Below are 288,358 nucleotides of genomic sequence, written 5' to 3'. Positions count from 1 at the left end.
ACCATCTAACTGCCATAACATCACCCCAGCGGACCCCTAAGCAGCGTCGGTCACCCTGACCGAATACCACAGGTGGCGTCACGAACATTATCCTTTTAAAGACCTTTCCCCAATTTTCCCCAATTTAAATTCCCCTAGGGCCACGGACCGGGTCAGCCACCGTGACATCCCCACTGAGTACTGAGAACCGAAAGACCCGGCTCCGAGTACCCCACAGCCCTTGGGGGCGATCCAGTATTAGTAAGGGGAAGGCGGAGGGCGCAGAAGACAGATAATGATATTAGTGAAGGGACGGCGGAGGGCACAGAGGACGGATAATGATATTTGTGAGTGGAGAGCGGAGGGCGCAGAGGAAGGATAATCATATTAGTGAGGGGACCGCGGAGGGCACAGAGGATGGATAATGATATTAGAGAGGGGACGGCGGAGGGCACAGAAGACAGATAATGATATTAGTGAGGGGACAGCGGAGGGCACAGAGGACGGATAATGATATTAGAGAGGGGACGGCGGAGGGCACAGAAGACAGATAATGATATTAGTAAAGGGACAGCGGAGGGCACAGAGGACGGATAATGATATTAGAGAGGGGACGACAGAGGGAGCAGAGGACGGATAATGATATTAGTGAGGAGACGGAGGAAGGCGCAGAGGACAGATAATGATGTTAGTGAGACGACGGCGGAGGACACAGAAGAAGATAATGTTATTAGTGAGGGGACGGCGGAGGGCGCAGAAGACGGATAATGATATTAGTGAGGAGATGGCGGAGGGCGCAGAGGACAGATAATGATATTAGTGAGGGGACGGCGGAGGGCGCAGAGAACGGATAATGATATTAGTGAGGGGATGGCGGAGGGCGCAGAGTACGGATAATGATATTAGTGAGGGTGCGGCGAAGGGCCAGAGGACGGATAATGATATTAGTGAGGGTACGGCAGAGGGCGCAGAGGATGGATAACGATATTAATGAGGGTACGGCGGAGGGCGCAGAGGACGGATAACAATATTAGTGAGGGAACGGCGGAAGGCGCAGAAGACGGATAAAGATATTAGTGAGGGGATGGTGGAGGGCGCAAAGGAGGGATAATGATATTAGTGAGGGTACGGCAGAGGGTGCAGAAGACAGATAATGATATTAGTAAGGGGATGGTGGAGCGTGCAGAAGACGGATAATGATATTAGTGAGGGGACAGCGGAGGGCGCAGAAGATGGATAATGAGATTAGTGAGGGGACGGTGGAGGGTGCAGAGGACAGATAATGAGATTAGTGAGGGGACAGCGGAGGGTGCAGAGGACGGATAATGAGATTAGTGAGGGGACAGCGGAGGGTGCAGAGGAAGGATAATGATATTAGTGAGGGGACGGTGGAGGGCGCAGAAGACAGATAATGATATTAGTAAGGGGATGGTGGAGGGTGCAGAAGACGGATAATGAGATTAGTGAGGGGACAGCGGAGGGTGCAGAGGAAGGATAATGATATTAGTGAGGAGACGGTGGAGGGCGCAGAAGTTGGACAATGAGCTTAATGAGGGGACGGTGGAGGGTGCAGAGGACGGATAATGATATTAGTGAGGAGACGGTGGAGGGCGCAGAAGATGGATAATGAGATTAGTGAGGGGACGGCGGAGGGAGCAGAAGACGGATAATGATGTTAGTGAGGGGACGGCAGAGGGCTCAGAGGACGGATAATGACATTAGTGAGGGGAAGGCGGAGGGTGCAGAGGAAGGATAATGATATTAGTGAGGGGATGGTGGAGGGCACAGAAGATGGATAATGAAATTAGTGAGGGGACGGCGGAGGGTGCAGAGGACGGATAATGATATTAGTGAGGGGACGGCTGAGGGCACAGAGGACAGATAATGTGATTAGTGAGGGGACGGTGGAAGGCGCAGAAGATGGACAATGAGCTTAATGAGGGGACGGTGGAGGGTGCAGAGGACGGATAATGATATTAGTGAGGGGACGGTGGAGGGCGCAGAAGATGGGTAATGAGATTAGTGAGGGGACGGCGGAGGGAGCAGAAGATGGATAATGAGATTAGTGAGGGGACGGGGAGGGCGCAGAAGATGGATAATGATGTTAGTGAGGGGACGGCAGAGGGCGCAGAGGACGGATAATGACATTAGTGAGGGGACGGCGGAGGGTGCAGAGGAAGGATAATGATATTAGTGAGGGGATGGCGGAGGGCGCAGAGGAGACTGTCAGTGATGTCACAACCGCTCTTCACTGAATACAGATTTTATCCCACAATTCAGACTTTTCAGAATGAAGGATCAGGAGGAGAAAGCAGCAGATTTATCAGATCACATTTATTACAACGTTTCTTAATTCTCAGTGTGTGATTGATTCATGAAACGAAAATTAAACCGATGGTTAACATTGAAATAATTTTCTCCGAATGTAGCAACATGGATGTAATTAATATATATAATAAATCTTTCCTTACTGGTGACTGTGCTCTGGAGTGCGCTAGTGCTGTGGAGCGCGCTGGTGACGGTACTGTGGAGCGCGCTGGTTACGGTGCTGTGGAGCGCGCTGGTGACGGTGCTGTGGAGCGCGCTGGTGCTGGTTGTCGCAGACAGCAATGTGGACACTGAAGATATAGTTGATGGTGAAGATGTGGTTAAGGGCAAAGGCTTCTCAATTGCAGATATTGATGATGAAGTAGTAGTTGTTGAATCTGTGGTTGATGATGAAGTAGTAGTTGGTGGTGGATCTGTGGTGGATGATGATGTAGTAGTAGTTGGTGGATCTGTGGTGGATGATGTAGTAATGGTTGTTAGAGCTGTAGTGGTTGATGATGAAGTAGTGGATGGTGGAGTTGTTGATGAACTAGTAGTACTTGGTGAATCTGTGGTGGATGATGAAGTAGTAGTTGTTGGAGCTGTGGTTGATGATGAAGTAGTAGTTAGTGCAGCGGTGGTTGATGATGAAGTAGTAGTTAGTGCAGCGGTGGTTGATGATGAAGTAGTAGTTAGTGCAGCGGTGGTTGATGATGAAGTAGTAGTTAGTGGAGCTGTGGTTGATGATGAAGTAGTAGTTAGTGGAGCTGTGGTTGATGAAGTAGTAGTTAGTGCAGCGGTGGTTGATGATGAAGTAGTAGTCAGTGGAGCTGTGGTTGATGATGAAGTAGTAGTTAGTGCAGCGGTGGTTGATGATGAAGTAGTAGTTAGTGCAGCGGTGGTTGATGATGAAGTAGTAGTTAGTGGAGCTGTGGTTGATGATGAAGTAGTAGTTAGTGCAGCTGTGGTTGATGATGAAGTAGTAGTTAGTGCAGCGGTGGTTGATGATGAAGTAGTAGTTAGTGGAGCTGTGGTTGATGATGAAGTAGTAGTTAGTGCAGCGGTGGTTGATGATGGAGTAGTAGTTATTGGAGCTGTGGTTGATGATGAAGTAGTAGTTAGTGCAGCGGTGGTTGATGATGAAGTAGTAGTTAGTGGAGCTGTGGTTGATGATGAAGTAGTCGTTAGTGGAGCTGTGGTTGATGATGTAGTAGTAGTTAGTGGAGCTGTTGATGATGATGAAGTAGTAGTGCTTGTTGGATCTGTGGTTGATGATGAAGTAGTAGTGGATTGTGGATCCGTGGTTGATGATGAAGTAGTAGTTAGTGCAGCGGTGGTTGATGATGAAGTAGTAGTTAGTGCAGCGGTGGTTGATGATGAAGTAGTAGTTAGTGCAGCGGTGGTTGATGATGAAGTAGTAGTTGCTGAAGTTGTGGTTGATGATGAAGTAGTAGTTGCTGAAATTGTGGTTGATGATGAAGTAGTAGTTAGTGGAGCTGTGCTTGATGATGATGAAGTAGTAGTTAGTGCAGCAGTGGTTGATGATGAAGTAGTAGTTAGTGGAGCTGTGGTTGATGATGAAGTAGTAGTTGCTGAGGTTGTGGTTGATGAAGAAGTTGCAGTTAGTGGAGCTGTTGATGATGATGAAGTAGTAGTGCTTGTTGGATCTGTGGTTGATGATGAAGTAGTAGTGGATTGTGGATCCGTGGTTGATGATGAAGTAGATGATGGAATGGATGTTACTACGATTGTGGCCGGTGCTGTGGAGCTGCTTGTTGGGTTTGTGGTCGAGACGGTGGTTGTCGGTAGTGCCAACACTGTATAAAATAAAAGGAGAAATTTTACCAACAAAACAAGAAACCAATTGAAGGAATTGACAATGTTCTGCTCCTCTGTTCATCCTGAACCGCCTGCTTCATGGTGTCCTGCAAGAATCCTACCACATAGTGCACATTAGAGTGAAATCTGCAGGTAGCTCACCCGGCCCGTAGCAGTACAGTGTGGTGTATTCAGAGGTCGAGCTACTCGTGACGCAGGAGTTGGTGGCCAAGTATTGACTCGCGGTGTCGGGATAGAGTAATTCACATATATCCAGGGTGCGGATGCTCGTATTGGTTGAGATGCAGTTAGAAATCCCAAATATTCCTAGAAAAATAGTAAAAAAAAAGTTAAAATAGCAAAATTTTCAGGAATTGATTGCACAATAGAAAACATGACCTCTCGTGGGCAAGTGTTGTCTGTGCATGCCATCACCCCACGCCAAAGAGCAGTGACAGGCAGCAGGCTCAGAACAGGGGCTGCTAGGGATCATGGGAGCCTAGAACCTCGGCGCAGGGGATGGCCAGAGAACCCCTCTGCATGAGTCCCCTTTTTGCTGGCCTGGGAACCTTGAGATAGATGTCAGGGCCTGGGAGCACGTTCTGCCTGCGAAGCTGCAGGAGAAATTGGACTCAAACTCTCAGAGGTGGAATGAGATGGAATCCAGATGAACTGCAAGAAAAGGAGAAGATTCCATAGGGTTAGAGAAGATAAAAGGGAATGTTCTACCTATGCTGAGATCCAGGGCTGAAGTTGTAACTGCTAGAAAAGGAGAAGATTCCATAGGGTTAGAGAAGATAAAAGGGATGTTCTACCTATGCTGAGATCCAGGGCTGAAGTTGTAACTGCTAGAAAAGGAGAAGATTCCATAGGGTTAGAGAAGATAATAAAAGGGATGTTCTACCTATGTTGAGATCCAGGGCTGAAGTTGTGTCCGGTACCTGTGGGACAGATGCCATCCCGTTGGGCTTTATCCTCTACATCTGACTGTAAATACTGCCATATGCAAAGTAAAAGTACAATTGTTTTTATGGAATCCGAGTCCCCTGGACGTATTACTGCCGAGGTTTCAGAAGATGAAAGCCTGGAACCCCTGGAGGTTTCTGGCGCTGAAGTAAGCGTGAATCAGTCCACACACAGCAGTACACCAGGACAGGGGCAGGTGTTGTCTGTAGGATGCCAGAGTGAGTGGGGACGGAGCTTGCCCACGACCACCCCGCTTGGGCGTCTTACAGGTTCATCAAGAGAAATTCTTGAAGATAGGAGTGAGAGAAGGGGCGTCCAGGCCAGGCAAGTGAGGGGACCACCGACGCCAGCCGCTACTTCATCTGGACGTGCACATTCAGCTGAAGCGTATTGCAGCGTACAGACACATCAGGTCTGTGCACCGCAATACACACTCCTGTCCAATCAGAGGCCAGCAGCTGACGTTGGCATGGAAGTGACTGGGGTCGCATGGCAGTGATGTCATGCGATCCCATTGCATGCCAAAATCTGTTGCCGGCTAAAGAAGTAGATATCACGAGGCGTGGGAGCGCTGTGAAGGTGAGTAGGAGCTTATATTGTTTTTTTTCTGTGTATTAAACAACAACAGGGCCATATACCAGGATGAGGGCCATAAACCAGGATGGGGACATAAACCAGGATTGGTGCTCATATACCAGGATGGGGACATAAACCAGGATTGGTGCTCATATACCAGGATGGGGACATAAACCAGGATTGGTGCTCATATACCAGGATGGGGGCCATATACCAGAATGGGAAACAGATACCAGTTTGGGTCCCAGGATGAGGGCCATATACCAGGATGGGGGCATACATACCAGGATGTGGGACATATACCAGGATGGGGGTCATATAGCAGGATGGGGACATATACCAGGATGGGCTCAAGATGGGGGACATACTGTATATACCAGGATGGGGTCCAGAATGATGGCCATATACCAGGATGGGGCCGTATACCAGGTTGGGGTACATATACCAGGATGGGGGACATATATCAGGATGGGCCTATATACCAGGTTGAGGGCCATGTACCAAGATGGGGCTATATACCAGGAATAGGGCCATATACCATGATGGGGGCCATATGCCAGGATGGGAAATGTATGCCAGGATGAGAGCCATATAACAGGATGGGGACATAAACCAGGACTGGTGCCCAGGATGAGGGCCATATACCAGAATGGGGAACATATACCACGTTGGGGTCCAGAATGAGGGCCATTTTCCAGGATGGGGCTATATACCAGGATGGAGCTATATACCAGGATGGAGACATAAACCAGGATTGGTGCTCATATACCGGAATGGGGAACATATACCAGTTGGGGCCCAGGATGAGGGCCATATACCAGAATGGGGAACATATACCAGGCTAGGGCCCAGGATGAGGGCTATATACCAGGATGGGGACATATACCAGGATGTGGCCCAGGATAAGCACCATATACCAGGATGAGGGCCATGCACCAGGATGAGGACCATATACCAGGATGGGGACATATATACCTGGATGGGGGCATATATATCAGAATAGGAAACATATACCAGGATTGGGACATATACCAGGATGGGCTCAAGATGGGGGACATATATACCTGGATGGGTGTTATGATCTGGTGGCCTAGGAGCAGCATGAGACGTACTCTGGAGAAGGTGGTACCTGTACTGACCGCAAACCCTGAACTTAGCAGCGCAACTAGAAGCAGCCGTGGGGGGTACCTAACACTCCCTAGACCCCTCGACACAGCCTAAGAACTAACTTCCCCTAAAGACAGAAACAGGAAACCTATCTTGCCTCAGAGAAAATCCCCAAAGGATAGACAGCCCCCCACAAATATTGACTGTGAGAGGAGAGGGAAATAACATATGCAGACATGAAATCAGGATTTAGCATAGGAGGCCATACTAGCTAAAAAGAAAGAATAGGACAGAGTACTATGCGGTCAGTATTAAAACACTAGAAAATATCCACCACAGAAAAAACAAATCACCACATCTGACTAAAGACATGGAGGGTATATCTGCATCTCCAGAGACACAGCTAGGCTGCAAAAAATCCTTCACAGACAAAAGCTGGACTAGACCAAACATGAAAATGCACAGAACTATAAGGTCCACAGCAGGTGGACAGCAAAAACAAAGCCAGAACTTATCTTTGTTGAAATGAACAGCAGAACAGAAGAGACCAGGTATGGATGTGAATCCTCCAAAAACAATGGACAACTGGCACTGACTAAAGGCTAAAGCAGGACTAAATAGCCCAGCCCAAATTGCAAAAAATAGAAACACCTGATAAATGCTACGATCCAACTACCGCAGCACTACCACTCATAACCACCGGAGGGAGCCCAAGAGCATAATTCACAACAGATGGGGCCCAGAATGACGACCATATACCAGGATGGGGACATATACCAGGATGAGGGCCATATACCAGATGGGGAGATATACCAAGATGGGGAACATATATCAAGATGAGGGAGCATATACCAGGATGGGGAACATATAGCAGGATGGGGCCATATAGCAGGATGGGGCCATATAGCAGGATGAGGCCATATAGCAGGATGGGGACATATACCAAGATGGGGAACATTTACCAGGATGAGGGAACATATACCAGGATGAGGGAACATATACCAGGATGAGGGAACATATACCAGGATGAGGGAGCATATACCAGGATGGGGAACATATAGCACGATGGGACCATATAGCAGGATGGGGCCATATACCAAGATGGGGAACATATACCAGGATGAGGGAACATATACCAGGATGAGGGAACATATACCAGGATGGGGAACATATAGCACGATGGGACCATATAGCAGAATGGGGCCATATAGCAGGATGGGGCCATATAGCAGGATGGGGCCATATAGCAGGATGGGGTATATACCAAGATGGGGAACTGTTATGATCCGGTGACCTTGGAGCAGCATGAAAGCTTTCACTGGAGTAGGTGGTAACTATACTGACCGCAAATCCTGATCTTAACACCGCAACTAGAAGTAGCCGTGGGGTGTACCTAACAAGCCCTAGACACCTCGTCACAGCCGGAGGACTAAATACCACTAAAGATGGAAATAGGAATACTATCTTGCCTCAGAGCAGAACCCCAAAGGATAGGCAGCCCCCCACAAATATTGGCTGTGAGTAGGAGAGGAAAGACACACACAGTCAGAAAACAGGATATAGCACAAGAGGCCGCTCTAGCTAAAATAGGAAAGGATAGGACAGAGTTCTGTGCGGTCAGTATTAAAACCCTTCCAAAAATATCCACAGAAGAATATACAAAAACTCCTCCATCTAACTAAAGACGTGGAACGTATATCTGCAACTCCAGAGACTACTAAACTCAGAGCAGGAATACAATCAAAAACAAGCACACAGCTTGTGTGCCATAGAAAAAGAAACAGACACTTATCTTTGCTGAATTGGCAGCTAAGCAGGAGAAGCCAGACAGAGATCAAATACTTCCCAAGAAACATTGACAACTGGCAAGGACTAATGAGTCCTGCAAACCTAAATACTCCAGTCAGAACTGCAATCAGTAGATACACCTGTCCAGGACTGCAGCCCAGAGACAACTGCATTACCACCTACAACCACCGGAGGGAGCCCAAAAGCAGAATTCACAACAGTACCCCCCCCCCCCCCCGACATAGAATCACTCAAACCGGAAGGCGTGGGAAACCCCACCATAACATCTTTAAAGGGACATTGTCACCTGAATTTGGAGGGAACAATCTTCAGCCATGGAGGCGGGGTTTTTGGGTGTTTGATTCACCCTTTCCTTACCCGCTGGCTGCATGCTGGCTGCAATATTGGATTGAAGTTCATTCTCTGTCCTCCGTAGTACATGCCTGCACAAAGAAATCTTGCCTTGCGCAGGCGTGTACTATGGAGGACAGAGAAAGAACTTCAATCCAATATTGCAGCCAGCATGCAGCCAGCGGGTAAGGAAAGGGTGAATCAAACACCCAAAAACCCCGCCTCCATGGCTGAAGATTGTTCCCTCCAAATTCAGGTGACAGTGTCCCTTTAACGGATTCAGAAAGACCCTTTCTGAAAATTGCCGCCAAAGCATCATTATTCCATTTAGTCAACACAGACCATTTTCTGAATTTCTGACAATACAATTCTGCCGCCTCTTGACCCTGAGACAGGGCCAACAAGGTATTTTCAGCTTGATCCACAGAATTAGGTTCATCATATAATAATCCGAAAGCCTGAAAAAAAGGAGTCTACATCAAGCAAAGCCGGATTCCCAGATTCCAGGGAAAATGCCCAATCCTGCGGGTCGCCACGCAGCAGGGAGATGACGATTTTAACCCACTGAATGGAATCACCAGAGGATCGAGGTCTCAGAGCAAAAAACAGTTTACAGTTGTTTTTAAAACTCAAAAATTTGGACCTGTCTCCAAAAAACAAATCAGGAGTAGGAATCTTCGGCTCTAAAACAGGAGTTTGAACAATATAATCAGAAATACCCTGTACCCTAGCAGCAAGCTGGTCTACACGAGAAACTAATTCCTGAACATCCATGCTTGCACAAAGCTCCTCAGACACCCAGAGATAAAGAGGGAAGAGACGATAAAGCAGACTGAAGAAAAAAAAATGGCTCAACACCTTTCTTCCCTTCTTCTGAGATGCATTTAACTCATTATGGGCCAGTTGTACTGTTATGATCCTGTGACCTTGGAGCAGCATGAAAGCTTTCACTGGAGTAGGTGGTAACTATACTGACCGCAAATCCTGATCTTAACACCGCAACTAGAAGTAGCCGTGGGGTGTACCTAACAAGCCCTAGACACCTCGTCACAGCCGGAGGACTAAATACCCTTAAAGATGGAAATAGGAATACTATCTTGCCTCAGAGCAGAACCCCAAAGGATAGGCAGCCCCCCACAAATATTGGCTGTGAGTAGGAGAGGAAAGACACACACAGTCAGAAAACAGGATTTAGCACAAGAGGCCGCTCTAGCTAAAATAGGAAAGGATAGGACACAGTTCTGTGCGGTCAGTATTAAAACCCTTCCAAAAATATCCACAGCAGATTACACAAAAATTCCTCCATCTAACTAATGACGTGGAGCGTATATCTGCAACTCCAGAGACTACTAAACTCAGAGCAGGAATACAATCAAAAAACAAGCACACAGCTTGTGTGCCATAGAAAAAGAAACAGACACTTATCTTTGCTGAATTGGCAGCTAAGCAGGAGAAACCAGACAGAGATCAAATACTTCCCAGGAAACATTGACAACTGGCAAGGACTAATGAGTCCTGCAAACCTAAATACTCCAGTCAGAACTGCAATCAGTAGATACACCTGTCCAGGACTGCAGCCCAGAGACAACTGCATTACCACCTACAACCACCGGAGGGAGCCCAAAAGCAGAATTCACAACAGGGAACATATACCAGGTTGACGGAGCATATACCAGAATGGGAGCCATATACCAGAATGGGGGATAATATACAAGGATGGGACACAAGATAAGGGAGATATACCATTATGCAAAATATATATACCATAATGAGAGACATATATACCAGGATGGAAGACATATATATATGGGGGGGGTTCAAATCTTGCATCGGGGCCCATCAGTCTCTAGTTACACCACTGAGTGGGAGGTTCATATTATGCAGGATATTGAACTTAGAGCATTGGGAAAACTGGGAGCACAAGTAGGGTGGTAGGCAGAGATGAGGAGGAGATGTAGCGCTGGGCAGCACTGTAGAGAGGATAGGTAGGGTGACAGACAGATGGGGAGGAGATGTAGGGTGGTGCAGCACTGTGGAGAGGACGGGTAGAGTGGTAGACAGAGATGAGTTAAAAAATTTTAATTAAGTTTGTTGGAAAAAAGAGGAGATGTTGTGCAGTGCAGGACTGTGGAGAGGATGGGTAACAGGATAGACAAAGATGAGATTTACGGCTGTACAGCGCCAAGGAGATGATGGGTAGGATGGTAGACAGAGATGAGGAGGAGATGTAGGGCAGTGCAGCACTGTGGAGAGGATGGGTAGGTGGTAGACAGAGATGAGGAGGAGATGTAGGGCGGTGCAGGACTGTGGAGAGGATAGGTAGGACCGTATACAGAGATGAGGAGGAGATGTAGGGCAGTGCAGCACTGTGGAGAGGATGGGTAACAGGATAGACAAAGATGAGATGTACGGCTGTACAGCGCCAAGGAGAGGGTGGGTAGGATGGTAGACAGAGATGAGGAGATGTAGGGTGATGCCGCACTGTGGAGAGGATGGGTAGGGCGATATAGCGTGGTGTAGCAGTGTTGAGAGGATAGGTAAGACGGTAGACAGAGATGAGGAGGAGATGTGTAACGGGAATAGTGAAACTACTTTGCAGTGGTCCGAGGATAATTTGGAGGGGTGTAACTATGTGAGCATCTGACTCTTCACTAGAACCCGTGATGGTGGGCTTAGGCTTGGCTCCCGATGAGCACCAGGTGCTATTCCAGGACAGACCATGGACGCATGGTAGCTGACCCCTAAGGGACTAGTAGCAGGAACGGCCCGGAGGGAGGAATAGCAGATGCAGGCAGGCACTGAAGGAACATAGTGACTATGGATACAGACGGGATCAGCTGGTATACAGAAGCACTGGGAGATGCGGGCTGGATCGGCTGGTAGATAGATGAGCACTGGCAGGTGCGGACTGGACCGGCTGATGTACAGATGATCACTGGCTGGTGTCGACTGGACTGGCTGATATACAGATGAGCACTGGCAGGTGCGGATTGGACCGGCTGAAACTAGGAAAGACAAGCAAGTGAAGGCATACAGGTACAGGACAGGTAGACTGACTGACGGGTACTGGGGACCTGACAACTAGCAAACATGCTAAGGACTAGCTAACCACATTGCTCAGGCACCTCCATGCTGGAGTAGGTGCCTTAAATAGTAGGTGCCCCCCAGCTATTGGCTTAGGACATAGTGCCCAGGGATCTGCACACCGTGCGTGCACCCCAAGCATTGGCGGACATGGAAGAAGTGCAGGACGTGGGCCGTGGCAGTGAGTAAGGCATGGGAAGACAGGCAGCATGCAGAGATGCCGGCTCTACACAATGTAGGGCTGTGCAGCACTGTGGAAAAGACAGGTGGGAAGGTAGACAAAGGATGAACAAGTTGGTAGGCAGAGATGAGGTGGAGATGAAGGGCAGTGCAGCAATGTGTGGAGGACAGATTCAGTGCTAGACAGTGATGAGGAGATGTAGAACTGTGGAGAGCTTTGTGGGTGAGTGTTATGAACAGGTGATTCAGAACCACAATGGACCTAGTGGTTAAAAGCACACAAAGTGACCTGATAGTTACTAACATAGGACAAGCTCTGAGACGTGGGAACTCTGCTGACCGCAATCCCTAATCCTATCATACCACACTAGAGGTAGCCGTGGAGCGCTCCTGACCAGACCTAGGCGCCTCGGGCACAGCCTGAGAAACTAGCTAGCCCTGAAGATAGAAAAATAAGCCTACCTTGCCTCAGAGAAATTCCCCAAAGGAAAAGGCAGCCCCCCACATATAATGACTGTGAGTTAAGATGAAAATACAAACACAGAGATGAAATAGATTTTAGCAAAGTGAGGCCCGACTTACTGAATAGACCGAGGATAGGAAAGATAGCTTTGCGGTCAGCACAAAAACCTACAAACAACCACGCAGAGGGGGCAAAAAAACCCTCCGCACCGACTAACGGTACGGAGGTGCTCCCTCTGCGTCTCAGAGCTTCCAACAAGCAAGAAAAACCAATATAGCAAGCTGGACAGAAAATATAGCAAACAAAAGTAACACAAGCAAAACTTAGCTTATGCAGGGCAGACAGGCCACAAGAAAGATCCAGGAGAGAGCAAGACCAATACTGGAACATTGACTGGAGGCCAGGAACAAAGAACTAGGTGGAGTTAAATAGAGCAGCACCTAACGACTTAACCTCGTCACCTGAGGAAGGAAACTCAGAAGCCGCAGCCCCACTCACATCCACCAGAGGGAGCTCATAGACAGAACCAGCCGAAGTACCACTCATGACCACAGGAGGGAGCTTGACCACAGAATTCACAACAGGTGAGTGCAGGGGCGTACAAAGAAATCATGGGGCCCCAAAGCAGAAGTTCTAATTGAGGCCTCCTAAAAAACAACCAAAAATTAACATTTGGTGGGCTGACAGAAGAGCATATTTCCCAACTTTGTAGCCTTTACAAAGTAATTTTCCTCCTACTGAAGGCCTATACTCCTCCTTCAATGGACTCATAAAGAATGATGACAATAAAAGTGCCACACAAGCACTGTATGATACCCACACAGTGAGTACACACCACATGCACAGTATAATGGCTATACTGTACCCCACCTCAACTCCCCCGGCCCAGTATGGTAATTTGAACACAGTATAAGCCCCCACTAGTACTCCATACAGTATAATGGCCCTCCACCCAGTATGCTGGACCCCCCACAAACCTTCACACTGTAAAATTGCTTGCATACAGTACAATGTCCCCCACATAGCCCTCCATATAGTCTGAAGGCTCCCACATAGCCATTCAATTATTATAATGATCTCCACATAGACCTTCATATATTTTAATATCCCCCACATAGTCCTCTATATTGTATGATGGACCCCATAGTCCTCCATATAGTATAAGGCACCCCATATTCCTCTATATAGTATAATGCACTCTCCATAGTCCTCAATACAGTATAATGCACTCCATAGACCTCCAATTAGTATAATGCACTCTCCAATGTCCTCCATATAGAATAATGCACCCCATAGTCCTCCATATTGTATGATGAAATCCCATAGTAATCTATATATTATAATATACTCTCCATAGTCCTCAATACAGTATAATGCACCCCATATTCCTCTATATAGTATAATGCACTCTCCATAGTCCTCAATACAGTATAATGCACCCCATAGTCCTCCATATAGTATAAGGCACCCCATATTCCTCTATATAGTATAATGCGCTCCATAGACCTCCAATTAGTGTAATGCACTCTCCAATGTTCTCCATATAGAATAATGCACCCCATAGTCCTCCATATTGTATGATGAGCTCCCATAGTAATCTATATATTATAATATACTCTCCATAGTCCTCAATACAGTATAATGCACACCATAGACCTCCAGTTAGTATAATGCACTCTCCAGTGTCCTCCACATAGAATAATGCACTCCCCACAGTCCTCCATAGAGTATAACGCACTCTATAGTCTTTCATACAGTACAATAATAATAATTTTATTTCAATAGCGCCAACATATTCTGCAGCACTTTACATTTTAGAGAGGACTTTTACAGACAATAGACATTACAGCATAACAATGAACACATAGATCAAAACAGGTACCAAGAGGAATGAGGGTCCGGCTGCTCGCAAGCTTTCAAACTATGAGGATAAAGGGGAGACATAAGAGGTGGATGGTGACAATTGCTTTCGTTGTTTGGACCAGCCATAGTGTAAGGCTCGGGTGTTCATGTAAAGCTGCATGAACCGGTTATCAACCAGAATATGTAGCAGTACAGACACAGAGGGCTAATGACTGCATAAAGTGTATGAGAACATGATGTGAGGAACCTGGTTATGGTAAAAATTTTGAGTGGGCAACAGGGATAGTTAGGTTAATGCGTTGAGGCGGTAGGCCAGTCTGAACAAATGCATTTTTAGGGCACGTTTAAAACTGTGGGGATTGGGGGTTAATCGTATTAACCTGGGTAGTGCATTCCAAAGAATTGGTGCAGCACATGAAAAGTCTTGGAGACGGGAGTGGGAGGTTCTGATTATTGAGGATGTTAACCTCAGGTCATTAGTAGAATGGAGGGCACGGGTAGGGTGGTAGGTTGAGACCAGGGAGGAGATGTATAGTGGTGCTGAGCCATGGAGTGCTTTGTGGGTGAGGGTAATAAGTTCGTTTTGGATTCTGGAGTGGATGGGTAACCAGTGTAATGATTGGCACAAAGTAGAAGCATCGGTATAATGCACTGCACATAGTCCTCCATATAGTATAATCCATTCCCCATAGTCCTCCTTAGAGTATAATGCACTCTATGGTTCTCCATAGTATAATTCGCTCCCCATAGTCCATATACAGTAGGTACGGAAAGTATTCAGACCTCTTAAAATTTTTCTCTCTTTATTTCATTGCAGCCATTTGGTAAATTCAAAAATAATAATACATAATGCAGTCCTCATAGTTCATATAGTATGATGTACTGCTCATAGTCCTCCATACAGCAAAATGCACTCCATAGTCCTCCATATAGTATAATGCACTCCCCATAGTCCATATAGTATAAAGCGCTCCCCATAGTTCTCCATACAGTATAATGCATTGGCACCGGGTTCCCCCAGATCATGGAACCCCATAGCGTCAGTGTAGCCTGCCACCATTGCCAGTACACCACTGGTTGAATGTAATACTTTATTAGATTTTGTATGAGATGGGCAACCATCGCAATGACTGGCACAAGGTGGAGACATCGGTGTAGGGTCTGGACAGAAACAAGACCCTGACTGATAGATTGGAGGCGGGAGAGCTTAGTTAGTGGACGTTCCACTTATTAGTGAGTTATAGTAGTCAAGCTGGGAATAAATAAGAGCAATAGTAAGAGTTTTTGCAGTTTCATTAATAAGAAAAGGTTGGATTCCAGAGATGTTTTGAGGTACAATTGACATGAGCGAGGAAAGATCTGAGTCAAATATAACCCCCACCCAGTGAGCGGGCTGCTTCAGAGTTATGGATGATCACTAGATCTATATCCCACTTCCCAGTTCTGGTTTGGAACCTGCAGCTCTCTTGCGCCCCCTTACCCTCAGGTCAGATTTGGTACTGCACCTAAGGTAACTAGTCACCACAATGGCTGCCTGCTATGTACTGGCTATTGGGCACACTTCAATGAGGGCAATATAACGACTTCCACTCAGGCAGGAACAATATCAACGCCGCCGTCGCTAGAAAGATTCCCAATTGCACAGAACAAAGTATGCTGCCACCAGCTCTGATTAACAGGTCCAGACCCAACCCAAATCAGTAGCGTAATTCACTTCAGAGGATGCACAGTCATATAGAGCAGAAGAGACAAGCTAGCAATTAAATATTTTACTCCATGAAAAATTAGGCAGTGTTACTATATTTTACTGGAAAGAGAAGGAGATCCAGCTCAACGAAATAGTGAAAAATCCATAGTTTATTTCACTTAAAATATAGTGAAAGGACAAAACATCAGCATACAAAAAAATATTATAAAACCAAGGTCAACGCGTTTCCGGTGACTAAGCACCCTTAATCATGATACCTAGTACAAGACATGTCTATACTTTTATACTAGTATCCGGTTATCGCTCCGGTGCTGCAATTGGTGGAATTGTCTAATCAAGCAAAAATAGACACACATGATAATGGAAGCAAGACAAGCTTGATAGAAGCACAAAAACAAATGTTTAAGTTAAACAAAAAAGCAGAGAAAACAGAAATAGCATAAGATACAAAAACTATATACAAAATGAAAAATGAAATAACATTACCATAATCATTGAATAAATCCAAAAATATAATGGTAAAATAATATGTACAGTGTCATATGTTGTGAACCCACATAACAATATAAAGCTTGAGTTGCTAGATATTATTTGTAAACCCTCGGAATACTAATAAAATGCCCTAGTACCTTTTATACATAGCGGGTTCACAAACAACTATGAAAACAGCCAAAATAGGTTGGAGCAAGTAGGTAAAAGCACAGCTGCAGACGCCGTGACAATGTAACAGCAGTCGGCAAACAGGGGGAAACAAAAGGGCAGATTGATAACTATTACCTCACAAAAGAGTCGATAATTATGCGGGAAATATAAACTACAAATTTAGTAACTAGATGTCAAAAAAGCGACTTCATTGTTTGCAAACCCTCGGAATACTAATAAAATTCCCTGATACCTTTGAAAGTAGCAAGCTCACAGACAACCATGGATGGAAAAACAAAACAATCAATGGCAGAGATCTCCCAAACAGGGAGTTGAAACAGCTGAAATAGGTAGGAGCAAATTGGTAAAAACACAGCTGAAGACGCCGTAACAATGTAACATTTAAATGTTTTTTAAATGTGGTGCGATGGCATGTAAAACTTGCAAATTTTCGGGTAAATGCCATAATTTCACTGATGCCAGTAATCAAAATGTTTATCCCATTAAGACTTTCATGAACTGTAACACCAAAAATGTGGTATACATCATGGAGTGCATGGCATGCCATCTTAAATACGTGGGGAGCACCATACGGTCTTTAAAAACACGTATTCGTGAACATATTTATGATGTTGAAAATATTAGTGCTAATAGGAACACCTCACAAGTTTCACAACATTTTATTAATTATCATCACTCTAACCTTGAGTCACTTAAAATTTATGCGATAGAAAAAATTCATAAACCATTCAGAGGAGGAGACATTGAGGTGACCCTGAGAAACAGGGAATCATGGTGGATCTTTAAACTTGGTACAAGAATTCCACATGGTCTAAATAAAAGGAAAGATCTCATGCTCTTCTATTAGTATTCTGAGGGTTTACAAACTATGAAGTTACTATTCTGACATCTAATAATTAAATTTGTAGTTTATATTTCCCGTATAATAAATGACTCTTTTTTGAGGCTAATAGCTATCTACTCACCCCTTTTTTTTTTTTCCTTGTTTGCAGGCCGCTGTTACATTGTCACGGCGTCTTCAGCTGTGCTTCTACCCATTTTGCTCCAACCTACTTTGGCTGTTTCAGCTCTCTGTTTGAGAGATTTCTGCCATAGATTGTTTTGCTTTTTTATCTATAGCTGCTTGTGAGCCCGCTACTTTCAAAGATATTAAGGAATTTTATTAGTATTCTGAGGGTTCACAAATAAGGATGTTGTTTTTCTAACATCTAGTAACCAAATTTGTAGTTTATACTTTCTGCATAATCAATAACTTTTTTGTGAGGCTAATAGCTATCTATTTTCCCTTCCGTTCCCTCCTGTTTGCCGGCCGCTGTTACATTGTTACGGCGTCTTCAGCTGTGTTTTTACCAATTTGCTCCTACCTATTTCAGCTGTTTCAACTCCCTGTTTGGGAGATCTCTGCCATTGATTGTTTTGTTTTTCCATCCATGGTTGTCTGTGAGCTTGCTACTTTCAAAGGTATCAGGGAATTTTATTAGTATTCCGAGGGTTTGCAAACAATGAAGTCGCTTTTTTGACATCTAGTTACTAAATTTGTAGTTTATATTTCCCGCATAATTATCGACTCTTTTGTGAGGCTAATAGTTATCAATCTGCCCTTTTGTTTCCCCCTGTTTGCCGACTGCTGTTACATTGTCACGGCGTCTGCAGCTGTGCTTTTACCTACTTGCTCCAACCTATTTTGGCTGTTTTCATAGTTGTTTGTGAACCCGCTATGTATAAAAGGTACTAGGGCATTTTATTAGTATTCCGAGGGTTTACAAATAATATCTAGCAACTCAAGCTTTATATTGTTATGTGGGTTCACAACATATGACACTGTACATATTATTTTACCATTATATTTTTGGATTTATTCAATGATTATGGTAATGTTATTTCATTTTTCATTTTGTATATAGTTTTTGTATCTTATGCTATTTCTGTTTTCTCTGCTTTTTTGTTTAACTTAAACATTTGTTTTTGTGCTTCTATCAAGCTTGTCTTGCTTCCATTATCATGTGTGTCTATTTTTGCTTGATTAGACAATTCCACCAATTGCAGCACCGGAGCGATAACCGGATACTAGTATAAAAGTATAGACATGTCTTGTACCAGGTATCATGATTAAGGGTTCTTAGTCACCGGAAACGCGTTGACCTTGGTTTTATAATATTTTTTTGTATGCTGATGTTTTGTCCTTTCACTATATTTTAAGTGAAATAAACTATGGATTTTTCACTATTTCGTTGAGCTGGATCTCCTTCTCATTCCTGTTCGTCTACGCCCTGACACAGCGGTTCCGTGCTCCGAGCTCTTGGGAATGTCGGTATGGTGAGCTGGATTTTGTTTTTTACTATATTTTACTCCATGAAAAATTAGGCATTGTTTACAATGTATAAAAAGATATTAGAAAGGAGAGAATTTGTCTATACATTACAACTACAAATAAAATAAGGATTAAACTAGAAGATTACACTCACATTTTGCTTAAGTCATTGCGGACTAACCATGCTGGTTGAGGATCCTACATAGTGATGGAGGGTCCTACTTCCTACTATAAGGAGTTATTATCTTACCTTGCCCGCTGCATATGCTCCACAGTAAGTCCACTTCATAGTTGTAGGTTTGGCTGCACCAGTAGAAGTCACTTTCTCCATCGGTCGTACACTCATTATACATCCTTCCATTGTAAGCAAAAGGAAAATTGCAGTATCCGGTCACTTCAGCTGAAACATGGAAACAAAATATCAGCTCTGCGTAGGCAGTCAGCTGTTATGGCCGGCAATCAGGCAACACAGCGTGCAGTAATCAGCGCACATACAAAGATCTGGCAATAACCAAAAACAATAGGACGAGCTCTGAGACGTGGAATCTCTGTAGACTGCAGTACCTGATCTATCCTCACACAACTATAAGCAGCAGTGGATTGCGCCTATCACTACCTATGCAACTCGGCACTGCCTGAGGAGCTGACTAGCCTGAAGATAGAAATACAAGCCTGACTTACCTCAGAGAAATACCCCAAAGGAATAGGCAGCCCCCCACATATAATGACTGTTAGCAAGATGAAAAGACAAACGTAGGAATGAAATAGATTCAGCAAAGTGAGGCCCGATATTCTAGACAGAGCGAGGATAGCAAAGAGAACTATGCAGTCTACAAAAAACCCTAAAACGAAAACCACGCAAAGGGGCAAAAAGACCCACCGTGCCGAACTAACAGCACGGCGGTGCACCCCTTTGCTTCTCAGAGCTTCCAGCAAAAGTTAATAGCAAGCTGGACAGAAAAAACAGAAAACAAACTAGAAGCACTTATCTAGCAGAGCAGCAGGCCCAAGGAAAGATGCAGTAGCTCAGATCCAACACTGGAACATTGACAAGGAGCAAGGAAGACAGACTCAGGTGGAGCTAAATAGCAAGGCAGCCAACGAGCTCACCAAAACACCTGAGGGAGGAAGCCCAGAGACTGCAATACCACTTGTGACCACAGAAGTGAACTCAGCCACAGAATTCACAACAGTACCCCCCCTTGAGGAGGGGTCACCGAACCCTCACCAGAACCCCCAGGCCGACCAGGATGAGCCACATGAAAGGCACGAACAAGATCTGGGGCATGGACATCAGAGGCAAAAACCCAGGAATTATCTTCCTGAGCATAACCCTTCCATTTGACCAGATACTGGAGTTTCCGTCTAGAGACACGAGAATCCAAAATCTTCTCCACAATATACTCCAATTCCCCCTCCACCAAAACAGGGGCAGGAGGCTCCACAGATGGAACCATAGGTGCCACGTATCTTCTCAACAACGACCTATGGAATACATTATGTATGGAAAAGGAGTCTGGGAGGGTCAGACGAAAAGACACCGGATTGAGAATCTCAGAAATCCTATAGGGACCAATAAAACGAGGTTTAAACTTAGGAGAGGAAACCTTCATAGGAATATGACGAGAAGATAACCAAACCAGATCCCCAACACGAAGTCGGGGTCCCACACGGCGTCTGCGATTAGCGAAAAGCTGAGCCTTCTCCTGGGACAAGGTCAAATTGTCCACTACCTGAGTCCAGATCTGCTGCAACCTGTCCACCACAGAATCCACACCAGGACAGTCCGAAGACTCAACCTGTCCTGAAGAGAAACGAGGATGGAACCCAGAATTGCAGAAAAATGGAGAGACCAAGGTAGCCGAGCTGGCCCGATTATTAAGGGCGAACTCAGCCAACGGCAAAAACGACACCCAATCATCCTGGTCAGCGGAAACAAAACATCTCAGATATGTTTCCAAGGTCTGATTGGTTCGTTCGGTCTGGCCATTAGTCTGAGGATGGAAGGCCGAGGAGAAAGATAGGTCAATGCCCATCCTACCACAAAAGGCTCGCCAGAACCTCGAGACAAACTGGGAACCTCTGTCAGAAACAATATTCTCAGGAATGCCATGTAAACGAACCACATTCTGGAAGAACAGAGGCACCAAATCAGAGGAGGAAGGCAATCTAACCAAGGGCACCAGATGGACCATTTTAGAAAAGCGATCACAGACCACCCAAATGACCGACATTTTTTGAGAAACGGGAAGGTCAGAAATGAAATCCATCGAAATATGTGTCCAAGGCCTCTTCGGGACCGGCAAGGGCAAAAGCAACCCACTGGCACGTGAACAGCAGGGCTTAGCCCTAGCACAAATTCCACAGGACTGCACAAAAGCACGCACATCCCGTGACAGAGATGTCCACCAGAAGGATCTAGCAACCAACTCCCTGGTACCAAAGATTCCTGGATGACCGGCCAGCACCGAACAATGAAGTTCAGAGATAACTTTACTAGTCCACCTATCAGGGACGAACAGTTTCTCGGCCGGACAACGATCAGGTTTATTAGCCTGAAATTTCTGCAACACTCTCCGCAAATCAGGGGAGATGGCAGACACAATGACTCCTTCCTTGAGGATACTCGCCGGCTCAGATAACCCCGGAGAGTCGGGCACAAAACTCCTAGACAGAGCATCCGCCTTCACATTTTTAGAGCCCGGAAGGTATGAAATCACAAAATCAAAACGAGCAAAAAATAACGACCAACGGGCCTGTCTAGGATTCAAGCGCTTGGCAGACTCAAGATAAGTAAGGTTCTTATGATCAGTCAATACCACCACGCGATGCTTAGCACCCTCAAGCCAATGACGCCACTCCTCGAATGCCCACTTCATGGCCAGCAACTCTCGGTTGCCCACATCATAATTACTCTCAGCAGCAGAAAATTTCCTGGAAAAGAAAGCACATGGTTTGAACACTGAGCAACCAGAACCTCTCTGTGACAAAACCGCCCCTGCACCAATCTCAGAAGCATCAACCTCGACCTGGAACGGAAGAGAAACATCAGGTTGACACAACACAGGGGCACAGCAAAAACGACGCTTCAACTCCTGAAAAGCTTCCACGGCAGCAGAAGACCAATTAACCAAATCAGCACCCTTCTTGGTCAAATCGGTCAATGGTCTGGCAATGCTAGAAAAATTACAGATGAAGCGACGATAAAAATTAGCAAAGCCCAGGAATTTCTGCAGACTTTTTAGAGATGTCGGCTGAGTCCAATCCTGGATGGCCTGAACCTTAACCGGATCCATCTCGATAGTAGAAGGGGAAAAGATGAGCCCCAAAAATGAAACTTTCTGCACACCGAAGAGACACTTTGATCCCTTCACGAACAAGGAATTAGCACGCAGTACCTGGAAAACCATTCTGACCTGCTTCACATGAGAGTCCCAATCATCAGAGAAGATCAAAATGTCATCCAAGTAAACAATCAAGAATTTATCCAGATACTCACGGAAAATGTCATGCATAAAAGACTGAAAAACAGATGGAGCATTGGCAAGTCCGAACGGCATCACCAGATACTCAAAATGACCCTCGGGCGTATTAAATGCCGTTTTCCATTCATCTCCCTGCCTGATTCTCACCAGATTATACGCACCACGAAGATCAATCTTAGTAAACCAACTAGCCCCCTTAATCCGAGCAAACAAGTCAGAAATCAATGGCAAGGGATACTGAAACTTAACAGTGATCTTATTAAGAAGGCGGTAATCAATACACGGTCTTAGCGAACCATCCTTCTTGGCTACAAAAAAGAACCCTGCTCCCAATGGTGACGACGATGGGCGAATATGTCCCTTCTCCAGGGACTCCTTCACATAACTGCGCATAGCGGTGTGTTCAGGTACGGACAAATTAAATAAACGACCCTTAGGAAATTTACTACCAGGAATCAAATCGATAGCACAATCACAATTCCTATGCGGAGGTAGGGCATCAGACTTGGACTCTTCAAATACATCCTGAAAGTCAGACAAGAACTCTGGGATGTCAGAAGGAATGGATGACGAAATAGACAAAAATGGAACATCACCATGTACTCCCTGACAACCCCAGCTGGTTACCGACATAGAGTTCCAATCCAATACTGGATTATGGGTTTGTAGCCATGGCAACCCCAACACGACCACATCATGCAAATTATGCAGTACCAGAAAGCGAATAACTTCCTGATGTGCAGGAGCCATGCACATGGTCAGCTGGGCCCAGTACTGAGGCTTATTCTTGGCCAAAGGTGTAGCATCAATTCCTCTCAACGGAATAGGACACCGCAAAGGCTCCAAGAAAAATCCACAACGTTTAGCATAATCCAAATCCATCAGATTCAGGGCAGCGCCTGAATCCACAAACGCCATGACAGAATACGATGACAAAGAGCACATTAAGGTAATGGACAAAAGGAATTTGGACTGTACAGTACCAATAACGGCAGAGCTATCGAACCGCCTAGTGCGTTTAGGACAATTAGAAATAGCATGAGTAGAATCACCACAATAGAAACACAGTCTGTTCAGACGTCTGTGTTCTTGCCGTTCTACTTTAGTCATAGTCCTGTCGCACTGCATAGGCTCAGGTTTACTCTCAGACAATACCGCCAGATGGTGCACAGATTTACGCTCGCGCAAGCGACGACCGATCTGAATGGCCAATGACAGACTCATTCAAACCAGCAGGCATAGGAAATCCCACCATTACATCCTTAAGAGCTTCAGAGAGACCCTTTCTGAACAAAGCCGCTAGTGCAGATTCATTCCACAGAGTGAGTACTGACCACTTCCTAAATTTCTGACAATATACTTCTACATCATCCTGACCCTGGCATAAAGCCAGCCGATTTTTCTCAGCCTGATCCACTGAATTAGGCTCATCGTAAAGCAATCCCAGCGCCTGGAAAAATGCATCAACATTACTCAATGCAGAATCTCCTGGTGCAAGAGAAAACGCCCAGTCCTGTGGGTCGCCGCGCAAAAAAGAAATAATAATCAAAACCTGTTGAATAGGATTACCAGAAGAATGAGGTTTCAAGGCCAAAAATAGCTTACAATTATTTCTGAAGCTCAGGAACTTAGTTCTGTCACCAAAAAACAAATCAGGAATCGGAATTCTTGGTTCTAGCATCGATTTCTGATCAATAGTATCTTGAATCTTTTGTACATTTACAACGAGATTATCCATTGAGGAGCACAGAGCCTGAATATCCATGTCCACAGCTGTGTCCTGAAGCACTCTAATGTCTAGGGGAAAAAAAAGACTGAAGACAGAGCTAAGAAAAAAAAATGATGTCAGGATTTCTTTTTTCCCTCTATTGGGAATCATTGGTCTGGCTCCTTGTACTGTTATGGCTGGCAATCAGGCAACACAGCGTGCAGTAATCAGCGCACATACAGAGATCTGGCAATAACCAAAAACAATAGGACGAGCTCTGAGACGTGGAATCTCTGTAGACTGCAGTACCTGATCTATCCTCACACAACTATAAGCAGCAGTGGATTGCGCCTATCACTACCTATGCAACTCGGCACTGCCTGAGGAGCTGACTAGCCTGAAGATAGAAATACAAGCCTGACTTGCCTCAGAGAAATACCCCAAAGGAATAGGCAGCCCCCCACATATAATGACTGTTAGCAAGATAAAAAGACAAACGTAGGAATGAAATAGATTCAGCAAAGTGAGGCCCGATATTCTAGACAGAGCGAGGATAGCAAAGAGAACTATGCAGTCTACCAAAAACCCTAAAACGAAAACCACGCAAAGGGGCAAAAAGACCCACCGTGCCGAACTAACAGCACGGCGGTGCACCCCTTTGCTTCTCAGAGCTTCCAGCAAAAGTTAATAGCAAGCTGGACAGAAAAAACAGAAAACAAACTAGAAGCACTTATCTAGCAGAGCAGCAGGCACAAGGAAAGATGCAGTAGCTCAGATCCAACACTGGAACATTGACAAGGAGCAAGGAAGACAGACTCAGGTGGAGCTAAATAGCAAGGCAGCCAACGAGCTCACCAAAACACCTGAGGGAGGAAGCCCAGAGACTGCAATACCACTTGTGACCACAGAAGTGAACTCAGCCACAGAATTCACAACAGTCAGCAGTGACTGGCTGCTCTATAGGGTCAGTGCAAGACCTGCTCCCACAAGTGATGGCCTAGCATTATGATAAACTATCATATACTGGTAAATGGTGGACTGACTGCCGGGACCCAACCGAGGGGCCACATTCCTAATTACAGGGGCCCCATCTGCCCTCCTGTCTGCACAATGCAGACTTCAGTCTGAAGCCTGGACAAGCCCTCTGTGCATCATTCTGGAGCATCTGTTTTTATACCTCTGCATTGTGCCATTCCTCTTTTTATTCCTCCTGGAAATTTCTGAATGAATTGACAACAGGGTGGTGCATAAAGATGAGGGAGGAGATACAAAACGTGGGTGTGTCCTTTCTCTGTCTCACACTGACCAATCACTGCTGACAGTGTAGAGACACGCCCATATGACTAGAGACACTGTAACGCCCAACTGTTTAGTGATTCATTTCCAAAAGGAAAAACAGAGGAAAGGAAAAAGAGACACAAATAGTGTCGTTACATGGGACTTCCTACATCAAGAAAGCATCAATCTACACACGGAAAACATTGTTGGTGCCCTCCTGTTAAATGTAATCTGTCAGTACGATCCGTCCTCCTGAGCCGTCTATATGGGCATGTAGGTCCTAATAAGCTGAATAAAATGACACCTTGATATCTGCGATCCGATGTTTTATTCCAGAGAAATCAACAATGTTCTTAATATGTAAATGAGCACTTAAGATCTGTGGGCTGGACATAGATCTCCCCGATACTCCGCCTCCAGTGATTATTTTAAATAAAAGGTGGAGCTACCAGTGTGAGACATGTTATGACTGACAGTTTGCTCTCCTGATCTACATGTCTCATAGTGGTACCTCCCTCTTTTATTTAAAATAATCTCTGGAGGCGGAGTTTTATTGAGGTCTATGTCCGGCCCATAGATCTGAACAGCTCATTTAAATTAAGAAAAATGTGAATTTCTGTGGAATAAGACATCGGATCGAAGATATCAAGGAATCATTTTATTTCATTTTCTATGACCTACATGTCCGTATCGACGGCTCAGCAGGGTGGATCCAGCTGATAGATTCCCACGTTTGATCTCTTGTGTGAAAAGAACTTTATTCTATTTTCAAACAGTCCAGAATATCGGATTGTCGGGTTCCGGATTATCAGATACATCATTGTTTGTTTCCTTTGTCTCGTGTCTCTTTGTTTCTTACACAAATCTTTTTTTTTCCGGGTTAAATAATTTTCTACTTCGTCTTCATAATACTGGAGATTCATCTGTAAAAAAAATCAAAAAGAACGTTCCTGAAATAATGATGACGGGAAATAATAATAATAATAATAATAATAATAATAAAAGCAGTGAAGCTTCACCTCTAAGTGTCATTGGCTCTTACTATTGTTTCCAGGAAACCATCAGCAAGTTGTTGGCTCTTGAGAGACCTCATTGTGGCTTTATATTTCTTATGTAAGTAATTGGGACGGTGGAACGAAACCGCACGTTACGGGGGAAAATGTGCCGGCGACCGACATATATATATATATATATATATATATAGTCACCTAATTCCATCAGCTTTCGTTCTGCCTGGATGAGACGGGGTCTGAGCAGGGACCCCACGATCGAGGCCTATAGGACAGGTCCGGTTGTGACCCCTTAGTTTCTGGTGCTCGGTCCGTCCCTCCGAATCTCAGGATCATACATTAACCTGATGATGCGACTCAGTATAAGATCCGTCAGCAGCAGAGCAGCTTGCTGATGGTTTCCAGCCGCAACCAGTGGACATTTTCTACATTTTACAGGGTAAAGATAAACTGAAATGAGACGGTGTCACAAAGTAATGAAGGCAGATGCAGGAGACAGAATTTTTATCATTTTTATGACCATTAGATATAAGGCAGTAATTCTAGTTTCCAGAAAGCCAGACACAATGTACACAATGTCAGTTTGTGAGCTGAATGTTGATGTTTTCCTGCCGCTCCTATATATATCCTGACATCTGATGATACGCCCGGGTTACCGTATACGGGTCAGACGCATCGGCTCTGGGGTATCGATACAAGAAAGCACAACCTCCGGAAGCTGCACGGAAAGCACAACTGTGCCAGCAAAAACTAGATGTCATCTGGAGAATTAACTGGCTGTGACCTCCCATAAGATCGGCAAACTCCTCTCCTGAAATACTCTGTGCTGCTGGAGACTCAGCTCCTTTCACTGTGTAACCTCTGACAAGATCAGCACAGTCCTCCTGAAATACTCTGTGCTGCTGGAGACTCAGCTCCTTTCACTGTGTAACCTCTGACAAGATCAGCACAGTCCTCCTGAAATACTCTGTGCTGCTGGAGACTCAGCTCCTTCCACTATGCAATTTTCAGCCTGGCACTACTCGCCTATTCAGAACGCTTCTCCCCTGAAATCCTCTGTGCTGCTTTCTGATTGATGCAGGATACCAGTGTTTACATTTCTTCATGGGGTTTTCTCTACTATTCTGTTTCGTGCTCCTGGTGACCCCTGATGATCGGGGGGCTCCTTTGCATGCAGTAACCATAATAGCAGTTTACATATCAATAGTGCGAGCGTCTGATCACTAATGGAATGATGTCTATTAGTCAAATCATCACTCGGTCTCCCAGAATGCACTGCGCTGATTTGCAAAGTAAAGCGAGATAATGAGTGAGTGCAGAGGGAAATGTCCCAGTGTGTGTGTGTGTGTATATATATATATATATATATATATATATATATATATATATACAGTCATGGCCAGAAGTTTTGAGAATGACACCAAAATTATATTTTCACATGATCTGCTGCCCTCTGGTTTTTATTAGTGTTTGTCTGATGTTTATATCACATACAGAAATATAATTGCAATCATATTATGAGTACCAATAGGTTATATGGACAGTTAGAATGAGTTAATGCAGCAAGTCAATATTTGCAGTGTTGACCCTTCTTCTTCAAGACCTCTGCAATTCTCCCTGGCATGCTCTCAATCAACTTCTGGACCAAATCCTGACTGATAGCAGTCCATTCTTGCATAATCAATGCTTGCATTTTGCCAGAATTTGTTGGTTTTTGTTTGTCCACCCGTCTCTTGATGATTGACCACAAGTTCTCAATGGGATTAAGATCTGGGGAGTTTCCAGGCCATGGACCCAAAATCTCTATGTTTTGTTCCATGAGCCATGTAGTTATCACCTTTGCTTTATGGCAAGGTGCTCCATCATGCTGGAAAAGGCATTGTTGGGCGCCAAACTGCTCTTGGACGGTTGGGAGGAGTTGCTCTTGGAGGACATTCTGGTACCATTCTTTATTCATGGCTGTGTTTTTAGGCAAGACTGTGAGTGAGCCGCCTCCCTTGGCTGAGAAGCAACCCCACACATGAATGGTTTCAGGATGCTTTACAGTTGGCATGAGACAAGACTGGTGGGAGCGCTCACCTCTTCTTCTCCGAATAAGCTGTTTTCCAGATGTCCCAAACAATCAAAAAGGGGATTCATCAGAGAAAATGACTTTGCCCCAGTCCTCAGCAGTCCACTCCCTGTACCTTTTGCAGAATATCAGTCGGTCCCTGATGTTTTTTCTGGAGAGAAGTGGCTTCTTTGCTGCCCTTCTTGAAACCAGGCCTTGCTCAAAGAGTCTCTGCCTCACAGTGCGTGCAGAAGCACTCCCACCAGCCTGCTGCCATTCCTGAGCAAGCTCGGCACTGCTGGGAGTCCGATCCCGCAGCTGAAACAGTTTGAAGATGCTGTCCTGGCGCTTGCTGGTCTTTCTTGGGCGCCCTGGAGCCTTTTTGACAACAATGGAAGCTCTCTCCTTGAAGTTCTCGATGATGCGATAGATTGTTGACTGAGGTGCAATCTTTGTAGCTGCGATACTCTTCCCTGTTAGGCCATTTTTGTGCAGTGCAATGATGGCTGCACGTGTTTCTTTAGAGATAACCATGGTTAACTGAAGAGAAACAATGATACCAAGCACCAGCCTCCTTTTAAAGTGTCCAGTGATGTCATTCTTACTTAATCATGACTGATTGATCGCCAGCCCTGTCCTCATCAACACCCACACCTGTGTTAATGGATCAATCACTAAAACGATGTTAGCTGCTCCTTTTAAGGCAGGACTGCAATGATGTTGAAATGTGTTTTGGGGGTTAAAGTTCATCCTCTGGGCAAATATTGACTTTGCAAGTACAGTAATTGCTGTTAAGCTGATCACTCTGACATTCAGGAGTATATGCAAATTGCCATTAGAAAAAAATGAAGCAGTAGACTTTGGAAAAATTAATATTTGTCTCATTCTCAAAACTTCTGGCCATGACTGTGTATGTATATATATATATATATATATATATATATATATATATATATATATATATATATATATATATATATATACATATATATAATCAGAGATGTCCTAACTATAGGTACCTAGCATCCACTGAAGCCCGGACAGAGCACTGCTCATAATACCACCCAAGAAACCAAACCACTGGGGCACTGCTCACAGAGGCTCCCATTGTTTGGGGCACCGAGGTCACACCCGCCTGTCTCCAACCAATGTGACCTTCTCTGGCACTGGGTACTATAGTGTGTCCTCCTGCCCCCAACCAATGTGACCTACTCAGAGCAGTGCCAGATAGATTGGGGCACTATAGTGAGTGTCTTCCACACCTCCAACCAATCTAACCTTCTCCGAGCAGTGCCAGAGAGGTCTAAGTACTATAGCGAGTGCCCTTCTCTCCCTCAACCAATTTGATCTTCTCCAAGCAGTGCCGGAGAGGTCGGGGTACTGTAGTGAATGTCCTCCTGCCCCAACTAATGTGATCTTCTCCGAGCAGTGCCAGAGAGGTCTGGATACTATAGTGAGTGTTCTCCTGCCCCAAACCAATATGACCTTCTCTGAGCAGTGCCAGAGAGGTCTAAGTACTATAGTGAGTCTTCTCCTGCCCCCAACCAATGTGACCATGTCTGAGCAGTGTCAGATAGGTCTAGGTACTATATTGAATGCCCTCATGCCCCCAACCAATGTGATCTTCTCTGAGCAGTGCCGGAGAGTTCTAGGTACTATAGTAAGTGCCCTCCTGCCCCCAACGAATGTGATCTCCGAGAAGTGCCAGAGAGGTCTACGTACTCTAGTAAGTGCCCTCCTGCCCCCAACCAATGTGATCGTGTCTGAGCAGTGACAAATAGATCTGGGTACTGTAATGAGTGTCCTCCTGCCCCAACCAATGTGATCTTCTCTGAGCAGTGCTAGAGAGGTCTAGGTACTCTAGTGAGTGCCCTCCTGCCCCCAACAAATGTGATCTCCGAGCAGTGCCAGAGAGGTCTGCGTACTATAGTAAGTGCCCTCCTGCCCCCAACCAATGTGATCATGTCTGAGCTGTGCCAGAGAGGTCTAGGTACTATAGTGAGTGCCCTCCTGCCACCAATCAATGTGGTCATGTCTGAGCAGTGACAGATAGGTCTGGGTACTGTACTGAATGCCCTCCTGCCCCCAACCAATCTAATGTCCTCTGAGCAGTGCCAAAGAGGTCTGGGTACTATAGTCAGTGCCCTCCTGCCCCCAACCAATGTGACCTTCTCTGAGCAGTGACATAGACGTTTGGATACTCTAATGACTGCCCTCCATGCCCCCAATCAATATGACTTTCTCTGAGCAGTTGCAGATAGTTCTGGGTACTATACTGAGTGCCCTCCAGTCCCCAAACAATGTGACTTTCTCTGAGCAGTGCCAGATAGGTCTAGGTACTGTGAACAAACCGGATTATATCTTACTTACCCAGATGACTATTTTAAGTAAATCAAGAAGAATATACTGTTATCTATACTTTTGCTTGTGTAAGCCTTGTAATATTGACTTATAAGCTGATGTTTCATATAACATAGTGTGCTCTTATCTTTGATGACTAGGGATGTTTGCTGATATGCTAATTATGCATTGTATTAAGGAGCCAGTTGTTGACTTCGAAAGCAGAAAGGGGAAAACTTTGCAAATAGTTTAAATAATCACGTAATGCTACTTGATCTAATCACCATTGTTCCCTTTATCTTGATGCTGGACTGAAGGACACTGGGTAAATCTAAAAATAGGTTACATGCCTCAGTGTAAAGAGACTCCGAGACAGAGAGACAGGGAGAGAGACAGCCAGAGATTCTGCCAAGACATATACATCCAAAGAACCAGAGACAGGACAGCAGACAATATCATGGCACCATGACGAGGGACACGGATCTATCATTCTACAGGAAACAACCAAGGTTTTTTTGGCTCCAGTTGGAAGGATACAGATCTGCTTCATTGATCATCGCTGAACCATGGAAACGTTTGGAGAAAACCAGGATTGGGACCCGCTGGTCTCCTGGCTCCATGGAGATGTTCGGAGAAGCCAGGTGGTGACTCTCGTGTCAACTGGCCTTGTACCTCCTATGGACTCAATGGACTGTCATCTTCCTAAGCTTGTTGTTACCTTCTCTTTGTGTGTGTACCACAGGTGGGGTACCTGACCCTGGGAGCTCTGAGTTAACATCTGCCATTTTCCCAGCGAGTCAGCGGAAGGGTGAAACTCTGTAATATGCACCATCTTGGGGAAGTTTGCTGAGACTGTTCTATGTGTTATCTGCCTGTTTTGTGGTTCATTAAAGCATTGCAACACTGTTTTACCCTCACCTTGTGTTGTCTGAGTAGCATTATTATGCACACGTTAACGGGAGAGCGGGCGTTAGGCGGGACGATCCCTGGTCCATGTGCAGTGCCCCAGGGTTCTGGTCGTTGCAGTAATATCATTCTCCTCTAGGGGGGAGTGATGTTACGTTTGAAGGCAATAAAGGAGATCTCTTTACCAGGTATCACAAACATGCAACACACTTCACACTCCAGCCCACCAGGGGAAGCCATGCTCCTATTTATTAGGGCACTCTTCACAATTAGGTAAAACTGGTGGTCTGGATAGGAAGTTAGTTAGATCCTGTCAGGCAGACAGAGAGGAAGGAGGAACATCTAGTAGTTGCTGACAGGGTTGGTCCCTGACAAGGGTGGGAGCCTGTCAGAGGCCTAGACGGAAGGACACGGAGCTGCGCCTGCCCCACGTGCAGCAGCATCCTAGGAAAGGACACGAACAGAGAACTGTATTGTTGAGGGTGAGAAACAAAGTCATAGCAAAAGGAGAGGAAACCAGAAGGAGTTCTGCCCTGCACAGGCTGCCTCCTTCTGAGGCGCAGGATCCGGTAGCCGGAACACCGAGGGAGCAACAGTCTCTATGCTTTGCTCCAGAGACCGGCAGGACAGCTAATTCCAAGTTACTGATCTGCCCTATACCCAGGAGGCACGGTGGCAACTTGTGGGGGCCGGAGCGTGCTAGAGTCCCTGTAAAAAGCCTCAGGCCACCAGTCATACGGGTTTGTTCCTATCCATCTGGGGGACAGAGAGAGACATAACATCTAGAACATCTACAACAGTTGTGAGGACCTTATGAGAAGCTTAGCAGTAAGGTACTACAACACCCAGGCGCTAGAGGAAGGCTACTGATTTCCACCTGGATAAGGGGACTCTGGATTTGCCTCCAAACCGGCCGGACCCTGCCTGCCCTGTGATCTGGTGCGCTGGACTGTGGATGCTGAAGTCTTCAGTAAAAAGGTAAAGAGACTGCAACCCTGTGTCCTCGTTATTCACTGCGCCTCTCACCATCCACCATCTACACTCTGGGAAGCCCTGGGGACACACTTCACCTGTGGGAAGGTATACCATCTAGCTGCCATAACATCACCCCAGTGGACCACTAAGCAGCGTCGGTCACCCTGACCGAAAACCACAGGTTGCGTCACAAACATTATCCCTTTAAAGACCTTTCCCCTTTTATTAACGGACCTCCCGAGGGCCACGGACCAGGTAGCCACCGTGACATCCCCCTTGAGAACCGAAGGACCCGGTACCGAGTTACCCCACTGCCCTCGGGGGCATCCCACATGCGATTCCAGCTAGCAGACCTGGGGCGCTTGCTGACCCCTCGTGTTTTCATAGATACTATAGTGAGTGCCCTCTGCTCCTCAACCAATGTGATCTTCTCGGAGCAATGCCAGAGAGGACTGGGTACTATAGTGAGTGCCCTCCTGCCTCCACCTAATGTGACCTTCTCTGAGCAGTGCCAGATAGATCTGGGCACTATACTGAGTGTATTTCTCCACCAAATAATGTAATCTTCTCCGAGCAGTGCCAGAGAGGTCTGCATGCTATACTGTGTGTCCTCCTGTCCCCAACCAATGTGATCTTCTCCAAGCAGTGCCAGAAAGGTCTGGGTACTATAATGAGTGCCCTCTGTGCTCTCAGAGTACCTAGACCTCTTTGACACTGCTCGGCAAAGGTCAGATTGGTTGGAGGGCACTTACTATAGTACCCAGACCTCTCTGGCACTGCTTGCAGAAGATCACATGGTTTGGGGACAGGAGGGCACTCACTATAGTACCCAGACCTCTTTGGCACTGCTCGGAGAAGATCACATTGATTGGGGGCAGAAGAACCCTCACTATAATACCCAGACCTATCTGGCACTGCTCAGAGATGATCACATTGGTTGAGGAAGCGGAGCACACTCACAATAGTACCTAGACCTCTTTGGCGCTGCTCGGAGAAGATCACATTAGTTGAGGACAGGAGGACACTCACTATAGTACCTCTTTGGAACTGCTCGGAGAAGATCACATTGGTTGAGGAAGCAGAGGACACTCACTATAGTATCTAGACGTCTTTGGCACTGCTCGGAGAAGATCACATTGGTTGAGGACAGGAGGACACTCACTATAGTATCTAGACGTCATTGGCACTGCTCGGAGAAGATCACATTGATTGGGGGCAGAAGAACCCTCCTTATAGTACCCAGACCTATCTGGCACTGCTCAGAGATGATCACATTGGTTGAGGAAGCGGAGCACACTCACTATAGTATCTAGACCTCTTTGGCACTGCTCGGAGAAGATCACATTGGTTGAGGACAGGAGGACACTCACTATAGTATCTAGACGTCTTTGGCACTGCTCGGAGAAGATCACATTGGTTGAGGACAGGAGGACACTCACTATAGTACCTCTTTGGCACTGCTCGGAGAAGATCACATTGGTTGAGGACAGGAGGACACTCACTATAGTATCTAGACGTCTTTGGCACTGCTCGGAGAAGATCACATTGGTTGAGGAAGCAGAGGACACTCACTATAGTATCTAGACGTCTTTGGCACTGCTCGGAGAAGATCACATTGGTTGAGGACAGGAGGACACTCACTATAGTATCTAGACGTCTTTGGCACTGCTCAGAGAAGATCACATTGGTTGAGGAAGCAGAGGACACTCACTATAGTATCTAGACGTCTTTGGCACTGCTCGGAGAAGATCACATTGGTTGAGGACAGGAGGACACTCACTATAGTATCTAGATGTCTTTGGCACTGCTCAGAGACGGTCACATTGGTTGGAGGCAGGAGGGCACTGACTATAGTACCCGCATCTCTCTGGCACTGCTAAGAGATGTCAGCTGCCATTGTACTTACTAAGTTGTATTCGATTATGTGAAGTCGTGACAACAGGATTCTGTAGAGACGCCTCTCAGCTTGTAAATCCAAGGAAGGTCCAAATATAAGGACATTTATCAGGGATGGGACAAGGTATTTTGGTGACCTGGGCAGATAGACAAGATGGCATCTGCCTTGGCAGCAGCATGGTCATTGAGGAAGGCGGCGTGGCCCTTCTCTAGACAAGTCATAGTTGTTGGCTGAACATTCCTTGGCAGACAGTATCTCTCCCATCTTCATGCTCATGACCTCTCAGATTAATCAAGCACTGGTGTTTTCAGTGCGGAGAATGGAGAAAGCCGCAATCAGACACCTGAAAACAAAAAGACCTGGGATTGCAATACAAGCACCCCGATTCTTATCTCTCCCAACATAATGTCGGTGGACAGTTGGGAGACACCCATACACATGAGATGGTCGGTGTGTCCTGCTGACATTCCTCCAATGTGTAGGGTGATTTATGTCTGGAGCTCATGAAGAACTCATTGCTCTGATGCTGGAGCTTAAAAGATTATTCCCCAAAAATCATGTTATTCCCTATCTATAGGATGAGAGAGAACGCACTGAACGCTGGAGGTTGGAAAGCTGGTATCCCCAAAAATCCAGAGAATGGGGCTGTGATATTCTGTGGTCCGGTCCTGAAGTGCGTGCTCGGCCTCCGCTCCAGTGATTGTCTGTGGGACCTCCGGAATTAGCCGAGTGCTGTGTTCCTATAGACCATGACTGCAGCAGAGGCCGAGCTTGTGCACCTCCGCTCATGGTGAGGATGTAGAGCCATGTTCTTGGAGTTCTAGCATCCCGATCCCAGGATCAATATGGATCCCAACGATTGGACTCCCAGCTATCACACATTATCCCCTGTGCTATGGGCAGTGGATAATTTCAGGTTTTAGGAATAACCTTTTAACTTTTCATTTCTTTTAGCTGTGGTGAGTCAGGTGAGATAACCGAACGATGAGTATGGCCACCATGTTTCTGCTGCAGACTACAGGCGGTGATTCACCTCGGCATAATACCCCCACACATACAGGGATAGCATGTTGGGGAATCACAAGGTAAGCAATTTCCTTATGTCCCCTTGATACAGTGGGCACATAATGAAGGTTTGGTGCAGATTTTGCCCTGTGTGAATTCCGGTTGAAGCTACGAGGGCACAAACCAGCAAGTTGTGCATCTTACAAGGATGATGGTGGAGACCATTTCATTCCTTCTGGAGCTATGACTCTAGAGGGCTGAGGCTGGTATAAATGGCTGCAATTATTGAAATATAAGAATAAGCGATACGTGGTCTTTGTACTCACTTCTTCTTCTGGGATTGACTCATGTCCTTCAGCCTGAAAATAAACGATGGCGATGAGAAGGATCAGACAAGAAGCGATCTTCCGTCCCAGCTCCATCCTCCACCATCTGGTCCTCGGGACTGATAGTGTTCCCTGCAGCACGCTCACACAGGTAAGGACAGGTGCAAATCTGCATGAACTTCTCCAGAGTTCAGGAAAGCTCTGACGCTCATCTTCTCGCACTATGAAGACCTGGAGGACGGGCCACCATCAGAGATGAGGAGGAGATCCAGCATCCACCTTCCTTTATATACTGTTATACACAGTCACAGTCTGAACGTGATCATGTTCTAAACCCCGCTGGACCCCACAGTGGCCAAATTGTTCACCTCACATTTCAACCCTTCCTGGTTTGTGGCACCGGTGTCAAGGTCGGCCAATTCACCCTCGCTTCTTTCTTCCATGGATTGACATATCATCCATGACCTCACATCCAGTTTATATTACTGGGAGAGACACACAGACCTCACATCCAGTTTATATTACTGAGAGAGACACACAGACCTCACATCCAGCCTATATTACTGGGAGAGACACACAGATCTCACATCTAGTCTGTATTACTGGGAGAGACACACAGGCCTCACATCCAGCCTATATTACTGGGAGAGACACTCAGACCTTACATCCAGCCTATATTACTGAGAGAGACACACAGACCTCACATCCAGCCTATATTACAGGGAGAGACACACAGAGCTCACATCCAGCCTATATTACTGGGAGAGACACTCAGACCTTACATCCAGCCTATATTACTGGTAGAGACACACAGACCTCACATCCAGCCTATATTACATGGAGAGACACAGTGCTCACATCCAGCCTATATTACTGGGAGAGACACACAGACCTCACATCCAGACTAAATTACTGGGAGAGACACACAGACCTCACATCCAGCCTATATTACTGAGAGAGACACACAGACCTCACATCCAGCCTATATTACTGGTAGAGACACACAGACCTCACATCCAGCCTATATTACTGGGAGAGACACGCAGACCTCACATCCAGCCTATATTACTGGGAGAGACACACAGACCTCACATCCAGACTAAATTACTGGGAGAGACACACAGACCTCACATCCAGCCTATATTACTGAGAAAGACTCACAGACCTCACATCCAGCCTATATTACTGGGAGAGACACACAGACCTCACATCCAGCCTATATTACCGGGAGAGACACAGAGAGCTCACATCCAGCCTATATTACTGGGAGAGACACACAGAGCTCACATCCAGCCTATATTACTGGGAGTGACACACAGACCTCATATCCAGCCTGTATTACTGGGAGAGACACTCAGACCTCACATCCAGCCTATATTACTGGGAGAGACACACTGACCTCACATCCAGCCTATGTTACAGGGAGAGACACACAGACCTCACATCCAGCCTATATTACTGGGAGAGACACACAGACCTCACATCCAGTCTATATTACTGGGAGAGACACAGAGCTCACATCCAGCCTATACCACTGGAAGAGACACACAGACCTCACATCCAGCCTATATTACTGGGAGAGACACATGGACCTCACATCCAGCCTATATTACTGGGAGAGACTCACAGACCTTGCATCCAGTCTATATTACAGGGGGAGACACACAGACCTCACATCCAGCCTATATTACTGGGAGAGACACACAGACCTCACAACCAGCCTATATTACTGGGAGAGACACACAGACCTCACATCCAGTCTATATTACTGGGAGAGACACACAGACCTCACATCCATCCTATATTACTGGGAGAGACACACAAACCTCACATCCAGCCTATATTACTGGGAGAGACACACAGATCTCACATCAAGCCTATATTACTGGGAGAGCCACACAGACCTCACATCCAGTCTATATTACTGGGAGAGACACACAGACCTCACATCCATCCTATATTACTGGGAGAGACACACAGACCTCACATCCAGCCTATATTACTGGGAGAGACACACAGATCTCACATCAAGCCTATATTACTGGGAGAGACACACAGACCTCACATCCAGTCTATATTACTGGGAGAGACACACAGACCTCGCATCCAGCCTATATTACTGGGAGAGACACAAACTTCACATCCAGCCTATATTACTGGGAGAGCAACTCAGACCTCACATTCAGCCTATATTACTGGGAGAGACACACAGACCTCACATCCAGTCTATATTACTGGGAGAGACACACAGACCTCACATCCAGCCTATATTACTGGGAGAGACACACAGACCTCACATCCAGTCTATATTACTGGGAGAGACATACTGACCTCACATCCAGCCTATGTTACTGGGAGAGACACACAGACCTCACATCCAGCCTATATTACTGGGAGAGACACACAGACCTATGCTAAACTCACCCACAGAGTTTCAGTATATGTCCAGTGGCAGCCCCGACGCGCGTTTCTTGGTCTGCTAACAAGCCCTTTCTGTTGCTACAGTATATGGGTCCTTTCACACATGAGTTTCGTATGTGTATTGTTATTATGGTCTGCTTATTTGATGTATGTTAGTAATTTGGTAATAAAAATACATAGATTTTTTTTATAACTTGGTTTGGACTTTTACTCAGTTTTTTTTGTGTAGGATCTATGGTTTTGGGAGCATCCATAGTGACTAAATGTTGGTCCACGCATTTGGCATATGGCCATTCTAGATATTTGATATCTATCAGTTGATCTTTTTCTTAGGTAACCGACAACAGTATCCCAGCTGGTTAGGGGGAAAGGAGTAAAGCGTAAGAGCACAGACATGCAGAGTAACACCGGGGAAACAAGGCACAAACTCTCCGGCGTTACACAGGACAGTCAGATGGACAGATACAGGCCAGGACAGTCAGATGGACAGATACCGGCCAGGACAGTCAGATGGACAGATATGGGCCAGGACAGTCAGATGGACAGATATGGGCCAGGACAGTCAGATGGACAGATACGGGCCAGGACAGTCAGATGGACAGATACGTGCCAGGACAGTCAGATGGACAGATACCGGCCAGGACAGTCAGATGGACAGATACCGGCCAGGACAGTTAGATGGACAGATACGGGCCAGGACAGTCAGATGGACAGATATGGGCCAGGACAGTCAGATGGACAGATACGGGCCAGGATAGTCAGATGGACAGATACCGGCCAGGACAGTCAGATGGACAGATACCGGCCAGGACAGTCAGATGGACAGATATGGGCCAGGACAGTCAGATGGACAGATATGGGCCAGGACAGTCAGATGGACAGATACGGGCCAGGACAGTCAGATGGACAGATACGTGCCAGGACAGTCAGATGGACAGATACCGGCCAGGACAGTCAGATGGACAGATACGGGCCAGGACAGTCAGATGGACAGATACGGGCCAGGACAGTCAGATGGACAGATATGGGCCAGGACAGTCAGATGGACAGATACGGGCCAGGACAGTCAGATGGACAGATACCGGCCAGGACAGTCAGATGGACAGATACCGGCCAGGACAGTTAGATGGACAGATACGGGCCAGGACAGTCAGATGGACAGATATGGGCCAGGACAGTCAGATGGACAGATACGGGCCAGGATAGTCAGATGGACAGATACGGGCCAGGATAGTCAGATGGACAGATACCGGCCAGGACAGTCAGATGGACAGATACCGGCCAGGACAGTCAGATGGACAGATACCGGCCAGGACAGTCAGATGGACAGATATGGGCCAGGACAGTCAGATGGACAGATACGGGCCAGGACAGTCAGATGGACAGATACGGGCCAGGACAGTCAGATAGACAGATACGGGCCAGGACAGTCAGATGGACAGATACGTGCCAGGACAGTCAGATGGACAGATACGGGCCAGGACCGGCAGACAGGCAAATACGGGCCAGGACAGTCAGATGGCCAGATACGGGCCAGGACAGTCAGATGGCCAGATACGGGCCAGGACAGTCAGATGGACAGATACGGGCCAGGACAGTCAGATGGACAGATACGGGCCAGGACAGTTAGATGGACAGATACGGGCCAGGACAGTCAGATGGACAGATACGGGCCAGGACAGTCAGATGGACAGATACGGGCCAGGACAGTCAGATGGACAGATATGGGCCAGGACAGTCAGATGGACAGATACGGGCCAGGACAGTCAGATGGACAGATACGGGCCAGGACAGTCAGATGGACAGATATGGGCCAGGACAGTCAGATGGACAGATACGGGCCAGGACAGTCAGATGGACAGATACGGGCCAGGACAGTCAGATAGACAGATACGGGCCAGGACAGTTAGATGGACAGATACCGGCCAGGACAGTCAGATGGACAGATATGGGCCAGGACAGTCAGATAGACAGATACGGGCCAGGACAGTTAGATAGACAGATACGGGCCAGGACAGTCAGATGGACAGATACGGGCCAGGAAAGTCAGATGGACAGATACGGACCAGGACAGTCAGATGGACAGATACGGACCAGGACAGTCAGATGGACAGATACGGGCCAGGACAGTTAGATGGACAGATACGGGCCAGGATAGTCAGATGGACAGATATGGGCCAGGACAGTCAGATGGACAGATACGGGCCAGGACAGGTAGATGGACAGATACGGGCCAGGACAGTAAGATGGACAGATACGGGCCAGGACAGTCAGATGGACAGATATTGGCCAGCCAGGACAGTCAGATGGCAGATATGGGCCAGGACAGGCAGATGGACAGATATGGACAGATATGGGCCAGCCAGGACAGTCAGATGGACAGATCCTTCGAAAAACCGGATCCGTTGCATCCGTCGCATCCATTTTTTCATCCGTTTCTTCCATTTTTTTTACGGATCCGTTTTTTCATATCTCCAAATGGGAGGCTCCCAAACGTGATTGGCTACTAGGAAAATAATGGAAACCTATATATTGAGTGTTTGAACACCCCATCTTTGAGAGGTTGTAGAGCAAGTGGCAGAATTGGAAGGAGTTCTAGCAAATATTGTGACCATCTATCCATCAGGCAGGCTGCTGGCAGGCTTCTTGCTTGTATGCTTCTTGCTGGCACATTGAGGAATGAAGCCACATGGCAGGTTTATATAGATTTGGGGCTGTCTGGCTAATTGGCTACTAAATACAGATTTGGAGCATGCTCAGTGTAAAAAAACGGAATCCGTCGCTGGATTCCGTAATTTGACGGACAGCGACTGATCCTGCGCCCATAGGCTTCCATTCTAGCCATCGACGGATGCTGCTGGATCCGTTGCTGTCCGACTTTTCGACGCAGACAAAAAACGCTACTTTGTCCGTCCTCCCCAGACGACGGATAAACAAATTCCGATGGATCCAGCACACGACGGACGGAACTTGAGGCCATCCGTCGTAATCCGTCGCTAATACAAGTCTATAAGAAAAAGATGGATCCAGCGGACAAATTCGCTGGATCCGTTTTTTTCACAAAACGACGGATTTTGACTGAAACAAAAAGACTGAAGTGTGAAAGAGGCCTAAGGGGACACTATCTAATAAGAAACGCATTTATTTTTTCAGCACATTATAATGAACACATACACAGCAAGGAAAGAAGAATGATAGTATAAACTGTCACTCTTAATATTGGGGCACTGTGGATATCACTGCGACAGGGTTAACTGTAGGGCTGGCCCACAGTTGGGGCAAAAGGGACAAGTTTGTCAGTTTCTGATTTCCGTTAGTGAGTTGTTAGGGAGCTGGAGACAAGAAAGGACACCATCAGAAGGTTATCATCACCGGGTGTGAGTGTTGGAAGGGACCAGGAAAAGGGAACAAGTTTCAGCAGGAGATCTTCAGGGGCTGCAGAGTTCTTCCTTAAGTAGGCAAGTCGGAGCACCTAGAGCAAGAGACTTTTAGGAACGCTGTTAGTGCTATCCAGACCTGCTGTGAAGCAAGGCAGAGTCCAGCCGGCTGGGGGCACCTTTAGTAAGGTGGCAGCTGGTGGAGCTCTCTTACGTTGTTCTCAGGAAGTGTAGTTAGGGTGCAGTGGTCACAGTGAAGCACATTGAGCCATGTGGCCCTGTACCAGAAAGATGGAGTTACCCACTTGTTCCTGTTGTTCATCTGTAACACTCACCACAAGTTTTGTGCCTCCGTCCATGACCTCCTGTATTGTACAGAAGGAAACACCAAACTTATTATTGGATGTATCGATACATCCAGGTTGGCTGATACTTTGAACGTATGGATACGCGACTGACGCCGGGTGTCAGATGATTCTGACAGATGACACCTGGCACTCCGTACAGGATCCTTGCCTTGGGGGATGGAGCCCCCTCTACACTTCGATCGTCGCCCCGCCACGTCATCATAACGACATCCAAGTCACCAGAGCTAGCGCACTTGCTACACTATGATCAGAGCATGGTGTAGCCAGTTTGTTGGTCAGTGCAGCGCTGACAATTTGTAAAGCATAGCAAAACATTTTTGAAAGAAAAATATGATTCTTTTATTTTCACGTCTCTACGTTATAAACCTCTGTTAAGCACCTGGGGGTTCGAGGTACTCACCACACATCTAAATACAATCCTTGAGGGGTCCAATTTCCAAAATGGGGTCACTACTGGGGGGGTTTCCATTGTTTAGGTACATCAGAGGCTTTCCAAATGTGACTTGACACCCGCAGACCATTCCATCAAAGTCTGCATTCCAAAACATCACTCCTTCCCTTCCGAGCCCTGCCATGCGCCCAAACAGTAGTTTTCCCCCACATATGAGGAATCTGCATACTTACTTACTCAAGAGAGATTGCACAACAAATTTGTGGGTCAATTTTTTCCTGTTACCTTGTGTAAATAAAAAAAATTGGGCTAAAGTAACATTTTTGTGGGAAAAATGTGATTGTTTTATTTTCACGGATATACAGTTCTGCTCATTATTAGCAGAATCTAATTTCTTCAGAAATAAATGGAAATGTACCAAAATTATATCCTCAGGATATTTTAATTAGTGGCTGTGATGAGGGAGCCGCTGCCATCTTGGATGGGCATACTAACAGAGATTGGCGTGACTCCATTTTGTCTCCTAGTCACAGGTATGCAGAGATGAGTGCTCTTGGCCCCCACCTTTTCTCCTGAATAAAGTTCCTTTTAGCATGGTAATAGAATTAAGCTCAGTGTAGCAGGCAGAAGGTACTTCAAAGCTCAATGAGGAAGCCACACCAGCAGGGGACAAGTAGGTGCCTGGGGGCTTAATTAAAGCACGCATGTTGTGACGGGGTGTACGGCAGAGCAAGAAGGGACAACAGGCCGAGGGATGATTCAACAGATTTATTATCAAGAACGCTGGAACAACACATGCAGGTAGATCTACAGAGTCCACAATTAGTCCAATGGAACAGGTTCGGGGGCACCTCCCGATAATCCTTGTGCCAGGTAACAAAGCAATAGTCCACAATTAGTCCAACGGAACATATTCGGGGGCACCTCCCGATAATCCTTGTGCCAGGTAACAAAGCAATAGTCCACAATTAGTCCAAGGGATCCCAAAACAATCTCACGATCGACGAGATATGTCCTCAGCTCAAGTCTCGCCCCGTTCGCTTCCACAGTCCTAGATGGGCGTGGGGTCTTGCCTCAGCTAAGAATCCCCACTCCTTCTCCTTCAATGATCAACTCACATCTGATCTCAAAATAAGAATGGATTGTCTGAGCTCCTGGGATCCACCCATAAAGGGGGGTCACACCTTCTATTCAGTGGTTGGGTCCACCAGAAGATTCTAGACTGGTGGGCACCACTTAATCTATGTAGTATGTACATTTGACTAGCCACCTGCTGTGAGGAAGAATGGCTATTCCTCCACTAGTGATGTTGACAAAGCCTAATTACATTAGAGCTGAGGGCTGCAAGTATTGGGGGAAGGAGACAGGTTAGTTACATACACCCCATGACATTGCAAAATGTGCAGTAAATACAACGAAAGAGAAGTTGCTGTTGTGAGTTCTGTTTTTGGGCTCCCTCTGGTGGTTACTGATGGTACTGGGTGATTTGTGTTCTGCTGTCTCTGGTGTCCACCTGTTCTATTAGGATTTGGGAGTTTCCTATTTAACTGGGCTTTCTTGTCTTTTCCCCGCTGGCTATCAAGGTTATCAGAGTGTTTTGTTACCTCAGCTTCTGGCTTCAGTAATCTTCAGGACAAGCTAAGTTTTTGATTTTCTTGTTCCACGTTTTGATTTATTTTTGTCTTGTCCAGCTTGCATATAATTGTTTCTTTGCTGCTGGTTGCTCTAGCGGGCTGTAATTGCTCCTCATGTTCCATGAGTTGGAACATGAGTTCAAGTAATTACAGGATGGTTTTTTGAAGGGTTTTTTGCTGACCGCGCAGTTTACTTTTGTATCCTCTGCTATCTAGTTTTAGCGGGCCTCATTTTGCTGAATCTGATTTCATACTGTGTATGTGCCTTCCTCTCATTTCACCGTCATTATATGTGGGGGGCTGCTATTTCTGTGGGGTATTTCTCTGGAGGCAAAAAAGGTCTGTGTTTCTTCTAATAGGGGAAGTTAGATCTTCGGCTGGTGCGAGACGTCTAGGATCAACGTAGGCACGTTCCCCGGCTATTGTTATTTGTGTGTTCAGGTTTAGGGTCGCGGTCAGCTCAGGTTCCATCACCCTAGAGCTCGTTGGTGCTTGTCCTTTTGTGATTCCCTGCCATTGGAATCATGACAAGTTGCATCACATCATGACATATTGTACAAAATACAGGACAGGGAAAAAAGTACATATCATGACACATGTCAAGTGACCACAGGATACACGTCTATTATGGCCTTCCAGGTGAACCGTCTCCAACATCGAATCGTGAATTATGAATGCATCGTCCAAGGTACAGGCTCATAAAAATATCCCCCTCGCCCCAAAGAAATTGCGCATCTGACAGTGCAACTCCCGGGTCCATGGGAGTTCTGAAACCTGAGATATGGAGATCAGCCTCCAACAGCAACTGAATGGGTCCAGGTTTGATCCCTATACGACTGGCAGAACAAACCTCATGCGCTGGTACCGCCCGTGTACCGATCCGACCACCCTGAAAGCAGTTATCCCATTTATTAGATACCAGATTGTGGCCCGATTCTAACGCATCGGGTATTCTAGAATATGCATGTCCCCGTAGTATATGGACAATGATGATTCCAGAATTCGCGGCAGACTGTGCCCGTCGCTGATTGGTCGAGGCAACCTTTATGACATCATCATTGCCATGGCAACCATTATGACATCATCGTCGCTGTGCCCGTCGCTGATTGGTCGAGGCCTGGCGGCCTCGACCAATCAGAGACGCGGGATGTCTACATCCTTTATGACATCATCGTCGCTGTGCCCGTCGCTGATTGGTCGAGGCCTGGCGGCCTCGACCAATCAGAGACGCGGGATTTCTACGTCGATACTGTGCCCGTCGCTGATTGGTCGAGGCCTGGCAGCCTCGACCAATCAGAGACGCGGGATTTCCAGGACAGACAGACAGACAGAAAGACAGACAGACAGACAGACGGAAAAACCATTAGACAATTATATATATAGATTGGAATAAATCTTGCAGGGAAGCTGAGGGGTGGAGAAGGCTAGCCCACCCAGCTACAGGGGGGAGGGACATGGAAGATTTAAGAGCTGAGGACACTTGGAGAAACACTCAGACACATCAGAAGAAGATGACCATGAACTAAGCAAGAGGGCATATGCCAGCCAGAGGGGAGCAAGCACACGCTTTCTGGGGGCTGCCCGGCAACTAAGTCTTATACCTGTGGAATGCAGAGCCCCCCGGCTTCCACAAGTGACCTTCAACCTGGTAAATTGACCTCCAGTTTTACACCTTTAAGCCTTGTCTTAGGATTGTTATATTTTACTCTGACTGTAACTCTTGATATATTTTGACTGTATTTTTCTTGTAATTACCTAGTGCGCCCTTAAGGCAATCATAAATTAATTTTGAAACGTATAGATATGTATATATGCAATAGTGATATATACCGGTAGGCGCTAGGAAAATAACGGAAAATGATAAAAGCAATAAATAAAATGTTCACACAATAGAAAGAGAAAGAGAAATCTTATTAAAAAGTGTCCCAGTCTCAGTCTTTAACTAAAACAATGGCCGCTGACAGGATGACAATATATTCGTTTGACACAGGCAATAGTAGTTCAGAGCACTCAGCAGTAGTTCCTACCTGTACCCAGGGCTGCCACTAGAAATTTCGGGGCCCCATACTGGCAAAATTTTCGGGGCCCCCTTGAGACTCCGCCCAGGCTCCACCCCAGCCCCGCCTCCAGGCTCCACCCCACGATCTGTCCACAGTCCCACCGCTCTCTCTTGGAAAAACTCCACTTCTCACCTATCACACATTAACAGTTCCCATCACCAGATCACACATATAGCCGGCAGCTTTTGTTTTGGCCAAAAGATTTTTTATGCCGCCACCATAACACAGTAGACACTTTTGGCCGGGCCCTACTCTACTGTAACCTATTAAATATTTGTTAAAATATGCAATACAATTTAGGTATATTTATATTTATTTTTCAATTTTTTAAATGACCAATAATATCACATACAAAGAACAAATACTGCTACACCATTACCAGACCACATATTACCACCACATAGTGACTGAATACTACAATTCTGATCAGTAATAAAAAAAAAGCACCATACTATCACCATAAGTGCCATTATACACAGGAGATCTGTACTTAGTATGCAGTGTTTGTGTACAGATAATACAGTGATCACTAGTGAAATTATACACAGGAGCTCTGTATACAGTGTATAGTGTCAGTGTGTAGGTAACACTGACTCACCAGTGACGTCTCTAGGTTGAAGTCCTTCATCTTTCATCCAGCACAGACCGCCATCATTTCATCCAGCCAGGACTCGTTTCTGCAGGAAATAACACAGTTATCTCGAGCTCTGCTTGTAGAATACATTACTTAATTTTCCCAACTTCTACATTACACCACATGAAGAAAAAGAGGCGACATAGTATCTCTCTACACAGTAACAGGATCGCCCCCTCATTTAAAACAGTATCCTCAAAAAATAAAATAAATACATCACTGCAGTAATAATATCCCTAAATTAGTCCCTATGGTAATAATATTCCCCATCCTGGCCCCGTGTGTCTCATTCCTGGCGTCAGCCATATGTTCTCCCATCCTGCCCTCATGAGTATCCATTCTGCCCCATATGATCTCCCCATCCTGACCCATTTGTCTCCATCATATCAATCCTGCCCCATGATCCTGCAAGATCTGTCTCCAATTCTGCCCCCAGTGTCTCCAATTCTTCCCCATCTGTCTCCAGTCATGCCCCCATGTCTTTCATCATACCCCGTATCTCCATTCTGCCCCTGTGTCCAGCATCTCCTCTGCCCCTGTGTCCAGCATCTCCTCTGCCCCTGTGTCCAGCATCTCCTCTGCCCCTGTGTCCAGCATCTCCTCTGCCCCTGTGTCCAGCATCTCCTCTGCCCCTGTGTCCAGCATCTCCTCTGCCCCTGTGTCCAGCATCTCCTCTGCCCCTGTGTCCAGCATCTCCTCTGCCCCTGTGTCCAGCATCTCCTCTGCCCCTGTCTGTGTCCAGCATCTCCTCTGCCCGTGTCCAGCATCTCCTCTGCCCCTGTGTGTCCAGCATCTCCTCTGCCCCTGTCTGTGTCCAGCATCTCCTCTGCCCCTGTGTCCAGCATCTCCTCTGCCCCTGTGTGTCCAGCATCTCCTCTGCCCCTGTCTGTGTCCAGCATCTCCTCTGCCCCTGTGTCCAGCATCTCCTCTGCCCCTGTGTCCAGCATCTCCTCTGCCCCTGTGTCCAGCATCTCCTCTGCCCCTGTGTCCAGCATCTCCTCTGCCCCTGTGTCCAGCATCTCCTCTGCCCCTGTCTGTGTCCAGCATCTCCTCTGCCCGTGTCCAGCATCTCCTCTGCCCCTGTGTGTCCAGCATCTCCTCTGCCCCTGTCTGTGTCCAGCATCTCCTCTGCCCCTGTGTCCAGCATCTCCTCTGCCCCTGTCTGTGTCCAGCATCTCCTCTGCCCCTGTCTGTGTCCAGCATCTCCTCTGCCCCTGTCTGTGTCCAGCATCTCCTCTGCCCCTGTGTGTCCAGCATCTCCTCTGCCCCTGTGTGTCCAGCATCTCCTCTGCCCCTGTCTGTGTCCAGCATCTCCTCTGCCCCTGTGTCCAGCATCTCCTCTGCCCCTGTGTTCAGCATCTCCTCTGCCCCTGTGTCCAGCATCTCCTCTGCCCCTGTGTGTCCAGCATCTCCTCTGCCCCTGTCTGTGTCCAGCATCTCCTCTGCCCCTGTCTGTGTCCAGCATCTCCTCTGCCCCTGTCTGTGTCCAGCATCTCCTCTGCCCCTGTGTCCAGCATCTCCTCTGCCCCTGTGTCCAGCATCTCCTCTGCCCCTGTGTCCAGCATCTCCTCTGCCCCTGTGTCCAGCATCTCCTCTGCCCCTGTCTGTGTCCAGCATCTCCTCTGCCCCTGTCTGTGTCCAGCATCTCCTCTGCCCCTGTCTGTGTCCAGCATCTCCTCTGCCCCTGTCTGTGTCCAGCATCTCCTCTGCCCCGGGCCCCCTCCCCTGGATCGCCGCTACCAAAAAAAAAAAAAAACTTCTTACCTTGCCATGCTCCCGCGGCGGGCAAAGCTCCTCCACGCAGGTGAAGGACGCACTCGCCGGCGGCTGACGATGACGTCAGACGCCGGCGAGGTGCGACTGCGCACTGCCACCGTTCAAGTCAGCTGCCAGCCTCCGACTGGCTGGCGGCGACTGTTAACTATTGACGTGCGGGCACGGGCCCGCACGTCAATAGTGAGCCGCAGCGCCTCCAGGGGGGGCCCGGTGAGCAGATGAGACGGGGCCCGATGCGGGCCCCCTCTGCCCACCGGGCCCCATACGCCAGTCATGGCTGTCATGCCCTGATGGCGGCCCTGCCTGTACCATAGGATAAGAAGTCTTGAGCGCTCCCGTTGACAAAAGGTCCTACAGCGGACATAGAAAGTCTGATCCAGTGTCTGCCCCGGCCGGCGGCAAGCCACACAGCAGCTGGTCTCCGGGAGGAGACGAAGATCCTGAAGAGCCGACGCCGCGTGTGTAAGCGGCAGTGCGTGCCGGCTGTGCGCAGGACCTGGGTGACGTAACGAGTCACGTGACCGTAACCCCCGGTGACCAGACAAGTGAGTACGGAGTGCGAATGGGGCCAAACAACCGACGCGTTTCGGAGACGCCTGTCTCCTTCCTCAGGGTTGGTCCCTGCCCCGTACTCATGGTTCTATATATAGCTATTGATCTTGTCCACTGATTTATTGAAAACCAAAAAGTTCAGCACACATGTTGAGTCCTCTCGGTGCAATAGTATCCAGCATAAAGATCCATTTCGTCTCTGCACGAGACATTGCTTTGATAAAATCGCCACCTCTCCAATGGTGGCGTACCACTGCAATGCCCGTTACTTTCATCCCTTGCACTGTACCGCCATGATATTCCACAAAATGTTGGGAGAGTGGATGTCCCAAAAATTTCTTTTTTACATTACGAATATGCTCATTTATCCTGATTTTTAACGCTCTCTTTGTTCTCCCCACGTAGAATTTTCCACATGGGCATTCTATAACATAAATTATCCCAGTGGTGGAGCATGTGATAACGTCCCTAATTTGGAAGGTTTTATTTCATTTTTTAATGTCGGTGCATTTAAACATAATAGTTTCTTTGCATGCTATACATTTGTGGCAAGGAAAAAAACCTTTTAATTTCACATGTGTAAGGGACGTTTGAACCATGGGTAATTTATTTTGAACTGTGGGAGCAACTAAATTTCCCAAATTTTGGCCTTTTTTAAAAACAAAACGCGGTTCATTACTAATAATGTCTCCCAATATTTTATCATTTTTTAAAAGGTGCCAGTGTTTGCTGACTACTCTGCGGAAAAATATGAATTTGCATTATATTTAGTAATGATGGGAATGGATTCCAGGGTGGCTTTGGACTTAGGGGTAGGATTGATCAGTTCCTGTCTTGGTTTACTACTGGCCTTTTTTTTGGATTCCTCTAGCCTTGTTACATCGTAACCTTTTTCCAGGAATTTACTAGTAAGGATATGTGATTCTGCCTCAAAATCCTGGGGCCTAGAACAATTTCGATGGATCCTAATGAACTGACTGTCCGGAATGTTCAACAACCACCCTGGAAGATGGCAGCTATCAAGGGGGATGTAGCTATTAGTATCTGTGGACTTTACAAAGGTACATGTGTGTATTTTTGAATCTTCAATAAAGATTCTTAAATCTAAAAAATTAATTTCCAAAGAACTGGTGGTAGAAGTAAAATTTAAAAAATACTGATTTTTATTAATGTCCGTTAAAAACTGTTTCAAGGTATCTTCACCACCAGACCAGATAAAAACAATATCGTCTATAAAACGCCGCCAGAGGACCAGGTTCGAGCGCAGCACCCCCCCTGGGTAGATAAAATGCTCCTCCCAACTGCCCACATAGAGGTTGGCGTAACTGGGCGCGAACCTGGTCCCCATGGCGGTACCCCATTGCTGGGAGTAGTAGTCCTCCTTGTATAAAAAATAATTATGAGTTAAAATGAACAACATGAGTTCACCTAAAAATTCTGTTTGTTCCGGAGGGACTTTAGACAGTTTATTTAAAAAATAAGTAGCAGCTTCACAACCCTTCTGATGATCAATAACCGTGTACAGTGAGGTTATGTCGAGGGTACCCATAGTGTACCCCTCATGCCAATCAACCTCTTGAAGGAGTGATAGAATGTGCGTACTGTCCTTCAAATGTGATGGAAGGAGTGGAACAATAGGCTGTAAGTGGGAGTCTACCAATTTGGACATGTTTGCCGTTAGGCACTGGATACCGGAGACAATGGGTCTACCGGGAGGGTTGGCGGGGTCCTTATGTATTTTAGGAAGGTAATAAAATACCACCAAACGGGGAGGGCCATAGTTCATAAATTCAAATTCTGATTTGTTAATGAAGCCCAAATCCAGGCCTTTTCTTGTCAAAATTTTCATTTCTCTAGTGTAGTTCTTAGTAGGATCTCCATTTAATTTTTTATAAGTCCGGGGGTCACTTAATAAACGTAGAGCTTCTTTGTGATAAGATTCCTGGTCCAAAATAACCACCCCACCCCCCTTATCGGCTGGACGGATGACCAATCCCTTATTCTGTTGTAAAGAGGTTATGGCTAATTTTTCTTTTTTAGTGAGATTAAATTTGAATTTATTACATTTTCTATCACTAACATTTCTAACCTCAGACACATCTTGGGCAGGAAGAGTTGTCCCTTTTACATAAAGGTCTTAAATATGCTCCAGCCAGTGGGTTTAATAAATTTGAGGCCTACATTGGGATTAAGATGTTTATGCGTAAACTGGCCATTCAAAGGTACTATATAAAGAACCCCCCTACCACTAATATAAAAACCGCTCAGGGGGATACATATATTCACACTAATCTTAAAAATAAATCTAAATTCCATCCATTAAATGAATATTCCCCACAGATGGAGACCTTCCAGTCAATGGTAATAGATGAGGTTAGAAATGTTAGTTTGGACCAGGAATCTTATCACAAAGAAGCTCTACGTTTATTAAGTGACCCCCGGACTTATAAAAAATTAAATGGAGATCCTACTAAGAACTACACTAGAGAAATGAAAATTTTGACTAGAAAAGGCCTGGATTTGGGCTTCATTAACAAATCAGAATTTGAATTTATGAACTATGGCCCTCCCCGTTTGGCGGTATTTTATTACCTTCCTAAAATCCATAAGGACCCCGCCAACCCTCCCGGTAGACCCATTGTCTCCGGTATCCAGTGCCTAACGGCAAACATGTCCAAATTGGTAGACTCCCACTTACAGCCTATTGTTCCACTCCTTCCATCACATTTGAAGGATAGTACGCACATTCTATCACTCCTTCAAGAGGTTGAATGGCATGAGGGGTACATTATGGGTACCCTCGACATAACCTCACTGTACACGGTTATTGATCATCAGAAGGGTTGTGAAGCTGCTACTTATTTTTTAAATAAACTGTCTAAAGTCCCTCCGGAACAAACAGAATTTTTAGGTGAACTCATGTTGTTCATTTTAACTCATAATTATTTTTTATACAAGGAGGACTACTACTCCCAGCAATGGGGTACCGCCATGGGGACCAGGTTCGCGCCCAGTTACGCCAACCTCTATGTGGGCAGTTGGGAGGAGCATTTTATCTACCCAGGGGGGGTGCTGCGCTCGAACCTGGTCCTCTGGCGGCGTTTTATAGACGATATTGTTTTTATCTGGTCTGGTGGTGAAGATACCTTGAAACAGTTTTTAACGGACATTAATAAAAATCAGTATTTTTTAAATTTTACTTCTACCACCAGTTCTTTGGAAATTAATTTTTTAGATTTAAGAATCTTTATTGAAGATTCAAAAATACACACATGTACCTTTGTAAAGTCCACAGATACTAATAGCTACATCCCCCTTGATAGCTGCCATCTTCCAGGGTGGTTGTTGAACATTCCGGACAGTCAGTTCATTAGGATCCATCGAAATTGTTCTAGGCCCCAGGATTTTGAGGCAGAATCACATATCCTTACTAGAAAATTCTTGGACAAAGGTTACGATGTAACAAGGCTAGAGGAATCCAAAAAAAAGGCCAGTAGTAAACCCAGACAGGAACTGATCAATCCTACCCCTAAGTCCAAAGCCACTATGGAATCCATTCCCATCATTACTAAATATAATGCAAATTCATATTTTTTCCGCAGAATAGTCAGCAAACACTGGCACCTTTTAAAAAATGATAAAATATTGGGAGACATTATTAGTAATGAACCGCGTTTTGTTTTTAAAAAAGGCCAAAATTTGGGAAATTTAGTTGCTCCCACAGTTCAAAATAAATTACCCATGGTACAGACGTCCCTTATACATGCGAAATTAAAAGGTTTTTTTCCTTGCCACAAATGTATAGCATGCAAAGAAACTATTATGTTTAAATGCACCGACATTAAAAAATGAAATAAAACCTTCCAAATTAGGGACGTTATCACATGCTCCACCACTGGGATAATTTATATTATAGAATGCCCATGTGGAAAATTCTACGTGGGGAGAACAAAGAGAGCGTTAAAAATCAGGATAAATGAGCATATTCGTAATGTAAAAAAGAAATTTTGGGGACATCCACTCTCCCAACATTTTGTGGAATATCATGGCGGTACAGTGCAAGGGATGAAAGTGACTGGGATTGCAGTGGTACGCCACCACTGGAGAGGTGGCGACTTTATTAAAGCAATGTCTCGTGCAGAGACGAAATGGATCTTTATGCTGGATACTATTGCACCGAGAGGACTCAACATGTGTGCTGAACTTTTTGGTTTTCAATAAATTAGTGGACAAGATCAATAGCTATATATAGAACCATGAGTAAGGGGCAGGGACCAACCCTGAGGAAGGAGACAGGCGTCTCCGAAACGCGTCGGTTGTTTGGCCCCATTCGCACTCCGTACTCACTTGTCTGGTCACCGGGGGTTACGGTCACGTGACTCGTTACGTCACCCAGGTCCTGCGCACAGCCGGCACGCACTGCCGCTTACACACGCGGCGTCGGGTCTTCAGGATCTCCGTCTCCTCCCGGAGACCAGCTGCTGTGTGGCTTGCCGCCGGCCGGGGCAGACACTGGATCAGACTTTCTATGTCCGCTGTAGGACCTTTTGTCAACGGGAGCGCTCAAGACTTCTTATCCTATGGTACAGGTAGGAACTACTGCTGAGTGCTCTGAACTACTATTGCCTGTGTCAAACGAATATATTGTCATCCTGTCAGCGGCCATTGTTTTAGTTAAAGACTGAGACTGGGACACTTTTTAATAAGATTTCTCTTTCTCTTTCTATTGTGTGAACATTTTATTTATTGCTTTTATCATTTTCCGTTATTTTCCTAGCGCCTACCGGTATATATCACTATTGCATATATACATATCTATACGTTTTGCATTTTTCACAGACTTAGAAGTGGAAGTCTGTTGGTAGTGCTGCTGGATTACTTATAACGGTGACACTTTGCGCCACCTTTTGTTTACACTTTTATAAATTAATTTTGGGCTGATCCTTTTACTCTGATTGCGAATCTTAGAATACCCAGCGTGGGTAACAGGGCAGTCTCACCGTCGGTCATTTGCTCTAGGTGCAGTTCCCTTATTGACCTGAGAGACAAAGGGGGCGCCGGAGAGCTGTGCCTGTATAGTTACGTCATGGATTGGTGACGTGGGAGGAACTGGGTTTCCTTCACAGTGGCCCAAAGTAAAACAACAATAAAACATTTGTTTTTCAACTTACATGATGCAATTTCAAAGATGAAACCGAATAAACAGCAAGTGCAGAAATAAAGGCACCCCTAATGAATACTTGGTTGCCCACCCTTTGGCATTGATGACAGCTTCCAAACATTTCTTGTAGTCATCTATACATTTCTTGCACTTCTCAGCTGATATTTTCTCCCACTTTTCCTTTGCAGTTTTTTCCAGCTCTTGAATGTTTGCAGGCTTCTTTTTCCCAATGGCAGATTTCAGCTCACCCCAAAGATTTTCAATAGGATTGAGGTCAGGACTCATTGCTGGCCATTTTAAAACAGTCCATTTTTTTCTTTTCAACCATTCTTGTGTACTTTTGTATGTGTGCTTTTGGTCATTGTCTTGCTGGAGGACCCATGATCTTTGACTCAAACCAAGTTTTCTTACACTGGGTAGGACATTACGCGCTAAAATCTCTTGATAATTCTCTGATTTCATGATTCCTGTGATACAGTCAAGGCCTTCAGTACCAGACGTAGCAAAGCAACCCCACAGCATTATGGATCCTCCACCATGCTTAACTGTTGGTAGGGTGTTATTTTCCTTATAAGCTTCATTGCGCCATCTATAAACAAACTGTTGCTTTGCATTGCCAAAAAGCTCTATTTTTGTTTCATCTGTCCACAGAACATTTTCCCAGAAGGATTGTGGTTTGTCAAGGTACTTTTTGGCAAAGGTCAGTCGTTCCTTTTGATGTCTTTTCTTCAGCAATGGTTTCTTCCTTGGTCTTCACCCATAATGCTCTGCTTAGTTGAGTGTGCGTTGTATGGTACTTGCTGAAACCATGACCCCAGACTGTTCCAGGTTGCCAAGTTGGTCTTCAGGTCTTTGTATGATTGCTGTGGTGTTTCTTCTACCAGTCGCGTCAACCTTCAAAGACATCTTGTCAATTTTTCTATTTCCCCCACGTCTAGGGAGGTTCTTGATAGTTCCATGCTTGGCAACCTTCTTAACCCTGCTGTTGTCTTCGGTCTGGGGAGACCGATTTTGAACTTTTTGGGGTGTTCAAGATGCGGTTCTGAAACTTGTGGTTGATTTACTTAAATGAGCATGGGTCGGTCAGCCACGGATTTCAGAGCCGCATCTTGAATATTTTAAAGAATATTGAAGTTCAAGGTCGGTCGTTTTTGACTGAAGACAACAGCAGGGTTAATAACGTTGCGCACTGTTGAAACTGGGATACCCAGGTCTTTGGAGATGGCGTTATACCCTTTGGAAGTCTTGAGTTTGCTAATAATAGCAGTTCTGATGTCCTCAGACAGCAACTTTGTCTTCACCACTGTGACAAAGGAACAGAACCTACCATGTGGCTTTTTAAAACACTGAAATCATCAATCATTGGCTAATTCATGACACATGAGGATCGACAATTAATCACATCCCTGAGAGGTCTAGTTTCCAAAACAGGGTCACTTGGTGGTTTCCACTGTTTAGGCACATCAGGGGCTCTGCAAATGCGACATGGCATCTGCTAATGATTCCAGAGAATTTTGCTTTCAAAAAGTCAAATGGTGCTCCTTCCCTTCCGAGCTCTGCCATGCGCCCAAACAGTAGTTTTCCTCCACATATGAGGTATCGGCATACTCAGGAGAAATTGCACAACAAATTTAAGGGTCCATTTTTTTCTTGTTACCCTTGCAAAAAGAAAAAATTGGGTCTAAAGCAAAATTTTTGTGAAACAATGTTAAATGTTCTTTTTTTTCCCACATTCCAAAAATTCTTGTAATGCACCTGAAGGTTAATAAATTTAATTAAGAAAGTTAATAATCTCTCTTACATTGTTCTCAGGAAGTGTAGTTAGGGTGCTGTGGTCACAGCGAAACACATGGACCCATGTGGCCCAGGAAGATGGAGTTACCCACCTTGTCCTGTTGTTCATCTGTAATGTTCACACGAGGCTGTGCGGGCGATCGCTGCCGGGTGTCAGATGATTCTGACAGCTGATACCCGGTACTCAGTGCAGGAGCGGGTCCCCAGCACTTTAACCCCCTAAATGCTACTTTCGGGTATTTTCATTCTGTCCTTAAAAATGCAACCATTTTTTTTTTTTTGTACATGAGTTTTTTTCGGGCTCCGCACAGCAGCCTATAGAGAAGAAATGCTTCAGTACCGCACAGTTCAGCACTGAGGGCGGAGATTTCACGAAATCACATCCACTTTGCTTGCACGTGTTAGGCCATGTTCACAAGTAGTATAAAATGATTACTTTTTCCTGCTGCTTTTTTTGCACAGAAATTCTGCTGTGTTTAACAGTCTGAGCAAAGACCAAAGACGCTGGCTACTTCACATCTGCACCAAAAAAGCATCAAATAAGGGGAAGCCGAAATAAAAAAACAGTAAATATGCAATTATCAGAAATTGCTTTGTGTAGTTTGGTGCGGACACCTGCAGAAAATGAAAAACACAGTATTAATGCAACGTGTGAACACCGTCTGCAGCGCTGTAAAGCTCAGCGTCATTCCCTTCTCTCACCACCAGGTGGCAGCGCTGGCAGTGACCTCCTGCTGAACAGCTGTGAAATCCCAGATTTTCCGCCTGGCTGCAGCCCCTCCGGCAGATCAGGATCAGACCGCCGAGCTGTACAATCAGGATTATTTATTCTTTATGATTTCTGCACCATTTTTGTTTCTTCATTGAATATAAAATAAGTAAATTGTATATATCCCCCTTCCCAGCTCATCAGAATGACATTATTGTGGCTGCCATTAGCATGGAATGTCCCCCTCATCCAGCTATGGGCTCACAAGACCCCATAACTAGCAACAAACCCAGAGCTTGCACGCTATCATTGTACCCCCACATTTGTGCCCCATAGTTGTGTTATATCGCTTCACCAGACGTTACATTTGTAGCAAATAGAAATTGCAAAGAAAATTTATAAAAATTCATGTTTTTTCCTCCAATCATTCTAAAAACAACTTGTTTTTCCTCCAGTTTTATAAAGGACTAGATGGTGGCCCGATTCTAATGCATCGTGTATTCTAGAATATGTATGTAGTTTATTTATGAAAATTCTAGAATAATACATTGAATACACAGGATTCGGCCAACCGCGACCATTTAGCGAAGCGTGGTTCAAATCCCGCGCCAATTCACGGCCGGACTGCGCCTGTCGCTGATTGTTCGCGGCCGGCCACGTAGTATATAGCACAGCCACGTAGTATATAGCACAGCCCACGTAGTATATAGCACAGCCCACGTAGTATATAGCACAGCCCACAGAGTATATAACAGCCCACGGAGTATATAGCACAGCCACATAGCATATACAGTAACACAGCCCACGGAGTGTATAACAGCCTACGTAGTATATAACAGCCCACGCACGCAGTATATAACACAGGCCACATAGTGTATAACAGCCCACGCAGTGTATAGCACAGCCCATGTAGTATATTGCCCAGCCCACGAAGTATATTGCACAGCCACGTAGTATATTGCACAGCCCACGTTGTATATTGCACAGCCCACGTAGTATATTGCACAGCCCACGTAGTATATTGCACAGCCCACGTAGTATATTGCACAGCCCACGTAGTATATTGCCCAGCCCACATAGTATATTGCACAGCCCGTGTAGCATATCGCACAGCCCACGTAGTATATCGCACAGCCCACATAGTATATTGCACAGCCCACGTAGTATATTGCACTGCCCACGTAGTATATTGCACTGCCCACGTAGTATATTGCCCAGCCCACGTAGTATATTGCACAGCCCACTGTTGTGAATTCCGCTCTTGGGCTCCCTCCGGTGGTTGTAAGTAGCATTTTTGTGAGTTCTGCTCTTTGGCTCCCTCCTGTGGTTTTGAGTGGTATGGCTGCTTCTTGGATTTAGCTTCAGCAGCTGTTTTCACTGATCGTCTTTCTGGCTCGGCTATATTAGTCTGGCCTTATCCCTCATTCAATGCCAGTTGTCAATTGTTCCTGCCTGGAGTCATTGCTCTTTGGACTTTCCTGACACTCTGACCAGTTCTTCAAAGCTAAGTCCTTGCTTGTCCTTTTGCGGTTCTCTTGTTGTGGACTTTGTTGTTCAGCACTTTCTTTGTTTTTGTTCATTTGTCCAACTTTTCAGTATGGATCTATTCAGTTAAGCTGGAAGCTCTGGGCAGCAGAGTTTGCCCTCCACACCTTTAGTCAGGTGTGGAGATTTTTGCATTTCTCTGCGGTGGACTTTTTCTAGTTTTTTTACTGACCGCACAGCGTTCTGTTCTGTACTATTTCTATTTAGCTAGAAGTGGCCTCCTGTTGTGAATTCTGTGGCAGAGCTCCCTCCTGTGGTCACAAGTGGTACTTCGGCTGATTCTCTCTGTGAGCTTCCGTTGGTGGAGGAAAGTGGTACTGCGGCTTCTGAGTTTCCTCCCTCAGGTGATGTGGTGAGGTCGTTAGGTGCTTCTCTACTTAACTCCACCTAATGCTTTGATCCTGGCTTCCTGTCAATGTTCCAGTGTTGAACTTGTTTTTCCCTGGATCATTCCTGTGGCCTGCTGCTCTGCATAGCTAAGTTCTTCTTTGCTATTTGTTTGCTATTTTTTCTGTCCAGCTTGTCTAATTGTTTTGCTGGAAGCTCTGGGACGCAAAGGGTGCACCTCCGTGCCGTTAGTTCGGTACGGAGGGTCTTTTTGCCCCCTTTGCGTGGTTTTCTTTAGGTTTTGTGTAGACCGCAAAGTTACCTTTCCTATCCTCGCTCTGTTAAGAAAGTCGGGCCTCACTTTGCTGAATCTATTTCATCCTACGTTTGTCTTTTCATCTTAACTCACAGTCATTATATGTGGGGGGCTGCCTTTTACTTTGGGGTATTTCTCTGAGGCAAGGTAGGCTTATTTTCTATCTTCAGGCTAGTTAGTTTCTCAAGCTGTGCCGAGTTGCATAGGCAGAGTTAGGCGCAATCCACGGCTGCCTCTAGTGTTGTTTGGAGAGGATTAGGGATTGCGGTCTGCAGAGTTCCCACGTCTCAGAGCTCGTTCTATGTTTTTGGGTTGTCAGGTCACTGTATGTGCTCTGACCGCTATGTCCATTGTGGTACTGAATTGCCTATCATAACAGTACAGGAAGCCAAAAGTGCTAATGATTCTCAATAGAGGGAAAAAAGAAGTTCTGAGACCATTTTTTTTTCTTTGCACTGTGTTTTGCCTTTTTTTCCCCTAGACATTTGGGTGGTTCAGGACACAGGTGTAGCAATGGACATTAAAGGTCTGTCTTCATGTGTGGATCAGCTCACGGCAAAAGTTCAAAATATTCAAGATTTTGTGGTTCAGAATTCTTTGTTAGAACCGAGAATTCCTATTCCAGATTTGTTTTTTGGAGATAGAACTAAATTTCTGAGTTTCAAAAATAATTGTAAACTATTTCTGGCTTTGAAACCTCGCTCCTCTGGTGACCCAGTTCAACAGGTTAGGATCGTCATTTCTTTTTTGCGTGGCGACCCTCAGGACTAGGCATTTTCTCTTGCGTCAGGAGATCCTGCATTAAGTAATATCGATGCGTTTTTTCCTGGCGCTTGGATTGCTGTACGATGAGCCTAATTCAGTGGATCAGGCAGAAAAAAATTTGCTGGCTCTTTGTCAGGCTCAGGATGAGATAGAGGTATATTGTCAGAAATGTAGAAAGTGGTCCGTGCTCACTCAATGGAATGAAGGTGCGCTGGCAGCTTTGTTCAGAAAGGGTCTCTCTGAAGCCCTTAAGGATGTCATGGTGGGATTTCCTATGCCTGCTGGTTTGAATGAGTCTATGTCTTTGGCCATTCAGATCGGTCGACGCTTGCGTGAGCGTAAATCTGTGCACCATTTGGCGGTATTAACTGAGCTTAAACCTGAGCCTATGCAGTGCGATAGGACTTTGACCAGAGTTGAACGGCAAGAACACAGACGTCAGAATGGGCTGTGTTTCTACTGTGGTGATTCCACTCATGCTATCTCTGATTGTCCTAAGCGCACTAAGCGGTTCGCTAGGTCTGCCACCATTGGTACAGTACAGTCTAAATTTCTTCTGTCCGTTACCTTGATCTGCTCTTTGTCATCGTATTCTGTCATGGCATTTGTGGATTCAGGTGCTGCCCTGAATTTGATGGACTTGGAATATGCTAAGCGTTGTGGGTTTTTCTTGGAGCCCTTGCAGTGTCCTATTCCATTGAGAGGAATTGATGCTACGCCTTTGGCCAAGAATAAGCCTCAATACTGGACCCAGCTGACCATGTGCATGGCTCCTGCACATCAGGAGGTTATTCGCTTTCTGGTGTTGCATAATCTGCATGATGTGGTCGTGTTGGGGTTACCATGGCTACAAGCCCATAATCCAGTATTGGATTGGAATTCCATGTTGGTGTCCAGCTGGGGTTGTCAGGGGGTACATGGTGATGTTCCATTTCTGTCAATTTCGTCATCCACCCCTTCTGAGGTTCCAGAGTTCTTGTCTGATTACCGGGATGTATTTGATGAGCCCAAGTCCGATACCCTACCTCCGCATAGGGATTGTGATTGTGCTATCAATTTGATTCCTGGTAGTAAATTCCCAAAAGGTCGACTGTTTAATTTATCCGTGCCTGAGCACGCCGCTATGCGCAGTTATGTGAAGGAATCCCTGGAGAAGGGGCATATTCGCCCGTCGTCGTCGCCATTGGGAGCAGGGTTCTTTTTTGTGGCCAAGAAGGATGGTTCGCTGAGACCTTGTATAGATTACCGCCTTCTAAATAAGATCACGGTTAAATTTCAGTACCCCTTGCCACTGTTATCTGATTTGTTTGCTCGGATTAAGGGGGCTAGTTGATTCACCAAGATAGATCTTCGTGGTGCGTATAATCTGGTGCGAATCAGGCGAGGTGATGAATGGAAAACTGCATTTAATACGCCCGAGGGTCATTTTGAGTATCTAGTGATGCCATTCGGACTTGCCAATGCTCCATCAGTGTTTCAGTCCTTTATGCATGACATCTTCCGAGAGTATCTGGATAAATTCCTGATTGTGTACTTGGATGACATTTTGATCTTCTCGGATGATTGGGAGTCTCATGTGAAGCAGGTCAGAACGGTTTTTCAGGTCCTGCGTGCTAGTTCTTTGTTTGTGAAGGGATCAAAGTGTCTCTTTGGTGTGCAGAAGGTTTCATTTTTGGGGTTCATCTTTTCCCCTTCTACTATCGAGATGGATCCTGTTAAGGTCCAAGCCATCCATGATTGGACTCAGCCGACATCTCTGAAAAGTCTGCAAAAGTTCCTGGGCTTTGCTAATTTTTATCGTCGCTTCATCTGCAATTTTTCTAGTATTGCCAAACCATTGACCGATTTGACCAAGAAAGGTGCTGATGTGGTCAATTGGTCTTCTGCTGCTGTGGAGGCTTTTCAGGAGTTGAAGCGTCGTTTTTCTTCTGCCCCTGTGTTGTGTCAGCCAGATGTGTCTCTTCCGTTCCAGGTCGAGGTTGATGCTTCTGAGATTGGAGCAGGGGCTGTTTTGTCGCAGAGAGGTTCTGATTGCTCAGTGATGAAACCATGCCCTTTTTTTTCCAGGAAGTTTTCGCCTGCTGAGCGAAATTATGATGTGGGCAACCGAGAGTTGCTGGCCATGAAGTGGGCATTCGAGGAGTGGCGTCATTGGCTTGAGGGAGCTAAGCATCGCGTGGTGGTATTGACTGATCATAAGAACTTGACTTATCTCGAGTCTGCTAAGCGGTTGAATCCTAGACAGGCTCGTTGGTCGTTGTTTTTTGCCCATTTTGACTTTGTGATTTCGTACCTTCCGGACTCTAAAAATGTGAAGGCGGATGCTCTGTCTAGGAGTTTTGTGCCCGACTCTCCGGGTTTGTCTGAGCCGGCGGGTATCCTCAAGGAAGGAGTAATTGTGTCTGCCATCTCCTCTGATTTGCGGCGGGTGCTGCAAAAATTTCAGGCTAATAAACCTGATCGTTGTCCAGCGGAGAAACTGTTTGTCCCTGATAGGTGGACGAATAAAGTTATCTCTGAGGTTCATTGTTCGGTGTTGGCTGGTCATCCTGGAATCTTTGGTACCAGAGAGTTAGTAGCTAGATCCTTTTGGTGACCATCTCTGTCGCGGGATGTGCGTACTTTTGTGCAGTCCTGTGGGATTTGTGCTCGGGCTAAGCCCTGCTGTACTCGTGCCAGTGGGTTGCTTTTGCCCTTGCCGGTCCCGAAGAGACCTTGGAAACATATCTGAGATGCTTTGTTTCTGCTGATCAGGATGACTGGGTGTCCTTTTTGCCTTTGGCTGAGTTCGCCCTTAATAATCGGGCCAGCTCGGCTACCTTGGTTTCACCATTTTTCTGCAATTCTGGGTTCCATCCTCGTTTCTCTTCAGGACAGGTTGAGTCTTCGGACTGTCCTGGTGTGGATACTGTGGTGGACAGGTTGCAGCAGATTTGGACTCATGTAGTGGACAATTTGACCTTGTCCCAGGAGAAGGCTCAACGTTTCGCTAATCGCAGACGCCGTGTGGGTCCCCGACTTCGTGTTGGGGATCTGGTTTGGTTATCTTCTAGTCATATTCCTATGAAGGTGTCCTCTCCTAAGTTTAAACCTCGTTTCATTGGTCCGTATAGGATTTCTGAGGTTCTTAATCCTGTGTCTTTTCGTCTGACCCTTCCAGATTCTTTTTCCATACATAACGTATTCCATAGGTCATTGTTGCGGAGATACGTGGCACCTATGGTTCCATCTGTTGACCCTCCTGCCCCGGTTTTGGTGGAGGGGGAGTTGGAGTATATTGTGGAGAAGATTTTGGATTCTCGTGTTTCAAGACGGAAACTCCAGTATCTGGTTAAATGGAAGGGTTATGCTCAGGAAGATAATTCCTGGGTTTTTGCCTCTGATGTCCATGCTCCCGATCTTGTTCGTGCCTTTCATGTGGCTCATCCTGGTCGGCCTGGGGGCTCTGGTGAGGGTTCGGTGACCCCTCCTCAAGGGGGGGTACTGTTGTGAATTCTGTGGCAGAGCTCCCTCCTGTGGTCACAAGTGGTACTTCGGCTGATTCTCTCTGTGAGCTTCCGTTGGTGGAGGAAAGTGGTACTGCGGCTTCTGAGTTTCCTCCCTCAGGTGATGTGGTGAGGTCGTTAGGTACTGCTCTACTTAACTCCACCTAATGCTTTGATCCTGGCTTCCTGTCAATGTTCCAGTGTTGGACTTGTTTTTCCCTGGATCATTCCTGTGGCCTGCTGCTCTGCATAGCTAAGTTCTTCTTTGCTATTTGTTTGCTATTTTTTCTGTCCAGCTTGTCTAATTGTTTTGCTGGAAGCTCTGGGACGCAAAGGGTGCACCTCCGTGCCGTTAGTTCGGTACGGAGGGTCTTTTTGCCCCCTTTGCGTGGTTTTCTTTAGGGTTTTGTGTAGACCGCAAAGTTATCTTTCCTATCCTCGCTCTGTTAAGAAAGTCGGGCCTCACTTTGCTGAATCTATTTCATCCCTACGTTTGTCTTTTCATCTTAACTCACAGTCATTATATGTGGGGGGCTGCCTTTTCCTTTGGGGTATTTCTCTGAGGCAAGGTAGGCTTATTTTCTATCTTCAGGCTAGTTAGTTTCTCAGGCTGTGCCGAGTTGCATAGGCAGAGTTAGGCGCAATCCACGGCTGCCTCAAGTGTTGTTTGGAGAGGATTAGGGATTGCGGTCTGCAGAGTTCCCACGTCTCAGAGCTCGTTCTATGATTTTGGGTTATTGTCAGATCACTGTATGTGCTCTGACCGCTATGTCCATTGTGGTACTGAATTGCCTATCATAACAGCCTCCTGTGCTAAATCTTGTTTCATACTACGTATGTCATTTCCTTCTCCTCCCACAGTCATTATTTGTGGGGGGCTAATCTATCCTTTGGGGATTTTCTCTGAGGCAAGATACTTTTCCTGCTTCTATCTTTAGGGGTAGTTAGCTCTTAGGCTGTGACGAGATGCCTAGGCAGAGTTAGGAGCATTCCACGGCTACTTCTAGTGTTGTGTTGAGCTTAGGGACTGCGGTCAGTATAGTTGCCACCTGCTCAGAGCTAGACGCATGTCGCTCCTTAATCACCAGATCATAACAGTACAACTGGCCAAAAATGAGCTGAATGCATCTCAAAAGAAGGAAGAGAAAAAGAGTTCTGAGCCATTTTTTTTTCTTTAGTTTGTTTTGTCTTTTTCCTTCCTCTTGATCTCTGGGTGATTCGGGATTTGGATGCAGGCATGGATGTTCAGGGTTTGTTTTCTCGTGTGGATCAGCTTGCTGCAAGAGTACAGAGTATTCAAGATTATGTGGTTCAGACTCCGGCCTTAGAGCCTAGAATTCCTACTCCGGATTTGTTTTACGGGGATAGATCTAAGTTTTTGAACTTTAAAAATAACTGCAAATTGTTTTTTGTTCTGAAACCCCGTTCCTCTGGTGACCCTGTTCAGCAAGTAAAAATAGTTATTTCTCTGCTTCGTGGCGACCCTCAGGACTGGGCATTCTCACTTGAGTCAGGGAATCCGGCATTGCTAAATGTAGATGCATTTTTTCAATCGCTCGGATTATTGTATGACGAACCTAACTCTGTAGAGCATGCTGAGAAAACACTGTTGGCCCTGTGTCAGGGTCAGGAGGCGGCAGAACTATACTGCCAGAAATTTAGAAAATGGTCTGTGCTCACTAAATGGAATGAGGACGCTCTGCCTGCTATTTTCAGAAAGGGTCTTTCTGAAGCCCTTAAAGATGTTATGGTGGGGTTTCCCACGCCTGTTGGTTTGAGCGAATCTATGTCAATGGCCATTCAGATTGATCGGCGCCTGCGCAAACGCAAAGTGGTGCACCATATGGCAGTGTCCTCTAAGCAAAGTCCTGAACCTATGCAATGTGATAGGATTTTGACTAGAGCGGAACAGAGGGGATACAGACGTCAGAATGGGCTGTGTTTTTACTGTGGTGATTCTGTTCATACTATTTCTGATTGCCCTAAGCGTATTAAGAGGGTCGCTAGATCTGTTACCATTAGTACTGTGCAGCCTAAGTTTCTCCTGTCTGTGACCCTGATTTGCTCATTGTCGTCTTTTTCTGTCATGGCATTTGTGGATTCAGGCGCTGCCCTGAACTTAATGGACTTAGAATTCGCCAGGCGCTGTGGTTTTTCCTTGCAGCCTTTGCAGAGCCCTATTCCTTTGAGGGGTATTGATGCTACACCATTGGCCAAGAATAAACCTCAGTACTGGACACAGATGACTATGTACACGGCTCCTGCACATCAGGAAGATTGCCGTTTTCTGGTGTTGCATAATTTACATGATGTTGTTGTATTGGGGTTTCCATGGTTACAAGTACACAATCCAGTGCTGGATTGGAAATCAATGTCTGTGACTAGTTGGGGTTGTCAAGGGGTACATAGTGACGTTCCTTTGATGTCAATTTCCTCTTCCCCCTCTTCTGAGGTCCCTGAGTTTTTGTCGGATTTCCAGGATGTATTTGATGAGCCCAAGTCCAGTTCCCTTCCTCCACATAGGGACTGTGATTGTGCTATTGACTTGATTCCTGGCTGTAAGTTCCCTAAGGGCCGACTTTTCAATCTGTCTGTGCCGGAGCACGCCGCCATGCGGAGCTATGTTAAGGAGTCTTTGGAGAAGGGGCATATTCGGCCCTCTTTGTCACCATTGGGAGCGGGATTCTTTTTTGTTGCCAAGAAGGATGGCTCCTTAAGACCCTGTATTGATTATCGCCTTCTTAATAAGATCACGGTCAAATTCCAATATCCTTTACCTTTGCTCTCTGATTTGTTTGCTCAGATTAAGGGAGCTAGTTGGTTTACCAAGATTGACCTTCGAAGGGCATATAATCTTGTTCGTATTAAACAGGGTGACGAATGGAAGACTGCATTTAATACGCCCGAAGTCCATTTTGAATACCTTGTGATGCCATTTGGGCTCTCTAATGCTCCATCTGTGTTCCAGTCTTTCATGCATGATATTTTCCGCAATTATCTTGACAAATTCCTGATTGTGTATTTGGATGATATTTTGATTTTTTCCGATGATTGGGAGTCTCATGTGAAGCAGGTCAGGATGGTATTCCAGATCCTTCGTGATAATGCTCTATTTGTGAAGGGGTCTAAGTGCCTATTTGGAGTTCAGAAGGTCTCTTTTTTGGGGTTTATTTTTTCTCCTTCGTCTATAGAAATGGATCCTGTTAAGGTCCAAGCCATTCATGACTGGATTCAACCCACATCTGTGAAGAGCCTTCAGAAATTTTTGGGCTTTGCTAATTTTTATCGCCGTTTCATTGCCAACTTCTCTAGTGTGGTTAAACCCCTGACCGATTTGACGAAGAAAGGTGCTGATGTGACTAATTGGTCCTCTGAGGCTGTTGAGGCCTTTCAGGAGCTTAAACGCCGATTTACTTCTGCCCCTGTGTTGCGTCAACCGGATGTTTCTCTTCCTTTTCAGGTTGAGGTTGACGCTTCTGAGATTGGGGCAGGGGCCGTTTTGTCACAGAGGAATTCTGATGGTTCCTTGATGAAGCCATGTGCCTTCTTTTCCCGAAAGTTTTCGCCTGCGGAACGCAATTATGATGTCGGCAATCGGGAGTTGTTGGCTATGAAGTGGGCATTTGAGGAGTGGCGACATTGGCTTGAGGGAGCTAAGCACCGCATTGTGGTCTTGACCGATCAAAAGAATTTGATTTACCTTGAGTCGGCCAAGCGGCTGAACCCTAGACAGGCTCGGTGGTCCCTGTTTTTCTCCCGTTTTGATTTTGTGGTCTCATATCTTCCAGGATCTAAGAATGTTAAGGCGGTTGCCCTCTCTAGGGGTTTTTTGCCGGATTCTCCTGGAGTCCTTGAGCCGGTTGGCATTCTTAAGGAAGGGGTGATTCTTTCTGCCATCTCCCTTGATTTGCGGCGGGTGCTTCAAGAATTTCAGGCTGATAGGCCTGACCGCTGTCCTGTGTGGAAGCGGTTTGTTCCCGATAGATGGACGAGTAAGGTGATTTCTGAGGTCCATTGTTCAGTGTTGGCTGGTCATCCTGGGATTTTTGGTACCAGAGATTTGGTTGCTAGGTCCATTTGGTGGCCTTCCTTGTCGCGTGATGTCCGTGCTTTTGTGCAGTCCTGTGGGACTTGCGCCCGAGCCAAGCCTTGCTGTTCCCGCGCTAGAGGGTGGCTTTTGCCTTTGCCCGTCCCGGAGAGGCCTTGGACGCATATTTCCATGGATTTTATTTCGGATCTTCCTGTGTCCCAGAGGATGTCTGTTATCTGGGTGGTTTGTGACCGGTTCTCTAAAATGGTCCATTTGGTACCTTTGCCTAAATTGCCTTCCTCTTCTGATTTGGTTCCATTGTTTTTTCAGCATGTGGTTCGTTTGCATGGCATTCCGGAGCATATTGTGTCTGACAGAGGTTCCTGTTATGGACCTGGTGGTTAGGAGCACCCGAAACGACCTGATGGTTAAACTCACACAGGACAAGCTCTGGGAAGTGGGAACTCTGCTGACCGCAACCCCTAATCCTATCACACAACTAGAAATAGCCGTGGAGCGTACCTAACTCTACCTAGGAAAAGTCAAATCACTGCACTCATCCAGTCCGGAGATTAGCTGAAGTGAATAAATTTATTGAAGAAGCAAAATTGAAACAATAAGGCAACAGTTTTTTTGACATTTCGGCCACTCAGTGGCCTTGTTCACAAATGGTGCTGAAACAAAACAAACAAATAGTGTATAAACATACTATATACATAGTGTAACAAAATATGTACAGAAATATATACAGATATAATACATAGAGTTGAACTCATGTCAAGTAATGTAGAGAGAGGCAAAGGTTCTAGTATCCCTAAAGTATAGGCTTACACCTATAGGGCATAAAGAAAAAGAAGAGGGGTTCTAGAGAGTGGTATCTAAAAAATTGATTAAGGAGACCCAATCGGAGGCAAGAGATGGAAAAACATACCCTTATACTCTGTTTATGATGCGTCATGTGAAAAACATGGATATGTTAGTAAATAGGTAGAGGTGATCCAGATGTAACCTGTATGGGATATATAGGGAAAACCGTAGCTATGTAACTGAAGGTGTAGAGAGTCGCATATAAAGTGGAACAGGTCTACATATGTGTGGGGACAAGTAGTTACCCAGGAGCCGGATATAAAGTCTAAGTTATCACAAGGAGACACTAAAGGAAGGTCCAATCTTCATTATAGACATCCGGTTGGGATCAGGTACGCTGTAATGTATAACAATATATACACACACTGTAGACGTCATGGGATCGACCAGCAGCTAAAGTAAATGATAGTAGGGTAGCTACCTGGAAAGTGAACTTGCTCTAATGTGGCCCTGCAACCCCAGAGGTCCCAGCAGGGAAAAGGGTTAATGGCTGTCGCCTGTACCCAAATAGTGCCTAGCAAGAGGTTGTATATAAAGAAACTAGCATTAGGTTACGTCCGGTAGTAGAGTAAGTGTACTTATCTGAAGCTATAGTTCCAGTCTCACAGCAATTGGTGGTGCAGTGGTGGCGCAAAGCCGGATCAAGACGACCGCATAGGGAGTGTGATCCAGGGTCAAGGAGATCGCATGAGTGATGGCGCCGACACAAGCAGTGTCTAGGCAGGGAAGGCGGCGGTAACCTGACGGCATGGAGCCAGGTTTAAATGGCTAAAGCCGGTCATGTGACCGGAACAAGGGGAGGACGCCGGCGCCTGCGTATTACTACGGGGGGGGATGTGAGTAGTGAGCGCCTGCGTACTAGCGGACGGAGGCTAACGCATGCGCAGATAGGTGCAAAGCCGCGCTAGTGTATGTCTAATGGCACGCGAGTATGTCGGGCGCTTGCGTGCTTGGAGGAGAACCGGCGCATGCGTGACTGTGTCATAGGGCAATATCGGTAATGTTGGCACAGTAGCGTCTGTGTGCTAGTGGGACCTGCACACATGGGATCCATCTGTACAGGTCCGGAAGACAGAGGCTCAAAGGGATGATACATATAAGTGTAGTGGGTATGTATAAGGTAGCAGGAAGACAGACGGGATGGACCAAGAATATATTGAAATACAATGAAATACATGGAGAGATAATTAACCCCCCACAAAGAATGCAGGGGGAGGGAGAACATAATCAACATAAGACAACATGACAAAGTATAGTAGGAGTCCAAACTAGCGATGATTATTCACAGAACCTGAGTTGAATGGGTAAAACTGAAAAAGAAACATTAAGTGAAAGAAATATTGCATGTATAGCAAGGACTAAATGGTAAAAGACCAGGGAAAAATATTGGAAAATATACAAAGAAAAAAGTAACAAATAAAGATAAAATTAAAAAAATGAAAAAAATAAAAAAATAATGAAAAAATAAAAAATAAATAAAAAATAAAAAATAAAGGATAAAAAACAAAAAACAAAAAATAATCAGGGGTATACTGACGGGGATAAATGAAACTTGGGGGACTCCTAAGGGGTATGGCTCTTACCATCCTCCAGGGGGCGATACGAGTATTACATGTGCAGGGGGTTAGTTTGCCTATTGGGAAAAAAAAACGATTAAGTTAGCCAATCCAACTCTCCAGGGCCGGCGTCAGCACCCGGCACAGCGGGCAAATGCCGGGGCCCTGGGGAGAGGGGGGGGCCCATGGAGAGCAGAGCAGGAGATAACATGCTCTCTCCCCCCACAAAGTCACTGCTGGCTGAGTTCTCTTAACCCCTAAGTGCCAGCTCTGACATAAGCATCTTCTCACTCAGTCAGTGCAGCCAGGCAGGCACACATAGGGGTTAACAGAAGGCAGCCAGTGTGACATTGTGGGCGGAGAGAGCACGTTCTCTGCTCTCCCCCCTGGGTGGCTGCAGACAGTGCTGAAGTTTATCAGGCAGATTCCATCGGACTCCTACTAGTGCCTGAGTGAGTGCAAAGGTATCCAGCAGTGGTTGCAGTTGTGGCTCAGTCTGCTGCTGTCTGTCTCCGCTGCCTAAAAATGTGGGTGATGTCTGGAGGAGCAGCTGGTGGGGTGCAGCCTGTAGCCGCCCAGCTCACCCAGAATACATGCATGCCCCACCCGAACCTGCACCAGTGGGGTAGGAAGAAGCTTAACCCCTTCCCATCTGTATGAAGGTTATTGCTGAACCTTAAAGATAACAATCCGACCCGCATAAATGGGGTTAACCAGATGCCAGGAGGGAGGTAAGCTGCTGCCATGGATAACACTGAGCTGTAGGCTGTACATTGGGGCCCCGTGGCTCCAGGCTGGTGACTGGAGGGACTCTGCCCAGTGCTGGCATGTGGGTGATTTCTGCTCCGGAGTCTCAGCTTCTCTCCTCCACATCACACTGTGCAGTCACAGCAACATTGGTTGTCTGTCCAGGTCCCAGCAGCTGCCACTGCTCCCACCAAGGACATGGCATCACTTAACCCTTCCCCTGCAGCCACCGGCAACAAATCCACATTATTCCTTGATTAAATCAGGTTCCAACCCAATAGAGGAGCAGACATTTCCTGCTGCCATTAGGGTCCGGGAGGGGGTGACATTGGCTGCCCTGCTACTCTGTAGTGGGGGGTGACAAGTGTAACATGGGGTAACGATGACAGAGAAATGCACAGGATAATAGTGAGAGCGACAGAGGGCAGTGTATGGTATGGAGCAGTCACGGGTGGGCTGCAGGATCCCCCCATACTGTACATGACTGCTCGGGACAGGGAGGCGTTTAATGAGGTTCTAATGACGGGGCACTAATTGGGTCATTAGGGTTTGTGGAAAGGATTCAGCATCAGGTCCCTCATTAATGCCCGAGCCACCTGTTACTTTGTAGCACAGATCTGTTGGGGCCGCAAAACCAAACAACGTTGTTTATGTAGAAAAGTCTTTGTTTCATAGAAAAACTCAAAACAGAAAAGCACCTCTCCTGTATATATACACTGCACAGCACCTTTCCTCCTGTATATATACACTGCACAGCACCTCTCCTGTATATATACACTGCACAGCACCTTTCCTCCTGTATATATACACTGCAGAATCTACAATAGCTGTCACTCATGTAAGAAGTGAAATCTGGCATTGTACTATACATTTCTCTGCCGTATCTGGGCATCATAAATCGGGGTATGTGTTAAAGGGGGGGGCCCACTGAGACTCTTTCGCCCGGGGCCCTCGAAAACCTGGAGCCGGCCCTGCAACTCTCTATTGAGTCCCCTCGGGTGAAGCGTGTCAAGCGTGTAAATCCAGAAAGTTTCCCTCTGTTTAAGTAGCTGAATATGGTTACCCCCTCTCCTGGGGCGGTGGACCTTTTCAATGATCTGGAAGCGCAACTGCGCTACAGTATGTTGGGCTTCTTTAAAATGAAGGGGTAATGGCAACCAGGTCTTACCACACCTGATGGTAGATTTGTGGCTAGAGATCCTACTTTTGATGGCCTGGGTGGTTTCACCTACATACATTAATCCACATGGGCACTTAATAAGATATACTACAAAGTTTGAATTGCATGTGTAATATTCTTTGATGGGGAAGGCCTTACCGGTACGGGGGTGGAGTATCTCATTGCCCTTTATGACATTTGAACAGCACATACAACTGAGGCATGGGAATGTACCAGTTCTCTTTTGACCCGAGAGTGTCCCCAGTGCAGGTGTTCTAGATGTGCCTAGATCTGCCCGTACTACTCTGTCTCTTACATTCTGAGGTCGTCTCATGCTCATGAGGGGAGGATCTCTAAAGATGGGAATGTGTGGATATGCTTTAGACAGTAGAGGCCAATGTCCTCGGATCAGGTTATGAATCCTGTGCATGGTAGGGTGGTGGTTATGGACGAAAGGGAGTCTGGGGTTCTTGACTGTGGTGGGTACTGTAGCTTCAGTGACATTGAGGGCTTTAAAGGATTCCAGATCAAGAAGCCTAGTAGGGTAGTTGCGGGCTTTGAATTTGTTGGACATTTCTTGAACCCTGGTGTTTCTTGTCACAGAGTCGGAGACAATTCTAGCCACCCTTTTAAATTGGGACCTGGGAAGACTGTCCCGGGTAGGCTTGGGGTGACAGCTATTGTAAAGTAACAAACTGTTACAGTCAGTGGGTTTAACAAATAAGTCTGTACTTAGATTACCAAATGTGTCTTTCAAGATTTTAGTGTCAAGAAATGCAATCTCCTCGCTGTGTTGTACCAGTGTAAATGTCAGCCCTGGTCTAGCCTCGTTTATGGTGTTAAAGAATCCTTGTAGACTGGTCTGATCCCCTCTCCATATGCAAAAAATGTCATCTATGTATCTGTACCATGTAAGGGCATGTTGTTGAAAGATGGGATTAGGGTAGACATATGTGCGTTCAAAATGGTCCATGTACAGATTCGCATATGCCGGGGCCACATTGGACCCCATTGCCGTACCACACGTTTGTAAAAAGAAGTCATCTTCAAAGATGAAGAAGTTTTCCCTCAGGACAAGGTTGAGTAGGTCAGTACATAGATCTAGTAGATTGGAGTCTATATTGGCTTCACGGAGGGTCAGTATGACAGCTTCAACACCCTTGTCATGTTCGATGGAGGTATACAGACTATTCACGTCTAAAGTACATAAAGTACTGTCGGGTGGAATTTTTTTGATGTTATGGATTTTATTCAGAAAATCGCCTGTATCTAAAATGTAGGATTTCGTAGAGTGAGCGTGAGGGGTAAGAATTTTTTCTAAAAAGATAGACAGTGGATTTAATATTGAGTTAGTGGATGCCACTATAGGGCGCCCGGGGGGGTTATGGAGATCCTTGTGTATTTTGGGTAAGATATATAGTACCGGAGTAACAGGGTGGTGGTTTATGAGATACGTTCTAGTTTTGGCGTCTATAGTTTTGAGTTGTAGATGTTTATCCAGGACAGTAGTAATTTTTTGGCGTATGTTGTATGTGGGGTCACTCTGTAGTTTCCTATACGTATAGGGGTCTGAGAGTTGGCGTCTAACCTCCGCAGTGTACTGGTTTCTATTCATAACTACTGTAGCACCCCCTTTGTCCGCTGGCTTAATAATAATGTTCTTATTTCTGCTCAGTGCACCCAAGGCCTGTCTCTCAGAGATACTGAGGTTATGTTGAACCGGGAGGAGACCTAGGCTTTGGTCATGGAGAGTACTCTTGATGTCTCTATCGAGTAGGTTAATAAATGTTTCTACTGCATGATGGGATTTAGGTGGCATGAATGTACTCGGGTTCCTGAGTCCTAAATCATTGATGGTGATTTTCGGTGTGTCAGGGTTGGGTGCAGTACCTACAGTGATGTCCCTGGTGGCGGGATTGGCATCAAAATGTACCTTTAACCTCACGCTCCTATAGAAGCGTTGAAGGTCTTTTTCTAGCTGAAAAGAGTCCCACCTTGGTGTGGGACAAAACGACAAACCCATATTGAGAACCTTCAACTCAAGGGGGGACAGGGAATAATCAGAGATATTGACTACTGAGTTTGGACTCCTACCTGGGACCTCAGGGTCATGTGTCGGTCTGGCGCTCTTCCTCCTCGACCTCCTGGTAGGCGTCCGTTTGATCCTAAAAAACGAGGGCCAGGTGAAGTAGTCTCGTTGTCGGATCCTACTGAGGAACCTTCTGCTGGTGAGGATCCCCCTGAGCGATAGTTCCCTTTTGGTGTCCGGCGATATCGCTGTCGTGGCTGGCGGGAAAACGGGTCCTCCCATCTGTATACCTTATTTGTGAGGTAATCCTCTGTGTCCCTCTGGAATTTTGTTCTCTTTCTCTCTTCCAGGTTTTTCTGATGAGCAGATAGTATGGAGTCCACTTTACTTTACCTAGACGCCTCTTCACAGCCTAAGAGCTAACTAGCCCTAGAGATAGAAAATAAAGCCTACCTTGCCTCAGAGAAATTCCCCAAAGGAAAAGGCAGCCCCCCACATATATTGACTGTGAGTTAAGATGAAAGTCACAAACACAGAAATGAAACAGGTTTCAGCAAAGGGAGGCCAGACTTACTAAACAGACTGAGGATAGGAAAGGTATCTTTGCGGTCAGCACAAAAAAACTACAAAAAGACCACGCAGAGTGTGCAAAAAGACCTCCGCACCGACTCACGGTGCGTAGGTGCCACTCTGCATCCCAGAGCTTCCAGCTAGCAAGACAGAATCATGATAGCTAGCTGGACAAGAAAACAAAGAACAATAAATAAACTAGCAGGGACTTAGCTTTTGCTGGAGTAGACAGGTCACCAGAAAGATCCAAGAGCGAACTGAACCAGTACAAGAACATTGACAGCTGGCATGGAGTAACGATCTGAGTGGAGTTAAATAGAACAGCCAGCCAAAGAATAACCTACGTCACCTGTGGAAGGAACCTCAGAAGCAGCAGCTCCACTCACAGCCACCAGAGGGAGTCCATGGACAGAACTCGCCGAAGTACCATTCATGACCACAGGAGGGAGTTCGATAACAGAATTCACAACAGTACCCCCCCTTGAGGAGGGGTCACCGAACCCTCACCAGAGCCCCCAGGCCGATCAGGATGAGCCAAATGAAAGGCACGAACTAGATTGGCAGCATGAACATCAGAGGCAAAAACCCAGGAATTATCTTCCTGACCATAACCCTTCCACTTGACCAGGTACTGGAGTTTCCGTCTCGAAATACGAGAATCGAAAATCTTCTCCACCACATACTCCAACTCCCCCTCGACCAACACCGGGGCAGGAGGATCAACGGAGGGAACCATAGGCGCCACGTATCTCAGCAATAACGACCTATGGAACACATTATGAATGGCAAAAGAAGCTGGAAGGGCCAAACGAAATGACACAGGATTAAGAACTTCAGAAATCTTATACGGACCAATGAAACGAGGCTTAAACTTAGGAGAGGAAACCTTCATAGGAACATAACGAGACGACAACCAAACCAAATCCCCAACACGAAGTCGGGGACCAACACAGCGCCGGCGGTTAGCGAAACGTTGAGCCTTCTCCTGGGACAATGTCAAATTGTCCACCACATGAGTCCAAATCTGCTGCAACCTGTCCACCACAGTATCCACACCAGGACAGTCCGAAGGCTCAACCTGCCCTGAAGAGAAACGAGGATGGAAACCAGAATTACAGAAAAAAGGCGAAACCAAAGTAGCCGAGCTGGCCTGATTATTAAGGGCGAACTCAGCCAAAGGCAAGAAGGACACCCAATCATCCTGATCAGCAGAAACAAAGCATCTCAGATATGTTTCCAAAGTCTGATTAGTTCGTTCGGTTTGGCCATTTGTCTGAGGATGGAAAGCCAAAGAAAAAGACAAATCAATGCCCATCTTAGCACAAAAGGACCGCCAAAACCTCGAAACAAACTGGGAACCTCTGTCTGAGACGATGTTCTCCGGAATGCCATGCAAACGAACCACATGTTGGAAAAACAATGGCACCAAATCAGAGGAGGAAGGCAATTTAGACAAGGGTACCAAATGGACCATCTTAGAGAAGCGATCACAAACCACCCAAATGACTGACATCCTTTGAGAGACAGGGAGATCTGAAATAAAATCCATGGAAATATGCGTCCAGGGCCTCTTCGGGACCGGCAAGGGCAAAAGCAACCCACTGGCACGAGAACAACAGGGCTTAGCCCGAGCACAAATCCCACAGGACTGCACAAAAGAACGCACATCCCGTGACAAAGAAGGCCACCAAAAGGATCTAGCCACCAAATCTCTGGTACCAAAGATTCCAGGATGACCAGCCAACACCGAACAATGAACCTCAGAGATAACTCTACTAGTCCATCTATCAGGGACAAACAGTTTCTCCGCTGGACAACGGTCAGGTCTATCAGCCTGAAACTTCTGCAGCACCCGCCGCAAATCAGGGGAGATGGCAGACAAAATTACCCCCTCTTTGAGAATACCCGCCGGCTCAGGAACACCCGGAGAGTCAGGCACAAAACTCCTTGACAGGTCATCAGCCTTCCCATTCTTAGAGCCCGGAAGGTACGAAACCACAAAATCAAAACGGGAGAAAAACAGCGACCATCGAGCCTGTCTAGGATTCAACCGTTTGGCAGACTCGAGATAAGTCAAATTCTTGTGATCTGTCAAGACCACCACGCGATGCTTGGCTCCTTCGAGCCAATGTCGCCACTCCTCGAATGCCCACTTCATGGCCAACAACTCTCGATTGCCAACATCATAATTGCGCTCAGCAGGCGAGAATTTTCTAGAAAAGAAGGCACATGGTTTCATCACTGAGCCATCAGAACTTCTTTGCGACAAAACAGCCCCTGCTCCAATCTCAGAAGCATCAACCTCGACCTGAAACGGGAGCGAAACATCTGGCTGGCACAACACAGGGGCAGAAGAAAAACGACGCTTCAACTCCTGAAAAGCTTCCACAGCCGCAGAGGACCAATTGACCAAATCAGTCAACGGTTTAGCAACACTAGAAAAATTAGCGATGAAGCGACGGTAAAAATTAGCAAAGCCCAGGAACTTCTGCAGGCTCTTCACAGATGTCGGCTGAGTCCATGGACAGAACTCGCCGAAGTACCATTCATGACCACAGGAGGGAGTTCGATAACAGAATTCACAACAGGTTCCCAGTTTGTTTCCAGGTTTTGGCGGACCTTTTGTGCTAGGATGGGTATTGATTTGTCTTTTTCTTCGGCGTTCCATCCTCAGACCAATGGCCAAACTGAGCGAACTAATCAGACCTTGGAAACCTATTTGAGATGTTTTGTGTCTGCTGATCAGGATGATTGGGTGGCTTTCTTGCCGTTGGCCGAGTTTGCCCTTAATAATCGGGCCAGTTCGGCTACTTTGGTTTCGCCTTTCTTTTGTAATTTTGGTTTCCATCCTCGTTTTTCTTCAGGGCAGGTTGAGCCTTCTGATAGTCCTGGTGTTGATTCTGTGATGGACAGGTTACAGCGGGTTTGGGCTCATGTGGTAGACAATTTGACGTTGTCCCAGGAAAAGGCTCAGCGTTTTGCTAACATCCATTGGTGTGTTGGTCCTCGGCTTCGTGTGGGGGATTTGGTTTGGTTGTCCTCTCGTCATGTTCCTATGAAGGTTTCTTCCCCTAAGTTCAAGCCTCGGTTTATTGGTTCTTATAAGATTTCTGAGATTATCAATCCTGTGTCTTTTCGTTTGGCCCTTCCAGCCTCTTTTGCCATCCACAATGTTTTCCATAGATCTTTGTTGCGGAGATATGTGGTGCCCGTTGTTCCATCTGTTGATCCTCCTGCCCCGGTGTTGGTTGAGGGGGAGTTGGAATATGTGGTTGAGAAAATTTTGGATTCTCGTTTTTCGAGGCGGAAGCTTCAGTATCTTGTCAAGTGGAAGGGTTATGGCCAGGAGGATAATTCTTGGGTTGTTGCCTCCGATGTTCATGCCGCCGATTTGGTTCGTGCTTTTCATTTGGCTCATCCTGATCGGCCTGGGGGCTCTGGTGAGGGTTCGGTGACCCCTCCTTATGGGGGGGGGGGGGTACTGTTGTGAATTCTGCTCTTGGGCTCCCTCAGGTGGTTGTAAGTAGCATTTTTGTGAGTTCTGCTCTTTGGCTCCCTCCTGTGGTTTTGAGTGGTATGGCTGCTTCTTGGATTTAGCTTCAGCAGCTGTTTTCACTGATCGTCTTTCTGGCTCGGCTATATTAGTCTGGCCTTATCCCTCATTCAATGCCAGTTGTCAATTGTTCCTGCCTGGAGTCATTGCTCTTTGGACTTTCCTGACACTCTGACCGGTTCTTCAAAGCTAAGTCCTTGCTTGTCCTTTTGCGGTTCTCTTGTTGTGGACTTTGTTGTTCAGCACTTTCTTTGTTTTTGTTCATTTGTCCAGCTTTTCAGTATGGATCTATTCAGTTAAGCTGGAAGCTCTGGGCAGCAGAGTTTGCCCTCCACACCTTTAGTCAGGTGTGGAGATTTTTGCATTTCTCTGCGGTGGACTTTTTCTAGTTTTTTTACTGACCGCACAGTGTTCTGTTCTGTACTATTTCTATTTAGCTAGAAGTGGCCTCCTGTGCTAAATCTTGTTTCATACTACGTATGTCATTTCCTTCTCCTCTCACAGTCATTATTTGTGGGGGGCTAATCTATCCTTTGGGGATTTTCTCTGAGGCAAGATAGTTTTCCTGCTTCTATCTTTAGGGGTAGTTAGCTCTTAGGCTGTGACGAGATGCCTAGGCAGAGTTAGGAGCATTCCACGGCTACTTCTAGTGTTGTGTTGAGCTTAGGGACTGCGGTCAGTATAGTTGCCACCTGCTCAGAGCTAGACGCATGTCGCTCCTTAATCACCAGATCATAACAGCCCACATAGTATATTGCACAGCCCACGTAGTATATTGCCCAGCCCACGTAGTATATTGCCCAGCCCACGTAGTATATTGCACAGCCCACGTAGTATATTGCACAGCCCACGTAGTATATTGCACAGCCACGTAGTATATTGCCCAACCCACGTAGTATATTGCCCAGCCATGTAGTATATTGCACAGCCACGTAGCATATTGAACAGCCATGTAGTATATTGCACAGCCCACGTAGTATATTGCACAGCCCACGTAGTATATTGCACAGCCCACGTAGTATATTGCACAGCCCACGTAGTATATTGCCCAACCCACGTAGTATATTGCCCAGCCACGTAGTATTTTGCACAGCCACGTAGTATATTGCCCAGACACGTAGTATATTGCCCAGCCACGTACTATTTTGCACAGCCACGTAGTATATTGCCCAGCCACGTAGTATATTGCACAGCCCACGTAGTATATTGCCCAGCCACGTAGTATATTGCCCAACCCACGTAGTATTTTGCACAGCCACGTAGTATATTGCACAGCCACGTAGTATATTGCCCAGCCACGTAGTATATTGCCCAGCCACGTAGTATTATTACAGAACCAGAACACATGTTTGAAAAGAGGGGCTATCAACACTAAATAGTGAGGAGAGACCCCAAGCCTGGAACGAAGGCAAACCCACTCCATATTTAAGAATTATACAAGGAGAAAAAGGAGTAAATTGGGTTAAAAAGATAATATTTTATTAAGTACACAAAGCATTAATACATAATATAAATAAATACAAAGGTTCAAGAAGTGTAAGGTGCATAATGATGATTAAAAAAGACAGGTATCCCCAGGTGTGCACAAGCCCCATCTATAAGCCGATCAGAGAACGTGAAGCTGCTAATGCAAAACAGTTCATAGTGGAAGCTGCTGCAAACAGTCAGCGGTCCTAAATAGGGTGTTAGAAAACATTAAGCAGTGCTTAGCACCTGAAGGACGGGCAGAGACACACACTGGGCTGGAACCGTGGCAAAGAGAGACCCCCAATGTGGGCATCATATCCCTGTTAAAAAAAAGAATTAAAATAAAAAATAGTTATATACTCACCCCCCGTTGGCCCCCGGATCGAAGCGGTTACCGACGCTCCTCGCGGGCTCCGGTCTGAAGAGTGCATTGCGGTCTCGCGAGATGATGGCGAGCGGTCACCGGGGCATCGCGAGGAGCGGGAAAGGCCTGTTCTGGATCCGACGGGCTGACGGACAGTGAGTATATAACTATTTTTTATTTTTTTAAAATTATTTTTAACATTAGATCTTATTACTATTGATGCTGCATAGGCCGCATCAATAGTAAAACGTTGCTCACACAGTGGTAATAGCGGCGTTATCGGAATGCATTACACCGCGGCATAACGCGGTCCATTAGCGCTGCCATTAACCCTGTGTGAGCGCTGACTGGAGGGGAGTATGGAGCGGGCATTTTGCCATTGACTGTGCCTGTCGCTGATTGGTCGTGGCTGTTTTGCCACGACCAGTCAGTGACTTGGATTTCCATGACAGACAGAGGCCGAGACCAATGAATATCCGTGACAGACAGACAGAAAGACGGAAGTGACCCTTAGACAATTATATAGTAGACTTTGTGTTTTTGTCCTTCCAATTGTTCTTTTTGGAAAAACGTCATACTTTTTTCCCCTCTAAAATCCCTTTAACCCCTTTCTGTCATTGGACGTACTATTCCGTCCATGTGGGGTGGGCCTTAATTCCCAAGGACGGGATAGTAGGTCCAGGGCGATCGGGGAGCGCAGCCGATCGCGGCCAGGTGTCAGCTGCCTATCGCAGCTGACATCCGGCACTATGTGCCAGGAGCGGTCACGGACTGCCGCCGGCACATTAACCCCCGGCACACCGCGATCAAACATGATCGCGGTGTACCGGCAGTACAGGGAAGCATCGCGCAGGGAGGGGGTTCCCTGCGTGCTTCCCTGAGACCCCCGCAGCAACGTGATGTGATCGCGTTGCTGCGAGGGTCTCTTACCTCCTTCCTCGCTGCAGGCCCCGGATCCAAGATGGCAGCGGCATCCGGGTCCTGCAGGGAGGGAGGTGGCTTCACAGATCCTGCTCAGAGCAGGCGCTTGGTAAGCCTGCAGCGCTGTAAGTCAGATCGCTGATCTGACAGAGTGCTGTGCAAACTGTCAGATCAGCGATCTGTGATGTCCCCCCGGGACAAAGTAAAAAAGATTTTATAAAAATTTTTCACATGTGTAATAAAAAATAAAAAAAAATCCTAAAATAAAGAAAAAAAAATATTATTCCCATAAATAAATTTCTTTATCTAAATAAAAACAAACAAACAATAAAAGTACATATATTTAGTATCGCCGTGTCCATAATGACCCAACCTATAAAACTGTCCCACTAGTTAACCCCTTCAGTAAACACCGTAAGAAAAAAAAAAACGAGGCAAAAAACAACGCTTTATTATCATACCGCCGAACAAAAAGTGGAATAACACGCGATCAAAAAGACAGATATAAGTAACCATAGTACCGCTGAAAGCGTCATCTTGTCCTGCAAAAAACAAGCCGCTATACAGCATCATCAGCAAAAAAGTAAAAAAGTTATAGTCCTCAGAATAAAGCGATGCAAAAATAATTATTTTTTCTATAAAATAGTTTTTATCGAATAAAAGCGCCAAAACATTAAAAAATGATATAAATGAGATATTGCTGTGATCGTACTAACCTGAAGAATAAAACTGATTTATCAATTTTATCAAACGCGGAACGGTATAAACGCCTCCCCCAAAAGAAATTCATGAATAGCTGGTTTTTGGTCATTCTGCCTCGTAAAAATCGGAATAAAAAGCGATCAAAAAATGTCACGTACCCGAAAATGTTACCAATAAAAACGTCAACTCGTCCCACAAAAAGCAAGACCTCACATGACTCTGTGGACCAAAATATGGAAAAATTATAGCTCTCAAAATGTGGTAACACAAAAAATATTTTTTGCAATAAAAACCGTCTTTTAGTGTGTGACGGCTGCCAATCATAAAAATCCACTAAAAAACCCGCTATAAAAGTAAATCAAACCCCCCTTCATTACCCCCTTAGTTAGGGAAAAATTAAAAAAATGTATTTATTTCCATTTTCCCATTAGGGTTAGGGCTACGGGTAGGGCTAGGGTTAGGACTAGGGTTAGGGTTGGGGCTAGGGTTAGGGTTGGGGCTAGGGTTAGGGCTAGGTTTAGGGTTAGGGTTGGGGCTAGGGTTAGTGTTGTGAATTCTGCTCTTGGGCTCCCTCCGGTGGTTATGAGTGGTAGTGCTGCGGTAGTTGGATTGCAGCATTTATCAGGTGTATCCATTTTTTGCAATTTGCGCTGGGCTATTTAAGTCCTGCTTTATCCTTTGTCAGTGCCAGTTGTCCATTGTTTTTGGAGGATTCACATCCATCCTTGGTCTCTCCTGGTCTGCTGTTCATTTCTTCAAAGATAAGTTCTGGCCTTGTTTTTGCTGTCCACCTGCTGTGGACCTTTTAGTCTGTGCATTTTCTTGTTTTGTTTTGTCCAGCTTTGTCTGTGAAGGATTTTTTGCAGCCTAGCTGTGTCTCTGGAGATGCAGATATACCCTCCATGTCTTTAGTCAGATGTGGTGTTTTGTATTTTCTGTGGTGGATATTTTCTAGTGTTTTAATACTGACCGCATAGTACTCTGTCCTATTCTTCCTTTTTAGCTAGTATGGCCTCCTATGCTAAATCCTGATTTCATGTCTGCGTATGTTATTTCCCTCTCCTTTCACAGTCAATATTTGTGGGGGGCTGTCTATCCTTTGGGGATTTTCTCTGAGGCAAGATAGTTTTCCCGTTTCTGTCTTTAGGGGTAGTTAGTTCTTAGGCTGTGTCGAGGGGTCTAGGGAGTGTTAGGTACCCCCCACGGCTACTTCTAGTTGCACTGCTAGTTCAGGGTATGCGGTCAGTAAAGGTACCACCTTCTCCAGAGTACATCTCATGCTGCTCCTAGGCCACCAGATCATAACAGGTTAGGGTTAGGGCTAGGGTTAGGGCTAGGGTTGGGGCTAGGGTTAAGGCTACAGTTAGGGTTGGGGCTAAAGTTAGGGTTTGGATTACATTTATGGTTGGGAATAGGGTTGGGATTAGGGTTAGGGGTGTGTCTGGGTTAGAGGTGTGGTTAGGGTTACTGTTGGGATTAGGGTTAGGGGTGTGTTTAGATTTGGGTTTCAGTTATAATTTGGGGGGTTTCCACTGTTTAGGCACATCAGGGGTTCTCCAAACGCGACATGGCGTCCGATCTCAATTCCAGCCAATTCTGCGTTGAAAAAGTAAAACAGTGCTCCTTCCCTTCCGAGCTCTCCCGTGTGCCCAAACAGAGGTTTACCCCAACATATGGGGTATCAGCGTACTCAGGACAAATTGGACAACAACTTTTGGGGTCCAATTTCTCTTGTTACCCTTGGGAAAATACAAAACTGGGGGCTAAAAAATAATTTTTGGGGGAAAAAAAGATTTTTTTATTTTCACGGCTCTGCATTATAAACTGTAGTGAAACACTTGGGGGCTCAAAATTCTCACAACACATCTAGATAAGTTCCTTGGGGGGTCTAGTTCCAATATGGGGTCACTTGTGGGGGGTTTCAACTGTTTAGGTACATTAGGGGCTCTGCAAACGCAATGTGACGCCTGCAGACCATTCCATCTAAGTCTGAATTCCAAATGGCGCTCCTTCCCTTCCGAGCCCTCCCATGCCCCCAAACGGTGGTTCCCCCCACATATGGGGTATCAGCGCACTCAGGACAAATTGGACAACTTTTGGTGTCCAATTTCTCCTGTTACCCTCAGGAAAATACAAAACTGGGGCCTAAAAAATAATTTTTGTGGGAAAAAATTTTTGTTTTATTTTTACGGCTCTACATAGTAACATAGTAACATAGTAACATAGTTAGTAAGGCCGAAAAAAGACATTTGTCCATCCAGTTCAGCCTATATTCCATTATAATAAATACCCAGATCTACGTCCTTCTACAGAACCTAATAATTGTATGATACAATATTGTTCTGCTCCAGGAAGACATCCAGGCCTCTCTTGAACCCCTGGAATGAGTTCGCCATCACCACCTCCTCAGGCAAGCAATTCCAGATTCTCACTGCCCTAACAGTAAAGAATCCTCTTCTATGTTGGTGGAAAAACCTTCTCTCCTCCAGACGCAAAGAATGCCCTCTTGTGCCCGTCACCTTCCTTGGTATAAACAGATCCTCAGCGAGATATTTGTATTGTCCCCTTATATACTTATACATGGTTATTAGATCGCCCCTCAGTCGTCTTTTTTCTAGACTAAATAATCCTAATTTCGCTAATCTATCTGGGTATTGTAGTTCTCCCATCCCCTTTATTAATTTTGTTGCCCTCCTTTGTACTCTCTCTAGTTCCATTATATCCTTCCTGAGCACCGGTGCCCAAAACTGGACACAGTACTCCATGTGCGGTCTAACTAGGGATTTGTACAGAGGCAGTATAATGCTCTCATCATGTGTATCCAGACCTCTTTTAATGCACCCCATGATCCTGTTTGCCTTGGCAGCTGCTGCCTGGCACTGGCTGCTCCAGGTAAGTTTATCATTAACTAGGATCCCCAAGTCCTTCTCCCTGTCAGATTTACCCAGTGGTTTCCCGTTCAGTGTGTAATGGTGATATTGATTCCCTCTTCCCATGTGTATAACCTTACATTTATCATTGTTAAACCTCATCTGCCACCTTTCAGCCCAAGTTTCCAACTTATCCAGATCCATCTGTAGCAGAATACTATCTTCTCTTGTATTAACTGCTTTACATAGTTTTGTATCATCTGCAAATATCGATATTTTACTGTGTAAACCTTCTACCAGATCATTAATGAATATGTTGAAGAGAACAGGTCCCAATACTGACCCCTGCGGTACCCCACTGGTCACAGCGACCCAGTTAGAGACTATACCATTTATAACCACCCTCTGCTTTCTATCACTAAGCCAGTTACTAACCCATTTACACACATTTTCCCCCAGACCAAGCATTCTCATTTTGTGTACCAACCTCTTGTGCGGCACGGTATCAAACGCTTTGGAAAAATCGAGATATACCACGTCCAATGACTCACCGTGGTCCAGCCTATAGCTTACCTCTTCATAAAAACTGATTAGATTGGTTTGACAGGAGCGATTTCTCATAAACCCATGCTGATATGGAGTTAAACAGTTATTCTCATTGAGATAATCCAGAATAACATCCCTCAGAAACCCTTCAAATATTTTACCAACAATAGAGGTTAGACTTACTGGCCTTACTGGCATGGCTCTGCATTATAAACTTCTGTGAAGCCCTTGGTGGGTCAAAGTGCTCACCACACATAAGTTCCTTAGGGGTCTACCTTCCAAAATGGTGTCACTTGTGGGGGGTTTCAATGTTTAGGCACATCAGTGACTCTCCAAACGCAACATGGCGTCCCATCTCAATTCCTGTCAATTTTGCATTGAAAAGTCAAACGGCGCTCCTTCCCTTCCGAGCTCTCCCATGCGCCCAAACAGTGGTTTACCCCCACATATGGGGTATCAGTGTACTCAGGACAAATTGTACAACAGCTCTTGGAGTCCAATTTCTTCTCTTACCCTTGGGAAAATAAAAAATTGGGGACGAAAAGATAATTTTTGTGAAAAAATATGATTTTTTATTTTTAAGGTTCTGCATTATAAACTTCTGTGAAGCACTTTGTGGGTCAAAGTGCTCACCACACCTCTAGATAAGTTCCTTAGGGGGTCTACTTTCCAAAATGGTGTCACTTGTGGGGAGTTTCAATGTTTAGGCACATCAGGGGCTCTGCAAACGCAATATGGCGTCCCATCTCAATTCCTGTCAATTTTGAATTGAAAAGTCAAATAGCCCTCCTTCGCTTCCGAGCTCTGTCATGCGCCCAAACAGTGGTTTACCCCCACATATGGGGTATCGTACTCAGGACAAATAGTACAACAACTTTTGGGGTCCATTTTCTCCTGTTACCCTTGATAAAATAAAACAAATTGGAGCTGAAGTAAATTTTTTGTGAAAAAAAGTTAAATGTTCATTTTTATTTAAACATTCCAAAAATTCCTGTGAAACACCTGAAGGGTTAATAAACTTCTTGAATATGGTTTTGAGCACCTTGAGGGGTGTAGTTTTTAGAATGGTGTCACACTTGGGTATTTTCTATCATATAGACCCCTCAAAATTACTTCAAATGAGATGTGGCCCCTAAAATAAAATGGTGTTGTAAAAATGAGAAATTGCTGGTCAACTTTTAACCCTTATAACTCCCTAAGAAAAAAAAAATTTTGGTTCCAATATCCCCTTCCCGACCTGTGACACAGCGTATGCGTCATGAAAGTCGGTGCCAATCCGACCTGTGACGCATATGCTGTGTCACAGAAAGATCGCGTCCCTGCAGATCGGGTGAAAGGGTTAACTCCCATTTCACCCGATCTGCATGGACAGGGGGAGTGGTAGTTTAGCCCAGGGGGGGTGGCTTCACCCCCCCCGTGGCTACGATCGCTCTGATTGGCTGTTGAAAGTGAAACTGCCAATCAGAGCGATTTGTAATATTTCACCTAAAAAACTGGTGAAATATTACAATCCAGCCATGGCCGATGCTGCAATATCATCGGCCATGGCTGGAAACACTTATGTGCCCCCACCCCACCGATCGCCCCCCCAGCCCCCCGATCTGTGGTCCGCTCCCCTCCGTCCTGTGCTCCGCTCCCCCGTCCTCCTGTCCGCTCCCCCCGTGCTCCAATCACACCCCCGTGCTCCAATCAACCCCCCCCGCACTCCGATCCACCCCCCCGCACTGCGATCCCCCCCATGCTCCGAACCACCCCCCGCACAGCGATCCCCCGCTCCGTGCTCCAATCCACCCCCCCCCCCGTGTTCCGATCCACCCCCCCATGCTCCGATCCACCCCCCGTGCTCCGACGCCCCCCCGTGCCCTGATCTCCCCCCCCTTATACTTACCGAGCCTCCCGGGGTCCGTCCGTCTTCTTTCCTGGGCGCTGCCATCTTCCAAAATGGCGGGCGCATATGCAGTGCGCCCGCCGAATCTGCCGGCCGGCAGATTCGTTCCAAAGTGAGTTTTGATCACTGAGATATAACCTATCTCAGTGATCAAAATAAAAAAAATAGTAAATGACCCCCCCCCCCCTTTGTCACCCCCATAGGAAGGGACAATAAAAAAAATAAAGAATTTTTTTTCCCCACTAATGTTGGGGTAAGAACTAGGGTTAGGGGTAGGGTTAGGGGTTAGGGGTAGGGTTAGGGGTAGGGTTAGGGGTAGGGGTTAGGGGTAGGGTTAGGGGTTAGGGGTAGGGGTTAGGGGTAGGGTTAGGGGTAGGGTTAGGGGTAGGGGTTAGGGGTAGGGTTAGGGTTAGGGGTGGGGTTAGGGGTAGGGGTTAGGGTTAGGGTTCAGGATGTGCACACGTATTCTGGTCCTCTGCGGATTTTTCCGCAGAGGATTTGATAAATCCTCAGGGCTAAACCGCTGTGGATTTATCGCGGATTTACCGCGGTTTTTCTGTGCATTTCACTGCGGTTTTACAACTGCAATTTTCTATTGGAGCAGTTGTAAAACCGCTGCGGAATCCGCAGAAAGAAGTGACATGCTGCGGAATGTAAACCGCTGCGTTTCCGTGCAGTTTTTCCGCAGCATGTGTACAGCGATTTTTGTTTCCTATAGGTTTACATTGAACTGTAAATTCATGGGAAACTGCTGCGGATCTGCAGCGTTTTCCGCAGCGTGTGCACATACCTTTAGAATTAGGCTATGTGCACACGGTGCGGATTGGCCGCTGCGGATCCGCAGCAGTGTTCCATCAGGTTTACAGTACCATGTAAACATATGGAAAACCAAATCCGCTGTGCCCATGGTGCGAAAAATACTACGCGGGAACGCTGCGTTGTATTTTCCGCAGCATGTCAATTCTTTGTGCGGATTCCGCAGCGTTTTACACCTGTTCCTCAATAGGAATCCACAGGTGAAATCCGCACAAAAAACACTGGCAATCCGCGGTAAATCCGCTGGTAAAACGCAGTGCCTTTTACCTGCGGATTTTTCAAAAATGGTGCTGAAAAATCTCATACGAATCCGCAACGTTGGCACATAGCCTTAGGGTTAGGGTTGGGTTGGAATTAGGGTTGTGGTTAGGGTTAGGGGTGTGTTGGGGTTAGGGTTGTGGTTAGGGTTACGGCTACAGTTGGGATAAGGGTTAGGGGTGTGTTGGAGTTAGAATTGAGGGGTTTCCACTGTTTAGGCACATCAGGGGTCTCCAAACGCAACATGGCGCCACCATTGATTCCAGCCAATCTTGTATTCAAAAAGTCAAATGGTGCTCCCTCACTTCCGAGCCCCAATGTGTGCCCAAACAGTGGTTTACCCCCACATATGGGGTACCAGCATACTCAGGACAAACTGTGCAACAATTATTGGGGTCCAATTTCTCCTGTTACCCTTGAGAAAATAAAAAATTGCTTGCTAAAACATTTTTGAGGAAAGAAAAATTATTTTTTATTTTCATGGCTCTGCATTATAAACTTCTGTGAAGCACCTGGGGGTTTAAAGTGCTCAGTATGCATCTAGATAAGTTCCTTGGGGGGTCTAGTTTCCAAAATGGGGTCACTTGTGGGGGAGCTCCAATGCATAGGCACACAGGGGCTCTCCAAACGCGACATGGTGTCCGCTAACAATTGGAGCTAATTTTCCATTCAAAAAGTCAAAAGGCGCGCCTTCCCTTCCGAGCCCTGCCGTGTGCCCAAACAGTGGTTTACCCCCACATATGAGGTATTGGCGTACTCGGGAGAAATTGCTCAACAAATTTTAGGATCCATTTTATCCTATTGCCCATGTGAAAATGTAAAAATTGAGGCGAAAAGAAATTTTTTGTGAAAAAAAAGTACTTTTTCATTTTTACAGATCAATTTGTGAAGCACCTGGGGGTTTAAAGGGCTCACTAGGCATCTAGATAAGTTCCTTGGGGGGTCCAGTTTCCAAAATGGGGTCACTTGTGGGGGAGCGCCAATGTTTAGGCACACAGGGTCTCTCCAAACGCGACATGGTGTCCGCTAACGATGGAGATAATTTTTCATTCAAAAAGTCAAATGGCGCTCCTTCCCTTCCGAGCCTTACCATGTGCCCAAACAGTGGTTTACCCCCACATGTGAGGTATCGGTGTACTCAGGAGAAATTGCCCAACAAATTTTAGAATCCATTTTATCCTGTTGTCCATGTGAAAATGAAAAAATTGAGGCTAAAAAATGTTTTTGTGAAAAAAAAGTACTTTTTCATTTTTACGGATCAATTTGTGAAGCACCTGGGGGTTCAAAGTGCTCACTATGCATCTAGATAAGTTCCTTGGGGCATCTAGTTTCCAAAATGGGGTCACTTGTGGGGGAGCTCCAATTTTTAGGCACACGGGTGCTCTCCAAACGTGACATGGTGTCCGCTAAAGAGTGCAGCCAATTTTTCATTCAAAAAGTCAAATGGCGCTCCTTCCCTTCCAAGCCCTGCCGTGCGCCCAAACAGTGGTTTACCCCCACATATGAGGTATCAGCGTACTCAGGACAAATTGGACAACAACTTTCGTTGTTCAGTTTCTCCTTTTACCAAAAAATTGTTGCTGAAAAATCATTTTTGTGACTAAAAAGTTAAATGTTCATTTTTTCCTTCCATGTTGCTTCTGCTGCTGTGAAGCACCTGAAGGGTTAATAAACTTCTTGAATGTGGTTTTGAGTACCTTGAGGGGTGCAGTTTTTAGAATGGTGTCACTTTTGGGTATTTTCAGCCATATAGACCCCTCAAACTGACTTCAAATGTGAGGTGGTCCCTAAAAAAAATGGTTTTGTAAATTTCGTTGTAAAAATGAGAAATCGCTGGTCAAATTTTAACCCTTATAACTTCCTAAAAAAAAAAAATTTGTTTCCAAAATTGTGCTGATGTAAAGTAGACGTGTGTGAAATGTTATTTATTAACTATTTTGTGTCACATAACTCTCTGGTTTAACAGAATAAAAATTCAAAATGTGAAAATTATGAAATTTTCAAAATTTTCGCCAAATTTCCGTTTTTATCACAAATAAACACAGAATTTATTGACCTAAATTTACCACTAACACGAAGCCCAATATGTAACGAAAAAACAATCTCAGAACCGCTAGGATCCGTTGAAGCGTTCCTGAGTTATTACCTCATAAAGGGACACTGGTCAGAATTGCAAAAAACGGCAAGGTCTTTAACCCCTTTCTGCCATTAGATGTACTATTCCGTCCATGTGGGGTGGGCTTTACTTCCCAAGGACGAATAGTACGTCATAGCCGATCGGCCGCGCTCACGGGGGGAGCGCGGCCGATCGCGGCCGGGTGTCAGCTGCTTATCGCAGCTGACATCCGGCACTATGTGCCAGGAGCGGTCACGGACCGCCCCCGACACATTAACCCCCGGCACACCGCGATCAAACATGATCGCGATGTGCCGGCGGTGCAGGGAAGCATCGCGCAAGGAGGGGGCTCCCTGCGGGCTTCCCTGAGCCCCCCGAAGCAACGCGATGTGATCGCGTTGCTCCGGGGGTCTCCCACCTCCCTCCCTGCATCAAGTCCCGGATCCAATATGGCCGCGGATCCGGGTCCTGCAGGGAGGGAGGTGGCTTGAGGTGGCTTACCAAGTGCCTGCTCAGAGCAGGCACTTGGTAACGCTGCACTGCTCTCAGACAGATTGGTGATCTGTCAGAGTGCTGTGCAAACTGGCAGATCACTGATCTGTGATGTCCCCCCCTGGGACAAAGTAAAAAAGTAAAAAAAAAAATTTTTACAAGTGTGTAAAAAAAAAAAAAAAAAAAATCCTAAATAATGAAAAAAAAAAAAAATATTATTCCCATAAACACATTTCTTTATCTACATAAAAAAAACAAAACAATAAAAGTACACATATTTAGTATCGCCGCGTCCGTAACGACCCGACCTATAAAACTGGCCCACTAGTTAACCCCTTCAGTATACATCGTAAGAAAAAAAAAAACGAGGCAAAAAACAACGCTTTATTATCATACCGCCGAACAAAAAGTGGAATAACACGCGATCAAAAAGACGGATATAAATAACCATGGTACCGCTGAAAGCGTCATCTTGGCCCGCAAAAAATGAGCCGCCATACAGCAACATCAGCAAAATAATAAAAAAGTTATAGTCCTCAGAATAAAGCGATGCAAAAATAATTATTTTTTCTATAAAATAGTTTTTATCGTATAAAAGCGCCAAAACATAAAAAAATTATATAAATGAGGTGTCGCTGTAATCGTACTGACCCGAAGAATAAAACGGCTTTATCAATTTTACCAAACGCGGAACGGTATAAACGCCTCCCCCAAAAGAAATTCATGAATAGCTGGTTTTTGGTAATTCTGCCTCACAAAAATCGGAATAAAAGGCGATCAAAAAATGTCACGTGCCCGAAAGTGTTACCAATAAAAACGTCAACTTGTCCCGCAAAAAACAAGACCTCACATGACTCTGTGGACTCAAATATGGAAAAATTATAGCTCTCAAAATGTGGTAACGCAAAAAATATTTTTTGCAATAGAAAGCGTCTTTCAGTGTATGACGGCTGCCAATCATAAAAATCAGCTAAAAAACCCGCTATAAAAGTAAATCAAACCCCCCTTCATCACCCCCTTAGTATTTTCTCATTAGGGTTAGGGCTAGGGTTAGGGTTAGGGCTAGGGTTAGGGCTGAGGTTAGGGCTAGGGTTAGGGCTAGGGTTAGAGCTAGGGTTAGGGCTAGGGTTAGGGCTAGCGTTAGGGCTAGGGTTATGGTTAGGGCTAGCGTTAGGGCTAGGGTTATGGTTACGGCTAGGGTTAAGGCTACAGTTAGGGTTAAGGCTACAGTTAGGGTTAAGGCTACAGTTAGGGTTAGGGTTTGGATTACATTTGCGGTTGGGAATAGGGTTGGGATTAGGGTTAGGGGTGTGTCTGGGTTAGAGGTGTGGTTAGGGTTACTGTTGGGATTAGGGTTAGGGGTGTGTTTGGATTACGGTTTCAGTTATAATTGGGGGGTTTCCACTGTTTAGGCACATCAGGGGCTCTCCAAACGCAACATGGCGTCCGATCTCAATTCCAGCCAATTCTGCGTTGAAAAAGTAAAACAGTGCTCCTTCCCTTCCGAGCTCTCCCGTGTGCCCAAACAGGAGTTTACCCCAATATATGGGGTATCAGCGTACTCAGGACAAATAGGACAACAACTTTTAGGGTCCAAGTTCTCCTGTTACCCTTGGGAAAATACAAAACTGGGGGCTAAAAGATAAGTTTTGTGGGAAAAAAAAGATTTTTTTAATTTTCACGGCTCTGCGTTATAAACTGTAGTGAAATACGTGTGGGCTCAAAGTTCTCACAACACATCTAGATAAGTTCATGGGGGGGGTCTAGTTTCCAATATGGGGTCACTTGTTGGGGGTTTCTACTGTTTAGGTACATCAGGGGCTCTGCAAACGCAATGTGACGCCTGCAGACCATTCCATCTAAGTCTGTATTCCAAATGGCGCTCCTTCCCTTCCGAGCCCTCCCATGCGCCCAAACGGTGGTTCCCCTCCACATATGGGGCATCAGCGCACTCAGGACAAATTGGACAACAAATTTTGGGGTCCAATTTCTCCTGTTACCCTCGAGAAAATACAAAACTGGGGGCTAAAAAATAATTTTGGGGGGAATTTTTCTTTTTATTTTCATGGCTCTGCGTTAGAAACTGTAGTGAAACACTTGGGGGCTCAAAGTTCTCACAACACATCTAGATAAGTTCCTTGGGGGGTCTAGTTTCCAATATGGGGTCACTTGTGAGGGGTTTCTATTGTTTAGGTACATTAGGGGCCCTGCAAACGCAATGTGACGCCTGCAGACCATTCCATCTAAGTCTGTATTTCAAATGGCGCTCCTTCCCTTCCGAGCCTTCCCATGCGCCCAAACGGTGGTTCCCCCCCACATATGGGGTATCAGCGCACTCAGGACAAATTGCACAACAAATTTTGGGGTCCAATTTCTCCTGTTCCCCTCGGTAAAATAGAAAACTGGGGGCTAAAAAATAATATTTGTGGGAAAAAAAATTTGTTTTATTTTTACGGCTCTGCATTATAAACTTCTGTGAAGCTCTTGGTGGGTCAAAGTGCTCACAACACATCTAGATAAGTTCCTTAGGGGGTCTACTTTCCAAAATGGTGTCACTTGTGGGGGGTTTCAATGTTTAGGCACATCAGTGGCTCTCCAAACGCAACATGGCGTCACATCTCAATTCCTGTGAATTTTGCATTGAAAAGTCAAACGGCGCTCCTTCCCTTCAGAGCTCTCCCATGCGCCCAAACAGTGGTTTACCCCCACATATGGGGTATCAGCGTACTGAGGACAAATTGTACAACAACTTTTTGGTTCCAATTTCTTCTCTTACCATTGGGAAAATAAAAAATTGGGGGCGAAAAATCATTTTTTTTTTCACAAAAATGATTTTTTATTTTTACGGTTCTGCATTATAAACTTCTGTGAAGCACTTGGTGGGTCAAAGTGCTCACCATACCTCTAGATAAGTTCCTTAGGGGGTCTACTTTCCAAAATGGTGTCACTTGTGGGGGGTTTCAATGTTTAGGCACATCAGGGGCTCTTCAAACGCAACATGGCGTCCCATCTCAATTCCTGTCAATTTTGCATTGAAAGGTCAAACGGCACTCCTTCCCTTCCGAGGTCTCCCATGCGCCCAAACAGTGGTTTACCCCCACATATGAAGTATCAGAGTACTCAGGACAAATTGTGCAACAACTTTTTGGTTCCAAATTCTTCTCTTACCATTGGGAAAATAAAAAATTGGGGGCGAAAAGATCATTTTTTTTACAATTAATATTTTTTATTTTTACGGTTCTGCATTATAAACTTCTGTGAAGCACTTGGTGGGTCAAAGTTCTCACCACACCTCTAGATAAGTTCCTTAGGGGGTCTACTTTCCAAAATGGTGTCACTTGTGGGGGGTTTCAATGTTTAGGCACATCAGTGGCTCTCCAAACGCAACATGGCGTCACATCTCAATTCCAGTCAATTTTGCATTAAAAAGTCAAATGGCGCTCCTTCGCTTCCAAGCTCTGTCATGCACCCAAACAGTGGTTTACCTCCACTTATGTGGTATCAGCGTACTCAGGACAAATTGTACAAGAAGGTTTGGGGTCCATTTTCTCCTGTAACTCTTGGCAAAATAAAACAAATTGGAGCTGAAGTAAATTTTTTGTGAAAAAAAGTAAAATGTTAATTTTTATTTAAACATTCCAAAAATTCCTGTGAAACACCTGAAGGGTTAATAAACTTCTTGAATGTGGTTTTGAGAACCTTGAGGGGTGCCGTTTTTAGAATGGTGTCACACTTGGGTATTTTCTATCATATAGACCCCTCAAAATGACTTCAAATGAGATGTGGTCCCTAAAATAAAATGGTGTTGTAAAAATGAGAAATTGCTGGTCAACTTTTAACCCTTATAACTCCCTAACAAAAAAAAATTTTGGTTCCAAAATTGTGCTGATGTAAAGTAGACATGTGGGAAATGTTACTTATTAAGTATTTTGTGTGACATATCTCTGTGATTTAATTGCATAAAAATTCAAAGTTGGAAAATTGCAAAATTTTCAAAATTTTCGCCATATTTCCGTTTTTTTCACAAATAATCGCAAGTAATATCAAATAAATTTTACCACTGTCATGAAGTACAATATGTCATGAGAAAACAGTGTCAGAATCACCGGGATCCGTTGAAGCGTTCCAGAGTTATAACCTCATAAAGGGACAGTGGTCAGAATTGTAAAAATTGGCCTGGTCCATAACGTGCAAACCACCCTTGGGGGTAAAGGGGTTAAGGTCAAAATAGGCTGGGTCATGAAGGGGATATTGTGCTGATGTAAAGTAGACATGTGGGAAATGTTACGGTACTTATTAAGCATTTTGTGTGACATATTTAATTGCATAAAAATTCAAAGTTGGAAAATTGCAAAATTTTCAAAATTTTTGCTAAATCTACGTTTTGTTTCACAAATAAACGCCGGTAATATCAAAGAAATTTGTCCATTGTCATGAAGTACAATATGTCACGAGAAAACAATGTCAGAATCACCGGGATCCGTTGAAGCGTTCCAGAGTTATAACCTCATAAAGGGACAGTGGTCAGAATTGTAAAAATTGGCCCGGTCCATAACGTGCAAACCACCCTTGGGGGTAAAGGGGTTAAGAAATATCTTGTGCTTTTTTCCTCCAACTTTCTTTTAAGAAAATCTTCAGGCTTTTTTTTTTCTCAGAACATACCTTTAAAAAAAAATCATGTTTTCTTTTCTTCGAACCATCCCTTTAATTAAAACTTCATGAAATTTCCATCCGTCTGTCCCTCTAAGAAAAACGTATTGTTTTTTTCCTCCAACGTTCCAAGGTCAAATTTCATGTTTTTTTCTCCATAACCGTCCCTTTAAGATAAACTTCATGCAAAAAGCATTAATTCCTTTAAAAAAATCATGTTTTTTACTTCAACCATCCCTTTGACAAAAACCTCATGCTTTTTTTTCTTTCATTTAAGAAATAATTCATGTTTTTGCCCTTCCAAATGTATCTTTAATAAGATAACATCATGCTTTTTTTTTTCCTCCAACCAATCCTTTAAAAAAAAATTTTCTATCCTCAAACTGTCCCTTTAATTAAAACTTCATGCTTTTTCTCCACCCTTCTCTTTAATTAAAATGTCATGCTATTTTCCTTCCAACTTCCCTTTAATTACTTCATGCTTTCCCCCCTCCAACCATCCCTTTAAGAACTGCTTCATGCTTTTCCCCTTTAACCATCCCTTTAATAAAAACGTCATGCTTTTTTCCCATTTAACCATCTCTTTAATAAAAACTTCACTCTTTTCCCCTCCTCTCATCCCTTTAAGAAAAACATCATGCTTTTTTCCTCCAGCCATCGCTTTCTAATTACTTTCTGCTTTTGTCTTCTCCATCCATCCCTTTAATGTGTTTTCCTCCTAGGTTCCTTTAAGAACTTCATGCTTTTTTCCTTTCCAACAATCGTTACTTTCAGTCTATGTGCAGACGTTGCGGATTTCCTGCGCAGCGTTTTTTTACGCGCAGAAACGCTGCAGATCCGCAAGTGATTTACAGTACAATGTAAATCAATGGGGGTAAAAGAATGCTGTGCTAATGGTGCAGAAAAATCCGCACTAAACGCAGTACATTCAAAAAAGGACCATGTCAATTCTTTTTGCGGACCTGCAGCGTTTCTGCGCCCATTAACTTCCACTGATTCAGTCAAATCTGCAGAAAAACCGCAGGATCTGCAGATTTGCTGCGGAGTGTTGGGTGCGAGAAACACTACAGATCGGGAGGGGAAAAGTGTGTGAGTGGAGACTGTGTGTGTGCGGGGAAGATGTGCGGGTGTTTGTGTGCGTCTGCAGGGCTGTGTGTGTCTGTGCGGGGATCGCGGGGCTGTGTGTCTGTGCGGAGCTGTGTGTGCGAATGTGTGTGTGCGTGGTCTGTGTATGGGGCTGTGTGTGTGGGGCTGTGTGTGTGTGTTGGTGGCTGTGTGTGCGCGGGTCTGTGTGTGTGTGCGGGGCTATGTGTGTGCGAGGCTATGTGTGTGTGTGTTTTTGTGTGCAGGGCTGTGTGTGTGTGCAGGGCTGTGTGTGCGGGGCTGTGTGTGTGTGTGCGCGGGGCTGTGTTTGTGGGGCTGTGTGTGTCTGTGGGTCTATGTGTGTGCGGTTCTGTGTGTGTGTGCGGGGCTGTGTCTGTGTGTGTGCGGGGCTGTGTGTGTGTGCGGGGCTGTGTGTGCGGGGCTGTGTGTGTGCGCGGGGCTGTGTGTGTGCGCGGGGCTGTGTGTGTGTGTGCGGGGCTTTGTGGGTGCGGGGCTGAGTGTTTGCGGGGCTGTGTGTCTGTGGGGCTGTGTGTGCGCGGGGCTGTGTGTGTGTGTCTGTGTGGGGCTGTGTGTGTGCAGGGCTGTGTGTGTGTGCGGGGCTGTGTGTGTGCGGGGCTGTGTGTGTGCGGGGCTGTGTGTGTGCGGGGCTGTGTGTCTGTGTGGGGCTGTGTGTGTGTGTCTGTGTGGGGCTGTGTGTGTGCGGGGCTGTGTGTGTGCGGGGCTGTGTGTGTGCGGGGCTGTGTGTGTGCGGGCATCATCCAATGGGACTAATAGTCCCATCCGGCTATGCCTGCTACAGTGACAGGTAGCCAGATGATGGGACAGTATAGTCCCATCATCCGGCTACTGTGTTCAAGTGTAAAAAAAACACATACACACATATACAGTACATACAGTACACACATATACAGAACATACAACATAGAGTACATACTCACCAATCACCTTGTCCCCGAAGCCATCGAATATTAAAATAATAAACCAGCAACATACTCCCTGATCTGCAGTAATCCATGTAATAACGAGTGTCCCACGATGATATACTGTGAAGAGCTGCCACATCAGCTGATGCAACCGCTCTCCAGGGGCTCCGGGATACAATGACGGAAGGTATCCTTCCGCACTGTATCCCTCCGCCGCTGTGAGTATAGTTCTATCTATCTATATATATATATAATTGTCTAAGGGTCTGTTTGTAACCGAAATCCCGTGTTGCTGATTGGTCGAGGCCAGCCGGGCGCGACCAATCAGCGTTCGTAAAAAAACTACATACGTATACTAGAATGAGAATAACATGAACGGCAGTCTGTGAGGGAGAGAATAACATAGAGAGCAGTCTGTGAGGGAGAGAATAACATGGAGAACAGTCTGTGAGGGAGAGAATAACATGGAGGTCAGGCTGTAAGGGAGAGAATAACATGGAGGACAGTGTATGAGGGAGAGAATAACATGGAAAACAGTCTGTGAGGGAGAGAATAACATGGAGGACAGTCTGTGAGGGCGAGAATAACATGGAGGACAGTAGGTGAAGGCGAGAATAACGTACAGGACAGTCTGTGAGGGAGAGAATAACATGGAGGACAGTCTGTGAGGGAGAAAATAACATGGAGGACAGTTTGTGTTTGAGAGAATAACACGGAGGACAGTCTGTGAGGGAGAGAATAGCATGGAGGACAGTGTGTGAGGGAGAGAATAACATGGAGAACAGTGTGTGAGGGAGAGAATAACATGGAGGACAGTCTGTGAAGGAGAGAATAACACGGAGGACAGTCTGTGAGGGAGAGAATAGCATGGAGGACAGTGTGTGAGGGAGAGAATAATATGGAGGACAGTGTGTGAGGGAGAGAATAACATGGAGGACAGTCTGTGAGGGAGAGAATAACATGGAAGACAATCTGTGAGGGAGAGAATAACATGGAGGACAGTGTGTGAGGGAGAGAATAATATGGAGGACAGTGTGTGAGGGAGAGAATAACATGGAGGACAGTCTGTGAGGGAGAGAATAGCATGGAGGACAGTCTGTGAGGGAGAGAATAACATGGAGGACAGTGTGAGGGAGAGAATAACATGGAGGACAGTCTGTGAGGGAGAGAATAACATGGAGGACAGTCTGTGAGGGAGATAACATGGAGGACAGTCTATGAGGGAGAGAATAACATGGAGGACAGTATGTGAGGGAGAGAATAACATGAAGGACAGTGTGTGAGGGAGAGAATAACATGGAGCACAGTCGGTGAGGGAGAGAATAACATGGAGGACAGTCTGTGAGGGAGAAAATAACATGGAGGACAGTGTGTGTTTGAGAGAATAACATGGAGGACAGTCTGTGAGGGAGAGAATAACATGGAGGACAGTCTGTGAGGGAGAGAATAACACAGAACAGTGTGTGAGGGAGAGAATAACATGAAGGACAGTCTGAGGGAGAGAATAACATGGAGGACAGTGTGTGAGGGAGAGAATAACATGGAAGACAGTCTGTGAGGGAGAGAATAACATGGAGGACAGTGTGTGAGGGAGAGAATAACATGGAGGACAGTCTGTGAGGGAGAGAATAACATAGAGGTCAGTCTGTGAGGGCGAGAATAACATGAAGGACAGTCTGTGAGGGAGAGAATAACACATAGAACAGTCTGTGAGGGAGAGAATAACACAGAGAACAGTCTGTGAGGGAGAGAATAACATGGAAAACAGTCTGTGAGGGAGAGAATAACATGGAGGACAGTCTGTGAGGGAGAGAATAACATGAAGGACAGTCTGTGAGGGAGAGAATAACATGGAGGACAGTGTGTGAGGGAGAGAATAACATGGAAGACAGTCTGTGAGGGAGAGAATAACATGGAGGACAGTGTGTGAGGGAGAGAATAACATGGAGGACAGTCTGAGGGAAAGAACAACATGGAGGACAGTCTGTGAGGGAGAGAATAACATGGAGGACAGTGTATGAGGGAGAGAATAACATGGAGGACAGTCTGTGAGGGAGAGAATAACATGGAAGACAGTCTGTGAGGGAGAGAATAACATGGAAGACAGTGTGTGAGGGAGAGAATAACATGGAGGACAGTCTGAGGGAAAGAACAACATGGAGGACAGTCTGTGAGGGAGAGAATAACATGGAGGACAGTGTATGAGGGAGAGAATAACATGGAGGACAGTCTGTGAGGGAGAGAATAACATGGAAGACAGTTTGTGAGGGAGAGCATAACATGGAGGACAGTGTGTGAGGGAGAGCATAACATGGAGGACAGTCTGTGAGGGAGAAAATAACATGGAGGACAGTGTGTGAGGGAGAGAATAACATGGAAGATAGTTTGTGAGGGAGAGCATAACATGGAGGACAGTCTGTGAGGGAGAGAATAACATGGAGGACAGAGTGTGAGGGAGAGAATAACATGGAGGACAGTCTGTGAGGGAGAGCATAACATGGAGGACAGTCTGTGAGGGAGAGAATAACATGGAGGACAGTCTGTGAGGGAGAGAATAACATGGAGGACAGTGTGTAAAGGGTGAGAATAAAAATTTTCCGCGTTTTTAAGTTTATCATATGGTAAAATAAATGGTGTCTTTGAAAACTATAAATTATCCTGTAGAAAACAAGCTGTCATACAGCGATAGATGACTAATAAAGTTTTGACTCTTAAAATAAAGACATGTGAAAAACAATGGCAGTGTGTCCAATGGGTTAAAACATAAAAGCACCAATGTTTATATGAATACTAGATGGTGGCCCGATTCTGACGCCTCAGGTATCTACTATACAATCGTCTAATTCTGATTGTAATGGAAATCCCGCGTCGCTGATTGGTCTCGCCAGCTGCCCGCGACCAATCAGCGACAGGCGCAGTCCAACCATGAATTGGCACAGGATTTGAACCACGTTTCGCTGATTGGTCACGCCCGGCCACAACCAATCAGCGATATTGGCGCGGGATTTAAACACAGCTTCACTGATAATGTATATATTTTACCCGGAAAATCCTGTGTAGTCATTGCATTATTCTTAAATCTTCATACATAAACTACATACATATTCTAGAATACACAATGCGTTAGAATCGGGCCGCCATCTAGTAGAACATATTTGTCTATCTATCTATGTAATGGAGTGTGGGGTATCGCCATTTAACCCCATCCTTCACTGGCGGAGCAGAGACACTGCTTTAACCACATCCGTACCCGCCAGTGCAGGGACAGTGCAGGACGAGTGACTGTGGCTGTTTTATCCCCATCCTTCCCTGGCGGAGCAGGGACAGCGCAGGTGAGTGACAGGAGCCACTTTAACCTCAACCTTCCCTGGCGGAGCAGGGACAGCGCAGGGTGAGTGACAGGAGCCACTTTAAACCTCAACCTTCCCTGGCGGAGCAGGGACAGCGCAGGGTGAGTGACAGGAGCCACTTTAACCTCAACCTTCCCTGGCGGAGCAGGGACAGCGCAGGGTGAGTGACAGGAGCCACTTTAACCTCAACCTTCCCTGGCGGAGCAGGGACAGCGCAGGGTGAGTGACAGGAGCCACTTTAACCTCAACCTTCCCTTCCGGAGCAGGGACAGCATAGGGCAGTGATGGTGGCTGCTTTATCCCCATCCTTCCCTGGCGGAGCATGGCAAGCATAAGGCAAGTGACTGCATCCGCTTTAAGCCCATCCTTCCCCAGCGGTGCAGACAGCGCAGGGCGAGTGATGATGGCCGCATTAACCCCATCCTTCCCCGGCGGAGCAGGGACAGCGCAGGGCGAGTGATGGTGGCAGCTTTAACCCCATCCTTCCCCGGCGGAGCAGAGACAGCGCAGGGCGAGTGATGGTGGCAGCTTTAACCCCATCCTTCCCCGGCGGAGCAGAGACAGCGCAGGGTGAGTGATGATGGCCGCATTAACCCCATCCTTCCCCGGCGGAGCAGAGACAGCGCAGGGCGAGTGATGGTGGCAGCATTAACCCCATCCTTCCCCGGCGGAGCAGAGACAGCGCAGGGCAAGTGATGGTGGCAGCTTTAACCCCATCCTTCCCCGGCCGAGCAGAGTGATGGTGGCCGCATTAACCCCATCCTTCCCCGGCGGAGCAGAGTGATGGTGGCCGCTTTAACCCCATCCTTACCCGGCGGAGCAGGGACAGCGCAGGGTGAGTGATGGTGGCCGCTTTAACCCCATCCTTCCCCGGCGGAGCAGAGTGATGGTGGCCGCATTAACCCCATCCTTCCCCGGCCGAGCAGAGTGATGGTGGCCGCATTAACCCCATCCTTCCCCGGCCGAGCAGAGTGATGGTGGCCGCATTAACCCCATCCTTCCCCGGCGGAGCAGAGTGATGGTGGCCGCATTAACCCCATCCTTCCCCGGCGGAGCAGAGTGATGGTGGCCGCATTAACCCCATCCTTCCCCGGCCGAGCAGAGTGATGGTGGCCGCATTAACCCCATCCTTCCCCGGCCGAGCAGAGTGATGGTGGCCGCATTAACCCCATCCTTCCCCGGCGGAGCAGAGACAGCGCAGGGCGAGTGATGGTGGCCGCTTTAACCCCATCCTTCCCCGGCGGAGCAGAGACAGCGCAGGGCGAGTGATGGTGGCAGCATTAACCCCATCCTTCCCCGGCGGAGCAGAGACAGCGCAGGGCGAGTGATGGTGGCAGCATTAACCCCATCCTTCCCCGGCGGAGCAGAGACAGCGCAGGGCGAGTGATGGTGGCCGCTTTAACCCCATCCTTCCCCGGCGGAGCAGAGACAGCGCAGGGCGAGTGATGGTGGCCGCTTTAACCCCATCCTTCCCCGGCGGAGCAGAGACAGCGCAGGGCGAGTGATGGTGGCAGCTTTAACCCCATCCTTCCCCGGCCGAGCAGAGTGATGGTGGCCGCATTAACCCCATCCTTCCCCGGCCGAGCAGAGTGATGGTGGCCGCATTAACCCCATCCTTCCCCGGCAGAGCAGAGTGCTGGTGGCCCTCACAGTCTGTCTATGGCCACTGTCCAGTTAACCCCTCGGTGACCGCTGCAGCACACAAAGGCTCCGCGCTATGGATGGAGGCATGTAGTGTCAGGACTGTGGCCCCCAGAATTCCGATGCAGGATCATGTCCGCCCCCTGTGGGGCTGAGGTCGTCCTCCGGGTGGGCAGGTTATCGGCCCTCTCCTCCTCCTTCTCCAGCATCCTTCCCCGGCTCCGCCCCGGCCCCAGTCCCTGTTTTTCGCTGTCATTCTACCACAGACAGCGGCCGCACTGCAATGAATGAGGAGCCATCGCTGGGAAGAGACTAGGCGTTTCCTGGCCGCCCAGGGTCATCAAAGAGGCTCAGCAGCAGCCGACACCCGGCCGCCCCGCTCAGGTGCCTGCATCCCCTCGACGTGTCCTCTGGTGGGCGACCATGGGCAGCGGTGATGGCTCAGAGATGCTCCTCGGAGATCATTGTGCTCGTTAAATCCGAGGAGAGAAGGTGAAGAAGAAGAGGAGGAATCGTTCCCGATCCACCGATGACCGGCAGCAGCGTCTGAGGACATTTCTCCATCTTCCTTGGAATAAACAATCCGATCTTCAGGAGACACAAGAAGGGAGGGGAGGTAAGATGTGCAGCAAGACCAAGAGCAGCGAGGCCCTCAAGGTGGTGGTCCGATGTCGCCCCATCAACAGGAAAGAAGAGGGGGCCGGCTACGACAGGATAGTGTCCATGGATGTCAAATTGGGGCAAGTGACCATCCGGAATCCCAGGGTGAATCCCGGGGAGCTGCCAAAGACGTTCACCTTCGATGCCGTGTACGATGCCAGCTCCAAGCAGGCGGACTTGTACGACGAGACCGTGAGGCCCCTCATCGATTCCGTATTGCAAGGGTTCAATGGAACCATATTCGCCTACGGACAGACGGGCACGGGCAAGACTTACACCATGCAAGGTCTGTGGGTAGAGACGGATAAAAGAGGCGTCATTCCCAACTCCTTCGACCATATTTTCACACACATCTCCCGATCCCAAAACCAACAATATTTGGTGAGGGCGTCCTACTTGGAGATCTACCAGGAGGAAATCCGGGACTTGTTGTGTAAGGACCAGACCAAGAAGTTGGAACTGAAGGAGAATCCTGAGAGCGGCGTCTACATCAAGGACCTATCGTCGTTCGTGACCAAAAACGTGAAGGAAATTGAACACGTCATGAATTTGGGGAACCAGTCCCGGTCGGTGGCCTGCACCAACATGAATGAGTACAGCTCTCGGTCGCACACCATTTTCGTTATAACCATAGAGTGCAGCGAGGTAGGTGTGGATGGCGAGGAACACATACGAGTGGGCAAACTCAACCTGGTGGACTTGGCCGGCAGTGAACGACAAAGCAAAACCGGAGCCAACGGAGAAAGACCCAAGGAGGCTTCAAAAATTAACCTGTCTCTGTCGGCACTGGGCAACGTAATATCGTCACTGGTGGACGGCAGGAGCACCCACATCCCATACAGAGACTCCAAACTGACCCGCTTACTGCAGGACTCACTGGGGGGCAATGCCAAAACCATCATGGTAGCCACCTTGGGCCCAGCATCTCATCACTATGACGAGACCTTGTCCACTCTCAGGTTCGCCAACAGGGCTAAGAACATCAAAAACAAACCAAGAATCAATGAGGATCCCAAAGACACCCTACTGAGGGAATTCCAAGAAGAAATCGCCCGGCTGAAGGCCCAACTGGAGAAGAGGGGGATGCTGAGCAAGAAACGGAGGAGGAACAGCCGCAGGAAGAAATCTATGGACGGGGACAACGTGCCAGACACGGAGCCCGAGGAGGACAACGACGACAACCTCATCGAGAAGAACATAGGGAATTACTTGAAGGAGCAAGCGGAGAGACTGGAGCAGGAGAAGGCCGCCATACAGGACGACCACAGTCTGCTGGCGGAAGAGAAGCTCAAACTGATCGAAGAGAAGGAGAAGATGATGGACGACTTGACCAAAGAGCAGAAAGCCACCGAGCTCCTGGCGGTGAAGTTCAAGGTAATTCTCTAAAATTCTGTTTTTAAAGATGTTTTCCAGGATTAGAAAACAGGGCTGCTTTCTTCCAGAGGCAGCGCCCCACCTGTCCATAGGCCATGTCTGGTATTACAGATGAGCTTCAAGATGGGGTTAGCTTTTTTGCCAGAAATCAGCCATATCTTTTGTAATTAAAGATTTTCTGCCTTAAAATCTAAAAATGAATGATGGTGATGACCGGTAGGAAAGCTGGGTGACAATGTGTATGGCTGCCTCGTGGGGCCCACCAGATATGGGGGTCCGGACTGGAGGACAACCTCTGTAGGAGCCATCATAGTGGTCACCAGGTTTTCATGTGGAGTAGATGTTGATGACAGCTCAGTTTTGGGGAGACATCGTGAACCTGTCGTTGACTTGGAGTGATGACGCCAATGTGCTGACAATATTATAGAGGGGTTCTGTACTTAACCCTTTAATAGGGGGGCAGTAATAAATCTCCCAGAGAGGAGCAGGGGTCCTGTGGCACCTTCACATGGAGGCATTTTTTCCCATGCCTCATCAGATGTCAAACATTGGACCTATTCTCACCCAATGGGACACGGACAAGGACATTGCAGACTTCAGAACAGTGTCAGGAAGCTGCAATAAAGCAAGACAATGAAAGTAGTAAACGTGGAAGCATAGCTTCCGGCAGCTCATCCCTCAGCTCTGCAGATGTGTGATATGGCGGGCGGTGTGTGATGTCCTGTGGATGAGATCATAATCATACAGTGATTGAGGAGTTGCCAGCTGGAGCCGTCCTGTCCTGGCTCCCGCTACAAGTGATGATCATTGGATGATCTCGTGTTGACATGAACATCTGGAAGCAGTGTAAACACTCACGTTTTATGCACGTGGTGCCGTGTACACGGGATATTGCTAGATATAGGGTAATGCCACGTCTCAGAGGGTTCAAACCGTGCTACAATTATCATCGGGCTCCACAGAATCTCCAGAATACAGCAAATATTTCACTCCACAGCTGCACTCACTATTCTGCTGGTGCAGTCACTGTGTACATACATTACATTACTGATCCTGAGTTACAGCCTGTATTATACTCCAGAGCTGCACTCACTATTCTGCTGGTGCAGTCACTGTGTACATACATTACTGATCCTGAGTTACCTCCTGTATTAAACCCCAGAGCTGCACTCACTATTCTGCTGGTGCAATCACTGTGTATATACATTACATAACTGATCCTGAGTTACATCCTGTATTATACTCCAGAGCTGCACTCACTATTCTGCTGGTGCAGTCTCTGTGTACATACATTACATTACTGATCCTGAGTTACCTCCTGTATTATACCCCAGAGCTGCACTCACTATTCTGCTGGTGCAGTCACTGTGTACATACATTACATTACTGATCCTGAGTTACATCCTGTATTATAACCCAGAGCTGCACTCACTATTCTGCTGGTGCAGTCACTGTGTACATACATTACTGATCCTGAGTTACATCCTGTATTATACCCCAGAGCTGCACTCACTATTCTGCTGGTGCAGTCACTGTGTACATACATTACATTACTGATCCTGAGTTACCTCCTGTATTATACCCCAGAGCTGCACTCACTATTCTGCTGGTGCAGTCACTGTGTACATACATTACATTACTGATCCTGAGTTACATCCTGTATTATAACCCAGAGCTGCACTCACTAGTCTGCTGGTGCAGTCACTGTGTACATACATTACTGATCCTGAGTTACATCCTGTATTATATCCCAGAGCTGCACTCACTATTCTGCTGGTGCAGTCACTGTGTACATACATTACATTACTGATCCTGAGTTACCTCCTGTATTATACCCCAGAGCTGCACTCACTATTCTGCTGGTGCAGTCACTGTGTACATACATTACATTACTGATCCTGAGTTACATCCTGTATTATACTCCAGAGCTGCACTCACTATTCTGCTGGTGCAGTCACTGTGTACATACATTACATTACTGATCCTGAGTTACATCCTGTATTATATTCCAGAGCTCCACTCACTATTCTGCTGGTGCAGTCACTGTGTACGTACATTACATTACTGATCCTGAGTTACATCCTGTATTATACCACAGAGCTGCACTCAATATTTTGCTGGGCAGTCACTGTGTACATACATTACTGATCCTGAGTTACATTCTGTATTATACCCCAGAGCTGCACTCACTATTCTGCTGGTGCAGTCACTGTACATACATTACCGATCCTGAGTTACATCCTGTATTATACTCCAGAGCTGCACTCACTATTCTGCTGGTGCAGTCACTGTGTACAAACATTACATTACTGATCCTGAGTTACATCCTGTATTATACTCTAGAGCTGCACTCACTATTCTCCTGGTGGAATCACTGTGTAGATATATTAGTTATCCTCTATCTTTGTGCGTAGCAGTTTTATGGGGGTATATGTGGATGGCAGTGTTATGAATATCTTTGTCTCTTTGGTTGGCAGTGATATTTAGAACTTCTTGGTTGGCAGTGATATGGAGACCTCCTTGGTTGTCAGTGATATGGAGACTTTGTTGGTTGGCAGTGGTATGGAGACCTTCTTGGTTGGTAGTGGTTTGGAAACCTTCTTGGTTGGCAGTGGTTTGGAGACCTTCTTGGTTGGTAGTGGTTTGGAAACCTTCTTGGTTGGCAGTGAGATGGAGAAATTCTTGGTTGGCAGTGAGATGGAGACCTTCTTGATGGGCAGTGATATGGAGACCTCCTTGGTTGTCAGTGGTGTGGAGACCTCCTTGGTTGTCAGTGGTATGGAGACCTTCTTGGTTGTCAGTGGTATGGAGACCTCCTTGGTTGGCAGTGGTATGGAGACCTCCTTGGTTGGCAGTGGTATGGAGACCTCATTGTTTGGCATTGGTATGGAGACCTCTTTGCTTGGCAGTAAGATGGAGAAATTCTTGGTTGGCAGTGAAATGGATACCTCCTTGGTTGTCAGTAGTATGGAGACCTCGTTGGTGGGCAGTGGTATGGAGACCTCCTTGGTTGGTAGTGGTTTGGAGACCTTCTTGGTTAGCAGTAAGATGGCTAAATTCTTGATTGGCATTGATGTGGAGACCTTCTTGGTTGTCAGTGGTATGGATACCTCCTTGCTTGGCAGTAAGATGGAGAAATTCTTGGTTGGTATTGATATGGAGTAGTGAAGAACGAGTATACTCGTTGTTTTGGTTTTACCGAGCATGCTCGGGTGGTCTCCGAGTATTTGTGAGTGCTTGGAGATTTAGTTTTTGTTGACGCAGCTGCATGATTTGCAGCTGCTAGACAGCTTGAATACATGTGGGGATTCCCTAGCAACCAGGCAACCTCCACATGTACTCAGGCTGGCTAGCAGCCGTAAATCATGCAGCTGCCGTCGATAAAAATTAAATCTCCGAGCACTCACAAATACTCGGAGACCACCCGAGCATGCTCGGGAAAACCCGAGCAACGAGTTTACTCGCTCATCACTAATACGGAGACTGCATTGGTTGTCAGTGATATGGAGACCTCCTTGGTTGGCAGTGGTAAGGAGACCTTCTTGGTTGGCAGTGGTTTGGACACCTCCTTGCTTGGCAGTAAGATGGAGAAATTCTTGGTTGGCAGTGATATGTAGACCTCCTTGGTTGGCAGTGGTTTGGAGACCTTCTTGCTTGGCAGCAAGATGGCAAAATTCTTGATTGGCATTGATATGGAGACCTCCTTGGTTGGCAGTGATATTGAGACCTCCTTCATTGGCAGTGGTTTGGAGACCTCCTTGGTTTGTAATCGTTTGGCGACCTCCTTGGTCGGTAGTGTTATACAGACCTCTTTGGTTGGCAGTGATATGAAGATCTAATTGGTTGGCAGTGGTATGCAGACTTCCTTGGTTGGCAGTGGTTTGGAGACCGCCTTGGTTGGTAGTGGTGTGCAGACCTCCTTGGTTGGCAGTGATATAGAGACCTCCTTGGTTGGCAGTGATTTGAAGACCTACTTGGTTGGAAGTGGTTTGGAGGCTTCCTTGGTTGGTAGTGATTTGGAGACCTCCTTGGTTGGTAGTGGTTTGAAGACCTCCTTGATTGGTAGTGGTATGCAGAGGTCCCTGGTTGGTAGTGGTTTGGAGACCTCCTTGGTTGGTAGTGGTGTGCAGACCATTTTGGTTGGCGGTGTTAGTGTGATGATCAGGTTGCACTGCCGTGCCAGGCAATACATGGCTTGTACCACCTGTTTTTCCTCTGAGCAGTCGGGGTAATAATGATCCGTTCTGCATTAATTTCCCGATCCCAGGGCAGTTCGGATCTTTTCTTGATTTTCATCTTCTCTAGAATTGCTGTTTGCCCGCTGGCATACTTTGCTATAGGCAGTGCGCCAGTGTTGAGCTTCTATTCAGGGGCCAAGAGCTTGTCCAAAGTGTGGGAGAAATATGACCAATGTGCCCTGACAAAGAGCCGCCTGATGGCAACACAAACCCCCAGTGTCTGCTGTCAGGCCAGTAAATGCCATCCGACTGACGAAGCCCCCCAGATATGAATGGCATTAATAGATGGAGAGCGGCGCCTTATATCATCTGTGTGTGTCAGTAATGACCTCTAATGCACTGCACAGTGCGGGGGCCGGGTTTCACCAAGTACTGTGCGGGGCCACTGATACTATATCCTGCAGTGTATAATGCAGTGCACCATGTCTTATCCGGGATCATAAACTGTTCTCTGCAGCATATGGGATAGTAAGCAATGCACGGCTTGGATATAATCCCCTAGATTGTACAATGCAGTGTCCTGGATAATATCGCAGTGCACTGTATGGGATATGATATAATGTGGTGGGCAGGCCAGAATCTGATACATTGTGCACTTTCCTGTATACTTTATTAGCCTATACATTGTAAAGTGCAGTGTCTGAGATCGCACTGATACACTGTGTAGTCTAATGCAGTGTCTGGGATATTAAGTATTTGTGGTGTACAATTCAGTGACTGGTATAGAATATACATAAATAAAAAATGCAGTGCACAATGCAGTGACTTGGACATGATCATATCCGTGGTGCAGTGCGTGCCAGTGCTATATGACCGTGTGAATTGCTGATGTCTGTAGATCCGTGATGTGAGTACACATGGGGAGGAGTGTTTGATGTATTGCAGTGTACAATGCAGTGCCTAGTAGATAATGGTGATTCCAGTACAGGAGAGATATGTGATCCGTGTCCATGTGCCATCCGTGTGTACGTTTGTGACATCCGTGTGCTGTCAATCCGTGTATGTCAATGTTTCACATCAGTGTGCCGGCCGTATTTCCATGTGACACGTACCGGTGCCTGGGAAGAAGCACTAGGGTTCGTGCTGATCCCAGGTGCCGGCAACTGAAGGTATCTTTCATCATTGTCTCCCTGATATCAGTGCCACCAGGAGACAATGATGAGAGTTGTATTCACCACCACCCACTGTGTACATCCTGTGTAAAATAAAGAATTAAGTTAATTTTCTTAACCAGCAGAGGGAAAGCTGATGGCTGGGGGTCAATGTTAATAATCTGAGACAAGGACCAATATCACATAAAGTTCCCAGGCTATTAATAACAGCTCAGATGTCTACAGAGCCTTTCTTGGTGAATTTATGAGAGACTGTCACGATTCACACCGTGACCGTCACCCCTACGTCACAGATCGGGGTGACTTTAGGCCAACACTCCACAATGTGATGAAAAAAACACACAAGGCTATTAACCTCTTAATTTACAGCAGGGGCTTATTCTAGGTATCCCACTGCTCTTCAATATACCACAAACTGCAGGGATTTATGTATATCCCACTTACAGTTCCACTTGAAACTTGCAGCTCTCTGGCGCCCCCCTTACTCTCAGGTCAGATTAGGTACTGCACCTGGGGTAATTAGTCGCCAGAAAGGCTGCCTGCTATGTACTGCTATGTACTGGCTATTGGGCACGCTGCAGTGACGCGATAAACTACTCCCACTCAGGCAGGAACAATAATTATCAACGCTGCAGTCGCTACAACGACTCCCAATTACCCAGTACAAACGTATGCTGCCACCAGCTTCGATTAAACGGGTCCGAAGCTAACCCAAAACAGTAGCGTAATTCCTTTGAGAAGACTTAGGGTACGTTTTAGAACAGGAAGAACGAATCTAGTATATTAAATAATATACCCCATCAAAGGTTTCAGGCAGTGTTTATAAAAAGTCATATAAAGATGTTACAATATGAGACAATTAAAAATATGTACAAGGTAATTATAAAAATAACAGGGGTTAAATGAGAAATAACACTTACATGTGTTCAGATCAGGTGAGGCAACCAGGCTAGTGGAGTTTCCATCTGTCCCAGTGCATCAGGACTTCTGGTTAGGAACAGCTCTTCAAGTCAGACTCACATGGGCTCCAGCAGACAGACTGCCTGCGGGGGTCTGGCCAAAAACTTATAAAATGCAGCTTGTGACATCACAGAAAGGGCTGGCTTTCCCAGACCCTCCTACCTCTTCAGTTTAACTAAACTTAACCTAAATTTGTCTAATGCCTGTTACTCCGCTACAGAACATGTCATAGACATAACAAACCCAGCATTACATAGTAACATAGTAACATAGTTAGTAAGGCCGAAAAAAGACATTTGTCCATCCAGTTCAGCCTATATTCCATCATAATAAATACCCAGATCTACGTCCTTCTACAGAACCTAATAATTGTATGATACAATATTGTTCTGCTCCATGAAGACATCCAGGCCTCTCTTGAACCCCTCGACTGAGTTTGCCATCACCACCTCCTCAGGCAAGCAATTCCAGATTCTCACTGCCCTAACAGTAAAGAATCCTCTTCTATGTTGGTGGAAAAACCTTCTCTTCTCCAGACGCAAAGAATGCCCCCTTGTGCCCGTCACCTTCCTTGGTATAAACAGATCCTCAGCGAGATATTTGTATTGTCCCCTTATATACTTATACATGGTTATTAGATCGCCCCTCAGTCGTCTTTTTTCTAGACTAAATAATCCTAATTTCGCTAATCTATCTGGGTATTGTAGTTCTCCCATCCCCTTTATTAATTTTGTTGCCCTCCTTTGTACTCTCTCTAGTTCCATTATATCCTTCCTGAGCACCGGTGCCCAAAACTGGACACAGTACTCCATGTGCGGTCTAACTAGGGATTTGTACAGAGGCAGTATAATGCTCTCATCATGTGTATCCAGACCTCTTTTAATGCACCCCATGATCCTGTTTGCCTTGGCAGCTGCTGCCTGGCACTGGCTGCTCCAGGTAAGTTTATCATTAACTAGGATCCCCAAGTCCTTCTCCCTGTCAGATTTACCCAGTGGTTTCCCGTTCAGTGTGTAATGGTGATATTGATTCCCTCTTCCCATGTGTATAACCTTACATTTATCATTGTTAAACCTCATCTGCCACCTTTCAGCCCAAGTTTCCATTCATTCATCTCATATTAACATTGGCATTCTAATGAGATCAAATATGTCCTATTTGTGATGCATAATTACAGAGAAATCCCTACTTTTTACCTGATGGAGTTAGAAGCTCATGTTTAGAGGGGCGGACCGATCCACCGATGGACGTTAGCAATATGTATTTAATATTCTCTTAGCCCACGTCGTTGGCCCAATATCTTACAATATTAGAACAAAGGACTTCCATGGATTTTGGAGCCATTTATACCAGTTTCAGCTAGTGCAGTTGGGGGGGGGGGGGGGGGGTACGAGTAACTTGGCTCCAGCCTGGAATTTATGGCCAGGGCAATAAAACCCCCTAATACCATACATTCAGAAACTCACAACGAAGCAAAGAGAGCCAGAGAGAGAAGGGGGGGGGGGGGGGGGGGGAAGGGTTTAGCCCACAGCATGGGCTGAAGAGCAAAGCTACAACATCATATTATATTTCATACAATATCGTGACAGAGACCCCAGAAAAAAAATTATGTGGGGTCCCCCTATGAAATCAAACTAGCAAAGGCTAAACAGACAGCTGTGGGTTGATATTAATAGCCTGGGAAGGGGCCATGGATATTGAAGGCCCCCCGGCTACCAACATCAGTCCAGAAATCTTTTGCTGAGCCTTACTCTTCCCACTTGCCCTGTGGCGGTGGCAAGTGGGGTAATATTTGTGGGGTTGATGTCACCTTTGTAATGTCAGCTTACATAAAGCCCAGGGGTTGGTAATGCAGAAGCGTCTATAAGACACACCAATACTAATCCCATAGTAAGTAGTGAAATAAACACAGCAAGAATAAAATCTTTTATTTGAAATAAAAATCCACACCGTTTTACACTTTTATTAAAACAATAAAAAACAAAGTTATTCTGACCTTACTCCTATTCCAGTGAAGCCCATGCCACCTGTAAAAAAAGAAAAATAATAACCAACCATATCCCTCTCCCGTCCGACGTGCAGATAAGCCATACCATCCCACGCTGTAATCTATGCCTGTGATATGTGGTTTACAACCTGAATGGTGCCATGATGTGAGCATCCAGGCTCAAAACCATGGAAGAAAGAGGTGCTGCGGGCACAGCTTCAGGGACGAACAGTGATGTCATAGAGGTCACCACATTTCATTGGACTTCTCACAGTGAAGTATGGGAACGCAGCTTCAATGATCGGCAGTGACCTCTATGACGTCACCGCTCGTCACTGTAGCATCTCATTCTCCCATGGTTTTCAGCCTGGACGGTCGCTTCATTCCACTGTTCAGGTTGTAAACCACATATCGTAGACATGGGATGGTATGTTTTATCTGCACTTCAGACAGGTGAGGGATATGGTTGTTTATTATTTATGTTTTTTTACAGGTGACATGGGCTTCAATGGAATAGGAGTAACGTGGGTAAAACTTTGTCTTTTATTTTTAAATAAATGTGTAAAACAAGGTGTTTTGTTTTATTTCACATAAATGATTTTATTCTTGCTGTGTGTTTGTTTAGAAACTTACTATGGTGTTAGTAATGGGGTGTCTTATAGACGCCCCCATTGCTAACCACTGGGCTTGATGTCACCTGACAATACAAAGCTGACATGAACCCCAACCCTATTACCCCACTTGCACTGCAACAGGGCAAGCGGGAAGAGCGAGTTTAAGTGCCAGATTTGGGGAATCTTATCGATATGCCATTTTAGGGGCGACTGAGGGCTGATGCTGGTAGCCTGGGGGGCAATATCTCTGGCCCCTTCCCGGCTATTAATATCAGCCCACAGCTGTCTGTTTATCCTTTGCTGGTTAGAATTGATGGGGGGGGTCCCTACATCATTTTTTTTCTGGGGTCACATGTAAATTCACCAGTATAGACTAAGCAAACAGCTGTGAGCTGTTATTAATTGCCTGGGAACCTAATGGGCTATGGCTCCCTTGCCCAGATTAGTAACATCAGCCCCCAGCTGTCGGCTTTCCATCTGCTGGTTGTCAAAATTATGCAGAAGCCCGCACCATTTTTATTTAATTCTTAATTTTACACATGATGTACACAGTGGGTGCTGAATACAACTCCCATCATTGTCTCCTAGTCGCGCTGATCGAGGGGAGACCAGGTGACAATGATGAGAGCGGCCTTCAGCATCGGGCGCCTGGGATCAGCGCAGACCGTACTGCTTCTTCCTAGGCACAGGTTCGTGTCATCCGTGTGCAGGTTGTCGGCAAGCACTTTGTCCGTGCTGCGTATGAAAACCTGACATGTCTGCGCGTTTTTCACAAAGACACACGATCCGTGTGATAAACCTGACCTGTGCGTACCTCCACTGAATACAGTGTGTGCATGTGTTCGTATTTGCGGCGCTTAAAAAACGGACATGTGAACGGGGCCTAATGTAATGAATAATGCCGAAGCTGAGACATTTTCTAACGCAGTGCACCATGCAGTGTTTTTATTTCCTGTAGTGCAGTGTATAATGCCGTGCCCTGATTATTATCTAATCGTACAATATAATGATGTACCCTTAAGCAGTGTACAATGCAGTGTGCCAGCTATTATCTAATGCAGTGCACAGTGCAGTGTGCCAGTTATCATCTAATGCAGTGTACAATGCAGTGTGCCAGTTATCATCTAATGCAGTGTACAATGCAGTGTGCCAGTTATCATCTAATGCAGTGTACAATGCAGTGTGCCAATTATCATCTAATGCAGTGTACAATGCAGTGTGCCAGTTATCATCTAATGCAGTGTACAGTGCATTGTGCCAGTTATCATCTAATGCAGTGTACAGTGCAGTGTGCCATTTATCATATAATGCAGTGTACAATGCAGTGTGCCAGTTATCATCTAATGCAGTGTACAGTGCATTGTGCCAGTTATCATCTAATGCAGTGTACAGTGCATTGTGCCAGTTATGATCTAATGCAGTGTACAGTGCAGTGTGTCATGTATCATATAATGCAGTGTACAGTGCAGTGTGCCATTTATCATATAATGCAGTGTACAGTGCAGTGTGCCAGTTATCATATAATGCAGTGTACAGTGTGCCAGTTATCATCTAATGCAGTGTACAGTGCAGTGTGCCATTTATCATATAATGCAGTGTACAGTGCAGTGTGCCGGTTATCATCTAATGCAGTGTACAGTGCATTGTGCCAGTTATCATCTGATGCAGTGTACAGTGCAGTGTGTCATGTATCATATAATGCAGTGTACAGTGCAGTGTGCAATTTATCATATAATGCAGTGTACAGTGCAGTGTGCCAGTTATCATCTAATGCAGTGTACACTGCAGTGTGCCAGTTATCATCTAATGCAGGGTACAATGCAGTGTGCCAGTTATCATCTAATGCAGTGTACAGTGCAGTGTGCCAGCTATCATCTAATGCAGTGTACAGTGCATTGTGCCAGTTATCATCTAATGCAGTGTACAATGCAGTGTGCCAGTTATCATCTAATGCAGTGTACAATGCAGTGTGCCGGTTATCATCTAATGCAGTGTACAATGCAGTGTGCCAGTTATCATCCAATGCAGTGTACAGTGCATTGTGCCAGTTATCATCTAATGCAGTGTACAGTGCATTGTGCCGGTTATCATCTAATGCAGTGTACAGTGCATTGTGCCGGTTATCATCTAATGCAGTGTACAATGCAGTGTGCCAGTTATCATCTAATGCAGTGTACAATGCAGTGTGCCGGTTATCATCTAATGCAGTGTACCATTCATCATATAATGCAGTGTGCAATGCAGTGTGCCAGTTATCATCTAATGCAGTGTACAATGCAGTGTGCCAGTTATCATCTAATGCAGTGTACAATGCAGTGTGCCAGTTATCATCTAATGCAGTGTACAATGCAGTGTGCCGGTTATCATCTAATGCAGTGTACAATGCAGTGTGCCGGTTATCATCTAATGCAGTGTGCCAGTTATCATCTAATGCAGTGTACAGTATAGTAACTGGGATACTATTTATGGTCGAACACAATGCATTCACCGGGATAGTATGCAATATAGTGGACGATGCAGTGTCTCGGTTATTATTGAAACACCTATTGCAGTGTTTGGGATGTGAGTGAATGCACTGTACAATACAGTGCTTAGAATATAACTGAATGCAGTGACCGGGCCAATAGATAATCCAGGCTACAATGCAGTGATTGGAGAATATATGATGCAATGTATAATCCAGTGACTGGGGTATAACCTAGTACAGTTTACTATATAGTGGCTGGGATATTATCCAATGCAGTGGATAATGCAGTGACTGCCATGTCTGTTATATTCGCTAATGCAGTGGATAATGCAATGACTGCAGTGGATAGTATACAGTCATGGCCAAAAGTATTGACACCTGCAATTCTGTCAGATAATACTCAGTTTCTTCCTGAAAATGATTGCAATCACAAATTATTTGTTATTATTATCTTCATTTAATTTGTCTTAAATGAAAAAACACAAAAAGGATTGTCCTAAAGCCAAATTGGATATAATTCCACACCAAACATAAAAAAGGGGGTGGACAAAAGTATTGGCACTGTTAGAAAAATCCTGTGATGCTTCTGTAATTAGTGTAATTAACAGCACCTGTAACTTACCTGTGGCACCTAACAGGTGTTGGCAATAACTAAATCACACTTGCAGCCAGTTGACATGGATTAAAGTTGACTCCACCTCTGTCCTGTGTCCTTGTGTGACCACGTTGAGCATGGAGAAAAGAAAGAAGACCAAAGAACTGTCTGAGGACTTGAGAAACCAAATTGTGAGGAAGCATGAGCAATCTGAAGGCTACAAGTCCATCTCCAAAGACCTGAATGTTCCTGTGTCTACCGTGCGCAGTGTCATCAAGAAGTGTAAAGCCCATGGCACTGTGGCTAACCTCCCTGGATGTGGACGGAAAAGAAAAATTGACAAGAGATTTCAACGCAAGATTGTGCGGATGTTGGATAAAGAACCTCGACTAACATCCAAACAAGTTCAAGCTGCCCTGCAGTCCGACGGTACAACAGTGTCAACCCGTACTATCCGTCGGCGTCTGAATGAAAAGGGACTGGATGGTAGGAGACCCACGAAGACCCCACTTCTTACCCCGAGACATAAAAAAGCCAGGCTGGAGTTTGCCAAAACTTACCTGAAAAAGCCTAAAACGTTTTGGAAGAATGTTCTCTGGTCAGATGAGACAAAAGTAGAGCTTTTTGGGCAAAGGCATCAACATAGAGTTTACAGGAGAAAAAAAGAGGCATTCAAAGAAAAGAACACGGTCCCTACAGTCAAACATGGCGGAGGTTCCCTGATGTTTTGGGGTTGCTTTGCTGCCTCTGGCACTGGACTGCTTGACCATGTGCATGGCGTTATGAAGTCTGAAGACTACCAACAAATATTGCAGCATAATGTAGGGCCCAGTGTGAGAAAGCTGGATCTCCATCAGAGGTCATGGGTCTTCCAGCAGGACAATGACCCAAAACACACTTCAAAAAGCACTAGAAAATGGTTTGAGAGAAAGCACTGGAGACTTCTAAGGTGACCATCAATGAGTCCAGACCTGAATCCCATAGAACAGAGGTCCCCAACCGCCGGTCCGCGGACCAGGACCGGGCCGTTGGGGTTTTTCAGCCGGTCCGCGGCGCCGCGGCCCTGCACCTGGTCAGAGCACGCTCTGTGACAGCTCGCAGCTCCCGGCAGAGAACATGCAGGACGGGGCGGGGCGTCAGGCGGGTCTTAGTGACGCAGCCCTCCTGCGCAGCATGGTGTGTTCCTGATGGTGGGGTGGGGCGGCAGACTCTCCTCACTGACACGCCCCCGGCAGAACATGTTATGTGGGGCGTGCGGGGGCTTCAGTGACGCGACTCCCGGTACCGGTGTTCAAAATAACAGCGCTGCTAAGCAGCAGCGCTGTATACACTGACGCTTAATGTACAATGCTGCTACTTAGCAGCGCTGTACACCGAGGTCCCGCCAGCATCCTCCCCATACAGCGCTGTCTGGTACATATAGCAGTGCTAGTAGCAGTGCTGTACACTGAAACTCAATGTACAGTGCTGCTACTCGCAGAATGTGCTCAGGCAGGAGCAGGGACAAGCAGGTCATGTGTGTCCAGCGCTCCTTCCCCTCCTGCTAGCTGCGAGTTGGAGGGGGCGGGGCTCTGGAATCCAGAGTCTGGATGCTAATCATGGGCAGCTAGATATGACGTCAGGTGTCCCACCCTTATGACTCCTGTTGCTGTGTTCTGGTGTCGTGCGGCCCAGCAGCAGATTTTCTGGCTAAAGTGAAAAAAGCAAATAACAGTGAAAATTCATAGCAGCAGTGGCTGTGTCCAGTAGCAACAATAGTGGTGGTTATCATCATCAGTGCCCGTCTCCAGTAGCAGCAGTAGCGGTTATCATCATCAGTGCCCGTCTCCAGTAGCAGCAGTAGCGGTTATCATCATCAGTGCCCGTCTCTAGTAGCAGCAGTAGCGGTCATCATCATCAGTGCCCGTCTCTAGTAGCAGCAGTAGCAGTCATCATCATCAGTGCCCGTCTCCAGTAGCAGCAGTAGCGGTCATCATCATCAGTGCCCGTCTCCAGTAGCAGCAGTAGCGGTCATCATCATCAGTGCCCGTCTCCAGTAGCAGCAGTAGCGGTTATCATCATCAGTGCCCGTCTCTAGTAGCAGCAGTAGCGGTCATCATCATCAGTGCCCGTCTCTAGTAGCAGCAGTAGCGGTCATCATCATCAGTGCCCGTCTCCAGTAGCAGCAGTAGCGGTCATCATCATCAGTGCCCGTCTCCAGTAGCAGCAGTAGCGGTCATCATCATCAGTGCCCGTCTCTAGTAGCAGCAGTAGCGGTTATCATCATCAGTGCCCGTCTCTAGTAGCAGCAGTAGCGGTCATCATCATCAGTGCCCGTCTCTAGTAGCAGCAGTAGCGGTCATCATCATCAGTGCCCGTCTCCAGTAGCAGCAGTAGCAGTCATCATCATCAGTGCCCGTCTCCAGTAGCAGCAGTAGCAGTCATCATCATCAGTGCCCGTCTCCAGTAGCAGCAGTAGCGGTCATCATCATCAGTGCCCGTCTCCAGTAGCAGCAGTAGCGGTCATCATCATCAGTGCCCGTCTCTAGTAGCAGCAGTAGCAGTCATCATCATCAGTGCCCGTCTCCAGTAGCAGCAGTAGCGGTCATCATCATCAGTGCCCGTCTCCAGTAGCAGCAGTAGCGGTCATCATCATCAGTGCCCGTCTCTAGTAGCAGCAGTAGCGGTTATCATCATCAGTGCCCGTCTCTAGTAGCAGCAGTAGCGGTCATCATCATCAGTGCCCGTCTCTAGTAGCAGCAGTAGCGGTCATCATCATCAGTGCCCGTCTCCAGTAGCAGCAGTAGCAGTCATCATCATCAGTGCCCGTCTCCAGTAGCAGCAGTAGCGGTCATCATCATCAGTGCCCGTCTCCAGTAGCAGCAGTAGCGGTCATCATCATCAGTGCCCGTCTCCAGTAGCAGCAGTAGCGGTCATCATCATCAGTGCCCGTCTCCAGTAGCAGCAGTAGCGGTCATCATCATCAGTGCCCGTCTCCAGTAGCAGCAGTAGCGGTCATCATCATCAGTGCCCGTCTCTAGTAGCAGCAGTAGCGGTTATCATCATCAGTGCCCGTCTCTAGTAGCAGCAGTAGCGGTCATCATCATCAGTGCCCGTCTCTAGTAGCAGCAGTAGCGGTCATCATCATCAGTGCCCGTCTCCAGTAGCAGCAGTAGCAGTCATCATCATCAGTGCCCGTCTCCAGTAGCAGCAGTAGCGGTCATCATCATCAGTGCCCGTCTCCAGTAGCAGCAGTAGCGGTCATCATCATCAGTGCCCGTCTCCAGTAGCAGCAGTAGCGGTCATCATCATCAGTGCCCGTCTCCAGTAGCAGCAGTAGCGGTCATCATCATCAGTGCCCGTCTCCAGTAGCAGCAGTAGCGGTCATCATCATCAGTGCCCGTCTCCAGTAGCAGCAGTAGCGGTCATCATCATCAGTGCCCGTCTCCAGTAGCAGCAGTAGCGGTCATCATCATCAGTGCCCGTCTCCAGTAGCAGCAGTAGCGGTCATCATCATCAGTGCCCGTCTCCAGTAGCAGCAGTAGCGGTCATCATCATCAGTGCCCGTCTCCAGTAGCAGCAGTAGCAGTCATCATCATCAGTGCCCGTCTCCAGTAGCAGCAGTAGCAGTTATCATCATCAGTGCCCGTCTCCAGTAGCAGCAGTAGCGGTCATCATCATCAGTGCCCGTCTCCAGTAGCAGCAGTAGCGGTTATCATCATCAGTGCCCGTCTCCAGTAGCAGCAGTAGCGGTCATCATCATCAGTGCCCGTCTCCAGTAGCAGCAGTAGCGGTCATCATCATCAGTGCCCGTCTCCAGTAGCAGCAGTAGCGGTCATCATCATCAGTGCCCGTCTCCAGTAGCAGCAGTAGCAGTCATCATCATCAGTGCCCGTCTCCAGTAGCAGCAGTAGCAGTTATCATCATCAGTGCCCGTCTCCAGTAGCAGCAGTAGCGGTCATCATCATCAGTGCCCGTCTCCAGTAGCAGCAGTAGCGGTCATCATCATCAGTGCCCGTCTCCAGTAGCAGCAGTAGCGGTCATCATCATCAGTGCCCGTCTCCAGTAGCAGCAGTAGCGGTCATCATCATCAGTGCCCGTCTCCAGTAGCAGCAGTAGCGGTTATCATCATCAGTGCCCGTCTCCAGTAGCAGCAGTAGCGGTTATCATCATCAGTGCCCGTCTCCAGTAGCAGCAGTAGCAGTCATCATCATCAGTGCCCGTCTCCAGTAGCAGCAGTAGCGGTCATCATCATCAGTGCCCGTCTCCAGTAGCAGCAGTAGCAGTCATCATCATCATCAGTGCCCGTCTCCAGTAGCAGCAGTAGCGGTTATCATCATCAGTGCCCGTCTCCAGTAGCAGCAGTAGCGGTCATCATCATCAGTGCCCGTCTCCAGTAGCAGCAGTAGCGGTTATCATCATCAGTGCCCGTCTCCAGTAGCAGCAGTAGCGGTTATCATCATCAGTGCCCGTCTCCAGTAGCAGCAGTAGCGGTTATCATCATCAGTGCCCGTCTCCAGTAGCAGCAGTAGCAGTCATCATCATCAGTGCCCGTCTCCAGTAGCAGCAGTAGCAGTCATCATCATCAGTGCCCGTCTCCAGTAGCAGCAGTAGCAGTCATCATCATCATCAGTGCCCGTCTCCAGTAGCAGCAGTAGCGGTTATCATCATCAGTGCCCGTCTCCAGTAGCAGCAGTAGCGGTCATCATCATCAGTGCCCGTCTCTAGTAGCAGTAGCCATCTTTCTGTGTTAGGGGCTCACTACGCCTTCACCTCAAACCCTTGTAAAATGAGTAAAAAACAAACATCGCTGAAGAGCTTCTTTGAAAAGGAAGAAAGAGCCAATGAGACAGATGAAGACTCCGTGACTACTAAAAAAAAGAAAGCTGCATTTAAAAGAAAATACAATGAGTCCTATTTAAATTATGGGTTCATCGCAACTGGCGATTCACATGCCCCAAGCCCACTCTGTCTGATATGTGGCGACCGGCTATCTAACGAGGCCATGAAGCCTTCAAAACTGGTTCGCCACTTACAGACCAAGCACCCTGCATCAAAAGACAAGCCTTTGGAGTTTTTTGAAAGAAAAAAACGTGAACACGAAGGACAGAAGCAATTATTGAAGGCCACCACATCAACAAATGTGTCTGCACTGAGAGCATCATTCTTAGTGGCTAACCGCATTGCCAAGGCTAAGAAGCCCTTTACTATTGGTGAGGAGTTGATTCTACCTGCCGCTAAGGACATTTGCCATGAACTTTTAGGAGAGGCTGCGGTTAAAAAAGTGGCACAGGTTCCTCTTTCAGCGAGCACTGTCACTAGACGAATTAATGAAATAGCAGAAGACATCGAGGTACAATTGTTGGAGAGGATTAATGCGTCACCATGGTACGCAATCCAGGTTGACGAGTCTACTGACGTTGAGAACAAGGCAATGATGCTTGTTTATGTGCGATATATTTTTCAGGAGGATGTGCATGAGGATATGTTATGTGCATTATTGTTGCCAGCCAACACCACAGGTGCAGAACTATTCAAGTCTTTGGATGATTACATATCAGGAAACCTAAACTGGTCATTTTGTGTCGGTATATGCACAGACGGAGCAGCTGCCATGACTGGACGGCTTTCTGGTTTAACTACCCGGGTCAAAGAGGTTGCGTCTGAATGCGAGTCTACGTACTGTGTCATCCATAGAGAAATGCTGGCAAGCCGAAAAATGTCACCTGAACTTAACAGTGTTTTGCAAGATGTGATTAAAGTTATTAATCACATCAAAGCACATGCCCTTAACTCACGCCTGTTCGAGCAGCTCTGTGAGGAGATGGACGCGGAGCACAAACGTCTTCTCCTACACACAGAAGTCAGATGGCTTTCTAAAGGTAGAGCACTGGCCAGAGTTTTTGAGTTACGAGACCCGCTTTATAGATTTCTTTTACAAAAAGAATCGCCACTTGCAGCACATTTCAGTAGTAAGGAATGGGTCACAAAACTTGCTTACTTATGTGACATATTCAACTTTTTGAACGAACTTAATCTATCACTTCAGGGGAGAATGACAACTGCCTTCAAGTTGGCAGATAAAGTTGCTGCATTTAAAGCCAAACTGGAAGTGTGGGGACGGCGAGTGAGAACAGGTATATTTGACATGTTTCAAACATTAGCAGGAATTTTGGAAGAGACCGAGCCTGAGCCTTCATTCTCCCAGCTGGTGCATGATCACCTATCTCAGCTTTCAGAAGAGTTTGAGCGCTATTTTCCGACCACAAAAGACCCACGAACTAGGAAGGAATGGATTCGCAACCCATTTGTGAACAAGCCAGGTGAATCGACCTTGTCCGTGCTTGAAGAAGACCAACTGCTTGAGATTGCAAATGATGGTAGCCTTAAAAGTATGTTTGAGACTTCAAATCTCCCAACATTCTGGATTAAAGTCAAGGCTGAATATCCTGGAATCGCCACCAAAGCACTGAAAACTCTGCTTCCATTTCCAACATCCTATCTTTGTGAAACTGGGTTTTCTGCCATGACAACAGCAAAAACGAGATTACGGAGTAGACTGGACATAAGGAACACACTTCGGGTTTCACTGTCTCCCATCACCCCTAGATGGGACCGTCTTGTTGCAGGAAAACAAGCCCAGTGCTCCCACTGATCCAGGGAAACAAGCCTGGTGCTCCCACTCATTCTGAACCTATGGTAAGTTTATTCAGCCGGTATTTGCTTTTTTTGTGGGAAGGGGATTCTATGCTGGGCGACTCTTCTCCATCTTTTAGCGGCGCCGATCCCAGCTAGCTCCCTAGGTTATGTTCAGCCCATTTGCTTTGCATGATATATTTGTACCTTACGTTTGTGGGGATTAGGCAGGTTATATCAGGTGTCACAGCATGCACAAAGGGGCTGTAACTCATACTAATATGTGCCCTTTTTCTATTATTGGGACTGTCTAAATAGGTTCTATTTGTGTATTAGCACGTAGGATCTGTAGTTTTATGTTACTTGTCCTCTTTCCCATCATTGCATGAACCGGCATTACACAAGATGAATACGCCCTATTATGCTGTTGTAGTATTGCACTTTGTATTATGTGGACCCTTATTTCCCATTGTTTATGGGTGTTTTTAATTGTTTTTACTACAGTTGTCTGTGTGGTGTGGTTCTAATAATAAAATTTGTTACTTGTTTGTTTAATTGTATCGTGGTGATCCCGTTCTTATGATGCAGTCTCTTTTCTTATGAACTGTTGAATCACATTCTCATTATAAATGTCATAATTATATAAGTATGCACTAAGCTCCACCCCTCCATAACCCCACCCCCATATGACCAGAGCCCCGCCCCTGCCCCTCCCCCACCCCACCGGGCCATGGAAAACTGGTCTTGGTTAAAGCGGGTCCCTGGTGCAAAAAAGGTTGGGGACCTCTGCCATAGAACACCTGTGGAGAGATCTAAAAATGGCAGTTTGGAGAAGGCAGCCTTCAAATATCAGGGACCTGGAGCAGTTTGCCAAAGAAGAATGGTCTAAAATTCCAGCAGAGCATTGTAAGAAACTCATTGATGGTTACCGGAAGCGGTTGGTCGCAGTTATTTTGGCTAAAGGTTGTGCAACCAAGTATTAGGCTGAGGGTGCCAATACTTTTGTCTGGCCCATTTTTGGAGTTTTGTGTGAAATGATCAATGTTTTGCTTTTTGCTTCATTCTCTTTTGTGTTTTTTCATTTAAGACAAATTAAATGAAGATAATACCAAAGAATTTGTGATTGCAATCATTTTCAGGAAGAAACTGAGTATTATCTGACAGAATTGCAGGGTGTCAATACTTTTGGCCATGACTGTATAATATAAGATATGTCTGTTATATTAGGTAATGCAGTGTACAGTGCAGGGTCTGATCGTTCTATTGCTGTGTACAATGCAGTGATTGGAGAGTATATGATGTAATGTATAATGCAGTGACTGGGGTATAACCTAGTTCAGTGCAGGGGCTGGGATATTATCCAATGCAGTGGATAATGCAGTTACTGCCATGTCTGTTATGTTCGCTAATGCAGTGTACAGTGCAGTGTCTGATCTATCAATGCAGTGGCTTGGTTATTATATAATGCAGCGTCTTGGTTATGGCAGTGTATAATAAAGTGACACAGATAATGATCTGGATTATATTGAATGCAGTGGACAATACAATTTCCACTGTATTCTTTAATACAGTTCACATTATATAGATATTAGCCAATGCAGTGTTAATTGCAGTGTGTGTGTTTGTGTGTGTGTGGTTATGCAGTGCAAAACGCAGTGTTTGGGATATTATAAAATACAGTGCACAATGCAGTTTCGGGGACATTATCCTATCCATGGTGCAGTGCTATATGCCAGTGTGATGCTGATGTCTGTAGATCTCACACTCCAGTAATTTCCTGTTCTCTTCCGGAGCCTCTGTCCTATATCTGTCTCCTGTCATCAGTGTGACACTTCCTCTGAGACACCATGAGAGGTGGCACACAACCAGTGACCTCCAGTGTCCTTCTCATCACAGGTCTGACTGATGCAATACCGCACTGCACTGTCTGCAGTATACTGTACCCCACAGGTCTGACTGCTGCAGAACCGAACTGCACTGCCATGTCTGCAGTATACTGTACCCCACAGGTCTGACTGCTGCAGAACCGCACTGCACTGCCATGTCTGCAGTATACTGTACCCCGCAAGTCTGACTGCTGCAGATCAGCACTGCACTGCCATGTCTGCAGTATACTACCCCACAGGTCTGACTGCTGCAGAACCGCACTGCACTGCCATGTCTGCAGTATACTACCCCACAGGTCTGACTGCTGCAGAACCGCACTGCACTGCCATGTCTGCAGTATACTACCCCGCAGGTCTGACTGCTACAGAACCGCACTGCACTGCCATGTCTGCAGTATGCTGTACCCCACAGGTCTCACTGCTGCAGATCCGCACTGAACTGCCATGTCTGCAGTATACTGTGCCCCACAGGTCTGACTGCTGCAGACCTGCACTGCCATGTCTGCAGGATACTGTACCCCACAGGTCTGACTGCTGCAGAACCGAACTGCACTGCCATGTCTGCAGTATACTGTACCCCGCAGGTCTGACTGCTGCAGATCCGCACTGCACTGCCATGTCTGCAGTATACTGTGCCTCACAGGTCTGACTGCTGCAGACCCGCACTGCACTGCCATGTCTGCAGGATACTGTACCCCACAGGTCTGACTGCTGCAGATCCGCACTGCACTGCCATGTCTGCAGTATACTGTGCCTCACAGGTCTGACTGCTGCAGACCCGCACTGCACTGCCATGTCTGCAGGATACTGTACCCCACAGGTCTGACTGCTGCAGAACCGAACTGCACTGCCATGTCTGCAGTATACTGTACCCCACAGGTCTGACTGCTGCAGAACCGCACTGCACTGCCATGTCTGCAGTATACTGTACCCCACAGGTCTGACTGCTGCAGAACCGCACTGCACTGCCATGTCTGCAGTATACTGTACCCCGCAGGTCTGACTGCTGCAGATCCGCACTGCACTGCCATGTCTGCAGTATACTGTGCCTCACAGGTCTGACTGCTGCAGACCCGCACTGCACTGCCATGTCTGCAGGATACTGTACCCCACAGGTCTGACTGCTGCAGAACCGAACTGCACTGCCATGTCTGCAGTATACTGTACCCCACAGGTCTGACTGCTGCAGAACCGCACTGCACTGCCATGTCTGCAGTATACTGTACCCCACAGGTCTGACTGCTGCAGAACCGCACTGCACTGCCATGTCTGCAGTATACTACCCCGCAGGTCTGACTGCTACAGAACCGCACTGCACTGCCATGTCTGCAGTATGCTATACCCCACAGGTCTGACTGCTGCAGTTCCGCACTGCACTGCCATGTCTGCAGTATACTACCCCGCAGGTCTGACTGCTGCAGACCCGCACTGCACTGCCATCTGCAGTATGCTGTACCCCACAGGTCTGACTGCTGCAGATCCGCACTGCACTGCTATGTCTGCAGTATACTACCCCACAGGTCTGACTGATGCAGAACCGCACTGCACTGCCATGTCTGCAGTATACTGTACCCCACAGGTCTGACTGATGCAGAACCGCACTGCACTGCCATGTCTGCAGTATACTGTACCCCACAGGTCTGACTGCTGCAGCCCCGCACTGCACTGCCATGTCTGCAGTATACTGTACCCCACAGGTCTGACAACTGCAGACCCGCACTGCCCTGCCATGTCTGCAGTATACTACCCCACAGGTCTGACTGCTGCAGATCCGCACTGCACTGCCATGTCTGCAATATACTGTACCCCACAGGTCTGACTGCTGCAGACCCGCACTGCACTGCCATGTCTGCAGGATACTGTACCCCACTGGTCTGACTGATGCAGTACTGCACTGTCCCTGTCTGCAGTATGCTGTACTCCACTGGTCTGACTGCCGCAGATCCACACTGCTCTGTCCCTGTCTGCAGGATACTGTACCCAAATGGTCTGACAGCTGCAGATCAGCACTGCTCTGTCCCTGTCTGCAGCATACTGTACCCCACAGGTCTGACTGCTGCAGATCCGCACTGCACTGCCATGTCTGCAGTATACTGTACCCCACAGGTCTGACTGCTGCAGACCCGCACTGCACTGCCATGTCTGCAGTATACTGTACCCCACAGGTCTGACTGCTGCAGATCCGCACTGCACTGCCATGTCTGCAGGATACTGTACCCCACAGGTCTGACTGCTGCAGAACCGCACTGCACTGCCATGTCTGCAGTATACCACCCCGCAGGTCTGACTGATGCAGATCCGCACTGCACTGCCATGTCTGCAGTATACTGTACCCCACAGGTCTGACTGCTGCAGACCCGCACTGCACTGCCATGTCTGCAGTATACTGTACCCCACAGGTCTGACTGCTGCAGATCCGCACTGCACTGCCATGTCTGCAGGATACTGTACCCCACAGGTCTGACTGCTGCAGAACCGCACTGCACTGCCATGTCTGCAGTATACTGTACCCCACAGGTCTGACTGCTGCAGATCCGCACTGCACTGCCATGTCTGCAGTATACTGTACCCCACAGGTCTGACTGCTGCAGATCCGCACTGCACTGTCATGTCTGCAGTCTACTGTACCCCACAGGTCTGACTGCTGCAGATCCGCACTGCACTGCCATGTCTGCAGTATACTGTGCCCCACAGGTCTGACTGCTGCAGATCCGCACTGCACTGCCATGTCTGCAGTATACTGTGCCCCACAGGTCTGACTGCTGCAGACCCGCACTGCACTGCTATGTCTGCAGTATACTGTACCCCGCAAGTCTGACTGCTGCAGACCCGCACTGCACTGCTATGTCTGCAGTATACTGTACCCCGCAGGTCTTACTGCTGCAGATCCGCACTGCACTGCCATGTCTGCAGTATACTGTACCCCACAGGTCTGACTGCTGCAGATCCGCACTGCACTGCCATGTCTGCAGTATACTGTACCCCACAGGTCTGACTGCTGCAGATCCGCACTGCACTGTCATGTCTGCAGTCTACTGTACCCCACAGGTCTGACTGCTGCAGATCCGCACTGCACTGCCATGTCTGCAGTATACTGTACCCCACAGGTCTGACTGCTGCAGATCCGCACTGCACTGCCATGTCTGCAGTATACTGTGCCCCACAGGTCTGACTGCTGCAGACCTGCACTGCCATGTCTGCAGGATACTGTACCCCACAGGTCTGACTGCTGCAGAACCGAACTGCACTGCCATGTCTGCAGTATACTGTACCCCACAGGTCTGACTGCTGCAGAACCGCACTGCACTGCCATGTCTGCAGTATACTGTACCCCACAGGTCTGACTGCTGCAGAACCGCACTGCACTGCCATGTCTGCAGTATACTACCCCGCAGGTCTGACTGCTACAGAACCGCACTGCACTGCCATGTCTGCAGTATGCTGTACCCCACAGGTCTGACTGCTGCAGTTCCGCACTGCACTGCCATGTCTGCAGTATACTACCCCGCAGGTCTGACTGCTGCAGATCCGCACTGCACTGCCATGTCTGCAGTATGCTGTACCCCACAGGTCTGACTGCTGCAGATCCGCACTGCACTGCTATGTCTGCAGTATACTACCCCACAGGTCTGACTGATGCAGAACCGCACTGCACTGCCATGTCTGCAGTATACTGTACCCCACAGGTCTGACTGATGCAGAACCGCACTGCACTGCCATGTCTGCAGTATACTGTACCCCACAGGTCTGACTGCTGCAGCCCCGCACTGCACTGCCATGTCTGCAGTATACTGTACCCCACAGGTCTGACAACTGCAGACCCGCACTGCCCTGCCATGTCTGCAGTATACTACCCCACAGGTCTGACTGCTGCAGATCCGCACTGCACTGCCATGTCTGCAATATACTGTACCCCACAGGTCTGACTGCTGCAGACCCGCACTGCACTGCCATGTCTGCAGGATACTGTACCCCACAGGTCTGACTGCTGCAGAACCGCACAGCACTGCCATGTCTGCAGGATACTGTACCCCACTGGTCTGACTGATGCAGTACTGCACTGTCCCTGTCTGCAGTATGCTGTACTCCACTGGTCTGACTGTTGCAGATCCGCACTGCTATGTCCCTGTCTGCAGGATACTGTACCCCACCGGTCTTACTGCCGCAGATCCACACTGCTCTGTCCCTGTCTGCAGGATACTGTACCCAAATGGTCTGACAGCTGCAGATCAGCACTGCTCTGTCCCTGTCTGCAGCATACTGTACCCCACAGGTCTGACTGCTGCAGATCCGCACTGCACTGCCATGTCTGCAGTATACTGTACCCCACAGGTCTGACTGCTGCAGATCCGCACTGCACTGCCATGTCTGCAGTATACTGTGCCCCACAGGTCTGACTGCTGCAGACCTGCACTGCCATGTCTGCAGGATACTGTACCCCACAGGTCTGACTGCTGCAGAACCGAACTGCACTGCCATGTCTGCAGTATACTGTACCCCACAGGTCTGACTGCTGCAGAACCGCACTGCACTGCCATGTCTGCAGTATACTGTACCCCACAGGTCTGACTGCTGCAGAACCGCACTGCACTGCCATGTCTGCAGTATACTACCCCGCAGGTCTGACTGCTACAGAACCGCACTGCACTGCCATGTCTGCAGTATGCTGTACCCCACAGGTCTGACTGCTGCAGTTCCGCACTGCACTGCCATGTCTGCAGTATACTACCCCGCAGGTCTGACTGCTGCAGATCCGCACTGCACTGCCATGTCTGCAGTATGCTGTACCCCACAGGTCTGACTGCTGCAGATCCGCACTGCACTGCTATGTCTGCAGTATACTACCCCACAGGTCTGACTGATGCAGAACCGCACTGCACTGCCATGTCTGCAGTATACTGTACCCCACAGGTCTGACTGATGCAGAACCGCACTGCACTGCCATGTCTGCAGTATACTGTACCCCACAGGTCTGACTGCTGCAGCCCCGCACTGCACTGCCATGTCTGCAGTATACTGTACCCCACAGGTCTGACAACTGCAGACCCGCACTGCCCTGCCATGTCTGCAGTATACTACCCCACAGGTCTGACTGCTGCAGATCCGCACTGCACTGCCATGTCTGCAATATACTGTACCCCACAGGTCTGACTGCTGCAGACCCGCACTGCACTGCCATGTCTGCAGGATACTGTACCCCACAGGTCTGACTGCTGCAGAACCGCACAGCACTGCCATGTCTGCAGGATACTGTACCCCACTGGTCTGACTGATGCAGTACTGCACTGTCCCTGTCTGCAGTATGCTGTACTCCACTGGTCTGACTGTTGCAGATCCGCACTGCTATGTCCCTGTCTGCAGGATACTGTACCCCACCGGTCTTACTGCCGCAGATCCACACTGCTCTGTCCCTGTCTGCAGGATACTGTACCCAAATGGTCTGACAGCTGCAGATCAGCACTGCTCTGTCCCTGTCTGCAGCATACTGTACCCCACAGGTCTGACTGCTGCAGATCCGCACTGCACTGCCATGTCTGCAGTATACTGTACCCCACAGGTCTGACTGCTGCAGACCCGCACTGCACTGCCATGTCTGCAGTATACTGTACCCCACAGGTCTGACTGCTGCAGATCCGCACTGCACTGCCATGTCTGCAGGATACTGTACCCCACAGGTCTGACTGATGCAGATTCGCACTGCACTGCCATGTCTGCAGTATACTGTACCCCACAGGTCTGACTGCTGCAGAACCGCACTGCACTGCCATGTCTGCAGGATACTGTACCCCACAGGTCTGACTGCTGCAGATCCGCACTGCACTGCCATGTCTGCAGTATACTGTACCCCACAGGTCTGACTGCTGCAGAACCGCACTGCACTGCCATGTCTGCAGTATACCACCCCGCAGGTCTGACTGATGCAGATCCGCACTGCACTGCCATGTCTGCAGTATGCTGTACCCCACAGGTCTGACTGCTGCAGAACCGCACTGCACTGCCATGTCTGCAGTATACTACCCCGCAGGTCTGACTGATGCAGAACCGCACTGCACTGCCATGTCTGCAGTATACTGTACCCCACAGGTCTGACTGCTGCAGCCCCGCACTGCACTGCCATGTCTGCAGTATACTGTACCCCACAGGTCTGACTGCTGCAGAACCGCACTGCACTGCCATGTCTGCAGTATACTGTACCCCACAGGTCTGACTGCTGCAGATCCGCACTGCACTGCCATGTCTGCAATATACTGTACCCCACAGGTCTGACTGCTGCAGAACCGCACTGCACTGCCATGTCTGCAGTATACTACCCCGCAGGTCTGACTGATGCAGAACCGCACTGCACTGCCATGTCTGCAGTATACTGTACCCCACAGGTCTGACTGCTGCAGATCCACACTGCACTGCCATGTCTGCAGGATACTGTACCCCACAGGTCTGACTGCTGCAGAACCGCACAGCACTGCCATGTCTGCAGGATACTGTACCCCACAGGTCTGACTGATGCAGTACTGCACTGTCCCTGTCTGCAGTATGCTGTACTCCACAGGTCTGACTGCTGCAGATCCGCACTGCTCTGTCCCTGTCTGCAGTATACTACCCCGCAGGTCTGACTGATGCAGAACCGCACTGCACTGCCATGTCTGCAGTATACTGTACCCCACAGGTCTGACTGCTGCAGATCCGCACTGCACTGCCATGTCTGCAGGATACTGTACCCCACAGGTCTGACTGCTGCAGAACCGCACAGCACTGCCATGTCTGCAGGATACTGTACCCCACAGGTCTGACTGATGCAGTACTGCACTGTCCCTGTCTGCAGTATGCTGTACTCCACAGGTCTGACTGCTGCAGATCCGCACTGCTCTGTCCCTGTCTGCAGGATTCTGTACCCCACCGGTCTTACTGCCGCAGATCCACACTGCTCTGTCCCTGTCTGGAGGATACTGTACCCCAATGGTCTGACAGCTGCAGATCCGCTCTGCTCTGTCCCTATCTGCAGCATACTGTACCCCACAGGTCTGACTGCTGCAGACCCGCACTGCACTGTCATGTCTGCAATATACTGTACCCCACAGGTCTGACTGCTGCAGATCCGCACTGCACTGTCCCTGTCTGCAGGATACTGTACCCCGCTGGTCTGACAGCTGCAGATCCGCACTGCTCTGTCCCTGTCTGCAGGATACTGTACCCCACAGGTCTGACTGCTGCAGACCCCCACTGCACTGCCATGTCTGCAGGATACTGTACCCCACAGGTCTGACTGCTGCAGACCCCCACTGCTCTGTCCCTGTCTGCAGGATACTGTACCCCACAGGTCTGACTGCTGCAGAACCGCACTGCACTGCCATGTCTGCAGGATACTGTACCCCACAGGTCTGACTGCTGCAGAACCGCACTGTACTGTCATGTCTGCAGTATGCTGTACTCCACAGGTCTGACTGATGCAGATCCGCACTACTCGGTCTGCAGGATACTGTACCCCACAGGTCTGACTGCTGCAGATCCACACTGCACTGTCCCTGTCTGCAGGATACTGTACCCCACAGGTCTGACTGCTGCAGATCCGCACTGCTCTGTCCCTGTCTGCAGGATACTGTACCCCACAGGTCTGACTGCTGCAGATCCGCACTGCTCTGTCCCTGTCTGCAGGATACTGTACCCCACCGGTCTTACTGCCGCAGATCCACACTGCTTTGTCCCTGTCTGCAGGATACTGTACCCCACAGGTCTGACTGCTGCAGATCCGCACTGCTCTGTCTGCAGGATACTGTACCCCACAGGTCTGACTGCTGCAGCTGCAGATCCACACTGCTCTGTTCCTGTCTGCAGGATACTGTACCCCACAGGTCTGACTGCTGCAGCTGCAGATCCACACTGCTCTATTCCTGTCTGCAGGATACTGTACCCCAGAGGTCTGACTGCTGCAGAACAACAGGAGCGGTACTGTGCAGTGTATATATACTGGACATGAGGAGTGGTACTGTGCCGTCCTGAGTAGAAGTTTGTGCTTCAGAGCTGGTGGTCCTATTGTAAGTCAGTGCAGGACATGCAGTGGGACTGCAGAGTGGAGCCCCCCATTCCCTGGCACATGAGACCCTTCTTCTTGTGCCGTAGTCCATATGACGCCCACACTGCAGTCTGACCCCTCTGTGGGACTTGTGTCTACAGATGTTGTTTCTGTAGAGGGGATTCAGGAGGATGAGACATTTTTAGAGGGGCTGCGGTCGGTCGCCCGCTGCTCGCTGAGCTCAGCATTTCCTCTTCACTGAATCTTGCAGAACTTTGCTGAATATAGGAGATTTCTGGAGCAGAATGTGAAGATCCGCCATCATCGCCCCTCAACGAGAGAGCAAGCCTCGTGCACACCCCTGAGAGCAGACTGCAGGGCGAGGGGGTGACGTCCAGCACCGGCCCCGAGTCCTCTGCACCCCGGGGGGCTACAGACCACTATATAGAAGAAGTCATGCTCACCACATAGTAAAATCCCATAGAACAATCACAACAGAGAATGTGACCACTATATGTAGAGACATGGCAGCCCTGACATCCCCAATGGGCTGCTTCTGTACAGATGAAGCACTCACACTACTTACAGCTGAGGGTTTGTAGCAGTGTTGATCTTCATCCATTCCAACTGATGCCTTTTAACTGATGCCCCCACTAAACACCCTGGTCACAGTGCTGTGGGGTCTCCTCTGTATGTGAGATTTCATATCATCTGTTCATGTGCCACACAAGTATGTAACCTGTCCGAGAGCTGGTTACAATGGGTCAGCGTGGGTGCAATGTGGAGGTGCAATGTTTGGTCGCAGGTGCAATGTGTGGTCGCAGGTGCAATGTGTGGGTGCAATGTGCAGGTGCAATGTGTCGGCACAGGTGCAATGTGTCGGCGCTGGTGCAATGTGTCGGCGCTGGTGCAATGTGCAGGTGCAATGTGTGCATTGTGTTGGCGCAGGTGCAATGTGCAGGTGCAATGTGTGGTCGCAGGTGCAATGTGTGGGTGCAATGTGCAGGTGCAATGTGTTGGCGTGGGTGCAATGTGTCGGCGCGGGTGCAATGTGTCGGCGCGGGTGCAATGTGTTGGCACGGGTGCAATGTGCAGGTGCAATGTGTCAGCACTGGTGCAATGTGTTGGCATCGGTGCAATGTGCAAGTGCAATGTGTCGGCGTGGGTGCAATGTGCAGGTGCAATGTGTTGACACGGGTGCAATGTGCAGGTGCAATGTGTTGGCGCGAGTGCAATGTGCAGGTGCAATGTGTTGGCGCGGGTGCAATGTGCAGGTGCAATGTGTTGGCGCGAGTGCAATGTGCAGGTGCAATGTGCAGGTGCAATGTGTTGGCGCGGGTGCAATGTGCAGGTGCAATGTGTTGGCGCGGGTGCAATGTGCAGGTGCAATGTGTTGGCGCAGGTGCAATGTGCAGGTGCAATGTGTTGGCACGGGTGCAATGTGCAGGTGCATTGTGTCCATCTGGAGTCCATCATGTTTTCCCTTGTAGAACCAGAAACACATGGGCTACTTGCACAGTGAACAAGTCTGTAGGAACCTGTTCACACACCACCAAAAAACTTGAAGACACAAAAGAGCACAGTGAGGTCAAAAATACTCTGTTGTAAAAAAAATCACAGTAATAAGCAAGTGCTAGTCAAAAAATGGAAAGAAAACAGGGTACTTAGTTGATACTTTTTTGCAAAAAAATGTATACTAAGCTGCTCCACCAATCGTCAAGGTATACCCTTGGGCAGCACGGTGGCGCAGTAGTTAGCACTGGAGTCCTGGGTTCAAACCCCACCAAGGACATCTGCAAAGAGTTTGTATGTTCTCTCTGTGTTTGCGTGGGTTTCCTCCGGGCACTCCGGTTTCCTCCCACATTCCAAAGAAATAGGGAATGTAGATTGTGAGCCCCAACTGGGGACAACAACAATAATGTGTGCAAACTGTAAAGCGCTGCGGAATATGTTAGCGCTATAAAATAAAGATTATTATTATTACCCTTATAGAGCAGTCCTATCTAATGTATATAATCCCTATCTGATGTATTTAAAACCTGATCATCTGTATAGTACCTGTATGAGCAGGGTTCAGAGAGAAAAAATATCCATGTGGACATGCAGGATGGAACAGCTACAATGCAAATGACCCACAGAGGAGTGATGGACTCCCCTGTCTTGTAGAAACAAGTGAACAATTATAGAACCAGAAACACATGGGCTACGGATTGTGTTTTTTTTTTAACTGAGCATGCTCCGATTTTTTTAGGATCTAATTAGCTGGATCAGCAAGTCGGATCTGGCAAAGAAAAAAAAAACGGATCCGTCGCATCAGTTTTTCACAATCTGCGACGGATCCGTGTTTTTCAACATTTGACGGATTGCAAAAAACTGATGAGTGAAAGGGGCCTTATTCGGGCATATTCCAGACAGAAGCCGCCAGACGCAGTGTGCACAGAGCCCTGGAGCCGCCAGATGCAGTGTGCACAGAGCCCTGGAGCCGCCAGATGCAGTGTGCACAGAGCCCTAGAGCCGCCAGACGCCGTGTGCCCAGAGCCCTAGAGCCGACAGATGCAGTGTGCACAGAGCCCTAGAGCCGCCAGACACCGTGTGCCGAGAGCCCTAGAGCCGCCAGACACTGTGCCCAGAGCCCTAGAGCCGCCAGACGCCGTGTGCCCAGAGCCCTAGAGCCGACAGATGCAGTGTGCACAGAGCCCTAGAGCCGCCAGACACCGTGTGCCGAGAGCCCTAGAGCCGACAGACGCAGTGTGCACAGAGCCCTGGAGCCGCCAGATGCAGTGTGCACAGAGCCCTAGAGCCGCCAGACACAGTGTGCACAGAGCCCTAGAGCCGCCAGACGCCGTGTGCCCAGAGCCCTAGAGCCGCCAGACGCCGTGTGCCCAGAGCCCTAGAGCCGACAGATGCAGTGTGCACAGAGCCCTAGAGCCGACAGACGCAGTGTGCACAGAGCCCTGGAGCCGCCAGATGCAGTGTGCACAGAGCCCTAGAGCCGCCAGACACTGTGCCCAGAGCCCTAGAGCCGCCAGACGCCGTGTGCCCAGAGCCCTAGAGCCGACAGATGCAGTGTGCACAGAGCCCTAGAGCCGCCAGACACCGTGTGCCCAGAGCCCTAGAGCCGACAGACGCAGTGTGCACAGAGCCCTAGAGCCGCCAGACGCCGTGTGCACAGAGCCCTAGAGCTGACAGACGCAGTGTGCACAGAGCCCTAGAGCTGACAGACGCAGTGTGCCCAGAGCCCTAGAGCCGCCAGACGCAGTGTGCACAGAGCCCTAGAGCCACCAGACACCGTGTGCCCAGAGCCCTAGAGCCGCAAGACGCCGTGTGCCTAGAGCCGCCAGACACCGTGTGCCCAGAGCCCTAGAGCCGCCAGACACCGTGTGCCCAGAGCCCTAGAGCCGCCAGACGCCGTGTGCCTAGAGCCGCCAGACACCGTGTGCCCAGAGCCCTAGAGCCGCCAGACACCGTGTGCCCAGAGCCCTAGAGCCGCCAGACACCGTGTGCCTAGAGCCGCCAGACACCGTGTGCCCAGAGCCCTAGAGCCACCAGACACCGTGTGCCCAGAGCCCTAGAGCCGCCAGACGCCGTGTGCCTAGAGCCGCCAGACACCGTGTGCCCAGAGCCCTGGGGCCACCAGATGCAGTGTGCACAGAGCCCTAGAGCTGACAGACGCAGTGTGCACAGAGCCCTAGAGCTGACAGACGCAGCGTGCACAGAGCCCTAGAGCCGACAGACGCAGTGTGCACAGAGCCCTAGAGCCGACAGACGCAGTGTGCACAGAGCCCTAGAGCTGACAGACGCACTGTGCACAGAGCCCTAGAGCCGACAGACGCAGTGTGCACAGAGCCCTAGAGCTGACAGACGCACTGTGCACAGAGCCCTAGAGCCGACAGACGCAGTGTGCACAGAGCCCTAGAGCCGCCAGACACCGTGTGCCCAGAGCCCTAGAGCCGCCAGATGCAGTGTGCACAGAGCCCTAGAGCCGCCAGACGCCGTGTGCCTAGAGCCCTAGAGCCGACAGACGCAGTGTGCACAGAGCCCTAGAGCCGCCAGACGCAGTGTGCACAGGGCCCTAGAGCCGCCAGACGCAGTGTGCACAGAGCCCTAGAGCCGTCAGACGCAGTGTGCACAGAGCCCTAGAGCCACCAGACACCGTGTGCCCAGAGCCCTAGAGCCGCCAGACGCAGTGTGCACAGAGCCCTAGAGCCGCCAGACACCGTGTGCCTAGAGCCGCCAGACGCCGTGTGCCTAGAGCCGCCAGACGCCGTGTGCCTAGAGCCCTAGAGCCGCCAGACGCAGTGTGCACAGAGCCCTAGAGCCACCAGACACCGTGTGCCCAGAGCCCTAGAGCCGCCAGACGCCGTGTGCCTAGAGCCCTAGAGCCGCCAGACACCGTGTGCCTAGAGCCGCCAGACGCCGTGTGCCTAGAGCCCTAGAGCCGCCAGACGCAGTGTGCACAGAGCCCTAGAGCCGAGATACACAGATACACAGTTCAGCAGTCAGTATCACACAGGAGAGGATTAGATACAAGGCTCAGCAGACAGTATCGCATAGGAGAGGATTAGATACACGGCTCAGCAGTCAGTATCACACGGGATAGGATTAGATACACGGCTCAGCAGACAGTATCACACAGGATAGGATTAGATACAAGGCTCAGCAGACAGTATCACACAGGAGAGGATTAGATACACGGCTCAGCAGTCAGTATCACACGGGATAGGATTAGATACACGGCTCAGCAGTCAGTATCACACAGGATAGGATTAGATACACGGCTCAGCAGTCAGTATCACACGGGATAGGATTAGATACACGGCTCAGCAGACAGTATCACACAGGATAGGATTAGATACAAGGCTCAGCAGACAGTATCACACAGGAGAGGATTAGATACACGACTCAGCAGTCAGTATCACACGGGATAGGATTAGATACACGGCTCAGCAGTCAGTATCACACAGGATAGGATTAGATACACAGCTCAGCAGTCAGTATCACACGGGATAGGATTAGATACACGGCTCAGCAGTCAGTATCACACAGGATAGGATTAGATACACGGCTCAGCAGACAGTATCACACATGATAGTATTAGATACACAGCTCAGCAGTCAGTATCACACGGGATAGGATTAGATACACGGCTCAGCAGTCAGTATCACACAGGATAGGATTAGATACACGGCTCAGCAGACAGTATCACACATGATAGTATTAGATACACAGCTCAGCAGTCAGTATCACACGGGATAGGATTAGATACACGGCTCAGCAGTCAGTATCACACAGGATAGGATTAGATACACAGGTCAGCAGTCAGTATCACACAGGATAGGATTAGATACACGGCTCAGCAGTCAGTATCACACAGGATAGGATTAGATACACGGCTCAGCAGTCAGTATCACACAGGATAGGATTAGATACACAGCTCAGCAGTCAATATCACACAGGATAGGATTAGATACACGGCTCAGCAGTCAGTATCACACAGGAGAGGATTAGATACACAGCTCAGCAGACAGTATCACATAGGATAGGATTAGATACACAGCTCAGCAGTCAGTATCACACAGGAGAGGATTAGATACATGGCTCAGCAGTCAGTATCACACTGGAGAGGATTAGATACACAGCTCAGCAGACAGTATCACACAGGAGAGGATTAGGTACAGCTCAGCAGACAGTATCACACAGGAGAGGATTAGATACACGGCTCAGCAGTCAGTATCACACAGGATAGGATTAGATACACGGCTCAGCAGTCAGTATCACACAAGATAGGATTAGATACACGGCTCAGCAGACATTATTACACAGGAGAGGATTAGATACACAGCTCAGCAGTCAGTATCACACAGGAGAGGATTAGATACACGGCTCAGCAGACAGTATCACACAGGAGAGGATTAGATACACGGCTCAGCAGACAGTATCGCACAGGATAGGATTAGATACACAGCTCAGCAGTCAGTATCACACAGGATAGGATTAGATACATGGCTCAGCAGACAGTATCACACAGGATAGGATTAGATACAAGGCTCAGCAGACAGTATCGCATAGGAGAGGATTAGATACACGGCTCAGCAGTCAGTATCACACGGGATAGGATTAGATACACGGCTCAGCAGACAGTATCACACATGATAGTATTAGATACACGGCTCAGCAGTCAGTATCACACGGGATAGGATTAGATACACGGCTCAGCAGACAGTATCACACAGGATAGGATTAGATACAAGGCTCAGCAGACAGTATCACACAGGAGAGGATTAGATACACGGCTCAGCAGTCAGTATCACACGGGATAGGATTAGATACACGGCTCAGCAGTCAGTATCACACAGGATAGGATTAGATACACGGCTCAGCAGTCAGTATCACACGGGATAGGATTAGATACACGGCTCAGCAGACAGTATCACACATGATAGTATTAGATACACAGCTCAGCAGTCAGTATCACACGGGATAGGATTAGATACACGGCTCAGCAGTCAGTATCACACAGGATAGGATTAGATACACAGGTCAGCAGTCAGTATCACACAGGATAGGATTAGATACACGGCTCAGCAGTCAGTATCACACAGGATAGGATTAGATACACGGCTCAGCAGACAGTATCACACATGATAGTATTAGATACACAGCTCAGCAGTCAGTATCACACGGGATAGGATTAGATACACGGCTCAGCAGTCAGTATCACACAGGATAGGATTAGATACACGGCTCAGCAGACAGTATCACACATGATAGTATTAGATACACAGCTCAGCAGTCAGTATCACACGGGATAGGATTAGATACACGGCTCAGCAGTCAGTATCACACAGGATAGGATTAGATACACAGGTCAGCAGTCAGTATCACACAGGATAGGATTAGATACACGGCTCAGCAGTCAGTATCACACAGGATAGGATTAGATACACGGCTCAGCAGTCAGTATCACACAGGATAGGATTAGATACACAGCTCAGCAGTCAATATCACACAGGATAGGATTAGATACACGGCTCAGCAGTCAGTATCACACAGGAGAGGATTAGATACACAGCTCAGCAGACAGTATCACATAGGATAGGATTAGATACACAGCTCAGCAGTCAATATCACACAGGATAGGATTAGATACACGGCTCAGCAGTCAGTATCACACTAGAGAGGATTAGATACACAGCTCAGCAGACAGTATCACACAGGAGAGGATTAGGTACAGCTCAGCAGACAGTATCACACAGGAGAGGATTAGATACACGGCTCAGCAGTCAGTATCACACAGGATAGGATTAGATACACGGCTCAGCAGTCAGTATCACACAAGATAGGATTAGATACACGGCTCAGCAGACATTATTACACAGGAGAGGATTAGATACACAGCTCAGCAGTCAGTATCACACAGGAGAGGATTAGATACACGGCTCAGCAGACAGTATCACACAGGAGAGGATTAGATACACGGCTCAGCAGACAGTATCGCACAGGATAGGATTAGATACACAGCTCAGCAGTCAGTATCACACAGGATAGGATTAGATACATGGCTCAGCAGACAGTATCACACAGGAGAGGATTAGATACACAGCTCAGCAGACAGTATCGCACAGGATAGGATTAGATACACAGCTCAGCAGTCAGTATCACACAGGATAGGATTAGATACACGGCTCAGCAGTCAGTATCACACAGGATAGGATTAGATACACGGCTCAGCAGACAGTATCGCACAGGATAGGATTAGATACACAGCTCAGCAGTCAGTATCACACAGGATAGGATTAGATACATGGCTCAGCAGGCAGTATCACACAGGAGAGGATTAGATACACGGCTCAGCAGACAGTATCACACAGGAGAGGATTAGATACACGGCTCAGCAGTCAGTATCACACAGGAGAGGATTAGATACACGGCTCAGCAGACAGTATCACACAGGATAGGATTAGATACACAGGTCAGCGGTCAGTATCACACAGGATAGGATTAGATACACAGCTCAGCAGACAGTATCACAAAGGAGAGGATTAGATACCCGGCTCAGCAGTCAGTATCACACAGGAGAGGATTAGATACACGGCTCAGCAGTCAGTATCACAGAGGAGAGGATTAGATACACAGCTCAGCAGACAGTATCACACAGGAGAGGATTAGATACACAGCTCAGCAGACAGTATAACACAGGAGAGGATTAGATACACGGCTCAGCAGACAGTATCACACAGGAGAGGATGAGATACACGGTTCAGCAGTCAGTATCACACAGGATAGGATTAGATACACGGTTCAGCAGTCAGTATCACACAGGATAGGATTAGATACACGGCTCAGCAGTCAGTATCACACAGGAGAGGATTAGATACATGGCTCAGCAGTCAGTATCACACAGGATAGGATTAGATACACAGCTCAGCAGACAGTATCACACAGGAGAGGATTAGATACACGGCTCAGCAGACAGTATCACACAGGATGGGATTAGATACACAGCTCAGCAGACAGTATCACACAAGAGAGGATTAGATACACGGCTCAGCAGACAGTATCACACAGGATGGGATTAGATACACGGGTCAGCAGACAGTATCACACAGGAGAGGATTAGATACACAGCTCAGCAGTCAGTATCACACAGGATGGGATTAGATACACGGCTCAGCAGTCAGTATCACACAGGATAGGATTAGATACACAGCTCAGCAGACAGTATCACACAGGAGAGGATTAGATACACGGCTCAGCAGTCAGTATCACACAGGAGAGGATTAGATACACGGCTCAGCAGACAGTATAACACAGGATGGGATTAGATACACGGCTCAGCAGTCAGTATCACACAGGATAGGATTAGATACATAGCTCAGCAGTCAGTATCACACAGGAGAGGATTAGATACACGGCTCAGCAGTCAGTATCACACAGGAGAGGATTAGATACATAGCTCAGCAGACAGTATCACACAGGATAGGATTAGATACACGGCTCAGCAGTCAGTATCACACAGGAGAGGATTAGATACACGGCTCAGCATTCAGTATCACACAGGAGAGGATTAGATACACGGCTCAGCAGTCAGTATCACACAGGAGAGGATTAGATACATAGCTCAGCAGACAGTATCACACAGGATAGGATTAGATACATAGCTCAGCAGACAGTATCACACAGGATAGGATTAGATACACGGCTCAGCAGTCAGTATCACACAGGAGAGGATTAGATACACGGCTCAGCATTCAGTATCACACAGGAGAGGATTAGATACACGGCTCAGCAGTCAGTATCACACAGGAGAGGATTAGATACACGGCTCAGCAGTCAGTATCACACAGGATAGGATTAGATACACGGCTCAGCAGACAGTATCACACAGGAGAGGATTAGATACACGGCTCAGCAGATAGTATCACACAGGAGAGGATTAGATACACGGCTCAGCAGTCAGTATCACAGAGGAGAGGATTAGATACACGGCTCAGCAGACAGTATCACACAGGACAGGATTAGATACACGGCTCAGCAGAGAGTATCACACAGGGCAGGATTAGATACACGGCTCAGCAGACAGTATCACACAGGATAGGATTAGATACACTGCTCAGCAGTCAGTATCACACAGGAGAGGATTAGATACACGGCTCAGCAGTCAGTATCACACAGGAGAGGATTAGATACACGGCTCAGCAGACAGTATCACACAGGATAGGATTAGATACACGGCTCAGCAGTCAGTATCACACAGGAGAGGATTAGATACACGGCTCAGCAGACAGTATCACACAGAGGATTAGATACACGGCTCAGCAGACAGTATCACACAGGAGAGGATTAGATACACGGCTCATCAGACAGTATCGCACAGGATAGGATTAGATACACGGCTCAGCAGTCAGTATCACACAGGAGAGGATTAGATACACGGCTCAGCAGTCAGTATCACACAGGAGAGGATTAGATACACAGCTCAGCAGTCAGTATTACACAGGAGAGGATTAGATACACGGCTCAGCAGTCAGTATCACACAGGATAGGATTAGATACACGGCTCAGCAGACAGTATCACACAGGATAGGATTAGATACACAGCTCAGCAGACAGTATCACACAGGATAGGATTAGATACACGGCTCAGCAGTCAGTATCACACAGGAGAGGATTAGATACACGGCTCAGCAGACAGTATCACACAGGAGAGGATTAGATACACGGCTCAGCAGTCAGTATCACACAGGAGAGGATTAGATACACGGCTCAGCAGACAGTATCACACAGGAGAGGATTAGATACACGGCTCAGCAGACAGTATCGCACAGGATAGGATTAGATACACGGCTCAGCAGACAGTATCGCACAGGATAGGATTAGATACACGGCTCAGCAGTCAGTATCACACAGGAGAGGATTAGATACACGGCTCAGCAGTCAGTATCACACAGGAGAGGATTAGATACACGGCTCAGCAGACAGTATCGCACAGGAGAGGATTAGATACACGGCTCAGCAGACAGTATCGCACAGGATGTGTTTGCCTCGTCCTGATTTTTTATTCTTTCCCACAGTTCTCACACTTTAATATTTACATTTGTTTGGTGTGTGAAACATTGAAGGTCGGAGTCACACTACAGCGAGATACGGCGGAGTGTCGCGGGTTAAATACAAGCTCTGGCACCGGCACTCCAGATCGGAGCGTGCGGCTCCATGTATTGCTATGCGGCCTTACTCTCCGCTCCGGAGTGCCGGTGCCAGAGCTTGTATTTAACCCGCGAGACTCGGCCGTATCTCGCTGTGTGTGATCCCGGCCTTACAAAGTTAATACAAGTAATCGCCTTTTTAAGGTCATGTCACAGAACTTCAATTGGATTAAGGCCAGGCCTTTGACTAGGACACTCCAAAGTCTTAATTTTGTTTTTCTTGAGACTTGATGATGTGTTTTCAATCATTGTCCTGCTGCATAACCCAAGTGCACTTCAGCTCGAGGTCACAAACAGATGGCCGGACATTCTCCTTCAGGATTTTTAGGTAAACAGCAGAATTCATGGTTCCGTTTACCACAGCAAGTCTTCCAGGTCCTGAAGCAGCAAAAAGTCCCAGACCATCACACTACCACCACCATATTTTACTGTTGGTATGATGTTCCTTTACTGAAATGCTGTCATACTTCTACACCAGATGTAATGGGACATACACCTTTCAAAAAGTTCAACTTTTGTCTCGATGGTCCACAGAGTATTCTCCCAAAAGTCTTGGGGATCATAAAGATGTTTTCTGGCAAAACTGAGACGAGTCTTTATGTTCTTGTCACTCAGCAGTGGTTTTAGTCTTGGAACTCTGACTTGCAGGCTGTTATTGCCCAGACTCTTTCTTATGGTGGAGTCATGAACACTGACCTTAACTGAGGCAAGTGAGGCCTGCAGTTCTTTGGATGTTGTTGTGGGGTCTTTCGTGACCTCTTGAATGAGTCATTGCTGCGCTCTTGGGGTAATTTTGGTCAGCTGGCCACTCCTGGGAAGGTTCACCACTGTTCCATGTTTTTGCCATTTGTGGATAATGGCTCTCAATGTGGTTCGCCATAGTCCTAAAACTTCAGAAATGGCTTTATAAACTATTCCAGACTGCTAGATCTCAATTACTTTGTTTGCATTTGTTCCAGAATTTCTTTAGATCGAGGCATGATGTCTTAATTTTGAGGATATTTTGGTCTATTTCACTTTGTCAGGCAGGTCCTATTTAAGTGATTTCTTGATTGAGAACAGGTTTGGCAGTAATCCGGCCTGCGTGTGGCTAGGGAATGTGTCCATAGCTTCCCAAACATGTGATAAACCACAATTAATTCATCTTTTAAGGTGGGGGCAATCACTTTTTCACACAGGGCCCTGGAGGTTTGGATTTATTTTTCTCATAATAAAAAAATACCTTCATTTATAAACTGCATTTTGTGATTACTTTTCTTATCTTTGTCTAATATTTACATTTGTTTGGTGATAGGAAACATTTAAGTGTGAGAAACATGGAAAAGAAAAAGAAATCAGGAAGGGGGTGAACACGTTTTCACACCACTCTATATACAAGTGCTTCTCACAAGATTAGAATATCATAAAAAAGTGAATTAATTTCAGTTCTTCAATACAAAAAGTGAAGCTCATATATTATATGGAGTCATTACACACAGAGTGATTTGTTTCACTTGTTTATTTCTGTTAATGGTGATGCCGTCCCCTATACACAGTACTACTTCTCTTCCGTATGCTCGGTGTGATTCTCGGGCTCTGGTGCCGTCCCCTATACACAGTACTACTTCTCTTCTGTATGCTCGGTGTGATTCTCGGGCTCTGGTGCCTTCCTCTATACACAGTACTACTTCTCTTCTGTATGCTCAGTGTGATTCTCGGGCTCTGGTGCCTTCCCCTATACACAGTACCACTTCTCTTCTGTATGCTCGGTGTCATTCTCGGGCTCTGGTGCCGTCCCCTATACACAGTACTACTTCTCTTCTGTATGCTCAGTGTGATTCTCGGGCTCTGGTGCCTTCCCCTATACACAGTACCACTTCTCTTCTGTATGCTCGGTGTCATTCTCGGGCTCTGGTGCCGTCCCCTATACACAGTACTACTTCTCTTCTGTATGCTCGGTGTGATTCTCGGGCTCTGGTGCCTTCCTCTATACACAGTACCACTTCTCTTCTGTATGCTCGGTGTGATTCTCGGGCTCTGATGCCTTCCCCTATACACAGTACCACTTCTCTTCTGTATGCTCGGTGTGATTCTCGGGCTCTGATGCCTTCCCCTATACACAGTACCACTTCTCTTCTGTATGCTCAGTGTGATTCTCGGGCTCTGGTGCCTTCCTCTATACACAGTACCACTTCTCTTCTGTATGCTCAGTGTGATTCTCGGGCCCTGGTGCCTTCCTCTATACACAGTACCACTTCTCTTCTGTATGCTCGGTGTCATTCTTGGGCTCTGGTGCTGTCCCCTATACACAGTACTACTTCTCTTCTGTATGCTCGGTGTGATTCTCGGGCTCTGGTGCCTTCCTCTATACACAGTACCACTTCTCTTCTGTATGCTCGGTGTGATTCTCGGGATCTGGTGCCTTCCTCTATACACAGTACCACTTCTCTTCTGTATGCTCGGTGTGATTCTCGGGCTCTGGTGCCATCCTCTATACACAGTACCACTTCTCTTCTGTATGCTCGGTGTGATTCTCGGGCTCTGATGCCTTCCCCTATACACAGTACCACTTCTCTTCTGTATGCTCGGTGTGATTCTCGGGCTCTGATGCCTTCCCCTATACACAGTAACACTTCTCTTCTGTATGCTCGGTGTGATTCTCGGGCTCTGATGCCTTCCCCTATACACAGTACCACTTCTCTTCTGTATGCTCGGTGTGATTCTCGGGCTCTGGTGCCTTCCCCTATACACAGTACCACTTCTCTTCTGTATGCTCAGTGTGATTCTCGGGCTCTGGTGCCTTCCTCTATACACAGTACCACTTCTCTTCTGTATGCTCAGTGTGATTCTCGGGCTCTGGTGCCTTCCCCTATACACAGTACCACTTCTCTTCTGTATGCTCAATGTGATTCTCGGGCTCTGGTGCCGTCCCCTATACACAGTACTACTTCTCTTCTGTATGCTCAGTGTGATTCTCGGGCTCTGGTGCCTTCCCCTATACACAGTACCACTTCTCTTCTGTATGCTCGGTGTCATTCTCGGGCTCTGGTGCCGTCCCCTATACACAGTACTACTTCTCTTCTGTATGCTCGGTGTGATTCTCGGGCTCTGGTGCCTTCCTCTATACACAGTACCACTTCTCTTCTGTATGCTCGGTGTGATTCTCGGGCTCTGATGCCTTCCCCTATACACAGTACCACTTCTCTTCTGTATGCTCGGTGTGATTCTCGGGCTCTGGTGCCTTCCCCTATACACAGTACCACTTCTATTCTTCATGCTCGGTGTGATTCTCGGGCTCTGGTGCCTTCCTCTATACACAGTACTACTTCTCTTCTGTATGCTCAGTGTGATTCTCGGGCTCTGGTACCTTCCCCTATACACAGTACTACTTCTCTTCTGTATGCTCAGTGTGATTCTCGGGCTCTGGTGCCTTCCCCTATACACAGTACCACTTCTCTTCTGCATGCTCGGTGTGATTCTCGGGCTCTGGTGCCTTCCTCTATACACAGTACCACTTCTCTTCTGTATGTTCGGTGTGATTCTCGGGCTCTGGTGCCTTCCCCTATACACAGTACCACTTCTTATCTGCATGCTCGGTGTGATTCTCGGGCTCTGGTGCCTTCCTCTATACACAGTACCACTTCTCTTCTGTATGTTCGGTGTGATTCTCGGGCTCTGGTGCCTTCCTCTATACACAGCACCACTTCTCTTCTGTATGCTCGGTGTGATTCTCTGGCTCTGGTGCCTTCCCCTATACACAGTACCACTTCTCTTCTGTATGCTCGGTGTGATTCTCAGACTCTGGTGCCTTCCCCTATACACAGTACCACTTCTCTTCTGTATGCTCGGTGTGATTCTCGGGCTCTGGTGCCTTCCTCTATACACAGAACCACTTCTCTTCTGTATGTTCGGTGTGATTCTCGGGCTCTGGTGCCTTCCTCTTTACACAGTACCACTTCTCTTCTGTATGCTCGGTGTGATTCTCGGGCTCTGGTGCCTTCCTCTATACACAGTACCACTTCTCTTCTGTATGCTCGGTGTGATTCTCGGGCTCTGGTGCCTTCCTCTATACACAGTACTACTTCTCTTCTGTATGCTCAGTGTGATTCTCGGGCTCTGGTACCTTCCCCTATACACAGTACTACTTCTCTTCTGTATGCTCAGTGTGATTCTCGGGCTCTGGTGCCTTCCCCTATACACAGTACCACTTCTCTTCTGTATGCTCGGTGTGATTCTCGGGCTCTGGTGCCTTCCTCTGTACACAGTACCACTTCTCTTTTGTATGTTCGGTGTGATTCTCGGGCTCTGGTGCCTTCCCCTATACACAGTACCACTTCTCTTCTGCATGCTCAGTGTGATTCTCGGGCTCTGGTGCCTTCCTCTATACACAGTACCACTTCTCTTCTGTATGTTCGGTGTGATTCTCGGGCTCTGGTGCCTTCCTCTATACACAGCACCACTTCTCTTCTGTATGCTCGGTGTGATTCTCTGGCTCTGGTGCCTTCCCCTATACACAGTACCACTTCTCTTCTGTATGCTCGGTGTGATTCTCAGACTCTGGTGCCTTCCCCTATACACAGTACCACTTCTCTTCTGTATGCTCGGTGTGATTCTCGGGCTCTGGTGCCTTCCTCTATACACAGTACCACTTCTCTTCTGTATGTTCGGTGTGATTCTCGGGCTCTGGTGCCTTCCTTTATACACAGTACCACTTCTCTTCTGTATGCTCGGTGTGATTCTCGGGCTCTGGTGCCTTCCTCTATACACAGTACCACTTCTCTTCTGTATGCTCTGTGTGATTCTCGGGCTCTGGTGCCTTCGCCTATACACAGTACTACTTCTCTTCTGTATGCTCGGTGTGATTCTCGGGCTCTGGTGCCTTCCCCTATACACAGTACTACTTCTCTTCTGTGTATGCTCAGTGTGATTCTCGGGCTCTGGTGCCTTCCCCTATACACAGTACTACTTCTCTTCTGTATGCTCAGTGTGATTCTCGGGCTCTGGTGCCTTCCCCTATACACAGTACCACTTCTCTTCTGTATGCTCGGTGTGATTCTCGGGCTCTGGTGCCTTCCTCTATACACAGTACCACTTCTCTTCTGTATGTTCGGTGTGATTCTCGGGCTCTGGTGCCTTCCCCTATTCACAGTACCACTTCTTATCTGCATGCTCGGTGTGATTCTTGGGCTCTGGTGCCTTCCTCTATACACAGTACCACTTCTCTTCTGTATGCTCGGTGTGATTCTCGGGCTCTGGTGCCTTCCTCTATACACAGTACCACTTCTCTTCTGTATGCTCGGTGTGATTCTCGGGCTCTGGTGCCTTCCTCTATACACAGTACCACTTCTCTTCTGTATGCTCGGTGTGATTCTCGGGCTCTGGTGCCTTCCTCTATACACAGTACCACTTCTCTTCTGTATGCTCGGTGTGATTCTCGGGCTCTGGTGCCTTCCTCTATACACAGTACTACTTCTCTTCCGTATGCTCGGTGTGATTCTCGGGCTCTGGTGCCTTCGCCTATACACAGTACTACTTCTCTTCTGTATGCTCGGTGTGATTCTCGGGCTCTGGTGCCTTCCTCTATACACAGTACCACTTCTTATCTGCATGCTCGGTGTGATTCTCGGCCTCTGGTGCCTTCCCCTATACACAGTACCACTTCTCTTCTGTATGCTCGGTGTGATTCTCGGGCTCTGGTGCCTTCCTCTATACACAGTACCACTTCTCTTCTGTATGTTCGGTGTGATTCTCAGGCTCTGGTGCCTTCCCCTATACACAGTACTACTTCTCTTCTGTATGCTCGGTGTGATTCTCGGGCTCTGGTGCCTTCCTCTATACACAGTACCACTTCTCTTCTGTATGCTCAGTGTGATTCTCGTGCTCTGGTGCCTTCCCCTGTACACAGTACCACTTCTCTTCTGTATGCTCAGTGTGATTCTCGGGCTCTGGTGCCTTCCTCTATACACAGTACCACTTCTCTTCTGTATGCTCGGTGTGATTCTCGGGCTCTGGTGCCTTCCCCTATACACAGTACCACTTCTCTTCTGTATGCTCGGTGTGATTCTCGGGCTCTGGTGCCTTCCCCTATACACAGTACCACTTCTCTTCTGTATGCTCGGTGTGATTCTCGGGCTCTGGTGCCTTCCTCTATACACAGCACCACTTCTCTTCTGTATGCTCGGTGTGATTCTCGGGCTCTGGTGCCTTCCTCTATACACAGTACCACTTCTCTTCTGTATGCTCTGTGTGATTCTCGGGCTCTGGTACCTTCCCCTATACACAGTACCACTTCTCTTCTGCATGCTCGGTGTGATTCTCGGGCTCTGGTGCCTTCCCCTATACACAGTACCACTTCTCTTCTGCATGCTCGGTGTGATTCTCGGGCTCTGGTGCCTTCCTCTATACACAGCACCACTTCTCTTCTGTATGATCGGTGTGATTCTCAGGCTCTGGTGCCTTCCCCTATACACAGTACCACTTCTCTTCTGCATGCTCGGTGTGATTCTCGGGCTCTGGTGCCTTCCCCTATATACAGTACTACTTCTCTTCTGTATGCTCGGTGTGATTCTCGGGCTCTGGTACCTTCCCCTATACACAGTACCACTTCTCTTCTGCATGCTCGGTGTGATTCTCGGGCTCTGGTGCCTTCCCATATACACAGTACTACTTCTCTTCTGTATGCTCGGTGTGATTCTCGGGCTTTGGTGCCTTCCTCTATGCACAGTACCACTTCTCTTCTGTATGCTCGGTGTGATTCTCGGGCTCTGGTGCCTTCCTCTATACACAGTACCATTTCTCTTCTGTATGCTTGGTGTGATTCTCGGGCTCTGGTGCCTTCCTCTATACACAGTACCACTTCTCTTCTGTATGTTCGGTGTGATTCTCGGGCTCTGGTGCCTTCCTCTATACACAGTACCACTTCTCTTCTGTATGCTCGGTGTGATTCTCGGGCTCTGGTGCCTTCCTCTATACACAGTACCACTTCTCTTCTGTATGCTCGGTGTGATTCTCGGGCTCTGGTGCCTTCCTCTATACACAGTACCACTTCTCTTCTGTATGCTCGGTGTGATTCTCGGGCTCTGGTGCCTTCCTCTATACACAGTACCACTTCTCTTCTGTATGCTCGGTGTGATTCTCGGGCTCTGGTGCCTTCCTCTATACACAGTACTACTTCTCTTCCATATGCTCGGTGTGATTCTCGGGCTCTAGTGCCTTCGCCTATACACAGTACTACTTCTCTTCTGTATGCTCGGTGTGATTCTCGGGCTCTGGTGCCTTCCCCTATACACAGTACCACTTCTTATCTGCATGCTCGGTGTGATTCTCGGCCTCTGGTGCCTTCCCCTATACACAGTACCACTTCTCTTCTGTATGCTCGGTGTGATTCTTGGGCTCTGGTGCCTTCCTCTATACACAGTACCACTTCTCTTCTGTATGTTCGGTGTGATTCTCAGGCTCTGGTGCCTTCCCCTATACACAGTACTACTTCTCTTCTGTATGCTCGGTGTGATTCTCGGGCTCTGGTGCCTTCCTCTATACACAGTACCACTTCTCTTCTGTATGCTCAGTGTGATTCTCGTGCTCTGGTGCCTTCCCCTGTACACAGTACCACTTCTCTTCTGTATGCTCAGTGTGATTCTCGGGCTCTGGTACCTTCCCCTATACACAGTACCACTTCTCTTCTGCATGCTCGGTGTGATTCTCGGGCTCTGGTGCCTTCCCCTATACACAGTACTACTTCTCTTCTGTATGCTCGGTGTGATTCTCGGGCTCTGGTACCTTCCCCTATACACAGTACCACTTCTATTCTGCATGCTCGGTGTGATTCTCGGGCTCTGGTGCCTTCCTCTATACACAGTACTACTTCTCTTCTGTATGCTCGGTGTGATTCTCGGGCTTTGGTGCCTTCCTCTATGCACAGTACCACTTCTCTTCTGTATGCTCGGTGTGATTCTCGGGCTCTGGTGCCTTCCTCTATACACAGTACCATTTCTCTTCTGTATGCTTGGTGTGATTCTCGGGCTCTGGTGCCTTCCCCTATACACAGTAACACTTCTCTTCTGTATGCTCGGTGTGATTCTCGGGCTCTGGTGCCTTCCCCTATACACAGTACCACTTCTCTTCTGTATGCTCGGTGTGATTCTCAGGCTCTGGTGCCTTCCTCTATACACAGTACCACTTCTCTTCTGTATGCTTGGTGTGATTCTCGGGCTCTGCTGCCTTCCCCTATACACAGTACCACTTCTCTTCTGTATGCTCGGTGTGATTCTCGGGCTCTGGTGCCTTCCCCTATACACAGTACCACTTCTCTTCTGTATGCTCGGTGTGATTCTCGGGCTCTGGTGCCTTCCTGTATACACAGTACCACTTCTCTTCTGTATGCTCGGTGTGATTCTCGGGCTCTGGTGCCTTCCTCTATACACAGTACCACTTCTCTTCTGTATGCTCGGTGTGATTCTCGGGCTCTGGTGCCTTCCTCTATACACAGTACCACTTCTCTTCTGTATGCTTGGTGTGATTCTCGGGCTCTGGTGCCTTCCCCTATACACAGTACCACTTCTCTTCTGTATGCTCGGTGTGATTCTCAGGCTCTGGTGCCTTCCCCTATACACAGTACCACTTCTCTTCTGTATGCTTCGTGTGATTCTCGGGCTCTGGTGCCTTCCTTTATACACAGTACCACTTCTCTTCTGTATGTTCGGTGTGATTCTCGGGCTCTGGTGCCTTCCTTTATACACAGTACCACTTCTCTTCTGTATGCTCGGTGTGATTCTCGGGCTCTGGTGCCTTCGGGCTCTGGTGCCTTCCCCTATGCACAGTACCACTTTTCTTCTGTATGCTCGGTGTGATTCTCGGGCTCTGGTGCCTTCCTCTATACACAGTACCACTTCTCTTCTGTATGCTCGGTGTGATTCTCGGGCTCTGGTGCCTTCCTCTATACACAGTACCACTTCTCTTCTGTATGCTCGGTGTGATTCTCGGGCTCAGGTGCCTTCCTTTATACACAGTACCTCTTCTCTTCTGTATGCTCGGTGTGATTCTCGGGCTCTGGTGCCTTCCTCTATACACAGTACCACTTCTCTTCTGTATGCTCGGTGTGATTCTCGGGCTCTGGTGCCTTCCTCTATACACAGTACCACTTCTCTTCTGTATGCTCGGTGTGATTCTCGGGCTCTGGTGCCTTCCTTTATACACAGTACCTCTTCTCTTCTGCATGCTCGGTGTGATTCTCGGGCTCTGGTGCCTTCCCCTATACACAGTACCACTTCTCTTCTGCATGCTCGGTGTGATTCTAGGGCTCTGGTGCCTTCCCCTATACACAGTACCACTTCTTTTCTGTATGCTCGGTGTGATTCTCAGGCTCTGGTGCCTTCCCCTATACACAGTACCACTTCTCTTTATGCTCGGTGTGATTCTCGGGCTCTGGTGCCTTCCCCTATACACAGTACCACTTCTCTTCTGTATGCTCGGTGTGATTCTCGGGCTCTGGTGCCTTCCCCTATACACAGTACCACTTCTCTTCTGTATGCTCGGTGTGATTCTCGGGCTCTGGTGCCTTCGCCTATACACAGTACCACTTCTCTTCTGTATGCTCGGTGTGATTCTCGGGCTCTGGTGCCTTCGCCTATACACAGTACTACTTCTCTTCTGTATGCTCGATGTGATTCTCGGGCTCTGGTGCCTTCCCCTATACACAGCACCACTTCTGTATGCTCGGTGTGATTCTCGGGCTCTGCTGCCTTCCCCTATACACAGTACCACTTCTCTTCTGTATGCTCGGTGTGATTCTCGGGCTCTGGTGCCTTCGCCTATACACAGTACTACTTCTCTTCTGTATGCTCGATGTGATTCTCGGGCTCTGGTGCCTTCCCCTATACACAGCACCACTTCTCTTCTGTATGCTCGGTGTGTTTCTCGGGCTCTGGTGCCTTCCCCTATACACAGTACCACTTCTCTTCTGTATGCTCGGTGTGATTCTCGGGCTCTGGTGCCTTCCCTTATACACAGTACCACTTCTCTTCTGTATGCTCGGTGTGATTCTCGGGCTCTGGTGCCTTACTCTATGCACAGTACCACTTCTCTTCTGTATGCTCGGTGTGATTCTCGGGCTCTGGTGCCTTCCTCTATACACAGTACCACTTCTCTTCTGTATGCTCGGTGTGATTCTCGGGCTCTGGTGCCTTCCTCTATACACAGTACCACTTCTCTTCTGTATACTCGATGTGATTCTCGGGGTCTGGTGCCGTCCTCTATACACAGTACCACTTCTCTTCTGCATGCTCGGTGTGATTCTCGGGCTCTGGTGCCTTCCTTTATACACAGTACCACTTCTTTTCTGTATGCTCGGTGTGATTCTCAGGCCCTGGTGCCTTCCCCTATACACAGTACCACTTCTCTTCTGTATGCTCGGTGTGATTCTCGGGCTCTGGTGCCTTCCCCTATAAACAGCACCACTTCTCTCCTGTATGCTCGGTGTGATTCTCGGGCTCTGGTGCCTTCCTCTATACACAGTACCACTTATCTTCTGTATGCTCGGTGTGATTCTCGGGCTCTGGTGCCTTCCTCTATACACAGAACTACTTCTCTTCTGTATGTTCAGTGTGATTCTCGGGCTCTGGTGCCTTCCCCTATACACAGTACCACTTCTCTTCTGTATGCTCGGTGTGATTCTCGGGCTCTGGTGCCGTCCTCTATACACAGTACCACTTCTTTTCTGTATGTTCAGTGTGATTCTCGGGCTCTGGTACCTTCCCCTATACACAGTACACTTGTCTTCTGCATGCTCGGTGTGATTCTCGGGCTCTGGTGCCGTCCTCTATGCACAGTACCACTTCTCTTCTGTATGCTCGGTGTGATTCTCGGGCTCTGCTGCCTTCCCCTATACACAGTACCACTTCTCTTCTGTATGCTCGGTGTGATTCTCGGGCTCTGGTGCCTTCCCTTATACACAGTACCACTTCTCTTCTGTATGCTCGGTGTGATTCTCGGGCTCTGGTGCCTTCCCCTATGCACAGTACCACTTCTGTTCTGTATGCTCGGTGTGATTCTCGGGCTCTGGTGCCTTCCTCTATACACAGTACCACTTCTCTTCTGTATGCTCGGTGTGATTCTCGGGCTCTGGTGCCTTCCTCTATACACAGTATCACTTCTCTTCTGTATACTCGATGTGATTCTCGGGCTCTGGTGCCGTCCTCTATACACAGTACCACTTCTATCTGCATGCTCGGTGTGATTCTCGGGCTCTGGTGCCTTCCCCTATACACAGTACCACTTCTTTTCTGTATGCTCGGTGTGATTCTCAGGCTCTGGTGCCTTCCCCTATACACAGCACCACTTCTCTCCTGTATGCTCGGTGTGATTCTCGGGCTCTGGTGCCTTCCTCTATACACAGTACCACTTCTCTTCTGTATGCTCGGTGTGATTCTCGGGCTCTGGTGCCTTCCCCTATACACAGAACTACTTCTCTTCTGTATGTTCAGTGTGATTCTCGGGCTCTGGTGCCTTCCACTATACACAGCACCACTTCTCTTCTGTATGCTCGGTGTGATTCTCGGGCTCTGGTGCCGTCCTCTATACACAGTACCACTTCTTTTCTGTATGTTCAGTGTGATTCTCGGGCTCTGGTACCTTCCCCTATACACAGTACACTTGTCTTCTGCATGCTCGGTGTGATTCTCGGGCTCTGGTGCCGTCCTCTATGCACAGTACCACTTCTCTTCTGTATGCTCGGTGTGATTCTCGGGCTCTGATGCCTTCCTCTATACACAGTACCACTTCTCTTCTGTATGCTCGGTGTGATTCTCGGGCTCTGGTGCCGTCCTCTATACACAGTAACACTTCTTTTCTGCATGCTCGGTGTGATTCTCTGGCTCTGGTGCCTTCCTCTATACACAGTACCACTTCTCTTATGTATGCTCGGAGTGATTCTCGGGCTCTGGTGCCTTCCCCTATACACAGTACCACTTCTCTTCTGTATGCTCGGTGTGTTTCTCGGGCTCTGGTGCCATCCTCTATACACAGTACCACTTCTCTTCTGTATGCTCGGTATGATTCTCGGGCTCTGGTGCCTTCCTCTATACACAGTACCACTTCTCTTCTGTATGCTCGGTGTGATTCTCGGCCTCTGGTGCCTTCCTCTATACACAGTACCACTTCTTTTCTGCATGCTCGGTGTGATTCTCGGCCTCTGGTGCCTAACTCTATACACAGTACCACTTCTCTTCTGTATGCTCGGTGTGATTCTCGGGCTCTGGTACCTTCCTCTATACACAGTACCACTTCTCTTCCGTATGCTCAGTGTGATTCTCGGGTTCTGATGCCGTCCCATATACACAGCACCACTTCTCTTCTGTATGCTCGGTGTGATTCTCGGGCTCTGATGCCGTTCCCTATACACAGTACCACTTCTCTTCTGTATGCTCAGTGTGATTCTCGGGCTCTGGTGCCTTCCCCTATACACAGTACTGCTTCTTTTCTGTATGCTCGGTGTGATTCTCGGGCTCTGGTACCTTCCCCTATACACAGTACCACTTCTCTTCTGTATGCTCGGTGTGATTCTCGGGCTCTGGTGCCATCCTCTATACACAGTACTGCTTCTTTTCTGTATGCTCGGTGTGATTCTCGGGCTCTGTTTCCTTCCCCTATACACAGTACCACTTCTCTTCTGTATGCTCGGTGTGATTCTCGGGCTCTGGTGCCTTCCCCTATACACAGTACTGCTTCTTTTCTGTATGCTCGGTGTGATTCTCGGGCTCTGGTGTCTTCCTCTATACACAGTACCACTTCCCTTCTGTATGCTCGGTGTGATTCTTGGGCTCTGGTGACTTCCCCTATACACAGTACCGCTTCTCTTCTGTATGCTCGGTGTGATTCTCGGGCTCTGGTGCCTTCTCCTATGCACAGTACCACTTATCTTCTGCATGCTCAGTGTGATTCTCAGACTCTTGTACCTCTTGTACCTCTTGTACAGTACTACTTCTCTTCTGTATGCTCGGTGTGATTCTCGGACTCTGGTGCCTTCCTCTATACACAGTACCACTTCTCTTCTGTATGCTCGGTGTGATTCTCAGTTTCTGATGTCTTACCCTATACACAGTACCACTTCTCTTCTGCATGCTCGGTGTGATTCTCGGGCTCTGGTGCCTTCCTCTATACACAGTACCACTTCTCTTCTGTATGCTCGGTGTGATTCTCGGGCTCTGGTGCCTTCCCCTATACACAGTACCACTTCTCTTCTGTATGCTCGGTGTGATTCTCGGGCTCTGGTGCCATCCTCTATACACAGTACCACTTCTCTTCTGTATGCTCGGTGTGATTCTCGGGCTCTGGTGCCTTCCTCTATACACACCACCACTTCTCTTCTGTATGCTCGGTGTGATTCTCGGGCTCTGGTGCCTTTTCCTATTAACAGTACCACTTCTCTGCTGTATGCTCGGTGTGATTCTCGGGCTCTGGTGCCATCCTCTATACACAGTACCACTTCTCTTCTGTATGCTCGGTGTGATTCTCGGGCTCTGGTGCCTTCCTCTGTACACAGCACCACTTCTCTTCTGTATGCTCGGTGTGATTCTCGGGCTCTGGTGCCATCCTCTATACACAGTACCACTTCTCTTCTGTATGCTCGGTGTGATTCTCAGTTTCTGATGTCTTACCCTATACACAGTACCACTTCTCTTCTGCATGCTCGGTGTGATTCTCGGGCTCTGGTGCCTTCCTCTATACACAGTACCACTTCTCTTCTGTATGCTCGGTGTGATTCTCTGGCTCTGGTGCCTTCCCCTATACACAGTACCACTTCTCTTCTGTATGCTCGGTGTGATTCTCGGGCTCTGGTGCCATCCTCTATACACAGTACCACTTCTCTTCTGTATGCTCGGTGTGATTCTCGGGCTCTGGTGCCTTCCTCTATACACAGCACCACTTCTCTTCTGTATGTTCGGTGTGATTCTCGGGCTCTGGTGCCATCCTCTATACACAGTACCACTTCTCTTCTGTATGCTCGGTGTGATTCTCGGGCTCTGGTGCCATCCTCTATACACAGTACCACTTCTCTTCTTCATGCTCGGTGTGATTCTCGGGCTCTGGTGCCTTCCTCTATACACAGTACCACTTCTCTTCTGTATGCTTGGTGTGATTCTCGGGCTCTGCTGCCTTCCACTATACACAGTACCACTTCTCTTCTGTATGCTCGGTGTGATTCTCGGGCTCTGGTGCCTTCCCCTATACACAGTACCACTTCTCTTCTGTATGCTCGGTGTGATTCTCGGGCTCTGGTGCCTTCCTTTATACACAGTACCACTTCTCTTCTGTATGCTCGGTGTGATTCTCGGGCTCTGGTGCCTTCCTCTATACACAGTACCACTTCTCTTCTGTATGCTCGGTGTGATTCTCGGGCTCTGGTGCCTTCCTCTATACACAGTACCACTTCTCTTCTGTATGCTTGGTGTGATTCTCGGGCTCTGGTGCCTTCCCCTATACACAGTACCACTTCTCTTCTGTATGCTCGGTGTGATTCTCAGGCTCTGGTGCCTTCCCCTATACACAGTACCACTTCTCTTCTGTATGCTTCGTGTGATTCTCGGGCTCTGGTGCCTTCCTTTATACACAGTACCACTTCTCTTCTGTATGTTCGGTGTGATTCTCGGGCTCTGGTGCCTTCCTTTATACACAGTACCACTTCTCTTCTGTATGCTCGGTGTGATTCTCGGGCTCTGGTGCCTTCGGGCTCTGGTGCCTTCCCCTATGCACAGTACCACTTCTCTCCTGTATGCTCGGTGTGATTCTCTGGCTCTGGTGCCTTCCTCTATACACAGTACCACTTCTCTTCTGTATGCTCGGTGTGATTCTCGGGCTCTGGTGCCTTCCTCTATACACAGTACCACTTCTCTTCTGTATGCTCGGTGTGATTCTCGGGCTCAGGTGCCTTCCTTTATACACAGTACCTCTTCTCTTCTGTATGCTCGGTGTGATTCTCGGGCTCTGGTGCCTTCCTCTATACACAGTACCACTTCTCTTCTGTATGCTCGGTGTGATTCTCGGGCTCTGGTGCCTTCCTCTATACACAGTACCACTTCTCTTCTGTATGCTCGGTGTGATTCTCGGGCTCTGGTGCCTTCCTTTATACACAGTACCTCTTCTCTTCTGCATGCTCGGTGTGATTCTCGGGCTCTGGTGCCTTCCCCTATACACAGTACCACTTCTCTTCTGCATGCTCGGTGTGATTCTAGGGCTCTGGTGCCTTCCCCTATACACAGTACCACTTCTTTTCTGTATGCTCGGTGTGATTCTCAGGCTCTGGTGCCTTCCCCTATACACAGTACCACTTCTCTTTATGCTCGGTGTGATTCTCGGGCTCTGGTGCCTTCCCCTATACACAGTACCACTTCTCTTCTGTATGCTCGGTGTGATTCTCGGGCTCTGGTGCCTTCCCCTATACACAGTACCACTTCTCTTCTGTATGCTCGGTGTGATTCTCGGGCTCTGGTGCCTTCGCCTATACACAGTACTACTTCTCTTCTGTATGCTTGATGTGATTCTCGGGCTCTGGTGCCTTCCCCTATACACAGCACCACTTCTCTTCTGTATGCTCGGTGTGATTCTCGGGCTCTGCTGCCTTCCCCTATACACAGTACCACATCTCTTCTGTATGCTCGGTGTGATTCTCGGGCTCTGGTGCCTTCGCCTATACACAGTACTACTTCTCTTCTGTATGCTCGATGTGATTCTCGGGCTCTGGTGCCTTCCCCTATACACAGCACCACTTCTCTTCTGTATGCTCGGTGTGTTTCTCGGGCTCTGGTGCCTTCCCCTATACACAGTACCACTTCTCTTCTGTATGCTCGGTGTGATTCTCGGGCTCTGGTGCCTTCCCCTATACACAGTACCACTTCTCTTCTGTATGCTCGGTGTGATTCTCGGGCTCTGGTGCCATCCTCTATACACAGTACCACTTCTCTTCTGTATGCTCGGTGTGATTCTCGGGCTCTGGTGCCTTCCTCTATACACAGCACCACTTCTCTTCTGTATGTTCGGTGTGATTCTCGGGCTCTGGTGCCATCCTCTATACACAGTACCACTTCTCTTCTGTATGCTCGGTGTGATTTTCGGGCTCTGGTGCCATCCTCTATACACAGTACCACTTCTCTTCTTCATGCTCGGTGTGATTCTCGGGCTCTGGTGCCTTCCTCTATACACAGTACCACTTCTCTTCTGTATGCTTGGTGTGATTCTCGGGCTCTGCTGCCTTCCCCTATACACAGTACCACTTCTCTTCTGTATGCTCGGTGTGATTCTCGGGCTCTGGTGCCTTCCCCTATACACAGTACCACTTCTCTTCTGTATGCTCGGTGTGATTCTCGGGCTCTGGTGCCTTCCTTTATACACAGTACCACTTCTCTTCTGTATGCTCGGTGTGATTCTCGGGCTCTGGTGCCTTCCTCTATACACAGTACCACTTCTCTTCTGTATGCTCGGTGTGATTCTCGGGCTCTGGTGCCTTCCTCTATACACAGTACCACTTCTCTTCTGTATGCTTGGTGTGATTCTCGGGCTCTGGTGCCTTCCCCTATACACAGTACCACTTCTCTTCTGTATGCTCGGTGTGATTCTCAGGCTCTGGTGCCTTCCCCTATACACAGTACCACTTCTCTTCTGTATGCTTCGTGTGATTCTCGGGCTCTGGTGCCTTCCTTTATACACAGTACCACTTCTCTTCTGTATGTTCGGTGTGATTCTCGGGCTCTGGTGCCTTCCTTTATACACAGTACCACTTCTCTTCTGTATGCTCGGTGTGATTCTCGGGCTCTGGTGCCTTCGGGCTCTGGTGCCTTCCCCTATGCACAGTACCACTTCTCTTCTGTATGCTCGGTGTGATTATCGGGCTCTGATGCCTTCCTCTATACACAGTACCACTTCTCTTCTGTATGCTCGGTGTGATTCTCGGGCTCTGGTGCCTTCCTCTATACACAGTACCACTTCTCTTCTGTATGCTCGGTGTGATTCTCGGGCTCAGGTGCCTTCCTTTATACACAGTACCTCTTCTCTTCTGTATGCTCGGTGTGATTCTCGGGCTCTGGTGCCTTCCTCTATACACAGTACCACTTCTCTTCTGTATGCTCGGTGTGATTCTCGGGCTCTGGTGCCTTCCTCTATACACAGTACCACTTCTCTTCTGTATGCTCGGTGTGATTCTCGGGCTCTGGTGCCTTCCTTTATACACAGTACCTCTTCTCTTCTGCATGCTCGGTGTGATTCTCGGGCTCTGGTGCCTTCCCCTATACACAGTACCACTTCTCTTCTGCATGCTCGGTGTGATTCTAGGGCTCTGGTGCCTTCCCCTATACACAGTACCACTTCTTTTCTGTATGCTCGGTGTGATTCTCAGGCTCTGGTGCCTTCCCCTATACACAGTACCACTTCTCTTTATGCACGGTGTGATTCTCGGGCTCTGGTGCCTTCCCCTATACACAGTACCACTTCTCTTCTGTATGCTCGGTGTGATTCTCGGGCTCTGGTGCCTTCCCCTATACACAGTACCACTTCTCTTCTGTATGCTCGGTGTGATTCTCGGGCTCTGGTGCCTTCGCCTATACACAGTACTACTTCTCTTCTGTATGCTCGATGTGATTCTCGGGCTCTGGTGCCTTCCCCTATACACAGCACCACTTCTCTTCTGTATGCTCGGTGTGATTCTCGGGCTCTGCTGCCTTCCCTTATACACAGTACCACTTCTCTTCTGTATGCTCGGTGTGATTCTCGGGCTCTGGTGCCTTCGCCTATACACAGTACTACTTCTCTTCTGTATGCTCGATGTGATTCTCGGGCTCTGGTGCCTTCCCCTATACACAGCACCACTTCTCTTCTGTATGCTCGGTGTGTTTCTCGGGCTCTGGTGCCTTCCCCTATACACAGTACCACTTCTCTTCTGTATGCTCGGTGTGATTCTCGGGCTCTGGTGCCTTCCCTTATAGACAGTACCACTTCTCTTCTGTATGCTCGGTGTGATTCTCGGGCTCTGGTGCCTTCCTCTATGCACAGTACCACTTCTCTTCTGTATGCTCGGTGTGATTCTCGGGCTCTGGTGCCTTCCTCTATACACAGTACCACTTCTCTTCTGTATGCTCGGTGTGATTCTCGGGCTCTGGTGCCTTCCTCTATACACAGTACCACTTCTCTTCTGTATACTCGATGTGATTCTCGGGCTCTGGTGCCGTCCTCTATACACAGTACCACTTCTCTTCTGCATGCTCGGTGTGATTCTCGGGCTCTGGTGCCTTCCCCTATACACAGTACCACTTCTTTTCTGTATGCTCGGTGTGATTCTCAGGCTCTGGTGCCTTCCCCTATACACAGTACCACTTCTCTTCTGTATGCTCGGTGTGATTCTCGGGCTCTGGTGCCTTCCCCTATACACAGCACCACTTCTCTCCTGTATGCTCGGTGTGATTCTCGGTCTCTGGTGCCTTCCTCTATACACAGTACCACTTATCTTCTGTATGCTCGGTGTGATTCTCGGGCTCTGGTGCCTTCCCCTATACACAGAACTACTTCTCTTCTGTATGTTCAGTGTGATTCTCGGGCTCTGGTGCCTTCCCCTATACACAGTACCACTTCTCTTCTGTATGCTCGGTGTGATTCTCGGGCTCTGGTGCCGTCCTCTATACACAGTACCACTTCTTTTCTGTATGTTCAGTGTGATTCTCGGGCTCTGGTACCTTCCCCTATACACCGTACACTTGTCTTCTGCATGCTCGGTGTGATTCTCGGGCTCTGGTGCCGTCCTCTATGCACAGTACCACTTCTCTTCTGTATGCTCGGTGTGATTCTCGGGCTCTGCTGCCTTCCCCTATACACAGTACCACTTCTCTTCTGTATGCTCGGTGTGATTCTCGGGCTCTGGTGCCTTCCCTTATACACAGTACCACTTCTCTTCTGTATGCTCGGTGTGATTCTCGGGCTCTGGTGCCTTCCTCTATGCACAGTACCACTTCTGTTCTGTATGCTCGGTGTGATTCTCGGGCTCTGGTGCCTTCCTCTATACACAGTACCACTTCTCTTCTGTATGCTCGGTGTGATTCTCGGGCTCTGGTGCCTTCCTCTATACACAGTACCACTTATCTTCTGTATACTCGATGTGATTCTCGGGCTCTGGTGCCGTCCTCTATACACAGTACCACTTCTCTTCTGCATGCTCGGTGTGATTCTCGGGCTCTGGTGCCTTCCCCTATACACAGTACCACTTCTTTTCTGTATGCTCGGTGTGATTCTCAGGCTCTGGTGCCTTCCCCTATACACAGTACCACTTCTCTTCTGTATGCTCGGTGTGATTCTCGGGCTCTGGTGCCTTCCCCTATACACAGCACCACTTCTCTCCTGTATGCTCGGTGTGATTCTCGGGCTCTGGTGCCTTCCTCTATACACAGTACCACTTCTCTTCTGTATGCTCGGTGTGATTCTCGGGCTCTGGTGCCTTCCCCTATACACAGAACTACTTCTCTTCTGTATGTTCAGTGTGATTCTCGGGCTCTGGTGCCTTCCACTATACACAGTACCACTTCTCTTCTGTATGCTCGGTATGATTCTCGGGCTCTGGTGCCGTCCTCTATACACAGTACCACTTCTTTTCTGTATGTTCAGTGTGATTCTCGGGCTCTGGTACCTTCCCCTATACACAGTACACTTGTCTTCTGCATGCTCGGTGTGATTCTCGGGCTCTGGTGCCGTCCTCTATGCACAGTACCACTTCTCTTCTGTATGCTCGGTGTGATTCTCGGGCTCTGGTGCCTTCCTCTATACACAGTACCACTTCTCTTCTGTATGCTCGGTGTGATTCTCGGGCTCTGGTGCCGTCCTCTATACACAGTAACACTTATTTTCTGCATGCTCGGTGTGATTCTCTGGCTCTGGTGCCTTCCTCTATACACAGTACCACTTCTCTTATGTATGCTCGGTGTGATTCTCGGGCTCTGGTGCCTTCCCCTATACACAGTACCACTTCTCTTCTGTATGCTCGGTGTGTTTCTCGGGCTCTGGTGCCTTCCTCTATACACAGTACCACTTCTCTTCTGTATGCTCGGTGTGATTCTCGGGCTCTGGTGCCTTCCTCTATACACCGTACCACTTCTCTTCTGTATGCTCGGTGTGATTCTCGGCCTCTGGTGCCTTCCTCTATACACAGTACCACTTCTTTTCTGCATGCTCGGTGTGATTCTCGGGCTCTGGTGCCTAACTCTATACACAGTACCACTTCTCTTCTGTATGCTCGGTGTGATTCTCGGGCTCTGGTACCTTCCTCTATACACCGTACCACTTCTCTTCCGTATGCTCAGTGTGATTCTCGGGCTCTGATGCCGTCCCATATACACAGCACCACTTCTCTTCTGTATGCTCGGTGTGATTCTCGGGCTCTGATGCCGTTCCCTATACACAGTACCACTTCTCTTCTGTATGCTCAGTGTGATTCTCGGGCTCTGGTGCCTTCCCCTATACACAGTACTGCTTCTTTTCTGTATGCTTGGTGTGATTCTCGGGCTCTGGTGCCTTCCCCTATACACAGTACCACTTCTCTTCTGTATGCTCGGTGTGATTCTCGGGCTCTGGTGCCATCCTCTATACACAGTACTGCTTCTTTTCTGTATGCTCGGTGTGATTCTCGGGCTCTGTTTCCTTCCCCTATACACAGTACCACTTCTCTTCTGTATGCTCGGTGTGATTCTCGGGCTCTGGTGCCTTCCTCTATACACAGTACCACTTCTCTTCTGTATGCTCGGTGTGATTCTCGGGCTCTGGTCCCTTCCCCTATACACAGAACTACTTCTCTTCTGTATGTTCAGTGTGATTCTCGGGCTCTGGTGCCTTCCACTATACACAGTACCACTTCTCTTCTGTATGCTCGGTGTGATTCTCGGGCTCTGGTGCCGTCCTCTATACACAGTACCACTTCTTTTCTGTATGTTCAGTGTGATTCTCGGGCTCTGGTACCTTCCCCTATACACAGTACACTTGTCTTCTGCATGCTCGGTGTGATTCTCGGGCTCTGGTGCCGTCCTCTATGCACAGTACCACTTCTCTTCTGTATGCTCGGTGTGATTCTCGGGCTCTGGTGCCTTCCTCTATACACAGTACCACTTCTCTTCTGTATGCTCGGTGTGATTCTCGGGCTCTGGTGCCGTCCTCTATACACAGTAACACTTCTTTTCTGCATGCTCGGTGTGATTCTCTGGCTCTGGTGCCTTCCTCTATACACAGTACCACTTCTCTTCTGTATGCTCAGTGTGATTCTCGGGCTCTGGTGCCTTCCCCTATACACAGTACCACTTCTCTTCTGTATGCTCGGTGTGTTTCTCGGGCTCTGGTGCCTTCCTCTATACACAGTACCACTTCTCTTCTGTATGCTCGGTGTGATTCTCGGGCTCTGGTGCCTTCCTCTATACACAGTACCACTTCTCTTCTGTATGCTCGGTGTGATTCTCGGGCTCTGGTGCCTTCCTCTATACACAGTACCACTTCTCTTCTGTATGCTCAGTGTGATTCTCGGGCTCTGGTGCCTTCCCCTATACACAGTACCACTTCTCTTCTGTATGCTCGGTGTGTTTCTCGGGCTCTGGTGCCTTCCTCTATACACAGTACCACTTCTCTTCTGTATGCTCGGTGTGATTCTCGGGCTCTGGTGCCTTCCTCTATACACAGTACCACTTCTCTTCTGTATGCTCAGTGTGATTCTCGGGCTCTGGTGCCTTCCCCTATACACAGTACCACTTCTCTTCTGTATGCTCGGTGTGTTTCTCGGGCTCTGGTGCCTTCCTCTATACACAGTACCACTTCTCTTCTGTATGCTCGGTGTGATTCTCGGGCTCTGGTGCCTTCCTCTATACACAGTACCACTTCTCTTCTGTATGCTCGGTGTGATTCTCGGCCTCTGGTGCCTTCCTCTATACACAGTACCACTTCTTTTCTGCATGCTCGGTGTGATTCTCGGGCTCTGGTGCCTAACTCTATACACAGTACCACTTCTCTTCTGTATGCTCGGTGTGATTCTCGGGCTCTGGTACCTTCCTCTATACACCGTACCACTTCTCTTCCGTATGCTCAGTGTGATTCTCGGGCTCTGATGCCGTCCCATATACACAGCACCACTTCTCTTCTGTATGCTCGGTGTGATTCTCGGGCTCTGATGCCGTTCCCTATACACAGTACCACTTCTCTTCTGTATGCTCAATGTGATTCTCGGGCTCTGGTGCCTTCCCCTATACACAGTACTGCTTCTTTTCTGTATGCTCGGTGTGATTCTCGGGCTCTGGTGCCTTCCCCTATACACAGTACCACTTCTCTTCTGTATGCTCGGTGTGATTCTCGGGCTCTGGTGCCATCCTCTATACACAGTACTGCTTCTTTTCTGTATGCTCGGTGTGATTCTCGGGCTCTGTTTCCTTCCCCTATACACAGTACCACTTCTCTTCTGTATGCTCGGTGTGATTCTCGGGCTCTGGTGCCTTCCCCTATACACAGTACTGCTTCTTTTCTGTATGCTCGGTGTGATTCTCGGGCTCTGGTGCCTTCCTCTATACACAGTACCACTTCTCTTCTGTATGCTCGGTGTGATTTTTGGGCTCTGGTGACTTCCCCTATACACAGTACCGCTTCTCTTCTGTATGCTCGGTGTGATTCTCGGGCTCTGGTGCCTTCTCCTATGCACAGTACCACTTCTCTTCTGCATGCTCAGTGTGATTCTCAGACTCTTGTACCTCTTGTACCTCTTGTACAGTACTACTTCTCTTCTGTATGCTCGGTGTGATTCTCGGACTCTGGTGCCTTCCTCTATACACAGTACCACTTCTCTTCTGTATGTTCGGTGTGATTCTCAGTTTCTGATGTCTTACCATATACACAGTACCACTTCTCTTCTGCATGCTCGGTGTGATTCTCGGGCTCTGGTGCCTTCCTCTATACACAGTACCACTTCTCTTCTGTATGCTCGGTGTGATTCTCGGGCTCTGGTGCCTTCCCCTATACACAGTACCATTTCTCTTCTGTATGCTCGGTGTGATTCTCGGGCTCTGGTGCCATCCTCTATACACAGTACCACTTCTCTTCTGTATGCTCGGTGTGATTCTCGGGCTCTGGTGCCTTCCTCTATACACACCACCACTTCTCTTCTGTATGCTCGGTGTGATTCTCGGGCTCTGGTGCCTTTTCCTATTAACAGTACCACTTCTCTGCTGTATGCTCGGTGTGATTCTCGGGCTCTGGTGCCATCCTCTATACACAGTACCACTTCTCTTCTGTATGCTCGGTGTGATTCTCGGGCTCTGGTGCCTTCCTCTGTACACAGCACCACTTCTCTTCTGTATGCTCGGTGTGATTCTCGGGCTCTGGTGCCATCCTCTATACACAGTACCACTTCTCTTCTGTATGCTCGGTGAGATTCTCAGTTTCTGATGTCTTACCCTATACACAGTACCACTTCTCTTCTGCATGCTCGGTGTGATTCTCGGGCTCTGGTGCCTTCCTCTATACACAGTACCACTTCTCTTCTGTATGCTCGGTGTGATTCTCGGGCTCTGGTGCCTTCCCCTATACACAGTACCACTTCTCTTCTGTATGCTCGGTGTGATTCTCTGGCTCTGGTGCCATCCTCTATACACAGTACCACTTCTCTTCTGTATGCTCGGTGTGATTCTCGGGCTCTGGTGCCTTCCTCTATACACAGCACCACTTCTCTTCTGTATGTTCGGTGTGATTCTCGGGCTCTGGTGCCATCCTCTATACACAGTACCACTTCTCTTCTGTATGCTCGGTGTGATTCTCGGGCTCTGGTGCCATCCTCTATACACAGTACCACTTCTCTTCTTCATGCTCGGTGTGATTCTCGGGCTCTGGTGCCTTCCTCTATACACAGTACCACTTCTCTTCTGTATGCTCGGTGTGATTCTCGGGCTCTGGTGCCATCCTCTATACACAGTACCACTTCTCTTCTGTATGCTCGGTGTGATTCTCGGGCTCTGGTGCCTTCCTCTATACACAGCACCACTTCTCTTCTGTATGTTCGGTGTGATTCTCGGGCTCTCGTGCCATCCTCTATACACAGTACCACTTCTCTTCTGTATGCTCGATGTGATTCTCGGGCTCTGGTGCCTTCCTCTATACACACCACCACTTCTCTTCTGTATGCTCGGTGTGATTCTCGGGCTCTGGTGCCTTTTCCTATTAACAGTACCACTTCTCTGCTGTATGCTCGGTGTGATTCTCGGGCTCTGGTGCCTTCCTCTATACATAGTACTACTTCTCTTCTGTATGCTCGGTGTGATTCTCGGGCTCTGGTGCCATCCTCTATACACAGTACCACTTCTCTTCTGTATGCTCGGTGTGATTCTCGGGCTCTGGTGCCTTCCTCTATACACAGTACCACTTCTCTTCTGTATGCTCGGTGTGATTCTCGGACTCTGGTGCCTTCCTCTATACACAGTACTACTTCTCTTCTGTATGCTCGGTGTGATTCTCGGGCTCTGGTGCCGTCCTCTATACACAGTACCACTTCTCTTCTGTATGCTCGGTGTGATTCTCGGGCTCTGGTGCCTTCATCTATACACAGTACCACTTCTCTTCTGCATGCTCGGTGTGATTCTCGGGCTCTGGTACCTTCCTCTATACACAGTACTACTTCTCTTCTGTATGCTCGGTGTGATTCTCGGTCTCTGGTGCTTCCTCTATACACAGTACCACTTCTCTTCTGTATGCTCGGTGTGATTCTCGGGCTCTGGTGCCTTCCTCTATACACAGTACCACTTCTCTTCTGTATGCTCAGTGTGATTCTTGGGCTCTGGTGCCTTCCTCTATACACAGTACCACTTCTCTTCTGTATTTTCAGTGTGATTCTCGGGCTCTGGTACCTTCCTCTATACACAGTACTACTTCTCTTCTGTTTGCTCGGTGTGATTCTCGGGCTCTGGTGCCTTCCTCTATACACAGTACCACTTCTCTTCTGTATGCTCGGTGTGATTCTCGGGCTCTGGTGCCTTCCTCTATACACAGTACCACTTCTCTTCTGTATGCTCGGTGTGATTCTCGGGCTCTGGTGCCTTCCTCTATACACAGTACTACTTCTCTTCTGTATGTTCAGTGTGATTCTCGGGCTCTGGTGCCTTCCTCTATACACAGTACCACTTCTCTTCTGTATGCTCGGTGTGATTCTCGGGCTCTGGTGCCTTCCCTTATACACAGTACCACTTCTCTTCTGTATGCTCGGTGTGATTCTCGGGCTCTGGTGCCTTCCTCTATACACAGTACTACTTCTCTTCTGTATGTTCAGTGTGATTCTCGGGCTCTGGTGCCATCCTCTATACACAGTACCACTTCTCTTCTGTATGCTCGGTGTGATTCTCGGGCTCTGGTGCCTTCCCCTATACACAGTACCACTTCTCTTCTGTATGCTCAGTGTGATTCTCGGGCTCTGGTGCCATCCTCTATACACAGTGCCACTTCTCTTCTGTATGCTCGGTGTGATTCTCGGGCTCTGGTGCCTTCCTCTATACACAGCACCACTTCTCTTCTGTATGTTCGGTGTGATTCTCGGGCTCTGGTGCCATCCTCTATACACAGTACCACTTCTCTTCTGTATGCTCGGTGTGATTCTCGGGCTCTGGTGCCATCCTCTATACACAGTACCACTTCTCTTCTGTATGCTCGGTGTGATTCTCGGGCTCTGGTGCCTTCCTCTATACACAGCACCACTTCTCTCCTGCATGCTCGGTGTGATTCTCTGGCTCTGGTGCCATCCTCTATACACAGTACCACTTCTCTTCTGTATGCTCGGTGTGATTCTCGGGCTCTGGTGCCTTCCTCTATACACAGCACCACTTCTCTTCTGTATGTTCAGTGTGATACTCGGGCTCTGGTGCCATCCTCTATACACAGTACCACTTCTCTTCTGTATGCTCGGTGTGATTATCGGGCTCTGGTGCCTTCCTCTATACACAGCACCACTTCTCTTCTGTATGCTCGGTGTGATTCTCGGGCTCTCGTGCCATCCTCTATACACAGTACCACTTCTCTTCTGTATGCTTGGTGTGATTCTCAGTTTCTGATGTCTTACCCTATACACAGTACCACTTCTCTTCTGCATGCTCGGTGTGATTCTCTGGCTCTGGTGCCTTCCTCTATACACAGTACCACTTCTCTTCTGTATGCTCAGTGTGATTCTCGGGCTCTGGTGCCTTCCTCTATACACAGCACCACTTCTCTTCTGTATGTTCGGTGTGATTCTCGGGCTCTGGTCCCATCCACTATACACAGTACCACTTCTCTTCTGTATGCTCAGTGTGATTCTCGGGCTCTGGTGCCATCCTCTATACACAGTACCACTTCTCTTCTGTATGCTCGGTGTGATTCTCGGGCTCTGGTGCCTTCCTCTATACACAGTACTACTTCTCTTCTGTATGCTCGGTGTGATTCTCGGGCTCTGGTGCCATCCTCTATACACAGTACCACTTCTCTTCTGTATGCTCGGTGTGATTCTCGGGCTCTGGTGCCTTCCTCTATACACAGCACCACTTCTCTTCTATATGTTCGGTGTGATTCTCGGGCTCTGGTGCCATCCTCTCTACACAGTACCACTTCTCTTCTGTATGCTCGGTGTGATTCTCGGGCTCTGGTGCCATCCTCTATACACAGTACCACTTCTCTTCTGTATGCTCGGTGTGATTCTCGGGCTCTGGTGCCTTCCTCTATACACAGCACCACTTCTCTTCTGTATGTTCGGTGTGATTCTCGGGCTCTGGTGCCATCCTCTATACACAGTACCACTTCTCTTCTGTATGCTCGGTGTGATTCTCGGGCTCTGGTGCCTTCCTCTATACACAGCACCACTTCTCTTCTGTATGTTCGGTGTGATTCTCGGGCTCTGGTGCCATCCTCTATACACAGTACCACTTCTCTTCTGTATGCTCGGTGTGATTCTCGGGCTCTGGTGCCTTCCTCTATACACAGCACCACTTCTCTTCTGTATGCTCGGTGTGATTCTCGGCCTCTGGTGCCTTTTCCTATTAACAGTACCACTTCTCTGCTGTATGCTCGGTGTGATTCTCGGGCTCTGGTGCCTTCCTCTATACACAGTACTACTTCTCTTCTGTATGCTCGGTGTGATTCTCGGGCTCTGGTGCCATCCTCTATACACAGTACCACTTCTCTTCTGTATGCTCGGTGTGATTCTCGGGCTCTGGTGCCTTCCTCTATACACAGTACCACTTCTCTTCTGTATGCTCGATGTGATTCTCGGGCTCTGGTGCCTTCCTCTATACACAGTACTACTTCTCTTCTGTATGCTCGGTGTGATTCTCGGGCTCTGGTGCCGTCCTCTATACACAGTACCACTTCTCTTCTGCATGCTCGGTGTGATTCTCGGGCACTGGTGCCTTCATCTATACACAGTACCACTTCTCTTCTGCATGCTCGGTGTGATTCTCGGGCTCTGGTGCCTTCCTCTATACACAGCACCACTTCTCTTCTGTATGTTCGGTGTGATTCTCGGGCTCTGGTGCCATCCTCTATACACAGTACCACTTCTCTTCTGTATGCTCCGTGTGATTCTCGGGCTCTGGTGCCTTCCTCTATACACAGCACCACTTCTCTTCTGTATGCTCGGTGTGATTCTCGGGTTCTGGTGCCTTTTCCTATTAACAGTACCACTTCTCTGCTGTATGCTCAGTGTGATTCTCGGGCTCTGGTGCCTTCCTCTATACACAGTACTACTTCTCTTCTGTATGCTCGGTGTGATTCTCGGGCTCTGGTGCCATCCTCTATACACAGTACCACTTCTCTTCTGTATGCTCGGTGTGATTCTCGGGCTCTGGTGCCTTCCTCTATACACAGTACCACTTCTCTTCTGTATGCTCGGTGTGATTCTCGGGCTCTGGTGCCTTCCTCTATACACAGTACTACTTCTCTTCTGTATGCTCGGTGTGATTCTCGGGCTCTGGTGCCGTCCTCTAATCACAGTACCACTTCTCTTCTGCATGCTCGGTGTGATTCTCGGGCACTGGTGCCTTCATCTATACACAGTACCACTTCTCTTCTGCATGCTCGGTGTGATTCTCGGGCTCTGGTACCTTCCTCTATACACAGTACTACTTCTCTTCTGTATGCTCGGTGTGATTCTCAGGCTCTGGTGCCTTCCTCTATACACAGTACCACTTCTCTTCTGTATGCTCGGTGTGATTCTCGGGCTCTGGTGCCTTCCTCTATACACAGTACCACTTCTCTTCTGTATGCTCGGTGTGATTCTCGGGCTCTGGTGCCGTCCTCTATGCACAGTATCACTTCTCTTCTGTATGCTCGGTGTGATTCTCGGGCTCTGGTGCCGTCCTCTATGCACAGTATCACTTCTCTTCTGTATGCTCGGTGTGATTCTCGGGCTCTGGTGCCTTCCTCTATACACAGTACCACTTCTCTTCTGTATACTCGGTGTGATTCTCGGGCTCTGGTGCCTTCCCCTATACACAGTACCACTTCTCTTCTTCATGCTCGGTGTGATTTTCGGGCTCTGGTGCCTTTTCCTATAAACAGTACCACTTCTCTTCTGTATGCTCGGTGTGATTCTCGGGCTCTGGTGCCTTTTCCTATAAACAGTACCACTTCTCTTCTGTATGCTCGGTGTGATTCTCGGGCTCTGGTGCCTTCCTCTATACACAGTACCACTTCTCTTCTGTATGCTCGGTGTGATTCTCGGGCTCTGGTGCCTTCCTCTATACACAGTACTACTTCTCTTCTGTATGCTCGGTGTGATTCTCGGGCTCTGGTGCCGTCCTCTAATCACAGTACCACTTCTCTTCTGCATGCTCGGTGTGATTCTCGGGCACTGGTGCCTTCATCTATACACAGTACCACTTCTCTTCTGCATGCTCGGTGTGATTCTCGGGCTCTGGTACCTTCCTCTATACACAGTACTACTTCTCTTCTGTATGCTCGGTGTGATTCTCAGGCTCTGGTGCCTTCCTCTATACACAGTACCACTTCTCTTCTGTATGCTCGGTGTGATTCTCGGGCTCTGGTGCCTTCCTCTATACACAGTACCACTTCTCTTCTGTATGCTCGGTGTGATTCTCGGGCTCTGGTGCCGTCCTCTATGCACAGTATCACTTCTTTTCTGTATGCTCGGTGTGATTCTCGGGCTCTGGTGCCGTCCTCTATGCACAGTATCACTTCTCTTCTGTATGCTCGGTGTGATTCTCGGGCTCTGGTGCCTTCCTCTATACACAGTACCACTTCTCTTCTGTATGCTCGGTGTGATTCTCGGGCTCTGGTGCCTTCCCCTATACACAGTACCACTTCTCTTCTTCATGCTCGGTGTGATTCTCGGGCTCTGGTGCCTTTTCCTATAAATAGTACCACTTCTCTTCTGTATGTTCAGTGTGATTCTCGGGCTCTGGTGCCTTCCCCTATACACAGTACCACTTCTCTTCTTCATGCTCGGTGTGATTTTCGGGCTCTGGTGCCTTTTCCTATAAACAGTACCACTTCTCTTCTGTATGCTCGGTGTAATTCTCGGGCTCTGGTGCCTTTTCCTATAAACAGTACCACTTCTCTTCTGTATGCTCGGTGTGATTCTCGGGCTCTGGTGACTTCCTCTATACACAGTACCACTTCTCTTCTGTATGTTCGGTGTGATTCTCGGGCTCTGGTGCCATCCTCTATACACAGTACTACTTCTCTTCTGTATGCTCGGTGTGATTCTCGGGCTCTGGTGCCTTTTCCTATAAATAGTACCACTTCTCTTCTGTATGTTCAGTGTGATTCTCGGGCTCTGGTGCCTTCCCCTATACACAGTACCACTTCTCTTCTTCATGCTCGGTGTGATTTTCGGGCTCTGGTGCCTTTTCCTATAAACAGTACCACTTCTCTTCTGTATGCTCGGTGTGATTCTCGGGCTCTGGTGCCTTTTCCTATAAACAGTACCACTTCTCTTCTGTATGCTCGGTGTGATTCTCGGGCTCTGGTGCCTTCCTCTATACACAGTACCACTTCTCTTCTTCATGCTCGGTGTGATTCTCGGGCTCTGGTGACTTCCTCTATACACAGTACCACTTCTCTTCTGTACGCTCGGTGTGATTCTTGGGCTCTGGTGCCTTCCCCTATACACAGTACCATGTCTCACAGCCCTGATATATATGGTAATTATCTTGCTTTGTGTGTAATTACTGAGTCATTGATTTGTTTTTCTTCCTTGTCCTGATATTTTCCGGATGTGTCTATAATTTTCCATTTTCCTACTTACACATTGTTACAAACCCTCTCCTGATTTCTGGTGTGATCTTTGCTGATATCCTTGTGCCGCATCAGATACAACATCTGTTTGTTGTCATTGACTTGAAACATTATTGGTTATACCAGAAGCCGGAAACCTGCACAAGCCTCAAACTCCTCGCAGCTGAGGGTTTGTTACAAATGTTTGTAGTCTGAGCAATCCTCTGTGAGCTGCATACAATCACAGACTGAGCAATCCTCTGTGAGATACAATCACAGTCTGAGCAATCCTCTGTAAGATACAATCACAGTCTGAGCAATCCTCTGTGAGCCACATAAAATCACAGTCTGAGCAATCCTCTGTGAGGTGCATACAATCAAAGACTGAGCAATCCTCTGTGAGATACAATCACAGTCTGAGCAATCCTCTGTAAGATACATACAATCACAGACTGAGCAATCCTCTGTGAGCTACATACAATCAGTCTGTGCAATCCTCTGTGAGCTATATACAATCACTGTCAGGATTCACACCATGCTGCCAACACTATGTCACGGATCCCGGGGAGGATATTTTTATAGTCCCCACTACTCACACCAATTTGTCACGTACCGGGGTTGTTTGGTTGCCCCTGGTTCCTTCTGAAGGGGATTTATCAATATCCCACTTCCCAGTTCCGGATTGGAACTTACAGCTCTCTGGCGCCCCCTCACCCTCAGGTCAGGTTAGGTACTGCATCTAGGGTAATTAGTCGCCAGAAAGGCTGCCTGCTACGTACTGGCTATTGCGCACGCTGCATCGAGGGCAATATAACTACTCCCACTCAGGCGGGAACAATAATTAACAACGCTGCCGTCGCTACAAAGCTTCCGAAATGCACAGAACAAAGTATGCTGCCACCAGCTCTGATTTTCACAAGGATTAACGGGTCCGGAGCCAACCCAAATCAGTAACGTAATTCACTTCAGAGGAAGAGACAGTTCGTTTATAGAGCATGAAGAGACAAGCTAGTAGATTTTATATTTTACTCCAGAAAAAGGTAGGCAGTGTTTACAAGGTATAAAAAGATATTGTAAAGGAGACAATTCGTATGTACATTGCAATTCCAAACAAAAGATTAACAGAAGAAACACCCTTACAGTTCCTTTTATCATTTCATATCAGCATGGCGGCCATGTGCTCAGGAGATACATCCAGGTGCATTAGAACAGCTTACTTCTTGGGCCAAGACTGTCCACAACTCGAAAGGCATAAGATATATGCCCTCTTGTCGTGACATCACTGAGTGGGCTGAGTAATGATATGCACTCCTCTTCTAATATTTTATGTTTCTGAGCCTTCAGACAAAGTCATTCCTGGGTCAGTAAGGGGAGGGGGAACGAGGGGCTTTAGGGGATTGGTCCAGTGATTCTAGTGAGGGTTTTCAATTACACACATACAAGCAGCAGGCAGCGAGAGAAGAGGAGGGACAGAATAGCCCACAGCATGTGTCTTGTCATCTTTAAGGGACTTAGCAGAGCTCAGTGTGCGTGATAATACACAATCAAATACCTCATGTTCCTGACAATCACAGTCTGAGCAATCCTCTGTGAGATACATACAATCACAGTCTGAGCAATCCTCTGTGAGATACATACAATCACAGTCTGAGCAATTCTCTGTGAGCCGCATACAATCATAGTCCGAGCAATCCTCTGTGAGCTACATACAATCGCAGTCTGAGCAATCCTCTGCAAGCTACATACAATCACAGTCTGAGCAATCCTCTGTGAGCCACACACAATCACAGTCTGAGCAATCCTCTGAGTTGCATACAATCACAGTTTGAGCAATCCTCTGTTAGTTACTGTCACAGATCTCTCTCCGTGGTGTCACTAATTCGTCACGTATCCACTCTCAGCACGTGACTTGGGTTGCGCCTGTAAGGGTTAATCTATCTCCCCACTCTCAGTTCAGCATTCAACCTCTGTCCTATGCTGTAATGGGAGCATAAATCACACACCGTCCCAGGCCACACACCCGCTCATACACGCTTCCACCACTCACCAAATACACAAGCGATGAGTCCCGGAAGTATTAATACTAATAATGTCTACCACTCATAAGGCTCACACACCTTAGGCTATGGATTCTTTTAGAACATTCAAGGTTCAACTTGTTAAAGTTTTATACTTTAATACAAAAAAGGTTCAGTGCTTACAATAAGAAAAAGACATAAAAATATGATAATAAAAAGACATACAACTTATGCAAAACAGTATAAAAATAAACAGGAGAAACTTACAGAAATCATCTAACTGGTAGTTTGCTTTCTGCTCCCTGAGGGGGGGTGAATGGAGTTGGTAGAACACATCAGCGCCTCAAGCCGCCCTCATATGTGAACACAATTCTCTATACAGCACTAATTTATAGCTTTCGTCTGGAGGTCAGGTTTCTAGACTAGCCCCTCAGGTTAATATCATAATTGCTTGTTTTTGATTGGACCATGGCTGCGCCCCCCAATGAATTTATTATTTTCTCTTGAGATCCTTTGTGTAAAATTTCTCAGAGATACTATCAGGCCGTATTTAACATCTCTCTTCCAAGAGCTAGGAGGTGTCAAATGTTACCTTTCTTCTTGGCTTCCAGCAGGACACCCTGGAGAGATTGGAGACAAAAGTCTACTTGTGTCAGGAAAATACATATTAACACCTGGGTGCGACCTGCAGCTTTTCAAGACAGATGTTACATTATTGCCAGTGACACAATAAATCTATACATAGTCCACTGCACACATATATATATATACACATATTTCACCACAGCTACATACAGTCAGTCTGAGCAATCCTCTATGAGCTACATGCAATCACAGTCTGAGCAATCCTCTGTGAGCAGCATACAATCATAGTAACATAGTAACATAGTTAGTAAAGCCGAAAAAAAGACATTTGTCCATCCAGTTCAGCCTATATTCCATCATAATAAATCCCCAGATCTACGTCCTTCTACAGAACCTAATAATTGTATGATACAATATTGTTCTGCTCCAGGAAGACATCCAGGCCTCTCTTGAACCCCTCGACTGAGTTCGCCATCACCACCTCCTCAGGCAAGCAATTCCAGATTCTCACTGCCCTAACAGTAAAGAATCCTCTTCTATGTTGGTGGAAAAACCTTCTCTCCTCCAGACGCAAAGAATGCCCCCTTGTGCCCGTCACCTTCCTTGGTATAAACAGATCCTCAGCGAGATATTTGTATTGTCCCCTTATATACTTATACATGGTTATTAGATCGCCCCTCAGTCGTCTTTTTTCTAGACTAAATAATCCTAATTTCGCTAATCTATCTGGGTATTGTAGTTCTCCCATCCCCTTTATTAATTTTGTTGCCCTCCTTTGTACTCTCCCTAGTTCCATTATATCCTTCGTGAGCACCGGTCATAGTCTGAGCAATCCTCTGTGAGCTACATACAGTCACAGTCTGCGCAATCCCCTGTGAGATACGATCACATTCTGAGCAATCCTCTGTGGGCTACATACAGTCAGTCTGAGCAATCCTCTATGAGCTACATGCAATCACAGTCTGAGCAATCCTCTATGAGCTACATGCAATCACAGTCTGAGCAATCCTCTGTGAGCTACATACAATCACAGTCTGAGCAATCCTCTGTGAGCTCGGAGACATTTTCCTTCAATGATACATTGTAACAGACTATGAGGCCAGGAGAGACACCTCTGCAGAAGTTCCCCTCCTTATTTAATACTTTGTTACAATGTATCAGTGCAGGATCCCGAGCCTACAGAGGACAACTCAGACTAGATACAATTGTAACAAACCTTCAGCTGTGAGAAGGATCAGGTCTGTACATGTTTGCAGCCTCTAGAACTCAATGCCTGTTCCTAAAAATTAGCTGATGGGTTTAAACAGACAAAGGCAAAAGTACCAGAACAATCTTAGGTGGGGGCTGTAGGAGAGGGACCCCGTACAGATTGGGCACCACACTATCTCTATGGGTGCAATGAAGACAACAGGAGAGAGAATGAGAAGCAGATAAACAGCAAGACCCCCTGAGTCGGGTACCAGTGTCTCCCTCTTTTACATTTTATCTGACCCCCCCTGGCTAAAAACATCTGCCCCCGGCCACCCCAGAAAAGGCACATCTGGAAGATGCGCCTATTCTGGCACTTGGCCACTCTCTTCCCACTCCCGTGTAGCGGTGGCATATGGGGTAATAAGGGGTTGATGTCATCTTGCTATTGTAAGGTGACATTAAGCCTGGTTAATAATGGAGAGATGTCAATAAGACACTTATCCATTACTAATCCAACAGTAGGAAAGGGTTAATTATATACACACACATTAAGAATAAAGTATTTTAATGAAAGAAAGAAACACACAGTGTTATATTATGCAGGGGGCGGAGCTTCAGTGGCATCACCGAAGCTCCGCTCACTGGCGGCTTGAACTCATATAAAAGTTTCTTAATAATGGATAGGTGTCTTATTGTCATCTCTCCATTATTAACCCGGCTTAATGTCACCTTACAATAGCAAGGTGACATTAACCCCTTATTACCCCATATGCCACCACTACAGGGCAGTGGGAAGAGAGAGTGCCGGAATAGGTGCATTTAAAGATGTGCCTTTTCTGGGGTGGCTGGGGGCAGATGTTTTTAGCCGGGGAGGGGGGGGGGAGCTGGCAATAACCATGGTCCCTCTCTAGGCTATTAATATCTGCCCTCAGTCATTGGCTTTACCATTCTGGCAGAGAAAGTTGCGCAGGTGCCCAAGCCAGTTTTTTTCGTGATTTAATCCCTTAATTTTAACATCTAGTGCTCCCAAATTTCGCACACACAAACAACTAACATTATTAGTGAGGAATATGTAAAAAAAAATAAGGGATATGAGATGGTTTAATGTATGTAATCATGTCTCATATCATGTCGGGTTTGATAAGGAGATAGGAAAAGCCGGCAATTGAATGACCAGCTTTTATGCTATCTAGCGCTGTATGAAATATAAACATATATATACATATGTGTGTGTGTCACTGACATTATATATACTGTATATATATATATATATATATATATATATATATATATATATATACATACACCCCTATACTATGTAGACATTTATTCTATCTATTCTATTCTAACCTGTCAGTGTGATTTTACTGTACACCGCAGTGAATTTCCGGCTTTTCCATAGAACACCGCTGAGTATTTCTCGCAAGTCACACTGTTGGTCCGTGTGTAATCCGTCTTTTTCTCGGAATACGCTGACAAACGCAGCATGCTGCGATTTTCTCAGCCCATAAAATACGGCCGAGAAATATACGGCAGATTGGAGCTGCCCCATAGATAAACATTGGTCTGAGTGCAATGCGTTGCTTTTGCGCCTCTCATACGTCCATATTCCTCTCTAGTGTGACCCCGGCCTTAGACTTTCCCTTCTCGCCCTCTTTATCTTCATCAATCTCTCATCTTCAGACCATTTCCGCTTCTTCCTGTGATGTGTGATCCCAAAAATGGCGCCATATCCCACACCAGGAATGGCAGGAATGGTGGGATCCTAGAGAGACGCTGAGCAGACGAGATCCGGAATGTGTCCTCCATAATAACTGTGAAGACAACACCATTCCCCGAGCTGCAGATATCCCATCTGTTCCATAACATCACATCCTATCTATCTACATGACGGCAGTACTATAGAAGTAATATTCCTGTACATAGGGGCAGTATTATAGTAGTTATATTCTTGTACATATGAGCAGTATTATAGTAGTTATATTCTTGTACATAGGGGCAGTATTATAGTAGTTATATTCTTGTACATAGGAGCAGTATTATAGTAGTTATATTCTTGTATATAGGAGCAGTATTATAGTAGTTATATTCTTGTACATAGGGAGCAGTAATATATTAGTTATATTCTTGTACATAGGAGCAGTATTATAGTAGTTATATTCTTGTACATAGGGGCAGTATTATAGCAGTTATATTCTTGTACATAGGGAGCAGTAATATATTAGTTATATTCTTGTACATAGGAGCAGTATTATAGTAGTTATATTCTTGTACATAGGGGCAGTATTATAGTAGTTATATTCTTGTACATAGGAGCAGTATTATAGTAGTTATATTCGTGTACATTGGAGCAGTATTATAGTAGTTATATTCTTGTACATAGGAGCAGTATTATAGTAGTTATATTCTTGTACATAGGGGCAGTATTATAGTAGTTATATTCTTGTACATAGGGGCAGTATTATAGTAGTTATATTCTTGTACATAGGGGCAGTATTATAGTAGTTATATTCTTGTACATAGGAGCAGTATTATAGTAGTTATATTCTTGTACATAGGAGCAGTATTATAATAGTTAAATTCCTGTACATAGGAGCAGTATTATAGTAGTTATATTCTTGTACATAGGGGCAGTATTATAGTAGTTATATTCTTGTACATAGGGGCAGTATTATAGTAGTTATATTCTTGTACATAGGAGCAGTATTATAGTAGTTATATTCTTGTACATAGGGGCAGTATTATAGTAGTTATTCTTGTACATAGGAGCAGTATTATAGTAGTTATATTCTTGTACATAGGGGCAGTATTATAGTAGTTATATTCTTGTACATAGGGGCAGTATTATAGTAGTTATATTCTTGTACATAGGGGCAGTATTATAGTAGTTATATTCTTGTACATAGGAGCAGTATTATAGTAGTTATATTCTTGTACATAGGAGCAGTATTATAGTAGTTATATTCTTGTACATAGGAGCAGTATTATAGTAGTTATATTCTTGTACATAGGGGCAGTATTATAGTAGTTATATTCTTGTACATAGGGGCAGTATTATAGTAGTTATATTCTTATACATAGGGGCAGCATTATAGTAGTTATATTCTTATACATAGGGGCAGCATTATAGTAGTTAAATTCTTGTACATAGGAGCAGTATTATAGTAGTTATATTCTTGTATATAGGGGCAGTATTATAGTAGTTATATTCTTATACATAGGAGCAGTATTATAGTAGTTATATTCTTGTACATAGGAGCAGTATTATAGTAGTTATATTCTTGTACATAGGGGCAGTATTATAGTAGTTATATTCTTGTACATAGGAGCAGTATTATAGTAGTTATATTCTTGTACATAGGAGCAGTATTATAGTAGTTATATTCTTGTACATAGGAGCAGTATTATAGTAGTTATATTCTTGTACATAGGAGCATTATTATAGTAGTTATATTCTTGTACATAGGGGGCAGTATTATAGTAGTTATATTCTTGTACATAGGGACAGTATTATAGTAGTTATATTCTTGTACATATGGGGCAGTGTTATAGTAGTTATATTCTTGTACATAGGAGCAGTATTATAGTAGTTATATTCTCATACATAGGAGCAGTATTATAGTAGTTATATTCTTGTACATAGGGGGCAGTATTATAGTAGTTATATTCTTGTACATAGGGGCAGTATTATAGTAGTTATATTCTTGTACATAGGGCAGTATTATAGTAGTTATATTCTTGTACATAGGGGCAGTATTATAGTAGTTATATTCTTGTACATAGGAGCATTATTATAGTAGTTATATTCTCGTACATAGGAGCAGTATTATAGTAGTTATATTCTTGTACATAGGGGGCAGTATTATAGTAGTTATATTCTTGTACATAGGGACAGTATTATAGTAGTTATATTCTTGTACATATGGGGCAGTGTTATAGTAGTTATATTCTTGTACATAGGAGCAGTATTATAGTAGTTATATTCTCATACATAGGAGCAGTATTATAGTAGTTATATTCTCGTACATAGGGGCAGTATTATAGTAGTTATATTCTTGTACATAGGGCAGTATGATAGTAGTTATATTCTTGTACATATGGGGCAGTATTATAGTAGTTATATTCTTGTACATAGGGCAGTATTATAGTAGTTATATTCTTGTACATAGGGGCAGTATTATAGTAGTTATATTCTTGTACATAGGGCAGTATTATAGTAGTTATATTCTTGTACATAGGGGGCAGTATTATAGTAGTTATATTCTTGTACATAGGGACAGTATTATAGTAGTTATATTCTTGTATATAGGAGCAGTATTATAGTAGTTATATTCTCGTACATAGGAACAGTATTATAGTAGTTATATTCTTGTACATAGGAGCAGTATTATAGTAGTTATATTCTTGTACATAGCGGCAGTATTATAGCAGTTATATTCTTGTACATAGGGGCAGTATTATAGTAGTTATATTCTCGTACATAGGAACAGTATTATAGTAGTTATATTCTTGTACATAGGAGCAGTATTATAGTAGTTATATTCTTGTACATAGCGGCAGTATTATAGTAGTTATATTCTTGTACATAGCGGCAGTATTATAGTAGTTATATTCTTGTACATAGCGGCAGTATTATAGTAGTTATATTCTTGTGTATAGGGGCAGTATTATAGTAGTGATATTCTTGGGTATAGGGGCAGTATTATAGTAGTGATATTCTTGTGTATAAGGGCAGTATTATAGTAGTTATATTCTTGTGTATAGGAGCAGTATTATAGTAGTGATATTCTTGTGTATAAGGGCAGTATTATAGTAGTTATATTCTTGTGTATAGGAGCAGTATTATAGTAGTGATATTCTTGTGTATAAGGGCAGTATTATAGTAGTTATATTCTTGTGTATAGGGGCAGTATTATAGTAGTGATATTCTTGGGTATAGGGGCAGTATTATAGTAGTGATATTCTTGTGTATAGGAGCAGTATTATAGTAGTGATATTCTTGGGTATAGGGGCAGTATTATAGTAGTGATATTCTTGTGTATAAGGGCAGTATTATAGTAGTTATATTCTTGGGTATAGGGGCAGTATTATAGTAGTTATATTCTTGTGTATAAGGGCAGTATTATAGTAGTTATATTCTTGTGTATAGGGGCAGTATTATAGTAGTGATATTTTTGTGTATAGGGGCAGTATTATAGTAGTGATATTCTTGTGTATAAGGGCAGTATTATAGTAGGAATATACCTTGATAATCTGTTACTTACAGCATATGACATGGGCTTTTTTCCTTCTCCAGTATTACTTGTTCCTTCTCTATAATTCTATTACGTGGGTCCTTCTTGCTCATATGATATTATGGGATGACGTGATGTCCTGTAACTTCCCGATATTGAGCTGTAGTAATGGAGTGAGGGCGAGTGCTGTGACCTTTGTCGGTATTAGACACTCGCCCATTAGCGGTTGGAACTGTTCCAGTCGGTTCCTTTTCCCTGTTCTCTGGAGATGACAGGTGTCACGATTCCCCTGACCGCTGTCACCACTGGGTCAGGATTCACACCGTGACCGTCACCCCTACGTCACGGATCAGGGTGACTTTAGGCCAACAGACGGCTATCACATGTGCAGGGGGGCTTATCTTAGTTATCCCTCCACTGCTAACAATGTGATGAAAAACCACACACAAGGCTATTGACCTCTTAGTTTACAGCAGGGGCTTATTCTAGGTATCCCACTGCTTTTCTATATACCACGAACTGCAGGGATTTATGTATATCCCGCTTACAGTTCCACTTAACACTTGCAGCTCTCTGGCGCCCCCTTACTCTCAGGTCAGATTAGGTACTGCACCCTGGGTAATTAGTCGCCAGAAAGGCTGCCTGCTATGTACTGGCTATTGGGCACGCTGCAGCGACGCGATAACTACTCCCACACAGGCAGGAACAATAATTATCAAACCCGCAGTTGCTTCAGCAGAATCCAACCGTCAGCACACTTTCGCTGCCACCAGCTTCGATTAAACGGGTCCGAAGCTAACCCAACACAACAGTAACAGTAGCGTATTTTCCCTTCAAGAGACTTAGGGTACGGTTTAGAGCAGGAGAACGAACTAATATATAATAGTATATCCCATTAAAAATAATTAGGCAATGCTTTATCAAAAATAGTTTATAAAGAGGTTATAAATGAGACAATTGCAAATATGTACAAGGGTAATTATAACATAAAGGGAATAAATGAGAAAAGATAACACTCACATATTAAAAGCATTGCAGGCATCCAGGCTAGTGCAGTTTCCATACATCCCAGTCCATGGGATGTACCAGCTCTTCCAGGACAATAGGACAAAGCAGTCCAGAAGGAGAAATCAGCAAAAAGTGACTCCTCAGAGCCTGCCAGACACTTAAAACATTAAGGCTGTGACATCACAGAAAGGCTGGCTTATCCAGACCCTCCTCTCTCTACATTCTGCCTAAACTTTAAACTATTCTCTCTAATTTCTATAACTTCACTACAAAACATGACAGAGTCATAAAAAGCTCATCATTCATCTCTGATTAACGTGAGCATTCTAATGAGATCAAATATGTCCTATCTGGGATACATATTTACAGAGAAAACCCTACTTCTTTACCAGATGGAGTTAGAAACTCGTGTTTCATGAGATGTGTAGCTACACCGAGTGGGACTACGAATATATATTTTCGTATTTCTAGCTTAAATCGTTTGCCTAATATCTAACAAAAACTAAACAAAGAATCTTTCATGGATTTTTGGAGCCATTTTTCCTGTTCTAGCTGGACAAAGCTTACACAGGAAATGCCAGTCGTAAATTCCGTTCGGCCATAAAACTTCTAACCCCCACACTCTCTGAGAAGGAAAGCCAGGAATTTGCAGCTACAACTGTTACTCCAAGAAGGGGGGCTTAGCCCACACAGGCTAGAGAACTACTTATGATATTTCATACCATATCGTGACACCTCCCCCTTTTGGTGTGCGCTAGGGAGGCAGTACCCCACGGTATGCCTCCATGGGCACCTCAGTAGGTTCACCCTGGCGGGAGAGTCCATCTGCATTCCCATGCTCTTTGCCCGTTTTATGTTCAATGGTGAAGTCAAACTGCTGAAGGGCAAGGCTCCAGCGTAGCAACCTGCCGTTGGTTCCACACATGGCGTTTAGCCAGCGCAGAGGGTTGTGGTCGGTCACCACAGTGAAGGTGTGACCGTACAAGTAGGGCTGCAAGCGCTGCAGGGCCCAGACTATGGCCAGGCACTCCTTCTCGATGGTGGAGTAGGCCACTTCCCTCGGCAAAAGTTTCCGACTCAGGTATAACACGGGGTGCTCTTGGTCCTCCGAGTCAACCTGGCTGAGTACAGCACCAAGGCCAAACTCGCTGGCGTCGGTCTGCACCAAGAACGGTCGACTGCTGTCGACTGCTTTCAACACAGGGGCGTTGCACAGTGCGGTTTTCAACGCCTTGAAAGCCCCCTCACAGCCATCTGTCCAGTTGACGATGTGGGGTAGCTTCTTCCTGGTGAGGTCCGTCAAAGGTTTTGCCAGGCTACTATAGTGCGGTACGAAGCGCCTATAGTACCCTGCAGTGCCCAAGAAGGACATCACCTGTTTCTTGGTCACGGGAGTGGGCCAGTTCACGATCGCGCCCACTTTCTCCGGCTCTGGCTTCAGGGTGCCTCCGCCTACCCGGTGTCCTAGGTAGTGAACCTCCCTCTTGCCCATCTGACACTTCCCCGGCTTGATAGTCAGTCCTGCTTGGTGAATCCGCCTGAGCACCTCCTCGAGATGCTGCAGGTGTTCCTTCCAGGAGGGACTGAAGATGGCAATGTCATCCAAGTACGCCACGGCGTACGTCTCCAGTCCCTGAAGCAGGCGGTTGACCATCCGCTGGAAAGTGGCAGGGGCATTCTTCATGCCGAAGGGCATGACCGTGGACTCGTACAGTCCAAAGGGTGTGATAAAGGCGGACTTCTCCTGCGCCTCAGGGCTCAGGGGAATCTGCCAGTATCCTCGACTCAGATCCATTATTGTCAGGTATTTTGCGCCAGCTAACTTCTCAAGCAGCTCCTCGATGCGCGGCATTGGGTGCGCATCCGAGGCTGTGATGGCGTTGAGCCCCCTGTAGTCCACGCAGAACCGTGTGGTCCGGTCCTTCTTTGGCACGAGGACTACAGGCGATGCCCACGCGCTCTTTGACCGTCGAATCACCCCCAGCTGTAACATCTCATCGATCTCTTGGCGCATAGTCTGCTGCACCTGGTCAGAGATTCGATAGGGTGTTCGCCGTAGTGGGGCGTGATTCCCGGTGTCCACCTCGTGGACTGCTAACTCAGTCCTCCCAGGTCGGTTGGAGAACACGACCCGGAAAGGTTCCAGGGTGGTTTGCAACTGCACCCGCTGGGGTTCAGTTAACGAGGCGCTTACCTCCACATCCTCGATGGACCCATTGGCCTTGGCTTGGGCCAGCAAGTCCAGGAGGGTGTCTTCCTCACCGTCTTCGGGCAAGCTGCAGACCGGTAGGACGAAAGGTTCACGTTCGTGATGAGCCTTCATCATGTTGACGTGAAAGGCCTTTCGCCTACCCCGAGCGTGGTCAAGCGTGACCACGTACGTGACCGGGTTGAGCTGTTGGTGGACGACGTACGGGCCCTCCCAGGCTGCCTGAAGCTTATCCGTTGGTACGGGGACCAGCACCCACACCTTTTGACCCACGTGGTAGGTCCGCTCCCGGGCGTTCTGGTCGTACCAGGGCTTCTGATCAGCCTGAGCCTGCGTCATGTTGTCATGCACCAACTGCGTCAAGGTCTGCATCTTGTCACGGAAGCGCATGACATACTCCACTATGGACACTTCAGAAGGGTTCGGCTCCTCTTCCCAGGATTCTCTTACCAACCCAAGGGGTCCCCGGACTCGCCTGCCGTACAGGAGCTCGAAGGGGGAGAACCCCGTCGAGGCCTGTGGAACCTCTCGGTAAGCGAACAGCAGGTGTGGGAGGTACCGCTCCCAGTCGCGCCCTTGAGTCTCAACCAGCATGCGTAGCATCTGTTTGAGGGTACCATTGAAGCGTTCACACAAGCCATTGGTCTGTGGGTGGTACGCACTCGATACCAGGTGCTTCACCTGCATTTTCTTACAGAGAGCCTCCATTAGGCGAGACATAAATTGGGTCCCTTGATCAGTAAGCATTTCCCTGGGAAATCCTACACGTGAAAAGATGGCCAACAGGGCATCCGCCACCTTATCTGCCCTAGTTGACGACAGAGCTACTGCTTCTGGGTACCGGGTAGCATAGTCTACCACAGTAAGGATGTATTGCTTTCCAGAGCTGCTGGGGACGGCCAGCGGGCCCACAATGTCCACCGCGATCCTCTGGAAAGGCTCTTCTATCACTGGCAAAGGGATCAGGGGAGCCTTAAGAGCAGGCCCTGCCTTCCCCACTCTTTGACAAGTGATACAGGAGCGGCAGTAGTTTGACACATCTGTCCCCATCTTAGGCCAATAGAAGTGTTGAGACAGCCGGGCCTTAGTTTTGCTGATCCCAAAGTGTCCAGCTAGCGGGATCTCATGGGCAATCCGCAACAACTCACCCCGGAATTGCTGCGGGACGACCAGCTGTCTTTCCCTCAACCACTCCTTTTGTGATTCTCCGGGTACTGTCTCCCGGTATAACCTTCCTTGTTCCCAGAACACCCTCTCCTTATCAGTCTCGGAGAAGCGCGTCCCGGCGAGTTGTCTCAAACTCTCTAGGCTCGCATCTGTGTGCAGAGCGGCCTGAAACTCCTGGCTAGGGGAAGCCAGAAGCGATGTCAGGGTCCCTTCCCCACGGGAACCCTCTTGGACCTGCTCTGGGTCCACCTCTGGTTCAGTCACAGTGGGGACTGAGGAGGGTCCGGAAGGCAGACAGTTATCTGCGTTCCGGGCACTCTGACTGCGGGTGACAGCAGCTACGTAGGCTGTCTCCCCGGGGGTTTCTACAGGCCCATCAGCCGGCGCTGCTATGGGCTCTACCTCCCCATCCACCCCCAACACTCCAGGGGCAGTGCTACTTATGGGCCAGTTACCTTCCTCGGTGGCACTGGTCACTTTCATGGCGTCACCTTCCTCACGGTTCCCATGCATCTCCCCATTTCCTGTAGCACCGACACTTGCCCCTGTTAGGGGTTCCTCAGCCGTCTCACTCCGCAGAGCGACGTGGCTGGGCACGCCTGTACCTATGGACACATTAACTTTCACAGAAAAATCATTATCAGGTTCCGCTGGCACAGGTACAACATTTTCACCCTCAATCCTAGGGAAAAAATGGTTATTAGATGCATCATTACAAGATAAAGCATGGTCAGGTAACACATGCGATTTCCCATCATCATCATCATCATCAGGGTTAACGTCACCCTTATTAGTAGATTGGGGAGGGGTGTCAGGGACGTAGTATGCAAACATCCTCCCCAAATCAGTTCCCAACAAAACATCAGTGGGCAAATTATCAGACAGCCCCACTTCCTTCACCCCGCTCCCAGCACCCCAATCAATAAAAACCCGGGCCATTGGTAAGGGACAGCTGATGCCCCCAATCCCAGTGACAGTTAGGGTTTTCCCCGGAATGATTTCTTCAGGGGCCGCCAGTTCGGGTCGGATGAGGGTTCGTTCAGCCCCGGTGTCCTTGAGGCCTGTAGCAACATGGCCTCCCACAGTGACGGGCTGTACGTTGTCACACACCCTCCCAACCACACCACCCACCAAAAGAACTGCTGCATTAGGCCCTGGGGCCTTGGCTGGGGGGTTCTTCGGCCTGTCTGGACAGAAGGTACTGATATGCCCAGGCCGCTTGCAGGTGTAACACGCGCGAGGTTCGGTGGTAGGTCTGGTGCTGTTGGCCACAGGGACAGGACCTCTGGTGTGTTGGCTGGCAGGGGTACTGGCGTTGGTTGCAGGCTTACCCCCTCTCCAGCTGGTGGTGACTGGCTTCTGCGCTTCCGATCTACGGTTGGCCTCATAGGCATCGGCAATCTGCGCTGCTTTCGTCACGTCTTTGGGTTCTCTGTCCATCACGAACTGTCGCACCTCAGCTGGGCAAAGATGAAAAAACTGGTCTTTGATCATCAGGTCTCGCAGCTGTGCAAAGGTGGTCACTGACAGTCCTTGGGTCCACTGGTCAAAGTGGGTCCCCAGTCCATGCACCACATCACTGTAATTGTCGTGTGGGCCACGTTGGAGGGTCCGGAACTTTCTACGGTACACCTCGGGTGTAAGCTGGTACTTGGCTATCAGAGCCTGCTTGATGGCCTCATAGTCTCCATCTTGTTCTTGAGGGAGGGCAGCAAACGCCTCCAGAGCTTTACCTTTCAGCCCTGGTGTCAGGTATCGGGCCCATTCATCTGTAGGCAGCCGGTACTGTCTGCAGGCTTTCTCAAAGGCCCGCAGAAAAGTGTCCAAGTCCCCGTCCTTCTCCATAACAGGGAAGTGATCGGGTCGGGGCTTAGGTATCTGAGCGCTGCTGTGCTCACGGCTGGACTGGGACGACCCCTGCATTTGCAGTCGGGCTAACTGCAGCTGGTACTCCCGCTCAGCTTGCCGCTCGGCTCGGGCCTCTTTCTCGGCTTGCTGGGCCTGGGCCTCCTGCCGGTATTGCTGAATCAGCTGCCGACGTCCCTCATGGTCGTCAATGGGGAATTCTTTCAAGGCCGCCTGCAGGTGGGGGTCCAATTCGCCCGGATTGCTAACAGGGCCAGCATTCAGTGGTTGGACCTCTGCTGCAGCACCATGTTCGCTGGTGCTGGCTTCTGCGGCCTCTGAGCTCTGAGATTGGTCTCGAGCGGCTTCCCATTGCACCAGATCTGCGACCAGTTGGGCTTTGTTTTTGCTTGCAAAGTCAATGTGCTGTGTCTTGCATAAGGCAACAAGGGTGTCTCTGGTCTGCTGCTCATAAAAGGTTTCTCCCAGCCCAACCATGGTTGCCAAATAAAAGATAGGATAGAAAAACGAAGAGAAAGGGAGGGGATAATTACCAGTACGCAATTGTCTCACAACTAAAAAGCACTGAGTTCGTTCTCCAAACTTATTTGCGCAGAGTCCTCGCAAGAACTTTCTGCAAGTTTTTAGTGAGAGGAATGATTACTCAAACCAAATCACTAATGCTCTAAGATATCCCACCGCCTTGCCACCAATTGTCACGATTCCCCTGACCGCTGTCACCACTGGGTCAGGATTCACACCGTGACCGTCACCCCTACGTCACGGATCAGGGTGACTTTAGGCCAACAGACGGCTATCACATGTGCAGGGGGGCTTATCTTAGTTATCCCTCCACTGCTAACAATGTGATGAAAAACCACACACAAGGCTATTGACCTCTTAGTTTACAGCAGGGGCTTATTCTTGGTATCCCACTGCTTTTCTATATACCACGAACTGCAGGGATTTATGTATATCCCGCTTACAGTTCCACTTAACACTTGCAGCTCTCTGGCGCCCCCTTACTCTCAGGTCAGATTAGGTACTGCACCCTGGGTAATTAGTCGCCAGAAAGGCTGCCTGCTATGTACTGGCTATTGGGCACGCTGCAGCGACGCGATAACTACTCCCACACAGGCAGGAACAATAATTATCAAACCCGCAGTTGCTTCAGCAGAATCCAACCGTCAGCACACTTTCGCTGCCACCAGCTTCGATTAAACGGGTCCGAAGCTAACCCAACACAACAGTAACAGTAGCGTATTTTCCCTTCAAGAGACTTAGGGTACGGTTTAGAGCAGGAGAACGAACTAATATATAATAGTATATCCCATTAAAAATAATTAGGCAATGCTTTATCAAAAATAGTTTATAAAGAGGTTATAAATGAGACAATTGCAAATATGTACAAGGGTAATTATAACAGAAAGGGAATAAATGAGAAAAGATAACACTCACATATTAAAAGCATTGCAGGCATCCAGGCTAGTGCAGTTTCCATACATCCCAGTCCATGGGATGTACCAGCTCTTCCAGGACAATAGGACAAAGCAGTCCAGAAGGAGAAATCAGCAAAAAGTGACTCCTCAGAGCCTGCCAGACACTTAAAACATTAAGGCTGTGACATCACAGAAAGGCTGGCTTATCCAGACCCTCCTCTCTCTACATTCTGCCTAAACTTTAAACTATTCTCTCTAATTTCTATAACTTCACTACAAAACATGACAGAGTCATAAAAAGCTCATCATTCATCTCTGATTAACGTGAGCATTCTAATGAGATCAAATATGTCCTATCTGGGATACATATTTACAGAGAAAACCCTACTTCTTTACCAGATGGAGTTAGAAACTCGTGTTTCATGAGATGTGTAGCTACACCGAGTGGGACTACGAATATGTATTTTCGTATTTCTAGCTTAAATCGTTTGCCTAATATCTAACAAAAACTAAACAAAGAATCTTTCATGGATTTTTGGAGCCATTTTTCCTGTTCTAGCTGGACAAAGCTTACACAGGAAATGCCAGTCGTAAATTCCGTTCGGCCATAAAACTTCTAACCCCCACACTCTCTGAGAAGGAAAGCCAGGAATTTGCAGCTACAACTGTTACTCCAAGAAGGGGGGCTTAGCCCACACAGGCTAGAGAACTACTTATGATATTTCATACCATATCGTGACAACAGGCAGTCGTCGTTTTGCTGGCCATGACTCGGCCATCGCCCGTCCTCCTACGTCGCTGCTCATTTTACATCTGCTTCTATGATTGAACAGTAAATTAGTTCTTCCCATGAGCTGCGGAGATCATGGAGAAGCATTGGACCTGTTCACACACGACATTATATGTGTGCAGGTCGTGATGTTAGTGTGCAGGTCTGATGCCGGAAGCTTGTGGGGCTCCTACACTAGATGGAGGCCCGATGCTATCGCACCGCAGGGCGGTAATGTCGTGATGGGGGCTGGCTTTGCAGCGTTGAGAATCTCTCCCCCATGTGCTCACCCACCATATCCACTCTCTTTTTCCCCATGTGCTGACTCTCGTCTGTGCTCTTCTTTGACCTGTCTACCCCATGTGCTATCCCCCCTGTCTCTTCTTCCTGTGCTGTGTTCTCCCCTCAACGACAATACTGACATTACAGCAGGAGATCGCACAGGATACATTTTGTGAGGTAAAATATTTTTTAAAAACAGTCAGTGAAATATTTTACCTCACAAAATGAATCCACTGTGATCCCTGTGCTGTAATGTCAGTATTGTCTTTTGCTTCCTCCCCTGCCCAGGAGATGTGGTATGCTCTGTACAGGGTCAGACACAGACTGTGAGAGTGTGACTGTGTGTGAACGTGAGTGTATGAGTGTGTGAAAGTGTGAGAGTCTGAGTGTGGGAGAGTGTGAGTGTATGAGTGTGGATGTGTGTGTGAAAGTGTGAGTGTGGATGTGTGTGAAAGTGTGAGTGTGGATGTGAAGGTGTGAGTGTGAATGTGTTGGGGGGGAGCACATGAGCTGCCGGTGTTGGGGGGGTACATGAGCTGCCGGTATTGAGGGGGAGCACATGTGCTGCCGGTGTTGGGGGGGGGGGGCATGTGAGCTACCGGTGTTGGGGGGGAGCACATGAGCTGCCGGTGTTGGGGGGGGAGCACATGAGCTGCCGGTGTTGGGGGGGCATATGAACTGCCGGTGTTGGGGGGGTACATGCGCTGCCGGTGTTAGGGGGCACATACACTGCAAGTAGTGGGGGGCACATGAGCTGCTGGTGTTGGGTGGCAACATGAGCTGCCGGTGTTGGGGGGGCACATGAGCTGTCGGTGTTGGGGGTGGCACATGAGCTGCCAGTGTTGGGGGGGCACATGAGCTGCCAGTGTTGGGGGGGCACATGCGCTGCCGGTGTTGGGGGGGCACATGAGCTGCCAGTGTTGGGGAGCAACATGAGCTGCCGGTGTTGGGGGGCATATGAGCTGCCAGTGTTGGGGGGGCACATGAGCTGCCAGTGTTGGGGGGGTACATGAGCTGCTGGTGTTGGGGGGGCACATGAGCTGCCGGTGTTGGGGGGGCACAAGAGCTGCCAGTGTTGGGGGGGTACATGAGCTGCTGGTGTTGGGGGGGCACATGAGCTGCCGGTTTTGAGGGGGTACATGAGCTGCTGGTGTTGGGGGGGCACAAGAGCTGCCAGTGTTGGGGGGGTACATGAGCTGCTGGTGTTGGGGGGGCACATGAGCTGCCGGTGTTGGGGGGGCACAAGAGCTGCCAGTGTTGGGGGGGTACATGAGCTGCTGGTGTTGGGGGGGCACATGAGCTGCCGGTGTTGAGGGGGAGCACATGAGCTGCCTGTGTTGGGATAGATGAGCTGCCGGTGTTGGCGGGGTACATGAGCTGCCGGTGTTGGGGGGATAGATGAGCTGCCGGTGTTGGTGGGGTACATGAGCTGTCGGTGTTGGGGGGGCACATGCGCTGCAAGTGTTGGGGGGGCACATGCGCTGCCGGTGTTGGGGGGGCACATGCGCTGCCGGTGTTGGGGGGGCACATGAGCTGCCAGTGTTGGGGGGGTACATGAGCTGCTGGTGTTGGGTGGGCACATGAGCTGCCGGTGTTGAGGGGGAGCACATGTGCTGCTGGTGTTGGGACATATGAGCTGCCGGTGTTGGGGGTACATGAGCTGCTGGAGGGGCCCGAGTTGCCAGTGTTGGGGGCGCATGTCATTGATGGGATCATCAGGTCACAGATGTGCTGCTCTATGGTGACAGAAAAGATGCCGCCATCACTCTGGGCCCCGGAGACGAGCACTTCCCCACATGACAGTGATAGAACACTCACATGTAAGACCACCGCTGCATCCTGAGGAAGAACAGGTGACAGGGACTCGGAGACAAGTGTCTCCTGATCTGACAACTTGGACACCTATGGGGCGTTCTGGAGACAAGTTGTCACCAGTCTCTAGGACCTGCAGGAGCTCCTTGTGAAGAATGAGACAGATGGTCTCTGAAATATGTCGCCGACTTGTTCCTTCCAGGCCTAGAAGACTCGGTGCCTCCTTAAGATTCATGGAGGTCACACACAATACTAGATATTGTGGTGGTGTTTGGTGTGAGGTGTACTTATTTTTTGTATCATGTAATTTGATGACTATAACTGAAGATTTGGTAATGAGATGTTCTGTTCTAACCTCACTGTCATGTTAGGGGTTAAATGTTCTCTGGAACTGGGAATTGTTGTGTGGCTTGTTCTTGATTCCAGTGTCACTTTCCAGAGGGGTGTACTTATTTATTATATGTAATGTACTATTGTATGACGGTGATGTGTGATCATCCTGGCCCCCGGCTCTGGTCGTGTCTATGTCCCTCTGCGGCTCCACGTCGATGGCGGCGTCATCTGTTCTCCATGAATTATAGATGATGGTGCCCGGCTCGCTGCTGTGATTGCCGCAGGTCTCCACCCGGTGGGATATTAGTAATGGCGGATATATATGTGGGAGAAGGTGACGTTCTGCAGCAGCTGAGCCCAGTCTACGCCCGTCTACGCCTGAGAAGTGCAGACATATCACCTCTTAAAGGCACAGCGCTGGTGATTTATTTTGTATGCACATATATTGAGGGCAGTGTGTAAAATGTGTATATAACACTGGCGCAGTCTGTGGCCCATGGGCCTCGGAGATTCCAGCAGACGGCTGCACTGGTATAAACTGGGCCCCTGAGGTTCCAGGAGACGGCTGCACTGGTATAAACTGGGCCCCCTGAGGTTCCAGGAGACGGCTGCACTGGTATAAACTGGGCCCCTGAGGTTCCAGGAGACGGCTGCACTGGTATAAACTGGGCCCCCCGAGGTTCCAGGAGACGGCTGCACTGGTATAAACTGGGCCCCCCGAGGTTCCAGGAGACGGCTGCACTGGTATAAACTGGGCCCCCTGAGGTTCCAGGAGACAGTTGCACTGGTATAAGCTTGGCGCTCTGAGGTTCCAGGAGACTGCTGCACTTGTATAAGCTTGGCGCTCTGAGGTTCCAGCAGACGGCTGCACTGGTGTAAACTGGGCCCCCTGAGGTTCCAGGAGACGGCTGCACTGGTATAAACTGGGCCCCCTGAGGTTCCAGGAGACAGTTGCACTGGTATAAGCTTGGCGCTCTGAGGTTCCAGGAGACTGCTGCACTTGTATAAGCGTGGCGCTTTGAGGTTCCAGCAGACGGCTGCACTGGTGTAAACTGGGCCCCTGAGGTTCCAGGAGACGGCTGCACTGGTATAAACTGGGCCCCCTGAGGTTCCAGGAGACGGCTGCACTGGTATAAGCTGGGCCCCTGAGGTTCCAGGAAACGGTTGCACTGGTATAAGCTGGGCCCCCTGAGGTTTCAAGAGACAGTTGTACTGCTATAAGCTGGGCATTGTGAGGTTGCAGTAGACGGCTGCACTGGTACAAGCTGTGTTCCCTGAGGTTCCAGGAGACAGCTTCACTGATATAAACTGGACTTCTGAGGTTCCAGGAGATGGCTGCACTGGTACAAGCTGGGCCCCTTGAGGTTCCAGGAGACGGCTGCACTGGTATAAGCTTGGCACTCTGAGGTTCCAGGAGATGGCTGCACTGGTATAAGCTGGGCGCTCTGAGGTTCCAGAAGACAGCTGCACTGGTATAAACTGGGAGCGCTGAGGTTCCAGGAGACAGCTGCACTGGTATAAACTGGATGCTCTAAATGGTCCCATGGGTAAAGTACATTGTGACGGATCATACAGGGGAAGAGATGTGTCGACTTCGCTCACCTCTGGGGAGGGGAGAGAATGACCCAGCAGGGATAGTCTCTCTGGCGCCACCCACTTACCCCAGGTCAGTCAGGGAACTGCACCGAGGGCAAATAGTCGCTGGAAAGGCTTCCCTTATAGGTACGAGTTATTGAGGCGCTCCCAGTGAGGGGGGGTATACATCACCAGTCCAGGCTGGGGAAATCTATATAAACCTCCGGCCATCACTGCCAGAGTTCCTCACTAACACAGTATGGTATCCCGCCACCATTTTCTCGTTAGATATAAGCCCCGTCCGACAACAGGCTTATATCGGGTCAGAAACCAACATCGGGGTAGCGTATAATAACCAACTGAGCATGCGTACATGGGGATTCGTGGATCGAGATAAAAGAGCAGCCCAAGATTAATTTTATATTTAATCGCCGAAAGGCGCACTAGAACATACAGGTATATATACAAGAACAATATACAAGTATACAGTCAGTAGTGTAGTACAAGGGTAGGGTACAGATTGATTACAATTACTGTGTTATGTAGCATGTGACCACAAGGAGGTGTTGATGAAGCACAGGTCCAAATCTTTGTTACGTAATTCTCTGGCCACGTTAGCTAACGTATCCTCCTGCCAGTAGAAAAACCAAGTCCAAAATGAGGAGCTGCCTATTATCCCATAGGCTGCTCTATCCCTCACGCTGCACCAACCCTTGGGCTCTGCAGCCTCTCTCTTCCCATATCTGAGAGCATGGTTTTCCGGCCAGAACCGTGGATGCCCATGACTTTCCGCCTGAAGCTCTAAATGGGATAGCGGCGGCGCCACTGTGTACTGCTGGATTTTATCTGTGCAGGGAGACCAAATATGGCTACCATATTTAATTCCTGGTATCCATGCTCTATGACTCAATAACGCAGAGTTCTACAGGTGGCTGCATGGTATGGGCTTGTGGGGGAAGGAATGCAGATTCCGATTATGTGCTCGGCTAGGTTTAGAGATATTGCATTCTTTTACTATAGGTCATTTTCTAGATTCAATAGCTCACAGCCTGGTGCTGGAATATGTGGTGCCAATATGTCTGCATATCAGCCTCAGTCCAACAAAGAAGGCCAGTTGGCCGCTAACTGCACATGAGCTCACACCCCTGTGATAATTGCTGGACTTGGTGCTGCACAGGGTCAATGGCTTTTGGCCCCCTTGGAGAGAGTTTCAAAGGCCTATTTGCTTCAGCTAATTTAAAAAATCCATTGGTTTGCCCTGTCCAAGGAAGTGCCTTCACTGGATAATGAAGTCCCATTGTTTGAGGTGTATTTGACTTCCCTTTTGGCCTGGGGGGAATACCAAAGGTGCGGGTTGAGTTTGGAACAAGTATTTTTGGGCCAAACTATATCTGATAGGGAACTCCATCAGATATCAAAATGATATCAATTAGATATCAATTTCCCATATCTCACACACATAGTTCTCATTTCTGCACGGTATAAATAAAAGAGGTTATAAAGAACAAGTTCTACAACCTTCTGATAACTTTGTGTTCTAATTCAGCTCACAGAGCATTGTCTGCACCGATACTCTGTAAGGCCGGTTTCACACGTCAAGATAATTCCGGTACCGGAATTATCCGTGTCCGTGTGCCCTTACGTTTCTGTGGCACATCAGTGTGGCACACGTGTGCCGCCCGTGTGCCCACTGGGTACCACACGCACCGTGCTGGGTACCACACGTACCAGCATCTGGTGCTGAAGCCGCGATTCATATCTTCCCCGCAGCAGCATTTGCTGCAGAGAAGATATAAATAATAGTGTTTAAAATAAAGATCTATGTGCCCCCCGCCCTCCCACCCCCTGTGCGCCCCCCCACCCCCTGTGCGCCCCTCCGCTCTCCCACCCCCTGTGCGCCCCCCCGCTGTTCTGAAAATACTCACCAAGCTCCCTGGTTGGCTGTCGCTTCTTCCTGTTCTGGCCGCATCTTCTCCTGTATGCGGTCACGTGGGGCCGCCGATTACAGTCATGAATATGCGGCTCCACCCCTATGGGAGGTGGAGCCGCATATTCATTACTGTAAATGAGCGGCCCCACGTGACCGCATACAGGAGAAGATGCGGCCAGAACAGGAAGCAGGCACATAGATCTTTATTTTAAACACTATTATTCATATCTTCTCTGCAGCAAAAGCTGCTGCAGGGAACATATGAATCGCGGCTTCAGCACCAGTGGGGGGGACAGCGCTTAATGTAGCGCTGTCTCCTGCACGGCACACGGACTGCACACGGACAACGTCCGTGTGCGGTATGTGTTTTACACGGACCCATTGACTTTAATGGGTCCGTGTAATATGTGCGCTCCCACGAACACTGACATGTCTCTGTGTTTGGCACACGGAGACACGGTCTGCAAAAAATCAATGACATCTACACAGATGCAGTGATTTTTATGTGTCTACGTGTGTCAGTGTCTCCGGTACGTGAGGAAACTGTCACCTCACGTACCGGAGACACTGACGTGTGAAACAGGCCTAACAAACTAGCAGAGAGATGTGTGCAGCTCACAGAGCATCGTCTACACTGATACATTGTAACAGACCAGCAGAGAGATGTGTGCAGCTCACAGTGCATTGTCTGCACCCATACACTGTAACAAACCAGCAGAGAGATGTGTGCAGCTCACAGAGCATTGTCTGCACCCATACACTATAACAAACCAGCAAAGATGTGTGCAGCTCATAGAGCATTGTCTACACCGATACACTGTAACAGACCAGCAGAGAGATGTGTGCAGCTCACAGAGCATTGTCTACACCGATACACTGTAACAAACCAGCAGAGAGATGTGTGCAGCTCACAGAGCATTGTCTGCACCCATACACTATAACAAACCAGCAAAGATGTGTGCAGCTCATAGAGCATTGTCTGCACCGATATACTGTAACAAACCAGCAGAGAGATGTGTGCAGCTCACAGAGCATTGTCTGCACCCATACACTATAACAAACCAGCAAAGATGTGTGCAGCTCATAGAGCATTGTCTGCACCCATACACTATAACAAACCAGCAAAGATGTGTGCAGCTCACAGAGCATTGTCTACACCGATACACTGTAACAGACCAGCAGAGAGATGTGTGCAGCTCACAGAGCATTGTCTACACCGATACACTGTAACAAACCAGCAGAGAGATGTGTGCAGCTCACAGAGCATTGTCTGCACCCATACACTATAACAAACCAGCAAAGATGTGTGCAGCTCATAGAGCATTGTCTGCACCGATATACTGTAACAAACCAGCAGAGAAATGTGTGCAGCTCACAGAGCATTGTCTGCACTGATACACTATAACAAACCAGCAGAGATGTGTGCAGCTAACAGAGCATCGTCTACACAGATACAGTGTAACAAACCAGCAGAGAGATGTGTGCAGCTCACAGAGCATTGTCTACATTGATACATTGTAACAGACCAGCAGAGAGATGTGTGCAGCTCACAGAGCATTGTCTACACTGATACATTGTAACAAACCAGCAGAGAGAAGTGTGCAGCTCACAGAGCATTGTCTGCACTGATACACTATAACAAACCAGCAGAGATGTGTGCAGCTCACAGAGCATCGTCTACACAGATACATTGTAACAAACCAGCAGAGAGATGTGTGCAGCTCACAGAGCATTGTCTACATTGATACATTGTAACAGACCAGCAGAGATGTGTGCAGCTCACAGAGCATCGTCTACACAGATACATTGTAACAAACCAGCAGAGAGATGTGTGCAGCTCACAGAGCATTGTCTACATTGATACATTGTAACAGACCAGCAGAGAGATGTGTGCAGCTCACAGAGCATTGTCTACACTGATACATTGTAACAGACCAGCAGAGAGATGTGTGCAGCTCACAGTGCATTGTCTGCACCCATACACTGTAACAAACCAGCAGAGAGATGTGTGCAGCTCACAGAGCATTGTCTGCACCCATACACTATAACAAACCAGCAAAGATGTGTGCAGCTCATAGAGCATTGTCTGCACCCATACACTATAACAAACCAGCAAAGATGTGTGCAGCTCATAGAGCATTGTCTACACCGATACACTGTAACAGACCAGCAGAGAGATGTGTGCAGCTCACAGAGCATTGTCTACACCGATACACTGTAACAAACCAGCAGAGAGATGTGTGCAGCTCACAGAGCATTGTCTGCACCCATACACTATAACAAACCAGCAAAGATGTGTGCAGCTCATAGAGCATTGTCTGCACCGATATACTGTAACAAACCAGCAGAGAAATGTGTGCAGCTCACAGAGCATTGTCTGCACTGATACACTATAACAAACCAGCAGAGATGTGTGCAGCTAACAGAGCATCGCCTACACAGATACAGTGTAACAAACCAGCAGAGAGATGTGTGCAGCTCACAGAGCATTGTCTACATTGATACATTGTAACAGACCAGCAGAGAGATGTGTGCAGCTCACAGAGCATTGTCTACACTGATACATTGTAACAAACCAGCAGAGAGAAGTGTGCAGCTCACAGAGCATTGTCTGCACTGATACACTATAACAAACCAGCAGAGATGTGTGCAGCTCACAGAGCATCGTCTACACAGATACATTGTAACAAACCAGCAGAGAGATGTGTGCAGCTCACAGAGCATTGTCTACATTGATACATTGTAACAGACCAGCAGAGATGTGTGCAGCTCACAGAGCATCGTCTACACAGATACATTGTAACAAACCAGCAGAGAGATGTGTGCAGCTCACAGAGCATTGTCTACATTGATACATTGTAACAGACCAGCAGAGAGATGTGTGCAGCTCACAGAGCATTGTCTACACTGATACATTGTAACAGACCAGCAGAGAGATGTGTGCAGCTCACAGAGCATTGTCTACACTGATACATTGTAACAGACCAGCAGAGAGATGTGTGCAGCTCACAGAGCATTGTCTACACCGATACACTGAAACAAACCAGCAGAGAGATGTGTGCAGCTCACAGAGCATTGTCTGCACCCATACAATTTATGTCTTGTATCACGGCGCGTGCCATTATTGCCGTCGTTGTATCTCTGCCCCTCCCGGTATTACTGTCTCCTGATTGACTTTTCTTCATTTTCATTGAGACACAGGCGATGGAGAGCAAACTTCTGATTGGTGGGAAGACCATTATAGATCACACCAACGAGCAGCAGAAGATGCTGGAGATAAAGAGGCAGGAGATCGCCGAACAGGTGAGATGTAGATCATAGACCAACGCAGAAGACTACTGCTTTCCACTCTCATCCAAGTGCTGGATTTACAGCTACATTGCTCAGTACCTGTGTACAATGTCCTCCATGCTGTGGCTGGATTCACATCTACTGCTTCACAATGTCTTCCATGCTACTGTTGCTTTATTGTAAGTGCTTTAACTCATCCCAGTGCTGCATTTATACTCGGTACTAGTGTAGAACATCCACTATGCTGTTACTGGATTCACATCTATACTTCTCAGTAGTGCTACATAATGTCCTCCATGCTACTGCTTTCTGCTCTCATTCAAGTAATATTTACAGCTACACTGCTCAGTACCAGTGTAGAATGTCCTCCATTCTATTGCTGGATCCACATCTACTGCTTCACAATGTTCTCCATGCTACTGTTGCTTTCCTGTAAATTTTTTAACTTAACCCAGTGCTGGATTTATACTCTGTACTAATGTAGAACCTCCTCCATGGTGTTGCTGGATTTACATCTACACTTCTCAGTACTGCTGCATAATGTCCTCCACGCTGCTGCTTTTAACTTTTATCTCACCCATTGCTGAACTTACAACTATACAGCTGTTTCTGGATTCACATCTATACTGCTCAGTACTGCTGCATAATATCCTCCATGCTGTTGCTTTCTAATATGTCTTTTATCTCACCTCATTGCTGGATTTACAGAAACACCGCTCAGTATTATTTTACAATGTCCTCCATGCTGTTGCATGATCCAAATTTACTGCTGCATAAGGTCTTCCATGCTACTGTTGCTTTCCTGTAAATGTTTTAACTTAACCCAGTACTGGATTTACATTCTGTACTAGTGAAGAACCTCCTCCATGATGTTGCTGGATTCACATCTACACATCTCAGTACTGTTGCATAATGTCCTCCACGCTGCTGCTTTTAACTGAGTGTTTTATCTCACCCATTACTGAAGTTACAGCTACATTGCTCAATACTGGTGTAGAATGATTTCCTCCATGCTGTTTCTGGATTCACATCTATACCTCTCAGTACTGCTGCATAATATCCTCCATGCTACTGTTGCTTTCTAATAAGTCTTTTATCTTACCCCAGTGCTGGATTTACAGCAACACAGCTCAGTATTATTTTAGAATGTCCTCCATGCTGTTTCAAGCCTTGCAACTGGGCTCGTTAGCTAAAAAAAAGTAATAATGACTAATGCATGAAATATACATGGGAGTCACTCCCCTCTCACTGCGCAAAGTCTCAGCACTTTCACAAGCCTGTACATTTTTTTAGCCATTTTTTTTTTCTGCAGGAAAAATGCAGGCTATGGCCAGAAAACCACATTCTGTGCGTTTTCACACATTTTTAGGGGCTGAGGCCATGTTTCACAAGTCATGTGCGAACGCGTCTTAAATTAAGTAATTTCTATCAAGATGGCGATTTCAATGCACAAATTAACCACTTCATTGATCGAATTTGCAGAAACGGCGGGAACGGGAAATTCAGCAACAGGTGCTGCTGAGAGACGAGGAGGCGGTGGAGCTGAGGGGGACGTACACATCTCTGCAACAGGAGGTCGAGATGAAGACCAAGAAGCTGAAAAAGGTGACGCTTTATATACTCTGCTGTGATAAACAAGTCTGGCCGTGATATATAACCAGTCCCCTTGGAGTATAGGTGGCCACCGTGCAGAATTAGTAAGTTGCTGCTCCACACATGGTGGAGTAATGCGGTCTCTGTTCTTCTCTCAGCTCTACGCCAAGTTACAGGCTGTGAAGGGAGAGATCCAGGACCAGCATGACGAGTACGTACGGGTGAGGCAGGACCTGGAGCAAGCCCAGAACGAGCAGACTCGAGAGCTGAAATACAAGTACGTGTGCTGGTTTTAAAAATTTGTGATTCACAACACCCCCCACCATAAGTTCAAGGGTGGAGAGTGGCCCCCAGATTAAACTTAGGGTCATTTTTTTTTTACTGTCAGGTATTTGATCATTGAAAACTTCATACCTCCGGAAGAAAAGAACAAGATCATGAACCGTCTGTACTACGATGCCGAGGAGGACCAATGGAAATTTCATCCCCTCGTTCCTCCGGGAAAGTAAGTTCTTGTAAGGTCTGCTGTCATGCTGTGACGGTCTTCAGTAAGGAAGAGGGGCCTAAACTGTCCCTGAAGTTGGGACTCTAACGATCTCTGTCCCGGGGGTACTCTTGAAGGTAGAGAGGCCTAGGTCTCCGACCTCATTATGCTCCTGTAAAAACCCTAATCTGTTCCTTCCCCCACCCCATGAGTCATGGGACAGAAATGAAAGGTAAACCAGACACAAAGACAAAACAGGGATAACAGAAAACCTCTGTCATACAAAAGCACAAACTATCAATAGGGAGGATAGGGACAGGGAGGAAGAAACTAAACGGGAAACAGGGACCAGAAGATAAACACAGACGTACTACAGCAACCTACAGAACACCACAACTCCAACCCCAAACTTCAACTACTTAGCTTTAACACACAGCACAGGAAGACAAATCTTTCACCGGCAGGGACTAAATGTACAGAGCCTGTATTTATAGAGGCAGTAAATGATAAGCAGTTGCAGCTGTGAAAAACCAGATTGTATGGCCTCAGCCAGCATGGAAAGAGTCCTTAACCCTCTCATCATTGAAGGAAAGGTAAATCCATTTAAATTAGGACATGAATCACACCATTTCTAAAGAGGACTGCGATTCATTACCCGACGTGACCATCTAACTCCAAGTCATCCAGGGGGACGTGACATCCTCGAGACATCTGCATATATAGGATTTAGTAAAATTGTGGACAGTTCAGGTGGATTCATACGGGCTGTAATGTAAATTGTGAACAGAGGCCCCACTGTAACAGAGCTCCATACAGGCAGGCAGTTCAGGAGGGCAGTCATTTGAGCCAAGGGTCAGCAGCAATGTTGTAGTAAAGCTGAGCCCTCACCATACTGGAGATCGAGATAAGGAGTCAAAACCTGCCGGGTCAGTCGGGAGCCAAATCAATAAGCAAAAGCTCACAGGGTAAATTTGATTAAAAAGGGTAAAAACAATGCTATATTCAGACAAATAGATAATTGTTAAATGAGGGTTTATAGGAACAGTCATTCCCAATTATACACCAAACAAATGAGAAAAATGCTTAGACCTGCTGTAAAATGGCCTCCCTGCTCCTTCTTTCTAGTAAGTGTTTTATCTCAATCCAGACCTGTATTCACAGCTATTCTGCTCAGTACTGCTGTATAATGTCTTCTATGCAGTTGCTTTCTAGTACCGTATTTTTCGGACTATAAGACGCACCGGACCATAAGATGCACCCCAAATTTGGGGTGAAAATTGCAGAAAAAAAGATTTTTTATAACATGGGGGTCCGTCTTATTGTCCGAATTTACAGTATCTTATGGCGGTGGCAGAGCAGGGTCACAGGAGGCAAGGTGTCAGCAGAGATGGGGTGATGCTGGGATGAGGAGGTGCTGGGATGAGAAGGTGCTGGGATCAGGAGGTGCTGGGATCAGGAGGTGCTGGGATCAGGAGGTGCTGGGATCAGGAGGTGCAGTGAGAGGTATGGCGTGAGAGGGGTCCCTGGCGTACCATGCAGGCTTACCTAGGTGGCAGAGGTGCGGTGGCAGAGGTGCGGTGGCGTGGCGGCAGAGGAGGCGCAGTAAGCGGGGTCCCTTTCCCCGGTATGGTGATGCAGCAGGCCCGGTATGCAGCAGAGCCGGGTGAATCCTGTTGTTATCGGTGGGGGCGGCCATCTTCCTGAGGCCGCGCGTGTGCAGATGAAGCGCTCTGCTCCCGGGGCTTCAGGAAAATGGCCGCGGGAGGCCGCGCGTGCGCAGATGGAGATCGCGTCGGCCATTTTCCTGAAGCCCCAGGAAGCAGAGCACTCCATCTGCGCACGCGCGGCCTCCGGAAAATGGCCGCCACCACCGATAACAAGAGGATTCACCCGGCTCTGCTGCATACCGGGCCTGCTGCATCACCATACCGGGGAAAGGGACCCCGCTTACTGCGCCTCCTCTGCCGCCACACCCCCGCAACCGCACCTCTGCCACCGGACCTCTGCCACCGCACCTCTGCCACCTAGGTAAGCCTGCATTGCGACTATTAGACGCACCCCCCATTTTCCCCCCTTTTTTTGGGGGGGGAAAAGTGCGTCTTTTAGTCCGAAAAATACGGTAAATGTTTCATCTTTGCTCAGTTCTGTATTCAAAGCTAAACTGATCAGTGCGGTTTTATGTCTTCCTGTTGTTGCTTTCAGTAAGTGTTTTATCATCACATCCAAGAGCAGGATTCACAAATACACTTCTCATTAATGCTGTATAATGGCCTCCTATTTTGTAATGTTTTATCACACCCTAGAGCTGGATTCACAGCTGTTCTTAGTGCCAGGGCTGTGTAGTCGGTAAGCCAAACCTCCAACTCAGACTCCTCAATTTCCCTGACTCCCGACTCCAAAGCCCTGGTCACTACTGAGCATGTACATAAAGTGCAGCACAGATTTATCTCAACTAAAAGCCAAGATCCTGAGATCAGGAATAGAACTGACATTTATTGGACATTTCATAACTTTCCCAAATTATTATGAAAATATTTAAATCACACCCTGCACTGAACTTCCTGCACTGAACTACTGTGCCCAAGTAGTGCTGTATAATGTCCTCCTGCTGCTTTCTAATGTTGTATCTCACCTCAGTGCTGGATTCACAGCTACACTGCTCAGTACTGCTGTATAATATCAGCTGTTGCTTCAAATATTTTATCATGCCCCAGAGCTGGATTCACAGCTACACCACTCAGGACAGCTCTTATTATGTAATAATTATGTTATGTGTTCAGATAAAATGTTAAATCGAGATATAAATGTGCCGATTGTACCGCTGTCAGTGCTAACATTGTGGGGTGTTTCACAGTGGAAGCGGAGGTGGAAGCACAATGAAGAGGCGCCCGTCATCAGCCGTCGGATACAAAAGGCCAATCAGCCAGTATGCTCGGGTAGCAATGGTGATGGGGTACCACCCCAGGTATCGGGTAAGCAATCTCACATAAGCAAACCGTCCCATGTGGACACACAGACATCTCCAAAGAGCGACTGCAGTCGGGATAGAGTTAGGTTTGGTGAAGAAGTGGTTTCTGCCATTTTTATTTGATAATGGCTGTGTGGGTTCTTTATTACCAGGCTGAAAACATCATGTTCTTGGAGTTGGACCTCACTCCTCCCACTGTGTTTGAGATGGACTTTACGAAGGATTGGGCAGAACAGGACCCGCGAGCTCTTCATCTCGAGAGATTGACTCGTCTCGACAGTCTTTTGGAACGTCCAGCAGCCGCGCGGGTTCGGAAGTCCAGGTCTTGGTGAGTCAACCCCTCAAATATAAAATCTCATCAATCATTAGGTTCTTTTCTGTGGCTACTAAAGATACACCTATTATACACCCTACATACGTCTACATCTGTGGTTCGGCCCATGGGGGCATTCTGTGTACCCCCAATCTCTGGGATATCTAGTATCTATCAGGGAGAACAATGTGTGGCTGGCATAGTTGGAGAACCACTCTTTGGCTCGGTTATGGTGGTCTGAAGGGACCTGTTTTAGTCACATACATACACTCTCCTCCTCGATGAGCCCATAATGGGGGAGTAGATGAGAGTCCCATGGTGGTTTTGCACCCCTGGTCCATATAGTTTATGAGTGTAACATAGGTAACAAGGAGAACAGTTTTACTTGAACTAAAACTAAGCTTCATCTAATTCCAGGTGTCAACAGCCAAAGCCTCTTCCGTCCTCAACCACCCACATCTCCTTGTCATCGAGCAGTCAAAGGCGCCCGCTGTCTCCCACCCACGAGTGATGCCCACCACTTTCCTTGAAAGCTTTGCCCACACACATTACCCTATATGCCAGGCTTTGCTTCCGACAGAACAAGAAGAGGATGGTGGTTAACCCCTCGTCAATCCTCTGCTTGAAGATTAGACCTCAGCTGTGGAACGATGTGAAGACTTTTTTTAATTTAAGGAACTAACATATTTATTTAATTTATTAACCTGTGGACGGTCCACACTGATGGTTTTTGGCACGTTCACCTTACAACCGGCACTTGGAATTCTGCTAAAGCTTGTAGACCGTAGGAAACACTTGACTGCCTCCTAAGGGTTGGAGGTTCTTCTGAAACACCATAGATTTGTGGTCACCTTACCTGATGGATGAATGAATCTGCGCTCACCTTGCAAATCCAGCAGCTTAGCCTCTGTTCCTTTTCTACTAGTCAAGAACAAGTTTCGACAGAAGGACTGGATCATTCCTCTCCTTCCTCCATATGTGTATTGAAGCACACAAGGCGCCTCACTTGCCTTGAAATCTTGCATACTCTGCAGCTTAACAAAATGCCAGTGCCTTATCTCAAAGGCTTTTTTTTCTCCACCTCTTGGCTCATTGGCCTTCAGGTACAAGGATTCAGAGATGAGGTTCTTCAGGACAGCAGTCCTCATGGGCAGTTCTATCTTCAGCACCATGGAGAGCTATTATCAGGATGTCATAAGTCATGCTCAGTCTTCGACCAAATGGAATGTTGCCAATGCCTGTTTTTGCTATATTGCTTCCTTTTTTGTGGCTCACCACCTCAGTTTTTGGGAACTTAGTAGGACAGTGACGTCTATATGTTGCAGCTGAAAAGCATTAATCTCTCACAAGGAAAAGGACAAGACTGAGTTGAGGCATGTTGATGTCATTCTAAAATGCTGTATTTATTGAGGAACCTCGGGTGACATCTCCCCGCAGAATTCAATGTTCGGTGTAAATCTATAATGGTGTAGTACACAGCATGGAGTAAACGAGCTGTATGCACATTTAAGGCAGAAATGTTGAAACAATTTTATCCTTTTTTATTACTTGAAGTTTGATGTTTTTTTATGCAATTAGTAAGGTGTAACCACTACAAACAGTTCCTTTTAGATGATGGGTGGGTAGGTTCCCTTATCCTGTACACTCACAGACATGTTTGCTAGAACTACACTAAAAGGTCTCTAGGTGGAAATTCTTCAATGATCCGGAACTTCGTGTACAATATTGTGCAATAATCTTTTTTTCTATGCAGTCACTAAAATCTCTTAATATTTACTAACTTGAGAGATATGAAGCATGCCTGGTAATCATTCTTAATATCAGCACAGGGCTTGTAACTGCGCCAGAGTCACAGACAAAGCAGCAACAATTTATAGGGGTTGGTGAGGACCCCATGGCGGTTCTAAATTAATTGTGTATTAACAGGTCAACAAACGTCAATGACATTCATCATTACCGAGCTATCACTCTGATTTCGAGCTTCATCTTAAGTGTCTCCTCCATATCTCTTGTACAGCAAAGTGGCTGCATAGTATACTTTGTTTGCCAGCAGAGGACAGATGTATTTATAGCACCCTTATCATCCATAGCTGCATGTTCCTACATGCCATCTCCAGATAGACAATCTATAAGAAAACATGATGAATTTTCTCTACACCAATCTGTTTATAAGAGCAGACTGATTTTAAGTCAGTTCTGTGCATAAATACTCACGTACTTGAGCTGCAGTTTTGTCATTATTACACTGTATGGCAACTGAGAACAATTTCCAAGCACAAATTATAGACTCCGCTACAATCTATGGACCAAAATTGTCATGATGTAATATAACTTAAAGGGGTAGATTACATTTCAATGAATACCTGCCCCAAGGAGTGTTGGTATAATCTTCCAATATGTGTCCTGTCCTGAGGTGATCACAGTGTGCTTAGATGAACTCCAGGGTCCAAACGCCGGACACCCCATGCTGCACATCACTTCTAGACATAGTAGAGCACTAGAATCTGCACCAATACACAAGTTGTGATGGGGCACAACTTGTGAAATAACTTTTTCCTGAAGGGATTGTTGCATCCTCGCCTTGTTAATAGCCCTTCTAGAGGCGCAGAGATATCATTGAGGGCAGACTCCCACAAGAAACCACTCACTTGACAGGTCTGAGAATGACTCTCACTCTTATTTCAATGGCCTGCATGTCATGAAAGAACAAAAAGACAACTTTGTTCATGGATCATTAGGACATTTCTTGGACCTGGGATATGTGGCTACAAGACAAACGTTCTGGGACTGTAACTTGCTCATGAGGGTACACAGTGAGATGTAAACTTCCAGAGGACTGAAGTAATAACATTTTTTAAAGAACAATGGTGGGCTGGGTGGCAGTAGAATGAGATAGATAGTCCGTAAAGAAAGGGCAGTGTATGAGGAGTTGACTCCAGCTTTGATCATGCTGGAGATTACAGTTGGGTCATACATATTTGAACAGTGTTTAGGGTGGGGATACAATATGTATGATGTCATTTGGTGGGCCTAGTCATCGGCTCATTAGGATGTTGAGCAGTTTGACAGCTCCATTCAGGTCCATAGAGACTCAATTTCCATACCATAATTGGAGGGTGATTGGTAGGCTGTCTGCTCCATTGATGAGATTTGATTTTTTGTTGATAGACACTCCTCATACTTTATAGAAATGCTAATATCTACCCCAGTTCCTATTGGCATAATCATAGTCATAGGCAGAGCAGCTACATTTTAGATGAGTGATTGAAGACCCCATGGCGGTTCCTATTTTTTGTGTATGGGCATGTCAATCGAATTCTGTGACACTCAGCATTACTAAACCTAAAGACTTCATATATATATATATATATATATATATATACATACACACATATATATATATATGTATATATATATATATATATATATATATATATATGTATAGATAGGAAAAAAATGAGTGCAGCACAACGCTCACCAATGGGTGCCAGGCCTCCTGGAAAAGACTATCCTCATGTCCATCCAAGTAATATACCAAACAAAAAACGGAAGGCAGCACTCCAATGGATAATGAAGGTGAAAAAAGCTGTGAAGTTTATTTCAGACCCACATCTCGCGACGTTTCGGCTCGCACTGAGCCTTTCTCAAGCCACTTGAGAAAGGCTCAGTGCGAGCCGAAACGTCGCGAGATGTGGGTCTGAAATAAACTTCACAGCTTTTTTCACCTTCATTATCCATTGGAGTGCTGCCTTCCGTTTTTTGTTTGGTATATATATATATATATATATATGTATATATATATATATATATATATACACACATACATACTCCTCAACATTGAAATTGCAACAGAAAGGAAAATGTGTGGAATTCTGGTGACCAAAATGGTCAGTGGACATGTTAATGATATGCAAATGACAGAAAAAAAATGTAAAATAACATTTTCAACATGACGCCAGGCCACATGATACTCAGCCTGCATGCTGTAAAAATGCTCCCATGGCCTGCTGGATTTCTCTCCCATCGTGCATGTGATTGATCAGTGATTACACAGGAGCTGCCAGCAGAGGATCTTGATGATATAATAATAATAATCTTTATTTTCATATAGCGCTAATATTACCAAGTGCGCTAAGCGGCAGAACCTTCCTCAGAAGACCATTAATAACCTCTGTGATAGCAGCCGAAGCTGGAAGTGCTGGGATTTCTGCACCTGGCTTATACTCCAGACTGAATAAATTGAGATGTTTTGAAAATGTTTTCATCATTTGTATGTCATTAACATATCTTAGCATCCTGTGATTTCCATCATTTCATGACTTTTCCTTCTCCAATGTTGAGGAGTGTATACATATATATTGTTTTTATCACTGCGATTGTCCACTTCCATGCCACAAGCTGATTGGAAGCCTTTCTTCGTCGCTGATGATGTCTGATGCTACATTGGTTGACAGTTCTTTTACGGAAGTCTTAATATCTATATTTCCTATATACCGAGACTTCGTACCCAACATCCCCCATAATGCGCTCTGACAAACCCATACCCATCTCGGCTGTCCATAGACATTGGTCTCTAAAACTTCGGCAATGGATGACGTTGACCATTTCCAAGAAGCTCGAATATACCAGAGGTCGAAATTAGACAATTATTGGAATAAACGGATTGGCCTCATTGAAATTTACGAGATGTTTTCGGGCTCTTTGGAGGCAGAAGTCGGTGCCTATGACCAATTTTTGGGGGGTGAAGTAGCAGGACAGAAAATGGGGTGAAGAACTGGTTACTTTTGACCATGTTGGTGGAAAGCTCCTTCATCCATGAACGAGGAGACTTTCCTGTAAGGTCTATGGCCATCTTACCATTTCTGGTTGTGTATATACTGTATGTATATGTGACCCCCCCACTATAGATGTGACCCCACCACTGGGATCGTTTTTAGTGTTGCCCTAGATAAGTGCAATATGTGAGTGTTTACCGGAACGTGCAGAGACCAGTTACATTTAGATGAGTGTTTGACGCCCCCTTATCAATTCCCTGATTGATGTTTCTAGATACACTGGAAAAGTTACCGGACATGTATGATGGTATACAGCGGTGTCACTATATATATATATATACAAGGACTGTATACAAGGCATATACATATATAGATATATATTATATATACATACTGTGTGGATGGGGGGGGCCTTCCAGCTTTTGATTGACAGCTGTCATATTTGCTTGACAACACGAGTGCCGGACAGCGCACCCTTCACACGATCAATAAATGATGAACGTTGTTCTCTGCCGTCTCATGTGTGTTTTTTTTGTTATACTTGTATCGTGTGTTTCTTCCTAATGGGTGTTGATAATTTACATGAGTAGACGCGTTTTGGACAGTTTTTACCTACAAATGCAAATCTCTTAATTTCCATCGCACCTCATGTTAGACATCTATGTAGACATGTTGTGTTCCTAAATAGAGAACATGTCTATGAATATATGTGGACGCATTTAATTCCTTAATAGAGATATCTGACCATATGTAGACGCGTTTAGTTCCTAACTAGATGTCTGACCATAAGTAGACGTGTTTTGTTCCTAGAGATGTCTGTAATCGTATGTAGATGTGTTTCGAAAACCTAGAGATGTCTGTGACCACATGTAGACGCGTTTCGATCCTAGAGAGGTCTGTGACCATATGTAGACGCGTTTCATTCCTAAATAGCGATGTCTGACCATATGCAGACGTTTTTCGTCCCTAGAGATGTCTATGACCATATGTAGACCTGTTTGGTTCCTAGAGTTGTCTATGACCATATGCAGACGCGTTTCGTTCCTAAATAGAGATGTCTGTGACCATATGTAGACGCGTTTCGTTCCTAAATAGAGATGTCTGTGATCATATATAGACGTGTTTTGTTCCTAAATCGAGATGTCTATGACCATATGTAGATGCGCTTCGTTCCTAAATAGAAATGTCTGTGACCATATGTAGACGCGTTTCGTTCCTAAATAGATGTCTGACCATATGTAGACGCGTTTCATTCCTAAATAGAAATGTCTGACCATATGTAGACGTGTTTTGTTCCTAAATAGAGATGTCTGACCATATATAGACGCGTTTCATTCCTAAGTAGATGTCTGTGACCATATGTAGACGCGTTTCGTTCCTAAATAGATGTCTGACCGTATGTTGATGCGTTTCGCTCATAGAGACGTCTCTGACCATATGTAGACGTGTTTCGTTCCTAAAGAGATGTCTGACCATATGTAGACGCGTTTCGTTCCTAAATAGATGTCTGACCGTATGTTGACGCGTTTTGCTCAGAGACGTCTGTGACCATATGTAGACGTGTTTCGTTCTTATAGAGATGTCTGACCATATGTAGACGTGTTTCGCTCATAGATGTCTGTGACCATATGTAGATGCGTCTTGTTCCTATATAGAGATGTCTGACCATAAGTAGACGCGTTTCGTTCATGAATAGAGATGTCTGTGACCATATGTAGACGCACGTTGTTTCTAAATAGATGTCTGTGACCATATGTAGGTGCGTTTCGTTCATAAATAGGAATGTCTGTGACCATATGTAGACGCGTTTCGCTCATAGAGACGTCTGACCATATGTAGATGCGTTTCGTTCATAAATAGGAATGTCTGTGACCATATGTAGACGCGTTTCGCTCATAGAGACGTCTGACCATATGTAGATGCGTTTCGTTCCTATATAGAGATGTCTGACCATATGTAGATGCGTTTTGTTCCTAAATAGAGATGTCTGACCATATGTAGATGCGTTTCGTTCCTAAATAGATGTCTGTGACGATATGTAGACGCGTTTCGTTCCTAAATAGATGTCTGACCATATGTTGATGCGTTTCGTTCATAGAGATGTCTGTGACCATATGTAGATGCGTTTCATTCCTATAGAGATGTCTATGACCACCTATGGACGCGTTTTGTTCATAAATAGAGATGTCTGTGACCATATGTAGATGCGCTTCGTTTCTAAATAGGAATGTCTGTGACTATGTAGACGCGTTTCGTTCCTATAGAGCTGTCTATGACGATATGTAGACGCGCTTCGTTCCTAAATAGATGTCTGGCCATATGTAGACGCGTTTTGTTAATAGAGATGTCTGACCATATGTAGATGCGTTTCGTTCCTAAATAGATGTCTGACCATATGTAAATGCATTTTGTTCATAAATAGAGATGTCTGGGACCATATGTAGACGCGTTTCGTTCCTAAATAGAGATGTCTGTGACCATATGTAGATGCACTTCGTTTCTAAATAGGAATGTCTGTGACTATATGTAGACGCGTTTCGTTCCTATAGAGATGTCTGTGACTATATGTAGACGCGTTTCGTTCCTATAGAGATGTCTATGACGATATGTAGACGCGCTTCGTTCCTAAATAGATGTCTGACCATATGTAGATGCGTTTTGTTCATAAATGGAGATGTCTGACCATATGTAGATGCGTTTTGTTCATAAATAGAGATGTCTGTGACTATATCTATGGGAAAAAGAACCGTAAGCACTACCCTGTGAAGGTGCCCGGGTAGGATCCCACACCATATATCAATATAAAATAAACCCGGCACTCAACTTATGGTGAATCTCTTGGGATTTATTAACAAGAGAGAAGATAAACGTTTCGGCCAATATTGGCCTTCCTCAGTAACGTACTGCCAATAGGAGCGGTGAAAGGTGAGGCAGTGAAATTCTGCCAGTGCTGTGAGTTCAGGAAGTAGATGCTTAAACTATATACTTTTACCACTGACTTGTAACTATGTACATTCTTTGCAAGGCATATAAAATCTTCTATTTAATCATACCCGATTACTGACGCATTTTGAGCTTAGCCACTCCGTATGCTGTAGCTGTATATAGCCAGTGTATACTATTAGCCTTGTATAATCCAGCACTCCTGTATATAAAGTCTTCTCTTTATTTAGATAACTCATTTTGACGCATTTCGAGCTTCACCACTTCTAGTATTATACATCTCTAGATGAACGATTGGCCTTGGATTGTAAGTAAATCTTAACCTAAAAACAGCATCTCGCTGTATATAGAACCTCCTTATTTAGAGCACAAAAAATTGATAAGCTGACGCGTTTCAGGCTATACTAGTCAGCATTAGAAAGCTCTACAAAAAAGGCTCCCAGAAGTCATTTTTCAACCTCAGGCCACAAGTTCCTCGCTCTACTGTGAGCAGCCCGGGCAGCTGAAACGTGTCGGACCTGTGATGGCGACTCCGACCTTCCCCAACATCAATGCCGGCCTCCTGCCCATCTATCGCTTGTCACATCCGGTCGCTGGAAAAACAATTGGTGAAAACTTTCTACCACTGACAAACACTTCGACCCCCGGGAATTTGGTACTGAGGTTGTGCACGATTATTATCGGAGCTGTATACACGGCAGGGCGGTAACTTCCATTTTTATTTTGGATGCATTGGGTTAAAGAAAAAAAAAACTTTTTTGCCACTTTATTTCTCTGCAATTTTTTGCTACAAAGGTTCAGATCTAAAGATAAAACTTACAATAAAACATCCAGAGAACGGACAGTAAGAATCGCGGACGGTAAGAATCGCGGACGGCAAGTATCGCGGACGGTAAGAATCGCAGACGATAAGAATCGAGAAGGGTAAGAATTGCAGACGATAAGAATCACAGACGGTAAGAATCGAGAAGGGCGACGCTGCAGCGATATAGACAACGATGCCGATCGCTGCAGCGTCGCTGTGTGGTCGCTGGAGAGCTGTCACACAGACAGCTCTCCAGCGACCAACGATGCCGAAGTCCCCTGGTAACCAGGGTAAACATCGGGTTACTAAGCGCAGGGCCATGCTTAGTAACCCGATGTTTACCCTGGTTACCATTGTAAAAGTAAAAAAAAAAAAACACTACATACTTACATTCCTGTCACGTCCCCCGGCGCTCTGCTTCCTGCACTGTGTAAGCGCCGGACGGAAAACAGAGCGGTGACGTCACCGCTGTGCTCTGCTTTACGGCCGGCCGGCGCTGACACTGGGGGACGCAGGGAAGCTGACGCTAAGAATTGCAGATGGTAAGAATCGCAGACTATAAGAATCGCGGATGGTAAGAATCGCGGACAGTAAAAATCGCAGATGGTAAGAATCGCAGACGGTAAGAATCGCGGACGGTAAGAATCGGACGGTAAAAATTGCGGAGGGTAAGAATCGCGGACAGTAAGAATCGCAGACGATAAGAATTAGACGGTAAAAATCGTGGACAATAAGAATCGTGGAGGGTAAGAATCGCAGACGGTAAGAATCGCAGACGGTAAGAATCGCGGACGGTAAGAATCGCAGACGGTAAGAATCGCAGACGGTAAGAATCACAGACGATAATAATCGCGGACGGTAAGAATCGCAGACGGTAAGAATCGCAGACGGTAAGAATCGCAGACGGTAAGAACCGCGGACGGTAAGAATCGCAGACGGTAAGAACCGCGGACGGTAAGAATCGCAGACGGTAAGAATCACAGACGATAAGAATCGCGGACGGTAAGAATCGCAGACGGTAAGAATCGCAGACGGTAAGAATCGCGGACGGTAAAAATCGTGGACGATAAGAATCACAGACGATAAGAATCGCGGACGGTAAGAACCGCGGACGGTAAGAATCGCAGACGGTAAGAATCGCGGACGGTAAGAATCGCGGACGGTAAAAATCGTGGACGATAAGAATCACAGACGATAAGAATCGCGGATGGTAAGAATCGCAGACGGTAAGAATCGCAGACGGTAAGAATCGCAGACGGTAAGAATCGCGGACGGTAAGAATCGCAGACGGTAAGAATCGCAGACGGTAAGAATCGCAGACGGTAAGAATCGCTGACGGTAAGAATCGCGGACGGTAAGAATCGCGGACGGTAAGAATCGCGGACGGTAAGAATCGCGGACGGTAAGAATCGCTGACGGTAAGAATCACGGACGGTAAGAATCGCAGACGTAAGAATCGCGGACGGTAAGAATCGCGGACGGTAAGAATCGCTGACGGTAAGAATCACGGATCGTAAGAATCACAGTCGGTAAGAATCCCGGACGTCGTACTCTTCAGCTGTATCGTCTGTGAGCAGTGACACTATTACTGCCGCGCACAGGACCCCGGACGTGAAGGTCACAGAGGAGGTCGCAGGACGGCGGCGCAACATCCGGACTCTGACTGGCAGCAGGGTAACGAGCGGCTCCGTCCCCGGCATTAACCCCCCCCACCATTCCCCCTCCAGCAAAAATCATTAATGATGATTAGACCAGAGTCTTTCCAGGGATGCAGTCGCCATGGTAACAGTATCTAAGGCCGTTGTCAGCGATGCTCCTGCCCACGGGGGAGTCGCGGCTCAGCGGCTGCAGGAGATCCGCTCCTCTGTCTCTGGCCGGCTTCACACTCAGCGTATGAAAATACGGTCCGTATATTATGGCCGTAATACGCTGAAATGTCCCGAAAATAGTGGTCCGTAGCTCCTCCGTAGGCAGGGTGTGTCAGCGTTTTTTGCGCATGGCATCCTCCGTATGTAATCCGTATGGCATCCGTACTGCGTGGTTTTCTCGCAGGCTAGCAAAACCAACATACCGCTATAGAAGTGATCCATGTGTCCCAAAAAGAAAAAAAAAATATATATACTGTCTATATATATATATATATGTCATTAGACACATATATGTATATATATTACTATTTATTCCAGCGCTAGACAGCTTGAAAGCTGGTAATTCAATTACCGGCTTTTTCTTTCTCCTTCCTAAAACCCGACATGATTTGAGACATGGTTTACATACAGTAAACCATGTCTTCTCTCCCTTTTTTTTGCAGATTCCACACTACTAATGTCAGTAGTGTGTATCTGCAAAATTTGGCCGTTCTAGCTCTTAAAATAAAGGGTTAAATGGCGGAAAAAATTGGCGTGGGCTCCCGCGCAATTTTCTCCGCCAGAGTAGTAAAGCCAGTGACTGAGGGCAGATATTAATAGCCTGGAGAGGGTCCACGGTTATTGGCCCCCCCCTGGCTAAAAATATCTGCCCCCAGCCACCCCAGAACAGGCGCATCTGGAAGATGCGCCTATTCTGGCACTTGGCCACTCTCTTCCCATTCCCGTGTAGCGGTGGGATATGGGGTAATGAAGGGTTAATGCCACCTTGCTATTGTAAGGTGACATTAAGCCTAATTAATAATGGAGAGGCGTCAATTATGACACCTATCCATTATTAATCCAATTGAATGAAAGGGTTAAATAAAACACAAACACATTATTTAAAATTATTTTAATGAAATAAAAACAATGGTTGTTGGAGTATTTTATTCTACGCCCAATCCAATCACTGAAGACCCTCGTTCTGTGAAAGAAAAAACATAATAAACCAACAATATACTTACCCTCCGCAGATCTGTAACGTCCAACGATGTAAATCCTTCTGAAGGGGTTAAAACATTTTGCAGCAAGGAGCTTTGCTAATGCAGGCTGCTCCTCGCTGCAAAACCCCGGGGAATGAGGCTAAATATAGATCAATGAGCTATATTTAGCTTCATTTGCGGTGAGGCGCCCTCTGCTGGCTGTTTATAGATCGTGGGAAATTACCTAGAAAGCCTGGGAGCTTTACCCCATATCCCACCGCTACACGGGAATGGGAAGAGAATGGCCAAGTGCCAGAATAGGCGCATCTTCCAGATGTGCCTTTTCTGGGGTGGCTGGGGGCAGGTATTTGTAGCCGAGGGGGGGCCAATAACCATGGACCCTCTCCAGGCTATTAATATCTGCCCTCAGTCACTGGCTTTACTACTCTGGCGGAGAAAATTGCGCGGGAGCCCACGCCAATTTTTTCCGCCATTTAACCCTTTATTTTAAGAGCTAGAACGGCCAAATTTTGCAGATACACACTACTGACATTAGTAGTGTGGAATCTGCAAAAAAAAAGGAGAGAAGACATGGTTTACTGTATGTAATCATGTCTCAAATCATGTCGGGTTTTAGGAAGGAGAAAGAAAAAGCCGGTAATTGAATTACCGGCTTTCAAGCTGTATAGCGCTGGAATAAATAGTAATATATATACATATATGTGTCTAATGACATATATATATATACCTATTCTATGTGTACACATTTATTCTACCTATTGGACTGGAAGCTGTCAGTGTGATTTTACTGTACACCGCACTGAATTACCGGCTTTTCTCTCTAACAGCGCTGCGTATTTCTCGCAAGTCACACTGCTTGTCCGTGTGAAATCCGTATTTTTCACGCTTCCATAGACTTTCATTGGCGTATTTCTTGCGCAGTACGGTGACAAACGCAGCATGCTGCGATTTTGTACAGCCGTAGAAAGCCGTATAATACTGATCAGTAAAATACGGCAGATAGGAGCAGGGGCATAGAGAATAATTGTGCCGTATTTTTTGCGAGTTTTACGGACGTAGTTTCTGCGCTCTTACGTCCGTAAAACTCGCAAGTGTGAAGCCGGCCTCTAGGTGAGGAGAAGCGCTGCCGAGCTCGGCTGAGGGGCCTACAGACAACAAGGGGTTAATGCGGGTGCTAAATGGGGGATCAGTGTCCCCTCAAGACCTCATACACAGTGCAGCGTCACAGCCTCCGGTACAGGTGCTGTATGTTCTATGGAGAGAAGGCTCGGCCGCACACAGGAACCACTCACTGCTGGCTGCCGGCCCCCGCCTGCTGATGTATAACTTCCGGCCCCCGGTGTATTACATCCGGCCCCCCAGTGTATTACATCCGGCCCCCCGGTGTATAACATCCGGCCCCCCGGAGTATTACATCCAGCCCCCAGCTATATTACATCCGGCCCCCCGATGTATTACATCCGGCCCCCCGCTGTATTACATCCGACCCCCAGTGTATTACATCCAGCCCCCCAGTGTATTACATCCAGCCCCCCAGTGTATTACATCCAGCCCCCCGCTATATTACATCCGGCCCCCTGCTATATTACATCCGGCCCCCCGCTATATTACATCCAGCCCCCCGCTGTATTACATCCAGCCCCCCGCTATATTACATCCAGCCCCCCGCTATATTACATCCGGCCCCCCGCTATATTACATCCGGCCCCCCGCTATATTACATCCGGCCCCCCGCTATATTACATCCGGCCCCCCGCTATATTACATCCAGCCCCCCAGTGTATTACATCCGGCCCCCGCCTGCTGATGTATAACTTCCGTCCCCCGGTGTATTACATCCGGCCCCCCGGTGTATTAAATCCAGCCCCCCAGTGTATTACATCCGGCCCCCCGGTGTATTACATCCAGCCCCCCAGTGTATTACATCCGGCCCCCCGCTATATTACATCCAGCCCCCCGCTATATTACATCCGGCCCCCCGGTGTATTACATCCGGCCCCCCGCTGTATTACATCCGGCCCCCCACTGTATTACATCCAGCCCCCCGCTATATTACATCCGGCCCCCCGGAGTATTACATCCGGCCCCCCGCTATATTACATCCGACCCCCGGTGTATTACATCCAGCCCCCCAGTGTATTACATCCAGCCCCCCAGTGTATTACATCCAGCCCCCCGCTATATTACATCCGGCCCCCCGCTATATTACATCCGGCCCCCCGCTATATTACATCCAGCCCCCCGCTGTATTACATCCAGCCCCCCGCTATATTACATCCGGCCCCCCGCTATATTACATCCGGCCCCCCGCTATATTACATCCAGCCCCCCAGTGTATTACATCCGGCCCCCGCCTGCTGATGTATAACTTCCGGCCCCCGGTGTATTACATCCGGCCCCCCGGTGTATTAAATCCAGCCCCCCAGTGTATTACATCCGGCTCCCCGGTGTATTAAATCCAGCCCCCCAGTGTATTACATCCGGCCCCCCGGTGTATTACATCCAGCCCCCCAGTGTATTACATCCGGCCCCCCGCTGTATTACATCCAGCCCCCCGGTGTATTACATCCAGCCCCCCGCTATATTACATCCGGCCCCCCGCTATATTACATCCGGCCCCCCGCTGTATTACATCCGGCCCCCCGCTGTATTACATCCGGCCCCCTCGCTCTCTGATATATACTGTAACATCCGGCCCCCTCGCTCCCCGATGTATTACATCCGGCCCCCTCGCTTCCCGGTATATTACATCCGGCCCCCCGCTGTATTACATCCGGCCCCCCGCTGTATTACATCCGGCCCCCTCGCTCCCTGATATATACTGTAACATCCGGCCCCCTCGCTCCCCGCTGTATTACATCTGGCCCCTCACTCCCCGGTGTATTACATCCGGCCCCCTCGCTCCCCGGTGTATTACATCCGGCCCCCTCGCTCCCTGATATATACTGTAACATCCGGCCCCCTCGCTCCCCGCTGTATTACATCTGGCCCCTCACTCCCCGGTGTATTACATCCGGCCCCCTCGCTCCCTGCTGTATTACATCCGGCCCCCTCTCTCCCTGGTGTATTACATCGGCCCCCTCGCTCCCCGCTGTATTACATCCGGCCCCCTCGCTCCCCGCTGTATTACATCCGGCCCCCTCGCTCCCTGCTGTATTACATCCGGCCCCCTCGCTCCCCGCTGTATTACATCGGCCCCCTCGCTCCCAGGTGTATTACATCCGGCCCCCTCGCTCCCTGCTGTATTACATCCGGCCCCCTCGCTCCCCGCTGTATTACATCCGGCCCCCTCGCTCCCTGCTGTATTACATCCGGCCCCCTCGCTCCCCGGTGTATTACATCCGGCCCCCTCGCTCCCCGGTGTATTACATCCGGCCCCCTCGCTTCCCGGTATATTACATCTGGCCCCCGCCTGCTGATGTATAACTTCCGGCCCCCCGGTGTATTACATCCAGCCCCCCGGTGTATTACATCCAGCCCCCCAGTGTATTACATCCGGCCCCCCGCTGTATTACATCCAGCCCCCGAGTGTATTACATCCAGCCCCCCGCTGTATTACATCCAGCCCCCCAGTATATTACATCCAGCCCCCCGCTGTATTACATCCGGCCCCCTCGCTCCCTGATATATACTGTAACATCCGGCCCCCTCGCTCCCCGGTGTATTACATCTGGCCCCTCACTCCCCTGGTGTATTATATCTGGGCCCTCACTCCCCGGTGTATTACATCCGGCCCCCTCGCTCCCTGATATATAACATCCGGCCCCCTCGCTCCCCGGTATATTACATCTGGCTCCCTTGGTGTATTACATCCGGCCCCCTCGCTCCCTGATATATACTGTAACATCTGGCCCCTCGCTCCCCGGTGTATTACATCCGGCCCCCTCTCTCCCCGTTGTATTACATCCGGCCCCCTCTCTCCCCGGTGTATTACATCCGGCCCCCTCGCTCCCCGGTATATTACATCTGGCTCCCTTGGTGTATTACATCCGGCCCCTTCGCTCCCTGATATATACTGTAACATCCAGCCCCCTCGCTCCCCAGTGTATTACATCTGGCCCCTCGCTCCCCGGTGTATTATATCTGGCCCCTCGCTCCCCAGTATATTACATCTGGCCCCTCGCTCCCCAGTGTATTACATCTGGCCCCTCGCTCCCCGGTGTATTATATCTGGCCCCTCGCTCCCCGGTGTATTACATCTGGCCCCTCGCTCCCCAGTGTATTACATCTGGCCCCTCGCTCCCCGGTGTATTATATCTGGCCCCTCGCTCCCCGGTGTATTATATCTGGCCCCTCGCTCCCCGGTGTATTACATCTGGCCCCTCGCTCCCCGGTGTATTATATCTGGCCCCTCACTCCCCGGTGTATTACATCTGGCCCCTCGCTCCCCGGTGTATTATATCTGGCCCCTCGCTCCCCGGTGTATTACAAATGGCCCCTCACTCCCCGGTGTATTACAAATGGCCCCTCACTCCACGGTGTATTACATCTGGCCCCTCGCTCCCCGGTGTATTACAAATGGCCCCTCACTCCCCGGTGTATTACATCTGGACCCTGCTCTCCTGGTGTATTACATCCGGCCCCCTCGCTTCCCGGTATATTACATCCGGCCCCCTCGCTTCCCGGTATATTACATCTGGCCCCTCACTCCCCGGTGTATTACATCCGGCCCCTGCTCTCCTGGTGTATTACATCCGGCCCCCTCGCTTCCCGGTATATTACATCGGGCCCCCTCGCTCCCCGGTGTATTACATCTGGCCCCCTCGCTCCCCTGTTGTATTACATCCGGCCCCCTCGCTCCGTGATATATAACATCCGGCCCCCTCGCTCCCCGGTATATTACATCTGGCTCCCTTGGTGTATTACATCTGGCCCCCTCGCTCCCCTGTTGTATTACATCCGGCCCCCTCGCTCCCTGATATATAACATCCGGCCCCCTCGCTCCCCGGTGTATTACATCTGGCCCCTCGCTCCCCAGTGTATTACATCTGGCCCCTCGCTCCCCGGTGTATTATATCTGGCCCCTCGCTCCCCGGTGTATTATATCTGGCCCCTCGCTCCCCGGTGTATTACATCTGGCCCCTCGCTCCCCGGTGTATTATATCTGGCCCCTCACTCCCCGGTGTATTACATCTGGCCCCTCGCTCCCCGGTGTATTATATCTGGCCCCTCGCTCCCCGGTGTATTACAAATGGCCCCTCACTCCCCGGTGTATTACAAATGGCCCCTCACTCCACGGTGTATTACATCTGGCCCCTCGCTCCCCGGTGTATTACAAATGGCCCCTCACTCCCCGGTGTATTACATCTGGACCCTGCTCTCCTGGTGTATTACATCCGGCCCCCTCGCTTCCCGGTATATTACATCCGGCCCCCTCGCTTCCCGGTATATTACATCTGGCCCCTCACTCCCCGGTGTATTACATCCGGCCCCTGCTCTCCTGGTGTATTACATCCGGCCCCCTCGCTTCCCGGTATATTACATCGGGCCCCCTCGCTTCCCGGTATATTACATCTGGCCCCCTCGCTCCCCTGTTGTATTACATCCGGCCCCCTCGCTCCGTGATATATAACATCCGGCCCCCTCGCTCCCCGGTATATTACATCTGGCTCCCTTGGTGTATTACATCTGGCCCCCTCGCTCCCCTGTTGTATTACATCCGGCCCCCTCGCTCCCTGATATATAACATCCGGCCCCCTCGCTCCCCGGTATATTACATCTGGCTCCCTTGGTGTATTACATCTGGCCCCCTCGCTCCCCTGTTGTATTACATCCGGCCCCCTCGCTCCCTGATATATAACATCCGGCCCCCTCGCTCCCCGGTATATTACATCTGGCTCCCTTGGTGTATTACATCCGGCCCCCTCGCTCCCTGATATATACTGTAACATCCGGCCCCCTCGCTCCCCGGTGTATTACATCTGGCCCCTCGCTCCCCGGTGTATTACATCTGGCCCCTTGATCCCCGGTGTATTACATCCGGCCCCCTCGCTCCCCGGTATATTACATCTGGCCCCCTCGCTCCCCTGTTGTATTACATCCGGCCCCCTCGCTCCCCGGTGTATTACATCCAGCCCCCTCTCTCCCCGGTGTATTACATCCGGCCCCCTCTCTCCCCGGTGTATTACATCCGGCCCCCTCTCTCCCCGGTGTATTACATCCGGCCCCCTCTCTCCCCGGTGTATTACATCCGGCCCCTGCTCTCCTGGTGTATTACATCCGGCCCCCTCGCTCCCCGGTATATTACATCTGGCCCCCTCGCTCCCCTGTTGTATTACATCCGGCCCCCTCGCTCCCTGATATATAACATCCGGCCCCCTCGCTCCCCGGTATATTACATCTGGCCCCCTCGCTCCCTTGGTGTATTACATCCGGCCCCTTCGCTCCCTGATATATACTGTAACATCCAGCCCCCTCGCTCCCCAGTGTATTACATCTGGCCCCTCGCTCCCCGGTGTATTACATCTGGCCCCTCGCTCCCCGGTGTATTATATCTGGCCCCTCACTCCCCGGTGTATTACATCTGGACCCTGCTCTCCTGGTGTATTACATCCGGCCCCCTCGCTTCCCGGTATATTACATCCGGCCCCCTCGCTTCCCGGTATATTACATCTGGCCCCTCACTCCCCGGTGTATTACATCCGGCCCCTGCTCTCCTGGTGTATTACATCCGGCCCCCTCGCTTCCCGGTATATTACATCGGGCCCCCTCGCTCCCCGGTGTATTACATCTGGCCCCCTCGCTCCCCTGTTGTATTACATCCGGCCCCCTCGCTCCGTGATATATAACATCCGGCCCCCTCGCTCCCCGGTATATTACATCTGGCTCCCTTGGTGTATTACATCCGGCCCCCTCGCTCCCTGATATATACTGTAACATCCGGTCCCCTCGCTCCCCGGTGTATTACATCTGGCCCCTCGCTCCCCGGTGTATTACATTTGGCCCCTCGCTCCCCGGTGTATTACATCTGGCCCCTCGCTCCCCGGTGTATTACATCTGGCCCCTTGCTCCCCGGTGTATTACATCTGGCCCCTTGCTCCCCGGTGTATTACATCTGGCCCCTCGCTCCCCGGTGTATTACATCTGGCCCCTTGCTCCCCGGTGTATTACATCCGGCCCCTGCTCTCCTGTTGTATTACATCCGGCCCCCTCTCTCCCCGGTGTATTACATCTGGCCCCCTCGCTCCCCTGTTGTATTACATCCGGCCCCCTCGCTCCCCGGAGTATTACATCCGGCCCCCTCGCTCCCCGGTGTATTACATCCGGCCCCCTCGCTCCCCGGTGTATTACATCTGGCCCCTCACTCCCCGGTGTATTACATCCGGCCCCCTCGCTCCCCGGTGTATTACATCTGGCCCCTCACTCCCCGGTGTATTACATCTGGCCCCTCGCTCCCCGGTGTATTACATCTGGCCCCTCGCTCCCCGGTGTATTACATCTGGCCCCTTGCTCCCCGGTGTATTACATCTGGCCCCTCGCTCCCCGGTGTATTACATCTGGCCCCTTGCTCCCCGGTGTATTACATCCGGCCCCCTCTCTCCCGGGTGTATTACATCCGGCCCCTGCTCTCCTGTTGTATTACATCCGGCCCCCTCGCTCCCCGGTGTATTACATCTGGCCCCTCACTCCCCGGTGTATTACATCTGGCCCCTCACTCCCCGGTGTATTACATCCGGCCCCCTCGCTTCCCGGTATATTACATCCGGCCCCCCGCTGTATTACATCCGGCCCCCTCTCTCCCGGGTGTATTACATCCGGCCCCTGCTCTCCTGTTGTATTACATCCGGCCCCCTCGCTCCCCGGTGTATTACATCTGGCCCCTCACTCCCCGGTGTATTACATCTGGCCCCTCACTCCCCGGTGTATTACATCCGGCCCCCTCGCTTCCCGGTATATTACATCCGGCCCCCCGCTGTATTACATCCGGCCCCCCGCTGTATTACATCCGGCCCCCTCGCTCCCTGATATATACTGTAACATCCGGCCCCCTCGCTCCCCGCTGTATTACATCTGGCCCCTCACTCCCCGGTGTATTACATCCGGCCCCCTCGCTCCCCGGTGTATTACATCCGGCCCCCTCGCTCCCTGATATATACTGTAACATCCGGCCCCCTCGCTCCCCGCTGTATTACATCTGGCCCCTCACTCCCCGGTGTATTACATCCGGCCCCCTCGCTCCCTGCTGTATTACATCCGGCCCCCTCTCTCCCTGGTGTATTACATCGGCCCCCTCGCTCCCCGCTGTATTACATCCGGCCCCCTCGCTCCCCGCTGTATTACATCCGGCCCCCTCGCTCCCTGCTGTATTACATCCGGCCCCCTCGCTCCCCGCTGTATTACATCGGCCCCCTCGCTCCCAGGTGTATTACATCCGGCCCCCTCGCTCCCTGCTGTATTACATCCGGCCCCCTCGCTCCCCGCTGTATTACATCCGGCCCCCTCGCTCCCTGCTGTATTACATCCGGCCCCCTCGCTCCCCGCTGTATTACATCGGCCCCCTCGCTCCCCGGTGTATTACATCCGGCCCCCTCGCTCCCTGCTGTATTACATCCGGCCCCCTCGCTCCCCGGTGTATTACATCCGGCCCCCTCGCTCCCCGGTGTATTACATCCGGCCCCCTCGCTCCCCGGTGTATTACATCCGGCCCCCTCGCTCCCCGTTGTATTACATCCGGCCCCCTCGCTCCCCGTTGTATTACATCCGGCCCCCTCGCTCCCCGTTGTATTACATCCGGCCCCCTCTCTCCCTGGTGTATTACATCGGCCCCCTCGCTCCCCGCTGTATTACATCGGCCCCCTCGCTCCCCGGTGTATTACATCCGGCCCCCTCGCTCCCTGCTGTATTACATCCGGCCCCCTCGCTCCCCGTTGTATTACATCCGGCCCCCTCGCTCCCCGGTGTATTACATCCGGCCCCCTCGCTCCCCGGTGTATTACATCCGGCCCCCTCGCTCCCCGTTGTATTACATCCGGCCCCCTCGCTCCCCGGTGTATTACATCCAGCTCCCCCATCTATAACAACTGGCCCATCAGCCACTGGTGTATAAAGTTTGGGCATCTCGCACCCCGGGGTATAATATCCGGCTCCCTCACACTCCAGTGTACAGGGCTGATTTTAGACAAAGTGTGGACCTGGGCAAACGTTTAAACTGGGGCCCCAAATTCTCACATATCGCATCAGACAGAAACGTTTCTGTTATATTTACAAGCGCTGAGTTCAGGCCGTTAAACGAGCGCGATCAACAATATTGAAGTTGTTCGACGCTTGTTTCCCGGCCTCCTTAGGGTAGTTGCACACGGTCAGTAATTGGCAGCGCTTTGGACGCAGCACATGGGCTACCGACTATTGAACGCAGGGGATTCCGCATGTGTTCATTGAACTGTGCGCAATCACCTCACCCAATATATTGTACGGGTGATATTTATCTTGCAGAGACAAATAAAGGTAAATTGACATGCTGCAGTCTGGAAAGACACGCTGCATGCCCGTCTCCGCGGGTGAGCTGCAGGCATCTGTGCACGTATAGTGGGCATGGGATTTCTTGAAATCCCATCCCCTATGCTGTAACATCTAGACGCTGCACAAGTACACAACGTCCAACCACTGACCGTCTGCACCTACCCTTACTCTAACTGAGGAAGAATGATTGGTACAGATAGTCCTCGATACAGTACAATGCAGGTCCTATGTAGTGCATATAGTAAAATGCACTCTCCATTACTCTTATTAAAGTATAATGAAGCCCTCTCAGAGCATACTGCAGCCCTCATCAGAGTATAATGCAGCCCCCACACACAGTATAATGCAGTCCACACTCCCACAAACACACACAGTATAGTAATGCTACACCAGAGATACACGAGTCAAATAATTGCCAAAAGTACTACTAGCAAAACATATTTATTAGATTTTCACTGAAAATCATACATATCACATATAGTAGAAAAACAACAAATAAAAAAATGTGACTGCATCCATGGATACAATAATCCAGGTGCAACAGACAGGGACACAGTAGAAGTAAGTAATCACAATACCTTTATAATAAGTGCTAGTAGCCCAGACGCATAGCAAACAAACAAACAAAGTGGGCGTTACATGTGCACAATAGCCCTAACAACGCCCATATAGCTGCCACACATCATACATAAATGGACCGCACTATGTGAAAAGTGGTAAGTAAATAAAGGGTTAATTACCCATAGGTCACACAATGTCCCGTCTGGCTCCTGGATGTGGACCCCAATTTATATCTTTTAAAGTGACAAGTGCATAAAAGTGAAAAAAAAGTGCTAAGTGCATTACATATATATGATGTGGTCAGATGATACAGATAATTTCTATTATTATTATTAAACATACAGGATTAACACCTAAAACAAAAACAAAAAAAGGGGGACAACATGGCTAAAAATACTGAAGTCACGCACAAAATGCATCAACGCTTAAAGGCACATCAGAAAGAAATAATAGACTATACAGGGACAATATTAATCATCCTATGGACATGCAAATCTACACGTATAGTACAAAAAATATAAGAAAAATAAAAAAACTGTACATAGTATATCATGCCAATATGGTGATCCACTTGAAGTGATTATTTTTCTTCAATTCCAAATAAATGGAGATATTGAGTGTTCCCATTCAGCCTGATGTTTTTTTCCTTTCAGCATCGAAAACCATATGCGCACACAGTATAGTGCAGCCCACTTCACACACAGTGTAATGCAGCCTCCCACAGAGTATAATGCAGCCCCCCAGAGTATAATGCAGCCCCACACACACAGTGTAATTCAGCCCCCCCACAAACACACAGTATAGTGCAGCCCCCCCACACACATATAATGCAGCCCCCAGAGTATAAAGCAGCCCCCTCAGAGTATAATGCAGCCCTACACACAGTATAATGCAGCCCCCCACAAACACACACACAGTATAGTGCAGCCCCCTTCACACACAGTGTAATGCAGCCTCCCACAGAGTATAATGCAGCCCCCCAGAGTATAATGCAGCCCCACACACACAGTGTAATTCAGCCCCCCCACAAACACACAGTATAGTGCAGCCCCCCCACACACATATAATGCAGCCCCCAGAGTATAAAGCAGCCCCCTCAGAGTATAATGCAGCCCTACACACAGTATAATGCAGCCCCCCACAAACACACACACAGTATAGTGCAGCCCCCCACACACAATATAGTGCAGCCCCCCACACACAGTATAGTGCAATCTCCCCCTCACACACAGAGTATAGTGCAGCCCCCCACACAGTATAGTGCAGTCTCCCCCCACACAGTATAGTGCAGCCCCCACACACAGTATAGTGCAGCCCCTACATACACACAGTATAGTGCAGCCCTCCACAATGCAGTCCCCCACACACAGTATAGTGCAGCCCCCCACACAGTATAGTGCAGTCTCCCCCTACACAGTATAGTGTAGCCCCCCCCACACAGTATAGTGCAGTCTTCCCTCACACAAAGTATAGTGCTAACACTGGGTGCTTCATGGCTGAGCAGCTGCATGCAGCCGTACATCATCAAGCACAATGCCAAGGGTTGGTTGGAGTGTTGTAAAGCTGCCACCACTGGATTCTAGAGGCAGTGCCGGGGCAAGGGGTAGGCACTCGCCTAGAGAACTACCTCCTGCTTTCCTGACAGGGGCACACATTGGGGATAAAAAAAGAAAGTGACATGGCTGAATGCCTGCAGCTGCCCGGCATCATCTTCCGGCCACAGGCATTAAGCACAGCAACGTCCAGGGCGTGGGCACACAGGGGAGCAGTGTCCATCACCGACACCATTCACCCCCCTCCTGTGCCCGGGGATGGGGGGGGGGGGGACGGGGGAGACGCTAGGCGGGATGGCTGTGGGCGCTATCACAAGAGGGGCTGTGGATTAGATCAATTTACATTGGAGACTGTGGGGGACATTATACTGGGAGCTGTGGGACGTCATACTATATAGGATATGTGGTGGGCATCATTGTATAGGGGGCTGTGGAGGGGAATCATAGCATATGGGTGGCTGTGGTGACCATCATACTGTGTAGGGGGACAATGTGAGGAGTGGTTACAGTGTGAAGATGCAGCGTATGAGGGCATAGTGTGAAAAGGGGCTCATAATGGATATGGAGACGGGGCAGCGTGAAATGGGGGCACAGTATGGAGAGGGGACAGACATGGTATAAGCTGTGGTTCATAAGGGCGGCTGTTGTGGCAGTTATTGCTACTAAAGGAGGACAGTGTGGTGACTATATACCGTAGGAGGCTCATTATATGGACAGATATTTTCATTTTAATAAAACGGTTATTTAAGGGCACGGTGTCGGGATCGGCTGCAGAAGACTGGAGAAGATGGACGCCGGCAGAGAGGAGCTGTGGATGTGAGAAGTCATCATGGCGTCTGGACAAGATGGAGACAATAAGAAAAGACTGAGAGAAGATGTCGCCCATGAGGTCCCTGGATGTGAGCGGTTACTGGTGATACTAATTCTCATCAGTAAAGTAGGTCCCGTATGGTCCGCAGTCTGCTGATAGCTGGTAACAACAACTCCCAGCATCTTCTACCATCTCAGATACAGAAGAATATGGACTTATAGGATTCAGCTGGTCAGTGATTCATCACAGGATGTCGTAGACCGAATGGGAAAGGAGAAGTAGCCGGAGAGTAAAGAAAAATGAGCGACTAAGTGCACAGAGCTGTATAACGTGAAGACTGTAATATATGAAGAGGATAAGCACTGTGATTGGACGAGGAGGAAGAGGAGGGCAAGGAGAAGGAAGACGAAGGAGGGCAAGGAGGAGGACGAGAAAGATGATGAGGAAGAGGAGGGCAAGGAGGAGGAAGAGGAGGGCAAGGAGGAGGAAGAGGAGGAACAGCAGGGCAAGAAGAAGGAAGACGAAGGAGGGCAAGGAGAAGGATGAGAAAGATGATAAAGAGGAGGATGAGAAGGGCAAGGAGGAGGAACAGGAGGGCAAGGAGGAAGAGGAGGAACAGGAGGGCAAGGAGGAGGAACAGGAGGGCAAGGAGAAGGAAGACGAAGAAGAGGAGGGCAAGGAGGAGGAACAGGAAGGCAAGGAGGAGGAAGAGGAGGAACAGGAGGGCAAGGAGGAGGAAGAGGAGGGCAAGGAGGAGGAAGAGGAGGAACAGGAGGGCAAGGAGGAGGAAGAGGAGGAACAGGAGGGCAAGGAGAAGGAAGAGGAGGGCAAAGAGGAGGAAGAGGAGGGCAAAGAGGAGGAAGAGGAGGAAGAGGAGGGCAAAGAGGAGGAAGAGGAGGCACAGGAGGGTGAGGAGGAGGAAGAGGAGGAACAGGAGGGCAAGGAGAAGGAAGACAAAGAAGAGGACAAGGAGGAGGACGAGAAAGATGAGGAGAAAGAGGAGGATGAGGAGGCCAAGGAGGAAAATGAGGAGGAAGAGAAGGATGAGGAGGTGGAGTAGAATGAGAATGAGGAGGATGATGAGGAGTACAAGGAAGATTTGAATGTGTAGGAGGATGAGGACAATGGAGGAGAACGGAGAGGACGAGGAGGAGAATGAGGAAGAGAATGAGGAGAAGAAGAAGAAGGAGGAGAATGAGGAGAATAGTGAGGAGGATGAGGAGAATGTGGAGGACAAGGAGAAGGACAACGAGGAAAAGTGCTGCTTTATAAACACTCATACGTACTCCTTTATCTGCTTAGATCCCATTAGGGCGTCCGACAGATGCCGCAGCCTGTGATGGACGCCCCTCAGCCCCCATTACAGCCATATTACTTTCCATCACCGTCCTTGTGTCGCACATTATAATGGAGGAGGTCAGGGATGGATGTCGCCATTGTCCCCGGAGTTGTGTAAATGCTCCACAAACCATGACTGATAGTACATGTGACTGAGCCCCCGCGGACCCTCTCCCCTACACTACATCACTTGCATTTACTTTTCCCGGGATTTTCTGTGAGGGGAGGAGGCGGGTAATTTAGGAGTCCTGTTACCTTAGTCTGTCACCCATTCCTTTACTTGGGGGCTGAGGGCTCACTGGGGGCCGCCGTCATCACCTGCCTGGGGGCCGCCATCATCACCTGCCTGGTCCTCAGAATGCGCTGTCCCGGTCTGGAGGAGACGTGTCCTGTGCAGTGACGGATCCCACTTCTGTATCTGGAGGGGTCTGGGATTGGTGATCCCAGGAGGATGTTACCCCCTGACGGCATCGTGCCCCCTGTACAGATGGTGGAGGGGGATAATGCTATGTGTTATCAGGGGGCCGCCTCGGACCCTCAGCTCCAGTGCTAGGAAGTCTTATTCTTCTGCACAAGACATTGGGGACAATTGGGAAGTTTGGGGAAGACCCTCGATTTCCCCCCATGACTGTGCACAACGTCCATACGGACATGGATGGGGAAGGGGGGACATGAGCGGCCACACAGACCTCGGACACCAACCAATAATGGAGATTGTGTGTCCGGACCCCCAAATATCAGGGTCTGACCCCACAAATGGGCAAAAAATCCCACAGACGTCTCCAAAATGTGGCAGAAATTCTTCCCAGAAGAGCAAGAGCCGTTATATCATCTCCAGAGGAGAGACCCCATATTACTGTGTGTGGGTGGTCAGAAATGCTGGAGGTGGTTGTGGGGGGCACATACTTTACTCCACACAGGGCACGCGCCCGGACTCCTCTATACCCCCTATACACAGCACCGTGTAACTCTCACTATAATCCCACATTTCCAGGCTTTGCGATATGTTAATGTGCAACATTACTGATCCTAGAGGAGACGTCCAACAAAGAACAGCGCTGACCACACCTGTATATGGCCACACCTGTATATGACCACACCTGTATATGGCCACACCTGTATATGACCACACCTGTATGGGGCCACACCTGTATATGACTACACCTGTATATGTCCACACCTGTATATGACCACACCTGTATGGGGCCACACCTGTATATGACCACACCTGTATGGGGCCACACCTGTATATGGCCACACCTGTATATGACCACACCTGTATATGACCACACCTGTATGGGGCCAGACCTGTATATGACCACACCTGTATATGACCACACCTGTATGGGGCCACACCTGTATATGGCCACACCTGTATGGGGCCACACCTGTATATGACCACACCTGTATGGGGCCACACCTGTATATGACTACACCTGTATATGTCCACACCTGTATATGACCACACCTGTATGGGGCCACACCTGTATATGGCCACACCTGTATGGGGCCACACCTGTATATGGCCACACCTGTATGGGGCCACACCTGTATATGACCACACCTGTATGGGGCCACACCTGTATATGGCCACACCTGTATATGACCACACCTGTATATGACCACACCTGTATGGGGCCACACCTGTATATGACCACACCTGTATATGACCACACCTGTATGGGGCCACACCTGTATATGGCCACACCTGTATGGGGCCACACCTGTATATGACCACACCTGTATGGGGCTACACCTGTATATGACTACACCTGTATATGTCCACACCTGTATATGACCACACCTGTATATGACCACACCTGTATGGGGCTACACCTGTATATGGCCACACCTGTATGGGGCCACACCTGTATATGACCACACCTGTATGGGGCCACACCTGTATATGGCCACACCTGTATATGGCCACACCTGTATATGACCACACCTGTATATGACCACACCTGTATGGGGCCAGACCTGTATATGACCACACCTGTATATGACCACACCTGTATGGGGCCACACCTGTATATGACTACACCTGTATATGTCCACACCTGTATATGACCACACCTGTATATGTCCACACCTGTATATGACCACACCTGTATATGACTACACCTGTATGGGGCCACACCTGTATGGGGCCACACCTGTATATGACCACACCTGTATGGGGCCACACCTGTATATGACCACACCTGTATGGGGCCACACCTGTATATGACCACACCTGTATATGACCACACCTGTATATGGCCACACCTGTATATGACCACACCTGTATGGGGCCACACCTGTATATGACCACACCTGTATGGGGCCACACCTGTATATGGCCACACCTGTATATGGCCACACCTGTATATGACCACACCTGTATGGGGCCACACCTGTATATGACCACACCTGTATGGGGCCACACCTGTATATGGCCACACCTGTATAGGACCTCACCTGTATAGGGCCACACCTGTATATGACCACACCTGTATATGACCACATCTGTATGGGGCCACACCTGTATATGACCACACCTGTATGGGGCCACACCTGTATATGACCACACCTGTATGGGGCCACACCTGTATATGACCACACCTGTATGGGGCCACACCTGTATATGGCCACACCTGTATATGACCATACCTGTATGGGGCCACACCTGTATATGACCCCACCTGTATGGGGCCACACCTGTATATGACTACACCTGTATATGTCCACACCTGTATGGGGCCACACCTGTATATGACCACACCTGTATGGGGCCACACCTGTATATGACCACACCTGTATGGGGCAACACCTGTATATGACCACACCTGTATATGACCACACCTGTATATGTCCACACCTGTATGGGGCCACACCTGTATAGGACCACACCTGTATGGGGCCACACCTGTATGGGGCCACACCTGTATATGGCCACACCTGTATGGGGCCACACCTGTATATGACCACACCTGTATGGGGCCACACCTGTATATGGCCACACTTGTATGGGGCCACACCTGTATATGACCACACCTGTATGGGGCCACACCTGTATAGGACCACACCTGTATAGGGCCACACCTGTATATGACCACACCTGTATATGACCACATCTGTATGGGGCCACACCTGTATATGACCACACCTGTATGGGGCCACACCTGTATAGGACCACACCTGTATATGACCACACCTGTATGGGGCCACACCTGTATATGACCACACCTGTATATGACCACACTTGTATGGGGCCACACCTGTATATGACCACACCTGTATGGGGCCACACCTGCATATGACCACACCTGTGTATGACCACACCTGTATGGGGCTACACCTGTATATGACCACACCTGTATGGGGCCACACCTGTAAATGACCACACCTGTATGGGGCCACACTTGCATATGACCACACCTGTATATTGCCACACCTGTATATGACCACACCTGTATGGGGCCACACCTGCATATGACCACATCTGTATATGACCACACCTGTACAGTATATGACCACACCTGTATGGGGCCACACCTGAATGGGGCCACACCTGTATGGGGCCACACCTGTATGGGGCCACACCTGTATATGACCACACCTGTATATGACCACACCTGTATGGGGCCACACCTGTATATGACCACAACTGTATATGACTACACCTGTATATGACCACACCTGTATGGGGCCACACCTGTATATGACCACACCTGTATATGACCACACCTGTATGGGGCCACACCTGTATATGACCACACCTGTATGGGGCCACACCTGTATATGACCACACCTGTATATGACAACACCTGCATATGACCACACCTGTATATGACCACACCTGTATATAACTACACCTGTATGGGGCCACACCTGTATATGACAACACCTGTATAGGACCACACCTGTATGGGGCCACACCTGTATATGACCACACCTGTATGGGGCCACACCTGCATATGACCACACCTGTATATGACCACACCTGTATGGGGCCACACCTGTATATGACCACACCTGTATGAGGCCACACCTATATGGGGCCACACCTGCATATGACCACACCTGTATATGACCACACCTGTATATGACCACACTTGTATGAGGCCACACCTGTATGGGGCCACACCTGCATATGACCACACCTGTATATGACCACACCTGTATGGGGCCACACCTGTATATGACCACACCTGTATATGACCACACCTGTATGGGGCCACACCTGTATATGACTACACCTGTATGGGGCCACACCTGTATATGACCACACCTGTATGGGGCCACACCTGTATATGACCACACCTGTATATGACTACACCTGTATGGGGCCACACCTGTATATGACAACACCTGTATAGGACCACACCTGTATATGACTACACCTGTATGGGGCCACACCTGTATATGACTACACCTGTATGGGGCCACACCTGTATATGACCACACCTGCATATGACCACACCTGTATATGACATCTGTATGGGGCCACACCTGTATATGACCACACCTGCATATGACCACACCTGTATGGGGCCACACCTGCATATGCCCACACCTGTATATGCCCACACCTGTATATGACCACACCTGTACAGTATATGACCACACCTGTATGGGGCCAAACCTAAATGGGGCCACACCTGTATATGACCACACCTGTATGGGGCCACACCTGTATATGACTACACCTGTATATGACCACACCTGTATATGACCACACCTGTATGGGGCCACACCTGTATATGACTACACCTCTATGGGGCCACACCTGTATGGGGTCACACCTGTATATGACCACACCTGTATGTGACAACACCTGTATGGGGCCACACCTGTGTACCACCACACCTATATGTGACCACACCTGTGTACCACCACACCTATATGTGACCACACCTGAATACCACCATCCCAGTATCAGACCACACCTGTATGGGGCCACCCCTGTGACTACACCTGTATGGGGCCACTGTTGTGAGTTCTGTTTTTGGGCTCCCTCTGGTGGTTACTGATGGTACTGGGTGATTTGTGTTCTGCTGTCTCTGGTGTCCACCTGTTCTATTAGGATTTGGGAGTTTCCTATTTAACCGGGCTTTCTTGTCATTTCCCCGCCGGCTATCAAGGTTATCAGAGTGTTTTGTTACCTCAGCTTCTGGCTTCAGTAATCTTCAGGACAAGCTAAGTTTTTGATTTTCTTGTTCCACGTTTTGCTTTATTTTTGTCTTGTCCAGCTTGCATGTAATTGTTTCTTTGCTGCTGGTTGCTCTAGTGGGCTGTAATTGCTCCTCATGTTCCATGAGTTGGAACATGAGTTCAAGTAATTACAGGATGGTTTTTTGAAGGGTTTTTTGCTGACCGCGCAGATTACTTTTGTATCCTCTGCTATCTAGTTTTAGCGGGCCTCATTTTGCTGAATCTGTTTTCATACTGTGTATGTGCCTTCCTCTCATTTCACCGTCATTATATGTGGGGGGCTGCTATTTCTGTGGGGTATTTTTCTGGAGGCAAGAGAGGTCTGTGTTTCTTCTAATAGGGGAAGTTAGATCTTCGGCTGGTGCGAGACGTCTAGGATCAACGTAGGCACGTTCCCCGGCTATTGTTATTTGTGTGTTCAGGTTTAGGGTCGCGGTCAGCTCAGGTTCCATCACCCTAGAGCTCGTTGGTGCTTGTCCTTTTGTGATTCCCTGCCATTGGAATCATGACAGTATAGCCGGCCCAAAAATGTTTGGGCTGAAGTAGGAGGAAAAGTAGTCTGAGGAAGTTTTTTTTTTTTCTCTCCTCTGAGGTTGCTGCCTAGCCTTAATTGCAACCTGGCTGATTTTTTTTTTTTCCTCCTCTTAATCCTTGAATGGCTCTGACCTTAGCTGTTTATCATGGACGTCCAGAGTTTAGCTTCCAGCTTGAATAATCTTGCTGCTAAGGTTCAAAATATACAAGATTTTGTTGTACATGCTCCTATGTCTGAACCTAGAATTCCTATTTCAGAGTTCTTTGCTGGAGATAGATCTAGTTTTCTGAATTTTAGGAACAATTGCAAGCTGTTCCTTTCTTTGAAATCTCGCTCTTCTGGAGACCCTGCTCAGCAGGTTAAGATTATTATATCTTTTCTGCGTGGTGACCCTCAAAATTGGGCATTTGCATTGGCACCAGGGGATCCTGCGTTGCTTAATGTGGATGCGTTTTTTCTGGCATTGGGTTTGCTCTATGAGGAACCTAACCAGGAGATTCAGGCTGAAAAAGCTTTATTAGCTCTCTCTCAGGGGCAAGATGAAGCAGAAATATATTGTCAAAAATTTCGGAAATGGTCAGTGCTTACTCAGTGGAATGAGTGCGCCCTGGCTGCAAAGTTCAGAGATGGCCTTTGAGGCCATTAAAGATGTTATGGTGGGGTTCCCTGCGCCTACGGGTCTGAATGAGTCTATGACTATGGCTATTCAGATTGATCGGCGTTTACGGGAGCGCAAACCTGTGCACCATTTGGCGGTGTCTTCTGAACAGGCACTTGAGACAATGCAATGTGATAGAGTTCAGTCTAGAAGTGAACGGCAAAACTATAGGCGGAAAAACGGGTTGTGCTTTTATTGTGGTGATTCAGCTCATGTTATATCAGCATGCTCTAAACGCACAAAAAAGGTTGATAAGTCTGTTGCCATTAGTACGTTACAGTCTAAGTTCATTCTGTCTGTGACTCTGATTTGCTCATTATCATCCATTTCCGTCGATGCCTATGTAAAGTCTTATAGATTGGTCATTTGCCAATCGATGTGGGTTTAGTCTTGAGCCTCTGGAAGTCCCTATTCCTTTGAAGGGAATTGACTCTACACCTTTGGCTATGAATAAACCTCAGTACTGGACACAAGTGACCATGCATATGACTCACGTTCATCAGGAGGTGATTCGCTTCCTGGTATTGTATAATTTACATGATGTTCTAGTACTTGGTCTGCCATGGTTACAAACTCATAATCCAGTCCTTGACTGGAAAACAATGTCTGTGTTAAGCTGGGGATGTCAGGGGGTTCATGATGATGCACCTCCGATTTCTATCGCTTCATCTACTCCTTCTGAGGTTCCTGTATTTTTGTCTGATTATCGGGATGTTTTTGAGGAGCCTAAGCTCAGTTCGCTTCCTCCTCACAGGGATTGCGATTGTGCTATAGATTTAATTCCTGGTAGTAAATTTCCTAAAGGTCGTTTGTTCAATCTGTCAGTGCCAGAGCATACTGCTATGCGGGATTATGTTAAGGAGTCCTTGGAAAAGGGACATATCCGTCCATCTTTGTCCCCTTTGGGAGCAGGTTTTTTTTTCGTGGCCAAAAAAGATGGGTCCTTGAGGCCTTGTATAGATTATCGTCTTTTGAATAAGATTACCGTAAAATATCAGTATCCTTTGTCTTTGTTGACTGATTTGTTTGCTCGCATTAAGGGGGCTAAATGGTTCACTAAGATTGATCTTCGGGGTGCGTATAATCTTATACGAATAAAGCAAGGTGATGAGTGGAAAACCGCATTTAATACGCCCGAGGGCCATTTTGAGTATTTGGTAATGCCTTTCGGACTTTCTAATGCTCCTTCAGTCTTCCAGTCCTTTATGCACGATATTTTCCGTGAATATCTGGATAAATTTATGATTGTGTATTTGGATGATATTTTGTTTTTTTCTGATGACTGGGAGTCTCATGTTCAGCAGGTCAGGAAGGTGTTTCAGGTCCTGCGGGCTAATTCCTTGTTTGTAAAGGGCTCAAAGTGTCTCTTTGGAGTCCAGAAGATTTCTTTCTTGGGGTATATTTTTTCCCCTTCTACTATTGAGATGGATCCCGTCAAGGTTCGGGCTATTTTTGACTGGACGCAGCCTGCATCTCTTAAGAGTCTGCAGAAGTTCTTGGGCTTTGCTAATTTCTATCGTCGTTTTATAACTAATTTTTCTAGTGTTGTTAAGCCTTTGACGGATTTGACTAAGAAGGGTGCTGATGTTGCTGATTGGTCTCCTGCGGCTGTGGAGGCCTTTCAGGAACTTAAACGCCGATTTTCTTCTGCTCCTGTGTTGCGTCAGCCTGATGTTTCGCTTCCTTTCCAAGTTGAGGTTGATGCTTCCGAGATTGGAGCGGGGGCGGTTTTGTCACAGAGAAGCTCCGATTGCTCGGTGATGAAGCCATGTGCGTTCTTTTCTAGAAAATTTTCGCCCGCTGAGCGGAATTATGATGTGGATAATCGGGAACTTTTGGCCATGAAGTGGGCATTTGAGGAGTGGCGTCATTGGCTGGAAGGTGCTAGACATCGTGTGGTGGTCTTGACTGATCACAAAAATCTGATTTACCTTGAGTCTGCCAGGCGTCTGAATCCTAGACAGGCTCGTTGGTCACTGTTTTTCTCTCGTTTCAATTTTGTGGTTTCATATCTGCCAGGTTCAAAGAATGTGAAGGCGGATGCTCTTTCTAGGAGTTTTGTGCCTGACTCCCCTGGAAATTCTGAGCCCACTGGTATCCTTAGGGATGGGGTGATTTTGTCGGCCGTCTTCCCAGACTTGCGACGTGCGTTGCAGGAGTTTCAGGCGGGTAAACCTGATCGTTGTCCGCCTGAGAGACTGTTTGTTCCGGATAGTTGGACCAGTAGAGTCATCTCCGAGGTCCATTCTTCTGCGTTGGCAGGTCATCCTGGAATATTTGGTACTAGAGACTTGGTGGCCAGGTCTTTTTGGTGGCCTTCCTTGTCGAGGGATGTGCGTTCTTTTGTGCAGTCTTGTGAGGTTTGTGCTCGGGCTAAGCCTTGCTGTTCTCGAGCCAGTGGATTGTTGTCACCTTTGCCTGTCCCGAAGAGGCCTTGGACGCACATTTCCATGGACTTTATTTCGGATCTCCCTGTCTCTCAAAAAATGTCCGTCATCTGGGTTGTGTGTGACCGCTTTTCTAAAATGGTTCATCTTGTACCCTTGCCTAAGTTGCCTTCCTCCTCTGAGTTGGTCCCTCTGTTTTTCCAGAACGTGGTTCGTTTGCATGGGATTCCGGAGAACATCGTTTCTGACAGGGGATCCCAGTTTGTGTCTAGATTTTGGCGGACGTTCTGTGCTAAGATGGGAATTGATTTGTCCTTTTCGTCTGCATTCCATCCTCAGACGAATGGCCAGACGGAGCGAACTAATCAGTCCTTGGAAACTTATTTGAGGTGTTTTGTTTCTGCTGATCAGGATGACTGGGTTACCTTTTTGCCGCTGGCCGAGTTTGCCCTTAATAATCGGGCTAGTTCTGCTACCTTGGTTTCTCCTTTCTTTTGTAATTCGGGGTTTCATCCTCGTTTTTCCTCTGGTCAGGTGGAGCCTTCTGATTGTCCTGGAGTGGACATGGTGGTGGATGGGTTGCATCGGATTTGGAGTCATGTGGTGGACAATTTGAAGTTGTCCCAGGAGAAGGCTCAGCAGTTTGCTAATCGCCGTCGCCGCGTGGGTCCTCGACTTCGTGTTGGGGACTTGGTGTGGTTGTCTTCTCGTTTTGTTCCTATGAAGGTCTCTTCTCCTAAGTTCAAGCCTCGGTTCATCGGTCCTTATAGGATCTTGGAAATTCTTAACCCTGTGTCGTTTCGTTTGGATCTCCCGGCATCGTTTGCTATTCATAATGTGTTCCATCGGTCATTGTTGCGGAGGTATGAGGTACCTGTTGTTCCTTCGCTTGAGCCTCCTGCTCCGGTGCTGGTGGAGGGAGAATTGGAGTATGTTGTGGAGAAGATCTTGGATTCTCGTGTTTCCAGACGGAAACTCCAATATTTGGTCAAGTGGAAGGGTTATGGTCAGGAGGATAATTCTTGGGTGGTTGCCTCTGATGTTCATGCTGATGATTTGGTCCGCGCTTTTCATAGGGCTCATCCTGGTCGCCCTGGTGGTTCTCGTGAGGGTTCAGTGACCCCTCCTCAAGGGGGGGGTACTGTTGTGAGTTCTGTTTTTGGGCTCCCTCTGGTGGTTACTGATGGTACTGGGTGATTTGTGTTCTGCTGTCTCGGGTGTCCACCTGTTCTATTAGGATTTGGGAGTTTCCTATTTAACCGGGCTTTCTTGTCATTTCCCCGCCGGCTATCAAGGTTATCAGAGTGTTTTGTTACCTCAGCTTCTGGCTTCAGTAATCTTCAGGACAAGCTAAGTTTTTGATTTTCTTGTTCCACGTTTTGCTTTATTTTTGTCTTGTCCAGCTTGCATGTAATTGTTTCTTTGCTGCTGGTTGCTCTAGTGGGCTGTAATTGCTCCTCATGTTCCATGAGTTGGAACATGAGTTCAAGTAATTACAGGATGGTTTTTTGAAGGGTTTTTTGCTGACCGCGCAGTTTACTTTTGTATCCTCTGCTATCTAGTTTTAGCGGGCCTCATTTTGCTGAATCTGTTTTCATACTGTGTATGTGCCTTCCTCTCATTTCACCGTCATTATATGTGGGGGGCTGCTATTTCTGTGGGGTATTTTTCTGGAGGCAAGAGAGGTCTGTGTTTCTTCTAATAGGGGAAGTTAGATCTTCGGCTGGTGCGAGACGTCTAGGATCAACGTAGGCACGTTCCCCGGCTATTGTTATTTGTGTGTTCAGGTTTAGGGTCGCGGTCAGCTCAGGTTCCATCACCCTAGAGCTCGTTGGTGCTTGTCCTTTTGTGATTCCCTGCCATTGGAATCATGACAGGCCACACCTGTATATGACCACACCTGTATGGGGCCACACCTGTATACCACCCCTGTATGTGACCACACCTGAATACCACCATCCCAGTATGAGACCACACCTGTATACCACCACACCTGTATATGACCATACCTGTATATCACCACACCTGTATGGGACCACATCTGTATACCACCATCCCTGTATGGGACCTGTTGTGAATTCCGCTCTTGGGTTCCCTCCGGTGGTTGTAAGTGGCACTTTTGTGAGTTCTGCTCTTGGGCTCCCTCTTGTGGTTTCTAGTGGTATGGCTGCTCCTTGGAGTTAGCTGTCATCAGCTGCCTCCACTTATCGTCTCTTCTGCTCAGCTATTTAAGTCTGGCTATTTCTTCAGCCTGTGTCACTTGTCAATGTTTCCTGGCTGGATTCACATCTCTGCTTGGATTCTCCTGGTTTCCTGACCAGTACTGCAAAGATAAGTTCTGGCTTTGCTCATTTCAGTCCACATGTTGTGGACTTATTGTTCTGTGCATTCTATATTTGTCCAGCTTGTCAGTATGGATTATTTCTGTTAGCTGGAAGCTCTGGGAAGCAGATTTACCCTCCACACCTTTAGTCAGGTGTGGAGATTTTGTAAACTCTGTGTGGATTGTTTTGTAGTTTTTATACTGACCGCACAGTATCCTTTCCTGTCCTATCTATCAAGCTAGACTGGCCTCCTATGCTAAAATCTGATTTCATTTCTGCGTATGTTATTTTCCCCTCCTCTCACCGTCAATATTTGTGGGGGGCTGTCTATCCTTTGGGGATTTTCTCTGAGGCAAGATAGGTTTCCTGTTTCCATCTTTAGGGGAAATTAGATCTTAGGCTGTGCCGAGGGGTCTAGGGAGCGTCAGGTACCCCCCACGGCTATTTTTAGTTGCGCTGCTAGGTTCAGGGTTTGCGGTCAGTACAGATACCACCTCCTTCAGAGCTTGTCTCATGTTGTTCCTAAACCACCAGATCATAACAGGGACCACACCTGTATACGACCACACCGGTTTACCACCACACTTGTATGTGACAACACCTTTATACCACCACACCATTATACCACCACACCTGTATGGGACCACATCTGTATACCTCCACACCTGTATGGGACCACACCTCTATACCAGTACACCTGTATACCACACCTGCACGTGACCACACTTGTATACTACCACACCTGTATGGGGCCACACCTGAATATGACTACATCTGTATGTGACAACACCTGTATACCACCACACCTGTATGGGTCCACATCTGTATACCACCGCACCTGTATGGGACCACAACTGTATACCACTACACCTGTATACCACACCTGTATGGGACCACATCTATATACCACACCTGTATGGGACCACATTTGTATACCACCACACCTGTACGGTACACCTGTATACCACCACATCTGTATACCACACCTGTATGGGTCCACACCTGTATACCACCACCCCTGTATGGGACCACATCTGTATACCACACCTGTATGAGACCACATCTGTATACCACCGCCCCTGTATGGGACCACATCTGTATACCACACCTGTATGGGAACACATCTGTATACCACCACTCCTGTATGGGACCACACCTGTATACCACCACCCCTGTATGGGACCACATCTGTAAACCTCCACACCTGTACGTGACCACATTTGTATACCACCACACCTGTATGGGGCCACACCTGAATATGACCACAACTGTATACCACCACACTGGTATGTGACCAGTCCCACCCAGGAGGACACAGAACTCTTCTCCATCATATCTGACAGCTCTGAACAAAGAGCAAAAGACAAAGCAGAGTCTCTGAGGCAAAGCAGTGACTGGAAGGAGGATGCTGCCCCCTGCTGGACAAGTGCACAGCTGCAGTCATGGCCTCATGTACCACAAGTAGGATGCCTGAGGAAAGTCCTTGATCCTCCTCCTACAGAAGTGACAATCAGGGGGGAAACAGGGCAAGAATACTAAATACCCCCCACTGCAGCAGGGCATCACAGACCCCAAAACCTACAGGAACGACTAGGAAATAATCACATATAACAAACTAACATCAAACCTCACTGTGAACGAAAGGGAGCATTCCACATACTGAGAACAGTGACAGGTAACACAGGTCACAGCTCACCTCCTCCTCCTCCTGTACAATGACTGATATCACCTTGTCACGATAATGTAAGACATGTCATAATGTAAGATTAGTTCTAGAAAGTACTATGTCAGACACACACACTGCAGTTTCGACCCCCCTTTCTCCCCCCTGCATTAGCTCATACCACAAACAAAGCCCTATGGCAGAGACACTGTGCAACTAGATACTAATGTGTGAGCAGGGTGGGGCTTTTAAACTGCAGGCGCCCAATCCTGTAAAGCCACTCACCCTCCCTCTCCCCTGCTATATAGTGTAATGGGAGACCAAGGTGCAGCAGCCCCTCCCTCCTCCCAGGAATACCTTTGTTTGGGGACTATAAAAACGTAAATTCTGAGAAAAGAGTGCATATCATTACTCAGCCCACTTAGTGATGTCACGACGAGAGGGAATATCTTACGCTGCTGAGTTGTGTTTTAGCCTTGGTTCAGGAAGCGAGCTAACAACAGCTCGACATAGCTGTGCTAATGCACCTGGATGTATCCACTGAACACACAGCCGACATGCTGATATGAAATGATCTGAACGACCTGTAAGTGTTCTCTATTCAATGTTAATCCTATTTTTTTGTAATCTGCAATGTACACATGAATTTGTCTTCTTTGTAATATCTTTTATACTTTGCAAACACTGCCTATCTTTTATGGAGTAAAATATATAATTTACTAGCTGTCTCTTCCTGCTCTATGAACGAACTGTCTCTTCCTCTGAGGTGAATTACGCTACTGATTTGGGTTGGCTCCGGACCCGTTAACCTTTGATGGAATCGGAACTGGTGGCAAAATTCTTTGTTCTGTGTGATTTGGAATCTTTGTAGCGACGGCGGCGTTGATAATTATTGTTCCCGCCTGTGTGGAAGTAGTTATATTGCACTCGCTGCAGCGTGCCTAATAGACAGTACATAGCAGGCACCCTTTCTGGCGACTAATTACCCTAGGTGCAGTACCTAACGTGACCAGAGGGTAAAGGGGGGCGCCAGAGAGCTGCAAGTTCCAAACCGGAACTGGGAAGTGGGATATAGATAAATCCCCTTCAGAAGGAACCAGGGGCAACCAAACAACCCCGGTAAGTGGCAAATTGGTGTGAGTAGTGGGCACGATAAAGATATCCTCCCCGGGATCCGTGACATATTGTTGGCACCACGGTGTGAACTGTGACACACCTCTACATACAGTAGATAACGTAGGATCCACCATTCACAATAGGTGATGTCACAGCTCACCTCCTACTCCTGTACAATGACTGATAACACCTCTATATACAGTAGATAACGCAGGATCCACCATTCACAATAGGTGATGTCACAGCTCACCTCCTACTCCTGTACAATGACTGATAACACCTCTATATACAGTAGATAACGCAGGATCCACCACAATAGGTGATGTCACCGCTCACCTCCTCCTCCTCCTGTACAATGACTGATAACACCTCTATATACAGTAGGTAACACAGGATTCACCATTCACAATAGGTGATGTCACAGCTCACCTCCTCCTCCTGTACAATGACTGATAACACCTCTATATACAGTAGATAACACAGGATCCACCATTCACAATAGGTGATGTCACAGCTCACCTCCTCCTCCTGTACAATGACTGATAACACCTCTATATACAGTAGATAACACAGGATCCACCATTCATAATACAGGTTCTTCTCACAAGATTAGAATTATCATCAAAAAATAAAATTTATTTCAGTTCTTCAATACAAAAAAGTGAATCTCATATATTACATAGAGTATTATATAGAGTCATTACAAACAGAGTGATCTATTTAACGTGTTTATTTATGTTAATGTTGATGATTATGGCTTACAGACAATGAAAAGTCATTATCTCAGTAAATTAGAATAATTACCGTATTTTTCGGACTACAAGATGCACTTTTTCCCCCCCAAAAAAGGGGGGAAAATGGGGGGTGCGTCTAATAGTCGCAATGCAGGCTTACCGTGGCAGCAGAGGTGCGGCGGCAGAGGAGGCGCAGTAAGCGGGGTCCCTTTCTCCGGTGAGGTGATGCAGCAGCCCGGTAAGTAGAGCCGGGTGAATCTTGTTGCTATCGGTGGTGGCGGCCATTTTCCTGAGGCCGCGCGTGCGCAGATGGAGCGCTCTGCTTCCCGGGGCTTCAGGAAAATGGCCGCCGCGATCTCCATCTGCGCACACGTGGCCTCCCGCGGCCATTTTCTTGAAGCCCCGGGATGGCATCGCTTTGTGCGGATGGGAGCAGACAGGTAGCTCACTCTCTGTGCGATCTCCTGGATGTCACTTTCACTATTGACAGTGGCATCAAAAGGGTTAAACGCCTACGAACGGTGCTAGCACCCATCATGGATGTACACCCGCACCCTATCGCAGCAGCGCTCAGCGTGAGGCCACACGATCAATGCGCTGCACATATACTGCTCATTGCAGGAACGCAGCTCCAACCCTAGCAGTATATGTACGGCGCATGTAAGGAAGAGGAATCTGTCACCCAAGGACAAGTGTAGCACTGCCTGCAAGAAACCACTGCCTCCTGTCTGCAAGAAACCGCTGCCTCCTGCCTGTAAGAAACCACTGCCTCCTGCCTGCAAGAAACCACTGCCTCCTGCCTGTAAGAAACCGCTGCCTCCTGCCTGCAAGAAACTACTGCCTCCTGCCTGTAAGAAACCGCTGCCTCCTGCCTGCAAGAAACCGCTGCCTCCTGCCTGCAAGAAACCGCTGCCTCCTGCCTGCAAGAGACCGCTGCCTCCTGTCTGCAAGAAACCGCTGCCTCCTGTCTGCAAGAAACCGCTGCCTCCTGCCTGCAAGAAACCGCTGCCTCCTGCCTGCAAGAAACCGCTGCCTCCTGTCTGCAAGAAACCGCTGCCTCCTGCCTGCAAGAAACCGCTGCCTCCTGCCTGTAAGAAACCGCTGCCTCCTGTCTGCAAGAAACCGCTGCCTCCTGCCTGCAAGAAACCGCTGCCTCCTGCCTGTAAGAAACCGCTGCCTCCTGCCTGCAAGAAACCGCTGCCTCCTGTCTGCAAGAAACCGCTGCCTCCTGCCTGTAAGAAACCGCTGCCTCCTGCCTGCAAGAAACCGCTGCCTCCTGCCTGTAAGAAACCGCTGCCTCCTGCCTGCAAGAAACCGCTGCCTCCTGCCTGCAAGAAACCGCTGCCTCCTGCCTGTAAGAAACCGCTGCCTCCTGCCTGCAAGAAACCGCTGCCTCCTGTCTGCAAGAAACCACTGCCTCCTGCCTGCAAGAAACCGCTGCCTCTTGACTGCAAAAAAAGCTGCCTCCTGTCATTATATCACCTCCCTCCTATCAGCATCACACTGACCTGCGACTAGCAGCTGCGGCACTGGAACCAAGCGCCTGCTCCCTGCACCCCCTCCATAATCAGCACCTTTCCTCCCTTTTACATGCAGAGCATTCAGGGATGTTTTGCGCAGGCGAGTCACCGCGACATCCGCTCCACTGACCTCTCGTGTGCACGATAATATGGTGACTGTACCACCAGAATAGTGAGTGCAGCTCTGGGGTATAATACAGGATGTAACTCAGGATCAGTAATGTAATGTATGTACACAGTGACTGCACCAGCAGAATAGTGAGTGCAGCTCTGGGGTATAATACAGGATGTAACTCAGGATCAGTAATGTAATGTATGTACACAGTGACTGCACCAGCAGAATAGTGAGTGCAGCTCTGGGGTAAAATACAGGAGGTAACTCAGGATCAGTAATGTAATGTATGTACACAGTGACTGCACCAGCAGAATAGTGAGTGCAGCTCTGGGGTATAATACAGGATGTAACTCAGGATCAGTAATGTAATGTATGTACACAGTGACTGTACCACCAGAATAGTGAGTGCAGCTCTGGAGTATAATACAGGATGTAACTCAGGATCAGTAATGTAATGTATGTATACAGTGACTGCACCAGCAGAATAGTGAGTGCAGCTCTGGAGTATAATACAGGATGTAACTCTGGATCAGTAATGTAATGTATGTACACAGTGACTGTACCAGCAGAATAGTGAGTGCAGCTCTGGAGTATAATACAGGAGGTAACTCAGGATCAGTAATGTAATGTATGTACACAGTGACTGCACCAGCAGAATAGTGAGCGCAGCTCTGGAGTATAATACAGGGTGTAACTCAGGATCAGTAATGTAATGTATGTACACAGTGACTGCATCAGCAGAATAGTGAGTGCAGCTCTGGAGTATAATACAGGATGTAACTCAGGGTCAGCAATGTAATGTATGTACACAGTGACTGCACCAGCAGAATAGTGAGAGCAGCTCTGGGGTATAATACAGGATGTAACTCAGGATGAGTAATGTATATAGAGTGACTGTACCACCAGAATAGTGAGTGCAGCTCTGGGGTATAATACAGGATGTAACTCAGGATCAGTAATGTAATGTATGTACACAGTGACTGCACCAGCAGAATAGTGAGTGCAGCTCTGGGGTATAATACAGGATGTAACTCAGGATCAGTAATGTAATGTATGTACACAGTGACTGTACCACCAGAATAGTGAGTGCAGCTCTGGAGTATAATACAGGATGTAACTCAGGATCAGTAATGTAATGTATGTATACAGTGACTGCACCAGCAGAATAGTGAGTGCAGCTCTGGAGTATAATACAGGATGTAACTCTGGATCAGTAATGTAATGTATGTACACAGTGACTGTACCAGCAGAATAGTGAGTGCAGCTCTGGAGTATAATACAGGAGGTAACTCAGGATCAGTAATGTAATGTATGTACACAGTGACTGTACCAGCAGAATAGTGAGTGCAGCTCTGGAGTATAATACAGGATGTAACTCAGGATCAGTAATGTAATGTATGTACACAGTGACTGTACCAGCAGAATAGTGAGTGCAGCTCTGGAGTATAATACAGGAGGTAACTCAGGATCAGTAATGTAATGTATGTACACTGTGACTGCACAAGCAGAATAGTGAGTGCAGCTCTGGAGTGTCATACAGGAAGAGGCGGAGCCTGTTTGCCGTGTGCTCTGTGTGCTGCCTAGAGAGAGCTCCTGGGAAGGGAGGTAAAGTTTTCCATCCAGGACTTTTTGTCTGCCCCCTTCCCAGGAAAGAAGGCTCATTTTGGGACTGGCCTCCGGGGCTGGGCCCCCGGCTCCCACCTCCCGGTCCAAGTCGGCGGGGGGTGGGAGGACTCCAACTCCGGCTAGGGCCACAAGATCTGGCCAAGGATCCAACATGAAGACCCGTAGGACCCCTGAGGCCGCGGCGGCTCCTTCCCCCGGAGGTAGGCCGAGTACGAGCAGGGGTGCTGCAGCGGTGCCTCTTGGTTGGGGCACCAAGGCGGCTAGAGAATCCGCCCTGGTCTATGGTTCCCGCGTCCATGCGCACCTCTGCGAGTATGAGGACGCCTCAAGGAAGCTAAAATCCCTCTGGGGGGAGTTGAGGGTAGCTAAGGAGAGGTCTGACAGGGCCTCCGGCAATAAGAAGGCTGAGCTATCCGCCGCGGTCAAGAAGATCAAGAAATCCATACAAGACCTGGAAAGCCGGAGATGTGAGATCCTGGATGGTAGCGGGGCCTTCCGTGAAAAGCTGGAGAACGATGACCGGTTCAGAGCCATGGCCGGTGGGGCTCTGGAGGGGTCACGGAGCTCCGGCCAGGTGGTGGAGGAGGTGGTGGAGGAGGATGATGAGGAAGAGGAATGCGAGGAGGAGGTCGTGCCCTACCCACCGCCTGGTGGCCTGGTAAGAGATCTCCAGGCGTCGCATAGCGGGATAGCCCCCGAGCAGGTGGCTCTCCCATCAGATTCTGGCCCTTCAGGGGACAGCGGGAGCGAAGGGGAGGATGAGGATGGTGGGAGTAGTAGCAGTGAGGGGGGCTGCCTCGTCATGCAGCAGATCCGGCAGATCGAGTCCCCGGTCCGTTTTAACCAGCTGAGGTTCGGGGATGAGATCTGCGAGGACGAGGCAACCAGGAGGGGGATGAAGAGAAAGGCTAAGAAGAGGAATAAGCAGAAAACATCTACTGTGCAGAAATTTGTGTATGTCCCCCTCTCTGGGGCCCCCCGGTCCCGCTGTGCGGCACCCGCTACCCACCCCGGCTCGGCCTCTGTTGTGGGTCCGCAGCGAGGGAGCGGGGAGATTACAGGCCATGACACGCAGGGCGCTGCCTCTGTTTGTGGTAACGGAGGGGGTAGTGATGTGTCTGATATGGAGCATGATGTGGAGGGCGGCCCAGTGGTGGGCAGGAGAGTGACAGCCGGGACCGCATCTCCGGCGGTGAGCGCTGGGGTGTCCGGGTCCCCCACTTACGGATCCGTTAAAGCTGGATCGCTTCTGGGGACCCAGGCACCTAGTAAAGTAAAGGGTGAGGGGCCTGCGGCTCCGGCTGAACAGGCTCATAAAAAGAAAATGGTGGAAGCTCCCCTGGCGGGGTCTGCAGTGAAGTCGGGGTCTCCTGCATTGGGGGCACCGCCGCTGGTGGATGCTGAGGGGGAGTGGCCTAGCCTGGGGCCAGCCGCTGGAGTTGCTGTGGCCAGGCTGTTTGTGGCCCAGGGTGTGGTGGTGGGGGGTGCTGTGCCTCGGGGGACTGGTACCGCTGGGGGGATTCCTGGGGGTGGATCCAGCTCTGGGTCGGCTCTGGGGGTCCCGCTGCGGCCGGTCTCAGGGGGCGTGGCCTCCTCGGCACCCGCTGCCCATGTAGGAGCAGCTTTGGATAGCTGTGCTGTGCGGCTGGAGGCTGGGGGCGTGGCTTCCCAAGCCAAAGAAAAAAAAATGGTCTTAGCTGCGGTCAGCAATGGTGCAGGAACTGCAGCTGCAGCAGATAGCAGCAAGGGCGCCTGCCTGGCGGGGTCCCCTGTGTCGGGGGGCTTACCTGCGGTGGGGGCTCTGGCCACAAGGCAGGATGGAGCTGGAGGCGGGTCTGCTCCTGACTTCCTACCTGCCAGTGAGGGAGGAAGCTCTGTGCCTGCTGTGGTGGAAGGTAAGACAGTGCTGCTTAAACCCAATGGCAGCAGGACTCTTAAAGGGACAGTAGCACTGTGTGTTCCAAACCCCCCAGCAGGGAAGATGCCACCAGTAGGTGGCGGTAGCAGTGGGAAAACAAAACCTGGAAATACCCAAAAGGTGAGGCAAAATAATACTGACCCCAGTGTGCATGTGAGTGAGAGTGGGGTGACTGATGGAGTGGATGAGGAGGGTGTGGGTATGGAAGTGTCTGTGGTTGAGGATGCGAGTGGTAGTGCGTCTGAGGTGGCAAGTGTGAATATCGTGGCAAGTGTGAGTACGGTGTCTGATGGTAGTGGGAGAAGGGGGGAGGGGGTCGGTCCATCTGCCCCCCCGGCCACAGGTCCTCTGAGTTATTCGGGGGTGGTGGCTGGAGCCTCGGGGCCTAATCAAGGGGTTTCCTCGCCTCTGGACCTCAGGGATAGCGTCTTGCGGCGCCGTTTCCTGGAGGCCCTCAAAAAGGGAGAACGGACGATCGAAGTAGAGGGAAGAGTGGTGGACTTGGCCTTTTGGCTGGATAGACACGGCCTGGCTGCCTTCCAAGATAAAAGGGAAGGGGAAACGGTTTGGTCCCTCCCGACAGCCGGGCAGGGGGTGGCCAGGCGGAATGTGGTCCGTCTTCGGTGGAGGGGCAGTGAAGCGTGCCCGCCAAGAGCGAGGGTTGTGGAGCTCCTTCTGAAGATGGACTTCAGGGCAACGGACATCTTTGCCCTGATTCATCTGTTTGGCACCTCCCTCTTCGATGTCAGTTTTGTTCGGCCGGAGGGCTTGGAGCTTTTCTGGTCGAATTTTGAACTGGCAAAGGGGGAGCCCGGCTGGCGAGACTTTGCCGTGCAGGCGGTGTCTCGTCAAAATAGTGTAAAGAGGGTGACCGTTCTGACAGGTAACGAGTCACTCTCTGGGGTCGACATAATGACGTGGCTTTCCCGTTATGGGGAAGTCACCGATGTCCCTAAGAAAAATAGGGACGAGTTTGGCATTTGGTCAGGGGGCTGGACCTTCATGGTAAAGTTGAAGGTTTCAGGAGGTACGGTCACCCACATCCCCTCCTCAGCATTTCTGGGGAGGGACAGAATCCAGATCTTCTACCAGGGGCAACCGAAGGTCTGCCACAGGTGCGGTGATCCCCGCCACTTCAGCGCAGGCTGCAAGGTGCAGAAATGTGCCTTGTGTGGCGGGGTAGGCCATCTTGCCGCAGCCTGTGGTGACATTAGGTGTCACCTGTGTGGTGACCTAGGTCACCCGTATAGCCGCTGCCCCCGTTCCTTTTCCAGCACCATCTCTGGCCCGGCAGGGGGGAGCCCCGGGGGGGTCCCTGGTGGTGCAGCTTCTGCTGGGGCTGAGGGTGGAGGCTTGAGGGGAGCTGAGGGGTCAGTGAGGAAAGGCGAGGCTGGTACATCTGCCCACCAGTGGCAACAGGTGAGGCGCCGTAAGGGCAGGGGGCAGGATAAGCCTCAGGCAACTGGGGTGATGACTGCCCCCAGCCTGGACGCGGCAGCCGAAGCCTCTGAGGCCCTGGGGGAGAAGGCGGTGAGCGAGGAGATCCGGAGGATGGAGAGGGAGGAGTTGGCTGCTTCTGATAACTCTTCCCAGTATGAAAGTCTGGATGAAGAGGTGGTGGAGCAGCCTAAAAAAAACGGGTGACAATCGTACCGGTAAGAGTCGGAAGAAGAAGAAGAACAAGGCTAAAAAATCTAAGCCCCCCCCCTGGCCACTGGGGTGCCTACGGAAGGGCTCACCGACTCCCCTCTGATCCCCCTCTCCAATCGGTTCCAAGCCCTCGATGACTCTGCTGTGTCGGAGGTCGGGGGTGAGGGGCCGGACGCAACATCTGGGGTGCCTTCGGGGAATGGTGAGGTCTGTCCTCCGGGGGATTCACACTCCTCTGGGGGGGGGACTACCTCGGGGTCCAGGGGCGAGGAATCTATTTCTGGGAAGTCCTGTACTGTAAAGGAGGATATGGACACCTCGGTGTCTTTAAAGAGGAGGGGTGAATCGGGCTCCTCCTCAGAGGGGAAGAGGAAATCAGGGGGTACGGTTAAAAAACAGGCCATCTAACTCAATCACCCATGATGGCGGAACCTACCCCGTTGACTCTGGCGTCAATTAATGTCGCCAGCATAAAGTCAGATACGGCTAGATTTACGGCCTTTGATTTTTTCACCCGGGTTGAGGCTGATATTTTATTTTTGCAGGAGACCAGACTAACGGACCTGGGGTCCATCTACAAAGCAAAGAGGGAATGGAGGAGTGGGCCCTCATACTGGTCTCTTGCGGCCGAGCCGTATAGCGGGGTAGCGGTCCTTTTTAAGACCGCGGAGGTGGAATGCAGACGGGTGATTGAGGTAGAAATGGGGAGATGTTTGGTCCTTGACGTCTTCATGAGGGGACAGGAGCTTCGGCTCATCAATATCTATGGCCCGCAATCTAAGTGGGACCGTAAATGTCTCTTCCTGAGGATCAAGCCCTATCTTTTTACAAGCCGGCAGGTGGTCTTCGGTGGGGATTTTAATACTGTAACCAGACTCCGTGATAGGGGAGGCCCCGGAGACCGGCTGGCTTATGATAGCGTAGCCTTGAATAGCATAGTAAGCGAAGCTCGCCTGGTGGATGTCCACATCCGGCACACCCCAGGTCACGGGGGTTTCACCTTTTTTAGGGGAAGCAGTAGGTCTAGGATAGATAGGTTTTTTTTAAAGGAGGAAGCCGTCTCTTCTGCAGTGTCCGCTGTTGAGGTGGAGTTCTCCGATCACTGTTTCATTTTCTTTACTTTGAATGTTACAGAGACCCCCCGCATGGGGAGAGGCCTATGGAAGCTGAATTCGTCCCTTCTGGAAGAGGCGGAAGTAAGACAGTCCTTTGAGGAATTTCTTCAGAGCCAGGTACCTCTCTTGGGTCTTTGTAGCAGTAAGTCTGAGTGGTGGGAGATCTTCAAAAGAAGGGTCACGGGGTTCTTCCGTCAGCTCTCGAGCCTCAGGGGCCTGAACAGGTACCGCCTGTATCGGGAGCTGGGGAGGAAACTCGAGCAGCTCGTCTCGACTGGAGGGGACCGAGAGGAAATCTCCAGGGTGAAGACCTTGCTCAAGGGGTGCCAGTATGATAGGCACACATCCTTGGTTTTTGAGAGGGATTTCGGGAGGTACCGCTCACCCGACCCTTACAGAAACTGCAGGTTGTCAGTGAATTGTAAGATGGTGAGAGGACTGATTGACAGTACGGGGTCCCTGAACAGATCCAAATCGGGGATTCTGGAGGTGGTCAGATCCTTCTACTTGCACCTCTTGGGGAGGAGGGATCCTGATCGAGATGAGATGTCGGCTTTCCTGACTGAAACCATCCCTGAGCCAGGGGATGACCCCTCTCTTCATGTTTTGACAGAAGCAATCAGGGAAGAGGAAGTGAGACGGGCGATTGATGGGCTCCGGCCCAAAAAGTCGCCCGGTCCGGATGGCTTAACATCCGAGTTCTACAAGACTTTTAGGGACTCTTTGGTCCCCCTCTTGACTGAGATGTTTAATGAGTGTCTCTCCTCGGACATTCTGCCCAGTTCAATGAGGAAGTCAGCCCTGATTATCCTGTCAAAGGGTAAAGACTCGTCCCGTATTGAGAATTGGCGTCCCATAGCGCTTCTCAATACGGACCGAAAGGTTCTGGCAAAGGTGCTTTTTAATCGGTTGGTGCAGTTTGCGCCCCGGCTCCTTTCGGGGGCCCAGCACTGCTCTGTTCCAGGCCGCAGTACATTTAGTGCTGTGCTCGGTGTCCGGGAGGCAGTGGAGCAGGGCAGGGCGGGTCACTGGAAGGGGTACTTGCTGTCCTTAGATCAGGCGAAGGCCTTTGACCGGGTTAACCATGAGTACCTCTGGTCCGTCCTTCTGAGATATGGTCTGCCTGGGAGGTTTGTTGATTGGTTGAGAGTTTTATACAATGGGGCAGAGACTTTTCCGCTCGTGAACGGTTGGGTCGGACACCCTTTTGAGGTGAGGTCTGGTGTCCGCCAGGGCTGTCCTCTGAGCCCACTGTTATACGTGTTTGCGATCGACCCCCTTTTAAGGAGGGTGGAGCGTGGACCGTTGGTGGGAGTCAGGATGGACCAGGCGGATCCTGAGGCCGCCTTGAGGGTAGTGGCGTACGCTGACGATGTTTCCCTTTTTGTATCCTCGAGAGAGGAGGCAGATTGGGTGATGTCTGAGGTTGAACGCTACTCGGTGGCATCCGGATCCATGATCAACCGGGACAAGTGTGAGAGTCTCTGGCTGGGAGGGGGAGATCCAAGTTTTGATCTCCCGGACACCCTTCCAGGGCCTCAGGCCACAGCAAAAATATTAGGCATCAGTTTCGGCCCGGGGGACTATCCCCAGCAAAACTGGGAGGGCAGACTTAAGATTGCCGCTCAGAAGGTGAATCAGTGGAAGGGTTGGTCTTTGACCCTAAGGGAAAGGGTTAGTCTTGCCAAGGGCTATTTGCTTCCTTTGCTAATATATCTGGGCAGCGTCTGCATCTTGCCAGAGCCTCTTTGGACACGGGTTTACAGCCTGTTTTTCCAATTATTATGGGGAAATAGGCTGAACCTAATCAAGAGGGAGGTCACGTACCGCACGAGGAGACTAGGAGGGTTGGGTATGGTCAACCCAGTGGTGTTTCTAGTAAACACCTTTCTTAAGGCAAACATCGCCAACCTCTGGTTAGAGAGGGCTCCTCTGTGGGTATTCTCCTGTAGGGGGTGGTTTCGGCCTTTCTTCCAGGAATGGGAGACAGGAGGGCAGGTGAAGGACCTTCGTACACCTCATGGGCATCTTCCGGCTTATGCTACCCCAGTTCTGAAGGTGATCCGTCGGTGGGGTCTGGGAGTGTGGGAGATCAGGACCATGTTGAGAAGGTTTCTTGACAATAGGGTCCTGTTGACCCACTTTCAGAAGCCCCTGGCGCTCAGGGATTGCCCAAGCTGGGATCTGGAGGTGGGGCTCGGGTTATTGAACTCTAAGCGGATCCCCTTGAAGTTTTGGGACTTGGCTTGGCGCTGCTTCCATGGGAAGCTGTATGTGAGGGACAACCTGAAGTGCAGACGCTCTGATGACCGGGATTGTCCCCGCGAGGAGTGTGGCGGCATGCTTGAAAGCATGGAGCATTTCCTGCTTCGGTGTCCCTTTAATACAGAGGTCTATAGCAGGGTGGGTGCTTCCATTGGCTGGCCCAGGCTGGCAGGCCTTTCCTATGCGGAGTGGGCCTATGGGGCATTCAGGTCCCTTGGTGGCCGAGATCGGGGCACTGTTTTCTTAGTTAGTTTAGTAACTAGGTTCCACACGTGGAATGCACGGTGTCTAGTGTCTACTCAGCGGAAAGTCCTCCCCAGGGAAGAGGTGATTAGGAACATCCTGGGTGACCTGGCAAAAGTGCGCTTGCTGGAGTTTGAGAGGCTGGGTGCAGGGAGGGCCTCTCTTCTATGGAGGGGTTTCTCCTTTAATGTGCCCTAGGGAGAGTTAGGTTCTGTGTGCCTGTGATAGGGTTGAGTTTTATCCTTTTATCTTTATTTTGTAGGGTCAGATAGATGTGTAGGGACAGGGAGGGACAGATAGGGACAGTCTTTAGGGACAGGTAGTTAGTATTAGGTTGGTAGTGAGGGTCAGTGAGGGACAAATAGGGGCAGGTAGGGTGAGATTGGTAGGGTTATAGGGACAGGATTTTCTCTTTTGTGTTGTTAGGGAGGGTCAGGGTGATGTGCGGTAGATTAGGGTGAGAGCCTCTGGTCTCCAGTTCCTGGTGGTGGGCTGTAACCCTCACTTACAGATTTTTGTTTTGTAATTGGTAACCTGGGTATAGGGCTTGCAAGCATTGAACTTGGGCCTGTTCTTTGGTCATGGTTAAGGTGTGTAGTGGTTATTATTATTATGTTATTATTGATATGTTATTATAAGGTTGTATATATATGTTACATGTGTATTATGATGCGTGTAGGGGGATTTAGTTTAGGTGGGGTGGGGGGTTTCTTGGGGGGTGGGGGGATGGGTTTTGGAGAATGGACGTCCGGCGGGATGCCAAGAAGAGGAAAAAAAGGCCATAAACTTTTATGGACCTTGCTGTATAGGAAAGGCCACAAACTTTGGTGGGACCTGGTGTGATAGGACACAAACTCTCGTGGGACCTGGTGTGATAGGCCACAAACTTTCGTGGGACCTTTGGGGGAATGGTGGTGGTATAGTTTAGGAGGAAAAAAAAAAAAAAAAAAAATATATAAAATTTAAAAATATATAAAAATATATGATTAAGTTCGGCCAGGTGGCCTATTTACTTTGTTTAGGGCAGTTGGCCGACTTGTTTATTTTTCTAGGGATGAATGCGTGGGTATGTGTGTATGAGGGGGAAAAAGGATATAGGTTGAGGTCTCTTCCCTTGCTGGGGGTATTAATGAAATGGAGGAACATTTTGTTTGTATAAATCTGCTGGACATTGGACTTTTTGGGGATTGTAAATAATTTGTTTTGAGTTTGTCTGTAAGCTTTGCCTGTAAGTTTTGTTTGGTACTTTTATAATAAAAAGAGATACAGGATGTATCTCAGGATCAGTAATGTAATGTATGTACACAGTGACTGCACCAGCAGAATAGTGAGTGCAGCTCTGGGGTATAATACAGGATGTAACTCAGGATCAGTAATGTATGTACACAGTGATTGCACCAGCAGAATAGTGAGTGCAGCTCTGGGGGATAATACAGGAGGTAACTCTGGATCAGTAATGTAATGTATGTACACTGTGACTGCACCAGCAGAATAGTGAGCGCAGCTCTGGAGTATAATACAGGGTGTAACTCAGGATCAGTAATGTAATGTATGTACACTGTGACTGCACAAGCAGAATAGTGAGTGCAGCTCTGGGGTATAATACAGGGTGTAACTCAGGATCAGTAACGTAATGTATGTACACAGTTACTGCACCAGCAGAATAGTGAGTGCCGCTCTGGAGTATAATACAGGGTGTAACTCAGGATCAGTAATGTAATGTATGTACACTGTGACTGCACCAGCAGAATAGTGAGTGCAGCTCTGGAGTATAATACAGGATGTAACTCAGGATCAGTAATGTATGTACACAGTGATTGCACCAGCAGAATAGTGAGTGCAGCTCTGGGGGATAATACAGGAGGTAACTCTGGATCAGTAATGTAATGTATGTACACAGTGACTGCACCAGCAGAATAGTGAGCGCAGCTCTGGAGTATAATACAGGGTGTAACTCAGGATCAGTAATGTAATGTATGTACACTGTGACTGCACAAGCAGAATAGTGAGTGCAGCTCTGGGGTATAATACAGGGTGTAACTCAGGATCAGTAACGTAATGTATGTACACAGTTACTGCACCAGCAGAATAGTGAGTGCCGCTCTGGAGTATAATACAGGGTGTAACTCAGGATCTGTAATGTAATGTATGTACACAGTGACTGCACCAGCAGAATAGTGAGTGCAGCTCTGGAGTAGGGTTCAGCAACTTTTAGTTTTTTAGGGTCGAGTCAGGTTTCGCGAAACCCGACTATCTCAAAAGTTGAGTCGAGGGAAATTGGCCGATTATTGCGAAAAAGTCGGGGATCGACCGAAACACGAAACCCAATGCAAGTCAATGGGGGAGCATAGTCGGCAGTGAGTGGAGGCCAGGAAAACACCTACACTGCCCATTTTAATGGCAAAAACATCCATTCTTGTTACTGAAGCTTGTCAATCTTAATTTACCTTATAATAATAGTAAGGCATTGGACATTGGGGGTCAATTGGCTAAAGTTGTGGGGGGTAAGGCTGGTTCAAGTAATTAGTGGGCCCTGGAAACGTGGACCACGTCACGGCAGTGGAGCAGGGAGAGGTAAGTATTTCAACTTTACAAGTGCTGTGATCCTGAGCAAGCAGGGGGGGCCCACTCGTTGGCATTGGCACTGGCACAGGGCCCGTCAAAGTACAGCGGTGTGTTTGCACGGCGGGGGCGCCTCCCACCGGCAGCAACACTTTTGCGTACTATGAGGGGCCCTGTGCCAGTGACGTCGCCAACTAGTATTCCTCCCCCCACCTGATGAAGGAACCTGCACTTTCATCTGCACCTTCCTCTTTGTCCCCGTGTAATGTGGTATGGTATGCGGGAAGGGGACCTGGATTTCAGCAGGGTTACAATGTTGTTGTGTAGCATGCACGGGGAATGTTGCGTTATGGGTCAATGTACCAGCAGACTCATCTATCACTGGCTGGGCAATGGGCAGGATGAGGAGGAAACACAGATATAGGCCCAAAGAATAAAGTGGGCTAAATGCAGTTCAAAATTGGTAACAGGACTAACCAGGGGGCATTGCTTTGTTCAGTGGAGGACAACTCTAATGAGAGGCTGACACAGAGAGTAGGCCCAAATCAGTAAGTAGGCTAAATGCAGTTCAAAATTGGCAACAGTAGTAAACAGGCGGCACAGCTTTGTTCAGTGGAGGAGAACAGCAAGGAGCGGCAGACACCGATAGTAGGCCCCAACCCAACTAGTAGGCCAAATGTAGTCTAACATTAACAACTACTTAACGAGCGCCTGAAAATGGAATTTCAGGACAGGAAACCAGGAGAACAGCAAGGAGCGGCAGACACTGTTAGTAGGCCCCAACCCAACTGGTAGCCCCACTGCAGTTTTAAAATTCCGATAGGCTGAAAATCTGACAATTGCAGGTCATTTTTTTTAACCCCTTAGTGACAGAGCCAATTTGGTACTTAATGACCGAGCCAATTTTTGCAATTCTGACCACTGTCACTTTATGAGGTTATAACTCGGGAACGTTTCAACAGATCCCGCTGATTCTGAGATTGTTTTTTCGTGACATATTGTACTTCATGTTAGTGGTAACATTTCTTCGATATTACTTGCGATTATTTATGAAAAAAACGGAAACATGGCGAAAATTTTTAAAATTTTGCAATTTTCAAACTTTGTATTGTATTGTATTTGTATTTTTATGCCCTTAAATCAGAGAGATATGTCACGAAAAGTAGTTAATAAATAACATTTCCCACATGTCTACTTTACATCAGCACAATTTTGGAAACAAAATTTTTTTTTGTTAGGGAGTTATAAGGGTTAAAAGTTGACCAGCAATTTCTCATTTTTGCAACACCTTTTTTTTTTAGGGACCACATCACATTTGAAGTCATTTTGAGGGGTCTATATGATAGAAAATAATGAAGTGTGACACCATTCTAAAAACTGCACCCCTCAAGGTTCTCAAAACCACATTCAAGAAGTTTATTAACCCTTTACGTGCTTCACTGGAACTGAAACAATGTGGAAGGAAAAAATGAACATTTAACTTTTTTTTGCAAACATTTTAATTCAGAACCATTTTTTTTATTTTCACAAGTGTAAAAACAGAAATGTAACCATAAATTTTGTTAAGCAATTTCTCCTGAATACGCCAATACCCCATATGTGGGGGTAAACCACTGTTTGGGCGCACCGCAGAACTTGGAAGTGAAGGAGCGCCGTTTGACTTTTTCAATGTAGAATTGGCTGGAATTGAGATCAGACGCCATGTCACGTTTAGAGAGCCCCTGATGTGCCTAAACAGTGGAAACCCCCCACAAGTGACACCATTTTGGAAACTAGACCCCTTAAGGAACTTATCTAGATGTGTGGTGAGCACTTTGAACCCCCAAGTGCTTCACAGAAGTTTATAATGTAGAGCCGTGAAAATAAAAAATCACATTTGTTTACACAAAAATGATCTTTTCGCCCACAAATTCTTATTTTCACAAGGGTAACAGGAGAAATTAGATGACAAAAGTTGTTGTGCGGTTTCTCCTGAATACGTCGATACCCCATATGTGAGGGTAAACCACTGTTTGGGCGCACCGCAGAGCTTGGAAGAGAAGGAGTGCCGTTTTACTTTTTCAATGTAGAATTGGCAGGAATTGAGATCGGACGCCATGTCGCGTTTGGAGAGCCCCTGATGTGCCTAAACAGTGGAAACCCCCCACTAGTGAAACTAGACCCCTTAAGCAACTTATCTAGATGTGTGGTGAGCACTTTGAACCCCAATGTGCTTCACAGAAGTTTATAACGTTGAGCCGTGAAAATAAAAAATCGCATTTTTTCCACAAAAATGATTTTTTGCCCCAAAATTTTTATTTTCACAAGGGTAACAGGAGAAATTAGACCACAAAAGTTGTAGTGCAATTTCTCCTGAGTACGTTGATACCCAATGTGTGGGGGTAAACCACTGTTTGGGCGCACCGCAGAGCTTGGAAGAGAAGGAGCGCCGTTTTACTGTTTCAATGTAGAATTGTCTGGAATTGAGATCGGACGCCATGTCGCGTTTGGAGAGCCCCTGACGTGCCTAAACAGTGGAAACCCCCCACAAATGACACCCTTTTGGAAACTAGACCCCCCATGGAACTTATCTAGATGTGTGGTGAGAACTTTGAATGCCCAAGTGCTTCACAGAAGTTTAGAATGCAGAGTCGTGAAAATAAAAAAATATTTTTTTTTCCACAAAAAAGATTTTGTAGCCCCCAAGTTTTTATTTTCACAAGGGTAACAGGAGAAATTGGACCACTAAAGTTGTTGTCCAATTTAACCCGAGTACGCTGATGCCACCTATGTGGGGGTAAACCACTGTTTGGGCGCACGGCAGAGCTCGGAAGGGAAGGAGAGCCGTTTTGGAATGCAGACTTAGATAGAATGGTCTGTGGGCGTTATGTTGCGTTTGCAGAGCCCCTGATGTACCTAAACAGTAGTAACCCCCCACAAGTGACCCCGTTTTGGAAACTAGACCCCCCAAGGAACTTATCTAGATGTGTGGTGAGAACTTTGAATGCCCAAGTGCTTCACAGACGTTTAGAATGCAGAGTCGTGAAAATAAAAATAAATTTTTTTTTCCACAAAAAAGATTTTGTAGCCCCCAAGTTTTTATTTTCACAAGGGTAACAGGAGAAATTGGACCCCAAAAGTTGTTGTCCAATTTATCCCGAGTATGCTGATGCCCCATATGTGGGGGTAACCCACTGTTTGGGCGCACGGCAGAGCTCAGAAGGGAGGGAGCACCATTTGACTTTTTGAGCGCAAAATTGGCTGTCGTGTTTGGAGACCCCCTGATGTACCTAAACAGTGGAAACCCCCCAATTCTAGCTCCAACCCTAACCCCAACACACCCCTAACCCTAATCCCAACCCGATCCATAATCCTAATCACTAACCCTAACGATAATCACAACCCTTACTCCAAAACAACCCTAATGTCAACCCTAACCATAACCCTAATCAAAACCCTAAATCCAACACACCCCTAATCCTAATCTCAACCCTAACCTCAAACCTAACCCTAATCCCAATACACCCCTAATCACAACCCTAACCTTAACCCTAATCCCAAACCAAACCCTAATCCCAAGCGTAACCCTAATGCCAACCCTAACCCTAATACCAATCCTAATCCAAACCCTAACCCTAATCCCAACTCTAACCCTAACTTTAGCCCCAACCCTAGCCCTAACTTTAGCCCCAACCCTAACCCTAGCCCTAAGGCTACTTTCACACTTGCGTCGTTTGGCATCCGTCGCAATCCGTCGTTTTGGACAAAAAACGGATCCTGCAAATCCTACATCCGCTGCCCACGTTGTGCACAATTTTCACAACGTGCGTCGGTATGTCGGGCCGACGCATTGCGACGGCCCCGTACCGACGTAAGTGTGATAGAACCCTAACCCTGAATTTAGCCCCAACCCTAACCCTAAATTTAGCCCAAACCCTAACCCTAGCCCTAACCCTAGTAACATAGTTAGTAAGGCCGAAAAAAGACATTTGTCCATCCAGTTCAGCCTATATTCCATCATAATAAATCCCCAGATCTACGTCCTTCTACAGAACCTAATAATTGTATGATACAATATTGTTCTGCTCCAGGAAGAAATCCAGGCCTCTAACCCTAACCCTAATTTTAGCCCCAACTGCTCTTCTGCCGGCCGGCAGATGGCGGGTGCACTGCGCATGCGCCCGCCATTTTCTTTTGCCAAGAAGACCAGGAGGAGCAGCAGGAGGACCCAGGGACACTGGTGAGTATAATAGGGTCCCTGAATCCCCCTATTTCTCTGTCCTCTGATGTGCGATCACATCAGAGGACAGAGAATTACACTTTGCTTTTTTTTTTTTTTTTTTGCGGTCGCCGGTAAACAGTTAATTACCGGCGACCGCAAAACAGGGGTCGGTAAAACCGACCCCGATCATGTTCTTTGGGGTCTCTGCTACCCCCGGCAGCCGAGACCCCAAAGATTCTCCCGCTGCCGGCCGGCGGACGCACTGCGCATGCGCCCGCCATTTTGAAGATGGCGGCGCCCATCGGGAGCCACGAGGAGCACCGGGGGAGACAGGTAAGTATTGGGGGGCTACCTGGGACCCCATTTCTCTGTCCTCTGATGTGCGATCACATCGGAGGACAGAGAAATTAAAAAGAAATCACGTTTTTTGTTGTTTTTTTTGCGATCGCCGGTAAACGGTTAATTACCGGCGATCGCAAATGCGGGGTCGGCAAAAAAAAACCTGAATCATGTTCTCTGGGGTCTCGGCTACCCCCGGCAGCCGAGACCCCGGAGAAAATCCGACTCTGGGGGGCGCTATTTACTTTTACTATTTACTATTTAATTAACGGCGCTGTCGTTTAAGTACCCTTAGCGGCCGCCGTTAAAAGGCGTATCGGCGGTCGTTAAGGGGTTAAGAGGACAGCTGTATTAAGTGGCGCAGACAGACACTGCTAGTAGGCCTTACACCACAAAGTTGGCTCGATGCAGGTTTAAAAAAGGTTACATGGGTACACGGTCAGCATTGGTGTGGTGTTGTGAATTCAGCTTTTGGGCTCCCTCCGGTGGTTGTAGAGGGTAATGCAGTTGTGCCTGGACTGCAGGAGTAGACAGGTGTATCTACTGATTGCAGAACTGACTGGGGTATATAGCTTTGCAGGATCCTTTGGTCAGTGCCAGTTGTCCATTGTTCTGGAAGGATTCACTTCCCTGCTGGTCTCTCCAGTTTGCTGTGCTTTTCTACAAAGATAAGTCCTGGCTTGGTTTTTGCTGTCCACCTGCTGTGGACCTTATAGTTCTGTGCATTTTCATGTTTTTGTCTTGTCCAGCTTAGTCTGTGTAGGATTTTTTGCAGCCTAGCTATTTCTCTGGAGATGCAGATATACCCCCCATGTCTTTAGTCAGATGTGGTGATCCGTATTTTCTGCGGTGGATATTTTCTAGTGTTTTTATACTGACCGCATAGTACTCTGTCCTATTCTTTCTTTTTAGCTAGTATGGCCTCCTATGCTAAAATCTGATTTCATATCTGCGTATGTTATTTCCCTCTCCTCTCACAGTCAATATTTGTGGGGGGCTATCTATCCTTTGGGGATTTTCTCTGAGGCAAGATAGGTTTCCTGTTTCTGTCTTTAGGGGTAGTTAGATCTTAGGCTGTGCCGAGGGGTCTAGGGAGTGTTAGGTACCCCCCACGGCTACTTCTAGTTGCGCTGCTAGGTTCAGGGTGTGCGGTCAGTACAGGGACCACCTTCTCCAGAGTCCGTCTCATGCTGCTCCTCGGCCACCAGATCATAACAGTGTGGTCAGTGGAGGACAATTGCAAGGATGGACCGCAGAAACACTTAGTAGGCCTAAAATAAAAAAAAGTAGGCTCTATGCGCTTTTAATTAGGTTCCAGGGGTACACAGGCAGCATTGGTGTGGTCAGTGGAGGACAATTGGAAGGAGGAGGGACCGCAGACAGACTTAGTAGGCCTAAAATAAAAAAAATAGGCTCAATGCAGTTTCAATTATCTTGCAGGGGTACACAGGCAGCATTGGTGTGGTCAGCGGAGGACTATTGGAAGGAGTGTCTGACACAGTTAGTACTCCAAAATAATACCTAGATGTTAATGTCTCGCAAAAAAAAAAAAAAAAAAAAAAGGGTGGCATACTTAGGTACAGGGGTGGGCTCCTCTGCTGAGTTTCAGACATTGTTATTTGGCGCAACGTATTTACTGGTGTAAATGTAGCACAGGGCCACTGAATATTTTGACTAGCATCATACATGTCAACAAATTGGTATTGTCAGTGCCAGGCATTGAAGGATGTCAGCGCATAGACTAAACAGCGGTGGAGCAGTGACGGATAATTTTGCAAGTGGTAGAGCACTGTTTGAGCTGGCGGGGGGGGGGGGGGGGAAACTCTCTTGTGGCCGGCGGTACAGGCCCAGGGCCCCTCATGTTACAACGGTGTGTCTGACGTTGGGTGTGCGCCACCACCGCCAGACACTTCATTGTACAATGAGGGACCCAGTGCCAGTGCCGTCGACCGAAGGTGGGCAAACCCACCTCTTCAGACAAACGGCACTCTCACGGGTGCTTGCGCCAAGTGGCGAGACCACGGCCCCGTGGGGAAAGTTAGCCCATTTAGGGAGGTGTAAACATGTCGTATGCTGGACATACAGCAGCTGCAAATTAAGAGATTGGAACAGTCAGTAAGACCAGTCCAAAAGCAAGACCTTTTTACAGGAAAGCAAGGTGTCAGCCGGGAAAGGTGGGGCAAAATAATTAGAAATCCCTGATTGGTTCATTTTAATGAAGTAAGATCATCAACATTTTGGGTAGCCAGACGAGTCCTTTTTTCGGTTAATATTGAACCTGCAGCACTGAATACTCTTTCTGATAGGACACTAGCTGCTGGGCAAGCAAGCTCCTGCAATGCATATTCTGCCAATTCTGGCCAGGTGTCTAATTTGGATGCCCAGTAATCAAATGGGAATGACGGGTGAGGGAGGACATCGATAAGGGAGGAAAAATAGTTAGTAACCATACTGGACAAATGTTGTCTCCTGTCACTTTGAATTGATGCTGCAGTACCTGTCCTGTCTGCGGTCATTGCGAAATCACTTCACAACCTGGTCAGAAAACCCCTCTGTCCAATGCCACTTCTGATTTGTGCCCCTCTAACACCTCTGCACCTGCCCCCTGCACCTCGTGTGAGAACCATCACCAGCGCTGTGTGCTGGGAATGCCTGAATCAAACGGTCTACAAGAGTTGCTTGTTTGGTTGCCAATATTTGTTCAAGGTTCTCATGTGGCATGATATTTTGCAGTTTCCCCTTATAGCGTGGATCCAGGAGGCAGGCCAACCAGTAGTCGTCATCGGTTATCATTTTTATAATGCGGGGGTCCCTTTTTAGGATATGCAAGGCATAATCCGCCATGTGGGCCAATGTTCCAGTTGTCAATTCACTGCTTGTGCTGGGTTGAGGAGCACTTTCGGGCAAATCAACGTCACTTGCCTCCCTCAAAAACCCTGAACCTGGCCTTGCAACGCCACCAGTTTCTATTGCCCTCTGAGAAGCTTCCTCATCCAAAAAATACTCATCCCCATCATCCTCATCGTCCTCCTCCTCTTCGCCCGCCACCTCGTCCAGTAGACTTCCCTGACCAGACAATGGCTGACTGTCATCAAGGCTTCCCTCTTCCTCGGCTGCAGACGCCTGCTCCTTTATGTGCATCAAACTTTGCATCAGCAGACGCATTAGGGGGATGCTCATGCTTATTATGGCGTTGTCTGCACTAACCAGCCGTGTGCATTCCTCAAAACACTGAAGGACTTGACACATGTCTTGAATCTTCGACCACTGCACACCTGACAACTCCATGTCTGCCATCCAACTACCTACCCGTGTATGTGTATCCTCCCACAAATACATAACAGCCCGCCTCTGTTCGCACAGTCTCTGAAGCATGTGCAGTGTGGAGTTCCACCTTGTTGCAACGTCGATGATTAGGCGATGCTGGGGAAGATTCAAAGACCGCTGATGGTTCTGCATACGGCTGGAGTGTACGGGCGAACGGCGGATGTGCGTGCAAAGTCTGCGCACTTTGAGGAGCAGGTCAGGTAACCCCGGATAACTTTTCAGGAAGCACTGCATGCACCACCAGGTTTAAGGTGTGAGCCAGGCAAGGAATGTGTTTCAGTTGCCATAAAATTCCTTTTGTTATCACTCACTACCTTGCCTGCCTCAAGATGTACACTGCCCAGCCATGACTGAGTTTCTTGCTGCAAGAACTCGGACAGAACTTCCGCGGTGTGTCTGTTGTCGCCCAAACATTTCATTGCCAATACAGCCTGCTGACGCTTGCCATTAGCTGTTCCATAATGGGACACCTCGTGTGCAACAGTGGCAGCTGCGGATGGAGTGGTCGTGCGACTGCGGTCTGTGGACGAGCTCTCGCTTCTGCTGGAGGACGAGGAGGAGAAGGAGGGGGGCCAACGCCTACAGCCAACTGTTTCCTAGACCGTGGGCTAGGCAGAACTGTCCCAATATTGCTGTCCCCTGTGGACCCTGCATCCACCACATTAACCCAGTGTGCCGTGATGGACACGTAACGCCCCTGGTCATGCCTACTGGTCCATGCATCTGTTGTCAGGTGCACCTTTGTACTCACAGATTGCCTGAGTGCATGGACGATGCGGTCTTTTACATGCTGGTGGAGAGCTGGGATGGCTTTTCTCGAAAAGAAGTGTCGACTGGGTAGCTCGTAGCGTGGTACAGCGTAGTCCATCAGGGCTTTGAAAGCTTCGCTTTCAACTAACCGGTAGGGCATCATCTCTAACGAGATTAGTCAAGCAATGTGGGCGTTCAAACCCTGTGTACGCGGATGCAAGGATGAGTACTTCCTTTTCCTAACGAGAGTCTCTTGTAGGGTGAGCTGGACTGGAGAGCTGCATATGGTGGAACTAGCGGGGGTGCCGGTGGACATGGCAGATTGAGAGAGGGTTGGTGATGGTATTCTTGCTGTTGTCCTACATACAGTGTTTCCTACCAAGAACCTGGTGATTCCCTGACTGCTTTGGCCTTGCGACGAAACCTCCACATTTGCTGCAGGTGGGGTGGTAAACGGTGGGCTTACAGTGAGGGAAAGGATGTAGCGTTGCTGACTAGCTTCATTGTGAGAGGGTGCAACAACGTTAAGGGACGTTTGGTAGTTAGTCCAGGCTTGCAAGTGCATGGTGGTTAAATGTCTACGCATGCAACTTATATTTAGATTTTTAACATTCTGACCTCTGCTGAAGGTCCTTGAGCATTTCTTACAGATGACTTTGCACTGATCATTTGGATCTTGGTTAAAAAAATGCCAGACTGCACTCTTCCTACTATCGGATACCTTTTCAGGCATTGCACACTGAGCTACTTTAACCGGATGGCCACGCTGTCCTACAACTGTTTTTGGTTTTGCCACACGTTTTGGCCAGATATGGGCCTGCCAGATGGAACCTGTTGCGATGCTGATGCCTGCTGCGGCTCCTCCTCCGCTTCAGAGCTACTGCCGGCTGCACCCTGTTCCCCCAATGGCTGCCAATCGGGGTCAACAACTGGGTCATCTATGATCTCCTCTTCTATGTCCTGTGCACCTTCCTCTGTGTCACCGTGTAAGCCGGTGCTATAGCGTTCGTGACGGGGCTCCATAGTTTCATCAGGGTCAGATTCTGGATCAGTACACTGCGAGGGCAATGTTGTGATCTGAGTCAAAGGAACAGCATATTAATCTGGCTGTGGCTGTGCATCTGTGCACTCCATGTCCGATTCATCTTGTAATGGGCATGGCCTGTTAACAATTTCCCTTTCTAACCCAGGAACGGTATGTGTAAAGAGCTCCATGGAGTTACCCGTTGTGTCGCCTGACGCATCCTTCTCTGTTGTTCTGGGTGAAGGACACAAGAAAACGACTTGTCCATGACTGGGAAAATCCACTGACGACGCGCTTCTTTTACATTTTGCACTTTCCGAAGAGGAGGCAAAAGAGCTAGAGGCAGAGTCAGCAAGGAAAGCCAAAACTTGTTCCTGCTGCTCTGGCTTTAAAAGCGGTTTTCCTACTCCCAGAAAAGGGAGCGTTCGAGGCCTTGTGTAGCCAGACGATGACGGTGGCTGAACAACTCGAGACTTAGGTGCTGTATTGCTTTTCCACGACCACCTGATGCTCCACCACCACTACCATCATTACCAGCTGGCAATGACCACCCACGGCCACAACCTCTTCCACCAGACTTCCTCATTCTTGGAAATATGTAACCAAACTAACAAATGGTATTTGGTAGTGTAAAACCAGTTACAAGGTGGACGCAAACTTGTTGTGAATTTAAATCTCCCTTTATAGGTGGGTCAGACTGCAGGGGCAATCAGGCCCAATGTATAACAGTACACAGCTTCAGTGGCAGACAGTGGCTGACAGATATGCCACTAACAGGACTGACGCAGATGCACACACTGGAAATAAAAATCTCTTCTTTTTTTTAATATGGAAGACTAGTGAATAAATCTGGCCCACTGTTTTACAGTATTGTTTCTGTGGCAGAAAATGACTGACAGATACCACAGACAGGACTGGTGCAGATGCACTGATTGGCAATATAAATCTCCCTTTTTAGGTGTGGGACAGTGCAGAAAAATACAGGCCCACTGTTTCACACTACACAGGTTCAGGGCCAGAAAGTGGCCTGAAGATATATTTAAAAAAAAGGGACTGTCCTACAATTACTATCTCCCTACAGTAATCCCAGAAAAGTATGGCAGGCAGCAATAAAAAGGACTGCTGCACACAAAAGTGTGGACAAACAAGATAGCTGTGCAGAAAGGAAGGAGCAACAGGATTTGTGCTTTGGCTACGTTCACATTTGCGTTGTGCGCCGCTGCGTGGGCGACGCAACGCACAACGCAAATAAAAACGCACCAAAACGCACGCAAAAACGCTGCGTTTTGCGACGCATGCGTCCTTTTTTTTCCGAAATTTGGACGCAAGAAAAATGCAACTTGTTGCGTTTTCTGCGCCCGACGCTTGCGGCAAAAAAAACGCATGCGTCGCACAACGCAGCAGAACGCATCTCCATGCGTCCCCCATGTTAAATATAGGGGCGCATGACGCATGCGTCGCCGCTGCGTCGCCCGACGCAAACACGCAAAACGCTAATGTGAACGTAGCCTTTCAAAAAAGCAGTTGGTTTCCACAGCGGCGTACACACAGCAATGCAGCTATCAGGGAGCCTTCTAGGGCAGCCCAATGAGCTACAGCGCTGAGGGAAAAAAAATGTAGCTTCCACTGTCCCTGCAAACAAAAGGTGGTGTTGGACAGTGGAAATCGCTACAGTACAAGCGGTTTGGTGGTTAATGGACCCTGCCTAACGCTATCCCTGCTTCTGACGAAGCGGCAGCAACCTCTCCCTATGCTCAGATCAGCAGCAGTAAGATGGCGGTCGGCGGGAACTCCCCTTTATAGCCCCTGTGACGTCGCAGACAGCAAGCCAATCACTGCAATGCCCTTCTCTAAGATGGTGGGGACCAGGACCTATGTCATCACGCTGCCCACACTCTGCGTCCACCTTCATTGGCTGAGAAATGGTGCTGAACGCGTCATACGAAACCTGACTTTGGCGCGAAGGTCGCCGACCGCATGGCCGACCCCACACATGGATCGGGTCGGGTTTCATGAAACCCGACTTTGCCAAAAGTCAGCGACTTATGAAAATGACCGATCCGTTTCGCTCAACCCTACTCTGGAGTATAATACAGGATGTAACTCAGGATCAGTAATGTAATGTATGTACACAGTGACTGCACCAGCAGAATAGTGAGTGCAGCTCTGGAGTGTAATACAGGATGTAACTCAGGATCAGTAATGTAATGTATGTACACAGTGACTGCACCAGCAGAATAGTGAGTGCAGCTCTGGGGTATAATACAGGATGTAACTCAGGATCAGTAATGTAATGTATGTACACAGTGACTGCACCAGCAGAATAGTGAGTGCAGCTCTGGGGTATAATACAGGATGTAACTCAGGATCATTTATGTAATGTATGTACACAGTGACTGCACCAGCAGAATAGTGAGTGCAGCTCTGGGGTATAATACAGGATGTAACTCAGGATCAGTAATGTAATGTATGTACACAGTGACTGCACCAGCAGAATAGTGAGTGCAGCTCTGGAGTATAATACAGGATGTAACTCAGGATCAGTAATGTAATGTATGTACACAGTGACTGCACCAGCAGAATAGTGAGTGCAGCTCTGGAGTATAATACAGGATGTAACTTGTGAGGAAAATGTAGGTCACGATAATGGAAAAAACCATAGCTGAGGGGTTTTTGCACTTCTGACCATGGTCCCAAAGGCTGTGGGCTAAACTCCCCCTTCCCTTTCACTCAGGCAAGAGCGTGTCTTGTCAATGCATGTAGGGGAGTTTTATTAAAGAAAGGTATTTACGACTAGGCTCAAATCTTCCTCTACCAGAAACTGGTTTAGAAGCTTCTAGAATCCATGAGAGTCTTTGTTCTAATATGATAAGATATTGGGCTAATGAGTTAGGCTAGAAAAAGGAAAAATATATATTCTTTACATTCCTCGGCGGATCTATCCACCACTCTAAACATGGGCTTCTAACTCCATCAGGTAAAAAGTAGGGATTTCTCGGTAATTATGCATCACAAATAGGACATATCTGATCTCATTAGAATGCCAATGTTAATACGAGATGAATGCTGGGTTTGTTATGACAATGATATGTTCTGTAGCGGAGTTACAGGCATTAGACAAATTTAGGTTAAACTTAGTTAAACTGAAGAGGTAGGAGGGTCTGGGAAAGCCAGCCCTTTCTGTGATGTCACAGGCGGCAGTTTATAAGTTTTGCCAGACCCCAGCAGTTTAGTTTTGCCTGGGAAGCCCTGACTGCCAGTCCTAATGCACTGGGACAGATGGAAACTCCACTAGCCTGGTTGCCTGCAATGCTCTGAACACATGTAAGTGTTATTTCTCATTTAACCCCTGTTATTTTTATAATTACCTTGTACATATTTTTAATTGTCTCATATTGTAACATCTTTATATGCCTTTTTATAAACACTGTCTTAAAATCTTTCATGGGGTATAACATTTAAATTACCAGTTTGTTCTTCCTGCTCTAAAACGTACCCTAAGTCTTCTGAAGGGAATTACGCTACTGTTTTGGGTCAGCTTCGGACCCGTTTAATCGAAGCTAGTGGCAGCTTACCGTGTGCAGACCTTTGGGTGTCGTTGTAGCGACTGCGGTGTTGATAATTATTGTTCCTGCCTGAGTGGGAGTAGTTTTTCGCGTCGCTGCAGCGTGCCCAATAGCCAGTACATAGCGGGCAGCCTTTCTGGCGACCAATTCCCCTAGGTGCAGTACCTAATCTGACCTGAGAGAAAGGAGGGCGCCAGAGAGCTGCAAGTTTCAAGGGGAACTGTAAGCGGGATATACATAAATCCCTGCAGTTTGTGGTATATTGAAGAGCAGTGGGATACCTAGAATAAGCCCCTGCTGTAAACTAAGAGGTCAATAGCCTTGTGTGTGTTTTTTCATCACATTTTGGAGTGGAGGGATAACTAAGATAAGCCCCCCTGCACATGTGATAGCCATCTGTTGGCCTAAAGTCACCCCGATCTGTGACGGGGTGACGGTCACGGTGTGAATCGTGACAAATTGGTGGCAGCGGTGGGATCTTAGAGCATTAGTGATTTGGTTTGAGTGATGATTCCTCTCACTAAAAACTTGCAAAGTTCTTGCGAGGACTCTGCGCAAATAAGTTTGGAGAACGAACTCAGTGCTTTTTAGTTGTGAGACAATTGTGTGTACTGGTAATTATCCCTTCCCTTTCTCTTCGTTTTTCTGTCCTATCTTTTATTTGGCAACCATGGTTGTGCTGGGAGAAACCTTTTATAAGAAGCAGTCCAAGGACACTCTTATGGCCTTGTGCATGTCAGAGCAGATTGACTGTGCAGGCAAGACCAAGGCTCAAATGGTCGTGAACTGGTGCAATTTGAAGCAGACCAAGCCATGCCACAGAGCCCAGAGGCCGCAGAAGCCAGCACAAGTGAACATGGTGCTGCAGCAGAGGTCCAACCCCTGAATACGGGCCCTACTGGCAACCAGGGGGGCGCAGACCTCCTCCTGCAGCTGGCTCTGCAACAATGCTCCGCAGATGATCTAGAGAGACGTCTGCAGCTGATCCAGCAATACCAGGAGCGAGCCGAGCGAGAGGCCCAAGCCAAGCGGCAAGCGGAGCGGGAGTACCAGCTGCAGATGGCCCGACTGCAAATGCAGGGGTCGTCCCAGTCCAGCCGTGAGCCCAGCAGCGCTCAGACACCGAAGTCCCGGCCCGATCACTTTCCTGTTATGGAAAAGGATGGGGACTTGGACACTTTTCTGCGGGCCTTTGAGAAAGCCTGCAGACAGTACCGGCTGCCTATAGATGAATGGGCACGATACCTGACACCAGGGCTGAGATGTAAAGCTCTGGAGGCGTTTGCTGCCCTCCCTCAAGAACAAGATGGAGACTATGAGGCCATCAAGCAGGCCCTGATAGCCAAGTACCAGCTTACACCCGAGGTGTACCGTAGAATGTTCCGGACCCTTCAAAGTGGCCCACACAACAGTTACAGTGATGTGGTGCATGGACTGGGGACCCACTTTGACCAGTGGACCCAAGGACTGTCAGTGACCACCTTTACACAGCTGCGAGACCTGATGATCAAGGACCGGTTCTTACATCTTTGCCCAGCTGAGGTGCGACAGTTTGTGATGGACAGAGAACCCAAAGACGTGATGAAAGCAGCGCAGATTGCCGATGCCTATGAGGCCAACCGTAGATCAGAAGTGCGGAAGCCAGTCACCACCAGCTGGAGAGGGGGTAAGCCTGCAACCAACGACAGTACCCCTGCCAGCCAACCCAGCAGAGGTCCTGTCCCCGTGGCCAACAGCACCAGACCTACCACCGAACCTCGCCAGTGTTTCCACTGCAAGCGGCCTGGTCAGATCAGTCACTACTGTCCAGACAAGCTGAAGAACCTCCCAGCCAAGGCCCCAGGGCCTAATGCAGCAGTTCTTTTGGTCGGTTGTGTGGTTGGGAGGGTGTGTGACAACATGCAGCACTGTTGTGAATTCTGTGATCAGGCTCCCTCCTGTGGTCAAGAGTGGTACTGCTGCTTCTGAGTTTCCTTCCTCAGCTGATGAGGTTAAGTCGTTAGGTGCTGCTCTATTTAACTCCACCTAGTGCTTTGATCCTGGCCTCCAGTCAATGTTCTAGTATTGGTCTTGCTTCCTCTTGGATCGTTCCTGTGGCCTGTCTGCTCAGCATAAGCTAAGTTCTGCTTGTGTTACTTTTGTTGCTTTATTTTCTGTCCAGCTTGCTTTTTTGGTTTTGCTTGCTTGCTGGAAGCTCTGAGACGCAGAGGGAGCACCTCCGTACCGTTAGTCGGTGCGGAGGGTCTTTTTGCCCCTCTGCGTGGTTGTTTGTAGGTTTTTGTGTTGACCGCAAAGCTATCTTTCCTATCCTCGGTCTATTCAGTAAGTCGGGCCTCACTTTGCTAAATCTATTTCATCTCTGTGTTTGTATTTTCATCTTAACTCACAGTCATTATATGTGGGGGGCTGCCTTTTCCTTTGGGGAATGTCTCTGAGGCAAGGTAGGCTTATTTTTCTATCTTCAGGCTAGCTAGTTTCTCAGGCTGTGCCGAGTTGCATAGGGAGCGTTAGGCGCAATCCACGGCTACCTCTAGTGTGGTTTGATAGGTTTAGGAATTGCGGTCAGCAGAGTTCCCACGTCTCAGAGCTCGTCCTATGTTTTGTGGTTTTTGTCAGGTCACTTGTGTGCTCTGAACTCCAAGGTCCATTGTGGTTCTGAATTACCTATTCATAACAGTACTGGAGGCCCAAAGTACTATGCTTCTCAATAGAGGGAAAAAAGAAGTTCTGAGACCATTTTTTTTTCTTTGCACTGTGTTTTCCTTTTTTTTCCCCTAGACTTTTGGGTGGTTCAGGACACAGGTGTGGTGATGGACATTAAAGGTCTGTCTTCATGTGTGGATCTTCTCACTGCAAGAGTACAAAATATTCAAGACTTTGTGGCTCAGAATTCTATGTTAGAACCAAGAATTCCTATTCCTGATTTGTTTTCTGGAGCTGATTTGTTTTCTGGAGATAGAGCTAAATTTCTGAGTTTCAAAAATAATTGCAAACTGTTTCTGGCGTTGAAACCTCGCTCCTCTGGTGACCCAGTTCAACTAGTTAAGATCATTATTTCTTTATTACGTGGTGACCCTCAAGACTGGGCATTTTCCCTTGCGCCAGGAGATCCTGCATTATGTAATATTGATGCGTTTTTTCTGGCGCTCGGATTACTGTACGATGAACCTAATTCAGTGGATCAGGCAGAGAAAAATTTGCTGGCTCTGTGTCAGGGTCAGGATGAGATAGAGATTTATTGTCAGAAGTTTAGAAAGTGGTCTGTGCTCAATCAATGGAATGAATGTGCTTTAGCAGCAATCTTCAGAAAGGGTCTCTCTGAAACCCTTAAGGATGTCATGGTGGGATTTCCTATGCCTGCTGGTCTGAATGAGTCTATGTCTTTGGCCATTCAGATCGGTCGACGCTTGCGTGAGCGTAAATCTGTGCACCATCTGGCGGTATTATCTGAGCATAAACCTGAGCCTATGCAGTGCGATAGGACTTTGACCAGAGCTGAAAGGCAAGAACACAGACGTCAGAATGGGCTGTGTTTCTACTGTGGTGATTCCACTCATGCTATCTCCGATTGTCCTAAGCGCACTAAGCGGTTCGCTAGGTCTGCCACCATTGGTACGGTACAGTCGAAATTTCTTTTGTCCGTTACTTTGATCTGCTCTTTGTCTTCCTATTCTGTTATGGCATTTGTGGATTCAGGCGCTGCCCTGAATTTGATGGACTTGGAGTTTGCTAGGCGCTGTGGGTTTGTCTTGGAGCCCTTGCAGTGTCCTATTCCATTGAGAGGAATTGATGCTACGCCTCTGGCCAAGAATAAGCCTCAGTATTGGACCCAGCTGACCATGTGCATGGCTCCTGCGCACCAGGAGGATATTCGCTTTCTGGTGTTGCAAAATCTGCATGATGTGGTCGTGTTGGGGTTGCCATGGCTACAAGTCCATAACCCAGTATTATATTGGAAATCAATGTCTGTGTCCAGCTGGGGTTGTCAGGGGGTACATGGTGATGTTCCATTTCTGTCTATCTCATCATCCACCCCTTCTGAGGTCCCAGAGTTCTTGTCTGATTACCGGGATGTATTCGATGAGCCCAAGTCCAATGCCCTACCTCCGCATAGGGATTGTGATTGTGCTATCGAGTTGATTCCTGGTAGTAAGTTTCCTAAGGGTCGACTGTTTAATTTATCTGTACCTGAGCACGCCGCTATGCGGAGTTACGTAAAAGAATCCTTGGAGAAGGGTCATATTCGGCCGTCATCATCGCCATTGGGAGCAGGGTTCTTTTTTGTGGCCAAGAAGGATGGTTCGCTGAGACCTTGTATTGATTACCGCCTTCTAAATAAAATCACGGTCAAATTTCAGTACCCCTTGCCGCTGCTATCTGATTTGTTTGCTCGGATTAAGGGGGCTAGTTGGTTCACCAAGATAGATCTTCGTGGTGCATATAATCTTGTGCGTATTAAACGGGGCGATGAATGGAAAACTGCATTTAATACGCCCGAGGGCCATTTTGAGTATCTAGTGATGCCATTCGGACTTGCCAATGCTCCATCAGTATTTCAGTCCTTTATGCGTGACATCTTCCGAGAGTACCTGGATAAATTCCCGATTGTGTACTTGGATGATATTTTGGTCTTCTCGGATGATTGGGAGTCTCATGTGAAGCAGGTCAGAATGGTGTTCCAGGTCCTGCGTGCTAATTCTTTGTTTGTGAAGGGATCAAAGTGTCTCTTTGGTGTTCAGAAGGTTTCATTTTTGGGGTTCATTTTTTCCCCTTCTACCATCGAGATGGACCCTGTTAAGGTCCAGGCCATTTATGATTGGACTCAGCCGACATCTCTGAAGATTCTGCAAAAGTTCCTTGGCTTTGCTAATTTTTATCGTCGCTTCATCTGTAATTTTTCTAGTATTGCTAAACCATTGACTGATTTGACCAAGAAGGGTGCTGATGTGGTCAATTGGTCTTCTGCTGCTGTGGAAGCTTTTCAAGAGTTAAAGCGTCGTTTTTCTTCTGCCCCTGTGTTGTGTCAACCAGATGTTTCGCTTCCGTTCCAGGTTGAGGTTGATGCTTCTGAAATTGGAGCGGGGGCTGTTTTGTCGCAGAGAGGTGCTGATTGCTCGGTGATGAAGCCATGCGCCTTCTTTTCCAGGAAGTTTTCACCTGCTGAGCGAAATTATGATGTTGGCAATCGAGAGTTGCTGGCCATGAAGTGGGCATTCGAGGAGTGGCGTCATTGGCTTGAAGGAGCTAAGCATCGCGTGGTGGTCTTGACTGATCATAAGAACTTGACTTATCTCGAGTCTGCCAAACGGTTGAATCCTAGACAGGCTCGTTGGTCGCTGTTTTTCTCCCGTTTTGACTTTGTGGTTTCGTACCTTCCGGGCTCTAAAAATGTGAAGGCGGATGCCCTGTCTAGGAGTTTTGTGCCCGACTCTCCGGGTTTGCCTGAGCCGGCGGGTATTCTCAAAGAGGGAGTAATTGTGTCTGCCATCTCCCCTGATTTGCGGCGGGTGCTGCAAAAATTTCAGGCTAATAAACCTGATCGTTGCCCAGCAGAGAAACTGTTTGTCCCTGATAGGTGGACGAATAAAGTTATCTCTGAGGTTCATTGTTCGGTGTTGGCTGGTCATCCTGGAATCTTTGGTACCAGAGATTTGGTGGCTAGATCCTTTTGGTGGCCGTCTCTGTCACGGGATGTGCGTTCTTTTGTGCAGTCCTGTGGGATTTGTGCTCGGGCTAAGCCCTGCTGTTCTCGTGCCAGTGGGTTGCTTTTGCCCTTGCCGATCCCGAAGAGGCCTTGGACACATATCTCTATGGATTTTATTTCGGATCTTCCCGTCTCTCAAAAAATGTCGGTCATTTGGGTAGTTTGTGATCGCTTCTCTAAGATGATCCATTTGGTACCCTTGTCTAAATTACCTTCCTCCTCTGATTTGGTGCCATTGTTCTTCCAGCATGTGGTTCGTTTACATGGCATTCCAGAGAACATCGTTTCTGACAGAGGTTCCCAGTTTGTTTCAAGGTTTTGGCGAGCCTTTTGTGCTAGGATGGGCATTGATTTGTCTTTTTCCTCGGCTTTCCATCCTCAGACAAATGGCCAGACTGAACGAACCAATCAGACCTTGGAAACATATCTGAGATGTTTTGTTTCTGCTGATCAGGATGATTGGGTGTCCTTTTTGCCGTTGGCTGAGTTCGATCTTAATAATCGGGCCAGCTCGGCTACCTTGGTTTCACCGTTTTTCTGCAATTCTGGGTTCCATCCTCGTTTCTCTTCAGGGCAGGTTGAGTCTTCGGACTGTCCTGGTGTGGATACTGTGGTGGACAGGTTGCAGCGGATTTGGACTCATGTAGTGGACAATTTGACCTTGTCCCAGGAGAAGGCTCAACGTTTCGCTAATCGCAGACGCTGTGTGGGTCCCCGACTTCGTGTTGGGGATTTGGTTTGGTTGTCATCTCGTTATATTCCTATGAAGGTTTCCTCTCCTAAGTTTAAGCCTCGTTTCATTGGTCCGTATAGGATTTCTGAGGTTCTTAATCCTGTGTCTTTTCATTTGACCCTTCCAGATTCTTTTTCCATCCATAACGTATTCCATAGGTCATTGTTGCGGAGATACGTGGCGCCTGTGGTTCCATCTGTTGATCCTCCTGCCCCGGTTTTGGTGGAGGGGGAGTTGGAGTATATAGTGGAGAAGATTTTGGATTCTCGTGTTTCGAGACGGAAACTCCAGTATCTGGTTAAGTGGAAGGGTTATGGTCAGGAAGATAATTCCTGGGTCTTTGCCTCTGATGTCCATGCTGCCGATCTTGTTCGTGCCTTTCATATGGCTCATCCTGGTCGGCCTGGGGGCTCTGGTGTGGGTTCGGTGACCCCTCCTCAAGGGGGGGGGTACTGTTGTGAATTCTGTGATCAGGCTCCCTCCTGTGGTCAAGAGTGGTACTGCTGCTTCTGAGTTTCCTTCCTCAGGTGATGAGGTTAAGTCGTTAGGTGCTGCTCTATTTGACTCCACCTAGTGCTTTGATCCTGGCCTCCAGTCAATGTTCTAGTATTGGTCTTGCTTCCTCCTGGATCGTTCCTGTGGCCTGTCTGCTCAGCATAAGCTAAGTTCTGCTTGTGTTACTTTTGTTGCTATATTTTCTGTCCAGCTTGCTTTTTTGGTTTTGCTTGCTTGCTGGAAGCTCTGAGACGCAGAGGGAGCACCTCCGTACCGTTAGTCGGTGCGGAGGGTCTTTTTGCCCCTCTGCGTGGTTGTTTGTAGGTTTTTGCGTTGACCGCAAAGCTATCTTTCCTATCCTCGGTCTATTCAGTAGGTCGGGCCTCACTTTGCTAAATCTATTTCATCTCTGTGTTTGTATTTTCATCTTAACTCACAGTCATTATATGTGGGGGGCTGCCTTTTCCTTTGAATTTCTCTGAGGCAAGGCAGGCTTATTTTTCTATCTTCAGGCTAGCTAGTTTCTCAGGCTGTGCCGAGTTGCATAGGGAGCGTTAGGCGCAATCCACGGCTACCTCTAGTGTGGTTTGATAGGTTTAGGAATTGCGGTCAGCAGAGTTCCCACGTCTCAGAGCTCGTCCTATGTTTTGTGGTTTTTGTCAGGTCACTTGTGTGCTCTGAACTTCAAGGTCCATTGTGGATCTGAATTACCTATTCATAACACAGCACGTCACTGTGGGAGGCCATGTTGCTACAGGCCTCAAGGACACCGGGGCTGAACGAACCCTCGTTCTACCCGAACTGACGGCATATGAAGAAATCATTCCGGGGAAAACCCTAATTGTCACAGGGATTGGGGGCATCAGCTGTCCCTTACCAATGGCCCGGGTTAATATTGATTGGGGTGCCGGGAGCGGGGTGAAGTAAGTGGGGCTGTCTGATAATTTGCCCACTGATGTTTTGTTGGTGACTGATTTGGGGAGGATGGTTGCATACTACGTCCCTGACAACCCTCCCCAATCTACTAATGAGGGTAAAGTTAACCCTGATGATGATGATGGGAAATCGCATGTGTTACCTGACCATGCTTTATCTTATAATGATGCATCTGATAACCATTTTTTTTCCTAGGATTGATGGTGAAAATGTTCTATCTGTGCCAGCTGAACCTGATAACCATTTTTCTGCAAAGGTTAATGTATCCACAGGTACAGGCGTGCTCAGCCACGTCGCTCTGCGGAGTGAGACAGCTGAGGAACCCCTAACAGGGGCAAGTGTCGGTGCTACAGGAAATGGGGAGATGCATGGGAACCGTGAGAAAGGTGACGCCATGAAATTGACCAGTGCCACCGAGGAAGGTAACTGGCCCATAAGTAGCACTGCCCCTGAAGTGTTGGGGGTGGATGGGGAAGTAGTACCCATAGCAGCGCCGGCTGATGGGTCTGTAGAAACCCCCGGGGAGACAGCTTACGTAGCTGCTGTCACCCGCAGTCAGAGTGCCCGGAACACAGATAACTGTCTGCCTTCCGGACCCTCCTCAGTCATCAGTATGACTGAACCAGAGGTGGACCCAGAGCAGGTCCAAGAGGGTTCCCGTGGGGGAGGGACCCTGACCTCGCTTCTGGCTTCCCCTATCCAGGAGATTCAGGCCGCTCTGCGCACAGATGCGAGCCTAGAGAGTTTAAGACAACTCGCCCAGACATCCACCTCCGTGACTGATAAGGAGAGGGTGTTCTGGCAACGAGGAAGGTTGTACCGGTAGACAGTACCCGGAGAATCACAAAAGGAGTGGTTGAGGGAAAGACAGCTGGTCGTCCTGCAGCAATTCCGGGGTGAGTTGTTGCGGATTGCCCATGAGATCCCGCTAGCTGGACACTTGGGGATCAGCAAAACTAAGGCCCGGCTGTCTCAACACTTCTATTGGCCTAAGATGGGGACAGATGTGTCAAACCACTGCCGCTCCTGTATCACTTGTCAAAGAGTGGGGAAGGCAGGGCCTGCTCTTAAGGCTCCCCTGATCCCTTTACCAGTGATAGAGAAGCCTTTCCAGAGGAGCGCGGTGGACATTGTGGGCCCGCTGGCCGTCCCCAGCAGCTCTGGAAAGCAATACATCCTTACTGTGGTAGACTATGCTACCCGGTACCCATTGGCAGTAGCTCTGTCGTCAACTAGGGCAGATAAGGTGACGGATGCCCTGGTGGCCATCTTTTCACGTGTAGGATTTCTCAGGCAAATGCTTACTGATCAAGGGACCCAATTTATGTCTCGTCTAATGGAGGCTCTCTGTAAGTGAATGCAGGTGAAGCACCTGGTATCGAGTGCGTATCACCCACAGATCAATGGCTTGTGTGATCGCTTCAATGGTACCCTCAAACAGATGCTACGTATGCTGGTTGAGACCCTAGGGCGCGACTGGGAGCGGTACCTCCCACACCTGCTATTTGCTTACCGAGAGGTTCCGCAGGCCTCGACGGGGTCCTCCCCCTTCGAGCTCCTGTATGGCAGGCGAGTTCGGGGACCCCTTGGGTTGGTAAGAGTATCCTGGGAAGAGGAGCCGAACCCTTCTGAAGGGTCCGTAGTGGAGTATGTCATGCGCTTCCGTGACAAGATGCAGACCTTGACGCAGTTGGTGCATGACAACATGACGCAGGCTCAGGCTGACCAGAAGCACTGGTACGACCAGAATGCCCGGGAGCAGACCTACCACGTGGGTCAAAAGGTGTGGGTGCTGGTCCCCATACCAAAGGATAAGCTTCAGGCAGCCTGGGAGGGCCCGTACGTCGTCCACCAACAGCTCAACCCGGTCACCTACGTGGTCACGCTTGACCACGCTCGGGGTAGGCGAAAGGCCTTTCACGTCAACATGATGAAGGCTCATCACGAACGTGAACCTTTCGTCCTACCGGTCTGCAGCTTGCCCGAAGACGGGGAGGAAGACACCCTCCTGGACATGCTGGCCCAATCAAAGGCCGGTGGTTCCATCGAGGACGTGGAGGTAAGCGCCTTGTTAACTGAACCCCAGCGGTTGCAGTTGCAAACCACACTGGAACCCTTCCGGGTCGTGGTCTCCAACCGACCTGGGAGGACTGAGTTAGCAGTCCACGAGGTGGACACCGGGAATCACGCCCCACTACGGCGAACACCCTATCGAATCTCTGACCAGGTGCAGCAGATTATGCCCCAGGAGATCGATGAGATGTTACAGCTGGGGGTGATTCGATGGTCAAAGAGCGCGTGGGCCTCACCTGTAGTTCTCGTGCCAAAGAAAGACCGGACCACCCGGTTCTGCGTGGACTACAGGGGGCTCAATGCCATCACAGCCTCTGACGCGCACCCAATGCCGCGCATCGAGGAGCTGCTGGAGAGGTTGGCTGGTGCAAAATACCTGACAATAATGGTTCTGAGTAGAGGATACTGGCAGATTCCCCTGAGCCCCGAGGCGCAGGAGAAGTCCGCCTTTATCACACCCTTTGGACTGTACGAGTCCACGGTCATGCACTTCGGTATGAAGAATGCCCCTGCCACTTTCCAGCGGATGGTCAACCTCCTGCTTCAGGGACTGGAGGAGTATGCAGTGGCATACTTAGATGATATTGCCATCTTCAGTCCCTCCTGGAAGGAACACCTGCAGTATCTCGAGGAGGTGCTCAGGCGAATTCACCAAGCAGGACTGACTATCAAGCTGGGAAAGTGCCAGATGGGCATGAGGGAGGTCCACTACCTGGGCCACCGGGTAGGCGGAGGCACCCTAAAGCCAGAGCCTGAGAAAGTGGGAGTGATCGTGAACTGGCCCACCCCCAGGACCAAGAAACAGGTGATGTCCTTCCTGGGCACTGCAAGGTACTATAGGCGCTTCGTGCAGCACTATAGTAGCCTGGCAAAACCCTTGACGGACCTCACTAGGAAGAAGCTACCCCACATCGTCAACTGGACCGACGGCTGTGAGGGGGCCTTCAGGCATTGAAAACAGCACTGTGCAACGCCCCTGTGTTGCAAGCAGTCGACAGCAGTCGACCGTTCTTGGTACAGACTGATGCCAGCGAGTTTGGCCTTGGTGCTGTACTCAGCCAGGTTGACTCGGAGGACCAAGAGCACCCCGTGTTGTACCTGAGCCGGAAACTTTTGCCGAGGAAAGTGGCCTACTCCACCATCGAGAAGGAGTGCCTGGCCATACTCTGGGCCCTGCAACGCTTGCAGCCCTACTTGTACGGACGCACCTTCACCGTGGTGACCGACCACCACCCTCTGCGCTGGCTAAATGCCAAGTGTGGAACCAACGGCAGGTTGCTACGCTGGAGCCTTGCCCTTCAGCAGCTTAACTTCAACATTGAACACAAAACGGACAGGCAGCTTGAAAAAGCAGATGGACTGTCCCGCCAGGGGGAACCTACTGAGGTGCGCATGGAGGCATACCGAGGGGTTCTGCCTCCGTAGTGCAGACCAAAGGGGAGGTGTGAGGAAAATGTATGTCCCGATAATGGAAAAAACCATAGTGGAGGGGCGTTTGCACTTTTGACCATGGTCCCAAAAGCTGTGGGCTAAACCGCCCCTTCCCTTTCCCTCAGGCAAGAGCGTATCTTGTCAATGCATGTAGGGGAGTTTTATTGATTAAAGGTATTTACGATTAGGCTCAAATCTTCCTCTAGCAGAAACTGGTTTAGAAGCTTCCAGAATCCATGAGAGTCTTTGTTCTAATATGATAAGATATTGGGCTAATGAGTTAGGCTAGAAAAAGGAAAAATATATATTCTTTACGTTCCTCGGCGGATCTATCCGCCACTCTAAACATGAGCTTCTAACTCCATCAGGTAAAAAGTAGGGATTTCTCAGTAATTATGCATCACAAATAGGACATATTTGATCTCATTAAAATGCCAATGTTAATACGAGATGAATGCTGGGTTTGTTATGACTATGACATGTTCTGTAGCGGAGTTACAGGCATTAGAGAAATTTAGGTTAAACTTAGTTAAACTGAAGAGGTAGGAGGGTCTGGGAAAGCCAGCCCTTTCTGTGATGTCACAAGCGGCAATTTATAAGTTTTGCCAGACCCCAGCAGTTTAGTTTTACCTGGGAAGCCCTGACTGCCAGTCCTAATGCACTGGGACAGATGGAAACTCCACTAGCCTGGTTGCCTGCAATGCTCTGAACACATGTAAGTGTTATTTCTCATTTAACCCTGTTATTTTTATAATTACCTTATACATATTTTCAATTGTCTCATATTGTAACATCTTTATATGCCTTTTTATAAACACTGCCTTAAAATCTTTTAAGGGGTATAATATTTAAATTACTAGTTCGTTCTTCCTGCTTTAAAACGTACCCTAAGTCTTCTGAAGGGAATTACGCTACTGTTTTGGGTTAGCTTTGGACCCGTTTAATCGAAGCTGGTTGCAGCTTACTGTGCGCAGTGTTGTGAATTCCGCTCTTGGGCTCTCTCCGGTGGTTGTAAGTGGCACTTTTGTGAGTTCTGCTCTTGGGCTCCCTCTAGTGGTTTAAGTGGTATGGCTGCTCCTTGGATTTAGCAGTCTGCAGCTGCTTCCACTGATTGTCTTTCTGCTCGGCTATTTATGCCTGGCTCTTCCCTTCAGCCAGTGCCACTTGTCAATGGTTCCTGGTTGGATTCACATCTGTCTTGGACTTCCCTGATATCCTGTCCAGTTCAGCAAAGATAAGTCCTTTCTTTGCTCTTTTCTGTCCACATGTTGTGGACTTATTCGTTCTGTGCATTCTATGTTTTGTCCAGCTTGGATTAATTCTGTTAAGCTGGAAGCTCTGGGAAGCAGATTTACCCTCCACACCTTTAGTCAGGTGTGGAGGTTTTTGTAAACTCTGTGTGGATTTTTGTAGTTTTTAATACTGACCACACAGTATTCTATCCTGTCCAATCTATCTAGCTAGACTGGCCTCCTGTGCTTCATCCTGGCTTCATTCTGTGTATGTCTTTTCCCTCTCCACTCACAGTCATTACTTGTGGGGGGCTATCTATCCTTTGGGGATTTTCTCTGAGGCAAGATAGTTTTCCTGTTTCTATCTTTAGGGGTAGTTAGTTCTCAGGCTGTGACGAGGTGCCTAGGGAGTGACAGGAGCATCCCACCGCTACTTCTAGTGTTGTGTTGAGCTTAGGGACTGCGGTCAGTACAGGTACCACCTCCTTCAGAGCTCGTCCCATGTTGCTCCTAAACCACCAGATCATAACAGTGCAGGCATTTGGGCGTCGTTGTAGCGACTGCGGTGTTGATAATTATTGTTCCTGCCTGAGTGGGAGTAGTTTATCGCGTCGCTGCAGCGTGCCCAATAGCCAGTACATAGCAGGCAGCCTTTCTGGCGACCAATTCCTCTAGGTGCAGTACCTAATCTGACCTGAGAGAAAGGGGAGCGCCAGAGAGCTTCAAGTTTCAAGTGGAACTGTAAGCGGGATATACATAAATCCCTGCAGTTTGTGGTATATTGAAGAGCAGTGGGATACCTAAAATAAGCAGAATAGTGAGTGCAGCTCTGGGGTATAATACAGGCTGTAACTCAGGATCAGTAATATAAGGTATGTACACAGTGACTGCACCAGCAGAATAGTGAGTGCAGCTCTGGAGTATAATACAGGATGTAACTACGGATCAGTAATGTAATGTATGTACACAGTGACTGTACCAGCAGAATAGTGAGGGCAGCTCTGGAGTATAATACAGAAGGTAACTCAGGATCAGTAATGTAATGTATGTACACAGTGACTGCACCAGCAGACTATTGAGTGCAGCTCTGGAGTATAATACAGGATGTAACTCAGGATCAGTAATGTATGTACACAGTGACTGTACTGTTATGGCTGGCAATCAGGCAACACAGCGTGCAGTAATCAGCGCACATACAGAGATCTGGCAATAACCCAAAACAATAGGACGAGCTCTGAGACGTGGAATCTCTGTAGACTGCAGTACCTGATCTATCCTCACACAACTGGAAGCAGCAGTGGATTGCGCCTATCCACTACCTATGCAACTCGACACTGCCTGAGGAGCTGACTAGCCTGAAGATAGAAATACAAGCCTGACTTACCTCAGAGAAATACCCCAAAGGAATAGGCAGCCCCCACATATAATGACTGTTAGCAAGATGAAAAGACAAACGTAGGAATGAAATAGATTCAGCAAAGTGAGGCCCGATATTCTAGACAGAGCGAGGATAGCAAAGAGAACTATGCAGTCTACCAAAAACCCTAAAACGAAAACCACGCAAAGGGGCAAAAAGACCCACCGTGCCGAACTAACAGCACGGCGGTGCACCCCTTTGCTTCTCAGAGCTTCCAGCAAAAGTAAATAGCAAGCTGGACAGAAAAAACAGAAAACAAACTAGAAGCACTTATCTAGCAGAGCAGCAGGCCCAAGGAAAGATGCAGTAGCTCAGATCCAACACTGGAACATTGACAAGGAGCAAGGAAGACAGACTCAGGTGGAGCTAAATAGCAAGGCAGCCAACGAGCTCACCAAAACACCTGAGGGAGGAAGCCCAGAGACTGCAATACCACTTGTGACCACAGAAGTGAACTCAGCCACAGAATTCACAACACTGTACCAACAGAATAGTGAGTGCAGCTCTGGGTTATAATACAGGATGTAACTCAGGATCAGTAATGTAATGTATGTACACAGTCACTGCACCAGCAGAATAGTGAGTGCTGCTCTAGAGTATAATACAGGATGTAACTCAGGATCAGTAATATAATGTATGTAAACAGTGACTGCACCAGCAGAATAGTGAGTGCAGCTCTGGAGTATAATACAGGATGTAACTCAGGATCAGTAATGTAATGTATGTACCCAGTGACTGCACCAGCAGAATAGTGAGTGCAGCTCTGGAGTATAATACAGGATGTAACTCAGGATCAGTATTGTAATGTATGTACCAGTGACTGCACCAGCAGAATAGTGAGTGCAGCTCTGGAGTATAATACAGGATATAACTCAGGATCAGTAATGTAATGTATGTACACATTGGTTGCACCAGCAGAATAGGGAGTGCAGCTCTGGGGTATAATACAGGATGTAACTCGGGATCAGTAATGTAATGTATGTACACAGTGACTGCACCAGCAGAATAGTGAGTGCAGCTCTGAGGTATAATACAGGATGTAACTCAGGATCAGTAATGTAATGTATGTACACAGTGACTGCACCAGCAGAATAGTGAGCGCAGCTCTGGGGTATAATACAGGATATAACTCAGGATCAGTAATGTAATGTATGTACACAGTGACTGCACCAGCAGAATAGTGAGTGCAGCTCTGGAGTATAATACAGGATATAACTCAGGATCAGTAATGTAATGTATGTACACAGTGACTGCACCAGCAGAATAGTGAGTGCAGCTCTGGAGTATAATACAGGATATAACTCAGGATCAGTAATGTAATGTATGTACACATTGACTGCACCAGCAGAATAGTGAGTGCAGCTCTGGGGTATAATACAGGATAAAACTCAGGGTCAGTAATGTATGTACACAGTGACTGCACCAGCAGAATAGTGAGTGCAGCTCTGGGGTATAATACAGGATGTAACTCAGGATTAGTAATGTAATGTATGTACACAGTGACTGCACCAGCAGAATAGTGAGTGCAGCTCTGGAGTATAATACAGGATGTAACTCAGGATCAGTAATGTAATGTATGTACACAGTGACTGCACCAGCAGAATAGTGAGTGCAGCTCTGGAGTATAATACAGGATGTAACTCAGGATCAGTAATGTATGTACACAGTGACTGCACCAGCAGAATAGTGAGTGCAGCTCTGGAGTATAATACAGGATGTAACTCAGGATCAGTAATGTAATGTATGTACACAGTGACTGCACCAGCAGAATAGTGAGTGCAGCTCTGGGCTATAATACAGGAGGTAACTCAGGATCAATAATGTAATGTATGTACACAGTGACTGCACCAGCAGAATAGTGAGTGCAGCTCTGGAGTATAATACAGGATGTAACTCAGGATCAGTAATGTAATGTATGTACATAGTGACTGCACCAGCAGCATAGTGAGTGCAGCTCAGGGGTATAATACAGGATGTAACTCAGGATCAGTAATGTAATGTATGTACACAGTGACTACACCAGCAGAATAGTGAGTGCAGCTCTGGAGTATAATACAGGATGTAACTCAGGATCAGTAATGTAATGTATGTACACAGTGACTGCACCAGCAGAATAGTGAGTGCAGCTCAGGGGTATAATACAGGATGTAACTCAGGATCAGTAATGTAATGTATGTACACAGTGACTACACCAGCAGAATAGTGAGTGCAGCTCTGGAGTATAATACAGGATGTAACTCAGGATCAGTAATGTAATGTATGTACACAGTGACTGCACCAGCAGAATAGTGAGTGCAGCTCTGGGGTATAATACAGGATGTAACTCGGGATCAGTAATGTAATGTATGTACACAGTGACTACACCAGCAGAATAGTGAGTGCAGCTCTGGAGTATAATACAGGATGTAACTCAGGATCAGTAATGTAATGTATGTACACAGTGACTACACCAGCAGAATAGTGAGCGCAGCTCTGGGGTATAATACAGGATGTAACTCAGGATCAGTAATGTAATGTATGTACACAGTGACTGCACCAGCAGAATAGTGAGTGCAGCTCTGGGGTATAATACAGGATGTAACTCAGGATCAGTAATGTAATGTATGTACACAGTGACTGCACCAGCAGAATAGTGAGTGCAGCTCTGGGGTATAATACAGGAAGTAACTCAGGATCAGTAATGTAATGTATGTACACAGTGACTGCACCAGCAGAATAGTGAGTGCAGCTCTGGAGTATAATACAGGATGTAACTCAGGATCAGTAATGTAATGTATGTACATAGTGACTGCACCAGCAGAATAGTGAGTGCAGCTCTGGAGTATAATACAGGATGTAACTCAGG

General features: G+C 47.9%; 3 protein-coding genes across 4 annotated transcripts; all 3 read left to right on the top strand.

Annotated features, from left to right (window-relative positions):
* The first annotated feature begins 102,342 nt into the window (after positions 1–102,342).
* KIF3C (kinesin family member 3C) lies at positions 102,343–207,344 on the top strand. 2 transcript variants are annotated; one of them, XM_069728492.1, is made up of 8 exons: positions 102,343–104,112; positions 200,115–200,216; positions 201,687–201,809; positions 201,956–202,074; positions 202,186–202,302; positions 205,136–205,253; positions 205,402–205,577; positions 205,980–207,344. In XM_069728492.1, the coding sequence occupies exons 1-8, from the start codon at positions 102,700–102,702 to the stop codon at positions 206,071–206,073; spliced, it is 2,262 nt and encodes a 753-aa protein (XP_069584593.1). In that variant the 5' UTR covers positions 102,343–102,699; the 3' UTR covers positions 206,074–207,344. The 2 variants fall into 2 exon arrangements, with proteins under 2 accessions (XP_069584593.1, XP_069584595.1); XM_069728494.1 differs by having other exon boundaries at positions 102,561–104,112; positions 200,109–200,216; positions 205,980–206,216.
* A 22,412-nt stretch (positions 207,345–229,756) lies between these two features.
* LOC138637957 (cilia- and flagella-associated protein 251-like) lies at positions 229,757–230,380 on the top strand. Its single transcript, XM_069726878.1, has 2 exons — positions 229,757–230,066; positions 230,193–230,380. Exons 1-2 carry the CDS (start codon positions 229,757–229,759, stop codon positions 230,378–230,380), a joined length of 498 nt encoding a protein of 165 aa, XP_069582979.1.
* Positions 230,381–245,807: 15,427 nt separating this feature from the next.
* Positions 245,808–246,789, top strand: LOC138637956 (uncharacterized). The gene is made up of 2 exons (XM_069726877.1): positions 245,808–245,846; positions 245,893–246,789. The coding sequence occupies exons 1-2, from the start codon at positions 245,808–245,810 to the stop codon at positions 246,787–246,789; spliced, it is 936 nt and encodes a 311-aa protein (XP_069582978.1).
* Positions 246,790–288,358: the final 41,569 nt, after the last annotated feature.

Source organism: Ranitomeya imitator, chromosome 5 (assembly GCF_032444005.1).
Source record: "Ranitomeya imitator isolate aRanImi1 chromosome 5, aRanImi1.pri, whole genome shotgun sequence".
Taxonomy (NCBI): Eukaryota; Metazoa; Chordata; class Amphibia; order Anura; family Dendrobatidae; genus Ranitomeya; species Ranitomeya imitator.
The sequence above is the reverse complement of the archived record's forward strand: the minus strand, read 5'-3'. Positions and strand labels throughout refer to the sequence as shown.

Excerpts from the sequence above, each read along its gene's own strand:
- KIF3C (XM_069728494.1), top strand. The coding sequence starts at position 102,700 with ATGTGCAGCAAGACCAAGAGCAGCGAGGCCCTCAAGGTGGTGGTCCGA. Across the intron at positions 200,217-201,686 it reads GGCAGGAGATCGCCGAACAG|AAACGGCGGGAACGGGAAAT; the intron begins GTGAGATGTAGA and ends TCGAATTTGCAG. Across the intron at positions 202,303-205,135 it reads CCCCTCGTTCCTCCGGGAAA|TGGAAGCGGAGGTGGAAGCA; the intron begins GTAAGTTCTTGT and ends GGTGTTTCACAG.
- LOC138637957 (XM_069726878.1), top strand. The coding sequence starts at position 229,757 with ATGATGAGGAAGAGGAGGGCAAGGAGGAGGAAGAGGAGGGCAAGGAGG. Across the intron at positions 230,067-230,192 it reads CAAGGAGGAGGAAGAGGAGG|AGGAGGGCAAAGAGGAGGAA; the intron begins GCAAGGAGGAGG and ends AAGAGGAGGAAG.
- LOC138637956 (XM_069726877.1), top strand. The coding sequence starts at position 245,808 with ATGGATGTACACCCGCACCCTATCGCAGCAGCGCTCAGC. Across the intron at positions 245,847-245,892 it reads CTATCGCAGCAGCGCTCAGC|GAACGCAGCTCCAACCCTAG; the intron begins GTGAGGCCACAC and ends TGCTCATTGCAG.